The sequence below is a fragment of the Crocodylus siamensis genome, chromosome 3, assembly GCF_052110815.1.
Source record: "Crocodylus siamensis isolate JL-2025a chromosome 3, ASM5211081v1, whole genome shotgun sequence".
NCBI classification, from domain to species: Eukaryota; Metazoa; Chordata; order Crocodylia; family Crocodylidae; genus Crocodylus; species Crocodylus siamensis.
The window spans coordinates 95,112,636-95,400,993 of NC_143397.1; the positions used below are offsets into that span (position 1 = coordinate 95,112,636).

At 43.3% G+C, this 288,358-nt stretch overlaps 1 pseudogene; it reads left to right on the plus strand.

Annotated features, from left to right (window-relative positions):
• Positions 1–123,080: 123,080 nt before the first annotated feature.
• LOC149868552 (uncharacterized) lies at positions 123,081–240,514 on the plus strand (annotated as a pseudogene).
• The last annotated feature ends 47,844 nt before the right edge of the window (positions 240,515–288,358 follow it).

Here is a 288,358-nt window from a genome sequence, read left to right on the forward strand (position 1 = left end):
TGAAGTATTTCAAATAGACACTCAAATACAATTGCCAGGGTTATAGCTGTGATGATGCAACTCCTTGGGTCCAATCCAGATGACAACTGTTTTGCCAATGTTGAGCATCTGGAGATCCAAAGACTTGATGAATCATAGTACCTGATGAAGTTGGCTGCTGCCTATGAAACCTTGTGCATTTCTGAACAAGTTAGTGCCACCCTGTCCTGCCTTTTGCTTGACTTTGGACTGAAAACAACTAACTTCCTCTCTCCACAAAATGAGAGAAACAGCACAGGTTCAGCTTCTGCAGGATGACACAGCCCAAGACTTGCATGTGTGTCAGATATGCTGTAACATGGTTAAGAAAGTGAGATGGGGGTGGGGACACTGAGGGTAAATCATAGTTCCTGGGGAATTTGAATGGTATACGAAAGCTGCACAGAGCTTCATTAGCAAAACCAGAATTTGGTCTGTTATCATACAGCCAGTACATACTGAGCCAATGAAATATGTTTTGTTGATACAGTGTTTGCCATTTGATAGGGAGAATGTGTGTAATGTCTTTGACATCCTACTGGAGAGTTTTAGCCAGTTCTGCAAGAACCCAGACCATTCTTTCCAATAGACAGGATGTTAATTATTCATTAATGTCTTTCTTAACACAAATGATCTAATTCTGCTCTCACAGACCCTAGCATTTACTTTCATTATTTAGTCTTCATCCACTCCAATATATGGGATGAGTTTATACTGGAGACTCAAAAACAGGCCTTGGCTATGGCTGCCACTGCATGGTCTGTCCAACCCAACTATTGTTCCTTCAGCAGCAGCACAGTGTCGCTCACTGACTGCTGCTGCAGGAGCAATACCATGGAGCTGGGTTATGGACTTCATGGAGGTTGGAGCAATTCTGGCACCCTTCCAAGGCTGGCATCTGGTGCTGGTCCCTCTTGCACACCTGAAGTTATGCTGTGGAATTACTGCACATTTTTCACAACAGCTATGATATATTTTACCATCAGGATGGATTTTCTCTCTCTCTCTCTTTTTAGTAATTAATTATTATTCATTATTCTATTATTTTAAAAGGGCTTAAGTACAGGTGATATTTAAGAGCTCATTTCTACTCTGCACAGAACAGTAAACTGCCGCATGCCTTGAAGATAAATAGCCACAACAGCCACATGATTTACAAGGCTATTCAATGATGCTCAACACATATCTGAGGCTTACATTCAGGGCAGGCTATTCTGGACAGGCAGCAGTTTACTGAGTAGTAGAAACTAATCCAAAGGTTATAGACTTCATTACCTTTTTTTTTTTTTTAAAGGGTTTAGATTGCAAAGTTTTCTGTACTTAGTTGCCTTTAGATTGTGTATTTGAAACTCCTAAAGAGAGTTACAAATGCATCAAAAATTCATGGCCTGCAGATCTCTGCTGGGATAATATGCAGCAAATATCTGGAACAAATATCATACAGAGAGCGAGGTTTTTTTGCAGAAAAGGTAATTCAATGTTCTGCAAGTTGCTTATATATGTAATTAACATTCCATAAAGTGACAGTGGCTGTAACAGAAACTACAGGATATGTACATTCCTGTTACATGTTGGACACTGCAGTACTGGAAGATAAGGTTCAACACAACTATTTGTTTCATGCTTTATGAAGAAATATAGTAACAATTTAAAAATAGCCTCCTCTATTTTGTTAATGTGGCAGGAGTGACATCTACTACTAAATTTTTTAGGAGCAAGGTACTGAATTATCAAAAAGCTTCAAACGAGAATTATCTTTATTTTTGGAGGATAAAAATGTGCGCACACACGCTTATTTGATTACAAAGACAGGCCTAGATTTTCAGCTGGTAAAAATTTCACTTCCTTAAAGCTACAAAGATTTACACAAGCTAAAGACATGTCCCATAATTTTATTTTTCCCTATTGTTAATTATGTTTTAGCAGTATAAATACATAATGTCAGCTACATTGCTAAAAATGGAGGTTCATATTTTTATTAGCGATTCAAAAGTTGTATTAATTAATTCTAATATTAGTCACTAAGCATTAGTTAACACCACTGTAATAATCAGCTCCAAAACAGACTAATCCATCATCCTCAATTAATTTTTCAGGTTTAAAGAGTAAAATCTAACCTCCTTTTAATAAACTACAAACAAATCCTAAATATTATTTTATAGATTAAGAAAAATCTAACGAAATTGCACTTTATTAAAGAAAGCTGTAATAAATTATAATCATATTACATTAGTACTAGAACCTGGCACAGATTTATTACATTTGAGATTCCCTTCTTTATCTTCAGAATCATTTTTTTAATTTAAATATTCAAGATAGTGTCCATTCTTTTCCCTTTTTTAATGATACTGGCATTAAAAAAAACCCCACACATGTGAATCCCCTACTGACTTTTCAGTTGATTTTAGGTCAGCATCTCTAAATCACCTACCATTTTTCAAATCCATTAATTTCATCTTTTGTGGGCATAAATGATGACCTTCACTTCAGTGTTTTTTATGGCTATTTCCAAGTCAGTATTCAAATCTCACAAATACTTATGGACATGTTTAAGCATGTGAGAAATCCCATTGAATTCAATGGGACTGCTCATGAGTACTCAAGGGATCAGGGCCATAATATCATAAGGGATCATTTATATTAAAGTGTAGCAGTGCATAGGTCTCATTAAACTAAAATATATACGTGGTGATGGTTGGCCTATGTAAAACTGAAGTCTATGACATAAGTCAGAGTGATGTCAGAAGGCCAGGATTTTACCCAAGATGGGGAAAGCAAGTAACAAACAATAGGAGTGTCAAAGAAGGAGGATAAAGGGTAATAGTACTGCTAGTTATTAATATTGTCTAGCAATATGTAAATGTTGATCATCCCAAGCTATTTAAATCCTTTTGGCCAGCTCAGTGGTGCTCAAACTTTTGGGCTGGTAGACTGGATGGACAGGGCCCAATCCCACCATGGGCCAGATGTGGCAGGACCCCATCTGGCCACACTGGAAGTGGGGGGCATGCAGTAAAGCCTGATCCAGCTGCATGATAGAAGGGGGCTTGAGTCAGCCTCAATCTGGTGGGGGAGAGGGGGGAACGCTGCTTCAGTGAAATTCTTTTAGATTAGAATTTTTTAAAAAAAAATCTTTACAGAACATATAAAAGTCTGTGCTCCCTTTGCAATTCCTTTCCTAAAACTCTACATGTGTAAGGCTCCACTCTCTAGCTGATCTTAATGTAAAACTTGGACCCCAGCTTGTAAATTTGCTTTGGGACTCAAAGGGCATAATCCTCTTTCATTTCACTTATCTAGATAGCCTATATGTAGGCACAAAACTGTAATTTTTAGCAGTTATATACAGTTTGAGATTCTACTTTACCTGAGAGCAGGAACACTTGGCTGGGAAACTGGAGATACAAGTTCAAAACCCTTCTGGGTGAGAGGGGTCTATAATCTTGGTTTCCTACTTCTGGGAAATTGCTCTAACCACTAGGCTATTCAGAAAGTCCTGATGACAAGGACCAAGCCCCAGGGGTAGCCACACAGTTCCTGACATACCCAGGCTCCTTAGGTACCCTCCCTTTCCACTCATCCACCATGCCTGCATTGGGATTATTTGGTTATGAAAAGGAAGGCTGCCCCAGGGTCCTTGAGTGAGCTATTGTCTTTTTGTTGGTCAGTGGGTCCCTCAAAACTGAGGTGATCCCCATCCTGTTCCTCAGGTGTTAGGTGGGGCCCTCTGTTGCCCTGTGTGGTCAGGCCAACTCTCAGGATTTAAATATTGCGCTGTTAGACAGGAGGGTGTGGTGTACAATTGCACATGCACAAACTCAAAAATCAATGACGTGTACACACACTCTAGGTGCATGCACCCCCACCAGGCGTGCACGCGTGCACACACACACACACACACACTCTACCAATTCAGGTATATACACACATCCAAAATTACAAGCCTAGGTAAATGCACACCTATCACCAATTCAAGCACCTACATGCACTGTATAGACCAAAAGAAATTAGACCAGAATCAATTACCAGTACCTGCACACCCGATACACATATATGGATCACTAATTCATATATCATGCACACAGTGACATACATGTATATCAGCTCACATACATACCACTCACCTACACATACATACAGGTGAGTTCCTTACTTGGGTATTATGGTGTGTATGTATGTGCTTGGTGTACTTGGGATACCTGGGGGTAGGTTAAGGTAAGAGAGAGTGAAAGTGTAGGGGGTAAAAGTTGCTGGTGCTGGGATTAGAACTGGAAAACTGGAGGGAAGTTGAGGTAACTTAAGGTTAATTGAAAGCAGACAGAGCAAAGGAGCAATGCCGGGGAGAAGCCCAGAGCCGGAGCAAGGAGGCTACAGGGGAGCTAAGAGGTATGTGGGGAGAGGAAAACTTGGAGTGGGGCTGGCGTGGGGGGGAGGCTGTAGCACAGAGATAGAGAAGGAGTGAAAAAGAAGGGAGAGAGATATAGGGATTGGGGAGAGGTGGCAGGAGGCAGAAAGTAGGAGTGGGGCTGAGAGCCTGCAGAAAAGGAAAAGAGAGGAGGCAAAAAGTGGCAGGAACAGGGCTGAGAACCTGAAGACAACACGTCTGGGAGCTGAGAGGGAGAGAGAGAGAAAGAGACAGAGACTGGAATTTAAGATAGGGAAGGGACCGGGGCTCAGTAAAAACACAACCCAACTCAGGGTTACAAATGATAGTGGTTTCATTGAACAGGGGAGATGGTGATACGATATTTTATTGGTTCCTTTGCCACACACACACACACACACACACACACACACACACACACACACACAATGGCAGCAGGGATTAAAGAATCTTGGTGCAGGGGCTGAAGTCTGGAAGGAGAGAGAGATCGAGTCCAAATTGGAGGAGGAAATATACAGGTGATATCTACCTATCCCAGGCTGAAAGGAAGTCCTCGATATCCAGTCGGGGTCTCCTTCAGCTCAGTGTTGCCCAGAGAGGGGTCAATGGCAAGGCCTCTGGGGTGGATAGGTGGTGTGATGTAGAGCTGATCTGGTCCAGATGGAAATGGTGTTCCCAAGGAGTCAGTCTTCACTATCCCTTTTTATGGGGTAGACTACCTATGATCTCTGATGGGAGGGCATGTCCAGGCAAGGGCAGTCCTGTTCCAGAGATTTCCAGATGTTCTTACTGAGCATGTGCAGCCTTGGCACAATGGTGGGTTGCCTCACCTTTTGTTTCTTGAGGGTGGTTCCAATGGCTGGGTCTTGGTCCAGGTTTTGGTGTTCAGAAGGAGCTATTTTGAGACCTACTACCATTGTCTTTCAATCACCGGCATTCATCCCCATTCATTCAGGAGCCAAGTTACATAGGAGGGGTAGGTGTGAGTCATGGGTTACACAACAGGGGAGACAAGGTAGAGGCTTGACATGACTTATGCTAATTTACATATTTAGGCCTAAAACAGTAACCACACAATATAAAACCAGGAAAAAAAAAATCAATACAAACATAAAAATTATCACTTATAAAACAGTGGATATCTACATCAAAATAGCAGGGCACTTATTTGTAGAGGGGAGAGAAAAATAAAACTTACTACTTAATATAAAATGTTAAAGCTTATCTTACATCTAGCTTACTTTTACTCATCTATAGGGAATAGAGAGGGAGAGGAAAAGTCAGAAATAGTTGGGGAAGGGGAGGGAATGCATTTTAAAAGAAAAACAAAAAGAAAAAACTGGGGGTTTTACTACACCTCCAAGTCCTTCCATGCTCTAGTGCACTAGCTGTTTTAAGGGCTTAATTTTTGGCCTCTTTCTGCTCCTAGAGCCATGCCCATGCCTTGCAGTTGTTACTGTTTGCTCACTCATGTCAGACCTCCTTAGGCCTCTCTGCTCTTGTTGGGGACTTGGCCTTCCTGGCCTTTGGCCCTTTCATCTAGCTGAGCTCCTTTTCCTAGGCCCACTGCACCAGCTTTATGGGCTCCAACCCCTGTCCTGCCCCTCTCAGGCCTTGGGCCCTGGCCCTGGTTCCTGATCCTCTCAAATCTGGTCCTTAAGCCCTTCTGGCCTCAGGTCAGCTCTGTCACTTTTCCAGTTTCACCTTTGGCACTCTTGGCCTCTGCCTGTGTCATGAGCCCAGCCTCTTGCTGGGCTCAAAACACCATGTACCAGTAGGGTGCCCTGGTGACTTTAAAGCCCTGTCCCAGGCAGGCTCAAGCCCTCAGTGTGCCCCTCAAACATCCCTTATAGCTTAGCCTCCGTGCACCCCTCAGGCACCCCACAGTAGCCTCCTCTTTGCCCCTCATAGCCTTCCTTGCCCACCAATGTAAATTTGGGCAAACAAAACAAAAAAAGGAATTGCTTAACAAAAACCTTCCCCCCATTTGGTGGTGGTAGTGGTGAGGAATGGTTTGTTCAGCCTTCCTTCCACAGGCTCTCACCTCCCTTTCTCCATGGTGTTTAGTGTCTGCCAGCATCTCTTAGGCAGCTTCTGATCCTGCTGGGAGCTCCATCCCCTGTAAAGCATCAGTCCTCTTTCCTGTCTCCAGGTGCTGGCTTTTAAGCTCTCCAGAGTGCTGACTGGGTCAGGTGACTCACACCTGGCACTATTGTTCCTTTCTATTTTTTACATGGCTGCTACTTTAGCTGCTAGAGCAGTCCTCCCCCAACTCTGCAGATTTCCCTGTGGCTGTTTCTCCCTTAAAGAAATGGGAGCCTTTGGCTTTGTGTTACAGTCCTGCTTTGATAGGTAACATCCACCAGTTTTGGCTTTCTGACTTGTTAAAATTTTGGGACTTACCCAGTCTTATACATGTACTTGGGTGATCCTATTTTGTTACATACCTGCCCAGTCAGGATGTAGTCCAAATGAACATGCTGTAGGCAAGGGCAAGCATGCCCAGAAGTGGGTCATAAAATTTGCTTAAGGTCTCAAAACTGCAGTCAGTACAGCGGTCCATATATCTTGGTTTTGTCCATCTTTTGGTCTTTGTCCTACATGTCCAGAACACTTACTGTGATTGGTTTTTTTAATCATCATTTATCATCAATGTACCTGAATGCTGATCATCTATCACTAGCCAATATCTTGTGGATTTGACTTTTTTTCACATGGTGACCTCTTTGACCTGAGATCAGCCTCCATGCTGATTGTTCCTTGCTTAAATTCAAGCTGTCCATTTTTTAATTTTTTGTGTGGAATATTAAAAGTATCTTTCCTGTAGCATCTTCCCCAATTCTTATCATGGATTTCCTCTTTTGGTGAAATGCTTCTTATGAAGGTACTTTGTCACTGTTTCAATTTTACTCTTTTTCATTTTTCAATTTTTTAGGGACTGATTGACTTGGATCTGCCTATCAACCAAATTTTGCATGGATAAAAAAGGACTACTAACAAAGAAACTCATCAAAATGTCAGTCCTTTGATCTGTTAAATCTGTTGGGCCCTACTATATCATTAAATAGGTCAGCCTAGATACTTTCTGAGTGTCCATTATACTAAAGGATATTTTAAGTATCAGTTGGTAGGTTGCTGTAAAGGAGATCAATATGGAACAGAGATGCTCTTATTATTGTGCTGCTACAGTGCATGCAATTGTATCAGGACTGCATCCTATGTTTTAGGAAGATATTTTACTCTCTAAAATGGAGCCTAGAATTATCTGCTTGTAAAAATGAAATAAAAACTTTAGTGACTCAAGCATGTATTGAACAAAATATGCTCCTAGATGCACAAAGGTAATTACCTGGAGGTAATTGCCCACTTTCATAAAAAATGATTTTAAACACAGTCCTCTAAAATGGAAGTTTAATTAAAGAAATTAGGACAGACTGTGTCTTTATGAGGAAGAAATGTTAGGGGAATTATGGTCATCATCCTTAATACCACAGCTCAGCATCTGCTGCCACCTCTTGTGTACTAGAGTAATACAGTAGCATCTACTTTGCAGAGAGGTGCATTGCTTGAGGAAAACAAGACAACTGTTGAAAGGAAGACAGACCAAATTCTTCATGAACTTCAATTAGAACTGTTCAAATACCAGGAAAATATTTATCAAATAATTAATTCACATGGAAAATAATTGCAAATATCCTCAAATCATTGACATAATCTCTTTGACCAGCAGTAAAACTGGAAGACCTTCACAAATAATAATTTATTTGGTGAATATTATTTTCCTAGTCCTAATTTGCTTTTACATAAAACAGTGTTCTACCATCACTCACATGGTCTTTTAAAAATGAAATTAAACACTTGTATGGTAGGCCAGGAATGAGTTAATGCATAATATGGTAGTGTAAAAGGGACGTTGTAGCCATGATGGTCCAGAATTTATGCAAGTTAGACAAGTTTTGAACACGATTCAGCAGGACCTGATATCTTGCATTAAACAACTTGTCCAACTCTATCCCAACTATAAAATTGGTTGAATAAAATATATCATCCTATAAAATCCTTGCCTCTCTTCCATAATTGCATAATAGCCATTTTAAAATTGCAGCTTGTCATTAGCAAACTTAGAGGGTAGCCTCCAGAAACACATGCTGGGGAAAAAGTCCCACAAGATCACAGAAAGAAACGTTTGGTCTATTTGGGGATTTTTCATAAAAAGGCTTTTTCAATGAAAAAAATGATGAGTTAATTAAAGTGGACATGTTTTAAAAATGGGTCAAAATCCTACCACTAAAAACTGTCACATTCTAGATTTTGGGATTCCCCGCTAGCTTCCTCACCAGCACAGCACAGCACAGCACATCACAGCACTTCAACTGTGAAGGAATACAAGGAGATTTTTTTAGAAAGTGCATGCTTCAACATTCAAGATGGATTTGATCATACTTTACAGGCATGTCTATGTCTTCACAGGCTGTTGCTGGACATGCCGAGATGCTAACCTGCTTCTGCATGCACACTCCAAAACCAGAAATAGACCCATGAATATATACCTCAGCATCCCCCTGTGGACACTCTCAAGACCTCAGTCTGGCATGCTTGGGACAAGAGAGTGGCAACTTGGGACAATCCTGGGACATCTTCACTGGGTTTGGATTGTGTGAGTGGGAGCAGGTTGGTGGGTTCTTCTTGATGCCATCCCAGCTGGGATACACTGCTTCCATGGTGGAAATATACCTTACCTTCTCTTATCTCTCTCTAATGCATGTCACACCAGGGAACAGACTGACAGGTAGATCCTAACTGACAAACCTTGTAGCCTTTTATGACCAGGTCACACACTGCCTTGACACAGGAGCAGAGGCTGGACTTTAAGAAGGCCTTTGACACAGTTCCGCATCCTATTCTCATAGGGAAGCTGTCAGGCTGTGGAGTGGATGCTTACACAGTCAGGTGGGTGGCTAACTGGCTTAGGGACCGCACCCAGAGAGTGATGGTGGACAGGTCATTCTCGGCTTGGAAGGAGGTGGGCAGTGGGGTCTCGCAGGGTTAGGTCCTTGGACCACTGTTATTTAATATCTTCAGTGATTTGGACGAGGGTGTGGAAAGTACCCTCTTCAAGTTCGCAGATGACACCAAGTTATGGGGCAAAGTGAATGCACCAGAGGGCAGGGACAAGATACAAGCCTATCTGGACAGGTTGGATCAATGCGCAGAACGAAATAGGATGCAGTTCAACAAAAATAAATGCAAGGTACTCCACCTAGGGAGGAGGAATCCCCAGCACAACTATATGTTGGGGGATGACCTCCTCAGCAGCTCAGTGGCTGGGAGGGATCTTGGAGTCAGAGTTGACTCCAAGGTGAATATGAGCTGGCAGTGTAACAAAGCCATCAGCAGGGCCAGTTGCACCTTGTTGTGAATCAGAAGATGCATGATCAACAAATAAAGGGAGGTGGAGTACTGTGTCCAGTTTTGGGAGCCGCACTTCAAGAGGGACACGGAGAATCTGGAGAGGGTTCATAGGAGGGACACTTGCATGATTAGTGATCTCTGTGAAAGACCCTACAAGGGGAGGTTGAGTGATCTGGATCTCTTCAGCTTTCACAAGAGACGTCTGAGGGGAGAACTTGTAGCCACCTATAAGTTTATCAAGGGAGGACAACAGGAAATTGGCAGGGGGTTGGGCACGATGATCCTTTGTGGTCCCTTCCGACTCTACAATCTATGAATCTATGATACAGACTATTGTTCAGCTACTCTGTCTTATCGGGGTCACCTATGGGATACACTCTTAATGAAAAGTGTGATGGCCGGAATCAAAGAAATTATTAAGCAATAAATATGTGCTTCTTGGGGGCATTTGGAACTTTTCTCTAATATGAAGCTTGTATTTTTGTAACCCACAAATGTAACTTGTAATTGTTTGTGGAACTGACTAGGCCTCGAAGACAAAGCTATAGCTGTGAAATTAGCTGCCCTAATAGTTTTTTCTCCCTCAGAATTTAGCCTTGATGATGATAAAAACTGGATTCAACTGCCCAGCTTATCCAGTACATTTCAAAAAAGGACATCTCAAAAAAGCATAGTCAGAGAGTTTTAAAAGTCTCCCTTAATATTAGGCTTACACATAATGACTGAGTTTCAGTCTCATGAGGAGATACTAAAAATGCTTGTCCCAGCTTAGGTAAAGTGGACATAGGTTCCTACTTCCCTAATGATTTGGACTTCTGGTTTTAATTTGGTAGCCCTGAAGTTCAGTTTTGTTTTCTAACTTCCTTACCTAGAGGAGGATGACCATAAGAGACCACTGTCAAATTGTAGAAACGGATTATGTAAACTATGAAAAAATTATGATAGCTTTATTCCTTAAATTTAAACTAACTGTGAAGTCCTGAGGAAATTGTTGAAAGGGTTCTAAACTATTCCTGCACCACAAGTCTTTCTCATTTGTTAGCTATGCTTGTGGTAAACATACGTTAAGAATTCATTTAGTCTAAGATGCATCATAATATTCACCTTTATAGATCCCCACCATATATTTAAATTCCCTAATTCTTAAAAGTTCATTGTAATGATTATTATCCATATAGAATAACAGTTTCTCACTGCAGAACACAGACAGCTCATGGACAATTCATAGTCTTGTAATAAGCACTCTTTATCCACATGATCTTCTGGCAAACTTATGAAAGTACCTGCTGATTTTATAGTCATAATGGCAACTTTTTTACCTGGATTTTCCCTTTGTACCAGTCTTGTCATTACCATTATTATACAAATAAACTCACTCATTTATTTAAGATTGTCATTTCACTGCTAAATTGGTATATGATTTCCTATTACCATGTGTGCTCCAACTGTTCCAATATCGCTAAGGGTTTAAATGGATGTAGCATTAACTACAGCTTTCTATCTTTCAAAAAGGAAAGGACTTTTTTGCCAAAATTAGAAGTCATTGATGTGGTTCTTATTCAAGAAATGCATGAAAACTCATAATGCCAGTGTGATTTAACCTAAACCTCCCAGACTGTCACTATTCCTTATGTTATATGGCAATCGCTAAGGACACTACAGTCAACAGTGCTGCAAGAAATGGAAGAGGAGAGGAAGAGCCACACTGAAATATATTCTGGTAAATCATTTCAAATTGTGACCTTTCTGTGAGTAATGGAACTTTCACAGGCGTGGCTCCAGCATTCAAAAAGGGCTATAGAGCATCTTAGGGAAAAGTAGAGATAGTAACTATTCTGAACAGAGATGAGTTGACTTCTTTTTCAGTTTTATACACAGATTTCATGTTAACTCTCTGGAAGGTATCTCGTATATTTAAAAATAAGGTTTAGAAGGCAAAGGCAACATGGAAGGATCTTTATAATCACAGTGAATTCTGGAATTATTGATATTTTTTTTATTACAGTGATCAAGTGCCTATCTGTTAGGTTTTTAGCAAATATACTGTAAGAAACATATACTGCTTCAGCTGATGGTCAGGATAGATATCTGAAAGATTTACAATCCATATTTTACATAAAAGAAACTCAGGCACATAGCGATTCAGCAACTAACCTAAAGTCACAAAGGAAGCCTGACAGAGCTAGGAATGGAGCCAGCATCTTATGAGACTGTATTCTGTGCCTGCTCCTTAAGACCAGTCTTTGAGAGGCAGGAACAGCAGTAGTGTCTACAGTAGAACTATTATGATTGCTGAAGGATGGAAGTAGGCAACACCCAACTTACCAAGCATGAAAGCCACATGCTAGAGAAGGAAAAGCCAAAATAGTAATATAGTAACAGAAAAGAGGAGAACAAAAACAACAGGCAACTGGAAGTGGGGTTTTCATTATCTCATGGAGGAGAGGAAGGAGAGGGAAGGATTGATGGATATTTTTCAGCTAATTGCTTAAGCAACAGCTATTGCTAAAAGAAAGGAAATGATAAATGTTGTATGATACATTCTTTTCCTTCCCCTTAAGAAGTTATTTAAAATGTCAGTTCCACACAGACTAAAAATAACTGTTAGGTATAAATTCATACCTAAGTACACATCCCATATTAATAGCCTTCAGAGTATCCCCAGGCTTCACTGAACAGGATTTTAGTGGTTCAAAAGGTCACTCTTAAAATACCTGAATAGTTTTACTGAGTAGTTAAATAAACTATCCCTAGACATAGACTCTAAGAAAAGAAAACTGGTTAAACTGAAAGCATACCAGGAATTTTTAAAAGAAAATCCTTCCCTCAATCTCCAGAGGCCAGTCAACTCGAGTGCCTTTTGCTTGCATGTTTCTTTGATATAGGGCTACCATGAACATCACCCCAGGAACCTCAGAGAGAAGGACTTTCACCTCTATCGCGCTCCAGTTTGTAGCTGGTGATTACCAGGTTGTCTAAGATTTTGGCATATAATCAGAAGAGCATAGTGCATTTTTCAATGAAACATTTACTTGCAAAAATGCAGTTTTGGGACAGCTGAAACTTTGCAAATTTGGGTAACCTTCAGCAAATAGGTTTTCCTCCTTCTCCTGAAGAGAGAGGGAAAAAATATAAAAGGAATATATCAAAACAATTTACCTCAACATTTCCATTTTGCTTTTTCAGGCTAGAGTCATAAAGGGACTTAGGTACCATTCTGTGCCTAGTGGCCAGGGAAGTCAAGCCCGATGTAGAAGACACCTCTCTGCTTATCTTAGAGCATGGCAGCATCACCATTGGGCAATAGGATATTCTGGCATGAACCACTTTCAATCAGACCTGTTGAAACTGTTCCATGCTATAAGAATAATTAATTATTCAGTGTTTCAGAGAGAAAAATCATGAGACTCTACAGCCCCATAGTAAGGGAAATACCTCAGCCCTGGTCCCTACGGTAAACTAAACAAAGACAAAATTGAACATAGGTCTCCACCTCCCAGATGAGACCACCGCTTTCTCTATCTCCCTGTTGCAAATGGTATCCAAACTGCCAGGATGTAGACAGCTGTTTCTAGAAACACTGGGAACTGAGGTGCTAACCAGGGTCAGGATAGGTAAGTGGAATCTGAGGGCAAACCAGGTCAGGAAACCAGGAGATCAAGTTGAACTGAGGTCTGGGAGTAAACTGAGTCAAGAAGCTGGGAGATTGATCAGCAAGCAGTCTAGATCAGGCTAAACTCTATTGCTCTGACGTTCCCTTTTCTGGGTCAGGAGTTCACACTGGGGAGGTGGAGGGTCAGCTGACCCTGGCCAGGCACTCCAGTGACACAGAGTGGGCAGAGGGTTATGCCCTACTGGGGGCTTCAGGACAGCCATGACCACCCTGGGTGATTATCAGGATAGGATGGTTGGCCTGGCAATATTGCTGTAGCAAACCCACCAGTTTTTATTTTTAATACATATTTATATATATAGATAGATATGCATTCCCTTCCCTTCCCCAATTATTTCTGGCTTTTCTTTCTCTCCCTCTCTATTCCCTATAGACAAGCATAAGAGAGCTCAGACTTAAGATAAGCTTTAATATTTTTATTTTGGTAGCAAGTTTTTGGTTTTGGATATGCAAAGTTTTATATTGTATTATTATTAGGTTTGTATTGATTTTTACTGTTGTATATTGTATTATTATTATTGTATTGATTTTTATTGTTTCATATGGCTATTGTATGGTTTAGGCTGGGGTTTGTAAGTGAACCAAAGTCATGTCAAGTTTCCATTTTATATGTCAAGCCTCCGTCTTGTGTCCTTTGCCTGGGCATCCCATGTTGCAACTGTACGAGTCACATACCTGTCCCATGTAAATTGGTTCCCAGATTAATAAGAGTGATTGGGAATGATTGAAATACAATGGTAACAGGCCTCTACTGAACGGCCTGTAATGACTGGGCCATTGCCTTGCATTGATTCATCCAGGAACCATGGACCTCACCCAGGAACAGAGACAAGAACCCAGCATTTGAAACACAAAAAACCCTGCAGAACCAGTAACTCTACCATTGTACCCCACCATTACAGACACTCAAAACTGCACATCCGTGCATGAAGCACACATGCTCAGTACACCATGGGCTGACCTTTGCCTGGGCATGCCTCCTGTCACTAGGGTCACACAAGGCCTGCCCCTATAAAAAGGGGCAGTGAAGACAGACCCAGTGGGAATGCCATTTCCATCTGGACCAGCACAATGCCACACCACCTATCAACCCAGATGCCCTGTCTTTGACCTCCCTCTGGACAACACCTACTGGACAAGGACCTCTTTCCAGCCTGGATAGGTAGCTATCACCCCCCACCCCCTATTCAACTAAGGACTTGTACTCTGCTTCTCTTCCCTACCTGGACTTCAGCCCTTCCACTGAGTCTCTTATTCCTGCTGCCATTGTGAGTGCTTGTGTGTGTGTGTGTGTGTGTGTGTGTGTGTGTATGTACCTAATTGATTTGTATGTTTGTACATGTGCAATTGTGTCACACCCTCTTATCTAACAGCATAATATTGAGATCCTGAGATCTGGCCTGACCCCACAGGGCAGCATTGCCATGCCAAGGTTGCAGCCTGACTCAAATTTCCTGTGCTTTCATGTAAAAAGCTAAAACCATTTTTTGCTTTGCCAGGTAAACACTGTTTTACTTTGATCATGACACCAACAATCAAGTATTCATACAGCTCCAATGCATGGCCTTCTTTTTCACTGTCTTTTTCACCAACAATTTTCTTTGGAATTTTAGTTGCAAGGAATGGCATTTCCCACATGCAGTGCCCATCCATATCAACTTACTCCTTGACAAGAGGTCTCTTATGCTTTTGACTTTTGATCACATAGGGTGATGATTTTTGCTTCCTGAATGCTTCTGTGACAGCTTGTCAGACCGTAGTAAACTTGGGTACTGATTAGGAGTGGGCAGGAAGATGCAGCATGAGATATCTGAACATAAATCAAAGTACTAAGTTACACTCCTGATATATGCTACATCCGAAAGAATTGCATTAAAAGAACATCAAGGTTTTAAAGTCAAACTCTCAGAAGTTAGGAAATGTCAGAATGAAGGTTGAATGTACAGCCCTTGTGCCTATGCATTATGATATAGTTTTTTATTATGTGTTCCCATACTATTTTTGCACAGAATCCCTATTTAATTTAGTGCATGAGTTAGGCAGTGCTCACCAAATGGATAAATAGTCAATATTTCCTTTTATTCCCATCCTTCAATATCCAGCCCCCATGCTTTATCCACTTCACACTATGCACACCCTACTATGGAATCAGAATGATTAATTTTGTATGGGTGTTCTTAAAGTGTTCTGAGGACTTCAAGGATCTATTTTGAAGCTGTGTTAGTCTGAGACAAAAAGAAATAGAAAAGTCTAAAACTCTTGGTTCAGAGGTGATACCTTTTATTAGACCGACTAAAAAATAGCTTATATATACATATATATATATGCAATAGCTGCTGAAACATGGAAGATATAATATTTTAGCTGTTTTTGGAAAAATAAAATTCATTGGTATGCCAGGAAGAAAGATTTCTATACCTCCCTGCCTGCTTCTGACATCTGACACCTCCAGGGAAGATCAGCCTTATCTGCACATCAGAGCAACTCACACAAAGAGATTCTCAGCGATCCAGGAGAACATAGGTCAAGCATCAACTTTCCCAGTGCAAAATAAACTTTATTTTCTACCTAAGAGGATTTTTACAATTTTTGATTTTACCTGAGCCTGAAGAAGGGTACATGTACCCAAAAGCTTGCAAAGACAGAATTTTTTTTGCTATTTTTCAGTTGGTCTAATAAAAGATACTACTGCTGAACTAAGAGTTTTAGAGTCTTGTATTTCTTTCTGAGGGCTTTAACACATTCATGCATTTAGTTTTGCAATCCCCAGTAGGGATGACGGTGCGGGGGGGTGGTGGTTATTGTGTTCAAGATCTTAGGTTTGCTTTACATTGAGTTTGATTATACTGATCCAGCATGCACTGTTCCAAGCTCTGGTGGAGTCTCAAGTTGTTACAAATGAAAAAACACCAGAACTCAAGCTGAGCTCAAGCTGCAGAATTCTTTTTGAGTACATGTGTCCCCTTTTGTGTGTCCCATGAACTTTAGACTGGCAGCTCTGAAGTAACTGCCCACTGGGGTCTTATACTTACTATGCCTTGAAACACCCCCCACCACCCATCCTTCAGTCACCTAAGAGTGGAGTCAAGCAACACATATTCCATGTTAGCATCCATAGGCTAAAGACAGAACTGTCAGTTGCGTTAGTGTGGCAGCAAAAGAGAAGCTGTCAGGAGAGGAGATGTACTGGATGGATGAGACCAACACAGAGACTGGCCAGAGAACTGGAAGATGGTGCAATGACAGGATTTTTCAGTGCTGGCATGGGCATGCTTTGTCACATGCCAGCAGCGATTTGCCAACCAGAACCTGAATGCTCCTGAAAAACCCACATGGAGGACTAGCAACACGGGGCTGGAAGTAATCTAGAAGCGTTCCTTAGGCACAACAGGCATAAGGAATAGTATGGGCTGTAAAGCTGAATAGAGGGCTTTAATCCCAAGGTTTCCCTGATAGAAAAGGGAGACAGGAAGAAAATTGAATTCAGACAACTTTCATTATAAAAGGACTGTGCACCATCAAGTTGGTGCTAGGCAGGGTGTAGGGGAGGTGGAGCCCCAAGGCTTAACAATGTTGTGTGAGGCATAAAACACCAAAAGAGAATATAGATCCATCTTCCTCCTTTAATTAATTTACACCAAAGACATAGCAGGTGAAAATATCTGGTGCCTTAAGAGTCCTTGTCACTGGCCAAACTGTCTGCCCAGAAGAATAGTGACAGTTCTGGCCAGCTTGAGAAATCAAAGTGTCAAGTTAAGAATAGGCACAGCAAATTACAGTTACTCATCTTGAGCACATGAAGTTATACAGAATAATTTGTTAAAAAATATTATAGTTATAGCTCTTTGTAGTTAGTTAGGATTCTTTTAAAAGGTAGTAATTTTTTCTTTTCTTTTTTGTTACCATCTACTAGATTTCATCCCTTTCAGATGAGCAAACTTGAACTTTGCTATTATCCTTAATTTGAGGGATCAGCAGTCCCTGCTAGAGACATCATTCTCATAAATCCCTCAACTTGTTATTTTTTCTAACCAAGCTAAAGGCAAGGTAGATTTGCACCTTTACAGACTAACCAGCACATACACACAAGATTTTTCTTTCTTTCTAGAAATATCTATATATTTTTCTCAAATTTCTAATGAAACCAAAACAAACCAAACCAAACCAAAAAGCAGAGACAGGCCCAAATAAAATCTATTGAACTAATACACAAAATAGGCTTCTGATTTAGGTAAATGAGATCTGACCAGCCAGATCTGAGAAGTCTTGCTCCAGAAGTTAGCCTGAGCATTCCCAATACCTTGTCTCTTTTTCTATTCCATGTCCTTTTAATTAGCAGTTAGTCCAGACAGCAACAGTGGTGTCAATGGTGGGCAGGCAGGTTCCATTCCCTGCCTGCTCTCCTGGGAATTAAATTGGGAGCTGGGGTGGGGGAGGGAAGACAAGAGAGTAAGCAGGGGTCTAGGTTGTTGCGGGGGCTAGGGGACAGTGGACCAATCTGGGCTTGGGGGGGCAGCAGAGCTACTGAGGGGCAAGGGTGGGGAGGCAGTGGGCCAGCAGATGGGAAGCGTGGGATGGCAGCCTGATCTAGAAGAGGGAAGGGGAGGCAGTGGACCCAATCCAGGTTGGCACGGGAGGGGGAGTGAGTGGGATGTTACACTAATGTATAGCCTAGAGTGGCCCATATTAGTGTAACATGAGCTGGGTAACACAGATCACAGAAAAACCTGCTCTGAAGTAGCATAACTTTAAGCTGCCTAAAGGATGCTAAAAACCATTTTCACATGTTAATCTGTAGGCAATCCAGTTTTTAAGAGTTCCAAAAGCCACCTAAAATTAATACGTAAAAAAACCCTCAGATAGTTTCCTTCTTCCTTTGACCATACTGAAGGTTTTGAAGAAACTGAAGCAACATTCCATGTTAATAAACCTGATAGTGCTGGGCAATCTAATATCCAGACTGCATGACACATAACTTCTGCTAATACTGCACTGGATGTAGTCTCCCAGAACAGAAGAACATCTTGCATCAATATTGGTTCCCTCACAGCTCACATCCTGGAGAGAAAGTTTGTCCTAGAGATGTATGAAAATTGTTTAACTGAACAGAAGAGTCCTTATAAACATTTGTTATGCACTGAGGTAGAGATAGAGTTGAGTCCTACTATTCTAGATTATTTCATGTCCTTGAGAGGTTTAGAACTTTCTATTTGAAATTTTCTATGAGAATGCACCTATCACTTGCATGTACATAGTGTGACAAGAGTGATTAGATTTCTTAAAGGCTTAATGCATATGTTCACAATGTGAAACATCTTCTGCAGAGGATCACAAATTTGATTCTGGCTGATTAGAGCCCCTGGTAACACGTTCATAGCAACATTTCTTCTTGAAGGCAATGTTCTTAAACAGCTGTCATGTCATCTATTAACATTAATTGTTTATAACAGGTCCTCCATATTTTTTTTCACAAAGATAGAATCATGCTAAGGTTCCACCTGAAAATTGTACCTGAGTTAGCTTTTGATTTCTACCTAAAATAAGCATAAGTTCTGTAACGTGTAAGAACATGAAGTATGCACATAAACAACTCTCCTTATGGTGTGGTGTCACAGTCAATTGGACTTGTGGATACCTACACAATGCTAAGCAGGAGAGCTGGCAAGATTACTCTTTCAAATGGAGATAAACTAGTATGAAAAGGCTGCCTGTTACTATTAGTGACTTCCAGAAGGTACTACTAGTACTTCCCAGTCTATAGGTATATTAGTGATTCTTTCTCCCTTGGTGCAGCTCTTTGCGCTTATCTTTGTTAAATTGAATACTATTCTGATCCATCCACTTCCCCAGTCTATCCAAATCCACCTGAATTCACTCCTTACCCTCTACCATGTTTACTATACCCCATAGTTTGGTGTCATCTGTGAATTCAGACCGAGTGCTTTCTACACCCTCATCCAAATCACTGATAAAGATATTGAACAGTACTGGTCCAAGGACAGAGCCTTGGGGGACACTGGTGCTCACATCTCTCCAGGTAAAAACTGACCCATCCACTATCACTCTCTGGGTTTGTCCCATAAGCCAGACTCTCTTTTCCCTTGAAGGCTCTCCTGGATTTCCATGCTTAGCCGAGAGAGTTTCTTGGCTCTCTTGCCTGCAGGATCAAGCCCTTGAGGAATGCTCATCCTTCCTAGACTCCCAACTCACTGATGTTATTACCTCTCAGTATCACTCTAACTACTCTCCTGAGCATATTGAAGTTGGCCTTCTGGAAGCCCTGCCCTGCGAGTTATCTTTCCTACCTTTCATTGGATAGTGAATCCTATCAACAGGTGGTCACTATCTCCTAGGTTACCTTGTACCTGTAGATCCCCCACCAAGTCCTCCCCTGTGGCTAGCATAAAGTCAAGTAAGGCATTTCCCCTAGTGGGACTGCATACTTCCTGTATTAGGTGCAGGTCCTGTATTTAAGTTAGGAACCTACTTGAACAGGCAGACCTGGCTGACTGCTCGTCCCAGCAGATATTCAGGTAGTTTAGGTCACCCATGAAAACCAGGTCCTTTGAGTATACTGCCTTTGAGAGTTGTCTTAAGAAATCTAGGTCTAACTTCTCCTGATGTTGGGGTCTGTAGTAGACCCCCACTATAAAGTCCCTTTCCCCCCTACCCCCTTGTAATCTAACCCATAGGACGTCAATCTGCCCTTCTGTCCCCATCTTTATTCAGAAGATGTGTAATGATCTTTAATGTATAGAGCAATGCCCAACCCTTTTTTGGGAGTGCCACAGCAGGGTGGCCACCAGGATGCCACCACCAGGACCACATGGGCTCTGTGGAAGTACCACAGCAGGACTGCCACCACCTGCTGCTGAAGCTACCTAGACATATCAGCTGTGCCAGTGGGGCAGCAGGGACTGGATCCTCTTGCTTTGGTGGCTGGTGGTGGTAGTTGAGAACTAGGTGGTGCAGGAGCAGACATAGAAGCAGGCATGGAAGGCAGAGGAGCTGGCCTGGTGGGATGAAGACATCACCCAGACCACCTAGGAGGAGGCATGGGACCGGGTGTAGTGGGTACAATGGGCCCAGCTGGAGGCCCTGAAGCAGTGGTGCATGGAACTACTTCAGCAGCAACTGCACAGCCACAGCCATCCACTGGAGCCCATGTGCAGCCCTCCCCCACATCCTGGGCCCAGGGCCACAGCAGGCCTTTGTCTGGGCCTTTGCAGAAGGCCTCCACTACCTTCTGCCTGCAGGAGCCCCTGTCATTTGCCTTTGCCCCCAGACCTGTAGGGGAACTTTCTGTGTCCAGGGTGTTGGCTGCCCGCCACCAAGCTCTGCACCCTAGGTGCTCCCACTGCACAGTACCCCACTCCAGGACTTGGAGAAAGACTGAGACTGATGTGTATAGTTTTCATTTTGGAAGGAGGGTTTTTTATTGTTAGTGGGTGGGGAGGATGGTAGAAGGCCTGTGTGTGTTGGGGAGGAGATGAAGAGGGATCTTTTGGTTGAGGGGGGAGGTGGGAAGATGGAAGTGGGGGTTTTAAGGGGGAATAAAGGTTTTAATTACAAACATGCATGTCCTGGAGAGGCACTGGGGGGTGGACAGTGGGCAAGGGGTATGTGACTGGTGGAGCACTCAGGTGTTGTGGATGGCCAGCTGCTTCTCCATGTCCTGACATTCCAGATGGGTCTGGAGCTGGCGCAGCATGTCTTCCAAGCTGGCCTGGGTCTCCTGGAACACTGGGTCTCCCATTGGTCATCGTCCCATTCCTGCAGCACAATGCATTGTCACTAGTGCTGGGTATTGTGGCAGGAGCAGGGGCCCTGGGAAGCCATATAACAGTCATCCAGCAGGTGGCCAAAGTGGGTAGAGGAGTTACACAGCGCTAGGTGGCCAAGCAGCAGGCATGTGGAATGGTGGCAGGTGAGCAGGACAGCTGCAGCAGCCTGTTGCTGGGTGCCAGGGCCAAGAGCTGGGGCAGACAGGGCTGGGAAGCAGAGCTGTGGCAGGAGCAGAGTAGGCACATGCTGCCTATGTATCAGCCATGCTGCTGCTCTGACACAGGGAGCATTAGCCCAGAGACCACAGTGTGGAGGGTGGGTTTTTAAGATGGCTGCCAAGTGCTGGCAGCTGGTTCTCACTTCAGGATGGCTGCCCAGTGCTGGCAGCCATGTGGCCAGAGGCTGGAGATCCCCACAGTGGCCAGAGGAGAACATGGCAGGACTAGAGGGATCTGGAAATAAGATTAGCCTCAAGTCCCACCACATGTAGATACCCTCCAAAAAACACTTAATTAACTTAATGCACATTACATTTAAGCTTGCTTAAATTCATGTGTAGACATGCCCACTGTGTAATGATAATTTGGGCTGGGCAAAACAGCAGTTTCATTTTGACTTCCATTTCACCACTTCAAAGGGACAGTCTTTCATTTTGACCTTTCATTTCATTTCAAAACACTGTCTGTGTCATTTCATCAAAACTGTTCCACTGTTTCAACACATTTTGACATTTCACCCATAGGTTATAATGGGGGATCACAAAACTGCCTGTAACATTATCATTTCTGGCTTGATTCAAATGAAAACATCACAGATGATAGCCTCTGCTGGGGCCACAAAGCCTGCCAAGTTTCAAGGAGACAGGTATGAAGGTTTCTGGGAAACTGCACCTCAAAATCTTGAAAGCAAAACTCATGTCATATGTGACGGCACAGGAGGGTGAAAACAGTAGGCATAGTAGCCCCCCCCTAAGGCCACAAAGTCTGCCAAGTTTCAAGGATATAGGTTCAGGGGGTTCTGGGAAACTGCACCTCAAGCTGCTGACAAGCAAAGCTCATGTCACATGTGTGTGTTAAGGCACAGCAAGGTGAAAACAGAAATAGGGTCCAGAGCCCCTATCCTTCTCCAAGGTGTCCCTGACAATGGGGTGCAATTTGTCTGCCACACAGTGGATGCCAACTTTGTTGGCATCATGGACTGCCTTAACCATATTGGCCCCATTGTTGGTGACCCTGAACCCACAGGTGAGCTCAGCCTGCCACTTGGGCTTGCCCCAGCAGTTAAAAAAACTGCCCTGTTCAGGCCCCATCTGTACAAAAAGCTTCCCTGGCAAGCAGCTCAGGGCTACTCACTCTCTGGAGCTTCTGGGGCTTGGCCACTTGGTACCTGGGGGCACTACCTTTGTGCCAGCTGGACTGCTGCAGCAGCATCTCAAATCCATTTTTAAAAATACACCAAAATCCATGTTTTTCCACAATTAACACAAAAGGCCACTCTACACACACACACACACACACACACAGCTAGAGAGAGAGGGAGAGAGAGAGGCAGAGAGAGAGAGAGGCAGCAATCAGCTGGGCAATGCTTTACTGGTATATTTACAATGTTAAAGCAATGCGGAAGCCTACCAGTGTCTCTATCATCATGATAAAATAAATTCTAAATACCTATATGTGTTGATGTGTACTTTTGGTTTTCTTCGCACATGATGGGTATGTGATGGGGGGATGTTTGCAGGGAGCGCGTGGGAAGGGGTGTGGGTGAAGGTGGGTAGGTGTGTGTAGAGGGATGTGGGTTGGTGTGTGGGTAGGTGTGGGGTGATTGCTGGGGGGGGACTGTGGGTGTGGGGGACCTTGTGGGGGAGGGGGCTCAGGAGTGGTGGGCCCTCTGGCTCCCACAGGGTGCAGCCCCCCCCACAGCATATGGAATGCCCCCCCTTACAGGGCCCCAGCTCCCCTGCCCAGGGTCCCAGCTCCCCCAGGAGGGCCCATGCCTCCCCACCCAGGGTCCCAGGCACCCTGGAAGGCCCCAGTCTCCCAGCCCAGGGTCTCAGGCACCCTGGAGGACCACAGTCCCCCACTGCCCAGGGTCCCAGGCACCCTGGAGGGCCCCAGCCTCCCTACCCAGGGCCCATAGCTTACCTTTAGCAGCAGCAATGGGAGTGAGGCACTCTGAACCATGGCAGCAAGACTCGGTGTGGCATGTGGGGACTAGCATCAGCCCTAGCTCAGTCCTGCCAGCCCTGGGGACTGTCTGCCTAAGTTTGCAGTGCAGGGAACATTTTTTCATTCCCACATGTGCCTCTTGCCCCGCCTCAAAGGGGTTTGAGGTGGGGCAAGAGGCACACGTGCGCTCATCTGGACATGCCCATTGAGGCTAAACCGTGGTTCTTGCTTTTGGGACAAGGATTAGAACAGCTTTGCCTAATAAATGCATGTTTATTTGCAACCACATCTCACCTGGGGAGACAAAGAATACTACTACAGCTTTTTTGTTTGATCTGTATCTCTCACAGAAATCTTGCACCTTGGCCATGCGAACCAGGCAAGTCCTGCACAGCAATACTAACCTCAAAAAAAGATTTGAATAGTTTACTTGTTTAAGAATCATAAAAGAAGTAACTGTTTTCAGTATGTTAAATGGTCTTTTTCCATATCTGCTTCTTTTCAAGTAGAAGAAAATTAGTTAGATATTTTGGTAGTGTTAAAGTAATGTTCAAAACAATTATTCTATTTTCCGCCAAATAAAGCACATAACTGGAAGGCAGAACATAGGGAAAATATTGTTCCAGAGTCTTGGCCAATGGCATGACACAGAGTAACCTCTCCTGGGAAAACAAAGTGTCCAGGAAGTGTGGCATCTAGAGAGATAGACTGTGTAAAGAAGCAGGAAATTCCTGGTGTGGCAGGACAGCAACAACACTAGGTCCCAGATCCTTGCAAGGTCAGTAGCAAGACTGGAAATTACTTACTGGAAATAATCGTTTATAGAAGTTCCTGTAAATTACAAAGTGTTCTTTCCACACCTCATCAAGATATAACAGACTGCATGCAGCATATCACTTTCAGTGAGCCAGCTTAAAGTATTTAGGTGTGAGAGGGTTAACAGTGGATTGAGTCCCTTCTGATCTCAGGACCATAGAAGAGGAAGCCAGATTGGCAGCAATGAGGCACAGTATCTATTAAGCCAAGAAAAGTCAGCTTCTCCAGTTAAGATTCACACTCCAATTCTGTGAAGGGCTGATTTTTTGGGGAAAAGATGCATATGGTATGTGAGTAAATAATGAATGTCCAATGTTATCCAAAAGATTTTTCCCATAAATACTGGTTTAATTTCATTGCAGTATGTCCAGCCTGTTGCCTCTACACCCCTACAGCAATCAGAATAGCTCAGTGATCCTTTACTCTCTAGCTGGACTGTGGAGAGGGAGTAGGAAAGAAAGAACTGGGCATCTGGCAGACTAGCAGTTTTAGGGCCTACTGGAATCATGGGTGGAAATGTGGAGGCTTAAAGGCATTGGAGACATATCAGGTGGTACATATATATATTTTGCTATCCCTAATCAACCAAATGATGGTGTGGAGGGGTATAGTGCCAATGCCCACACCTTGAATATGTTATTGTCAGCCCTAATTTACACTCTGTGGGTGGATCCATATGAGTGTGCATGTGCAGCTTGAAGCTCCTCAGCTCCTCAAAGCTGTCTGAGGAGCCACAAACCCTTCACCATGCTGCTAATTAGCATTTTTTTTACACCACGAGATCTCAGCATCAAAATAGCCCTCAAAACCTCTGCTAAAAACAGCAGCTTGGTGCATGTTGGCAGCAGTGTGCGCCACCAGAAACAAGCTGGCTGGCCAGAGATATGCTGTGGCTGCTGACCATGCTCCAAGTGGTGGGCTCAGCACTGCAGCTGCCCTAGGAGGCCCCCAGAATCCCAGGTAAGGCTGCTAGGGCCAGCACAGGTGCTGACCCCAGCCTCCCCTACCCTACCTGGGTCATTTTGCAATGCACTGGAGCACACATACAGGGACATGCCCTGGAACAAAAAGCAGTAGTACAAATATGCGCTACTGCTATCGGTACCACAGGAAATGTATACTCCTTCACATGCATGCTCATTGGGATGTACTGGGCTTTTCAAAAGGGGGAGATTTATGGGAACACAAAAAACCATAAGAATACAGTCTTTATTGTACATCAGATAATCATTCTTTTAAAAGGTTGCCAGAAGAATGTTAAAACTTGCTTATGGTTACCTCGGGCATCCTTCTTGTCCTATTTGAACATCGATATAATATTAGCCCTCTTCTCATTCATTCATTCATTCCTGTTATCCTCATAGTATATGAGCTCACCAGCCTGCTTCTTTTCAAATATAGGACAGAAATATTTATCAAACATTTCTACCTTCTCTTCATTAATAATTTTACCATCTTCATATAGTAATGAGTCTATATTATTGTTGTCATACCTTTTTTCCCCTCCTGATATGCTTAAGAACACTTTCTTATTGTCCTTAGCCTTGCCCGCCATGGATTTCACCCTTTAGCTTTATAACTTCAAATCTAAATTTGTTACTATCTACCCATTTCTCCATTAGATATATGTTGTGTTCATTTGTAATTGCTGTCTTAATTTCTTTATTGAATAGGATGGTCTTGAACCCAAAATTTCTAGCCACATTATAAACAACTCTCGCATGATCATCTGTACTTGTCTAACTGAATTTTTTTCTTCCAACCACACTTTCTTATCATTTTCCTCAGTTTTGAGTACCTAGCTGTTTTGTAGATCTACATGCACATATTACTGGCTTAGACTATTCTCTTTTTACCTGCAGTAATCAGGTCATTGTCACTGTGTTTTTAATGTAATTGCTGTCACAATTAGGACCAAAATAAAGTTACCTCATGTTAGATGCAATATATTTTATGTTAGAAAATTCTCTGTAGTCTAATGACATTTTACTGCTTCTAGATGAGACCACCTTAGCATATATACTAAACTGAAATCTTCCACGTTTTTCTTTCTATATGTTCTTTCCACACACTGTAGATAGGTGCTTAAAGAATAACTCTGTTTTGCTAAGTCTCTGAGTTCTCTACTTTTGAAGCCCTTGCTGTAATGCCCAGAGATCATATTCCCCTAATCTTGTTACTCTGATGATCCCTTAGAAGACAATCTAAGTATATAGAATTAAGGATTTTGTGTCTTGAGAGAGAGAAAGAGAGAGAGAGAGTTCAAAATTTTGTTTCAACTCAAATTGGGATGAAAATTCAGTATTTCAATTATTTATAAAACAAAGTAAAAATTTCATTTTTGGTCAGTAAAAATGTTTCAAACTTTTCAAAATGAAATAATTTTGATGTTTCTGCAAAACAAACATTCTGAAATATTTCATTTTGAAAAGTGAGTTTTGTATTCGCATGGGAAAGCATACATTTTTTGCTTCCATTTTTATTCCAAACCTTTTGTGGAATTAGATATTTTCCCATGGAGAGTTTTGATAAAATAGCATGATCTGATAAAAATGTCCTGCTGGAAATTTGTTCCACCAGGTTTAAGACCAGTGAGACAATGAATTTGGGCAAATGTTCTTGATGTGTACTTTCCCCGGTCCATTGAACTTTTCTTTACCCCCTTTTCTCTGTCTACTCTACTCCTGACAATTGTCTTGAACATATATTATAAGGTAGATGCATGTGTGCATGAGTTTTAAAGATCTGAGCACAGTTTATCTTTTTGAGATCACTGGGTGCTCCTAGGGAAGGAATATGTTAGAATACAATATTTTAAAATGGCATGTGACCCTTCCTAGAATATAGCCACTTGAAAAAATTAAAATCATTTAATGATTTAAGATCATTCTCTTCCTAAGGAATGATATTTTTAATTCTTCTTCACACATGAAATCATGATCAAAACTAAAACCCAGAAAATACGGTGATTATGAGAGATTTTCCAGAGATTTTCAAGGTAAAACTTGTACCTCTGCAACACTATTTTGTATTCACTTTATGAAGCCAACTTCAAGAAAAAGAAGCAGCCTCATGGGGTTGCTAGTGGTTTTTGTGTAAAGCTGAATCCTTATTGGAAATGTTTAAGAAAAGAACTTTGAAAAATGAGTACTATAGTAATAAATGTTTTGTTTGTTCACACTTATGGTTAATGGAGGAGATGCATTCTGTAGTATAAATGTTGGGAAGTTCTATCTAACATTTTAGCAACATACGTAATGACTTTAGTTGCCCAGGATCTTAAAAGGGCCTGAATTTCAGTAGGTACTGAAAACCCAGTTGCTGGTCCTTTAAGGGATCTCAAGTTGGGTACTGAAAAGCTGAAAATCATCTTTGGGAAACTGTCCAAGACAGAATACATATCTGATTCCAGGGGTTTTGAACTTGCTCCCAGGAGCAAACAGAATAGTAAAATTAATAATAATGATAAATAAAAGTATGCTTCTACACATAATATAGTTCAGATGTGAAAAAACTCCTATAAAGATTAGGAACAAAAGTAGGCATCAAAAGAAAAAAAATCTCTCATTACATAAAGCATCCAAAAACTGTTTAAAACTTTTGTAAACTGCAGAAGCATAGAATATAAGTATGACTCTAGTATTTTAAAATTGCTCTAAACGCTGAATGTTCAAACTCCAAAATTGCTTTTAATGAAATCTTTGTTCCCACTCTACTACAAAAGATGCTATATGATGACAATTGCCTACCTTTTCCATTTCAGATGCAAAGTTGTTCTAGGTTATTCATTCTTTGTTCAGCTTCCTGTATACAAAAGTGAAGTTTATTTTGAATGAAAGAAAAAAAATACATTTCATTTTTATATATGCTCCACGACAGTCAAAAACACATAGATCTTGATTTTGACAAGAATCTGTTTAACACAGTATAGGATTAAAGGCCAGCAGGGAGCTGTACTGATTTCTAGGTGGATCTATACCCTTCAGAAAGCTGGCCTGGCTCAGTAACTTGGGGGCTATTCTTATTTGTACTAGCTTGGACAGGTCTCGAACAAACTGGGCATTGAGCATACTGAACCCCAGACACACTGCCTTTCCATACAAACGAGCTCACCATGACAGAACCAACTGTGGTTGTAAATGAGGAGCTGGGTATGCTGACATTGTACCAGCTGAAATTCACTCTAGCTGTATCCATTGGGACATTGTACAGTTTAATTGAACAAATCTGTCTAAATGAATATACAACAAATCAAGGGGATGTGATGATTGGAAATATTAGCAAATTTGAATGTGCATCATGCTTACTGGCATTGTTCCAAATTGGTTGGAGAAGTTGATTTAAGGAAACAAATGTGAAATTTACAGGCATCTGTTTTGAATGATGACAGATGATGCCAATGAAATGAGCAAAAAACTGAAAGAATTGTGTAAAAAGCTAAGGAAGATAGATTTAAATACCTGGCATAGGGGTATAATGTTGATTTTAAATATGATCTATATCATGTCCTTGTATAGAAATACAGTGCTTGATTATCTGACCTGGATGTGTTCAGTACAGGTGGACTAGGATGGAAAGCAGACCTTACAGCAAAAGTGAAGTTTCCATGAAGTAAGCTGGCCTCTACCATAAGCTAGGGTAACTTTAGAGCTGCTCTAATTTACTCCCACCAACTTTCACTTCTTATGTTGGATAGGAACATAGGAAGAGTGGGTAGAAATGCTTCAATGTGTCTGTATTGCACAAGGAGTCTTTGTATGTAAGGGAATGCTCATAAGGTCATCTCAAACTCATGTTGGCAAAAACCATTGAAAGGCCATGGAGGCATACCAAAGTGAAGCTTGTCTTTGTTTCTGTAAGTGCTAATATTCAGCTGTCACCACTTTGGGGATAATTTTTCTCCACCCTTGTTTTGGAACACAAGTGAAACCACCCCTGCAAGATAGTAAAAGCAAAAACATATGAAATATAAATACTAACAAGTGAACTAACCAGTATATTAAGTACTGGCTGTAAAGGACAAGTAAGAATAAGAAATTATATGATCTTAGTCTGAGGTCCAGATGAGTGAGATGAGAAGGAAGGCAGGCACTGACATAGGGGTCACAACTTTTCTTATCACCAGTAACAGTGAAGACATCAATAATGTGTGTAGGTCTGATACTGCTAGAAAAGACAAACTGCTCCCCTATTGCCAGCTTAGCTAACACCCTTAGATTTCTAGTAATAATTTGCAAAAGAGTGAGACAACATAAACACTTACTTGCCTACTATCAATAAATAGTAGACATCCCAGAGTTTCCTACTATCCATAAATTTATAGGTAGTCCATAAAAAACAGCCTAAAACACTTGCTTGTGATGTTTGTAACAAAATTAGTGGTCTGTAAAAATAAAGAAGTCCTGAACGCATTTCAAGATCTATCATCAGAATGAAGCTAGATACAATTGTTGATGGGCAGAGTTAGAGCCCTGCAGTGAATTACCTGGCCCATGGAGGTTTCTGTAGCTCTTTCTCCCCTCCTGCTCTAGCCAAGTGCTGCTGCTGCATATCCTGGCCATCGAGTCCCTGTAAGACCCCCAAAGGTGTGCAAGGCTGTGCAGTCCTGGGCCGGTCAGTATACCCAGGACAGAGCTGAAGGGCCAGGAGTGTGGTGAATTACTGGGTTAGGGTCCATGCTGGGACAATAACATTGTGGCTGGTGGGGTAAGGTTGAAGGTGGGCTGCAGGCAGCCTGGTATGGGAAACATCCATGGGCATCATATTGTGGGATAAGTAGGAGACACTTGGGATGTGGATAGCACAGGGATACCAGAGGGTGGGAAGAAGAGGTGGGCAGGGAGCCAGAGATCCTGAAATGGGAGAGGAGAACAGATGGTCCCCAGAGCACTGTCTTAGTGGTTATAATCCCTTACGTACCACAAAGTGGATGTATGTACAAAGTTGTCTAGTGCAGGAATGGGGGACAGATAGGCAGTGATACAAATCATTGCTTTGACTGGAGACCACCCAGCTGTACTCAACTGTCAATGCCTGCTGATGTTAGGAGAAGAAAGCTGTTAAACAATTAGTGCATCTGAGCCTTTGTGGCAGTGGCAGTACTCCTAATACTATAATTCAGCACCACACAGCAAAGAGGATGGAAGTATGGTGTGGGAGCAGCAGAATGCAAGAGTAGACAGCCTGTCTTTGTTAAAAAGCAAATACTTCATGTTTAATTATATTAGAAACTTTGAAATCTTAGCAGAGTTGCCAACTGAAGACATTTTTCCCCAGATGATCTGCATATGTTTTACTGACAACTCAACTTTTTTCTTATGGTTAGCATTAAAACCATGAATTTGAACACAGCCATTCTGTTGTCCAGGGCCTGGCAGAAGGGTTACATTTACCTTATGCATAAACATGTATCAGTAAAAATGTGTCAGTAAAAATGTTTAGTTGTCAGTAAAAAGTTTGTAGATTGTCAGTAAAAAAAAGGTATTGGTTTGGCAGCCCTTTTTCCACCTGGCCTTTCACTCAGTCTCCTAGACAAGACAAACAGCCACTAAACTAATGCATCACATTGAGGTACAGCTGGACCAGCATTAGCAATTACATTACAGCAAGATCAAGTAAAAAACCCAGGACATGGCTATGCTCTCCAGGGTTCATGCTGGGTCCCTAAAAAGGGGGCAATGCAAAGGCTATACAGTAACACATGCAACAATTTATTTAGTAGGACAATATGCAGTACAGTAAAAAAGAAAGTAAAAGAAATGTCACCTAGCAGCTCTACGGACTATGCTGGAATGAATGGGTGCCTGTAGACATGCAGGTACACATCTCCAAAGCAGTGTAATTACAGCATGTCAGACCAGACTCTGTTAATCATTTGTGCTAAGTAGTGCTCTTCAGCAGCCTTCGGTGTTTTGTGTATTCAGTGTCCCTGAGCTTTAAAATGGCAGTGGGGATGCCTCAACTAATGCTTGTCAAACAAGCTTTAGTTAAAGTTTAGTTAAAGTGTCCTGCTGTTATTTTGAAGGGGGGGACACTGAATATGTAAGATGCTGTGGGTGCTTTAATTAGAGCAGCCTTCAGAGTCACTCTTATTAAAAGAGCCCTCCCCTCCTGCTCACCCCCAGAACACAGATATAGACACCCAGTCACTACAAAGCTGTGTTGAGCTGTGCTCCCGCAGCAGAATTTAAGCACATGTCCAATGCTGCACTAATATTTACCTTGGAGTAGGTGGCTGGAGCAGGCATGTAGTACTTCATTGCAGGCCCCCCTAACATGGTCTTTTGACAGTATAGCCAAACCCCCTGAGATATAAGATTGTGAGAGAAAGTTTTATTTTCACATAATCTGTGCAATACAAAGACAGTAAACATGGCAACACTCTGTAGCAGTCCTTACCAGAACTAGAAGTTCTCTCTACATGCCTGGTTGGATTTGGATGCCACGATCACATTATTTGGATCATCAATAGAAAAGTTTTAAATACAAACCTGCCAGCATCTGAAAGTTTTGTAAGTTTGTTGTGAGTCATGTGCTTCAGAGAGATTGTTGTACAGGTTCACACTGGCAGCTTGAATGCAGAACAAGTGGGGAAATGCTCTCTGCCACTCTCAACCACTTGACTTAAAAGTTTGGGTTTGTTCAATATTACATTTAATTTCCTCAGAATGTCATGTTGCATCATAGGAGTTATAATTTAGATAGTAATGCCTTTTACAAAAACCCAGGATTACATGTCCTATGATGTATCCATAGCCATATGACTTCTAGTACAACAGGCAGCTCAGCCGGTTCATGTTGCAAAACAAAATTATTCAGGTCAGTTGAACCAAAACACTCCAATTGGGGTCAAATTTGTTAATCTGATGTGTTTCATTTCAACTTTCCTGACAGACAAACCCCACCCCCCCTTGAAAACTTATATTTTTTTCCACAGAAAGGTATACCTTTGTGAATTGTACTTTCTATCAAATAGCCTTCCCATGGAAAATCCCTGATCAGCTTTACACTATAAGAAGCAGAAGGAATATAATCATTTAGTATTCCCGTAGACAGGTGGGGAGGCTGCTCTGATGTGCTATAATTACAATGCACTGGAGCAGACTCAGTTAATCAATGAATTGAGTCTGCTGGAGCATGTTAATTAATATGCTCCAGCCAGCCTCCACATCTAGTATATCAGTGATCCTCTGCTTCAAAATGGTGGCAGGGTGCTTTAACTAAAGCTCATTTGGTGAGCTTTAGTTGAAGCACCCCGACCACCATTTTGAAGTGCAGGGATGCTGATACATGAGACACTTTGGGCTCTTTCATTAGAGCCATTTGGAGCCGCTCTAATTAAAGCACCTCCCCAACCCCTGGAGCATGTATCAAATGTCCTTACTCTTCATAAAAAAACAGACAGAAAAAGAAAAGAACCAACTGCTGGTCACGTCACTTTATAGATAAGAACTTTACAAAAGTGTCTTTAGCAATGCCTCACAGTCAGGGTTGACTGTCTTTCATGATTACCTTATCTATGGGTCCCAAGATGACTGATGAGGCCAATCCGGGAGTGATAGATTCTGCTGCAATTCAGACGTGTTTCTTTGTAGGGTACGTGGTTCTGGATTCTTCATTTGATCTGAGACATGCTGTTTCTGCTGCTCCTGCTTTTCCATCTCTTGCTGTCATCATAACATTTCAAAGTGCTGAGATCTTTGCAGCAAACTCTTCCTTCATTTGCAGGGGTCCTAGGTGATAGTCTCCATGAGTTGATGTTGATATTACTTTTTTTTCTAGTTGGCCTTGAGGACATCCTTGAAACGCTTTCTCTACCCCCCTCTTACGTGTATGTTGAGACTGAGCTGGGAGAATAAAACTTGCTTCAGAAGTTTGGAGTCAGATATCTGGATGATGTGGTTAGCCCAGTGAAGTTGATGTCAAGTGACATCATCTGACATCAATTTCAAAAGCGTATTACCTTGCTGGACAACTACAAACAAATAGAAAGAATAAACATAACATTTTAAAGTACAGCTCCTAGATAGATCCTTTAAATACTGCACCTCATTTTATATATACATATATTCAAAGAAATAGTTTTCAATTTTCATCTAATCTTTGGGGGTATTTTTTCTCGGTCATAACTACAGTCTACATAAAATCTGTTGCAAATGCATATAAAAAACAAGAGAGTTTTCACTATTCTTGCATTTCTATTTGGACTAATGTCGGGATAATTGACATCTTAGATGTTTGTTCCCCCATATTCTATATTATTCATTATACTATACCCTTCTAGCTTTATAAAGAAAACAGTATGAAGATAAAACTAGTACAGTAGACAACCTCATTTTCTGTTTTTTATTTGTTACATTTTTATAGTAAATATATCTCTACATTTTATGCAAAGATTCAATCAAATCCCAGTAGGCCTTGTTGGCAGTAGGCTTTTAAAAGTGCAAACAAACCAGGGTATGATTGCAAGGCAACAGCTCCTATTTTAAATGTCATGTCTCACAAGAAGACCCTATGCATCTCTCATCACCCTTCACGTGCTGCCTTAACTTTTTTCCATAAATTTACTTATTTACTGTCCAGAAGAAATTAACATTATAGAGGAGAAAAATGAATATGAAAGTGGTGGTCAATGTTTTTAATAGGCATTCTACAAGTTCAGCCGCAATCCTCTCAGGGATCAGGCTGCTCTGATCCCCACCTTGCAGAGGTATACCTGACAGTTTGCATCATGGGGCACTGAAAAGGAGACACAGGGGCTCGAGCTTTCTGCCACACAGGGGAGAGAAGACATGTCTGCAAGAGAGATGTCATTGCCAAGAGTCAAGTTAACCCTTCCTTAGATTCACAGCCACAACACTTTTATTTGAAAATCAAAGATCCAAAGCTCTGAATTTGGCAGCAGCTGCAGGGACAGGGGAGGATTTTCCTGCCCCTTGGTGGTGACTCTGGACACCTCCTTTCACAGCAACATCTGCTCTCACTCCACGCCCTGTGACTGGAGGCTGAAGCATCCCTGCCTTCATCCTGGCATCTCTCTTCAATGCACATCCAGGGCTTGCATGTCATGCGCAGCAGCTGTCCATGTCACTTGTGACTCATGTGCACCAGGCTGGCCACTTGAATATAGAAGTAAAAGGGGGACAGGCTGACATATTTCCAAGAAAACCTTTTCAGCATTTCATTAAAGTAAATGAATAAATATCATTTTCATTATGAAGAATAAAATTCTGTTACCGCTCCTCTGCCAATCCAGAATCTGGCCCTCAAGCAGTTTGTTGTTAGATTTATTGGATTTGCTCATATCAGAAACAGAAAGCAAAAAACACACATGCACATAATATGCAAAGTGATGTTTGAAAAGTGATTACCATGCTTGTAGAAACTACTGAAACCAAAATATAAATAATAAAAAAATAAGAATAAGCTAAGGCCAGGCTGTCCAACTTCTGAGTAGCCAGGGGCTGTAGGTTGCTTGGCCACTCATTTCACTGGCCACATGTGCCTAAGGCTGCATGCTGTGAGGGTCACATGCCATGGCATGGTGCCATGCAGGCATCCAACACCACTGTACCACATGACAGGCACCTCTCCATTAGAGTGTGCTCATGGCCCCATACACTGTCATGTGGCAACTCCTCACTACACTATGATATGCTCTCACACTGCATAAAGTCCCCCTGCTTCCCTCAGCTACTCTGTGCTTGGTTGTCCCATCCTCAAGAGTGAAGACAAGAAGTGGAAGCTAGAAGAGGGAGGGGAGCTTGAAGATTTCAAGGTGGCAGCAGCTGGAGTGCTGTGGGAAGCGGTGTCTGAACTGGGAACCCGTGGCCTACAGCTGAACCCTTTGTGGGACATATGTGGCCCATAGGTTGCTAGTTGGAAAGCTCTGAGCTAAGGCAATACAGTTTAACAGGCTAGATTTGGAGTGAGGAAGCCTGTAGTATCTATACACAAGATAATACAATGTCATACAGGAGAAGAACAGCTGTATTTGCAATGAGTTGAACGTGGGCTACATTCTGGAGCATGGCCAAATTTTTGAATCCACATGGATTTCTCTGTAATTAGCTGTTTTGACCATATAGATATAAATCTAGGTCTTGGCTCTGCTACAGTTATTTTGAAAGGCTCAGTCACTTTCCTGAGTCTCTGTTTCCCCTTTTTTGTCATTTCTGTCAATGTAAATTATAAGAACATAAATAGCAGTAAATGCCTCTTACTAAATGTTTGTACAATGACTACCCTGGTAAGCATCGTATAATTAAAGACTGAAGAATTATTTTAATTATGATTGTTTGTTTTATTATTGCCAGATTTTTTTTAATTATGTACATGTAGAATCATAGAAAAGTAGGACTGGAAGGGACCTCATGAGTTCATCTAGTCCAGCCTCCTGCCCAAGGCAGGATCATCTGTGACTAAATCATCCCAGCCAAGTGTCTGTCTAACCTGCTCTTAAATATTTCCAGGGATGGAAATTTTACAAAGTCTCCAGGTAGTTTGTTCCAAAGCTTGAGATAATTCCTCATAGTAAAAAAAATCCTTCTAATCTCCAGCCTAGATTTCCTCTGCTGCAGTTTGTTGCTGTTGTTCCTAGCCATGTCCCCTCCAGCCATAGAGAAAAGGCTATTTCCTTCCTCTTTATAATTGCCCTCCAGATATTTGAAGACTGTCATCAAATCCCCTCTCAGTCTTTTCCTGAGATGAAATAAGCCTAGTTCTTTCAATCTTTCTTTTTAAGACATTTTCCTCAGGCCCTTAATCATTTCTGTCGTTCTCCACTGCACTGTTTCCAATCTGTCCACATCTTTCTTGATGTGTGGGGTCAGAACTGGACACACTGCTCCAGGTGAGGCCTCGTCAGTGCCAAACTGGAAGAATCACTTCCCTTGATTTGCAAGCAACACTTCTGCTAATACATTCCAGAATGCTGTTGGCTTTTTTGCACCACAGGACCAAACTTTTGTCTCATGTTCAGCTTATGGTTCACTGCAACCCCAAAGCCCTTCTCTGCAGTACAGTAGCCTAGCCCAGTATTCACAGTCTGTATTTGTATATGCAATAATTATTATTCCATCCCAAGTACAGAATTTGGCACTTGTCTTTGTTGAATTTTATCTAATACACACATATACCTATTTATACACCTCTCTCTGTTTGTATACACACACACACAAATATACATACACACATGCACACTATAATATTTAAAGATTTTTCCCAGTTGTATATTTTCCCCACCCTGTAAATTGCTTCTTTCCTAGGTTATGCCAATGCCTGTGGCATACTGAGAATGTCTGTACTTCTTGTATTTGATGGAGGAGAACCAGGCTGACTAATCTGCATTTCCACTGGAAAATAACTTTGTTTCATTTTTTGTGTATTCTGTTTTGCTGCCCCCCTCCCCCAACCCCTTTTTTTTACAGCCTGGCTATGGATTCTAATAGGGTCCATATCACTTCAAAACTATTTATTCAAATATGCAACGCAAATATTAAGTTGGATAGAATTGCAGACACACACAGCAGAACCATGTATGTCAAGTGCCACTTGGAGAGGAGACCTAAGGCACACCAACTTGAGCACTCAAACCCACAAGGAGATGAGCTGCTCACAAGGTGCTCTGTACCTCTGACTCTCATCACAGCCAGTGGGAGCTGAAGCCCATCTCAGAAAGTGCACAGAATCTTTCAGAATCAGGACCTAAATAGGAGACATCCAAATAAGAATTTTAAAATAGAATATAAAAATATTCAATATCTTGGATGTATTTTAAAGCACCATATGGCTCTCGGCCTCCAAACATGCAAGCAGCTATGTTCAAACGCATCAAGGAAATCTTGTTATTTAAGAACTAAATTTGACAGCAGCAATAGCAGTGAGAAAACAGAAGCAGCACAAGGTTTAAAGTGCCAGTTCTGCGATATTGAAACTGATGGATGAGCTGACAGAATCAAGAAACACCTAGCAAAGCAGAGGACATGAATCTCTCAACCATTTGGCTGAGATGAGCAGCAAAGTCTCACTGTGTGCTTCATTTACAAAGGCCCATCTTATGGATGGCAGCTAGAACAGTGTTATGTGTGTGTTCATATAGTGTTTGCACTGCATTTTCAAGGGCAACTGCATTTCCTTGCCACCAAGCCTGGAAGGCAGAGATATATAAATATTCTTATCTTATGGCCAAAATAAATGCAGAATGTTTAACAAGAAATATTTTAATAGAAAAGAAAGAGTCTTGCTAAACAGTGGTTTGGAGGCTGCTTTAAGATGACAGAATCTCTTCCTTAAGGTTTACTATATCACTTGATACTCTAAATCAGTGTTCCCCAGCATTTTCATATCAGTGTCCCCCTTCACAGAAAGTAACCCCCACAAAAAACCCCATATAAACGACTCCCCACCACCACCCCAAGAGAAACAAGAACAAAAAACCTAAAGAAAACCCCTTGGTCTTCTTAAATGTAAAAATAAATAACTATTTGTTGATGACAGTAGGCTTCTTTTTTATATGAATGTGTGTTTCAAATTACTGACCAAGAATAAGTAAGGGAGTGGAAGAAGTAAGGGAGCCAGAATGTCTCCCTTTGAATGGCAATAAAAGGCTCAGGAACTGAACTAAGGTCTTCATGTTCCTGTCAGTTTGTTATCCCTAAGTATACCTCATGAACTTCATTATCCTGATTTATAAAGACTGCTCTTCATATGTGATCTGGGAGTTTGAGAAAAGGGGGTGGTGCATCATCATATAACACAACACATTTTTCTCCAATTAAAAAGAAACTTAGAAGTTTTATTAATATGCTTGGGGCTATGTTATTTAGTTTATGATCCAAGCAGAAACAAATATAACTACAGTGGAGTCACATCACATGCGCATTTAACTTATACGAATTCATCATACGCATATGCCCTGGAGTGCTAGTTGTTTGGATTCAGCCTGCAGCTGCCCCCCGCAGCACTGTGCACAGGGCCAGCAGCCCTGCCAGGAAGCTGTGCATGCTGGCCAAGCAGGAGTTTGGTGCAGGCTGCCCTGGGAGGGGGGAGTGGACTGTACCACTGGGCAAGCCCCCCAGCTCCCCTCTACCCCCAGCCAGCTCCTGGGACCTAGTGTGTGTGCAATCTGCAGCTGCCCCACACAGCACTGTGCATGGGGCCAAGCAGCTACACTGGGAGCAGCCCTGCTGGGAAGCTATGCACACTGGCCGGGAGGGAGTTTGGTGCAGGCCAGCTGATTTTCAAGGGTAATTTTAACTATATGCAATTTTCACCTTACTTAGAGTCGCCTGACTCTAAAACCTAACCCCCGCGTAAGATGCAACCATACTGTAAGTCTGTAGGGGGCTGACTGCCAGTTCCAGCTGACTGCTGGGGGAAGGGTATAATTGGTGCCCCTTGGCGTGGCAACAGAAAGAACTTCTCCCTGCACCCTGAAAGGAGTCTCCTCTGCAGACACTTCATCATGGCCCCAATGTGCCCCTCACTGCCCTATATTCATTGCCCCTGCCACCTCAAACACCTGCCAGATCCATTCTGTTATCCCGTACAGGTTTCCTTCGCTTTATGCTGTACATGCGTTCTTGGAAAATGGCGCATTACTCAAATTCACATAAAGGGAACCCACTTTACAATGTAACAAATAGGGATACATTCCATGACCTTGACTATACTGACCCCCAGACCCATTTCTACCACTTTTACAAGATAATTTTGGTACTTACCATCAGCAGACAGTACAGGCAAGCACAAGGTAGTGGTGAATGCTTAGCTGGTGTGAAGAGAGGTTGGTGAAGGCTTCATTGATGAACCAGGGAGAGGGGTAGGAAATAAGCTTAGTGGGACACTTAGAAGCCAAAATGGGGATGGCAACTACAGAAACATATCGCAGACAATGAGTGAGGAGCACCGATCCACACAGGAGACTATATTTTGGTGAGTGTCACTCCCACAATGCACCATACAAAGCAATTGACTGCACACTTCCACCACACTTATCACATGAGAGTGAATTTACCTCACATATAATGAATTTTTGGTAGAAAAACGGTTATCACCTAAGAGCAAATTTGCATATACAGAACATGCATAAAGCAAGGAAAACTTGTATATTCCCATACACAGCTCCACCCTATTGTACCCAAACCCATCAGATCCCACCATCCCCTGCACGGCATCGCCACCATCCGGCTCACATTGCGTGTGTACTACCCTGTCCCTTCACTGCCACCATGGGGATAGGACTGTAACTACTCTCAAACTGTTCCTCCCTTTCTCACTGCGTGCCCACAGCTGGCCTCCGCTGCTCTCCACCCTCAACATACAAAGTGGAGGAAGAGAGAAGGACTTGCTTTTGCTGCTGGCTGCACATATAAGCCAAAACAAGTCACATACAACATATTATTTTTTGGGAATTAAATTCATAGATGACTTTTTGAAGATCTGTTTATATCCTTATGCATATATCTACATCCTTTTATATTCCCCAAACTTATGTCATTATTTCTTACTGATATAGCTGATGCAATGATTTAATTTAATGTATTCAAGACCTTTTTCAGATCTACATTTTTAAATGAATTGATTATGTGCATAAACAGTTTTTAAAACTGTTTAAAACTCATAGTGTGTATATCAAAGATTGATTTGCAAATTAAACTGTCCAGCCTTGACAGAAGCAGTTACATTTGCAATTGTAAAAAGCTGTAACAAAATGTTAGGAAGAGGTCCTCTTACTCCAAATGTCAAATAAAAATGTATATTGCTGTAGTAACAAGCAATCAAATTATAGTTTATTCTACTACTAAATCTGGTTTGGCTTAGCTAAAACGTTATGATGAAAGGTGCTAATGACTGATAGCAGGTAGGTCTTATATCCACAAATAAGCACAGACATTGTTAAAGACTATAGGCATGAAACCATTCTCCATCAGGCTCAAAAAGGAACATTCAAGTTTCTATGTAATATGAAAGAATCTAGGAACCTCGGGAATGCTAGTAGCATGGCAGGTCTGAGCTAAGCCATGTAGACTGAGTGCTTGCTTAACTCAAGAGCTAGGGTATGAGTAGCAAATTAAAGGCAGAAAAGCAAGAAAAGAAATTGTGAGTACTACCCAGAAAGAAAACAGACCGTGTTTCTTGGAAACAGTGCTTGCTGGAGTGGCATGCATAGGGACTTTTTGCAAAAGGAAACTGCCACCTCTTACTCATTCCTATAGGGTTCAGAGCACAGAATGGTGTGCCTAATATTTTGGAGAAGATTACATCACAGATAACTAACATGTATTCACTGATTCCCCATTCAACTGGAAACAATCCTGCAAAGCCCTGAATATGGGCTCCCCACTTGGATTAAATTGGTAATATTAAACAATGGTAATATTAAACAATACCATGCCTTCCCAATGAATTATGAAGTTGGCAGTAGTCTATAGCTTGCAAAGTTATTCTCCATCTTAAAATAAAGACAGATTAGTAGTATGGAAATAGTAAAAGAAAAAATATATTGATATGAGTTTCATATATAATCGTTTTCCTAAAATATATTGAGCTATTTTTTCCCTCTTTCCTCAACTCTGAGCTCTGCTTGGAAAATGTAGAACCAGCATTAGTCAAACAGACACCATTCAATATTGAAGAACTTTGCCTTCAATCTCCCACATTCAACTGTAATATGCTTCACATGCAACACCTGACATTTACAAAATGTACATGAAAAAATTATGCTAGTAGCTGGATTCAAGAAAAGAGAGATTTCATGGTTTTATCTGCTGTAGCATGGTAGGTAACCAAATTGAGCATTACCTTGAGGCAAGGTAAAGGCAAACATTTTAAAATGTTGCCAGACATCTAAACCCTACATCAGTCAGAGTCCAATGTGCTGGTGTAGCATAGGTTCCCCAATCCAGACTGATTATCACCATATTAAAACAAATCTTCCATAAATTTAGAAAATGTTAGCACCTCTCCAGTAAATGCTACTGTACAAATACGTCAAAGCACGCTTTCACCCAGCATGATCTCCAGCCTCCTTTCTCCTACTTCTCTGAGACCATATCCTGTCTGTTTGGAAAACAAAATGAAATCTCAAAAACTTTCACAGGGTGGGAAAACAATTTCCCATTCAGGTCTAGTCTGGAACTCTATCCACAGAGAGAGACATTGGGAGTGTTTACACATGCATTTATGCTGGTTTAAATTTACTGTACCGTAAGTTACTGAGCAGTAAGTGGAAATAGGCCGGCATCTACACATGCAGGCATTAAAGCACATTCCCACTGTGTGTGGACTGACTTGGGACTAAAGTTGGGACTAACTTTAGTCACAAGTCAGTCCACACACAGTGTTAATGCGCACTAAGGTGTTTACATGTGTGTTACTATGAAGTAACTAATGGGGCACAAATTTGACACTTGCATTATGCAGGTATCAAATTTATGCCCAAGTCAGCATAAGTTGCCATATTTACTGAGCAATATGGGCATGCACATGTAGGCATGTGCCTGTACTGCATAGTAATTTTGGTTACTGTGCATTACATGAGCCCATTTAGTAGCTAAATAACATCCTGCAAATAAATGTATTGCTGCAAATTTCTGCTCTGATTACCTGGCATAGGATAATATTTCTGTTTCCCTAAGCTTGGTGGAGACCCTCAGCTCACAGCCCAGGATGTTAGATTGTACACACATGGAGTTCAGCCTTGTTCAAAAAGAAAAGAAAAGATAAAATCCCAAAGTGAATATATGTTAGGAAAACATGCCCAACTGGAACCTTGTGAAATATCCTGAACCTTTTCATAGGTACAGAGATTCAGATAGCTAAATTCACTTGCAGATTTTTAGTCCTAAGGCCAGAAACTAAACAGTTCATTTCCCAGAAATTATGGGAAACAGAGATCTAAAATATTTTAAAATTTATTGAAAGTGATGTATAAGCTTAAAATAACTTAAAACTAAAATTTCATTGAACTGCAAATTGCAGATCACAACTGTAATATATTAATGTCATGTTGAAATTTGATTTAAAATATTATATACGAATCAAACTGATTGATATCAGTCCTCAGTTTTAACTTCTATCCTTGAATTTTATTGCAGCAAAAGTCACAATGTTCATGGGACGAAAAATGATAAGATAATTATTGATATTCTAGAGAACAAGGTAAATGATCACAGACACTCAATGATTGCACAGGCTTTCAAGGACTCTAAAAGGATACTGTGAAGTAAATATAGGAGAATAATCTTGCTACTGATTGGGTTCCTGAGGCTATTTCTAAAAGTTGCATGTCTGTCTAAATTTAGCTGCAAGGATCAAATCAGTATGGAGATGATAATTAAATACAGAAATGTGGAAGATGGAGAGGTCATACAGTCTGTTCCTAATGGGTCTGATTTAGTCTTGTTTGCATTAACATGGGAGTTAGTATTCTCTTTTTTTTCAATAAATTGCACTAGGTTCTCTCTCTCTCTATTTCTTTGATCTTACTGTTATTTTTTGTTTGATTGTTTTAGCCCTGAGCTTTCATGAAATGGCTTTTCAAACATCAGTTTTTCATAATTACGTATCTAACCTAACATTCTGGGATCAATTGTTGCAGCCTTAGATCTGCATGGATGTCATGTAAAGATGCACTGCTATAGTGAGAAACCAAGTATATACAATGCCTCCTGGAGCTCCAGACAGCACAAGTTGAGAGTAGCCATAGGACCACATTTGGAAAGGGGACAGTTTCCAGTCTCTTCCTTGCCTTACCATCTCCACTTGTTCAGACTTTTCATAAAAGCTGTAGTGGAAACCACCATTAGCTTTGCTGAGTCCTTGAACTTGAGAACAAAGATACATTTTAGTAATTAGAACAGTTTGAAACAGGAAGTTGCAAGGGTGGGCAGCACTGATCCTGGGGCTTGCCTATTATCATGGGTTAGTTGGCATTACGTTGAGTTGACATAGTGTTCTCTTGCATGTTGAAATATCATCCAGTAAGGAGAATAGGAGAAAGGGACTAAAAGTACTTGACCCTCAGGCAGCCAGAAAGATGAAAGTCAGTGAACACCAGTGCGTAACAGGCAACAGAACAGAACTCAAAGAAACAACACTTGAGCTCCCATCTAGCCTATTTTGTTCACTTCAGTTATTCTACAACTTACAAATAGAGTCTCTGTTCAGAGAATGAAAGAGCTTTGTATTGCTTTGCAATGGAATACATCTTACTTTAATTGTCTTCTTGTACTGCTAAGTTTCTTTCCCCTGGACCTTATTTTGACTGCTCTCTTTGGGACAGATTCTGATATCCTTGTTCACAGTATAGAATACAATATCCCAGTGAAATGGCACCCTGAATCAATACGAGTAATGGTGTCAGATTCTTGGCCTTTGTCTGTTATACTTGGAGATGGATTATGATACCCAGGGGTCACTGCCACATGTTGCATATATTATGCAATTAAGTGGTTATTCGTTAAATAAATTTAGACCCGCCACACATGTAAAGCAATTATCACACCAAAAAAAATGCCCATCCAGATATAAAAAGAGCCAGCCAGGTACAAAGAGCCAGTAGTCTTTCCTGCCCATATGCAGGGGGCTGGACCCGATGATCTATAAGGTCACTTCGAGCACCTAACAACTATGAAACTATGAAACTATCAACCTATGAAAGTTAGTGCTTGAAAATTTGTAAAACCTGGTTTCTATCCAACCTTAATTTCAATGAGTGACAGGGCCCTTATTTATACAGAGTTATGGCCTAATCCAGGAACAGGTTTCCCTGAAGCAAATGATAGAGGATGTTCAACCTGTCATGAGAAAGGGATGTTTATACTGCAGTGAGAAGGGAGTGTAGTAGAGAGCTCAGTACTGTTTAGCAGCCTCAGCAATCATTCAAGGATTTGGGTGAGTTTTGTAGCCCCAAATGAACCACTTTGTCATTATGCCTACTGTATTTTTCCTCAGAATAGCTAGATTTAAGCAAAGCAATTTTGGGCATGTTGACAAGTTATGCCTTTACAGCATAGGCACAAAGTAAAGGGTAATCTTAATTTGGATCACAGAATATAAACTGTTCAGAGAAGGGAATGCATATTGCTTATTTCTGTAGAGTACTATGCTACATTACAGGAGTATAAACAAACTTCTCATTCAATTAAGATTTAAAGGCCATGCCAGTGTAACATGTATGCTTTAGGGGCTTACATTTTCACACATGAGAAATCATTTTAGATAACCATCTCCCTCATCACCTACCCTGCACTTCATTTTATTAAACTGATTCAGTTTTACTACTGTAATCTTTTTGTGAATAAAAAGGCAATGACCCACTACTATTATGAAGCATAAGGGAAGGACAAGGGAGAAGAGGAAAGAAAGAAAAACAGCTTGATATTAAGAGAGTGATGCTGTCTCAGAGCACAAACACAATCCAGCCATCTGTTTTCTTTTTCTTTCTTTTTTTTTTTGTAAAGGATTTAGGATACCTGCATTGTGGATCAGTTTGATCTAGTTCCAAAGTTGTAGTTAAGATCTGACAGTTCAATGAAGCCTGTTCAATGCTTGGCAGAGCTACCATGCTCCATACAGACATACCAACTTTCTCAGAATAATTATTCACAACATGAAAGCAGTAAGAGAGAAAAATGCACAGATATTTTGTAAACAAAACTAAAACCACAATCCTCAAGAATTAAAAAGAAAATAGACAAAATTATAGAACTTCTCAAAGGTTATCCCTTTAACTATCAGTAGAGCTGTAGAAGTAGGAAAACAGCTGAAGCACATAACAGTCGGAGATGTTTCCTCTGACACCTCTAAACCAATGATAGTAACTGCCAGGGGAGGTAATGAATAAGGGTAATGAATATCAGTCTAGATAAACCTGATTTACTAGTTTCCCTCTAAAGCATCCCCTCTTGCCACTGTTGGACACAAGATAGTGGGCTAGATGGACCATTAGTCTAAGCAAGTATGGTACTTCCGGTCTTCTTAGATGCACATTTTAGTACAAAATGGTGTTGCTCAGAGTCTGAAGTAAATATGGGGGTTAGACTAGATGATCTAGGAGCTGGATTAAATGACCTCCTACAGTCCCTTCCAGCTACTTTTGTATGATTCTATCTTTCCCACTGTGTTAAATATGCCTTACAAAGTAGACTATGCATGTTTACTATGGCATATGTGCAAACATGATTACAAAGAAAGAAGGCTGGTCTGAAACCTGAAGACTGCTAACACAACCAAGCCATCAAAAAAACAAAAAAAATTCAGGTAAAATGTTTTGAGAGATGCTGTAAAAGGATATCTAGCATGGGGTAGATGTGCACCTTAAGAAGAAGGCAGCTGCATGTTACAATGGCATAATAGATTTCATCTTGGTTTATGATGGCAGGAATTTTTTTGAACTAGGTATGCTCATCACAATATCTGGGTATGCACTACAGATTTTGCATCTGTTACTAGGGCTTGGACTTAACCTATCAGTTTGACATTACTCCTCATCATCCAGGTAGCAGAAGGCCTCCTCCCATAGGGATCTGCTTTTATTTAGTGAGTGTCATGTTAGAGTTCTTTCTTTTGCTTTGGAGAGATGGTAAAGACAAAGCAGGGGAAAACTACAGGCATATAAAAGTTGTTGGGTCCTCAGAATGACATTGCTGGCATATCTGAGAAGCTGTCTTATTTCAGGGAATATCATTATAGTCACTGCAAAATCATTGTATAAAGTGCAAGTTTTTCAAGTCATGTTGCTAGGTACAAAAAAGTAAGAACTACGTTATGTGTATATATATATATAAATTGAACCCGGCGCTTGTTGCTGAAAAAGGATGCCCGTTAGAAGGGTTTATATATATAAAACCTTTCTGCTGGGCATTGGCTGGCAGCAACAAGGGCTGGGTTCAATTTTGGAGTATGAAGTATATTTTACATTGGCTTGAGCCCTAACGCAGACCAACTGGGAAACACTCAATGAATAACTAGGGTGTCCAGCATAAACAAAACCCCCATTGTAAGCAACATAAACACAAATACCCACATTTATTACAGAGAATAAAAAAAAAAGATAATAAAATACTATTAACTACAAAGCAAAGACCATAGGTGGCACCCTTTTGGGGAGGCTTCACCCATACCCAGACAGACTCAGACTTGAGGCTCCTCAATGGGTAGTTCTGGGACCCTGCACCCCTATACCTGCCCTTTAGCAATCAGGTGGAGAGTCAGGCCCACACCAGAGAGTCCTGAGTTGCTCCTTGTGCACTGGGAGTTAGTCAAGCGCATGGGTCCTTCTGTGTTCCAAGGGGCTTGGTTGCTCCTGGAGACGTGGTGCAGCACTGACCTCCACTTCTGCATGGTGGTTTTGAGGGGTTAACTGCAGCTTTTGTCAGCATACTGCATACCAAAATTCCTAGTCCTTAGAGAAAAGGTTAGACCTATAATGCCTCAGTCCTGAACTACATCTAGCACCCAACCACACTGCTTGGTTGGAACATAAATGAGAAGAAGGGACAAAAGGAGGCCCAGGCTTATTTTACTGGGTCTGAACTGAGCAGCAAAAAGCCAGCAAGGCCTGTACTGAATTGAGGCCTGGATAAACAACAAGTAGTGCCAGGTCTTATCTTGGCCCAAATCTGCCAGCCAAATATTGAGCTGTAGAGCTAGGCTGAAATGCAATAGCTGTGAAACAGCAAAAAGGGCCCAGGCCTACAGCTGCATCCTTGACATCCAGTCTCAGCTATACCACTCTGCTGAGACAATACAATTACAAAACAGAGAGGTCAGTAACTGTTGGGGCTTAGTGCTGGGCAGTTTGCTCCATGGAAGAGTAGGGGAGCAGGGTGAGTTTTTTGGATCCCAGTGCACCTGTGCAGCTCTCAGCAGCCCCAGGAGAAAAAGCTTGAAATCTTAGCTGCGTTGTTTTTACATACTTGGTGTGACATCACCCACGGCTTGTCCAATTAGCGAGTGCCATAGTCCAGCCTCGCTCTTACTCATCTGCCTGGAGGATCTTCTGCTGTCTCTGACCAATGAGACCAGATGGTTTTGCATATTTAGCCCAGATACAGGTCCCAGCTTGCCATGTGCTGGAACAACAGGGGCCATCTTGCCTACATAAAACACACGCAAAAAACACAATACACAATATATATAGGCGTGGGTGTTAGATTTCTGTGTGTGTATCAATGTGTGTGTATATATGTAACACCCACACCTATATATAGTATATTGTGTTTGTGTGTGTGTATATGTGTGTATATATATATGTAGACATACATACATACCCTGCTCCCAGTGCTGATGTAGGTGCGGCAGTGCTTGGAATGGAAGCTCTGCCCTCCTTCCACTTGTCCAGCCGGTGCGGGGGGAGGGGGGAAGGCTTGCTCCAGGTGGAAGGGGACAAGTAGCAGCAGTGCACAGTCCTCGCTCCCAGTGCTGCCGTGCCCATGTCAGTGCTGGGAGCAGGGACTCTGCCCTGCCACCGCTTGCCAGCTGGCATGGGAGGGGGGAATGCAGGCATGGCAGCACTGGGAGCAGGAGCTCTGCCCTGCTGCTTCTTGCCTCCTCCCACCCACAGCAAGCTGTGCCCGCATCCCACCCCACCCACCTCGGCTGGGCAAGTGGAAGCAGGGCATAGCCCCCATTCTGAGCGCTGCCATACCCCCATCCCACGCTGCCCAGCCCCCTGTCACAAGTAATGCGCCCCTTTGCCCCGGCTGGGCAGCTTATCCTAGCCCCAGCCCTCATCCTTCCTTCCCCCAAACCCGTTTTGACTTAACAGCTGGAAGAAGCTGTCAGCAGCCTGTTTAGTCTATGGCCATATCTCAGAATTGGTCAAACCTTTCTGAATTGATTTGGAGTCTTCCAATTGATTCAGAGCTTTTAATTGGTCTTCCAATTTGAGTTGGATTTGGAGATTTGGTTCCCGAATCAAGCCGAATCTCCTCCAAATCAAATCAGCTACTGAAGCTTCACACAGCCCGTGTGTGTGTGTGTGTGTGTGTGTGTGTGAGAGAGAGAGTGTGAGAGAGAGAGTGTGAGAGAGAGAACCTTGCAACCTCCTTTTTTTTTCTTGAAGAGCTAAGGTTTTATGCCCTGAGCCATTTGTTTCAATTATTAAATAGGGATACTGTGTCCTGGTTTAAAAATTCGAGAAATTGTCAAGTCTGTTACTTTTGAACATTCAGGAATATATTAAATAAAAGAAAGAGAAAGACAGAAAAATAGAGAGAGAGAGAAAGAGAGAGAGTGTGTCAGTGTCAGAAGTCAGGGAATTAAGCTTTAAAATACTTGGATGATTGCACAGGCGTGGGGAAATTATACAGTTTGTTTTAAAGGTGCTGTGGCTTTCTCATGTAGCTGCTTGTTAGACTATGGTTGAATGGGTATTTACTATTCACGATATAGGTCTAATCCCTCTGTAAATTTAGCTTCAATATGAAGAATTTTGAAAAACAAACATTTTTCTCTCTTCCAAACCTGAATTTGTTTTGTTCTTTCCTTCCACAAAGTTATCAAGTCAATTCTCAGTAATTCTCTTTAATACTAGACAGAATTGGTGTAGCAGCAAAGAATTGTCTTTTTGAGTAGAAGCATTAATAAGGAACATTTGGAAACTTGACTTGAAAACTTTGACCATCCTGTCATCATTGTTCTAACATACAAATGTAATGTCAGTGAAATGCAACAACACATTTCTAGAATGCTTTAAGGCATCACATAATTCATTTGGATTTTTTTTTCCGTCAGGGCTGTTAAACAGGAAGGTTTCATCAAATTATAGTTTATACTTCCTTTACAAAAATGGCCCCTGAGAGGAAGATTATTATCACCCATTTGTCCATTTGTCATACACATAAATCATGTATGTGTATGTTTGCATGGATATGCAATATTTGTCCATACAACTGTTTGTTTAGGGACTAACATGACTGGAAGTACATATCAGGTTTTTGGACACAAGTCAGCCATGTCTGAATATACCCAGAGATGCCCTATGCACTGCTGTCATCTGTTGTCAGGCAGATCAAGGTAGCTTGCCGAGCATACTGAGATGTGTGCACAGGGCTCCACGTTGGCTTCACAGGATTCTCAGAGGTTATTTGATTGTGTGTATGCAGCCCTACTGGGAGATGGAAGGGAGATGGAAAGGAGTTGGAAAGCACAGTCAGTGAGATGAGAGATATATAGCTTAGAATCTACCAGAACCCTAGATGCACCAAAAAAAAAACCAAAACCCCAACAAAACAAAACAAAAGAAAGAAAAAGGAAAAGCTAGGCTGAGAAAGTGATCGTATAGATTCATTCCTTATTTCCTGATCCAGGGAATAGCATTGCTATGCATTGCACTTGATTCAGTTTCCAGTAGAAGATTATAGTCCATAAGTTAAAACCATCCTGGGTGCAAGAATCTGCACAAGGCGTTCTATCCCTACTAAATCCCACTTATGCCCTTACATTACAGAAATGCCCTCAAACATTGGGGTAAAACATGTGGAGAGCTCTATGCTGATCAGTTGCAGTAATGTGAACATCAAGCTTTATTATGTGCATTTGTTTTATTATTTATCAACTACAATATTGAACAACATTGCAAACTATGCAACTTTTAACAATGGAATGCATCCCCAGGGAATATTTTTTATAAAGAGAAGGCTGTTTCCTTCTGATATGGGGAGAACTGAAAAGTCAGCTACATTTTACTTTTTAATGGGCAGAACAAACCATCTACTTTTAGTTACTGTGCACTGTACTCTTAGTGTATTTTTTTTGGTATCCATGGAATACTTTGCTGGCTTGGGATATGTTTGCTCTGCTGCCCTATGGCAGTTAGGATTAGTAGATACCAGCCCTAAATCACATTCTGCCTTCAAAGTTTGTCTTTGCTTTGAAGGGAAAGTGCACTGGTGCCAGTTCTGTGCAATGCAGGGTACTTCTCCAACTATTCAGACACACTGCGGAGGCATAACCAACCCATTTGCTATCCCATGATGTCCACCAGTGTAGGAGAATGAGAGCTATAGAATTTACTAAATTCATCAATATATTGGGATGACCATAAACTTATGTTTTCCAGATTTCTACCAAATTCTTAGTTTTTCCGAAAAAAGCCTTTTCAGTGCTAGATCCACAAAAAGTAGATATTAGCGATACCCCTGGGGGAGTGCTCAAGTGCTAGGGCACTATACCCAGCATGCAAGAAATCCAGACTCAATACTTCATTTGCCTGTATTTAAAGGCTATAATATGATATAACCAGGTATTTGGGGCTTGGTTCTTAACCACTCATGTTGAAGCTGTTCCATTTTGGTTAATCAATCAAATATTCACTGGAGGAGACTGGAAGTAACCTGTTACCTAGCTACCAAAAGAAAAAGCTGGCTGTCAAAAAAAAGTGATGTACTACTGGCCAAGTTACATTACTTAGACCCGACATAGAAAACAGATTTGAAATGAGGCAGAAAGCAGTAGGGCTTTGTGAAACAGCACAGTTCTGCTTCGACTTCCATTTCAACATTTCAACAGAACAGAGTTTTGTTTCAAGTTTTGTTTCATTTCAAAAGCACTGTTCTGTTTTGTTTCGTCGAAACTGCTTTGCTGTTTCAACGCTCTTTTAGTGTTTTGCCCATAGGTTATAATGGGGAAGCACAACACTGCCTATAACTTAGTCATTTCTTGCCTGATTTGGATAAAACCTACAGGGATGGTAGCCCCTTCTGAGGGTATAAGGGCCTGCCAAGTTTCAAGAAGATAGGTGAAGGAGTTTCTGGGAAACTGCACCTCAAGGTGCTGACAAGCAGAAGCCGGAGAGCAGGAGCAACCTCCTGTGATCCAGCAGGCAGATCAGGGGCCTGTGCCCCCTGGAGGAGTCCAGCAGAACCCCACGGCCCTCCCAGGGGTGTGAATGGGCTCCTGATCTGCCTGCCAGATGACAGGAGACTGGTTTTGCTGCCTGGGGCCAGCAGAGCACCAATCTGCCGGTTCCGATGGCAGGAGCAGCCTCCTGTCATCCGTCAGGCAGATCAGGGGTCCACACCCCTGGGAGGAGTCTGGCAGAAACCCGAAGCCCTCCCAGGGGTGCGGGTAGGCCCCCAAAGCTGTTTCAAAAGCATTTGTTTCATTCAGATTGAGCTGTTTTGAGCTTGAAATACATCAAAACAGCTTCAAAATGAAAGACTGGGCAAAATTTTGCACAGTCCTAGAGAAAACAGGTATGGTCTTTATTGAACATACAGTCACTTAAGATACTATATGACAGCAAGGCCTCAAATATAAATTGCACTCTATGATACCTGAATGCAAACTATATGTTTTCATCAGGAATATGATTTCCAGCAGATCATTTAAACTCACTGCTAGCTAAGGAGAAAAAAGCAGAATCCTAACTGAAGAATGGAGTCCCTCAAGAGTCAGTGCTAGCACCAAGACTTTTCAGTGTATATGTCTCAGGCTTTTCTGCATACAGCATCTTAGCAATACATGTATGCTGATGATGTTGCCATAGTAGCCTAAGGAACTGATATGACAGAACTGGAAAAAATACTGAGTATGGCCACAGAACTCATAGTTTCATAGCTGTTAGGGACTAGAAGGGACCTTACAGATCATCAGGTCCAGCCCCCCTGCACTTGGGCAGGAAAGACCGCTGGGGTCAGATGACCCCAGCAAGATTGGTGTCAAGATGATTTTTGAAGATCACCAGTGTGAATGACTGTACCACCTGTGTGGGGACCCTGTTCCAAAACCTTGGTACTTGACTTGTATAGAAGTTTTTCCTTATATCTAGCCTCCAGCAATCTTCAATAAGCTTGTGCCCATTATTTTTTGTCCTCCCCTGGGGGACCTTGGTGAACAAGATGCTCCCCTAGACTCTGATGTATGCCATTGATATACTTATAGGTTCCCACCAAGTCCCCTCTGAGTCTTCTCTTCTCCAGGCTAAACAGTCCCAAGTTTTTCAGCCTCTCCTTGTATGACCTGGTCTCTAGGTCTCTAATCATGTGTGTAGCCAAGCTTTGGACTCTCTAGAGCTTTTCTGAAGTGTGGTGCCTAGAACTGGATGCAATACTGCAACTATGCCCTCACCAAGGCAGAGTAGAGAGGGAGGATGACCTCCTTAGCCTTTCTTGAGATGACTCGGTAGATGCATGCCAGTGTTTGATTAGCTCTGCCAACTATGGCATTACACTGGTGGCTCATGTTCATTTTGTTGTCTATCATGACATCCAGGTCTTGTTCAGATGTGATTGTCTTCTTTGGCCAGAACCAAGTCTAGGAGTGCCTTGCCCATGGTTGGCCCAATAACTTCTTGTGTTAGATAGAGCTCCTCAACACAAGTGAGAAAGCTTTGTGAGTGATCAGATCTAGCCAAGTGCTCATCCAACAAGATGTCTGGGTAGTTGAAGTCACCCATGATGACTATGCTCTGAGAGCATGCAGCCTCTGCCAGTTCTCTAGAGAATTCTTGGTCCAGCTGTTACTCTTGGTTTGGAGGGCTGTAATAAATTCTTATGGTCAAATCCCCTTCTCCATGCTCTCTCCATATCTTGACCCAGAGGCTCTCAAGTCACCATTCTTTGTGTCCAATCTTTGCTTTTAGGGAGGTGTAATGTTCCTTCACATAGAGAGCAACTCCACTGCTTTGCCTGTGGTCCAGTCTTAGGTGGAGTTCCACCAGGTCTCCATGACCCCTATACGATCATATTAGTTGCTGGTTAGTAGGAGGGCCAGTTCCTCCTGCTTACTTCCCATGCTTCTGGCATAGTGCATAGGCAACTAAGCCTGCTGTTGGGTGCCCTAGGCTTTTTGGTGAGCTGTGGAATAACCTGTCTATTGGCTGGTGTTGGAGAAAGTTTGCTCTTTTATCCTGGGATGCTGGTTTCAAGATGGCCCTGTTTGGGGCTTGTGCTAGTAGTTAGTGGCCCATCCCCCAGAAATCTCACTTTAAAGCCCGAAGTGGCCTAGGAGTGGCCTGCAAACTGCCTGTGAACTCCTTACCCTGTTTGCAGTCCCTTTTCACAGGCTTCCTGATCACTGGCTCCCTGGTCACCTGAGGAGTATCCTTTTATATCCTTCTGGGCTTGGGCTGACTCATCCCCTTTGTCAGGGCTTATCTCAGGCCCAGGCAGCAATCATTAAACAACCAACAATCAGCAATCACTGCCAGTTTCTCAGACCACACATCCCAAACACACACCACCTACCAAACAAACAAAAACTCAGCAAAAACAAAGGCACAGGCAGCTGGATCTCTTACCTTGCTTGGGAAGGATCTGGTGCCTGGTCCCTCTCCTCCTTCCTCCTCTTGTCCCCAGAAAATGCCTGCAAACTGCTTATCCTGTGTGCAGTCTCTGTTTGCAGGCTCCCTGCTCACTGGCTCAACTCCCATTGCTAACTATCTCTACAACTGGCTCTTGAATTTGGGGATCAATAGATCAGTATCATAACTTTTTTACCTAAGCAATAATTGAATCCAGAGCACACTGACTATCAGAGTAGGCAACCACATCGTTCCCCATGAGCATACCCCTACCCACCTATGAGTCACATTAGATTGCTCCCTCACCTATAAACATCACATTCAGAAGGTCAACAGTAAAGTCTATGCATTTTTAGCAGCAAGACTTAGAGTGCCAACTTCAGATCCACCATAGTTGCAATTGTATATGCCCCAGCAAAATATTGTGCTTCTGTATGGTCCAGATATTGTTACACTAAAAAGCTTGACCCTCCTTAACAGTTTGCTTAACAGGCAGCACAACTTACACACACACTTATGTACTCCCTGTACTCTCAGATATTAGACCAAACGATATAAGAAAGACCTTATCATCATTATTGGCAACAGAGGCAAGAGATTATGAAAATCACATGCTCCATCAATTGCTAACTGAAGGCCTGAATGGATGGAGGCTTAAGAGGCTTAAAAGTCATAAACCATTTATACATGAAGCTCCCAAGATCCTGGAAGAGATTGGGGATGCTGAACTAAACCTATGGGCAGGAACAGAATGGGCTGACTGACGGGAAAGATAAGGTGTATGCCTGCAACACACCAAACAAGTCCCCCACTGGGCATGACCTTGACACAGAAACATGGGCCACGCTGAACAGACTGAGATCTAGATGTGGACACTTCAAAAACAGTACTTCACAGGATGAACATCTTAGACAGACCTTTCTGTGAATATAGTGTCCAACAAGCAGCACAGCACTTAACTGAATATTATAACCTTTACAAATGCCCAGATGGGGCAGATGGAATTTGAACATTGCAGTGAAATTCAAACACCAGGGAGTGGCTCATAAATTTGGAAATTGACATCTGACTTCATCTGCCATATGACTAGCTAGTAGGTGAGACAATGATTCTTGCTCATTGATTTAGTGAATAGTTAAACATTTTATACAATGTGGAACAGCCTGAAGGAGAGAGATGGGGGCCCTGGGCAGATGCTATACTTAAAACATGATTAACCAGGTAATTGTATCTTAAATAATAATTGGGCCACATATTCTTGATGTTAATGGTGTGTTAAAATGGGAAATAAGGCAAAAAACATTATTCCATGAAATATGTGTAATAGTTTTGTGGTTGGTTTCCATAGTCCCTTAAATTGGATGTGATGCCAGCTTAATGGCGGCATTCTAGGACTGGCCCCATTGTAGACCGTAGATTGTGATTGACTATCAGCTGACTCTTGGTCATATCTCTAGGACTTCCCTGCAATCTTAAACTGGTTCTGGTGTGGTCTTAGGGCTCAGACTGACAGTCAGCTGATCCCAACCTTGGGATCCCATGAAATTGTCCAACCGAGGCTCCAGTGTGATTTTGGAGCTGAGATTAACAATGAGATTGTTGTCAGTCTCAGGCGTGGGACTGTACCAGAGTCTTGAATCAGTGCTGGTACAGTACCTGGGTTGAGACTACAATCAACTGACTGTCAGTATGAGTCCTGGGTCTGTGCTGGAGTCTCAAACTCACTCTGAGCTCAGGATCACAACAGTTCACTGGGCACCTGGCTTTGCAACTGCTGTTACAGGGAAAGCCTGGGATCATGATCCAGGTTCCCCTTGCACTGGCAAACAGCAATGGTGTGATTGGGATCTGAACCCTGGTCTCAGCATCACACATCCTGCCATACAACATGTGGCATGACTTGGTGTGATTATTGGGATCAGGGAACAGATCCCATAGTGCCACTAAGTGTATGCATGCCAAGGGGCTGAGAGTATCTTGTGCCCAAATATCTTATTTTTACTGCTTGTAACACTTACTTTAGAGATGGGAGATGTGAATTCAGATCCTTTCTCTGTACCTAATAAAATAGCAGGAACTTAAAGTTGGGCCTCCCACCTGCTGGAAGTGAGTTCTAATACCAGGACAGAGAGTCTTTCCTTGGCCCAGTGAATATTCAGTTGTTTATACAGAGTTAAACAGCTTCAACAGATACTGGCCTAAAATCTTGTAGTCAGGGAGGCAGGGGATGTAGGGCACCTGTACACACATCATTATTAAAATTAAATAGGTTTATAAAATTTAAACTTGTTTATTTTGGAGCATCGCATCTGTGTTTACACGCACTGGATTTTCAAACAAATTAAGCTGGGTCCCTGACCAGTACCGCAGGAAAGTGGGACAGTTCAGCACTGCCCCTCTGGCTTGGGGTCTCACACCCACCTCATGCCCATGCCCCTGCCCCACTACACATCTGTGGAAGCGGGGAGCTGGCAAACCACACAAGAAAAAAATAAAAAGCAGAAGCAATTTGAAAGAGAAAGCAATTTGAAGGGATGAACTACAAAAACATTGCACCACCATCTGGTGGACGAAGAGGCTCATTACACGTGTTTGAGTGCACGCAACAAATCCATGGATGAGATGCGATGCTTAAATTCCCGGTGAGCCAAACTGAACTTCAGCCAAGGAGTTTTACTTTGATGCACAGGAGAGACTTCTAAAGTGTCCAGAAGTCCCACTTATGCAAACAGATGCACAGTTGCAGTGCATGAAAGGGTAGAAATTGTGGCGTGTGTGTATGCCTATAGGGTTTTGCCTCCTATACTGCACATGGAATCGACTCTGGGTCTCTCTAAAGCTGGGTGAGTATTCCAAATCCTGAGCTGCTGGGTAAAAGGAACTGAAACTTCCTCTTCTCCCTTCTTACGCCTCTTTCTTTCAAGGAATGCAGCCACTTCAATTGATGTAGAAAGCATGATTTTGGGTCATCAGAACTATTGACAACAGTTCTGGTAATCAAAACTGTTTACTCCTGACTTTTTTGGTTTGGCAGCTGAACAAAAAGGGAATTATTTGTGCATGCACACATGGAAGCTCCATGGAGGTTGCTGTTTTCCATTTAGTTACCATAGACCAATTGAAAACAATCCCAACATTTTTGTTTATGTCATCAACAACAACAACAACAAAAGGGGTGTGTTGGCGGGGGTGGGGGGGTTAGCCATATACTTCAGCTCCCAGTATTCAGCTGCTATAGAATGAACACTTCAAAACTATTTGGCCTGAGAAAGATTTTACAAACTAGTAAAATGAATCTGAACTGTTATCTTACTTATTTTAACCATCACATTTAGATTTAATGGGTATATCATATATAACAGACTTATTTTTTCACAATGTACCAGTTAGAGTTACTAAAGAATAGGCTGTAGAAACAGTGAAGTCAGAGAGTCAAGATAGGTTGCTCAGCTATCAAAATTTCTGGTGAGAACTAAGGATAGATAATTGAGTTTTGTATGAGTTACAACATGTGTGCATCAAGAAATGCATTTAAATATGTGCTTCATTGGGAAATGAATTTAAATATGCACTTAAACCCAATCCAGCTCAAGGATGTTCTTAAGTACTGTTCTGAAGAAGAATACATTCTTGAATTGGGTCCAAAACGAGGGATTAGCAGTGGTCTCCTGTAATTAGGCTTCCTGCTAGAAGTAGAATTCTTCTGCTATCCTAGGTTATTTTTGTATATCTGTTGGATAGGAAGCACAGGTCATTGGAGCATGGCACAGAAGGTATAGAAGAAAATTGAGAAAAATGTACTGAAAATGCAATTCTATGACCTGATCATTTGTTTATTTACTTTTTTTTAACCTGGTGGCATGGATTCAGAATTTGAATTTGAGGTATAATAGGGCACCTCTACATCCCAGGCAGCAGTGGTACATGGGGCAGCATTGCCTGCTGTATTTCTGCTGCTTGTGGCAGAAGCACAGCTAGATGGCTAAGTTTGCACCCTGTCCCTGCAAAGGCAACACTCAAGGCTACTGCCCCAGTTGCTGCCTGCTCAGTTATGCTACTCTCAGGGTGTTGCAAAACTTACATACACATATAAAACTTTCCTTAGATAATCAAACCCACTGACTATTCAATCCTGCTGAATAAAATTATGCATGCTTCCTTTCAGCATCTTCTTGGGATTGAAGCCTATATTTGTGTAGGAGCATTGTAATTCCCTTATTTTCATCAAACTCTCACTTCTACCTTATAAAATAGTATAAAACATCTTTTTAAAAGCTATTGGGATTTATAATAAATTAACAGAACAAAAAATCCCCTTATTTCATTTGGGAATATGATATTTAATAGGAAAATATTTAACTGCATAGTCATGAAGGTCAAATACATTTTGCATCTTCCCCTGAAGGCAGGTGGCATAGCACTGGATGTATTGCTTTCCTGAAGAAGTAGGGGATAGGTAAATTAAATGTTTCTACCAGCTGAATTGTATTAATTTATGAATTTTCCATGTTAGCAATTTTCTGTCATATAAAATAAAGTTAATCAAATTTCTGAAATTATACATTTTCACTAACACAAGCTGAAGATATAATCACATGAGGACCGTTCCTATTAGGGAAAATTAAAGACTAAATGTAATATGATATTAATTCAATCTGATGGAAAATTGGTAATAAAATATGATATTCCAGTTGTGTTAGTACTGGAGTATGTCATAATTCATGATAATTTTGAACAGGACTGGGAGTTTATAGATTATGGCATTTTTACTTGTGATGAAAGCACATTTTTCATCTTGTAAAGAAAAGGTAGAAATGAATCTTTTATTGTCCAAATGCTATAAGTACTTTTAGGAAGATACTGATGATGTTCCTGGTTGTTTGTTATTTCACACAGTTCATGACTGTGCATATACACATGCAAACCATATATAGATAGACTATTACATTTACTTCAGGGGGGAGATGGCACAGAGGTGGTGAGAGGGGCATGGGGAGAAACAGCAGATGTGACCATGGTCACAACACTGTATAGAGACTGGAGCTTAAGTCACAGCAGCTTCTTGCCTCCCTACACCCTCGTAGTCAATTCTAAGATGAGGGACATCCTCTATGTGTTAAATGGGGAATAAACTCTCATCTTAGAATCAAGCAAATATGGTACGAATATCTTAATAGAAACCATAACCAAGTTCACTGAAAGATGACAGAAGGCAATATTGTAATCTAATTAGTTATAATGAAATCAAGGTCATTATTTATCAAGCTTGGGAAAATATTACTACACGCTAAATTTGTTTAACAACTTAACTGTAGGTGTTGGCAGTTACTACTACTACTACCACTACCATTTACATTACTAATTTGTAAAACAGTCCAATCATTTTTCATACACAACTTTCCTCCCTCTTTCCTTTCTATCACAAGAAAACATGTATTTTCCATTATAGATTATAATCAAGGATGTCAACAAGCAGTAATTATAACTTTTTCAAGTGAAAGGAGGACAAAAAGCAAGAGAGACTCACTATAATATTGTGCATCAGCATTAAAATAATATGGTAGCCTCCCCTTAAATAGAAAAGGAAAAATGTGTTTTCTGCAAACTACAGTGCCAGTTGTGACAATGGCACCTCTCTTGTGTTCAACAGCTGCTAAATCTTGTACTTTTAAAACTTATTTTACTTTCACTTTTAAAAAAAACTAAAAATGCCTTTTGTAACTATTGAAAGAATTTAGCACCTACTTTTAAAATTCTTGTGCATAATTAATGACAGATTACTGAAGGTGCATTATATTGCAACTAGACAATACAGCTTTTTAAAAATGTTTGTATGGAAGTAACACCAAAAGAATCCTATGAGAAGCAAGGCCTCACTCTGATAAGTGGTGTACAAACAAAAATACCCTAGTCTCTCCCCAAAACAACTTTCAGACTTTAACTCCTATTTGTCAATCAACAGTGAATGCACTTGTACAGAACCAGCTGAAGTCAGTCTGGCTTTGTGTAGGAACTGCACTGTACTGGACCCACTTCTTGTCAGTTGTGGGACTGGGGCTAAGGCTTAAATCCTGCATTATTGAAGTCTGTTACGGACTTGTCACAGGTCAGTCACAGTTACTAACATTAGAAGCTCATGGGCAGGGACATTTTCTGTTCTGTTAGTATGCCTTCTGGCACAATGGGATCCTGTTCCAGGACTGAGTTTCACAAATGCTACTGTAATACAAATAAAATATAAAATTGTTACTTACTAAACTTAGAGATCTGAAATTTTAAATTATGACTAGATAAAGAAGATAGGTCATCTGTACATCAAACTGTGCAGTTAGGGCACTTTTACACATGCTTCAGAGGTGGACAGGGGTGTTAATTAGAGTGTCTCCAAAAGCTTCTGTAATTAAAGTGACACAGTGTCTTGTGTATCAGAGTTCCTGCACTTTAAAATGGCAGTGGGGGCACTTGAATTAAAACGCATTCAACAAGCTTTAGTTAAAGTGCTCCTGCAGCCACTTTGAAGTATACACGGGATGTGGAGGCTGGCTAGAGAGTGGTAATTACCACACTTCAGCAGACTTGATTAATTGAGTCTGCTCTGATGCGCTGTAATAGCCATGTCAGACAGGCCTCGCAGCATGTCTACAGGTACCCGTACAGACTTGGAAATAAGCCTTTTGTACTGAGGCTGATTGGACCTGACATAAAAGCTAGGACTAATACGTATGTTTTACCTTGTGTACAAGCAGTAAACACAAAAAATAAGCCTCATGCCAACCAGACAACATTTTATTAAGATATAGAGTAGATGCATTATGTTACTGGGAATTAGAGACTCATAATGAAACCCTTCAGGGAGACCTTAAATAGAAATTAGGCAAATGATGAAATGTAACTTTCTTGGCATTATCTCTTGCTTTAAGCAATTTGGCACCTTTTAAAAGATAAAAATCCATCACAATAAAAAACAAGATCATTTTACAGAAATCTGATGTCTTTCTTGGAGTACAGTCTATGTTTCTCCCTTGTTTTAAGATAACTTCACATTATCTTTTCTTTAAATTTACTTATATTACAAAAATATGGCAATAGAAAAATTGGAGCAAAAAGATCAAAAACAAAAAAGCAGAGAAGCACAGATCAGCCCAAGAGATGAGTGTTTGCTTTATTATTACAGGTAGATCATTCAATAAATTGGCTATGAGTTACTAAATATAGCTGCAACACACCTATGATTGATTGAAAAATTAGTTTTTAGAAACTAAAATCCAAAAGTTGGACTTGGATTTTTCCACATGCAAACTCAATTTACTCAAAATGGGTTTTAAGTTTTTATTAGTCCCAGACAACAAAACCAATACCCCATAAAACAACTGGAGATTTTTAGCATTTTGGCTAAAAGCTAAAGATTTTTTTATGGAATATAGAACAAGTCATAAAAAGTTGGAGACCTTTGGTCTGATCCAATATGGCAATTTTAGTATTTTTAAATGGAGCTCCATGCTCTCTAATACGGGACAACTCTGGGATTAAGGATAAACCCTAGGCCTGTGTGAAGTGGCTAGTATTCATTTTGGATTTGGATTCAGAAAATTTGGGGGACAGTGTGTCAATTCAGTGATTTGAATCACTGTTCTGAATTGATTCAGCCAAATCTGATTTGGAGAGTCAGCAGCTCAATGGGTGCTGCTGGGCAGGGGGGATGATCATTGCTGCCCCCCCACTACCCCATGCTGCATGAGGGGCTCTGCACCAGCCCCCCAAAACCTCCTGCCATCCCAGCCCCCACCATGGCTGCCCCACCTGCCCCAGCTCCAGCCCATTAAGGAAAAACCCCTAGACTTGCCAGTTCCTGCCAGTGGGGGGCAATCCCTGCTGAGCACACTGTCCCCCACTGCCCCACACTGCATGGGGGGCTCTTCCACAAGCCCCCCAAAGCCCCAAGGCCTCTACAGGAGCTGGTGAGTCCCAGGGTTTTTCTCTGTTTTTTTTCTTAAAGGGCCAGAGCTGAGGCAGGTGGGGCAGGCATGGGGGGGTTGGGGCAGTGGGAGGGGTTGGGAGGCTCATGCAGAGCTCCCTACACAGTGTGATGAAGTGGAGGAAGTGGGGATTGCCCCCTGCCTGGCAGAACCCAGTGAGTGGGGGCTTTTTCTTAAAGCACCAGAAGCTGGGGTGGGTGGGACAGCCATGGAGGGCTGGGGGAGAAGGATGGGGTCGAAGGGACTGGGGAGCAAGCAGGGGATGGGGGCTGGCAGAGGTCCCTCTATGGTCCCCTCCTCTGTCTCCCAGCCCCACTACCCTAACCCCTACTTACCAGCTCTGGGTTGGGCTCCAGCTCCCTGCTGCAGTGGCAGGGACTGTATAACGGGGTTTTCTCAGGGCCAGTCAGCCATTGGCCCACCCACCTGTTTTTGGGCCAACCACCAGCCTCCTCGCCTGACACAACTTGATGATACATAATTATGTTGTTAATTAGGTGGGAGGCTGCCCATTCTTGCCCCAGTGCCAGGGGGTGCTATCTGCAGCTCCGTTCTTCCCCTACAACGTATCCCAAGCCTCACAGATGTCACCCACAGTTCTTAATATCACCAGCCCCACACTGGGCCCCAGAATCCTTCAGTACAATCCCCAACCAGATCCCTCCAATCAGGTGGCCTACTCCGCCCTCATTCTGGGCTGCCTAGCTCCCTGAACTCTTCACCTTCTCAGGTGTGCCCTCCCCCCAGGACCTTTGGCCACACAGGCCCTGGCCTCATCTCCAAGGCCAGTCAGAACCCCAGGCCCTTAACTCTAGGTGTCCTTCATGGTGGGCCTCTGGCCCTTTTGACTGTTGTTGTTTTGGCCCCAGCATTGACCAGTAGAGGGTGTTTCAAGTCAGGCTTCTGAGCCTCTAGCCTACTCTCTAACTTGAATCTGCCTTCTTGGCAGCATTACTATGGGGTAACCCACCTGGTTGTGTGAGCTGGGGTTATTAAGGTGCCCTGACCCACCTTTCACCAGGGTGATCATTGGCCTGGTATTTCCTGGGGACTCCTGCACCACTGGGGTCCTCACCAGGCCACCCACTCCTGGCAGGGTGCAGTTTTTGGTCATGCTTAGGGCCAGGAGCCTCCACACCATTCCCTTAAGCTCCTGCCCTTACCTCCAAGGTTGTTCCTACTACAACTCAGCTAGGCAATGTTTCTGCTTGGATGGCAGCAGAAGACTGAAGCCTTTATGTACCAGGTTCCCATCAGGCACCTGCTGGATGCCTGATACAGCCCTTAAAGTGGTAGGCACCAAGAATGCCCTGCCACAGACTGTCTGAATCATCAAATCATCTTTTCTGAAGATTCAGAGAGCTTTGAATTGATTCAGGCCTTTTTATTGGTCCCCTGATTCAATTTGGATTTGGAGATTCAGCCACTGAATCGGGCCAAATCTCCTCTGAATCGAATTAACACCCGCAACTTCACACAGCCCTAATAAACACTACTATTCTCTCCCCATTCAATTTTACTACAAGAAATGAACTCATCTATAAAATGGCTGAAGAAAATTCTATGCAGTTCCTGGCTGATACGGGTTCATTATGTGATGAGCTGCAAGTTCCTTTTCTGCTAAATTGTTCATTTTATTGTTACCTCATTCTCAATAAGCAGCCTCCTCACTGTTTCTCTGGTATGTACTCATGTTGCATCCTGCTAATAATAATTCTGTACTAGATTTTTTTTTAGATTCTTGATAAATAACCACCTGCTACTCTCACTTTTTTACTTACGTTAGATGTTTTACTATATTTAGCAGGATGGTTCAGAAGTGGGTGTGAGTAAATATTGTCTTTGGTCATATTCAGTCTTAAGCCACAAACACAATTTTCTATTAAAGTCAACATTTGTTATATGAATGTAAGTGAGGGCAGGTGTTTGCTATTAACAACCAAAAGCAAAGTATGAGTATGGCTCAGTCATGCTCCCATTGTAGTCAAGGTTTTAGGTGAAATGTGTTCTCCTGTCACTTTCTTATGTGTATTTTTATTTCAGTCAATTTGAGTCATTTGCAACAAGATCATCATTAAAATGGGATTATTTAGATTTACTCTGTCTCTTAAGGAAAGCATTTCTGATCATTCTGAAATGTAAGTCCAGTCTTTCAACTCTATTTTGAATATAAGAAGCAAGCACGTAATACATTTGTGTCTACTGACAGTTATAAAAAAATTGTCATTATGAACAGATGCTCCTATCAGGCTTCATGGTAGAAAGATGACAGATTTTTTTTCCTTCTGGTAAAGCTGTTTTCACACATAAAATGAAATCGAAAAAGAGAATATCACTCAGCCTTCTTGCTAAGAGGAAGTTGGAATTGAAGGCTGGCCTACATATGTTCATTGTCAGGATTTATTTCATTTGAATAATAATGTTGCTTTTCTCAAGGGGGCTCTGTTTCTGTAATGTTTTTGAAAAGAAAGTAAATTTTAAAGGTCTCTATCATTATCTGTCTGGAAATCTGGATTATGCATAAGAAAGTAACAGAGAGACAGTGAAATGAATGGAATTAGCTTACTTGCAGCTAAAATCAAGATATTCTCCCATGGCAACATGAAGTAAGCTCTAAAGTGATGTTACTGTCCACATGAACTTCTGAGCTCCCAAACTGTTAGATCTTGGACTTCAATATGGTTGAGTCTTCAGAAGTTTTCAGCATTTATGGGTATGAAAAACTGAAAATCGTATAAGAATAGGATCTCCTGAAATGCCTATCTTTTTTCAACCTAAGAGCAACCTGTAGCATCTGTTTCTTGTAACTGAAAGTGCCCATGTGTACTGGAACATCATTAGGAAGCATAGAAACATAGGATTGAAAGGTTCCTCTTGATTATCCACAAGTGTGTAAAGCTATCAAGTGTAATCCCATGCATTCACAGGCAGATTGTTAACTGATAGAATCCCCTAGATCCTTACCCTGAACCCTCACCTGTAAGTACAAAGAACAATCTCTGAAACACAAAGAACACCGTATACCATGCCAGAGGTAAAAGGTATTGAAGGCTATAAAAAACTATTGAGAAGTAGTTTAGTTGTTATCAGAATATCTCAGAATTATACTTCAAAATTTATTTCTAGAAGTGTCTGAACATACAAAATTAATGAAGAAGAATGTAGGAGAGAAATTTGGGGGGTAATTGGCTATTTTTCTAATTCGTTTATAAATTAAATAGGCTCAAAAATAAAATAAAAAAAGCTGGGGAAAAAAAGAAACATTTTACACATCAACACCTATGTACTATTGGTAAAAATTAGTGGCTTTGCTTTGTTTATGATACCAAGGTACACCTATATCTCAGCAAATGACTTTCTGCCTTTCAATGGATATTTCCTTCTTTTTTTCAGAATTAGTGATGCAGAGGAGTCTATTGATGTCAGCATTAGAGTGGGGCTTTTATAAATAACTAAACTATATGTACACACACACCTGTTTCTGCATTAACATAAGTTTAGCCAAATAAGAATCAGCAGCAACATCCCAACAAAAAACTGTTCCTGTTTCTTCTAAACCAGCTAAGAGTTTAAGTCATTTCATTTCTTTTTTTGTAATAATGCAATTCCTCTCAGTTTAGCAAATTTAGCACTTTCAAAAGGTTTTATTAACCCTGGCAACAAGATATAACTATACATAATAAGAATCTGAAAACACCATATCTTGAAATACATCAGAAATATGTAGAAACCTGTAATTGTAGCTCAATGATTTGATTACTTGTGTTTATTCAATTACTTTAGCTTACTGTTATACTCCCACTCCAGCACACTGATAAGCAGCACATCATTATAGAAAGCAAACCATGCCACAGTTAGTTAATGGTCCTCCAGCATTACAATTATTATATTTTTCCTTGTTGGTGTTTTTATAATGCACTTAGCTGCATGCAAAAATTCCTTCTGCACTGAATCTTGCCTTCCATGCTAATTTCAGCCTAAGAGACACTTTCTCCTTCAAAGTTTAAAATAGTAATAAGTTAAGGAAATTAAGCCCATCAAGTCAACTAAAAGACTCATTAACTTTTGTGGACTTTGAATCATGCCCTTGGTCTAAACTGGCTTCCAATAGCAGGTGCCATATGGTGAATCCCTCCTGCTTCTACATCCCACCACACATCCTTGAAGAGCTGAGGATGCTAAATGCAGTTGAACCTATTAGATAAGCCCAGTAAATACACAATGTAGTGTAGCTTTAAGCCTGGTTGAACAGTGGAGGAATTGCAGAGCTTTTCCTTGGGGTTTTTGAGATGCTAAGCTTGACACATGAGGAAATGCACTCAGAGGGACAGGGGCAACCACTTTAAAAGAGAAGATTTAAAACTATTAGAACATGTTTAAAATTATGGTTATTTACAAGGCTTTGTAGAGTTGAAAGAGAATACAGGACCCTGCACATGGTAGCTACATGAATATATAGTTGGTATATACTGAAGCAATCTAAAACATGCAGGTGTGTACAAAGCACTTTATTGTCCTGAGTTAACAGAAATGTATGGCTTTACAGCGCTTTAAAAATGGGCACAGTGCTTTAAAATAATCCATGTTAAATGAGGTATTAAATTTGAATCACTCTATTTTACAGCACTTAAGCATCCTACAGCATTTTAAGTAACTTCTGTACACTGGTCAAATTTCTGATCAGTGGAGAAGCCCTAGGATGCTGTGGAGCACTCCCTGCCTCCTAGCTTGGAAAGTGCAGGGTGGCTCTGAGGCCCCTTCCACCAAACACAGTACTTCTGTCATGTTTAGCACCATGTATAGATGAAACAAGAGGCATGTGTGCCCAACACTTTAAAATGGGCTAAATGCTTCTGTACCGCTTTAATGGTGTCACTGTTTGCACGTCTCAGCAGCATATTGTGCATGAATTCTAGCTGCCATAGGAAATTTGGCAGAAGGACACAGCAAACTAAAACTCCTCTGAGGAGTTTAGTTTGCTGCCCCTACAGCTACAAAGTGAAGCACCAGGCTCCATGCAGCTCCACGGCTCTGCAGGAAGCCTGTCAGCAGCCCGGGAAAGCAGGTTCTACCCAACAAAAGTGGTGAGCCTGATCTTTTTTTTTCCCAGCCCCTGGAGCCTGCCTGTTTGTCTGAGTTGTATGGGGGCCTGGTGCTTCCCTCCATGGCTGTGGTACCCCCCTGGGACTGCCTGAGGCAAGTGCCTACGGGTGGGTGCAACCTGATGGGGGGAACCACTGCTGCCACAGAGGGAAGCACCAGTTGTCCCCCCCACCAGCCTAGGGACCCCTCTGCCCTCTGGCAGCTTGCCCTCCCCTCCTGGCCAGAGAGGCAGGTAAGTCAGTGCGGTGCGTGCATGACACAGGGGTTTAATCAGCCTTTAACCCCCGCTCCCCCCAAAGTCATGCATCTTGTTTTTAGAAAAAAAAATTCTGCATTCTACCCTCCAAAGTCATGGCTAACTGTGGTGTTGAGTATATCTTGATGGAAATATAGAGCTGTCCAGGAAGTGTGTCATCCCAGAAGTCTGGGTGAGGCAACAGGAACTTCCTGGTGTGGCAAGATAGTAGCAAGGCTGGGTCCCAAACCCTTGCAAGGGCAGTAGAAATCTGTCCAGGGCCTGCAATCAGCATTCCCTCTAAGGTGTGTGGCATGCGCAGCTGAGTATGCCACACACCTTAGAGGGAATGCTGCCTGAAATTACTTATTATTTTCATTCACAGCTTGAATAATGAAACAGACAGTACAATTATAAAAATTGTGGATGACAACAGCTTGAGAAGGATGGCAATCACTTAGGAAGAAAGGTATAGAAACGAAAATGACCTTGATATATTGGGGAAAAGATCAGAAATCAGTAAATCAGAATTCAAGAGAGGCAAGCATGCAAAGTACCACTGTAAGAACTACACACATTAAAAATGAGGAATTAATGGCTAGGCAATAGAATGGTTAGAAGTTATGGAGGATCACAGGTTCGGCCACAAGTCAACAACTCAAATCTGTTGCAAAAAAAGCAAAACAAAACAAAACAAACAAACAACAAAAAACAAAAAAAAAGAAGAAAAGGAAAACCTCATTCTGAGGCCAGGATAAGAGGTTACCAACTACATGCACAGGTCCATTGAAAGAAAAAAAGAATCTCTCTACATTTGGGTAAGATTTAACACCCTGAGATCTTTGGAGTCATGTGGAATGATCGTTTGCACAATAGATAGAAGATTGTCAGTATAAGCTTATCTGCACAGGGTAGTTAGTTCAAAATTTGTTAGGATACAAGTTTACAGTAGACTAGTCACTCTGCTGCAGTGATTCCCAAAGGATGTGCCATGGCAAACTTCTGCTGGTCTAATGGCATGCTAATGTACTGTGAAAAATAACACTTTTCTTTCTTTTTTTTGTATTTTGAAGTGGGGGGCACAGCATCTGTGCAGAGCAGGGAGCAGCACATTATGGTGTGGCTGTGTCTCTGGGATTCAGAAAGGGCATGGCAGCAGCAATCTGCAGATGACCCATCCCAGCACAGCTCTCCAGCAGCTGGAAGCTGCATGCATGCTGCAGCTGGGAGTAGGAAGCTGAGGGAGTTGGCAGCATCGTCTGCAAACTCCGCACTGTGTCTGCACCTTGGGGACATGGCTTTATCATGTACCTGGGCACTCACCACCACACTCTGCTGTGCTCTGCTATGCATACTCTCTGTGTCCTTCCCAGGTCCAGCAGATTACAGGCAGCTGGGAACCTTCTCAATCAACCTGATACTGCATCCCCCAAGAAGGGCTTTCCTCCCACCCATGCCACAACTGCTTCTCCCAGCCCTCACTCTCTGGCTGTGGTGCACATGCAGTCGCTGAGGTTCTGTGCCAGAACCATAGATCCACAAGCTGCATTTGCAGCACTGCTGCTGCTTTTCTCAGCTCCTGTTTTTGAGTGTAAGAGTGAAATGTGCTGCCAATTTTAATTGAGAAGAAAAAGAGTTCTCTAGGTATCAAACTTTTGGGAAATACTGTGCAGAGGGTATGATTACCCCACCTCCCTTTCAGCCCTTGGGAGAGATGTCATGAAGCCTACCTTATTTTATCATTTGTGTATGCCACTTTCTGAAAATGAGATTTGTGTCCAATACCATGTTTATCCATTTGTTTCTTAGATGCTTAGAGTGTCTTAAAATAAAAAAACCCCATTATAAGTAAAGATAAAAATATTAAAATAAAATCATATGTAATAGAACAGGCAATGCCCCAACACTTAACCCCACCTGCTGAAGGCATGCCGTGTCTTAGGCATGCTTGTTAACACATACTCAGGCCACTCAAAGGCAACTACATTGCTTCATTTCCCAAGTGTTGCATGCAATTGGTAAAGACCTTAGCATGAAACCGGAAGGGCTGCTCATGGAGGAGTGGGAGCTTGTCTGTATAGTACAAGAGAGACCATAGACATGCCCTTATCATGCAAATGATCATGTCAGGAGTTACTTTATAACAGCTCAGCTAAACTGGTAACTTGCCCATTATTTTAAAAATTGTTAAAACTAACAACTACAACAAACCACTCTAACATTCTTAAAAATTCTATTTGATGCATGTCCAACAGTTTTATAATCCTTAAATATTGTCTGAGGTACTATGCTATGCTCTTCATAATGAACTAGCATCTACCTTTATGCTAAACTAAACACAAATGGCTTGATAATCTTTTTACTACTATATGAAAAGATTTTACTTACAAAAGTAAAAGTAAAGTAAAAGTAAACTTATCAGAGTTAATGGATTTGGATGGATACAGATGACTGATTACCAGGCCTTAATTATGTTGAATCATCAAGTTGAAATGTACAGTAGATTCCTTTTAGGGCCGTGTGAAGCTTTGGTCCCTGATTCAATTTGGTGGAGAACTGGCCTGATTCAGTGGCCAAATCTCTGAATCCGAATCAAATCAGAGGACCCTTTAATCTCTCTGAATCAAATCTGTACCCTCAGAATCGATTCAGAGAGATTCCGCCATTCGGACACAGACACAGCTTTAACTGTTTTTTCTATGTACCTCTAGATAGCAGTTGGCTCATGAATGCTGGGACACATGGAGTGTCCCACAGAGGTGCATAATGAAGCTCTCCAGAGTGCTTAGCAGACCTGGAAGTGGACCAGAAGCACTTCCAGTCCACTTCCGGGTCTGCTGGAGAGCATGCTGCCCCCCCCACACCCCCACTGGCTCAGCAACTGGTGCCTCTTGGGTCTGGGGGGGCACCTGGAGTCCTCCCACAGCTGATTGCCAAGCTGGGAAGTCATGCCGGGGGGGCCCTTCATACTTCCAGGTCTGCTGCTGAGCATGTGCCCCCCCTCCCCACTCCTGTGGGATGCTCCATCTGCCTCAACATCACAGTGTTCATGAGCCATGCCTGGTACCTCGAGTTATGTAGAAAAAACATTTAAAGCTGTGTCTATGTTCAAATAGCTGATTCTCTGAATCAGCATTAAATCTTCAGATTCAGCCAAATCAAATCGGGGACAGTAATCCGGATCAATGAATTGACTCACTGTCCCTGATTTGGGCTGAATTCAAATCTGAATCAAATAGAGAGTGTTTTGCACACCCCTAAGTCTTTCCCCCATATCTAAAGCTTGTATTTGTCACTGAAATTATTTTTAAAAAGAGAGAGGAAGTTTTTGGGTCAAATGAACAGGGACTTCCATATTATACAGCTTACCATAATATTATTATTTTAATTGATTTTAGAATATACAGGACTATTTGATAGTTATGGTTTCCTGAACACTTCAACTGATGCCACCCCAAAGTCATAGACAGAAAAGAGATTACAGAATATTAATTAATAAAGAACTGGAAGAAGAATGAATTCCTAAAACCTGCTAACTTTATTATTGAATACATTCCACTTGGAAATATTTGGAAAATTCTCTCCCCCATTGTCTAAAACTAATCTTATTTTCCTAGGTATGTTTTAAATGACAGTCTCTGAAAAAATGTGATTTAAAAAAGGAATTAAGCTTTTAAATCACATTAAAAGACCAACTGCAGATCATAGATTCACAGTGAATTTCGTCATGAATATAAGTGGAACTGATCTTTCTGTCCTCAGGGATATGACTATATATACTATCCCTGTAACAGAAGTATTGAGAAAAGAAGGAATTGTCTATGGAAAAAGGAAAAAAAAGACTGAATAATATGTAGGTTTGCTAAGAATGGATTAAATATTTATGACAGAATCAGTACACTAAAAAAAGTAGTGATTACCTTAGTAGGATGGCATAGCTTCTCTGGCACCAACCATGTTTGATCTGCCTTTAGGCAATTTTAATAGTAATTTAAAAGTACTCAGTGCTCATCACTTTATGGCAGGCACTTATTTCAAGACATTACATAAAATGATATGAAGCTTTTAAATCCTCGTCTCAAAATACAGTTCTGCTTAAGCATTTATAGTGGCAGACTTCTCCAATTTGTAAAACACGGGGCTCAGATGAAAACAACTTATACAGTGCCCTTTTCCCATGATAGGTTACTTACCTATTTACCCTGTGGGTACAGGAATATATTCCTCAATTTAATAAATAGTTTAATCATAATTTTATCTTATTTTATACCAGTTAAATTGCTTTAACATTGATAGGCTTATGTGTGGAAAGGCTATATCAAATCCAGCACTTTATGGAACAAAGGAAACTCCAAAGCACTCACAATGTACCTATGAGGAATTCTTTTATAAGGATTTATTAATGAGGATCAGTCTTTTTGCCAATATTACCACGCCCTATTTTAGGTTCATGTGTTGGGCCTTTATCATCAGTGGGATTTTCTGCATGTGGAAGTCTTGAGAAGTGTATCTGATTGAAGAACCTGAGTTTTAGTTGTCAACATGATTCTTTCAAGAAACTTAAGACACTGAAGAATAGGTACTTCAGCTACTAGTACATGCAGCCCCACTGCTGGATAAATGTGGACCTTAAAAAACCATTGACTTTTCTTTGAAAAAACCCAGACTACTGCTACATGACATTATTGTTCATTTGCAGATCTGTGTTTTGACAGTAAAACAAGGTGTGCAGAAAATTCAAGTCAATTTAGGTTCACTCAATCCTAAATCACCCTGAACTCAAAGTATGAATAGTAACGTCCAGTTTGTTATCCCAGCCTTGTTGCTCCAGATGCTTATGAAGATGATGTGGTTATAATAATTTAATCATAGCAAATTCCAAAGCCAGTGTCAGTGCAGAAGCCTAATAATAAAGCCATATTTCTTTTCCAACAGCTTTCTTTCCTTTTGTTCTTTATTTCATTCTTTTTCTGTTTTTGACTATTCTCATAAACTATTCCATTAATGCAATCAAAATTACATTATATATAATAATCTTAGGAGGGACAATTATGGGAATGGAAATGAAAAGGCCCCAGAAAAGATGTGGATTACCAGAGAGAAGCTGTAAAGAGCGTAATTTTGGTGATCTATTTAACAGAACAAAAATGTTTTTTCTCTTACTGAAAGCACTTTTTCCCCCCTTTTTTCTTTTCCTTCTCTCTACCTCTCCCTCTTTTTTTTTACTCCCATAAATGCTTTTAAGACTTTCTTTGGAAAACCCGTCATTTTCAAAGTACCTTTAAGAGCATGTAATCCTTACATAATTTGAAAAAAAATTTCACTTTTCTAAAATAATGGCAATTTTCTAGATAACTAGTTTATACAATAAAGAAATGCCTCAGACTTACTTTGAAAAGGGTAATGCAGTGCAGATGGATGCTCTGTTACATACTTTGGAAGGAGTATATTGCCAGCAAAAATAGAAAAAAAAAGATTAATGTGCATTAGAGAGTAATCAATACTCTTATCAGGGAAAAGGTAGAAAGCTTCCTAATATCTGAAGTCTGAATACAGTTGGGAAGAAAATGCAGTGTTATATACCAAAGCTTTCTAAGACTTCCCAAAAGAAAATATCTGAGTGATAAATAGGTGTCTTGGTATTCTTAAAGATGATATGCAGTACAAATGAAGCCAACAAAAGAAAAGTGGGAACTTAATGCAAAACCCACTGAAATTAACAGAAAGACTCATGTTGATTTCAGTGAAGTTTAGACTAGGTCCAGAATAGAGCATGAACCTGGCCTGCCATAAAAACTGAATGACTAGTTTGGACCAAACAAATTGTTCAAGCTTTTTAACGTTTTAATTACTTGAGCAGACTGCAGTTTTCCCAGGTGTTTTCATTATCTAAATTGTTCACTGAATGATACATGCACATAATTTTGGTTTGTAGCTGGTTGTCTAAAAGAGCTTCTTATTAAGATGCTAGGCCCACAGGTCTAGTTTTCTTCAGGAACAAGAAAAATAATACACAACCAGAGGAAAGAGGATGGAAGAGAGGAGGGCAAATTCATTGATTATTCTAAAACAGGCAATAAGCTGTTACCCTGAGTGTCATATTCAGATGGAAGCAATTTACTGATCACAATTTTAAAGGTAAGAATTAGGCTATAATTCCCTTACTGGAGGTTACTTCTTTCATGCTTGTCACATATTTAACAGCCTAACACAGCAGGACAAATTCCTTTCTTCAAAAAGCAACAGGTATTTTCTTTAATTATTTGATCACCTCTATTACACTCATGGAAGACAAGTAATAATGTCCCTGGCTTTTTCAGAGGCCAAGATAGGGGAAGTCATGAATCAAGGATCACTTTCAAATTAAAATTGACATTAAAATAATAGATTTGTTTGAGCAAAAGAAGTTACAGACACATGGCCCATACTGACACCTGAGGGCCAGTCCTCCATCACATTAATCCATTTAGGCCTTGTGGTAGCTCCATTGTACTAGTCTAAAAGTTTTGTGGCAGAGTAAGGAATTAGGCTTCCAATTTAAGTCTGTACAGCTGTCTTAGACTTGTATTGGCCAGTAACTGAGGAATGCAGAACTTTAAATGGACAGTATGTACAAACCCAACTGTGTGTTAATGTTGCCCTGACGGGTCAGGCCAATGCTCAGGATCTCAATATTGCACTGTTAGACAGGAGCGTGTGGTGTACAATTGCACATATACAGACACACAAATCAATTAGGTGCATACACACGCACACTACCAGCTCAAGCACATACACATTCAAACCAGCCTAGGCACATGCATACCTATTACCAATTCAAGCACATACACTATACACCCCAAAAGTTAGACACAGCTCACTAATTCATATATCATGTACACAATGTCATATACACACACACACACACTAACAACTCAGATATACACACGTTCAAAATAACTAGTTTAGGTTCATGCACATCTATCACCAGTTTAAGCCCATACATGCTACACACACACCAAATTTAGACAGAATCAGTTACCATTTACCAACACCTGCACATTCGATACACATATGTGGATTACTAATTTATATACCACACACACACAATGATAGCTATATATGTATATATATGTGTATTCACTAATTTACACACATACCACTCACCTACAGATACACACTTCAAGAAAGGTGGGGGGAGAGGGATCTGGTGGTAGGGGTTTAGTACAGGCCACCACATGAGGAGGAAGAGCTGGATCTGGAATTCTCTAGGCAGCTGGGGGAGGCCATGCATGCAAAGGATGGTGTGGTCATGGGTGATATGAATTACCCTGACATCAACTGGAAGGAGCAGTCGGCCAGGTGTAGCCACTCACTAAGGTTCCTGATGTGCGTACGGGACCTACACCTTGTCCAGGAGGTACACGTCCTCACTAGGGAAAACGCCATACTGGATCTGGTGTTAGCCTCTGGGGATGACCTGGTGGGGGATGTGCTAGTACAAGGGAGGCTAGGGGACAGTGATCATGAAATGAGCCAGTTTGCTATTCAGAGAAAGGTGGGCAGGGTAACTAGCACAGCGCAAATGCTTGACTTTAGGAAAGCCAACTTTGATGTGCTCAGGGCAGTAGTCAGGGAGGCACTCGGAGCCCAGGGTGTAGCTAGTTTGGGGGTCCAGGAAAGGTGGTCCTTCCTCAAGGAGGCTATCCTTGGGGAGCAGCAGGATGCAATTCCTCTGTGCAGGAAGGCCGGAAAAGGGTCCAAGAAACCTTCATGGCTGACCGCAGATATCCAGGCTGGCCTGAGGGCAAAGGAAAAAGTGTACTGGTGGTGGAAGCAGGAGGCAGGGACCAAGGAAGAGTACACCTCCCTGGCCCGAGCTTGTAGGGATTTGGTAAGGAAGGCCAAAGCAGCAATGAAGCTTAGATTAGCTTCTAGGATTAAGAATAACAAAAAGTCCTTCTTCAAGTATATAGGTAGCAAGAAGAAGTCTTGGGGTAACATTGGACCCCTATGGGGCGGAGCAGGGCAGGGCAGGGCAGCTGGTGATGGACGCATGAGAGAAGGCAGAACTCTTCAACAAGTTCTTTGCCTCCGTGTTCCTGTCTGCTGACAATGGGGTGCTCTCGGGTGATAGTGTAGAGAGGCGCAGGAAGGATGCAAGTCCCCTGGCTGTTAGTTCAGACCTAGTTAAGGATTACCTGGAGGGCTTAGATGTGTCCAAGTCGGCAGGCCTGGATGACCTTCATCTGCGGGTGCTGAGGGAATTGGCTGGTGTCATTGTGGAGCCATTGGCACAGCTGTTTGAGGACTCCTGGTGCTTGGGCCAAGTCCCCGAGGACTGGAAAAGGGCCAACGTGGTCCTTATTTTCAAGAAGGGGAGGAAGGAAGAGCCTGGCAACTACAGGCCAGTCAGCCTCACTTCTATCCTGGGGAAGGTCTTTGAAAAAATTATCAAGGGCCACATCTGTGAGAGCCCTGCAGGGGAAGTGATGTTGAGGGGTAACCAACATGAGTTTATGCCAGGCCGATCCTGCCTAACTAACCTGGTCTCTTTCTATGACCAGGTAACAAAGAGCTTAGATATGCAGGAGGATGTTGATCTCATCTTCTTGGACTTCCAGAAGGCCTTTGACACAGCGTCCCACCCAATTCTGGTGGGCAAGCTGAGGGACTGCGGCATTGACGAATTCACAGTCACATGGGTGACAAACTGGCTCCAGGGGTGCACCCAAAGGGTGGTGGTGGATGGGTCAATGTCGACCTGGGAGGGTGTGGGAGCGGAGTCCCCCAGGGCTTGGTCCTTGGGCTGGTGCTGTTCAATATCTTCATTAGTGACCTGAACAAGGGTGTGGAGTGCACCGTGTTCAAGTTTGCTGATGACACCAAGCTGTGGGGTAAAGTGAATACACCGGCAGTCAGGGACCGCATCCAGGCAGACCTGGATAGGTTAGAGAAGTGGGCAGATCTGAACAGGATGCAGTTCAACAAGGACAAGTACAGAGTGCTGCACCTGGGGAGAGGGAACCAGCATTATGGTTATAGGTTAGGGACTGACCCTCTCAACAGCACAGAGGCAGAGAGGGATCTTAGAGTCATGACTGACTCCAGAATGAATATGAGTCACCAATGCAATGAAGCAATAAGCAGAGCCAACTGCATCCTGTCATGCATCAACAGGGGCATCATTAACAGGTCCAGACAGGTCTTGCTCCCCCTCTATGCGGCGCTAGTCAGGCTGCAGCAGGAGTACTGCATCCAGTTCTGCACACCACACTTCGGAAAGGATGTGGAGAACCTGGAGAGGGTCCAGAGGAGGGCCACTTGTATGGTTGAGGGCCTTCGTGGCCAGCCCTATGAGAAGAGGCTGAGGGACCTGAATCTCTTCAGTCTCCACAAGAGGAGATTGAGGGGGGATCTTGTGGCTGCCTACAACCTTATCAGGGGCCACCAGCAGGGACCCGGGGAAAGTCTGTTCACCAGGGCCCCCCTTGGAGTCACCAGGAACAATGGCCACAAGCTGAGGGAGGATAGGTTTAGGTTAGATATTAGGAAGAACTACTTCACTGTAAGGGTGGCTAGAGCCTGGAATAGACTTCCCAGAGAGGTGATGCTCTCACGTTCCCTCGAAATCTTCAAGAGGAGACTGGATAGGCACCTGGCTGGGGTCTTATGACCCCTGCCACCCCCAGTGCTCCTTCCTACCCATGGCATGGGGTCAGACTAGATGATCTGTTTAGGTCCCTTCCAACTCATTGATTCTATGATTCTATGACACAAGTGAGTTCCTAAGTTGGATATTGTGATATGTATGTATGTATGTATATGCTTGGTGTACTTGGGATACCTGGGGAAAGGTTAAGGTAAGAAAGTGTCTCAGAAAAATCTTAAGTATATGCTGCCAACACAGAAGAACTGTAACTGACATGCGCAATTTGATTCTGTGAGTGGAAATTTCCAAGGCTCACCCAGCTCGTGCCCCCTGGGTGACCTGCGGACCTGGAGTCATAGCTGACCTACTTTTCCCACAGACGCATGCTCAGTGACAGCTAAAGCATGAGGTAATCTGACTAGAAATTTCTTCTCTGTAAGTGTTCTGATTGGCCACCAAATTCAGATAAAAGTTCAGTGAGTGTCTCCCTTGGGGGGGAGATTGCGTTAGCTGGAGACAGAGGCTGGTGTTCCAGGGCCAACAGTCTTCTGGGCCTATTGATCTCCTCCCTCGATTGGCATTTCATGTCACTTGCTATTACTGCATTGCTGTTTTGATTTCCTGGCTTCGACTTACCTTTGGCATTGACTATCGACATTGATCCAGATCGTCCTCACCAGCTTTGGCTGTGTCCTCGGTTCGTCACACCGGCTGCTGACCCTGGCTTTGGACACCATCTCGACTCTTTGTTGTCCTTACTGGACTGGCATCACATTATTCATCATTATGTTACAGTTCATTGTGTGTCATTATGAGCTGTTGACCAGCCCTAGGACTATCCAACAGGCAGCCGCACCTATCCCATCAGGGATAGAAAGCAAGGGCTTGTTGGGGAACCCTGTGGGCCAGCAGACCCCTTTGTTTGTTCACCTGTTTGTTTACTGTGACTGAAGACATCATTTTCTACGCATCTAAGCGCAAGTTAAATTCCATCTTGTTTAAGAAACCAATACACTTCCTGTGCTGCTCAGACTCCATCGCCAAAACTCCCACCTGTCCATATCCAATTTGCTACCACCCAGCCGCACCACCATGACCAATATCATGAGCTTGGCTCGTCAGCTCCGGCATGACAGAAAGTAGAAGTGTAGGGAGTGAAAGTTGCTGGAAATGAAAGTCACCAGGACTGAGGTTAGAACGGGTAGACTAGAGGGGCGTGGGCTGAAGAACTGGGGCTTGGGTGTAACTTTAGGTTAATTGATCTTAATTGTTTAAAAGACAATGCCCAAAGCCTGCAGAACAGGGAAGCAATGCTGGCACAGAGTCTGGGACTGGAGCCAGAGCTACGGGGGAGCTGAAAAGGTAGGTGGGGAGAGGGAAAATGGGACTAAGGGAAAGTGTGGGTGTTAAAGAGGGGTCCTGGGTGTGTGGAGCCAGAGGATGACTCCAGGGAAGCTAGAGAAGTTGCAGGGAGTGGCAGTAGGTACTGGGAGCTGGAGAAAAGCTCCAGCTGCTGGAGAAAACTGCAGGACAGCCATGAGGAGTGGGGAAGCTGCAGGGGGAGAGGGGGGATGATGACAGAAGGTGTGGGGGAAGCCTGAAAACAGAGAGATGGACAGCAGAAAGTAACAGGAAAAGCAGCCAGTGGCAGGGCAGCAGGAAAGCAGAGAAAGGCAGCAGAAAGTCACAGGGAAAAGGCAGCAGGAGCAGGGGAGGCTGAGAGGTAGCAGGGACAGCAGGAAAGCACGGAGAGGCTGACAGGTGGCAGAAAAGGGGAGATGAAATTGGGAGAAGATGAGGAAACTAGCAGAGAGAGTGGGGACTGGAGCTGGGAGAGAGGAAGAGAGAGAACGAGGCTGGAATTTAAGATAGGAAAGGAACTGGGATTCAGGAAAACATTACATGGTTGCAAATGGCAATGGTATTATTGAACAGGGGAGATGGTGACACAATGTCTTTTTGGTTCCCTTGCACCCACACACACACATGCATGCACACACAATGGCAGCAGGGGTTAAAGAGGCTTGGTGCAGGGGCTGAAGTCCACTGAAGTCCAGGAGGAGGGAGAGACAGACAGAGTCCAAACTGTAGGAGGAGGTGTGCAGGTACTATCTACTTATCCCAGGCTGGAAGTTGATCCTTGATGGCCAGTTGGGGTCTCCTTCAGCTCGTTGTCCAGAGGGGGTCACTGGCACGGCCTCTGGGGTGGATAGGTGATGTGAAGCTGGTCTGGTCTGGATGGAAATGGCATTCCCACTGGGTCTGTCTTCACTGCCCCGTTTTATAGGGGCAGACCTTGTGTGACCCTAGTGACAGGAGGCATGCCCAGGCAAGGGTCAGCCCCTGGCATACTGAGCATGCATGCTCCATTCAGGGATGTGCAGTTTCGGATGTCTGTAATGGTGAGAGTTGCTGGTTCTGCAGGGTCTTTTGTCTTTCAAATGTTGGTCTTGTCTCTGTTCTTGGGTGAGGTCCGTGGTTCCTGGATGAATCAATGTGAGGTGATGGACAGATGTCTCCTGACTAGGGCTGGGACATCACATCCTGCTCACGGGGCTACCTGTTGCTAGGGTATGGACAATGTCCCTCTGCCCTGGCAGCAGGGAGCTTGTGGCCCTGGCTCCTCAGTCAGGGGCAGCGGACTTGGAAAGAGCTGCAGGGGAGGAGCAGATCCCAGGACCCTGCCTCAATTTGCCAGTAGGGCAGCTAGTAGCTATCTGACTGTTAGCTGCCCCACTGGCAGATAGGAGAAGTGGGCTGGAGCCTACCCCAACCCTGCAACTCTTTCCAAGCCCGTGCTTCGATCACCTGATTGGGGAATAGTGTCGATATCTGCCTCTGACCAGGACACTTCCCAGGCCCTGCCCTGCATGCAAGGCAGAGGCTGGTTAGCTTGTTTCCCACTTAGCTCCACAAGTGCAGAGGTGGGTGTGTAACAGGCTGTGGAGCATGTTTCCCACTCAGCTCCATAAGCACAGAGCTGGGTGGGGAACCGGCTGGGGAGCTTGTTCCCCGTTCAGCTCTGTGAGTGTGGACCTGAGTGGGGAACAGGATCCCCACTTCCTGGGTGGGGAACGGGATCCACCAGCTCTGCACTGTGAGGCTGGTACTAGGAGGCCCTTATTTCCCGGTGATAGCTCCACAGTCATGGGGCCAGTGCTGGGAGACACTTATCTCCCAATGCCAGTTCTGTGACCACAGGGCCAGCACTGGGAGATCCAGGCTCCCAGCACCAGTCCTGTGATTGTGGACTGGCTCTCCTAGCCCCTCATTACCTGATCATGATGGCAGATCTAGGGCTGGATGATGAGCATCTCCCATCTAGCCCCTGCTCTCCAATCATAATCTTGGAGCAGGGGCCTTGGAGCTCCTTGCTGCTGAGGCTGGGGTCCCTGCCTATGTTCCAGCAGTGGAGCCTACCCTGGCAGCAAGCAGCTCTTGGGGTCAGGAAGCAATCTCCTGCTCACTAGTGGACGGCTGACTGGGAGCAGATTTGCTCCCGGTCAGGCATCTACACAAGCACTACTGGCCTGTTAATAATCAAAAGTAAGTTTGCTAATTGCATTTGCAGGTAGCAAATTTACTTGCGATTAGTGAGGTGTACTACATAGTAGGTATGTGCATGTGTAGACAGATGCACATGCTTACTGTGAAGTAAACTACACTACTGTACAGTTAAGAGTCTCATGTACACATGTGCCCAGAGATCAGCCCTGTATCCAGACTGTAGGGCCAGGCTGACAGATGTCTTATGCTGCTCACACCCTAGACTGGTGCTACACACTGCATACATTGCAGGAGGCTGGGGCTGGTACATACTGCATGAAGGACCTGGAGGAGCACTGTGAGATGAGTCATAGGACTCTGTTGCCTGGATACTGTGCATGGGCCATATTTTTGATACCCTTGGCATAATATACAGATTTCCTTCGCTTTATGTGTGTTCTGTATGTGCAAATTTGCTCTTACGTGATGAACCTTTTTATACCAAATAATCATTATATATGAGGTAAATTCACTTCTTTGCAATCAGTGTGGTGGATGCCCACAGTCAGCTGCTTTATGCAGTGCATTGTGGGAGTGACACATGTCAAAATATAGTCTCCTATGTGGATCTGGGCTCCTCACTTGTTGTCTGTGGCACGTTTTTGTAGTTGTCCATCCCCATTATAGTAACATTCACTACAACCCTGTGCTTGTGTGTACTGTCGGCAGTTAGTGAGTACCAAAATTGTCTTTTGAAAGTTGTAGCAATGGGTCTGGGGGTCAGTACAGTTGAGGTCTTGAAACATATCCCTATTTGTTACACTGTAAAGTGGGTTCCCTTTATGCAAATTCGAGTTAAGTGCCATTTTCCAGGAATGCATGTACAGCATAAAGCAAGGGAAATCTGTATATGTTCCATATTTTAGAAGTAATATAATATCAATAGATTTGGGAAAAAATATTTACATAAAATGTAACTAATAAGAAGATGAACAGAACTCACTATATTTCAGGAGCATGCTGGAATCCTGAAACATAATTTTTAATATAAGCAAGGGAACTCACAAACCTTTTAAAACGTAAAACTACCACAGTAGTTTTGTGCTTAGAGACTGAGAAGTTAAGACAAATCAGAAGGCTATGTCATTGATCTTACTGGGGGAGCTTAATATTTGATAAGTTATAAATCAGGAGTGACAAATTTCAGGGCACCTTGAGGTGCACTCTCAAATAAATTAAAAGACATACTTGAAAAAACATGCATAAGCAAGGTGTGGCCCATAGTAAAAAATCGTGTTTCTGTTAATTTAATTTTTATTTAGGTTTTTTTAATATAAAATGTTCGGCTTTAATATTATTTGCAGATATCAAATTGACTTTTCTTGTTTTGAAAATGTTGAGGTGGGATGATTCAACTTTTTAAGATCATTTCCCAGGTTGTCTTCCTGAAATTAAGTAAATGGCAGTTCCATTATTGTTTCAGAGTCAACATCTTTCACTGATTATACCAAACTTTATTGTTAAAAAAATACAGTTAAAACAAGGCGGTTATTTCTTAACGGTTTCTTGGGAGGTGTTTAAAAATACCAAAAATACCTCTCGTTAAGTGAAAAGAAATGAAAAATCAAAATGAAAAATAAAACACATTGAAAAAAATACTCTGTTGTAATATAATAGTACCTTTTGAAATAGAATATTTTCATTAAAAAAATTATACTGTTAAAAAAGATCCTTAGAAATGACTTGGATGGCTAATACAACATGTCAAAGAGCAACCACAACATTACATTTTTTCCATTGTAGTTATTATCAAGGATTTTTAAAATAAATTTTGAAACCAATACATAGCTTTTCATGTTTTTGTAAAATAAAATAGACCTTTGGGGATTTAAAACAATATATTAGAAATATTTAACTAGATAATTTGGGGCACAAATACCCTGCTTGGAGATCATATGACAAAGCAGAGTGTGGTTCCAAGAGTCATCTTCCACTTTACGTTGGCTACCAAAGGGGATGTAGCCTGAATGAGCTTTGCCTACCTGGCTGTGCCGGCTGCTAGGTCGAGGGATGGTGTCATGTCTCACTCCATCTATCTAGTGAGGATGAGGTGGTGGAGCTAATTGCTTTTGCTGAAACTTCTGTCACATATGTTTCTTCATATTTCCTCTTTTTTATTCAAAACATACATGCAACTTGCTGGACCAGAAATATATGAAGTAGTTATAAAATTCTGATGTCTACTAATATGCTAGTATTTTGCACCTGATTTTATTTATTTATTTTTATTAATCTAAATTGGGGGCAACTTTTCATCTTCCATTCTCCCCAGGGCAGAAATTCTCTCTTGTACTTTACACCATTAAGTGTGATCATATAGCACAACAGTAGCACATCTACAGGGGGATGAGCTGGAACAAAGATAGGGGCACTGGCCCCAGGTGCCAATTTGGGAGTGGGAGGGAGAGCTTCAGGGAGAGCAGCTTATATGAGGCTGCAGCTGCCATGCCCGTGTGCTGTTGCCACCCAGGATGCAGAGCCACCCAGCTACTCCTCTGCAGTACAACAGTAATCAGACCCAAGAAAAGTCTGAATCTATGTTGGTTTTACTTTGTGTGTCTTAAAACCGTCAGGAAGAGTTGGAGAAATTCAGCTGAGAGATGAGAGACATAAGATTCTTCTGAGCATGCTATTAAGCTAACATACTGCAAGATTTTCCAGCCATTTGCTTGACACTTAGGAATCATTTAAAAAGGACATTTTCTGCTGTCTTTTGCGATAACCTCAGCAAAATGTTCACCATCCAAAAATCTGATGTCAAAGATGTAAAATAAAGTCCAATAACTAAAGGATTACATTCAACAGGGGAGAAACGAAGAACTGGCAAAAAATGCTGAATGGTTCTAACATAACTGTTCTTTTCCATAATGCCTTATCCTCCCATTGTAGTACTAAAGTGAACCAGCCGTTGTAGTATATCTGGAAGCATAAAGTAACATCAGTTCAACAGTGCACAGCTGCCAACAGTCTTTAAATGACTATTAAGGAAAGAAAGCCTTGAAATCCACATACTCAACTGCACATACTCCTATGTAATCAATAGAAGTTTCACAGTGCTACTACCTCCATTAGTGGTTCTCAATCATATTAGACTGAAGGCACCTATTCCAAAACTTTTCAGAATTTAGTGGCACCACATTAAAAAATGAATACCAATATATTATATTATAGACATTATCTAATCATTTAATAGCATATTAATTGATAATATAACTATCATTATATTCACCTCAATGGTGCCACAGCCATGAGGAATTGTGTCATGTGTAGGGATCCTGGTTTTCTTTGATTTAAAAAAATCTCCAAGTTTTGGTTTAAAAAAAGTAACCCCAAATCCACATTTTTCTGTGATTAAAATGAACCATCACTAATATATATGTGTATATATATATACACACACACATACATATATATATATATACACACACATATATATATATATATATATATATATAAAATATACAATATATAAATTAGTGGTGTTTCATTTTAAATCACAGAAAAATGTAGTTTTGGGGATACTTTTTTTTAAACTGAAAATTGGGGATTTTTTTTAAATCGGAGAAAACCAGGATCCCTGGTCATGTATCTCCTGCCTAGTCAAATCAGGAAGTGGTCTGACTCTGCATGGTATCTCCTGGAAAGGGAGGCACTGAGGGCAGGAACTGTCCTATGTGCCCCTCTTCTCAGGAGGCCCACTGAAGCTGAATGGAGAAGCAGCTGTTATGGAAAGGTGCATCAGCCTGCATTACATTATGTAGGCAGATGCATCCTCTGCTCTACTGCTCTTTCCAGTTTGACTCTGATGTGTCTCCTAGAAACAAGTACATGAGGCAGTTTCACCCCATGGTGGTGGCAGCCTGGATATAGATGCCACTGCCTCCAGATACAACTGCCCCACATGCCTCCATTTTTAAGAGGCATATAGGAGCCAAACTGGGAAAAGCTGTAGCAGAAACAACACGTGCCTACATAATGTAATATAGACATACAGGCATTTCTGTTGCTGCCGCTTCTGTTTGGCTATAACGTATCTCCTGAAAAGAGAAGTGCACAGAGCCATTTCACCCACTGCAGCACCCCTGGCAGATTCTTGTGTAGTTCACCAGCTGGTGAAACCAAGTAAGTTGATGTAAGACTGGAGCTTAGAGAGATTACGTTATGTCCCCCTCCTTTTAAAAACAAAAATATTTTCAAGGCTTTCTATAATCAAATAGGCAAGCTTGTCTTTCATTGTCTTTCATTGTGCTGCTCTTCCTGACCAATTTTGCTTAAAAACAGTTTGTCTCATTCTGCTGCAGCTTTTCTATACTTTATTCTATAACATATGCTATGAAAGGCAAAACCTTTATGGAAGGATCTACAAAATGTCCATTGCTCCATCCTCTTTTAAGCATTTCCTGTTGATCTCTGTCTTCCCTAAGGGATATTTAAAAAAATACCTGACAAAGAGCCATATTGTGGAGCTTTTGAGTTGCTGACAGTCATGTATCTAGTCTAGTTGGCCTCCCAGGCACTACTAAATATAAGTTGCTCTTTAGAGTGAATAATGAGTCTACATTCTGCTCCCTGTCATTTACTCATTTTGAGCTAAAATCTACCTGCTTTACAGATACCAAGTAGTACCTCTCTGCATTTAAATGGTATCTCTCATGGATTACAGCTTTAGAGAGAGGAAGGATGACAGAATTTGTCCATCAATTCACTTAGGGCTAGATTCTGCATTCCAGGCTAGCCCTGGGCCAAGTCATTGCATATGGACATTTTCATGGAACATGAACTGTCACTGCAGGAGTTACTTTGATTTATATGCACTTCTGATTACCAAGTGCTCCCGTGCTCCTTTTATTATTTCATGTCATCAGCAAATTATTCTCCTTTCCACTCCTGCCTATACATAACTTAAAGCAATGACCAGCCTTTGAAGAGCCAATGGAGTTGGGTAAGAGACTTTTATAAACAACTTGTCCCAGTCACTGTGTGTATCACATTAAGTTCTGCATGAGGCACTCTGCAGTGCTGGGGAAATGGGTGAATGATTGGGAAGAGTAAGGGAAAAATTGTGGAGGCTAAGGATTACTGGGGAAGATCAAGTGAAGGAGGCTGAATGGTGAAGAAAGAATAGGAACTTAGACAGGAAACTTCAATGGAGCTTTAAGGAAACTGATATAAGAGCACATGCTCACCCACACCCAGATCCATGGCTGTCCATTGCAGATCAGCAAGCATTCCAAATCCTATGAAAATGGCCCCACGGTTTCTTGGAGCCCATGCCAGGAATCTTGCCTAAAAGATAGCCTGATCAAAAATGCTGGAGTATGTGCTTAGGACCATTTTGAGTTGGTGGACATTAGAAATGTTTCAGGCAGCTTGAAACACCTTTGAAACAGTTCAGCAGGCTAGCATACAAATATACACATGGTATAAACTGTTCTTAAATGGAGAAAAAAATGTATTTGGAGGGAAATGGTACCATTTCATACTGTTTAATTTTGGAACAGTGTGTATGGTATGTCAGTCCTCAACATATCATACAATAAAGCACACACCCACACCCCACTGACAGTCCCACTGACAGTCTCCCTAAACCCTGGGTGCTTCTGCTGCTGCTACCACCCTGAAAACTACTGGCACTCTGAGTACTGCGGCTATTACTGAAATTTTGAGACACTACATCCCCTTCCCCTCAGTACCAGGAGATTGGAGGTTCAGCCTCTTCCCTCCGTCCGCACACTGTGACCAGGGTTCTTGCTTCCCAGCTCCAATCCCTGAATACTTCTCTGCATCTGATCTCCAGTGGGGTGTCTCCAGCTTCTGAGTTCCAGCCTGGGGGCCTGCACTGGGAGCATGAAGGCCCAGCAGATAAGAAAGTGCTCGCTGTCAGCTGAAATGCTTCATTTTTTATGCATTTCAAACCTGTCTCCACTCTAACACAGGTACTTTAGCTAATTTCCAGAATTTGGTGAGTGGATGGAGTTGCTTCACAGTTGTCCTGGATGTTACCTGGAACTCATCTCCAGACTCACCAGTGACTTCCCTATCTACTGGAAGACTGTCATACTCATATTGAGGGGCTGCTGACAATGGTGCCTGGAAGCAGGATAGATAAGCCCTTAGCTTTACTTAAAATTAAGATCTTAGACTCTTCTGAAAATCCCAGCCTTAAAATCTAGGCCAAATATTTATCTTTTATACTCACTCTAAAGCAGCAGGCACCTTTTTACTGTTTGTACAGAAATTAACAAAACATAGTCTTTGCCAAAAGTTGTGGCCTATATAGAGGCTAGAGCAGAGGTTCACAACATATTTACCCCTGTACCCCTACCAGCATATCTTTTATATTTTAACTCCTTAAATGTCAATTATAATTATTATAATGAAAATTAAATCTTACATTACACAATTTCTCCTGGGGACCCCCCAGAGATGTCTTGCATACCTCCAGGGGGTATGCGTACCACAGTTTGGGAACCCCTGGGCTAGAGCAATGCATGTAACAAAAACAACCACCCTGATGTTTACATTCATTGTAATTTTGTATAGATTTATAGATTCAAGGGTTGGAAGGGACCTCAAGAGATCATCAGGTCTCACCCCCTGCTCTGGACAGGAAAGAGTGCTGGGGTCAGATGACCCCAGGCAAATGCCTATCCAACCTTCTCTTAAAGACCCTCATGGTAGGGGAGAGCACCAACTTCCTTGGAAGCCAATTCCAAATTTTGACCACCTGTACCCTGAAGACGTTTTTCCTGATATCTAGCCTAAATCTGCTCTGTCAGTTTGTGACCATTGTTCCTTGTTAACCCAAGAGGCGCCATGGTGAGCAGAGCATCTCCAATCCCTTGCTGCATCCCCCTAATTATTTTTGTAGGAGACCACAAGCCTTCTCTTATGGAGCAGGTTCCTCATACAGCTTGTCCTGTAATCCCCTAACCATATGAGTGGCCCTCCTCTCAGACCTCCTCTGGACCCTCTCAAGTCTATCAACATCTTTCTTGAAGTACGGTGCCTAAAACTGAACTCAGTGTTCTAACAGTGCCCAAAACTGGAGATAGTCTGGCTAATGCTGCATAGAGGGGAAGTATCACCTCCTTGCTTCTATTTGTCATGCATCTGCTGATGCATGATAAAGTGTGGTTAGCTTTGCTGATGATTTCATCACACTGACGACTCATGTTCATCCTGGAGTCCACTATGGCTCCGAGATCCCTTTCCGCATCTGTCCTGCTGAGAGGGTCACTTTCCAGCCAATAGGTATGCTGGATATTTTTGTACCCTAGGTGCAGCACTGTGCACTTGCCTTTGTTGTACTGCATCCTATTGTGTACTGCCCACTTTTCTAACCTGTCCAGGTCTGCCTGCAATCGTTTCCTACCCTCCGGAGTGTGAAAGTCATTCCACAATTTAGTATCATCTGCGAGCTTGGACAGAATACATTTCACACCCACATCCAAATCACTGATGAAGATATTGAAGAGTACAGGTCCAAGAACCGAGCCCTGTGGGACCCCACTACCTGCATCCTTCTAGGTCGATACCGACTCATCTACTACCATGCTCTGGGTATGACTGGTAAGCCAATTTGTCATCCACCAGACTGTGTAAACATCTATGTCACAGCCTCTTAATTTATTTATGTGAATGAGATGAGATACCATATTGAAGGTCTTGCTAAAATCCAAGAAAATGACATCCACCTCTACTCCTGCATCTAAGCATTTTGTGACTCTGTCATAAAGGCATGATCTCCCTGCTAAGAATCCATGCTGGTTTCCCTGTTGCATTATTTTTCCTGCTGGACTCCCACAAATATGATCCTTCATAATATTTTCAAAGACCTTGCCAAGGATGGAGGTGAGACTGTCTGGACTATAATTACTTGGATCATCCTTCCTCCCCTTCTTGAAAATAAGGACCATATTGGCCCTTTCCCAGTCCTCCGGGACCTGACTTGAGCGCCATGAGTGCTCAAACAGCCGCGCCTTGTTTTTTGCTTGTAGGCTCCCCTGGATTTCTCTGTTTAGCCAAGGAAGTTAAGAAATATAATTTAAGAAAACAACACGAATTTTATAAAATTAATTTAAATACATCTTGCATTCTTTTAACATTATTTTTGCTGTGTTAGTGTTTACAGAAGCATTGTTTTAGAACTGCTTATTAGGTGGAGGTACACCATGATACAAAGAATAGATCTGTATGATATCATGTAATAGTTGTGGGTTGGAGAATAAAGGTGCTGTTTTTGATTTCCCTAAATAAAAAAACCCCACACTGAATGATTTATTCCTGCACATGAAGTCAGCTTATTCCCCCTCCTTTTTTTAACTGTGGATAGAGGGATTAATTATACTCTTCCACTTCTGAGCAGATGTGTTAGTATCATGCTTGGTAAATAAGTTTACAGTTGTGTGATAACATAATTGGAATTTAGTGAGCTTTCAACTACCCATGCTTGAATTGAACTCCACAAACCTCAAGCAAATTTTCAGACAGCTAATATGGTACAGTGGAAAAATCTAAGAGAATTCCAATATTTAGGGACCCCTAGAAAGATGGTCCTTTTCTCTCTGCCCCTGAGTATTCAATGGTGATATGTATTATGTCCTGTTCTATCAGGCAAGATGGTAGCCAAGGTCGCACAACTGAATGCTGAAAACTATGTTTCTGTCTTTCTGCCATGAATAACTACCCAGTAGTCTAGTGTGCTAGCCAGCAGTACCCAGCAGTCCAGAATCAGCATGTTGTAGCCAATCATTATATCACAGTGGATGTCCAGAAGATGAAAAGCATGATACTCTATGTGGCACAGCAGTGGATTAATAATAATAATAAACAAAAAGGCTAATGAGAGTTGAGATTTGTGTCCTGTGCTCTACTCCTCTCCTCTTTTATGCATGTGGTGCAGGGGAAGCAAGCAAGTTAGCTTTGCCATTTTGAAAATGAGACTTGCACTGGGATAGGGAGATTTCTCATTCCCATCCTCTCAGCTGTCTTCTCAAGCATCCTTTCCTTCCACAACTGACAGGAAGCCAATAAAAAAAATCATTTTGTTAAAATGAATCATAATTAAGGATAATTAAAAACATTGGGCCAAAATCTGCATAGACATACATTGAATGCAACCCTATTAAAGATTGCATACTGTGCACACTAGTGGTGCATTTATAGCACTGTTGTCCTAATTTGCATGTTAACACTGGAATGGAAAGATCAGATCATACCACAAAAATTTTCCCAACTGCAGAAAGCACCTTTAAATTCAATTTCTATTTCCATGTGTTGCAGTTTAAAAGATCAAAATGATAAAATTAAGGTTGAGTGAAGTCAACTGGCTGATTTGGAATTTGTGGATAAGAAACTGAATAATCTACCTTTTGTTGAAATAATTGGACCTCCCCCCCTCATATTTGGAGTTGGTTTAGAGAAAACAAAACAAAACAAAAATTTATGTCAAACTGACCTGAAATTAGTTTATTCTTCACAGTGCAAAATTAAAAGCCTAAGGCACATTTACCCAATGGAAAATTCTAATATTGTGAAATACACATTTTATCATAAAAATCATTAGAATGGAAAATTCATAAACAGCTCAATAAAGTATTCAGATTTAAAGATGGCTGATATTCCACCAAAGGCCTTTCCAAGATGGAGCCCTCATCACCTATGTCAGGGGTGTCAATATCATTTGTCCTTGTGGGTCAGATGAGTGGTGCAGTGCTGGTTCATGGGTCAGACCAGCCCCACGTTTCAAGTGTATGTAGCATGTGCTTGTGTCCTAGAGCAGTAGAACGCATACTGTGTGTAGCACAGCTCTGGAGTGACTGTGCTGTGAGTGGGAATCAAACCAGCTCTTTTGGGGGTGGGAGAGGTGGGCAGTAGGCCTTGGAGCCATGCTGCACAGCCCTGGAGTTGCTGCTTCAACCCTGGTGCCAGAATGGCCACTGTCTCAGTGCTGTCACTCTGGTGCTATGCTAAACGAAGTGGTTACTCCAATGCTCTGGGATGTGTGCTGTTGTGGATGCTGTGTGCAGTACATGGGGCCATCCTGTACGACCTGCATGCTGCCTGTGGGTCCCTTCGAGACACACACAGGCACAACTGGGGGCTGGATGATACAGCTCTGGAGGGAGGGTGTGGCCATGGGCCATATCTTTGACATCTCTGACCTAGAGCATGTTTGGCTAAAATCTCAGCACTTTTATGTGGCATAGATTATTGATACACCTTAACTGTATGTCAGCAAAATCTGTTTTCCTTCTTACTACCGTGGGCTTTCCATTTAGAATAAATGTTGGCATAGTTAAAATTTGGTTTCAGTTCAAACAAGACAAAATAAAAACTTTCAAAAACCTATCACAGACCAAATGTTTCCCTTTCTCTGAAGCTTAGAGGTGAATTTGACATTCTGTTTAGTTTATGCAAGTAAACTGACTAAAACCTTAATTTTTTTGAGCACGTGGAAAGCAGACTCGACATATTGCACCCAACCCAAAGACTCTACATCTCCAGGGGCTTTCTCACAGCAAAGGTTTCCATCTGGCAGATTTCCCATGAGCCATTGATACTGGAAGTACTAGGCCCTGACTCTTGGGGAAGACCACCAGGACTTGGTGAATGTTTTAATGTACAATTGTTTTTTTAACAAAACATTTGAGTGTCAGCAAGCCCAGCATTATCCAACAGAACATTCTCTCATTGGAAAAGTTCCAGCTAGTTTTATAGCTGACCTTTCTACCAGAAATGAGGCCATGAGAGCTGGGGACTGCCCTCCTTAAAGACATTTGTGAAAGCCTGTAATGTCTAACACATTACTATGCATTCTCCATCTAACAAGCATGTTTTTACATTTTGTGATAACAATGAAGAAAACATCTGACCAGAAATCAATGAATGAACATGTAATCAATTCCAAATCAATGTTTTTCAGAACATTTTAATCCAGAAAATATAAACATATACATATCAGCTATATGTTTCTTTTCAGAATTAAAAGAAATGCTGATATTATCAGAATTGTACTTTAGAATGGCAATTCCAAATGTTAATAAACATGAGGGCTTTAAAGCAAATATTTTTAATTATTAACACAGAGTTTCTATACTATATTAAATATAAGGGAAATTGTGATAACTGACAATATATGTATTATGGTAACATTTGGAAAATGATTTTTTTTTTAATACAGATCTCTACATGCTTAAATTCCATATGTAATTACTCAATTATGAGGAGCACAAGCTAAGAAAAGGAAGGTTTTCAGTGTGATTACCAGTTACGCATACAACCATCTATTTAAAATAGTGATGAATGTGGTACTTTATTTGTCTATTCAAGTGGAAAGCACAAACATATTACATTTAAATAAAACTGGGATGAAACATTTACAAAATTATAGACCATGGCTGCATATTTCCTATAATACCTTATCTAATCCATCTCCTTCCATGTTTTGTTTTAGTTACAGCAGTATGTTTTGAAGAGTTTATTCAGTCTAATTTTGAATAAGCCCACTGAAACAAGCTTCAATAAAATTGCTAATTGAACTATTTGCTGCAAGTAAATTATCATTCAAATTAGCCCCTTTGTTTTTCTTTTTGCAGATCATTCACAAACTGGTCTCTTATGCCAAACAATTAGTCATTTATACTATTAGATTGTTTATCTAAACAATGTTTAACAGGCATTTTATTCTCAAAATGTTCATTTCCAATATTTAGCATTCAATATTCTTGATGTGCAACTGGTATTCTAAGCCACAGTATTGTTTCTGCTCCCAGCTGGATGAAAACCTTTCTGTAGGTTATAAGTAACAATAACAAGAACAAAGATGATGATGAAAGGGGCTAATTTTAAACACACTTTTTTTTGTATCTAGTAGCATAACGGTAGGGTAGGTGGGGGAGCATGAGTAGAACACTAGCCCAGTTACCATCACTACCCATGGCTCAATAATTACTTGTTACACCACTATTTATATCTATATCTATATCTCTCTTGCAATGCACATATTAGGCCTGTGTGAAGTGGCTAGTATTCACTTTGAATTCGGCCGATTTGGAGGATAGTGATTCGATTAGGCGATTCGAATCACTGTCCTAATTTGATTCGGCTGAATCTGAATCAGCCAGGCCAGGCCCATCCCCCACCTGCTCTCCTAGCCTGGCAATGGCTCTCCCAGCTCCCTGCACTTGTAAAAAAAAAAAAAAAAAAAAAAAGCCCCAGTTCACCAGATGCTGCTGGGCAGGGGACAATCCCTGATGCCCCCCACTGTCCTATGCTGTATGGGGGGCTCTGCCATGAACTCCTCTGACCCCCCCCCCTTGCTCCCCAATCCCCCACAGGTCAGATCTGGCTCTTTAAGGAAAAAAAAACAAACAACCCCCCCCAAAACCCCAGAACTCCTGCTGGTATGTGTGGGGGGGAATCCCCACTGCCCCACACCACATGGGAAGTTCTGCGTAAGTTCCCCAAGCCCTCAGGCTGCCACAGAGGTCAGGGGGACAAGGGGATCAGAGAGGTCGGGGGGCTGGCAGGGGTCACCCCATAGTCCTCTTCCTCCTCCCCCAAGCCCCCCACCTCTAGTATTTACTAGTTTGGAGTCAGCTGCAGCTCCCTGCTGCAGCCACCAGGGACTGCCCGAATCATCAAAGCTCTCCAAATCTTTGCCGAAGATTCGGAGATCTTTGAACTGATTCGGACCTTTAAATTGGTCCCCTGATTTGATTCAGATTCAGAGATTCAGCCACTGAAGCAGGCCAAATCTCCTCCAAATCAAACCACCACCTGAAGCTTTGCACAGCCCTAGTAAATATGTGGCTTAGGTCAGAACAAGGTCTATGTCATACCTAACTCTCTAAGTAGGTCTTAAATAGGACTTAAATGGCACATACGATTTAAAGATGTCTGGATTTGCTTATGAAAAGGTATATGCTGCTAACTTTACAAATTGCATTGGTGAAAGCAGTATCTTTCCTAGCCTCTTTCAACAACTCACAGGACCACTTCCAAGAAATCAAACAGACAAAAAAACCCGTGAATACTTGTTGACATTGTAGCAAAACTCCCAGTTTTTCTTTTTTAAAATTTATTTTAAAATGCATTCCCTCCCCTTCCCCAACCATTTCTGACTTTTTCTCTCCCTCTCTATTCCCTACACATAAGTATAAGTAAGCTAAGATGTAGGATAAGCTTTAACATTTTATTTTAGGTAGTAAGTTTTATTTTTCTCTCCCTTCTTTGCAAATAAGTGCCCTGCTATTTTGATATAGATATCCACTGTTTTATGAGTGATAATTATTACGTTTGTATTGATTTTTTTTTGCTCATTTTATATTGTGTGATTACTGTTTTAGGCTGCTTTATGTAAATAAGCATAAGTAATGTCAAGTTTCCATCTCATAATGTCAAGCCTCCATTTTGTCCCCATGCCCGGTTGTATAACCTATGACTCACACATACCTTCCTGTGTAACTTGGTTCCTGAATGAATGGGGATGAATGTATGTACTTGAAAGACAATGACAGTAGGTCTAAGAATAGCTCCCTCTGAATGACCAAACCATCAACACCAATACCTGGACCAACAACCCAGCCATTGGAACCACCCTCAGCATCCAAGAAACCAAAGATGAGCCAACCCACCATTGCGCCAAGGCTGCACATGCTCAGTAAGAACACCCTCTGGAGCCCTCTGGAACAGGACTGACCTTGCCTAGACAGGCCCTCCCTATAGGAGATCAGAGGTAGTCTGCCCCACAAAAGGGGTAGTGAAGTCTAACTCCTTGGGATGCCGTCTCCATCTGGACAAGCACCATGCCACACCACTTATCCACCCAGAGGCCCTGTTGGCAACCCCTCTCTGGACACCTACTGGACAAGAACCCCTTTCCAGCCTGGATATGTAGCTATCACCTCCCACCCCTTCTTCAACCAAGGCCTTGGACTCTGCTTCTCTTCCCTACCTGGATGCCAACCCTTCCACTGAATCTATTTCTCCTGCTGCCAGTGTGTGTGTGTGTGTGTGTGCGCGTGCGCGCACGCACACATGCGCCAATCCCAATAACTTCATGGGGCTGTGTAGCATGTTGTCTGTTTAATAAACCTGTTATTAGGACCCAAGAGTTGGGTTTTGCTTTACTGTGGTTCAGCCCTTCTTCAATCTCTGCTCCTCGCCCCTCTAACTTCTGTCTCATTTCTCCCTCTCCTGCTTCTGGCTCACTGCCACCTCCAACACCTGTCCTGTTCTCCTCTCTGCCTCCAAACCCCCTGTTTCTTTGCCACTGTCTTATCCTCACTGCCTTTTCCCCTGAGCAGCCTCACTTTCTTTCCTGGCCGTCTTCTTCTTGCCACCAGGCCTTTTTTTTCCTTTTTTTTTTCTCTTGCACCAGTGACTTCAAGTAACCCTAGGTCCACTTGATTTTAAGTAAACCCATGCCTCAGTTTCTCAGCCAGCTTCTCTGTAGTCCCTGGTTCTAGTCCCAGTTCTGGGAACTTCCACTCCCTTCTTCTTAACTCTCTCTCACCTTAACTTTCCCCCAAGTATCCTAAGCACACACATACACACTGTATCATCCAAGTTAGGAACTTACCTGTGTGTATGTGTAGGTGGGTTGTATGTGTGTGAACTGGTGAGTGTGTGTGTGTATATGTCATTGTGTGCATGATATATGAATTAGTGGTCTGTGTGTGGGTAATTGATTTTTGTCTAAATTTTGGGGTATATACTGTATGTGCTTGAATTGGTAGTAGGTATGCATGTGCCTAGGCTGGTTTGGATGTATATGTGCCAGAGTGTTGGTAGTGTGTGTGTATGTGTGTGTGTGTGTGTACCTAATTGATTTGTATGTTTGTATATGTAGAATTGTGTCACCCCTCCTGTCTAACAGCACAATATTGAGAACCCGAGAGTTGGCGTGACCCCACAGGGCAGCATCATGAATACATACAAATCCTTGGATCTATATACATGGAGTATTTTTTTTTAACAAACCTAGTTTATCAAGTATCTACAAATATCACATACACAATGACAGAAAAAAGGATTTGTTGATATTATTTGCAATGATCTTCTTCCCCTCTTCCCCTCAAATATTCTCACAAGTCTAATCATCAAGTTCTTGTGTAGGAACTTCTCTATCTTAATTTTATCTTTCAATCCCAGAACTACATGGAACCTCTGCATGCCCAGATGGGAAATGGTACTCTCTATATGCCATGGAAATTATGATGATTTTAGAAATACAGGTTTTCTAAAGTTTTCAAGAAAAAACTAGTTTTCTTTTGGGAATTTCTTTGTGAACCAGAAATGTGATCAAGCTAATCTGCCTTGTTCATGCCAGGCATATTTAGCTGCTTTATCCAGTGACCATAGCGAATGAAGAAACATATCATTTGTTTTTGAGGGCTATTAGATTATAGAATTAGCATTCAGATCCCATGAGAATCCCTGAAGTGATTTGTTAGAAGAAAGAAGTTCATTGAACTGAAGAGTCTTAAGTTAGAAATAGACATCAACTTTATGTTGCCATGAAAAAATGTTAAGGGGCCCCAACAGTTAGGGCATGTGTAACAAAATTTCCCATTCATGCAGATGCAACTGTGTTTGTATTTGCACAACCCAGGATTTCCAGCCACTGTAAAAGTCCATTTAGTGCCTTAAGCTAACACTACTCAGAGATATATTAATGTGCAACGCTCTCCAGTTATACCACCCCAACTATGCATTTGTTCATGCAAACAGCCAGAGACTCCAAAGACTTCTAATTAATCCCCTTCACCATGAGGAGGTGCTGTGCCTTTAGCCAGTAGGTGCCACTGTGTGTTCTTTTTCACCCTCCTTCACTCCTCACCCCTCCCTTCTCTCTCACAGCATGCAGTGGAGTCGCACCAGGTTCAAGTCAGGTCTGCTCAGCCACTAATTAAAATTTTAACAAAAAGAAATGGAGGAGGAAGCCAATAATCCCTTAATTACTACCCCCTTTTAATCCTTCCATCGTCTTTCACCTATAGTGTATGTCCTCCCACCCTCACCAGTGTACCCTCCTGTCTCCCCACAATGTACCCTCCACCTGCAGCCCCCCTGTACCCCCTCCCATGTGCTGCAACTGCAGTGGACATAGCTCCCAATGACAGCTGCAGTATCACCATAATGGTAAGTTTTTTGCAAGTACTTTGAAACTTTGGAGTGAGTGTTTAAATGACTTCCTCCAATATTGCAAACCTTCTGAATTTCATCACATTACATTTCAGGACCATGACCAAAAGTCCAGGGGTAGGATACTGCCTGCTAGACCTGACACCCAGAATATTCAGCATCCTGGGTGATATTTAAGTAATGTGTCCCACTGACCTTGGGGGGGGGGGGAGCCAGGGGGGGCGATCCAGTTTTTCAACTGTGTTCCAAAGCCCGCTCCTCTTTCTCTTCTTCCTTTTCCCCACCCGCAGAGAACTTTCATGGGTGGAACTCACTGGGGGCAGCAACTAGTAATGAAGAGAGTGAAACAAAGACCTTTATGTGCATTTTTGCAGTTTTTATTTTTCATATTTTGTATATATTTTATATTGTGAAGGTGCTGGGGAGGACGATCCCCCTTTTTGAATAAAGTATTTTGAATAAATTGTTTTTTGTTCTATATATTTGTCATGTTTTCTTTGGGGTGGGTGGGTGGTGGGGTTCTCAGAGACTGTGCCTGCCTCAGCGTGGGGATACTGTGCTTGCAGATTTTTATGAAGTCATGGCATTACTGGAAAGAGTTGCAAAGAGTTTCAGGGTGGACCGTTATCAGAGGGAGGTTGAATGTTTGTTAAGTGCTAAGGTGCAGCCAGCATTTCTTGTAAGAAAAAAGACTAAACAACCCCACCCATCCCCAATAGCAAGCAGGCAATCTGAAAAATTTCTCATGCATGGACCTCCCAGGGCCTTTAGCCTTTAGCAAGTCTTTAATGCATTATAATGAATTTCATATGCATGGTCATCAGGTGGGGGTGGGGGTGGGGATTGGGGTTACCACCTGCTGCCACAGCTCCAAAACAGATTCTTTTTTTTTCTCACCCCCTGGCAGTTTTTTCTTTGCAGGCTTTACTGTTATAGGAGGTACGGTCTGGTGCAAAAATGAATTTTTTCAATGCTTTCTTTGCAATACAATGTTTTCTTTGGAAAACCAGGCATGCAGCACGTTTTAGATCTGGGTAGCACCTTTTCAAGCCGGGTTTGAAGGCTGCTTCCTCCCCCCTGCACCTGACCCAGCTGACTGCAACTGGCTCCCTCCCTGGAAAGAGCTCATCAGTTTTTGGTCAGGATTGCTTTGTTCTCCTCTGCCATATCGCAGCCTTCTCAAGGGACAGGGAGAACATGAGAGGGAAATGAGGAGAAGCAGTCCCAAGGCAGCCCAGGGTAATCGGTTCAAGCTGCCTTTAGGCCTCTGCAGAATCAAGTGTATTCAAAGAAAGAATCATTGTGGGAGAATTTATTTTCATCCAAATTCAAGAAATTTGTAATACCTCCTTCTCCTACACTAGGTATTGGCATGTCTTCATCAGATGGGTCTCAGCTACCTCAGGGAGTCACCTTAGTAGGGAGCTGCTAAATCAGCCAAGGCCAGGGTTTCAATAATCACTCTGCTTGCTATAGAGAGGCCAGACGTGTTATACAGCAGATGGCTATTCTCAGACATATTATTGAGGTGCCTGGAGGGGAGGCCAACCTATCTAAAATATGGTCCCTGACCAGCTTTGTGTCCAGCCTGGGAAGCTACTGTACTTCCACCCCTGGCTAGCTGCAAACCAAACCCCTGCTCCCAGGTCCATGCCCTGAAATCAAGCAAGACCAAATACAAATCAGAACTTTTTGTTCCTCGTCTTAATTTTTTTTCACAATAAATTGAATGCCTGCAGAGGTTGCCTGGTGGGTCCTCAGGGGCCCAGGAATAGCAGGAGGGCCACGAGCTCTCTCGCCTGTCTCACATGTGTTCAGATTGAGGCCCTGGAGGGGCAAGTGAGGAAACTCCAGGCAGAGGTGAGCAGGCTGTGGGGGATCATGGCAATTAAGGAAAAGATTGATGGGTACTTCCATTCTTTGTAGGATCACAGACCTGGAGGGAAGGCATCACAGGATGGAATCAATGCAGCTGGATGGCAGACAGTCACCTCAAGGTCTAGACACTGCAGTCAGGGTGACTCCCTCAGTGCAGCTGGAGAACAGCTATGAGGCCCTGGCATGACTGGCAGAGAGTGCAGCAGTGGAGGCCACACCCAAAGTCACCACCAAGCAAGCTGAGAGAGAACTGTGCAGCCAGAGGAGAAGATGATGGGTCATCGTGGTGGGAGTGGAGGGAGTCATCTGCCACTCAGATTCCACGGTATGGGAGGTATGCTGCCTTCCTGGAGCCCAGATTTGTGATGTGACAACAAGGATTATAGACCTGATTAGGCCCTCCAACTACTAATTCCATGGTCCTCATCCAAGTACAAACAAATAACGTGGCCTGGAGTAATCTGGCAGGGTCATGAGTGACTACATGGTGCTAGGAGCCAGGCTCAGAGGTTTGAGGGCACAGGTGGTCTTCTCTACCAGTCTGCAGTTGAGGACAGCACCACAGCAACTGTGTTAGAGAGGTCAACTTGCAGCTTTGGAGCTGGTGCCAATGTACAGGGTTTGGATTCCTTCACCATGACCTGCACTTCCAGAATAAGGCCTTGTTTGTTCAAGATGGGCTATATCTCTCTCCAAGAGGTAAGAGTCTGTTCTCTTACAGGTTGGTTGATCTTCTGGTTAAAGTAGGGCTTTAAACCAGGTTCATCGGGGGATGGGGATGTTGATGACAGAGTGAGGCCAGGAACAGTAAACCATGAACCAGGTGCTGAAACAGTCCAGGTAAGTACCAAGGGTCCCGCTAAGCACCAGAATGGGGAAGTATGGCCCCATTCTTATGCAGCGGCTCATGGAGTTTATCCCACCAGGCATCTGCGCATTTCACTCTGGCTAGTGAGGACTTCACCAAAACCTTGAGTGAGGTTTCATGGGACCATCTCTGCTTGCTGCAAAAATCTCTGCAGCGCTCTGTTGTAGTGTGAGTAGCGGGCTGTTCCGGGTGGCCATAAGTTGCGGTGGCTGATAAAGAAAAAAGCCATGGTTGCCTTCCCCCCAAGAGGAGTAAAGTACACATCCCCACCCTCACCATGCAGTGCACAAAATATTGGCAGGCACAGAAACAGACCCCGCAACAGTGGGGTACCACTTGTACTAACCAAAACTTACAAGTACCCATTTCGGAAGCAGGTCCAGAGCTGCCACTGCCTGGGCTAGCTGCAAAAAATTAACTGAAACAAATAATTAGTTTGATGTCTGTTACATTATGAGCTATCCAACCTGGCATGCACCACCACTGAAAGAACATGGCAACCCACCTACAGCAACAAATGAATTTCTCCCCCTCCCCCTCCTTCTTGGACCCCGCCCCCCCCCCCAGACTCAATCAACATGAACCTGGGAGTTGCCTGGCAGTGGCAAGAGGCAGTTTACAAGAGACTTACCAGGTCCATCATGTTCTTTGGTCTCGGTAGCAGAAGATGATGTATCGGCCAAATGGGTTTCTTCCTGACCCTCCACCTCCTCTGATCATTATCTGTGCTAGTTCATGGAACAGGGCTAAGTGGCACTAAGCATATGGTAACCAACAGCTCTTCCTGCCAGTCATGGTTATCAGGGAGCAGGGAGCAGTCTCCATACAGGTGAAACATGCTAATAGCTTCACCCTCAGGAGGGGCTGCTTCTGCCTCCTGCCCAACCCCAGTACTGAAAGTCTCCATACCTGGGTTGTCACCCGCATCCTTGGAGAGAATGGTGGACAACTTGTCAGAAAAGGGAGCAATTGTGCCACCTGCCTCAGAATGAGAGTTCGCATTTCTGTAAAAAGCTGATCTCAGGGACTTGATTTTGCACCAGACCTGGCATGATTGTGCCCTTTTGCCTGCATGCCTTTTGTGATCTCAACATAAATAGACTTATTCCTCCTTGGTGCAGATGGGTGAGAAGCTGCTGCTGATGGAGAAAGGCAAAATGGTGAATGAGGATGAAATGTGTGGTGATGGAGAACAATGCAGTGAAGAATCCTTTGACATGGAGAATATTGAGGACATTGGCGATCAGGAGGATGAGTAGGAGGTGGCAGTACTGCTTCTGCAAATGCTGTTTACCCAGGAATTACTGCTGCAATGCATGAGAAGGATACAAACTGTGCTAGAGTGTTCAGTGGCAAGTTGTATTCCTGCTTTAAAAGCATTAATGACAATAAGAAGATGATACAGGTACCCAGAGGACTTGAAATACCCAGAGGAAAGCAAAGAGGTGGAAGATGACTGGACTCTGTTGAGAAACCTGAGATGTTCTATCATATTGTCTGGATACTGGGGCCCCACATCATGAGGCAGGGCACTAACATGTGTCAGGCCATCTCATCAGAAAAGAGGGTTTCACGGCCATCATGAAACTGATCGGCCCATCCAGCCTTTGTTACATTGTGAACCAGTTCAGCATGGCTGCCTGTATGGTTGGGCTGGCAACTCATGCAGTCTGCCAGCTGCTAAAGGAGATCACTTCAAACAAAATTATGCACTGGTGAATCCGCAACAAGTAACAGATGGCTTCAATGACAATGGGTTCCCAAACTGCATGGGGGACTTTAGACAGCACTTACATCCCAGTGCTGATCCCCGCACTGAGGTGCAGGGCTTTCACAAACAGGGAAGGATGATCCTGCAAGCCATGGTAGACCACCAGGGCTGGTTCATGAACATTTATACCAGGTGGGCCAGGAGCGTGCATGATGCACGCATGTTCAGAAACTCCCCTCTGCCTGGCCTTGTGGAGAAAGGACACTACATACCTGGCATGGAGGAAACAGTGATCCTCAATGTCATCATTGCCCTCGTTCTATTAGCAGATGGTTCCTACTCCCTAAAGCCCTGGCTCATGAAGCCTGATGGAGGGAACATCTGACACATGGAAGTGTTAACTTCAAGGAACTGCAGAGAATAGGTAGTGCTAAGAATGATCTTGTGACTAGCTGGTTGTCTCCTATGTAACTGCAATAGGCTATCAGAATGCAGCTCCCCTCAGCTCTAGATTTAGTTAAGACCTTTCATCTATAGTACAGACTACTACGTTTTCAAAACTAAGGCTTACAAGGAAATAATTCACCTTTTCCAGGCACCAGATAAAGTTTTCATTCAGCAAGGTACTGAGCATTAGGACAATATATAATACAACAACAACAACATGTGGAATAAATATAAAATGAATATGAAATAAATATATATACAATAAATCAAATTATATATGTACATTGCGTGTGTGTGTGTATGTATGTATGTAATATCACAACATCAACTCCTCTCGTTTTCTACTGTTGAAAGTTAGGGACTTACCCTATTCAGTTATGCCATGAATTTCAAATACAGATAGGATCTGGACATACTAAGTGTTACTTTCTGTGGCACTACTTCCAGAAGAGAATATTTGCCAAAGGAGAACCATTTGACAAATACCCTAAGTACCCAAAATGAAACTTTTTTTATTTCTATTGCACAGAGCAAAATGGACCTGGACCCCCAACTGGCCAGCTGAGATCTACTGTACTACAGTTAATATTGCTGTAAAAGCAGTCATATTCCAAAACAGCTGATAATAAACTGAGTCTCAATTTATAATGGAGTCCTTATTTAGAACATTTTGAGATCCCTGAAGAGAGGTTGTATGAGGATCTGGAGATGAAACCACACATGTAAAAATTTCTGGGTTGGGTTACAGGAATGAAGTATTGCTAGGTAATAATATTCTAAACACTATTCTCCAGAGTCATCTAGGATTTTGTTGCAACACTTGAATCTGCTTGACATTTTGTGCAACTGATTTATATTTCAGTACAAACTAAGAGATGGCCTCAATTGCTTCTGCTTATGTACATGTCCAGATTGCAAACAGTAAGAAAAAAAAAACTTTACCCATAAGTGAATATTTCATCTCTCAGCTGAAAATGTAAAGTGGTGCTCACAAAGGAGAGAGGAGAGACGTCACATACTGGCAAATGCATTCACAGCTGAGATAACTTAGCAAAATGGACTGGCATTCTCATGGGGATAAGTTTGCATATGAATGAACAAGCCCAGCCCACCTGTATGCAAATTAACAGCTAAATGAATGATCTACTTCTGCTGCTAGCCTCCAATATACTCTTTCAGTTGTGGTGAAGTTCATCTCACCATAAACGTCCGTCAGCATTTCCATTATACGTCATGTTTGTTTGGGGTTTTCTCTTAGCTTCTTAGGTGATGTTTATAAAACAAACTTAGTTGTTTGAATAAATGATAATGACAGAGGAACTTCTGAAGCTGGATAACTTAACTCACAGAAGCAAAAATCCAGAGGCATAACAATGCAGCTGTGCATCTGGTGCAGTAGTGGTGACACAGGGGCACGAGTGAATTCTGGTTGTTACTATGGTGCTGTCCCAATTGTGCAGCTGTGCACAATTCCTGCTCCACTCCCTGCTGGCCTAGTCACCCCACCCTAGTTACTGTACTGCAACAATCATTTGGATGCTTATTCAAACTTCTTGGGTAGAGACGGCTACTTGAAAGTCACAACAGAATGGGTTTATCACCACAATCTTATCACCTTCCATTTCATAGTTTCATAGGAGCTAGGGTCAGGAGGGACCTAAACAGGTCATCTAGCTTGACCCCTGCCACAGGCAGGAATGAATGCTGGGTTCACAAGACCCCACACAGGTGATCATCTAACCTCTTTTTGAATTTACCCAAGGTATGGGCAAGGACCACTTCCCTAGGAAGTTGGTTCTAGATTTTGGCCACTGTAACTGTAAAATATTGCCTCCTGATCTCTAACCTAAACCTATTCTCTACCAGCTTGTTACCATTGTTCCTCATCACTCCAGGTGGTGCTGGGGAGAATAGGGCTCTTCCTATTTGCTGATGATCTCTCCTGATGAGTTTGTAGGCAGCCACCAGGTCCCCCCTCAGCCTCCTCTTGCTGAGGCTGAACAGGTTCAAGTCCCTCAGTCTCTCCTCATAGGGCTTGTTGTGGTGGCCCTCCTCTGAACTCTCTCCATGCTGGCCACATCCTTTTTAAAGTGTGGCGCCCAGTACTGGACGCAGTACTCCAATTCCAGCCTGACCAATGTCGCATAGAAGGGAAGTATCACCTCTATGGACCGGCTTGGGATGCCTCTTTAGATGCATGACAAGGTATGGCTGGCCTTGCTGGCTGTGGTCTGGAATTGGTGGCTCATGTTCATCTTGGAGTCAATAATGATTCCAAGATACCTTTCCACCTCTGTGCTTTCAAGAGGGGAACTCCCCCCTGTATGTATGCTGTGGATTCCTTCTCCCAAGGTGCAGCACCCTGCATTTATCTATGTTGAACCCCATACTATTCTCATCTGCCCACTTTTTTAATCTGTCTAAATCTAGTTGCAGCCTCTCTCTCCTTTCAAATGTGCCCACCTTGCCCCACATCTTAGTATCATCAGCAAACTTGGACAATGTGCTTTCAACCCCCTCATCCAAGTCGCTGATGAAGATGTTAAACAGTGCGGACCTGATGACTGAGCCCTGGGGGACCCCCTGCTCACATCTCACTAGGTTGAGTATGACCTGTCCACCACTACTCTCTTGGTGTGCCCCATCAGCCAATTTTTTGCCCATCCAACTGTGTAAGCATCAATGCCTCAGTCACTTAATTTATTGATGAGGATGGGGTGAGAGATGGTGTCAAAGGCCTTCTTAAAGTCTAGAAAGACTACATCCATGATGACACCATCATCCAAGGATTTAGTTACCTGGTCATAAAAGGCAAACAGGTTGGTCAGGAAGGACCTGCCTTTGATGAACCCATGCTGGTTGCCTCTGAGTATGACCTCCCCTGCTGGCCCCCCACAGATGTGCTTCTCGTTGATTTTTGCCAAGATCTTCCCGAGGATTGAGGTGAGGCTTACGGGCCCATAGTTATTTGGGTCCTCCTTTCTCAAAAATGGGGACCACATTAGCCAGTTTCCAATCCCCCGGCACCTGGCCAGATGACCATGAATGCTCATACAGCTGGGTCTGCAATGAACCCTGCCAGCTCCCTCAACACCCTTGGGTGGAAAGCATCTGGACCTGCAGATTTAAAAATGTCCAGCCCTTCCAGAAGTTGTCTAACTGCATCTGCACTGACCCAAGGCCTGACAGAGCTATCCCCAAGATTGTCCCTACCTCTAGAAGGGATGTCCTGGTCCATGTTCAAGAAAACAGAGGCAAAGAAACTGTTAAAAATATTGGCTCTCTCATCTGGCGTAGCCACAAGGTTACCATTCAAGTCTTGCAGGGGCCCTACATTGCCTGGTACCCTCTTCTTGCTCCGAATGTGCTTGAAAAAGGACTTTTTGTTGTTCTTAATCCTGGATGCTAGCCTGAGTTCCATCTCAGCCTTGGCCTTCTTAATAGCCTTCCTACACTCACGGGCCAAGGAGGAGCACTCCTCCTTGGTGATAGCCCCTCCCTTCCACTGGTTGTACACCACCCTTTTAGTCCTCAGGCATTCCTAGATGCCCTTGCTGAGCCATGGGGGTTTCTGAGCACTCTTGCCTCCCTGGCTTCTCTTAGGGACTTTTAGTTACCCTTTGAGCCTGGAGGATCACTCCCTTAAGGTTACTACTATCCCTTATGGAATCCCATCTCCTCTACCTACTGGGCCTTCAGTGCCTCCCCCACTAATCTCCAAAGCTCATTGAAGTTTGCCCTTCTGAAGTCAAGGGCTTTAGTGTTGCTTCAGATTAGTCTGGAAAAATATCAAACCACTCCTTTTGGTATTTTTGTATCCAAGACAACCCATGATTCTATTTTGTTTCAAAATATTAAGTCTAAAAGAAAATTAAAGATAGAAAGGATTAAATAGGTTAACCTAAGAAATGGGACTCCTGGCCTTGTTACAAACTCTTTTTGTGATTTTGCACCAATGTTTTCATTCATTTGTGTACCCAGTTGTAAGACAGAAACCTTTGTTCTTCCACATCTTATGTTTCTTGCATAGGCTTTCACTGTGTGTATATACACTGCCAAGTACAATGGCATGCTTATACATGTGCTTCGACACAATCTAGCTAGAGTGTTCTAGCATTGCCGCAGCATCCTGTGGATAAGCCCCTGTGGGTTTAAAAATGGCCACTAGAGTGCTTTAACTAAAGCTCACTGAACTAGGAACTGCTCTAACTGAAATGGCTTCCCTTCACTTATGGAGTCTTGTAAGCACTGGTAGTATACCACACAATTCACATGTAGCTCCATCTCAAATTCAGGCACAAATTCAAAAAGCACATTGTGTCCAGACTGACTCATCCACTTCTTATTACAATGAGGTTTTATTCCAAGACAGTCAAATGTTTTAAAAAAAATTATTGTGATGAGTTGCATAATTTAAAAAATTAGTCACAATTAATTGCAATTTTAATCACACATCTAAACACTCAAAATGATACATAGAAAATGTCAAATTATGGAAAATTATGCAGGTACTTTTTTTTAGGGGTGTGCAAAGCTTCAATCCGCTATTTGATTTGGAGAAGATTCGGCCTGATTTGGAGGCTGAATCACTGAATTCAAATCGAATCAGAAGCAGAAAAAACCCCCCTCCAAAATAATTCAGAGCCTCCAAATTGTTTCAGAAAAGATTTGGAAAAGATACAGAGATTCAGAAATGTGGAATGCAGTGTTTCAGGGGAACAGAAACTGAGAAGAGGTATGGGGAGCAGGGTGGGGAAAGACTGACATCTCTAGCTGGCCAGTGACTGTGATCTTTCCCTAAGTCCCCTTCTAATGACAGTGCTCTGTGGGAGGGACATAGAAACAGTATATAAGCCTCTGTCTGCAGTCTCCCATTGCCAGAGGAGGAGCTAGAGCTAGAAGCAGGGGACCTGAGCACCCTGGCTAAAGAAATTCTGGGGGCCGAGATGGAACATGAGTTTGTGCTCAGCACCACTCAAAGTTCCCCTAGACCCAGGTCTCCTTCTCAGGAAGGCACCTCAGAGGAGGTTGTGGAGACAAATGGCTCAGCTGAGTCAGCTCTTCCTGTTGTTGTGCCTCTGCCTGCTGAGGAGGGGGATAAGGCAGGATCACCACCCTCAATGCAGAAGGGAGGGAGTTGTGTATGGTGGGATCATTTTGCGGTGACAGATAATCCATGTATGCTATCTGCCAGGACTGCTGAAGGCAGATCAGCTGGAGAAAGGAAACACTTCACCACCACGGCGATACTGCTGCATCTCAAGAGGCAGCATACCATTGCCCTTCTCCCTCCTCAGCCTGGTACTAGTGGGAGTGTGCCCAAAGGGAAGTCCACTTCTCCCTCCAAAGCCCCTGTCCCCACCAAAGCAGAGGCATGCCACCCTGGAGAGGTGGGGGAAAGCTTCAGGCAAAGGGGGGTGCATTGCAATGCTGAGCAAGGTCACCCAGAGCATTGGGGAGATACTTGCTCTGGAGGATGAGCACTTCTCCTTAGTTGAGTGGTAAGCATTCAGGTGGCTCATGGTACTCATGGCCCCATCCTACCAAGTGCCTGCATGCCCCACCTTTAGCAGGACGGTGATGCCCTCCCTGTATGAGGCATGCAGGGAGTACTTGAGGAAGGAGCAGCACTTGGCAGGGCCACAGGTAGCTTTGCATTTCACCTTTCACATGTGCAGCAGCTGGAGTGGAGATCACGCCTACCTCCCACTCACAGGGCACTGGTGTGATCAACCAGGCCATTGGTGGGCTTTCCTTCAAGCCAAGGTGATAGATGAGTTCCACATGGCAAGGAAGATCATGGTGACCATGAACTGCATGGTGCAGGGGTGGCTCATTGGGCAGGGTGAGCTCACCCACAGGTTCACAATCACCAACAATGGGGCCAATATGGTCAAGGCCATCCACAATGCCAACTTTGTTGGCATTCGCTGTGTGGCACACAAGCTAAACCTCATAGTCAGGGATGCCTTGGAGGGGAAAGGGCTGCCAGTGATGGCGCCATCGCTACCACCCAACTGATTTCAAAATGCAGGAAGGTGGTGGGCTACTTCCACCGAAGCATCAAGGGGGACAAGATGGTGTGAGACAAACAGGCAAAGCTGGGCATCCCGCAGCACAAAATCATGCAGAATGTGGAGACTCAGTGGAATTCCACATTCCTGATGCTGGAAAGGCTGGTGGAGCAACTGAAGGCCATCCATAAGATGGCTTTGCTCAGGGAGATTGGGATCAATGGGCCCCTTAACAGAACTGAGTGGTATACCATCTCCCATATCTTGGTGGTCCTCGAGCCCTTCCTTGAGGCCACCGAGACCTCTCAGCACTGGCGATGTCCTACTTAGCCAGGTGATCCCCATAGTGAGGAAACTTGAGAACCAAATGGAGAAGTTCCAGGGCTTCAATGTTTCTGGCTGGGGCAAGCCACTGTCACCAGAGGTGCAGGTACTGGTGAGGCGGCTGAAGGGGGGCATCAGAAAATGGCTGGATCCCTTGGGGTCCAGTATGGTTCACATACTGGTGGGCATGTGCAACCCGAGGGTGAAGGGGAGCATGTGCACTGGCAGCACCAAAACCCTCAATCACTGGATGCAGACTCTGGTCAACAGTCAGGGAGGCAGAAGGGCAGAGGTGAGGGGATACAGAAGGCAGTGATCCACTTTCCCGTGCCAGCACTCCCAGCACCAGCCAGTCTCCTCCACACCAACCACTGCCAATGTGGGCCAAGGGCATGGCTTCAGTGTTGGGATCCAGATGCACCAGGCCCCAGCCAAGGCTTTGGTGGCTACTTATCTCAAGGAGGATGTGGAACTACTGGACTGTGACCCCTTGGCCTATTGGGCACCCACAGACAGATGTGGCAGGATCTGGCCACAGCTGCCTGGGAAGACCTGTCCTGTCCACCGACCAGTGTTCTGAACGAGAGGGTGTAGTGACACCTCACCGCACCTTCTTTGATCCTGGCTTAGTGGAGCAGCTGGTGTTCCTTAAGGTGAGCCTCCCACTGCTGGGGTTCCCCAAGCTCCACCTGCAGATGGAGTGAGTGCTACCCTCCTCACTTCATGTGTACCTATTTCCATTTTAAAGTTTTAAACCAGTTAATGCCCCACTCTCTGAGCTGGAAGTGGCACTTATTGCATCACTAGCCAGCAGGGGAAGAACATGTCCCTGCTGAGCTCCCATGCCAGGATGAACTTGAAGGTATGGGCTGGGGCTATGGGGATAGAGAAGGCCCCAGGTCCTGGGCATGATCACTAAAACTGCACTCTGCCAGGGTAGGGAGGTCTGGTAGGACTGCTGGCAGCATGGCAGCCCCAGGAAATGCCAGGACCAATGATTTCCCTGGTAAAAGGTGGGTAGGAGGTACCATAACCTCCAGCCACCACATGCATGCACACAGTCCTGACTGGGGAAAGCCAAGACTCATCATGTCTTTGACAGGCCTGAGGCTTGCTGGTTACAGGGGAGTTGTGAAGCTCCAGGTGAGCTCAGGTTAGCTCTCTGGGATGACAGCTTTCAGGCTGAAAAACCTTTCGTCAGGCTAAGGAAACACCTGCAATTGGTGTGTGTGTGTGCTGTTCCTGAATGGAATAGTAAAGAAGCCAGGGGCTGGCATGCAATGCAGGTAAGAAAGCCAGTAAGTGAAAATGGAAATGGAGGCATCAGGGGGCGAGAGAGACAGGCTGGGGTAGGGGGGAAGGGGGATGTAGCAGGTAAAAGTGGAGAGGTACCTGGGGAGTCAGATGTCTGCCAGGTTGTAGTGTGTCATAAATCCAATATCTATATTGAGTCCATGAGTTTCCATACCTAGGAGGCTCATGTAGTGAAGTTCATAGGCCCAGCTCTGAAAAGTGGCTTCTTTACCATTTCTTCCATCCAGAAACAGGACACACATACACACCAACTGCAGGGATGGAGCCACAGATGGCTTGTCCAGGCACAGGTGGGGGGCAGCTCTTGCTGCTATGTGCACCCCTCAGGGCAGGCATGACTCATGCCTTCCACATTTGTGCATGGGGTGGAGGTGGGCTGTAGGCTGTGGGCTCAGGATCCCATTCACCCCAGCCCTTGCCCCTGTCCCTACCCCACTCCCTCCCTCACCATGGGGCCCTTGATCTGCACCCCCTGCCCCGGTGTCCCTTCTCTCCAATAGACTAACCTGCTGAGTAGTGCTCTACATGCTGCCAGGCTGCATTCCTAGCCATGTCCAGGCTGCTGCTGCTTGTCTGTGTGCGTGTGCCCCTCCCCACCCTGCTGCAACAGCCCAGAGCCCATACCTGAGCTGCCCTGTGGTCTTCTGTGCCCTGCTGGGTGGCCTGGAGGCGGCGGTGATGGCAGAGGAGTGAAGCCTGGGTGCAGGCTCCAAAACCACGTGCCATTAATGCATTAAATAAATTAACATGAACACCAATTAACACATGAATTGTATGCATTAATCCTGCCTAATTATTACAAAAATATATCAAGATCATATTTTAAGTTTGTAATCCACTTTTGGTGTTTGTTATTGAGACCAAGATCATCACTCCTTTTAAAATCTGTTAAAATAAGCTATGACTAAAAGATGTCCTGGTATTAGCATTAGCACAATGGGCCTAAAATCTCAGCTGCATCCTTTAGGCACCACTGCAATAATAAGAGGTTGATAATATATCAGTTTTAAATAGATTCAGTACAGAATTATGAGATATGCTGTCGGTCACCTCACAGCACAATTACAAATAGTTCTAGTAGCTTTATTTACCTGACTTTATATGTTGCAAAATCTGGAAGAAAATGTATATCCTTAGGTATATTGCTTTTCTTTATAGAAGCTACTGCATGTCATAAACAGAAAATTGGTCAGGATATTAAAGCGGCATTAATTTATACCACTTGAAGACTTAGCTCCATATCCTTATATCTTTCCTGTGCTTCATATTTGTCTTCAAACAGTTTGTATGGCTATAATGTACAATTTTAGTGTGCATTTCTCCACGTGCTTAGAGACAAGAAAATGAAAACCTAGCAAGCATAGATTACCTTATATTAATTTTTTGTTACTGGCAATAAAATGATTATGGACTTTATAGATATGGTAATAAATTTAGGAAGAAAGATTTACCACTAAAAAAGGCTATAAAGTATTTGGGGTAGCAGACTGAAGAAATTCAGAAACTAACATAAATACTAAAGACATGTATAAAAAGTGTTTGCATTTCAGACTAAAATTGCCTTGGAGTATGTTACTGTAGGCCTCTGGTTAGATCTTTAACCTCTAAGTTCAGGAAACCTAATTATCTCTTGCAAGAGCAGGTCTGACTATGAACAAATGTAATAATCCTGCAATACAAGACAAGACATTAAAAAGCTAATCCTCTTAAAAGGCAAACCCAGTCATGTTCCAACATCCATAGAGGTCTATCATAAGTAATTCACTTGCAACACACTTGCAATGCACACTTGTAAAACAAATACTTTATCTCATTAGAATGATGTTACATATACCTAATAGAAACAAAAGATTCCTTCATATGGAATACTGTTTTATGATTACGACTACGCTCATTATGGAATGCATATTTATAGGTTCAAAAATATTTCAAGCACATATCTTAAGTAATCTCCCAACATGAAGCTTCAACTGTGGCTAAAATACATGGGGATTAGGTGAGCATATCAGAAAATAGAATTTGATATAGACACAATTTGGCTTATATCACAGAATTTAAAAGGAAATGCATGGCATGTGCCCACTGATTTAATTTTTCATATGCATAACTTTAAGATGAAAGAATTTTCCATGTCAAAAGCTGAATGTAGATCCCTGAGATGTGCCTGAGCTACACTCAACAAAACTCCAGAGAGATACTTTGGGTTCTATCACCTTTGGTTTGTTCTTAATTATGGTTTGGCTGTCCATGGTTTCAAGCTGTCCACCTAGCAACCAGAGATTTAGATGAAGAACATAGATACTGTGGAGAAATCTGAGCCAGCAAGGAATGCCCTCTACACTGGTAGACACCTTATTGTTGGGAAAAAAGTGACAAAGGAGTTGCTATCCTGTTCTAGTTCACCAAGGAAGTGTGAGACGGGGCTGTCATGAGGCCGACCTATGTGTCAGCCTACCAACCTGTCTTGGGCAGCCCGCCCACCAATCTTATCTGCCAGGCCTTGTTAGTAAATAATTAAGTTGTTCATTAAGCGGGAGGCTGCCCTTCATGCACCCAGCTATACTGGATGGTGCATACATCCTCCAACATTCCCTACCTATCCCCATGCCTTGCAAGCGTTACTACCCTCATCAAGTCTATATGCTCCTTGCGTTGAACCCTCTGGCTCCCATCTCTTTGCAACACATAGGCACTGGGGATATTTAAATTAGTTTTAAAGAACATAGAATGAAGATATTCCAGATCAACCACATCCAGGCAGTACTGATTTCTAAACAATTTTAAACATACTCTTCCCTTGCATTCCTTTGAGTTTTCATTATGAAAATAATTTAGGGAAAAATCATCCTCTATGCAGAGGGCCAGAATGAAGTACATAGATTGCTTATGCATGAGTATCCTTAATTGAAGAGGTAAACACTGTATCAAAAACTGGAAATTTAGGCTTTACCAGAGTAAGGAGTGGAATAAATGTACCAAGCATGAACAAATGAAGCAGAAGTCTTAGTCTTGTGAAGACGTATGGTTAATTATTTTGCCTGGTTGACTGACATCAATGGAATTATTCACAATACTAAGTGAAGACATAAACTTCTAAAGAAAAGGAGACTAAAATAGAGGTCTTGAGAAAGAAAGTTTTGCTTTTTTGTTTCAAGTCCTAGTTAAGATTTCAACACTAAAACTTAGCTTTAAAACTCATCACAAGTATTACTCAAGGTTTGCACATTTTCTTGACATTGTTCAAAAGAACCTTCAATTTTATACAAGTGGATTCCAGATCAAATTTAGTTCCAGGATTTCCTTTCACTTGTTTACATTCCGGAAAGAACATTTTAAATTGAATATCCCATGAGTAAGTAAACTTTCCAAAGCGATCCTCCATCAGCATATTGTCTTTACCTGACACAAATGCTAGAATGACTCACTCAGTGCATGGAGATGCCATAAGTGAATACATCACAGCTTCCAGCCCATATCCAATGGGTCTGACCTTAAACAGGGTTTTGGACTTCTGCTGTTGATCTACTTCTCTTTAGGACTGAACTTGAAAAGGGAGAGAGAAAAAAAAATGTCTTTGTTTAGACTATTATCTTCAAAGTGACAAATGAAAAGTTCCAGAGAAATGGGGAAGCACTCACTTACTGTGTAACCTTTGAACCAATGTCATGAGGTCTTTAATAGCCATGAACATGGTTTTTATTCCTTGCTAAGAAATGGCACCAGAACAGTGATCCCTAACTCTTTTAATGCTTTCTAGTCCAAATCCTGTCCTAGGTTATTCAAGGCAAGTAGAAGGTATTAAATTCCAGACTGGGCTATTATTTATTTATTAGATACAAAAAAATAGTAGAAGCAGCATGCATTTAAGCTAAAAACCAACGTGAGGATCTTGGCATGAGCTCAGGGTTGTGATAAGTCATGCGCCCATTTTGGGGGCTTTTTCCATGGAAAAGCAGGAGTGGCAGAAACAGTGTCATTGACCGAATCAAGAATCCAGAGCTACCCATCCTGCATAGAAGCTGATGCCCGAGTTGCAACAGTCTGTTGTTAGCCTCCTGGACTGGCCTTGTCAGCCATCTTTGGACCCACAGATAAGAATCATAGAAGACAATCATCCCGGACTGTGAGGCTTTACTGAAAGTGAAAGGATATGGGCTGAATGGAAGTGAGTGAGAGTAGTGAGTTTCATGGTTGCGCTTCCAGAGGCAGGTTCACTTCAGAGGCAATACTCTGATTTTTTATACTAAAACTAGACAATTTCCCATCAAGAATGATGGGGGATGGGAGTGGGTGGGGATGGAGCCCTGTGCCTACCCCCCCCCCCATCTGGGCCTGCTCTCCCCTTCCCACCTGCTACTTGGGGTCCAGCCCCACTCCCCCGCTCCCTTCCAGAGTGACAAGGGGAGGGTGGCAGCAGGCCCAGGCCTGATGTGGGGGTGTGGGGAGGACTGGGTCCAAGGGCAGGGAGAAGCTGGCCCACCGTGGTTGTGGTGGTGAGGGGGAACCATGAGCCTAGGCCAATGTGGTGGCAGTGGGGAGATGGGAGGAGCAGGCTCAGGGCTGACATAGGGGAGGAAGGGAGTGGGGAGGAGTGGGCCTTGCCTTGAAGGGGGCTGGAGGCCTACTCCTCCCCTCCCTCCAGCGCTGCCACATCAGGTTGGGCTGAGCCCACTGCTCCCTGCCCCTCTCTCATTACCACCACAGTGGGCTGGCTTCTTCCCCCTGCTTGGGCCCACTCCTCCCATCACCCCTGCCACATCAGCCCTGGAGGCAGCAATGACACCAAGGGAGATGGGCAAGCGGGGGAGGGGTGGTGGTGAGGCCAGGTATGCCAGCCTCATCACCCTGCTCCATACCCTGTGTCCCCACCATCATGGTGGCATTCTGCTGTGTTGCCATCTCCTGCCACAATGCTGTATTTACACTCTGATTGGATGTTTCCGTCAGCCAATCTGAGCACGAATAAGGTATTATGGACAGACAGACAGATTAAGGCTTTTATAATATTAGAATTATTCCTTTAAATTCTCCTAGATAATGTTCCCCTCATATAAGAATGAAGAACTCCAGAAGATAGGAACAAGATAGTCTGTTAAAATAAAAAGATGAGCCAAGTTGGGTAACTTTCAAATAATGTAAATTCTTCTCTTTGTTTTGGGGGTTTTAAGAAAAAGTTTTTAATGGCAGCTGAGACAGTGTGATTAAATCAACAATAATCTGATGCAAAACCTTTGGGCAAACAGAGAAGTATGTAAATTTTAGAAATTAAATACAATTTTTAAAACATCACTGTATCACACAAGATACTCCCTCTCTCCAATAGCAACACAAAAAATGGGTAAATCTTTTGAACCATATGCTAGAGAGATAAGATACTCCTTAATTATGGGTGTCGATGATTTGCCAGATTTACACAAAAAGTCTTGTAAAATAACAGTACTTTTAAGATGAAATATAATGGCAAAGGATTGTTTTGGTCTGATAAGTTACATACAAGAAACTAGCAATTGAAAAACAAGTTATTAAAAAGCAAGAAAACATTGAAGGGTACAACTTCAATGCTTGTACTGGAAGGCAAAACCAAGATTGACAGAGGATTATTGCTTAAAAAAGGCCATTCACAGCTTATTTTGAAACCCTTACTTCCAGGGTTGAGAGCTGATTTAAACAGCGGTAGCTGATTTTCTCATAAGACAGTTTTTCATACAGCATTGGTGTAAACAATATATTTGAATAGAAAAGTGAAAAACAGAAAATGTAGAGAATTATCTCCTTTGTCAGCATCTGTAAAAAAATGGCTAAAATACTTTGGTATATAGGCTGCTAAAAAATAACAGTTTTAAATCTCAATCTGGGTTTTAACCTTCATTTTATTTCATAAAGAATGCCATCACACCCAGATCACAGAAGTGTAGAATCAAAGAAAAGTGGCTCTAAAAGGGAGCTCAGGGTGTTTTCTAGTCCAACCCACCACTGAAGGCAGCATCTCGCCTGTTGAAAGCATCCTAAGCAAGTTTGTCTAACTTATTCTCAAAAGTTCAGTGGAAAACCCTCATGGACAATGCCAAGTTACCTGGATAAATGTTATTTCTCACACTGTATTTGTATTCCATGTAATCAGACTGACTAAAATATTTTGGTGCAAATAAGGTCAACATGGAGAACAAAAGTGAGTGGTGCCTTAGTTTTGGGTAAACAGTATGAGACACCTCCTGTGATATGATTTTCAGAAAGTACTGGAATCTATATTCTAAATTTGTTTTCTGACACACCTTATGGGTGTTCTAATTAGAGGACCCAAAACTGAGGTCCCTACATTAATAGCCATATGTTTATACATGCAAAACTATAGACAATTACATATGCATTGCCACTGCAGAATGTTTTTTCAACATTACTTCCTACTCCAAGCAATTCCAGAGACTTCCACTTCCTGCTAAAATTACAAAGACAGGGCCTGGCAAGGTCATATGTACTCAATTATGGGTAGTTTTTGGCTTTTTCACTTGAAGCCATCACTAAGTCATGTTTCAGTTCCAGTTATTCCTTGGTACATATCTACTGCTTGATTCTAAAATTTTGCCTTATTTGCATATTAAGAAAGCAGGTGTCTTGAGTACTTTACAGCGCCATCAAATTCTCTCTCATTTTCTATGGTTGAATGACACTGAGTGCATCCATCAGACAGAATGTTATCCATCTGTTTTTTTAAGCACACATATAAAGACAAGGAGAGGAAGTCAAGAGCTGGAACATGTCAAAGCATTTTTCCAAATCAGGGTTTGGGATAAGGTTTCTGTTTCATTTCATTCCTGTTTCCTGATCATCAATACTGCCTCCTTCCTCAAAGAACCAGAAAATTAAAAGACTTCCAGCTTTTCTACCTAGTGACATTGGGACCATGAACAATTTGAAGATAATAGGTGGCATTCTACCTACTCTTTCAGCCTGGAAAGTTTTAGTTAGGGTTTGTCCCCTGCACTTGACCATTTGGGTTCTGGGGGATGGGGGGTCGATCCCTGCTGCCCCCCACTGCTCCATGCACCACAGGTAGAGGGTGCTCTGCCATGAGCTCCCAAAGGCCTCAATCACCACTGTTGCAGCTGGTGAATCTGGGGCCTTTTTTTTTAAAGCTGTGCACTCACCAGCTGTGAAGCACATGGACGACAGCAGGCTGCCACTGCTGGCTGGGGCCAGTGCCAGCACCTGACTCTGCCTGGCACAGCCTGCACTGAGAACTCAGTACTGGTACTGGCCCAGCCTGCAGAAGCAGCCTGCTGTTATTCCATGTGCAGATCTGGGAGGGCTGTAGGGCTGTGCTAGACTCTTCCCAAGGGACAAAGGCCCCCAGATCTGCATGCAGGATGACAACAGGCTGCCATTGCTGGCAAGCAATACTAGTTTAGCTTTGAATAGTTTGAGGTGTAGGTTCACAAGAATCCCTGCACCTATCTCCTTGAAACTTGGCATGCTTCATACCCCCAGAAGGTGCTACTGTCTCTGCATTTTTCATCTGAATATGGCAGGAAGTAACCAAGTTATAGGCATTTTAGTGATTCCCCATTATGGCCTATGGCTCGAACACCAAAACAGCATTGAAACTTCAAAACAGATTTGGCCAAATAGAAAGGGTATAGTGATCCAAAACACCAAAATGAATCGCTGTCCCTATGAAATGCCAAATATGAAACCAAAATGAAACATAGTCATTTCACACAGCCCTAGCAGGCATGCTAAAGGCACCAATAAATGAACACTGTTCGGCGTTGAAACACTTCATTTTTTAAAACTGCTTCAAGGACAACAATTGACAGCACATGGCAAACTTCTGACTTACACTCACCCTCATTTCAACTCTATTGTTCTATTAATATTATAGCAACAAACAAGAGATTAGTTACAAGTCTAGATTAAATTACTAAAAGCATACTGGATATTTTTGGATGAATTCTGCAATAATAAATAATCCTAGCAATATTTTTCCTTTTAGACACTCAACATAGAAAACTGTTTAATCAATTTTCCAATATGCTTCATTTTTTTAGCTTTATATATGGTGCCTTTTGAAATGGTCACACCAAGCTGATGGAAGACCAGGTATAGACCACTTCTAGTGGGCATCAGTTTCACAGAAAAGGCAGCCCCTGACAATTTGCTAGGGTGACAATGGATGCCATCCTTACCGTTGCCATCCCTGTAGGTGAATCCCTGTGCTTGATAGTTACATCTGTTGTCCCAGGACTGGAACCATGCATCAGCCATGGCTGATGGCCCCCAGCCAAATTGGCTTAGGGCATCACACCCAGAGAGTGCTGGTGGATAGTTCAATATTGACCTTGGAAGTTGTGGTCAGTGGAGACCCGTGAGGCTCGGTCCTTGGATCGGTGCTATTCAATATCTTGATCAGTGACTTGGACAAGGGCGTAAAGAGCACCCTGTCCATGTTCACATATGATACCAAATTATGGGGCAAAGTTAACATAGCAGAGGGTAGGAAATGTATCAAGGTGGATCTGGACAGTTTGAAAAAATGAGCAGAACAAAATAAGATGCAGTTCAACAAAGAGAAGTGCAAAGTGCTGCACCTGGGCAAATAGAACTACCAACACACTTACAGGCTAGGGGATGAGCTTCTTAGCAGCACAGTGGTGTAGCAAACCCCTCCGTTGTTCATTTTTTTATTTAAAAATACATTCCCTCCCCTTCCCCTAACCATTTCTGACTTTTTCTCTCCCTCTCTATTCCCTATTGATAAGTATAAGTGAGCAAAGACATAGGTTAAGCTTCAGCATTTTATTCTGGTAGCAAATTGTTTTTGTCTTATTATTTTTCCCCTTCTTTTCAAATAAGTGCCCTGTTATGAATACCCACTGTGTTATATTGTATTTTTATTATGTTTATATTGATTTGTACTGTTCAATATTACTGTTTTACTGATACTATATGATTTAGGCCTACATATTTAAGTTAGCATACGTCATGTCAAGTTTCCATTTTGTTTGTCAAGTCTCCATCTTGTGTCCCCTGCCCCGAGCATACCCTATTGTAACTCTGTTGTAACTGTGTGACTCATACCTACACCTCCTATGTAAATTGGTTCCTGAATGAATGGGGATGAATGAGGGTGTTTGAGAGACAATGGCAGTACATCAAAAAATAGCTCCCTCTGAATGACTGAACCGTCAACTCGACGACCCAACCATCACCTTGCATTGACCCTCCCTGGCTCAAGATTTGGAAGACAAAGACTGTTGCACAAATCAGTCAGTCCACCACTACAGACATCTGAAACTGCATGTCCTTACCTAGGAGTGCACATACTCAGTACACCAGGGAACACCCCTGCCACTAGGGTCATAGAGGCATATAAAAGGGTGAAGTGAAGACGGATCCAGTGGGATGCCCTCTCCATCTGGACCAGCACCATGCCACACCACCTGTCCAACCAGAGGCCCTGCCAATGACTCCCCTCTGGACAACAACTTGCTGGAGAAGACCCCAACTGACCATCAAGGATCAACTCACAGCCCAGGATAGGTGGCTATCACCCACCTTCCTTTCCCAAGCAAAGGACTTGGACTTTGTTTCTCTTCCCTACCTGGACTCCAACCTTTCCATTGAGTCTCTTTCTCCTGCTGCCATTGTGAGTGCTTATGTGTGTGTGTAGGAACCAATAACTTCATGGGACTGTGTGGTGTGTTGTTTGTTTAATAAACCTGTTATTTTGAAACCCTGAGTTGGGCTTTTGTCTGTTTCCTGACTGTTTCCTCCTTGCCACCACTTATTTTCCCCCGATCATCCAGCTTTCAGCCTTAGTTTCCAGCCCCAGTCCCCAGCCTTCTGCCTCTCTCTTTCCTGGCTGTCTCCTCCTTGCCACTGGGTTTCCTTGCTTCCACACCAGCACCAGTCACCTCAAGTAACCCTGGGGCCACTTGACCTTAAGTAACCCCAAGCCTCACTTCCTCAGCCCAGCTTCTCTCTAGTCTACCAGTTCTAATCCCAGTTCCAGCCACTTTCACTCCCTACACTTTCACTCTCTCACCTTAACCTTCCCCCCAGGTGCATACATACACACACTGTACCATCCAAGTTAGGAACTAACCTATGTGTAGGTGGGTGGTATGTGTGTGAACTGGTGAATACACACACACACTCACTCATATGTCATTGTGTGTGTGATATACGAATTAGTGATCCATGTATGTGTACTGAGTGTGTGGGTATTGGCAATTGATTGTTGCCTAATTTTTGGTGTGTGTATTTGCTTGAATTGGTAATAGGTATGCACATGCCTAGGCTGGTTTGGATGTGTATGTGCTGAGTTGGTAGTGTGTGTGTGTGTGTGTGTATGTACCTAATTAATCAGTGTGTTTGTATATGTGCAATTGTGTCACACCCTCCCGTCTAACAACACAATAGTGAGATCCTGAGAGTTGGCCTGGACCCACTGGACAACAGAAGCAGAAAGGATCTTGGAGTCATAGTTGACTCCAAGATGAACGTGAGCTGTCAGTGTGATAAAGTGTCAACAAGGTTAACTGTGTGGCAGAAAGCCACCTTGTTTCTCCCCAAAATCTCTGCCCTGTGACACTGTGACTAAAATCTCTGAGCTGCAACCATTTGATTAGGGTGGGCCCAGCACACAGGGGACCGCACCGTCGGCCTGTCTATTTAGTTAACTTGAGCTGGCTGCATTCCGGGGGAGGGGGGGTGGGAACCTGCTCCCTCTGCCTACGTGATTGGCATCAGCCACCTGGGTGAGGGGCATCTACCTGGGGAGCTGGAGTCTGCCCAGTAACTGGTGATGCATTTCAAATTGGTTGGCTGACAGCCAACTGGGGCTGACCTCCACTGGCCCAGGTGAATGAGGTCACAGGAGCTATATAGGTTGGGGGAGGGGGGGGAAGGAAGCTCTCTCTTTGGCCATGAGGTGAAGCAGCAGCAAAGCAGGGGAGACAGAGAAGCCTTACCATCTGGACCTAGCTCTCTCTCTCACCCCAAGACTTCAGAGGGGAAACTGGAGAACTCTGGAAGATGCTTGTGAGTAAGCTACTCAATCAGATTAGATATTTAGCTGGCAGTAACAGAGATGCGTGATCAAAAGGCTACCTCAGCCCCTGAGGTTTGCTCTTTAGGATTTCTAAGATATTGCTCAGTCCTGTACCCTAGTTTCCCCTACCCCTCGTAATCAATAGAGTTCACCAATATGTCTGGTGTGGGAGACATATTGAGGGGTGGGTCTAAATTATGCCTAAGAGACCCCTTAGGTCTGTGGACTAAGGGAGACTTTGCTTTTTGCCCCCTGACTTGGGGAAGTGCCCCAAGTGCCTGTACCGGGTCAAGTACCTGTCGGACTATTAGGCCTGTGTTTCCCCGAGGACACAGGGCGGAGACAGTCCCTTCTTGGGGTGGTGGCATGACGTTACCCCCAGACTAGCAAGTGTGCTCCGGGAGAGGGGTCGGCCAAGCATAAGGCGCCCCTAGGGAGGCATTTGGAGTCTGGAAGGTGGTTGGGCGCAGGGAGGTGGGCGGCTCAACGCAGGAGTGCCCCCTACTGGCCCGCCACAAACTGCACTTTATAATGCATTAGCAGATGCATGATGAATAGGTCCAGAGAGGGGATACTTCCCCTCTATGTGGCATTGGTCAGGCCACTGTTAGACTACTGCATCCAGTTTTGGGCTCCTCATTTCAAGAAGGATGCAGAGAATCTTGAGAGGCCCGTATGGTCATAGGCCTGCAGGCAAGGCCGTATGAGGAGAGAGTGAAGGAACCTAGATGTCTTCAACCTTCACAGGAGAAGGCTGAGAGGTGTTTTTGTAGCTGGGGTCGGGGCTGCTGCAGCAGTTCAGCTGGCACAGGGGACTAGTGTCTCCATATGCCATCTGGTCAGGCCTCAGAAGCTCCTGTCTATTTGTATCATTCAATTACCATGGACCCACCTGGCTAAGTAGTAGCTGCTACTGTATGGGAGCTAATGGATGAATGAAACAAAATTCTGGGGACAGAAGAGGCAAAAAACAGGATAGGAGTGTTGTGTGGGCCAAGGGGTCAACACATGAAAATGAGTGCTCCTGAGAGGGACACCGAGCAAAGCCCCATGGGATGTGCCCACTGGTCCTCAAAGGCATCCAGGGAGGTGGTGGACACCACCAACAGTGCATCACTTGGAGGCGTGTGCGGACCAGTGAGAGAAAAGCAGCCCTGCAGTCTCCAGGCATCTTCCCAGCCAGAGCCTCCTTCCTGATCATGTACAGTGCCCACTTGGCCAGGGCCAGGGCCAGGGCCAGGGCCAGGGCCAGGGCCAGGGCCAGGAAGAGGTTGACCAGGAGGATCTGGGACTTGATGGGACTGCAGATGGGGTGTCCAAAAATAAAAATGTAAAGGGTAAAGTTCATCTGAAACTTCAGGAGGATGTTCTGGAGATAGAGGTGGAGGGGCTGCAGCCTGGTGCACTCGAGTGTCATGTGCGCCAGGGTCTCCCTCTGCCTGCAAAAGGGGCAGGAGACTGGGGTGTCAGTAAAGCTCACAATATACATGCCTGTGGCCAGAAATAATCCTATCAGGGTGCAGGGCCTAGGGCAAACCAGCAAACCACTGGGGAATGATAGTCCCGGCACACCGGACACAATGGGACAGGTGGTGGCTGGAGCTTCTGGCCAGAACAGGCAAGCACCCATCCAACCCACCAGCAAGCATGTGGGCTAAACTACAGTCACAGCCTCTCTGCCCGGCTCTGCAGGGTCCCCCAAAGCATGGAGCACAGGGTGGTTGCCCCAAAATGTGCCCCCCAGGGGATGCCCTGTCCATGGTGATGGCTCCAGGTAGGAGCCACCAGTTGAAGTTCCCATGGCCCGTGGGAGGAGGGTGGAGTGTAGGCTCAGCCACTGGGGTGCCACAGCTATGCCCTTGCCAAGCAGGCCCTGTCAGTTGGTGTCCAGGCAGGATGTGAGGGTGGTATGCTGGACCATGTGGAGCATGAGCATGTAGAGTGCCAGCAATGGATGGTGGAGAAGTGGACCAGCCTGGTGTCCTCCGTCATGCTCAGATGGTAAAGTAGGGAGTGCCACAAGGCTGGGTGGGGTGCCGGCCCCATGAAAAAATCTGGTGGGCTGGAGGACATTGGGTGGTGGGGGAGGGGGAACGACAGGAACCACCGCTATGCAGGACCTGGTCAAAAAATGTTGCACACATTGTGGGTAAACTCATGCACTGGGAAATGCAGTGGGGTCCACCCACACCCACCTACTGTAGTCCAGCAGGTCTCTGAGATGGATGACACCATTCAGGGCTAGCCTCTGTCACAATTGGAGAGCCTCTGCTGTCATCACCTCCAGCTGGAGGTTTGAGAGAAGGGGCTCAACAAGCAGGTTGGCACCCTGGGTGAGTATCACAAGTGACCTAGAAACAGAGACCAGCCTCTAGGCCTGGAGGAGGTGCTGGTAGAACTCTGGAGAGCCCTTGCAGGTCCTGCATGTAGAATCCTAGCAGGCTGGGGAACTGCTAGTCATACTGGAGCCCCCAGAATTGGTGGAGGAAGACACACACCAGGTGGCCCCATGATGCATGGCTACCGAAGCCATATAGCAGTCACTACAAGGCCTGGAGGCAGGTCCTGGCTGCCCTCCTGCAAGGTGAGACTCAGGACCTCCACAGCAACCCAGTGCTGTCCCAATCAGAAAAACTCCAGAGCCCAGGCCTGGAGCCCACCTAGGACCTTGGGGGGGGCACTGGCAGGGTGTGGAACTACTGCCAGACAAGGCCAGCTGGTTCAATACCAGTGCTCTCCCACGCAGCAAGAGACACTGCAGCAGTCCCATCCATGCCCAGAGCTGCTCCACCACCCTAGCCTCCAGCAGGTGCCAGTTCTCTGGCAGAGAGAGGTTAATGGGGGACAGGTAGTCCCCCAGGTACAGCAGTGATCTCACACACCAGCAGATGCCTTGGAGCACAGAAAGGGAGTGAGCCCACTTGCCATCCATCACCCCCTGCTAGGCAAAAGCTCTTGACCCAATTGACCCAAGTAAAGGAGGTCGCTGGCCTGACAGTGGGCAGCCTTGATGTATCCTTCATCTGGATGGGATGGACTCTGTTGAGCTTGCCCAGCTGAGCTCGACCAAATGCTCTGCAGAGGCATACAGCACCTGAAGAGCCTGCACAAAGTGGGGCCTGAAGGCAAAGGCCCACAGCATGCCTGTGAGGTACCTGTGATCCACCCTGTTGAATACCTTCTCCTGGTCCAGGAACAGGGAGCTGTGCTCCTGAGCTGCATGCAAACAGCACATGGAAATAGGCAGCTTTGGGGGGCAGGCAGGCTAAGGGGGAACTTCCCCTGGGAGGAAAGGGTGTTACCAGGTGGGCCTTGGGTTCTTCGACCATGACTCACATTTCTGCGCAGTGGACACGCTCGGGTGGGATGGGCTTCATCTGTCGCCAAAAGGTAAGCACGTTTTTTTCTTCCAGGCTGGCTGATCTCATACGGTAAGCTTTAAACTAGGTTCGCTGGGGAATGGAGAGGCAGAGGAATATGAGAACACTTCACCATCAAGCCGAGTGACATGCACAGGTAGTACTCAGGTAAGTGACAGGGACCAGGGAAGACATGTTTCAGGTAAAGATGAAAGTGAAGGTGAAAGCAGAGGGTGGCCCACCAAGGCAGCTGAGGCTGGGAAGGTACCCTTAGGTGCCAGTAGTGATGGTGGGAGAGGGGCCTGTAGGCAGTGCAGGTCCCCTCCCGGTGCTGTTCACCAGTCATGGCTTGGTGGTGGGTTGGTCAGCAGGCCCGAACAGGAGTGCAGAAGCTGACGTGCAGTGCTGATGTGCAGTGTTGGGATGCCGTGCAGTGGGGATGTGGTGCCCTCCCTCTGAGGGGGGGCAGCAGAGTGAGCCAGAGGACCTGCCATGGGGTGAAAACAGCAGCAGCAGGAGCAGCAGCCTGAGGCAGGAAGGAGCATGGCCAGCTTCCTCCTAGGAGCTCCTGAGGGCAAGTAGCTCTGAGCTGCTCACCAAGGCAGCTTTTTATCCTGCTGGGGCCAGCACAAGTGTTGGCCCCAGGCTTCAGCTTCCCCTGGCTGCAGATCCAGGAGGAGCTGAGCAGGGTCACTTTGCCACAAGCAGCACAACTTGCCCCACACCAAAGTGCATGTTCAGGCATATGTGCTGAGGCGTATATTTCTGGTACAAATTTGTGCTGCTGGTGTTTGAGCTGCTGCAAGCCCACATGCCTGCATGTGTGGTCATGCCAAGAATGACCTGGATAGACTGAAAAAATGGTTTACAACCTGTAAGATTCAATGAGGACAAGTGCAAAGACCTGTACTTAAAATAGAATACTGGCATGCACATGTACAGCCTAAGCTACAGTACTGTGGAGAAGGACTTGGAGGTTACAGTAGACCACAAGTTGAAGATGAGCCAACAGTGTGTTCTTGTTGCAAAAAAAGGCAACAGCATTCTGGGTTGCATCACTTGCAAATCAAGGGGAGTGATCCTCTCTCTCTGTTCAGCACTGGTGAGGCCTCAAGTTTTGGGCCCTTTACTTTAAGGAGGTGGATAGATTAGAAAGAGCTCAGCACAGAGCAACGAAAATGATTAGAGGCCTGGGAAAGGTGACTTATGAGAAAAGGCTGAAAGAAATAGGTTCATTTAGTCTGGGGAAAAGACTGGAGGTGAAGGTTGGGGGTTGATAACAGTCTTCAAATACTCGAAGAGTGATAAAGGACATGGAAAGCAAATGATATGAGGAGAGGCTGAAAGAGCTAGGCATGTTCATCTTGCAGAAATACTTGAAGGGCTGTCATAAAGAAAAAGGAAAGCACCTTTTCTGTCTTGCTGCAGAAAGAAGGACACAGACCAATAGGTTGACCGTTTAGAAAAAATGTGGACACCAGAAGAATTGCTCCTGTTGTTTATTTTGGCTATTTGATATTCCCTACTCTAGGTGCACAGCTGATCATATAGGTCATATGATATTGTTTCTGGTCCCTGACTGAATAAGGCATTTTAAAATAGGAGAACAAAAGCCAAATAGCAGCTGGCCAGTGACCAACAGTTTTGTTCATGCTTGTTAGCATTAGAATTAAGAAGAATAGTCATTCCCCAACATTCCTGGGAACACCTCCACTAATATAAAAAAGAGCAAACATAAAATGGTTACATATGATTGGCCAGAGCAACTATTTAATATTTATATTTAGTATTTGAATGACAATTTGTAATCACTCTTATTCCAGTCTTTAGATGCTTTAATACAAATTCATGCAACAACAGCGAAAAAGATCATTCCTCAAAAAAGTAGCAAAATCCAGTGCTTTACAATTAAGAGTGGTGGCTTAGTGGACTAAGCGTCAGAGTTGAAACTGTTAGAGTCCACAGAGCAACACGTTTAAAACCTAGATTGGCTGCTTTTGCACTTCATCCTTCTAAAATGAAATGAATACAGTGCAGTTTGCTGCGAGTCCTTGAGGTAAAATTAAAAAAAAAAATCAAAAATCAGTGTCCTGTTCTTCATAGGGACTAGAAATCCTGAAGCACTTAAAAAAACCAAACAAATAAAAGTATTTGGTGTTAAAATGGTAAGCCCTTGCATTTTCCTGCCCTGTGTCTCTTGCATTTTCCCACCCTTGTTTCTTGTTGATTTATGCTAGGCCCTTGCATTGGTCTTGCAGCTGATGCACTGTTTACTTCTGTTTGCATTTTCCTGCCCTTTTTCCCACTCCTTTTCCCCTGCTGCTTGCAATCTGCTCTTTCTCCCGCTCTTTTCCCTTTCTGATTTGTGCTTGCCCTGAACACTGAAAGGTCTTGGTCTAGCAGCATACATTGCCTATGCCCAATTTGGAGATTTAACCAGGCATAAGACTTAAGATGCTAAAGTTAGCAGAAGTGTAATATTTGTTTTACATGTTTGTTTACTTCATGGCTTTGAATAGCTTATCATTGGTCTAATCATTTGACTATTTGTTTAGTTGTGAAATAGAGGAACTTAAACCAGACAGGGGAGGAAACCAATGGTATATTAAAAGAGAAAATATAAAGTAGGCTTTTAAGATGATTAACTGCAGGTGACGGAAGGTAGTAGGGGTGATGACCTCATGCAGATGCAGAGTGGAAAGTTTCATGGTAATGGGCTACTGCATAGCAAATTTCCATGTTAATGCAGGGGCAGAGCCATGGGCATAACTCGGGGAAACTGGGCATGGTTTAATGCTCATGTGTGGACTGGAAAGTATAAATGTATGAATGCACTCACGTTCTGGGCCACTCCTCAGTTTGGTGCTAACCTGCCTGAAGTTGCCTCCACTTCAATAAAGCTGTTGAACACAGTTGTGTTTGTCCCACAAGTGGTCATGCTCATGATCCTGTTAAAAATATTATTAAAAATGTATAATGAATAGAGTGTTGTTAGAACTGCACAGTTTGTATCTCGTACCTGATAAAAAGAAACACCACCAAGGACATCCCTCCCCTCTTAGCTAATTTACTATCTCTTTCCTATACTAAATCACACATACCTTCAACCTCCCTCTTCTTTCTCATGTAGATTACAGAAGCTGTGATTTAATTGGCTGTGTCCTTGGAGGAGAGAAGAATTTGAACTTTTGGTAACCTGGAGAGCTTTCTAAGCATGCGTAATTAGCTAATGCATATATGCCTATCCGCCCCGCATACTTAAGTAGTTAATTATAATGGACATGTGACGTATAAAGTGACGTATTTACATACATGTTTGTATGAACCGGAAATAAGTTGTAAGAGTTCCTGTTTCTGCACACGTGCCCAAGAGAAAGAGTATATAGAACCAGCTAAGAGGTTTCTTCGGAGGTGGAGTGGTCTTTTGTCTTCACTCCAACCCTATTTGCAAATATACTTTTTGTGTTGCTAAATAATGTGGCCTGAAGAATTATTATTCGCGAGCCTCCAAAAGAAACGAACCGCAATTTTCGCATCAATCCCATGGGCAATTGATTCATAGGTTTTTTTTAACCTGAAATGAATCAAAAAGTTTAACAAAAATAAACCTCTTCTTTCCTCCAAATCCCTTGGCTTCATACAAAAAACTGCTCTATATTACTAAACCTTCATAGCTTCCCATTGTCATTAGTGGATTATGGGGCATACTTATAATTTAGCCACCTATTCTGTACTAAAAATAATTAGCTTCCCACAAGTACCATGTCTGCATGGCACTGTTATAGTAGCTTACTTGTGGCCTCTATTACTTTGAAAGAGCTTTGACCAAATAACAAAGCCTTGTTATGTTTTCTCTTGTTATCTATCCACATATTCATAGGTTGGCTCCTTTGGCTCCTTCCATTCTATTTGCATAGAAAAACTGTGTTGAAAAAACTCAGTTTTCACTTCTTTACAATGCCAAGGAAACATTCATATATTTCAACAGCAGCTGACTTCTTGTCTTTCACTGATTAATTTACCTTAGGAGCTCTATATGCTAAGAGTAATCTCTTTCACCTCATTTCAAAAGCTTGTATCTATCTTTCTAAATTTACATTCATGATTCAGCTTCCATATGCATATAGGGTTGTTGCCATTACCATTAACCTAAGAAGATAGATCTATGTCTCAATGAAAGTATTAATACCCTAAAAGATCCTGAGTTTTCCCAGAGCTGTATTTGCTACTTCAATTCTTGTCTTTACTTCCTTGTCTAATCCATAATCTTCTATGATAATGGCTTCTAAGTGCTTAAAGGAGTTCACTTTTTTGAGATACCTTCCTTTAATGTATACATCTTTGGGCCATATATTAATATGCTCACCCATGGGAATTATTTTTTTTTCCATATTGATCCTCGATTCTATAATTTTTTTGCCAAAATGTCTAGTCCTGTGATTTTCAACCAGGGTGCCACCGCATGCAAACATGATTCACTAGATAAACCCAGAGATTTTGAATTGAAATTCATCATGTTAAAACCAGTCTGCCCTGTTGTGATCTTTCTGAGTTCTTTTCAACAAAGTAATTGCTCTATTATTTTTTTGCAGTTAAAAAAAATACAAACAGTGTGTGGGGGGGAGGAAATTAAGACCTGGCATTTCTGAGGGGTGCCTTGAGACTAAGGAGGGATGCTCTGAGTCTAACAAGGTTGAGAATTACTAATTTAGTCTCACTGCTAATTTGGACATCTTCCTTACTGATCTCAAAAACACATCTCCAATTTACATATCTTTCTATTTTGTAGCAAAACTGAACCTACAAAATCTCCAAGTACATCTGACACAATTTGAACAACAAATATGTTGAAAAAAAGAAAGAAGCAGGAGGTAACTTGTTTTAAATCAATGCTTACCTTAAAATCTTTTCCTTTACCGAGATAGAACTGATGCTAGTCCTGCAGAGTGACTTGAGATATTAATGATCCCTAGGTTGATATTATGTGTTGTTGTTATTTCTCTTACATCTTTATGGCAGAGTTAATAGCTTTTTTTTAATCTAGAAATTTTGATACAGCTCCATTTGGTGGTCAACAAATTTTTCAGAGTATTCTCAAATTGTAAACCTCTTTGATCATGCTACAGGCTTTTCTGAAACCTGTCTTCTCTTCCATTAATGTATAATTTCTAACTGTGGTTTTCATCAACTAAACAAGATGTGTTACTGTACCTTATGTGAATAATCAAGCTTCTAGTTGTTTAAATACTGTATTTTTGCAAGAGTCCTTTCTTCAGTATAGACACCATTACTGATATTTTACTATTGCTCAGACCAACTTCTAGGTTGCCATACAATGTAAAAAGATAATATGAAGAATGTCAGTCATATCCTCTCCATCCTTAAAAAAATCAGCAATGAAACTGTCTGATCCTGAAGCATTTACCATTTTTAGATCTTTATTTGCTGCCTCAACTTCAGCCCTAAGGTTTGATGAATCATGTTCTTCCCTTTGCCTCTTATCAGTAAGTTTAATGAGCACATTTGGTTTATTAATAAGAAAGTGAAAACACAAAATTTTCCCTCCATCTTTTAATAGCTACCATTTTCTCAGTGAAGTTGTCCAGCCTTGTTTTTAGAAAGAACAATGGTTTAAATCAGTGAGCTCAACCCAGTGGGCCAGAGGGGCGGTGCCTGGTTCATCCATGGGGGGTTTCCAGCTGGTGATCTCAATCTGGCACCAAGGTGCAGCAGGCACCATCCAGTTATGTGGAGGGAAGAGGGTAACACGTTGGCTCAGTGGAGCCCCACAGGGGAAAGGTGCTGGATTCAGTCCTATTGGGGAAAGGGGTGTGACCCAGCTCTGATCCAGAAAATGGAGGAGGAGGAGGAGACGACATGGTCCATCCCTGCAGTGGAAAGAGATACCTCCTGGCTCTGAGCAGTTATGTGGGGCTTTTGGTTTGGGAATTTGGCTGGGTGTGTGGGGGGGGTGACCATATTAATGGCCACTGCTCCCCCACTGGCAAATTTCTGGACACATATGGAGCTTGCAGGCTAGATAAAAAGGCTCTGCATGCCACATTTGTCCTGAAACCAGAAGTTGAACATTCCTGGTTTAAATTATCCTGCTTTTGGTGATCTTTAGCCAGAAATGCATTCTTCTGACCTCTGAGATTATTTCTGAGCTGGGGAAAAAGGAAACTTTCGAATGACAGAATTGTGCAACCATGTGAACCTTAGTTTAATTATATTATTGTGGTGCATACAATTCCCACAAGTCTTGTTTACTAGTTTGAATGCGCTTGTTCTAAACCCGTGCAAGTACATATATTACATTAGATAACAGAACATTTAAAAACATTAAACTTTGTATATGCATAAAGCTTCCATTGACTTCATTGGCCTTGTTTCAGTTCCATGTAGTGCTCTTTTTGAATATTTGTTTTGAATGTAATTCTACGAATCACTAAAATGACCCTGAGGGGGAGAGTAGGAAGGAAGAAAGGGCCACAGTGACAGCACTATACTATATAACTTTTAAGTGGTCTCTAATTCACTAGATTATTTCTTGAGAAATTCCAGTCTTAGCTATATTGCTGAAAACTTGACTTACTTCAATAAAGTCAGTGAAGAGACTCCTGATTTATACCAGCATAACTGAAAGTAGTGTTTTATACCCACAGTGGATAAGTATTTTATTCTATATCAGGGGCACAACCAGATGAGCCTGAACATGCCTCTTGCCATGTCTCAAAGCAGTTTGAGATGTGGCAAGAGGCATGCTGGGAATAAAAAAGCATTCCCTCCACTGCATATTTGCAGCGCAGGATCAAAATTTGATACCTGGATATCCAAGCATCAAAAAAACAAACAAAAAACCCTACAGAGAAAAACTACAGTCCTGGACCATGCCCGGAGGCAAACGGGGCTCAGGTCCTCCAAAAGGGACACTCTGGTACACAACCAGAGTGTCTCTATGGCTGCCCCTTGTCCCAGTGCTGCAGCATGTGTGGGACAAGAAGAGGGGCAGGCTGCAGTGACCGGGACCCACACTCCATCCACAGGTAAGTAGGGACTGGGCGTGTGGTGGACTTGAGCTGGGGCTGTGGGACTGCAGGGGACTTGGGGCAGAGGGAAACTGTGGGAGGGGGATCTGTTCAGGAGGGGTGGGTCCCCCACCTGCCCTCTGCAAGGCCCACAGCAGCAGCAGTGGTGGCCATCAGGGCACACAGGGTGCTCCAGGCAAAGCTCCCCCGCAGTGCAGGGCAGTGTGGCTCAATCCCGGCCACCTGGTACATGGAGCTGCCTGTGGCACATTGCGTGGGGCTGTGCACTTTTGGGCAGCTCTGGACCACTCAGGCTGTCATCCAGGGACTGGCACCACTTGCGGGGACTGCATGTCATACCGGGCCAGGTCCTGAGTGCATGGAACCAGCCTGGTGCTATGGTGCATGGGGCCTGTACACACAAGACCTGGCCCGGCATGACACATGGTCCCCATGAGTGGCACCAGCCCCCAGGTGATGGCTTGAGTGGCCCAGAGCTTCCTGAAGGGACACAGCCCTGTGCCTAGCCAGGCTGGACCTGTGCGATGTGGCATAGACAGTGCTGGGTGCCAGGTGGCTGGGGCTGAGCTGTGCTGGAGCTGAGCTCTGATTTTTCTATGATAAAAAAGCCAAAAGTAAATGCCAAAGTGTATAGATATGTAGAATGTATTTTGTTATAATGATAGAGGCACTGGTAGGCTTCCAAATTGCTTTGAACTTGTAAATATCAACAAAACACTGCCCAACTGATCTCTCTCTATATAGTAGCATTTCATTTTAATAGCAAAAGAATACCACTTTGTTCATTTTAATGAAAGAATTTGGGTTCCTTATCAGAGAATTTTTAATTTTTAAACAGGGAATATCAGGATCTCTGCTGGTGAGACAAGTGGCAAGACCTAGGCAGAGGAGCCTATCCATGGCCAGCACTGGGGACCCAGTTGGAGGGCAAATGAGGTGGCTGACCTTTTTGCCATCTGGGGATAAGAGGACAAACTTGGACAGTTCAAAGCAGGCCACATCAAGTAACCCATCTTCTGGGCAATAGCTGCCCAGATGGCAGAGCAGGGGCACTGCACCCGGGTTTGGCAGGCATGCAGCCATGGGTCCGCAGATCCAAGGAGGAGGATGCTGTTCCAGGTGGCAGCAGGTCACAGCTAGGCAGCAGCCCCCACTGCCAGACTGCTGCAGTGGGTAGAGGGGGCAGGGGCCACTCCAGGTTGGGCTGCTTCAGCAGTCCAGCTGGCACAACAGGTAGTTTTCCCAGATATCAACTGGCTGGGTCTCAGAAGCTCCTGAAGGTAAGTAGCCCTGAACTGCTTGCCAGGGTACCTTTTTATACTGGTGGGGCCAGCATAGGTGCTGGACCCAGGCTCTAGCTCCCCCTGGCTGCAGATCCAGGAGGAGCTGGCCAGGGTTATTTTGCCCCAAGTGGCACAATTTGCCACACACAAAAGTGCATGTCTGGGCATGTGTGCTGAGGCAAAAATCTTTGGCTCAAATTTGTTCTGCTCCTATTTGAGCTTCTGCAAGCGCATGTGCCTGCATGTGTGGATGTGCCCCAGATGTGCTAAAAAAGAAGCGAAGAGAAGAATGAGTATTATTATTACTATCATTGTTTACAGCTTAGGTGCCCAATCTCATAACATGAACCTATTGTGTCATATGGCATACAAACATGGAAGTTATATTAGAGTACCTTTGTCCCTTTACTCGTATGTACTCAACTAACAGCAGCATAAAAATACCTCCCAATTCTGCCAAGCAAATTAAAACCAAAACCTAACCATTTTAAATGTGTTAGACAAGCCAGGTTACTTCACATACCAGAGACTTTGACTTTTAAACAGGTTGCTTTTTTCATTTTTTCCCCCAGATTACCTGCACTCATATTAGACAGAACTCCCCCCACTTCAGTTCTAGAGACTGGGGATGGATAAATAGTTCAAAAAAATAATATTTATATCTACTAAAATAACCAGTCAACTTTTTAAATAACTATAGCTCAGTACAGTACAAGAAATCATCTTGTAAACCAAGTGTTAAAAGTCTGTATATATTAAATTATTAAAACAAATTAAATTCTGCTGACCAAAACTAGTGTTTTCCTCCACTCCTTTTGCTAACATGACAATTTACAGAAAACACAACTTTTTTATTATGGGCACATCTGAGTTGGGCCAAAAACCCAAGCTCTCTTAGGCTGAGTAGCTCTCCACTCCATACACAATGCTATTCCCTAATGTTACCGATTGGGCACATCTACATGTGCATTAATGCTCCTTTTCTAATGGGCATTAAATTTAGTACCTCCAATGTGATGGTGCCTATGCATGAGCACTGAGGCTGCTCTGATGCTCTGGAGCAGACATAATTAATTGAGTCTGTTGGAGTGTGGCAATTGCCATGCTGCAGCTACCTCCTGCATGTTGTATATCTGCATCCCCATGCTTAAAAATGTCAACGGGGGCACTTGAACTAAAGCTCAAACAAGCTTGAGTTCAAGTGCCCTCACCACCATTTTCAAGCATGGGGATACTGATACAGGAGATGCAGTGGTGCTTTAATTAGTGACCCACCCCCTCCAAAGCACATGTAAAAGTTCCTTGAGGTACTACATTAATGTGCATTAGGCTGCATTAATGCACAGTACTGCATTTGCATGCTTTTTTTTAGTGATGCTGAATGTACAGTAGGCTATTGTACTGCATATTAGAGTAATGGCACAGTGTTTTACATGACACTTTAATGCATAGTAAAGTAGTCAACTGCACATTGAAGTGCATGTATAGATGCACCCATTTGCATAAAGATATGAAAAATGGTCCTAATACATGGTTAACAAAGGTGAGATTTCTTTTTCATTTGCATTTAACTCAGAACCCCCCTCAAAGTAGTTCATAACCCATTTTCCATTTCAGATAGAATACAGAAGCCATTCTACAGGCTTTGGACTGAAATATATCAACTAGCCCAGTGGAGCTATCTTTTTTGGCAGACATGCCACAAATTAGTGCTGCACCTCCCCAAGTGCCACTGATCCCTTTCCTTGCCTGACTGCCTGCTCTACTTTCTGCCTCCTTCCCTGTGTGCCCGAGTTGATTTGTTGCTTTGTTTTCTTCTCCCTACCCTATCTGTTGCTGTGCTGCTTGCCCTGTTTCTGATCTCCTCCATGCTGCATACAGAGGCTGCCTGTCCCACTTCTTGTGGCACCCATGCTACAGGCTTACCAGCCCTGAACTAGACCAGCTGCTAAAGGTAAAGATTAATTCTATGTACAAAGATTTGGCTGAATATATAACAGCAATACGAACATAAAAAATCCCCAAACGTGAAAGGGATAGTTCTAAGTCTATTTGGAACAAATGCTAAATTGAAGACATTCAGTTACATTTTACTCTAACTTGCTAGAAGTTATTTTCTATCCAGCAAATTGATTAGCTCTGAGCTGAGATTTTTAAAAGACTCAGTCCATGGGAAAGGGCTGGAGTTTTTTTAATATGCAAAATTTGGAGTTTTGAAACTCTGGTATAGTCGATAACAAATTTTAAGTGAAAGGACCCAATCTTGCAAAAACAAAAAGCAAAGCAAAATAAAACAAAACTTACCTCAGCATACTCAGAAGCAGAACATTCTTCCTCACACATACATAAGTCTTTCCAGAATTAAGTATCAATAAGATTTTTGGAAGAAATGTTGGGGTTGTTATGAGCACTGAGTCCTAACAGTTTGTAGAAACTCATTTCAAGATTCTGTGCTGCACAAGCCATTTTACTATTTTTAAATATTAAAAACAGGATATAATCCCATTCAAACCCTGTCAGGAAGTGCAAATTAGGTGATATCCAATATACTTACCCTGACAGTTCTAATTCAATATGGCACAGGACAGACAGTCAAAAAGCCTGAGACTAAATTGATTCAGTCTTTGCAGGTTAGTCCAAGATACACAGATTAAATTGAAACAGAAGTGAATAGACCTTTACCTTTGATTTAGGAAATGAAGCCACATCCCTGCAGTGGGTCAGGGCAGAAGTCAGGGGGTGATAGAGCACTGCTCTCTGGCTGTGTATTCACTTCCTCTTCCAGCTGCTCCTGAGGTCTCTGGGCTTTTGCAGTCCAGAATTACAGAAGCAGGACTCTGCAGGGTTGCTCATCACTTTCTCTTCCTGCTTCCAGGTGCCTCTGGGATTTGTAGTCCACAGTTGCAGCCAGCAGTAAATTTGAGCGGGAGAAGGGGAGTTTAACCCCACTCCCTGGCCACAGATGGGGCTTGCCTTGGGGAAGGGGGGAGCTGTCTCCCCCTCCACCTCCTCCTGTAGGCTGGGCTGCATTCTCAGTCAGGATTACCTGCCCTCCCCCGCCCCCCTTTGTCAGCCAGCCCTCACTGCTCCAGCTAGGGAACAGAGGAGTAGGGCCAGCCCTGCTCTCTGAAGCAGACAGAACAGCCCAGCCCAGGGCTGGAAAGCATGCCGGGATGTTGGAGGACTCTAATTTAACTTGAACCAGGGAGGGGTCTGGGACAGAAGTTGCAAAAACTGGTTTGCCCCAAATCAGTTAAATTTAATTAGTAGATGTTAACAGTTGTGAACCAAAAAGATGACAAAAGCCAGATGACAATACAGATCACCCAATCAAGGGACTAACATGCAAGGGATGGGGGTGAGGAGGGGAACACAACTAGGTTACAGAAAATACAATGTTAGGCAACTAAGCCTGGGGGTGGGGGAAGAGGAAGGAGGGGGGTTGCAACGCTGAGAGAGAAAGAAGATAGATACACACAAACCCATACAATGGTCTACAATGGTGGAGGAAGTAGGTTGAAGAAAGTTTCTCAGTTCATATAGCGTCTTATCATGGGAGTCCTCTTCAGGTGGAGCGGGGTGGTCCATAGTTGAAGATTCAACTAGGTTTGAACTACATTCAGCCAGGTTAATCTTAAAAACATTTTCAGCCATCTTGAAACTGGTTTATATGCACTGAGCTTTTGTTCTGAACAGGTTTAAACCAGTTTCTGATCACTTAAACTGGGTTATGTGCAACTTCTGCCCCTAGCTTAGGTGTGCTCCAAACAAGTCTAACATACACCTACATAATACTGAGGCAGCCACCAATTTCATTCAAAATCACAGCTGTGGTGGCACCAACTATATAGGGCACTCATTTGGTATGGGGTTGGGGGGGAAATGGGTTCTGGTGGTTGCTCATAAACCATTATCTTTATTTTTTCCAATGATGATTTACAATAAAATACATTGACTACTTATCTTTTAGACTACGGAATAATGCTTTTTTGTTGATTTCTCTGGTCAATATGCCTTGAATTGTATCATGCAAAATGGAACTATTTCAATAGCCAAACTATCATGGGTACTGTCTCCTGTGAGTTTGGAGATGTGGGTTTGAATCCCTTTAGGCAGAGGAAAGAACTGAACTCTGGTCTCCCCTATTTTGGGAGACCACTATATAAAAATGGGAGGGGTGTACAGAATTGCTACTACCAATGGCATTTCATAGTTTCATAGTTTCATAGTAGCTAGAGTCGGAAGGGACCTAGGTAGATCATCTAGTCCGACCCCCTGCCTTGGCAGGAAAGAGCACCGGGGTCAGATGACCCCGGCAAGGTGCTCATCTAACTTTCTTTTAAAAATCCCCAGGCTAGGAGCCTGCACCACTTCCCCCGGAAGCTGGTTCCAGGCCCTAGCCGCCCTGACTGTGAAGTAGCGCCTCCTAATATCTAATCTAAACTTACCCTCCGCCAGCTTGTGACCATTATTCCTGGTCACTCCTGGCAGCGCACGGGGGAACAGGGACTCCCCCAATACCTGCTGATCCCCCCTGACCAGTTTGTAGTAGGCCACAAGGTCCCCCCTTAACCTTCTCTTGTGGAGGCTAAACAGGTTCAGGTCCCGTAGCCTCTCCTCATAAGGCCTGCCCTGCTGACCCCTGATCATACGAGTGGCCCTCCTCTGAACTCTTTCCATATCGTCCACGTCCCTCTTGAAGTGTGGCGCCCAGAACTGGACGCAGTACTCCAGCTGCGGCCTGACCAGTGCCGCATAGAGGGGGAGGATCACCTCCCTGGACCTGCTTGAGATGCATCTGTGGATGCATGACAGGGTACGGTTGGCCTTCTTGACTGCCTCCCCACACTGCTGGCCCATGTTCATCATGGAGTCAATGACAACTCCAAGATCCTTTTCCGTCTCCGTGCTGGCAAGAGGGGAGTTCCCCAGCCTGTAAGTGTGGTGCCGGTTCTTCCTCCCCATGTGCAACACCTTGCACTTATCAGTGTTAAACCCCATCCTATTCTCATCCGCCCACCGTTGCAACCTGTCAAGGTCAGCTTGTAGCCTATTGCACCCTTCTAGTGCACCCACATCCCCCCACATCTTAGTGTCATCAGCAAACTTGAACAGGGTGCTTTCTACCCCCTCATCCAAGTCACTGATGAAGATGTTGAACAGTGCGGACCCGAGGACCGAGCCCTGCGGAACCCCACTGCCCACGTCCTTCCAGGTCGAGAAGAACCCATCCACTACCACCCTCTGGGTGCGGCCCTCCAACCAGTTGGCGACCCATTTGACCATGTGGGCATCGACACCACAGTCTCCCAGCTTTTTGGGAGTTCATTTCAGTTATGGAATGAACAATTAACATACCTAACTCCAAGAGAGAATTCATGGCTGTGAAACCCAGGTGAAGATAAGTACTAATTAGTTCCCTAGAATTAAGCACCTACACCTAAGTCTTGGAGATACTCCTTTTGCTTCAATATTCCCTACTAACTGCTTTTAGCAAGTCTTCATTCATCATACTGACTGTTGCAGATTCCTTTGGGAAGCAGCTGACTATCCACATGAGCTGTATGGGAAGCATAGTCCTTTTGCGAAGGTAGCCCTGAAACCATAAAGGTGGGAGAACATGCCTTGTGTTGAAATCTTGTCCCTAAAAGTCAGCAACCAAACTCACATTGACTTAAATAAGGCCAGGATTTAACCCTTCCTGTTCTTCAGCAAATGCCACAATTAATCTGCTAAAACAGTATGCTCAGCCTTTTTCTTTGAGCATATTCATGTGCACTTAATTTCTCACATGCTTACAATATTTTTTGTTCCATGTATTTTTAAAGCTGAAAGATGTTAAATATACTACATAGTACTTGAACCTAAAATATTATTAGGTATAGAAATGCCTTTGATTGCCACCACAGCCATAACAGTCACATATTTTCAACTTCTATAATTAAATATCAAAGTAATACAGATAATGTAATATTGGAAGGCAATTAAACTTTTCTGAGGGTTGATCTAAGCAGTCAAATTAGACTACAACAGGATACTGTCTAGCAGAGTAAGGACACTCTCTTTCAATTACCCCCACATGGGTGATCCTCTCTACTCCCACTGAAAACCAGACTGTACATGCATGCATGCAAACATACATGTATATGGGGTTGGCTTGTACATTTTATTGTTGGATCAAAGCTTAAGGACAAGCAAGTTACAGATTAGATTATAGACTTAAATTTCCCATCTTCAGAAGTTTGGAGCAAAGTCCAGAATTTAAACAATACCATGTTTTACTATGTTACACACCTGATCCTGCAATGCCAACACAGGAAACACTAATAAATATCTCCCTTCCTACTGCTTTCTATGAGGGGCTGAATCTTAGATTCCATGTGAGAGAGTTCTACTTGATAATCAGCTGGTCCTTCTAAACTAGAGCTAAAATAAATGTCTAGAGCTGGAGTAATTATTTGAAATCATGTGTATAATTTATTAAACATATCCATAATAAATGCTTTCTAAAAATTTAGTGAATGATGAAATGTTTTGACAGCCATCAGTCTAATGTGTCAAAATATTGCAATATCAATCTTAAAATAGTTCCAGAAATATAAGAATAACATCATCCTTTCTCAGCTCTTTTGCAAGAGAATAAAACAGAGCTCTAACTTCATTTACTAATATTTGTCAAAGTTTATTTTAAGTATCAATAGTTCTCACTTGTAGAGAAACCCTGACCCTACAGAAGTCAGTAGCCAAGTCTCCACTGGCTCCAAGTGTCCCATGATTTCTCCCTAGGATTCAAGCTATGTCTAGCTATCTAGCCTAGGCAAAAATATGAAAATATATCTGGGGGAAATAAATCCAACAATGAAGTCTTCCACACTTGTTGTCTTCCACCCAAGTTAATGGGCTCAGTATAGCAATATCTAGATGAAATTCTATGGCCTGTTTAATGTAAGAGGGGTCAGAGTAGACATTCTAACACTTTTTCTGTACTTTATATCTATCTGAAGGATAGATAAAGGCTATCTACAAATGTTTGCCGCACTCAGTCTATGATCACACAGCTTAAATTAAGTTGCATGACTATAGACCAGGAATGGATTGTACAGACATTCACTGGTGCCAGGAGCTGCACTGAGAACCTGGTGAAAATTACTCAGGGTCAGAGGAGAAGTGGGAGGGATTGGAGGGTTTGGTGGGATTGGGAGGGCTGGCAGAGCAGCAGGAGGAGTTGTTTGTCTGAGGACTGTGGGGCTAAAAATAACCCAGTCAGAGACAAGGAGGTAGGAAGAGCAGAGTCCCAGGGGTGGAGCAAGTGGCTGGGTTTTTCCAGCCTCAGGGATGTGCTACATAAATGTGCAGGAGTGTGACACATCAGATTGCCTTGTTCCTGATATAAGTTAGTTCACCTACTTAAATTGGGGCTATCATTTTTTACCCGATTTAAAATTCCTTGAACCTCTGAACAAATGGGTATTTAGATCAATGTGACTCTAGTCAGGTTGATCTAAATGTAACAGCTGTACATACCCCAAAATACCGAATTATGTGTAGAGTAACTCAGAAAAAGGACATAAACAATCTACAAAGTTTAGAAGGTTGTAAATATGTAGCAAGAGGGGTAATAATTTAGTGAGAAGGACTGGGGTTACAGCTATGATTTTATACTTTGTGTGTTTTCATTTTATGTCCTTTCCTTGTTACTGACTACTGCTGAAGAACAGGAATTCTGTCACTACTAGGCATTTGTGCACCAATGAAGTTACCAGATAGCTTTCTGCAGGATAGTTTAATTCAGGCTTCACAAAACGCACAGCCCTCCAGCCAACATAGGTTTGCAAGAATATCTCCCTGCAAAAAGGGTTTCTTGCCAATAAAACAGTATTCTATCAGAAGATACGGATACAACAGAAGTAAGATGTTCCTTGTGGATATCAGGTTGCCAGACTTCCCAGGTCACCTGAGATACTTATATTCTTACCCAGTTGGTCATGGCTTCTGAAGTTCTGAATCTCTCAGCAGCCCATCTGGTAAGGAAATTTGGGACTCAGGGGCTCTTCATATTCCACTGGCAGCCCACGAACCTAGGTAGTTGGGGTTTCCAGGCTCCATAGCTCCCTGGGCAGATGTTCCTACAGTTAGATGGCTCTCTGGGAAAGATGGCAGCCTAGAAAACCAAACATGGAATGTTTTTACTCCTATAAAAATGATTAATTTCTTACATTTCATAATGAGTCAGGTAATTTTTTCCCTAGAAATTTGAATTCTTTTTTAACACAAAGGAATTGCTCTTATCCTGTGAAGTACTTGATGCTGGATATTTTAAGAGACAATATACTGAAAAAGAAAAACATTGATTCAGGTCAGTATTACAGATCTTCTGTATCAATGATTGAACAATTACTCAAAGGCACTCCCAACTCCCCCCAGGATGACCTCATGCTAGATGTCCCAGCCTTCCAGTGTTGGAAAAAAGGAAAGTTTGGATAGATTATGAGTCTCATTTTCAAAGTCTTTTTTTTCATCTTTAGTTATGTGATGGTGAGAAATGGAGATTACAGATGGTGTTTAGCAAAGCTCCCAGTTTTTCTTTTTTAATGTATTTTAAAATGCATTCCCAACCCTTCCCCAACCATTTCTGACTTTTTCTGTCCCTCTCTATTCCCTATATATAAGTAAGCTAAGATGTACGATAAGCTTTAACATTTTATTTTAGGTAGTAAGTTTTATTCTTCTCTCCCCTCTTTGCAAATAAGTGCCCTGCTATTTTGATATAGATATCCACTGTTTTATGAGTGATAATCATGTTTGTATTGATTTTTTTTACTGCTTTTATATTGTGTGATTACTGTTTTAGGCCTATATATTTAAGTTAACATAAGTCATGTCAAGCCTCCATCCTGTCCCCAAGTCCAGTTGTGTAACCCATGACTCGCACCTATCCTTCCTATGTAATTTGGTTCCTGAATGAATGGGGATGAAAGTGGGTGCTTGAGAGACAATGGCAGTAGGTCTAAAAATAGCTTCCTCTGAATGACCAAACCATCAACACCAATACCTGGACCAACGACCCAGCCATTGGAACCACCCTCAGCATTCAAGAAACCAAAGATGAGGCAACCCACCATTGTGCCAAGGCTGCACATGCTCAGTAAGAACACCTGGAGCCCTCTGGAACAGGACTGACCTTGCCTAGATAGGCCCTCCCCATAGGAGATCAGAGGTAGTCTGCCCCATAAAAAGGGGTAATGAAGACTGACTCCTTGGGATGCCCTCTCCATCTGGACCAGCACCATGCCACACCACTTATCCACCCAGAGACCTTGCTGGTGACACCCTCTGGACAACACCTACCAGAGAAGGACCCCTTTCCAGACTGGATAGGTAGCTAGCACCCCCCACCATCGCTTCAACCAAGGACTTGGACTCTGTTTCTCTTCACTACCTGGACTCCATCCCCTCCACTTAGTCTCTTTGTTCTGCTGACATTGTGTGAGAGAGAGAGAAATAGAGTGTGTGTGTGTGTGTGTGTGTGAGAGAGAGAGAACCAATGACTTCATGGGGCTGTGTAGCATGTTGTCTATTTAATAAACCTGTTATTTGGACCCCTGACTTGGCTTTAGCTTTACTATGATTCAGCCCTGCTCCAATCTCTGCTCCTCGCCCCTCTAACTTCTGTCTCATTTCTCCCTCTCCTGCTTCTGGCTCACTGCCACCTCCAACGCCTGTCCTGTTCTCCTCTCTGCCTCCAAATCCCCTGTTTCTTTGCCACTGTCTTATCCCCATTGCCTTTTCCCCTGAGCAACCAGGTTTCTGCCTCGGTTTCTTTCCTGGATGTCTCCTCCTTGCCACCAGGCTTTTGTTTTTCTCTTTTTTTCCTTGCATCAGTGACCTCAGCAAGGCCTTTGACACCGTCCCTCACCCCATCCTCATTAAGAAATTGGGTGACTATGGCATTGATGCCTACAGTCAGATGGATTGCAGACTGGCTGCAGGGTCTCACTCAGAGGGTGGTGGTGGATGGGTCATATTCAAGCTGGGGAGAAGTGGGCAGTGGAGTCCCCCAGGGCTCAGTCCTTGGGCCCACGCTGTTCAATCTCTTTATCAGCTATTTGGATGATGCGGTGAAAAGCACCCTGTTTAAATTCACTGATAATACCAAGATTTGGGGTGTGGTGAGCACACTAGTAGGGAGGGAAAGACTGCAGCAAGACTTGGATAGGTTACAGGGGTGGGCTAACAAAAACAGGATGCGCTTCAACACTGACAAGTGCAAGGTGCTGCACTTGGGCAGTAGTAACCAGCAGCACACTTATAAGATGGAAAACTCCCTTCTTGAGAGCATGGAGGCAAAAAGGGAACTTGGAGTCGACAATGTGACGTCACGGTTGGCAGGGCTAACCGGACCTTGTCATGAATCCACAGGTGCATCTCTAGCAGGGCCAAGGAGGTGACCCTCCCCCTCTATGCAAGACTGGTCAGGCCACAGCTGGAATACTGTGTCCAGTTCTGTGTGCCCCACTTCAGGAGGGATGTGGACAACATTGAGAGGGTCCAGAGGAGGGCCACCCAAATGATCCGGGGACAACAGGGCAGACCCTACAATGAGAGACTGTGGGACCTGAACCTGTTCAGCCTTCACAAGAGACGGCTGAGGGGGGACCTGGTGACTGTCTATAAACTCACTAGGGGGGACCAGAAGGGTTTGGGAGAGACCTTGTTTCCCCTAGCACCCCCTGGCATAACAAGTTGTTGGAGAGTAGGTTTATATTACACATCCATAAGAACTACTTCACAGTTAGGGCAGCTGGAATCTGGAACCAATTTCCAAGGGAAGTGGTGCTGGCTCTTACCCTGGGGGTCTTTAAGAGGAGGCTTGATGCCTACCTAGCTGGGATCATTTGAGCCCAGTTTTTTTTTCTCCTGCCTTGGCAGGGGGTCAGACTTGAAGATCCATAAGGTCCCTTCCGACCCTACTTCTATGATTCAAGTAACCCTGCGGCCACTTGATTTTAAGTAAACCCAAGTCTCAGTTCTTCAGTCAGCTTCATTCTAGTCCACTGGTTCTAATCCTGGTTCTGGCAACTTTCACCCCCACACTTTAACTCTGTCTCACACCTTAACCTTCACCCAAGTATCCCAGGTACCCCAAGCACACACATACACACTGTACCATCCAAGTTAGGAACTTACCTGTGTGAATGTGTAGGTGGGTTATATGTATGTGAACTGGTGAGTGTGTGTGTGTATGTCACTGTGTACATAATATATGAATTAGTGATCTGTGTATGTGTACTGAGTATGCAGGTATGGACAACTAATTTTTGTCTAACTTTTGGGGTATATAGTGTATGTGCTTGCATTGGTGATAGGTATGCATGGGCCTAGGCTGGTCTGGATATGCATGTGCCTGAGTTGGTATTGTGTGTGTGTGTGTGTGTATGCACCTAATTGATTTGTGCATTTGTATCTGTGCAATTGTGTCACACCCTCCTGTCTAACAGCGCAATATTGAGATCCTGAGAGTTGGCCTGACCCCACAGGACAACAGTGGAATGAGGTGCTAAGAGGTGGACAGGATCAGGTTTTTTGATGACCAGTATCAGAAGAGTAATGAATCTGCTGTTTGGAGTCAGAATATTGCTAGTGCATGGGCGCACCCTACCTATGGGCAGAACTGTCACTCATGCATTGGACTTGGCAGTCATCAAATACTTCATTAGCACATACTATGCTCTGTGAAGATCAATTGTGAACAATAAAAAATAAAAAAAAATTTCCATGAGTAATACTGTGATTTAGGCATCCAGTACCTGACACTGACTGAGAAAAAATCTCTGTGCACAGAGAAATTTTCAGCTGACTTAATACTATGAACCTTGTTATAAATGACCTTCATGATTCATTTGGACTGCATGGAGTAGCACACAGTATTATAGGATTCTAGACCTTCATATATTAGCTTATAGTAAAATAAGTTTATTGTATTTCATGAAATATAATGTATCCATGTGTAATTAAAGGCAGCACAGACACTGGGGAAGAGTTAAGGCTGCACAAACAACTTTAATTGTGTCATTTTCTGACCCCAAATGCTTAACCAGGCAACCTAATTGTGTTTTTAATTTATTTAAAAAAAAAATACTGATGGGTATTAACAGCTAAGGAATTAATATTATGTAGAGACATTTAATAGGAAGGTATCCTATTACATTTTTCTAGGAAAGCGAGACACCTGCTTTTACAACTGATTACTAGTGGATTTACCATTTTATTCAATGCTTCATGGATTCTTTTTTTTAAAACATAGTGCTATATATATATACCACACATAAAATGGTGATTATGAAAATAATATTTCAAAGACAATATTACTTTCAAGTAAATCTTTATCATATTCCAGTTTTCCTTTGTAAACTTGGTATTTCTTGAGCTTTCACAGAGCTGCAAGATATCTCTGTGGCTATAGCGTATGATGAATGAGCTGCCACATGAAGAGAGACATGGGCCAGAATAATATAATATTTGCTGAACTAGAGTTTGGCTTAATATTTGAAGGGTTTCCACATGATCTCCTTAGAATCAAATTAGTAGCATCAAAGGCATTTTAAAGGCATTCTGATCATTTCATTAGAGATTATTTAGCTACTGTAATAGTGATGTTTAGTCTAAATCTTGTCTATTTAACCATTTTAAAAGACATTTTTTAATAGGAAGGGGAGACAGGATTAAAATAGAAATTCCAATGGAGGCATTAAAAATTAGAATGAAACTAGCATATGTAATTGATATAGCAGGAGGAATACTACTATGTAAGAGTAATTAAATCAGAACAGAAATAGCACAAGAAGACTGAATAAAGCTCTTACAAACAACAGAAAGGTGGACTTTTTTTCCTCATAGGTCAACCTGCAAAAAGAAAGAGATTCTTTCCTCTACCATATTGTGTTAATTTTAGCATGACTGGAAAAAATTGGTTCTCACCCTCAAGTTGGGATTCACATTAGAAGAATGGTAGAATTGCAGGATATTCTATTATGGGATGAAACTTTTACTTGTGAATATATTCCATTGCTGTACACTGATAGAACAGACACTGATGGTGGGATGAATGAGTCAAGGTAGTCCTCAGATGCTCTGGATAAATCCCAGGGTCAGCTGTGCAGTGACAAAAAGTTATAACTTAAAGACACTCCATTACTTAGAAGGCTACAGAAGTTAGGAATTGGGAGATGGTCCCTTACATAATAGGATGATGTCATGGTGGGGGTCTGCTATAAACCACCAGACCCAGAGCAGAGGACGTGGTGAATGAGGCTTTCTTCAAACAGCTAGAGGAAGTTTCCTGATCACAGGCCCTGGTTCTTATGGGGGACTTCAATCACCCTCACATGGGAGGGCAATACAGCAGTGCACAGGCTTGATGCAAGTGCTGGAGCAGCAAACTAGAGGCCATGCTCTTCTTGACCTACTGCTCACAAACAGGGACGAATTGGTGGGAAATGTACTAGTAGATGGCAACTTGGGCAGCAGTGACCACAAGATGATTGAGTTCAGGATCTCGAGGAAAGGAAAGATGGAAAACAGTACAGTAAGGACCCTGGATTTCAGAAAAGCAGACTTAGATTTACTCAGGGATCTCATGGTCAGGATCCCCTGGGAAGCCAGTCTGAGGGGAGAAAGGAGTCCAGGAGAGTTCACTGTACTTTAAAGAAGACTTACTGAGAGTGCTGGAACAAGCCATCCCAATATGCAGGAAGACTAGCAAGTATGGAAGCAAGACCAGCTTAGCTTATCAGGGAACTCTTCAATGAACTAAATCACTAAAAGGAAACTTGGAGAAACAACTTCGGAATAGTATTGCTTGGGTCTGAAGGGATGAAGTCAGGAAGGCCAAAATGCAATTGGAGTTGCAATTAGCATGAAGGATAACAAGAAGGGTTTCTACAAGTGTGTACTAGTGACAGAGGATGCGGAAAAGGCTGAAGTATGCAATGCCTTTTTCACCTCAGTCTTTACAGGCAAGGTCAGTTTCCAGACTACTGCACCAAGCAGCATCATTTGGGGAGAAAGTAAGCAGTAAACAGTGGTGAAAGAACAGGTTAGGGACTATTTACAAAATCTGGACAAAAACAAGTCCATGGGGCTGCACAGGATGCACCCAAAAGTACTGAGGGAGTTGGTTGATGTGACTGCAGAGCCTCTGGCCATCATCTTTGAAAACTCATGACAATTGGGAGAGGTCCCAGATGATTGGAAAAGGGTAAATATAATGACCACATTTAAGAAAGTTTAAAAGGAGGATCCAGGTGTTAAGAAATCCCACTCTCTCTGCCCTTTCCCTGGGTCATTCCAGCTGGACCCCTCTCTCCCTCTCTCTTGGCTTCTGTTTGGTGCAAGCTGGTCAACCAGGTAACCTTGCCAGATAAATTCCTGAGGGGAGGGAGGACTGCTCTCTTCTTCTGGCAAGCATTTTGGAAAGCCACAAGCAAAGTGCCTCCAGGCTGCAGCCTGAATGAAATCCTGTAAGTGGGAACTTAGAAACTAGAAATGTGTTAGGATTTATGTATATGTAAATATTTTTTTAAAGGATTCCTATGTCCAAGACTATTTAAGACTCTGATTAATTATGTTTTCTCAAAGTGCATTCTGAATTCCTTGTTCTACCCCTGCTCCCCACTCCTCCAATCAATAAAGGTATCAGGTTACAGCGTGCCTTGATGTTTTGCTGGGGAGGGGTGAGAGGCCAGCATTTTCCTCCTATCTTGGCCAGCAGAGCTTGTCTGTTTATAGATTTCATAGACATTAGGGGCTGGAAAGGACTTCATAAGATCATCAAGTCCAGCCGCCTTGCCATAGGCAGGAAGTCTGCTGGGGCTAAATGATCCCAGCAAGATGAGTATCCAAATGCCTTTTGAATGAGTCCGGAGTAGATGCTTGCACCAACTCTGAAGGGAGTCTGTTCCAGACCCTTGACACTTGGATTGTAAAGAAGTTTTTCCCGATGTCCAGGCAAAATCAGCCTTCCAGAAGTTTGTGACTGTTACACCTTGTTATCCCTTAAGGAGCCCTGGTGAACAACTTTTCTCCCAGCTCCTGGTGCACACCCCTCATATACTTACAGGCTGCCACATAGTCTCCTCTGAGATTTATCTTCTCTAAGCTGAAGAGTTCCAGGTCCCTCAGCCTCTCCTTGTAAGGCTTGCTCTCTTGGTTTTTGATCATGTGGGCAATTCTCCTTTGGACTCTCAAACTTATTCACATTCCTTCTGAAGTTGGGAGCCCAAAACTGGATGCAGTACTCCAGCTGTGGCCTCACTAAGGTGGGAGGATGACGACCCTGGTTTTGCTTGGGATGCATCGGTGGATGCATGCCAGAGTTTGCTTTCCTTTGCCATCTATGGCATCAAATTAGCGGCTCATGTTTATCTTGTGGTCAGTTAAGACCCCTAAGTCTCTTTCAGTTGATCCTATAAGTATGATATTATTTCTTCCTCCCAAGGTGGAGAACCTTGCACATCTCTACATTAAATGCCATCAGGTTTTGGTCTGCCCATCTTGTGAGCCTGTCCAGGTTGGCCTTATTCCCGGCCGGTCCTCCAGTGCTCCCTCAGTCCTACCTGAGGTTATCTTAGGATGCTTCAGGCTGAAACAGGTGCCCAGAAATATTACCAGTGGGAAACGCACCCCCAAGGCTTGCAGGGTCTCTATATCCTAGGTTGCACAGAGTCCTAACAAAGACCAGAGCCCAGGTGGTGGCAGTGTTACCCCAGGCTTGCAGGTGTTTTCCAGGAAGTGGGACAGCTGGCTGTAGGCACTCTGTGGGAGACTCCCAAAGCAATATTTTTGGGCCTGGCACAGTGAGGTGGGTGGCTCTGCATAGCAGTGCCCCCTACTGTGCTGCCACACCCGGTTTTTAATGGCTGGATGTCTAGTTGACAGCCACTATCAAGTTGAGTGCCCCAGGGGTTGGTCCTGTGGCCAGTTCTTTTCAATATCTTCATCAATGGCCTGCAAGATGACATAGAGTGCACCGTCAGCAAGTTTGCAGATGACTCAAACTGTGGGGAGTAGTTGATATACTGGAGGGTAGGGCTAGGATTCAGAGAGACCTAGATAAATTTGGCCAAAAGAAACCTCATGATGTTCAGTAAGGGCAAGTACAAGGCCCTGCAGGTAGGATAGAACAATCCCAGGCACTAATATAGCCTGGGGACTGACTCACTAAGTAGCAGCTCTACAGAAAAGGACCTGGGGTTTACAGTTGGGGGACTTGGGGGTTACAGGACAATAAGCTGAATATGAGCCAACAGTATGTACTTGTTACCAAGAAGGCTAATGGCATCCTGGGCTGCACTGTTAGTAGGAGTGTTGCCAGAAGATCAAGGGAAGTGACTACTCTGCACTGGTGAGGCCACATCCAGAGTACTGTGTTCAGTTTTTGGACAAATAAGAGACAGTCCAGAGGAAGGCAACAAAAATGGTGAGGGGGCTGGGGCACATGATTTATGAGGAGAGAATGAGGGAACTAGGCTTATTTAAATTTAGAGAAGAGAAGACACAAGGGATTTGATAGCAGCCTTCTACTACCTAGATTTAGACAGACTACAAAAGTGGGCAGATGAGATTAGGATGGGGTTCAATATAGATAAATGCAGGGTGCTCCACCTTGGGAGAAGGAATCCAAGGCATACATACAGGCTGGGGAGTTCCATTCTTGAAAGCACAGAGGCAGAATGGGATCTTGGAGTCATTATTGACTGCAAGATGAACATGAGCTGCCAATGCCAGACCGCAGCCAGCAAGGCCAGCCATACCTGGTCATGCATCCAAAGATGCATCTCAAGCCAGTCCAGAGAGGTGATACTCCCCCTTTATGTGACTTTGGTCAGGCCACGATTGGAGTACTGCATCTAGTACTGGGTGCTGCACTTTAAAAAGGATACGGCCAGCCTGCACAGGGTTCAGAGGAGGGCCACCCGCTTGGTGGGAGGGCAGCAGGACAGGCCCTATGAGGAGAGACTGAGAGATCTGAACCTGTTCAGCCTCAGCAAGGGGAGGCTGAGGAGGGACCTGGTGGCTGTCTATAAGCTCATCAGGGGAGATCAACAGGAAATAGGTAGAGCCCTTTTCTCCCCAGCACCATGTGGGGTGACGAAGAACAATAGTAATAAGCTGATGGACAATACAGTTAGGGTGGCCAAAATCTGTTGACAAGTGGTCCTCACCCCTACCTTGGGCAAATTCAAGAGGAGGTTGGATGATCACCTGTCTGGGGTCTTGTGAACCCAGCATTCATTCCTGCCTGTGGCAGGGGGTCAGGCTAGATGATCTGTTCAGGTCCCTCCTGACCCTAGCTATTACAATACCTGAAGTGGGGTTCCAAAGACGATGGAGCTAGACATTCTTAGTAATGGCAGATAACAGAAAAAAGGAGCAATGGTCTCAAGTTGCAGCAAGGGAAGTTTAGTTTAGATATTGTGAAGAATAGAAGGGCAGTAAAACACTGGAACATGTTATCCAGAGAGGCTGGAGACTCTCCATCCTTCTAGATTTTTAAGACCCAGCTACCCAAACCTTGGCTGGCTCAATCTAGCTGGGGATGGTCCTGCTTTGAGCAGGAGGTTGGACTAGATGACTTCCTGATTTCTCTTCCAACCCTAATTTTCTATGATACTATATGAGAGAGGTTGTTAATCCTTAACATGAGACTGCTAACATCACATGCTAACTTTAATACTGCCTAACATTCTTTAGAATTAGCAATATCCAACTATGCCTGGTGGTGTCCCACATTTACTTCCAACAGCTACAAATCATTAGAATGTTAGGAACTATTGAAGTTAGCACTTATCAGGACATAACCTCAGGGAACAACTGTGCAATGCCATGAGGGCACTTAACAGGTGCTAAACTGCTTGACCATGTGTCTGATTGCTTTTTAACTGAAAAGTTTTACTTTCTTCTCAGAGCAATGAAGTATCATATCCAGTATGCGATTTGCTTTTAGTGTGTAACAGGGACCCAGGCAGGAGTCCTGTTACTGAAGCTAACTCTGGGAGGATTGACCTCTGAATGCCCCAGCAGGTGGAGAGGATTTCACACCTGGGGGAAGATTGGAGAATTACCCACAAAAACTGGAGATAAAACTGGCAGTGGGACATTTATTGATTGCCTTTGGACACAAGAGGACAAACACAGGGGTAATTGAGACCCCAGGGAGAAAGACAGAGTGAAAAAGATTCTTACCTGTGATTCTGGGAGAAAGTTGTGAGCTCAGGACTCCAGAGAATAGGTCAGATGCAAGATAGACAGTGGTCCGAGAAACTGAACTACATTTGGTGAGTGCAGGAAAGCACCGAGGCACCAGGGAGCAGCTCTGCCCTGAGGCAGAAGAGAGACTGCATTTCTGGGACAGTTTACAAGGAGACAGGGATCAAGGCAGATGCCTGATCCTGTCAGGGCAACATTTGCTTAGAAGAGCAGAACAAACAGAGTGGGAGCAGCAAGAGGCTGCTCTCTGCACAAGCCATGAGAAAAGAATAAAAGGTGTGAATGAATGCACTCTGCTAATGAAGTAATTGGCAGGGGAAGCTATTGAGTTAAAAAGTATCTGTAAAGTAACCAAACTACATGGTTCTTTGTCTGTAGCTCAGGATATCCTCACCAATGAAGTACTTGGTGTGGTTTTTGTTATTCTATCTGCTTTTTTGGAAAATAAATCCATACCTTGAACATTTAACACCCGGGTGGTATTTAACAATCAGAACATCAAAGCACTGATCTCCTCCTTTTTTCTTATTCAATCCAAGTCATGGCAGATGAGTACAAAGGGGAGCAGAGGCTAAGATTACCCTAAACATAGCTTTCCAGTCTAGGCTTTTCTAGGTGGTCAGGTTGTTGTTGCCAAGCCTGTAGGTGTGCAGGGGATTGTTCATCCCAAGGTCAAACACTTTACATTTCTCAGCATTGAACTTCATCTGGTCTGTCCAACTTGCAAACTTGTCTAGGTCCACCTGTATCTACAGCCTATCTTCAAGCATGACCATGCTTCCCCATAACTTGGTATCATCTGTGAATTTGGCCAGTGAGCTCCTCACTCCCACATCCAAATCATTAATGAAGATGTTGAATAGCACTGGACTAAGCACCAACCCCTGCAGGACACCACTGGCCACTTTCTGCCGAGATGACACATCTATTTTTCAGAACTCTCAGGGTCCTGCCTCCAAGTCAGTTTCCCACCCACCTGACTGTCTCACAATTAAGCCCACAGTCTTCCAATTTTCTCGTGAGAACATCATGGGATACCATATTGAAAACTTTTTGGAAGTTGCGGTATATAATGTCAACCTCTTCTGTCTTATCCAGGTGATGAGTCACCAGATCATAAAAGGAGATGAGGTTGGTAAGATGACACCTGCCTATGACGAAGCCATGCTGACTGTCATTCAGAATCCTACCTTCTGCAAGCATATCACACATAGACTCCTTAATTAATTTTTCCATGATTTTCCCTGGGATAGAAGTTAGGCTAATTAGCCCTTAGTTACCCAGGTCCTCCCTCCCTGCTTCTTGAAGATGGGCACAACATTGGCCCTCTTCCAGTCCTCAGAGACCACCCCGGAGCTCCACAAGTTTTAGAAGAGCTTCACCAGGGGTTCTGTGATGACTTTGGCCAGCTCTTTCAGCACTCTTGGAAGAGTTCTTCTGGACCTGCTGACTTATATGTCCAGTTTCTTTAACTGATACCACACTAGTTCTATGGGAATAGTAGGAAGGTGGTCATTTTTTCCCCTTGGCCTGGTGGAAGACCAAAGCAAAGTGGTCATTCAGGAGTTCAGTTTTCTCCTGAGTGCTGGTGATTAGCTGTCCTGAGGTGTAGAACAATGGCCTCACACTCCTGTTCATTTTCCTTTGTTCCCTACCTGCCTAAAGAAGGACTTCTTATTGTCCTTGATTCCTGTTGCTAATTTTAGTTCAGTCGCAGCCTTAGATTTTCTAAACTGATCCCTACAAGTGCAGGCCACAGCTATATATAATCCTCCTTGGGGGCTGATCTTAGCTTCCATTAACACTTTCTTCTTTCTTAAGAGGACCATGATTTCCCTGTTTAGCCAAGAGGGCTTCTCAGACCTTTTTCTCCATTTCCTCTGCATGGGAATGGACTTCCTTTGTGCTTCAAGGATTGTGTCCTTTAGGAATGACCATTCTTCATGCACTCCTTTTAAGTCAGTCACCAGGTCATCTCCTTTGGCCAGGACCAAGTCTAGAAGAGCATTACCTCTTGTTGGTCCATGCAACTCCTGAGTCAGAAAAAGCTCTTTGATGCAGGTCAGGAAGGAGCTTGACCAACCTGACTTGGCTGAGCATTCTTCCCAAGAGATGTCTGGATAATTGAAATCATCCACAATGACCATGTCCCATGCCCAGGCAGCCTTTGTTAGTTCTCAGGCAAACTCTAGATAAAGTTCCTCACCCTTATATGGCAGTCTGTAGTATACATCTACAGTTAGATCTCTCTTGCTGTGCTCCCCCTTCCCCCCACAGCTTGACCCAGAGGGTTTCAAGCTGTTCATGTTTGGGGCTGATGTTGGCCTTCAAGGAGGCATACTGCTCCTTCACATAGAGAGCTACACCTCCACCTTTTTCCCCTACTTGGTCTCTTCTATGCAGGGCATAGCCCTTTATGGCTATGTTCCAAGCATGTGAGTAGTCCCACCAGGTTTCTATATTCCCTACTAGATCGTAATGGTCACTTGAGAGCAGGAGGGCTAGTTCCTTCTGCTTGTTCCCCATGCTCCTGGCATTAGTGTACAGGCACCTAAGTCCTCCTACTGAGGCCCTCAACTTCCTCTCATGCTGAAGGAGAACTATTCCATCAGCTCCCACAAGAGTGGCTCTTCTGGTGTCCCTATCTATGGAGCTTCCTTGTATGTCAGTCCCCGGGCAAGCTCCAGTCAGTGTTTCTCCATCCCCCAGCAATCTTACTTTAAAGCCCTATCAAGAAGATGGAATATCCTGGCCAAGAACAGGGACTTATCGCTCCATGTGAGGTGGGTGCTATCTCTTCCCAGGAGTCCTCTCTCCCTGAAGTGCATGGTGTGGTCTAGGAAACCAAAGCCTTCTCAGTGGCACCATCATTAGAGACATCAGTTCACTTCCTCAATGCATCATTTCCTCCTAGGACCATGGCCTGCAAGAGGGAACACAGAGGAGAAGACTACCTGAGCCCCCAACCCCTTGAACCCAGCCCCCAAAGCCCTGTAGCCACTCATGACCTGTTCTGGATTACTCCTGGCCGTGTCATTTGTTCCCATGTGGATGACAAGTGAGGGGTAGTAGTTGGAGGGCTGGATGAGCCTGGGGAACCTCTCCACAACATCTCAGATGCAGGCCCCAGGGAGGTCCAGACAGCAGATGGTTCCCTCAGTGCCCAGCAGGATGGAGTTCCCCCTACAACCACTTGCACCTCCTCCTAGGGGTGGCAGCATGGTGCTTACCTTACTTCTCCTCCAGAGTGTCACCATCAGAGTCTCCTTGTGCATGGGGAGGGGAGCATACCTGTTGTGCAGGACCAGAGGAGCAGCAGCCATGGCCTTGTGTTTCCTGGAGCATGCACTGTCTTCCAGGTAGCTCCAGATGGGGCTTTCTGAACAGCATCCTTGCTGGCCACCATCTCTGTTTCTATCTTGTCTTCCTTCTCCTGGAGAAGGGCCTGGCAGTAGCTATTGATGAAGTCTTCATGGGCCCTGATGGTGCATAGATGGTGTATCTCCTCTTCAAGCTCCTGTACCCAGCCCTCCAGAGACTCCACTAGGGAGCACACCCCACAAGTGGAGGTGCCTACCTACCCAATTGCCAGAAGCCATGCCAGGCAGGCCCCACCATCCAGGGCCAGGGGCTCCATCCGGGTGGGGAGCAGGGCCATGGTCTCTGTCTGGGTAGAGATCTCAGCAGTGCCAAGATGCCTGCAGCTGTGTGCAGCCACAATGGATTACCACCATGGTTGAAAGTGAGTTTACACCCTTACCTGGTCTCAGCAACTCCTCTTTGGGCTTCTGGCCTTAGGTTCCCTGCCCGGATCAGCCCTCTGTGCACCTCCTGTGCACCCTCTGCATGAGCTCCTATGCACTGCTGAGCCCTAATTAGCTGCACCTGTTTGCACACTCTGTTCACAGGTCTCCCTGTGGGGTTCAACTAAGAAGGGACCAGGGGGTGGTATTTCCCTTCCAGGCTCTGCTTAGCCAGTGCATCCTGCCTGACATGGCCTCAGATGCATACACTCATGCACACATGCAAATACACAAACACATATACGCTCTCTCATGCAGCACCCTCCAAGCACCCCCTGTGCTCACCTGGCCTGGTACACTTACCTCCTGGCTCCATGCTGGGGCGGGGTCTGTGGAGTCTGGGTCTGGGTCTTTGGCTCCTGGGGGTACAACAGGCACTAACCCATGCATCTCCTCTGAGACTCAGATGGGGAGCCGGCATAGGGGGTGGGGTGCACTGCACGAGATGCCTGCACCTGACTAGCCCTATGCAGTGACTCTAGTCTATGGGGCCAGTCTGTGGGCTTGAAGCAGACAGGCCCTGGAGCCAATGTGCTGGAATGGGCCAGTGTGGGCACCTCATGCAGCATGTACCCCAAACCACACTGGGCTGCATGCAGTGCCTGGGATACTGGGTGCACCAGACTGGCTCTGCACAACAAATGCAGCATGTGGGATTGATTTGAGAGACATAGGGATTCTAAACTTCCATGGGCCAGATCCATCCTACAGGCCAAATCTTTGAAATAAGGACAGATTGAATGTTATTAGTAGATGTTAAGAGTTATGAACCCAAAATGTTGACAGAGCCAGTAGGGAAATACAGAGCACCTGAGTGAGAGACTAACATAGGAGGGATGGGGGTGAGGAGGGGAATGCAACTAGATTACAGAAAATACAATGTTAGCCAACTGAGCCTGGGGTGGAGGGGACAATGGGGAGGGTGTTCACGACACTGAGTGAGAAAGAGGATAGATACACACAAACCCATACAATGGTGTGCAATGGTGGAGGAAGTGGGTTGAAGAAAGTTTCTTGGGCCATATAGAGTCTCATCATGGGGGTTGTCTTCGGGTGGTGTGGGGTGGTCTGACACTAACTAACATCAAGATAGCACTGTTGATCAGTCACTAATTAGCCTAACTAGACCCTCACCAGCCCCCATGTGAAATTTGTATGCATTTATATTTTTCTGGTTTAGGAGACAACACACATAGGGAAGCATAGTATGCTTGAGGCACTACTGTGTGGACTGACAAGTTTACTGTGTAGGTAGGGTCAATATTATAATTCATTCTCACTGTTAACACCAGATACATTTTTTGTCTTTTGGGATGTCCAACTAATGAGAAGGTCTGAATGACTGACTGTGTGTTTAGAGCATTTCTATATGAACCTTTGTTAAAATGGTATTGTGTTGCTTAGTTCTTACTATAATAAAATTCTTCAGGTGAAATGATAACTTCTAGAGGTCTATTTCACAGCCCTACTTTTATAAGATTCTGTGATTCTATGAGAGTGGCACAGATGTTAGTGGGGTTATCTAGTCCATCCCCTGCCTGAAGGAAGATCACCCCTATTCAAAACATCCTATAAAAATCCACTGTCTAACCCAGTGATAGCCAATCTTTTTGCTCAGCAGGCCAGTGCCCGGTCCATCTGCAGGCCAGATCTGGCCAGCGGTCCCAATCCAGAGCCCAGGGCAGGAGTAGCAGGCATCATCTGGATATGGAGAAGCAGGTAGGGAGCAGCGTGGCCCCATCCCAGCCCTGCAGAGGGGAAGATCTGTGGCCCAGTTTGATCTAGCTATGGAGGAGGGGGAGGGGGGTGCTGGGAAGAGGGAGGGTGGTGCAGCCCCAATCTAGCTATGGGGTAGAGAGGAAGCACAGCCTGGTCCCAAACCAGCCTGGGGAGGGGGGGAGGAGGGTCCTGTCCCAGCTCCAATCTGCCATATGTGGCTTGGGGTTTGGGAATTTGGCTTATAATCATCACTGCTCGCCCTGCCACAAAATTTATGAACCCATGAAGAGCCTCATAGGTCAAAGGCAATGGCTCCATGGGCTGCATTTGGCTTGTGGGCTGGTAGTTAAGCACCCCTGGTCTAACCTATTAGCAAAACTACACAGTCAACACTGACACAGCCATAGACATAACACCCTAACCTGGTACAGGTAAAGCAGGAGGACCACAGTGGTCAATGACCTGCTGCTGCTAAGGTTATTAAAATATACCTAAGAGATCCAAGGATGAGGGCCATGCCCCCTGTTACAAAGGAAGGCAAAAACTCCCACAGTCCATACCAATTTTACCACAAGGTAAAATTCCTTTCTGAGCTCAAACATAACAGTGAGTCTAACCTGGAGAAGAGGGGCAAGACCCTCACTATCTTGAGACCATGTCATCAGTGATTCCTGTATAAAATTCACTAAAGGCAAGTGGGACTATATAGTTGTCACTAAGGGAAGATTTTGGCCCATTGATAGAATATATAAAATATATAAAGGTGCATATCTACCCTACTTTCTGACTGACCTCAGACTAACACAGCTAACTACCTTTCTCTACATGCCATAGGAACCACTCAGTATAATTTTCAGTCTCAGGTGAGTTTGTAGAGTGGCAATAAGCAAACAATGGAGAATGAAAGTTGCAAAGGGGAAAACAGTATGAACCCTACAAAAATCTGCAGTAATAGTTGTGTTTTGACAGGGTGGGCAATTCAAGGACACTTTCTGCTGTCCTGTGCTCCACTACAGAAGAATGGAGGAGGAGCTCATAACACCCTGTGCCTAAATGGCACATTCTAGCCCCTGGGGTTTCTTCTTTACATCACACCAATGATGCACATGCCTGTTGTTGACAACTGAAAAATCTAATATCAAAGCAAGGTCAGAGAGAGCCTGCTGGTTCAGCAGAGCTTTCTGTGATGTATGAAGGAGGACAGAAGCCTTGCAAGCTTGTATTATTGAATGGCTATAGACACTGTAATTTTAGAGGCCTCAGTAGGAAAATTGAATAGCTATTGTTAAGTTTTCTTGAGTTTTCCAAGGCTTCATTGTTGCGGTAGCCTTAATAAACCAATATCATTCTAAAACTGATAAATCTGAAATCCCTGCAGTGACTAATACCCCCTGCAGATTCTACACTGTGAAAACAGTTGGATTTATAGTTGAGGAGACGAAACAGGAGAAACTTTTATATTAAAAGGAGAGAGGAGTGAAACAGCATCAGTTTTTTTTCCTTTAAATTGCTAGCAGGTTTTAAAATATTTGCTTTAAGAAAGGAAACGTACCCGTTTTTGACTCAAAGAATTCATCATCATGCAGGCTAATCACAATTGAGTATTAAGAAGCCAAAATATGGCATGTGAACACTAAATAATCTTCATTTATACAGCTGGAACATGACTACTACACCAGAGCAATTCATTTACTTTGAAATGATGATTTAACAAGGTAAGCAAACACTATTGCTTCCGTTAACCATGCTTGAATAACTACCTTACTTATAAACCACAAGTTAACATTGTTTCTTTATTAGGTCTGTGAGAAGTGGCAAGTATTGAATTTAGATTGAGATTTGGCCGATTCAGAGGGACAGTGATTTGATTCGGTGATTCGAGTCACTGTCCCGATTCGATTCGGCCAAATTGAATTCAAAGATTCAGCCATAGACTATAATGGGGAAATCAGTAAAATACCTATAACTTAGTTTTTTGCAGATTCAGATGAACAAGGTTCAGAGCAGGGATGGTAGCCCTTTCCGAGGGCATGAAGCCTGTCAAGTTTCAAGGAGATAGATGCAGGGGTTTCTGTGAATGTGCAAGTCAAGGTTCTCAAAGCAAAACTCGTATCACTTGTGTGTGTTAAAGGGTGTAGGTTGTAACTGTGTTGGTCTAAAGACATAGGCAGACACAGTTCTTTGGGTCAATCTGATATTTTTTATTAGACCAACTGGATATTTGGAGAAATATATATTAGCAAACTTTCAGGTTTAAAAACCCTTTATCAGGCTGAGGAAGCATCTGTAGTTGGTGTGTGCGCTCTTCCTAGATGGAATGAATAGTAAAGAAACTAGAGAATGCAAGCAAGAAAGCAAGTCTGTGAAAATGTAAATTGAGGTGTCAGGGGGTGAGAGACAGGCTGGGAAGGGTGGGGGAAGGGGGATGTAGCAGGTAAAAGTGGAGAAGTACCCAGGAGTCAGACGTCAGGCAGGTTATAGTCTGTCTGTCATAAATCCAAGGTCTATATTGAGTCCATGGAATTTTTGTATCTAGGAGGTTGGTGAAGGAAAGTTCATAGGCTCATCTGTGAGAAGTGTTTTGTAAATTCAAACAAGCACTGAACCTCGCTAACCTCATCACCAGAAGCAAACTTCCTACAGCCCAAAACACACTGAATGAATCCAGACCATGCCTTGTCAAGAAATGCAAAACCTGTCAACATATCTCCAGTACCCCCACAATTACTACACCCCACAACAGAACCATTCCCATTCGTGGATCTTACAGCTGCACCTCCAGAAATGCTATACATCTCATCCAGTGCACTAAATGCCCAGATGAAAAATATGTAGGAGAGACCAAACAAAAACTGCACACCATAATGAATGCACACCAGAAATCTATTAAAGACAAAAACACCCATTTACCAGTGGGACCACAGTTCTCATAAGAAAACCACTCTCTCTCCAATCTCTCAGTTCTGATCCTCAAAGGGAATTTACAAAACGCTTTTCACAGACAAGTCTATGAACTTCACGTCATCAACTTCCTAGATACAAAAACTCATGTCACCTTTGTGACAATTTTTTTGTGGTGGCACAAAGCCTATGCATATAGATATCCACGACTCTTGTCATGCCACAAATGCCCACAATTTGAAGCTGTGAATCAGATGGCATGATTTTGTGCCACTATTTTGTGGCCAATGACTGTTTGCCTTAAATCAAGAGATTGCGGGCAGCCCAGAGTTTCTTGTACTCTCCAGCTGCCCCTGGGCTTTGGGGACCCAATCCTGCATACCTCAGGAATTCTCATTCCTGTGGCACACAGCATTAGGTCCCTGAAGCCCTGAGAGTGCCTGTTTAATTTGGCCCTCCCAGCTGCTGGACTGTCCCAGAGCCAGCTTTCTCCACTTAGAGACATACCCTGGAGATTTCCTGGGACACATCTTTTCCAGAGGCAAACTTGTTGCCCACTTCCTACAGGCAGGATCAGCAGGCAAGACAATGGGAAACTTTTGTTTCACCCAATGTAGTGGATCTTGTGTCTCAGTTTCCCATCTGTAAAATGGCAAGAACAGCAATTCCCTACCATGTTAGAGTGTTATGAGGTTATATATATTAAAGATTGCGAGGCACATGGGTATTACAGAACTAGGGTTTCTTAACATGGCTGTACAACAGAAGTGTAATGCTAACCCTACCTCTTCAAATTATCTGAAGGTTCAATTTCTCTGTTTAGAGGTGTTGTCTTTCTAGAATATTTATATTCATTTAATGTGAAAATATAAGATGGGAGAATAAAAAAGTACAACTTGATTTTCAAATCCCAGGTTGAATTTGCTGGGCTACCAGTTTAAAAAGTTATTCATTTATTGTACTGTGTGAGCAAATTTCTAGATGTCATTGAGACTAAACACATATGGGACCTCACTATGTTCTGTGAGAATGGCAGAGTTTCTGACTACAATTGCACTTCAATATAAATTGCAGTTATCATCAGGACAAAAATTAAAAGTACAAGCTTTACCTTTTGAAAGGTCTGAGTGGTTTGCTTGGGGTTTTTTTTGTTTTTTTTTTTAGTATTTTTAGAGGTGGGAAATATCTTATGTTAAACTTCTGGATCAAGGAGAATGGAAACTAACATACTTATTTCTAAGATCTTGTAGGAAATTCATATTCTATCCACTATAGGATTATTAAAAACACCAGATAAAAGAACCTTGCTATCACTGTAAAATCTCACCTCTGAAATTATTACATTGAGTAGTGTTATAAGCATAGAAGCAGGCCTTAAAATGTTCCTTGTATTGATGCTGTTGAGGTGTATGTAGTGACTCTTAACATTTAGTCCAAAGGATAAGCAAACTGATGAAATATACAAGATGACAAAACTGAAAGATCCTTTTTGTGGCAAGATTATGTTTTAGCTTTGTACACAGATTTTTGTTGTGGCTTTGGTAAATCTAGGGCATTACAGAAAACTGATGACGTGATGAATTACCAAAGATCTATTTGCATCACAGCCATCCCTCTGGGCCTATGGTAAAACAAGTGTGACTGCTACAAAATATATCTAATTAGAACTTCAGAATATATTGGCTTTCCTACTTTGCTCATGCTTTTTTGGAGGTAGTATACTAAGTGAATAAAGCAGGGAATGGTGAGAAAGGACTCCTTGTTTTTTTCTCAGTGCCTTCACTTTTATGCTTAGGATCTCAGATAATTCAACTATCCCCTTTGTACTTCAGTTGCCTATGCTGTAAAATGGATACTTTCGTTGCAGGTGTATTATAATTTTAATTATCATTAATGGAATATTTTGAAAACTTCAGAGGAAAAAAAATTGTTTGTAAATTCAAAAGATCTTACTAAGGAATGTGGATGACTTCAGATCCCATCTTTCCTTACTCTGAACACTGCTGATCAACCTGCTTTATTCCCTACATTTGAAAATAAGTCAATCAGCTTCCTATGAGCAGAAGGTTCATATGTATTGCATCTGCTCCTGGAAACACCCTGAATTCAGAACTCTCTTTGATTCTAATCCTACTTCCACTGAAATTAATAGCAAAGCTACTAAAGGGACAGAATCAGTCCCATGGATGTTGTGCTGAATTGGAACTGTGCATGGGAGAGATGGAATCAAAGAAAAGAATTACAGAAACAAGAGAGAGAAGAAAAGGTACCAACTGCACACAAAATCTAGGGACGAATCTGTTAAACCCAAAGGGTAGTAAAAATGGGGAGAAGGATGGTTTTGTGGTTAAAATACAAAAGACAAAACTGTAGGATCTGATGTGTAGTAAAGGAGTCTTAATATGTGTGGACTATGGGTTGTAAGATACTACAGTAAAAGCCTGTTTTCCAGCATAAGTGGAGAATGGGGGGTGCCAGTAATCTAAAAATACAGGGGGCACAGGGATTTCTGGATGGATGTGGAGTGGGAGGCATGGTGCCGGCCACACACAGAGCGGGGGACCAGAGTCAGGGAGGGAGGGGTGGCAGCCTCATGCAGAGTGACAATAGTACAGGATGGTGGATGGCAGTGGCTGCCACCACATGCAAACTCCCACCCTGCATCTGGCTGGCCAGCCATAAATTCCAGTTAATAGAAATGCCAGTTAGTAATATGCTGGATAACAGGGCTTTTACTGCACTAAGAGAAATAACAGGAAAATATTAAGACCAGTTAAAAAAAAATGTAGATAACTAGATAGATATCTATATATACATAGATATCTATCTAAATATATAAAATATACATAATTTCATTTATATGTTATATATTTTACTGTAGGAAGTGAAATAACTTGTTACTCATAATAATACAGATTCCAGTTAAAGTTAAAGCCTGCCAGACTAGAACATTTTACTGGGGCTGGGCTTCCAGACTGAAGAGAATTTCCTGGGGCTGTTATGGGTCTCAGCCTAAATTTATTTTCCCATTCACCAGCAGGTCTGTGTCCCTGATTAACTTTCAAGCTAAATAAAGTATTTTATGCCTAGAGAAATCTTTCAAGTCATCTGGCATCCACCTAAACCTATCTTTCACAGTAGGCTGAACATTTCCAAGCTGGGAAGGGCTTTATAGGTCCTGAACCTCATGTTTTCTGAATTCTAACTATGGCCAGTATTAGAACATGCCATATCATATAGGTCCTTCAGGGTACAGCGACCACAAGCTATGATCCAGAGTGCAAAATTTGTAGTTCACAATGTCTTGAATACAGAGGACTAGGCTTGATCACCCAAGAGACCCCTTGCTGTGCTTCTTTATTTATGCCTTGAAAGTTTATTCCTAGGATCCTGGAATAAATAGTTATCTAGGGAACTATTCACAATCCCTGTTTACTAACAACAGGTTCCCAGCTCAACTACCGAGTGAGGAAGGTAACTTCTAATGAATCTTTTAAAAACTTAATGTATTCATACCCTCAGACAAACAAATTATTCACAACCTAACTTTCTCATCAAGCTGACCTTCCTTGAGTCACTGGATTGCTAATACAATTTAATTAGTGTTTAAATAGAACAATTTGTCTTCCACATCTGATCTTGCCTGAGTATTATTGAGTTCCCTATATGTGCTACCATCATTCCCAGCCTGATTTGTAACTATCAATATTTCAATAATAACTTTTTACCTTTTTTGATTTTACAAGTAGATGAGATCCTTAGACATTCAATGGAAATGCTATTCTAATCTGGATTTATGAAAGGGCTCACTAGTCTTTTAGGGAGAAAGGAAGACCCTTCTGAAAAGAGAATGGCCCATTTAAAACAAATCCACACTGCAAAGGCATTCCACCAAAATAGCATATTCTAGTGACTCATACCCTAGGGCTGTGTTCTGTGGACTTGAGTCCTCACTGGATAGACTGCATCTCAGTGCAGCTGGGAAAGCTACAGAATGCCTTAGTGGCAGAAAAGTATGGCCTAACTGCCAAATGAAACCATTTGTTTAACATCCATGGGTCACAGACAAACCAATATCAGAAGAAAGACGTAATGTATCACTTTAAGATGGACTTACTGGCTTCAAAGTTTCTCCCGTGTCCCCAATCTCAGATCATAGAAACTATTTCACTTTAAGTTACTACATTTAGTAAATGATAATCCACTCATCCTCCCTGGTTCCTACATAGGTATCTCTACCCACACTCAGCCATATCTAATCACCCAGATAAGCACTCTGATTTGATGGACCAAGCAATCATGGCTGTGCCTTTCACATAAAGGTCCAAATAATACACTCCCTCCCGCATGATCAGAGACTTGCAAGGCAAGCCATACGAGGAAAGGCTGAGGGACGTGGGCCTCTTCAGCCTAAAAAAGAGAAGGCTGAGAGGGGACTTGGTAGCAGCTTACTACTACATCAGGGGAATACACATCAAGGGCTTGGGCGACCAACTGTTCACCAAGGCATCCTTGTGGAAAACCAGGAATAATGGCCACAAACTCTTGGAAGACCATTTCAGGCTTAACACTAGGAAAGACTTCTTAACAGTGAGGGTGTCCAGATTGTGGAATAAGCTCCCTCCAAAGGTGGTGCAATCACCTACCCTGGAAATCTTCAAGAGGAGTCTGTATGATCACCTTCCTGGGGTCACCTGAGCACAGTTGTCTTTCCTGCCTGGTGCAGGGTGGCTGGACCTAATGATCTTGCAAGTCCCTTCCAGACCCTTACAATCTATGAATCTATGGAAATCCTCTTTAGAAGGATTTATCAACTGCTTAAAACAGATTCTAAAAATAAATAATTGGTGGCCTCCCTGATTTGTCTTCATCTTTTAAGCTATGAATACTGACCCCTTTTATTTATTTTTTTTACCAGTATAGGGAACAAACACTACCCCACACCATTCTCATCCATCTCTAGAATGGAAATTAGATTCTTCACCACATCAGTGAGGAAAACATACAACACAGGAGCAGAGACAGCTTCACAGAGGCTTAGTCTTGTTGCTATGTGCTCTCTTCTTAAAATTGATGTTTGAGATGACATTTCATCCCAAAGCATAGGTGAACCATTCTGACAGAACACAGTCCACAGACTAAAGAGCATTTGACCAAGTAAATACACAAAGAGCTTTATGAAACATAATTTTGGAGGGGTGCCTGAAAACATTCATTGGTTTTGATCTATTTGTATTAACTTATCCTTTGCAACCAAAAACTCACCTTGAAGAACTGAGATGAAAAAGAACATGTAGTTAACAATGACATTGTTCATCTAGTTTTCTCACTGACATATCATGAAACTAAGAATTCTTTGTCATTTTAATTCAAAATCTATAACCTTATCTAGGATTACTTAAAGGAGTATTGACCCTTAGCAATCTTTCAATGAAGAGAAATGGGCTTGAGATGAAACCAAAATTAGCTCAGGTTTTCTTGACTTGAAGTTCTGTTGTGACCATTTCATATTAAAATTCATATGTATTAAACATTTCCGAGACTAATGTTTATATACTAGCTTAATGATGGATGGCACTCAACCAGGTTAACATTAATACAATGATGAACCAAAACAGGGTTTGTTCAAAGTCTGAGATTTTATGTTCACATTTTCATTGTTATTTTGTCAGTATGGCATCTAAATACCTGAAAAATTGGGCAGCAATTCAAATTTTACTGCCACTACCTAATTATGTGTAAAAGGGAATTCTGCTTGATCATACATACTCAATATATTATACAGCTAATCTTTTTTCACTTACATAAAGACAAAAATTGTTCTAAAAGTACCCCTATGAAAAGAAACACTTATCAGTCTGTCACCAAGTTTTACTATTCTGTACTTCTGGAGTACCTATTAAGTAGGAACTCACTTCTAGGCACGAGAGTTCTGAGGAAGAAGATAACCTGAGTATTCACAGATAAAATGTTCAAATATGAGCTGGTCTAATGCCTAATTTTATGCCTTTTTATCTTTATATCACTATTAAATGGAGTTGGCTTCAAGGGAGACAGTCCTACTTACTCAAGGGCAGAATTTAGGTCATAAACATTTGAGCTCTTTTCTCATGTATTACCACTTGTATGAAGATATAAATTGGATTTCACGGTTTTTATTTTCTTGGGGACAATACATTTTGTGAGGTATTGTATTCGGCCATTTCTCCAAAATACCTTTGGTTACCTATGTTATTTCCATCCATGCCTGTGATATCAGGAATCAGACAGTCTGCTCCCACACTATACATTGGTAGTTATGACTAAGTTAACTTTAGCCTAGATGGAGGAGGATGACAGACTAGACACATTTTATATCTCTTTTCAGTTTAAATTACTTACACATCCTTTGGTTCTTGTTAGTCTACTTGTATGCAGTGAGCATCACTATTTCTATCCTCTCCTAACGCTCATCCACAGGGTTTACTTTTTCCCTTATCATGTTAATATGTAATTTTTTACATGTATTTACTTTTTGTTTGGCAGCTGATCAAAGTAGGACCAGCTGAATTACTTTTCCTATTTAACTAGCTTGTGCTATAAAATATGTTTTGATATTTTTCAAATAAAAAAAATGAGAAGAATGTACATCAATAAATGCATATAATCAGGGAGAAGTGAACGTTATGATGTTCTAAATAAATATAATTAATGTCATTAGCAAATATAACAATTTTATACACAAAACAAATGTTAGCATTGTCAGAAGCATGGTAGATTACTCTCTATTAACTGCCATTATTATTATATAATGAAGAGCATAATGAGAGATTGCCACTTATTTTAAGTCTGACTAATATTAAAAGTAAAAGAAAAGAGTTGTTAAAGACAACTTCTAGAAATGTTTTAACTCAATTGTGTTGTGTGATCCATTAACCAACTACTGTATTTCCAATTTTATTTTCCATTTTTTCATGATGTAGATACATGAAAGATAAATGACTATCTTTCTATTCCTCACCCTCTAAAAATGTAAAATAAATTATCTAAAATAAATTTATCTCAATGAGTTCATTTTAAAGTTAAGCATTAGCATTAGCAGTTTTAACCTCCAGACTGAATCTCAGTTCTTTAGACAAGAACAGTAATTCATCAGCAAAAAGACATACTTGACCAAATTCTCATTGGAAGCTTTCGTAGGTTAATTTTTCATTTGCTTAACAAGCAGCTTAGTGAAGTGAAAGGTGCACAACTCACTGTATTTACAAGATGAACTGAGCTTACCAATAACAGTACCTAACTTTGAGTTCTTTGTGCAGAATTACTTACGCTGGCATATTGCCATGTTAAATATGCATATAACATTTAATATCTACAAAAGTGTACTGGAAGGAGGAAGGCTGGTGGCTCAACAGCACAGCAGATTAGGGAACAACCACCACAATAAACCTGACATCTACTTACACTTAACAACACAAATGAAAGAAAGTTTGCTTTTTGTCTCCTAATCTTCAGTACGCTTTTTGGTACTGAGGCCATAAACAGACATTGTCCTTGGAGTAGGATGAACCATGTTAGGATGTGTCCTGGCATCGCTGATCCACTTCACTGGGCAACACAGACGTCACACATTGTCCCGCACATTGGGGCCCTGCTGCTTCTGGAGTTTCAAAAGGGGGCGTGCCTCTACAAAAGGGGAACAATTTTTATGGTGGTGCAAAGGCAATGCCTGCTTTCAGTCTGAGGAGCCCAGGACTGGGATAACAGGGGTCACACAGATGAAGATGGAGATGAAGTGGCAGATACAGACATGGAAAAGCTAACACATTATGCTGACTTCAAAAACAGTACAATTGTTATCTCATTACCTCAGTTTCATAAGCAACTAATTCATGCATGAATGATAAAATAACCTCATTCAATTAGACATTGACAGATGACTAATGAATAGAAGTCACTGCCACAAGGAGGCTGAAAAGCACATGATGGAAATGCTAGGTAAAAAAAAAAAAGGGGGGAAGGACATTGATGAGCTTCTAGGAAAAGGTCAAAAGTCCCCTTGTTAAGGCATGCCAGTTTCTCTAGCCAACAATATCTGGGGAAGCATATGATTATCATCATATCCATCAAGCCTATGCACTCTGACTCATTATATACCCATATAGAGCAGAGGCAGATGAAAAAAAACTTCTCCCAATGCACTCACACTCATCTCTGCAGCTGAAACATGACATAGTAACCACTCTTTCTAGTTTCTTTTGTAGTGTTGCTGTGCTCTGTTTATAGTCTCATCACCTCCCAACTTTTAATAACTGACGTGTTGCTTAACTCCATCATTCAGGGTGATTATGAGTTAAATTAAGAATAACTTATTCTTGCTCTTACACCCCAAAATCCTCAACTTGAAACATTCATCACTCTTGGTACAATCCTGCCACAATTTTTCAGTGAAGAATTTAGATCTAAAGGTCAAAAAGACTAAAGAACTCTATTGAAGGTTTAAAAGTTGATGAAAATATGTGTTTTATAAAGTAGAATAATTTATCTGGCTTATTGGCAGACCTGTTTTGGGTCATAATGCAGTGGAGACCTCTGAAAATGATTAAGTCATGTGTTTAAGATGACAGGCAGCTTTTTGAATATTTACTACTGTATCAGGGAATCATCTTTTCCATGGTGAAAACAATGTCCTTAAAAAGAAAAGTAGGCCTCAACATTTTGAAATGTGAGAAAAGTACCTATGATGTTAATGAAACAAAATTGATATTCCAAATCTGAAAGCTCAGTAGCACAGCAAAGTATATCCAAAAGCCAATGTACATTCCATATATTAGAAAGAGACTTCTAGGAAATGCATTAAAACAAGCCAGGCAAATAAAATGGCTATCTTGTTATGTGGGGAAGGAAAATATATGGGTTTTTAAAAAATTCATTAAAAATGAAAGGAGCGGCAGTGTTACTTCAGATGAAGCAAGAATTAATAATTCTTTATTGAGCTGCTACAAGAACCTATGCAACATATAAGTGACTAATCCTTCCATAGAGGAAAGTGATTGATTTTCACTAAGACAAAAATTTGTAGTTCCTGAGTGAAGAAGGTAAACAGAATTTGAAAAGGATCATGTAGAACAAGAAAAATGTATACCGTTATTAAATCATTAACTATAGGCAATGCATCAGTGTGGAGACTTATGAAATCTTCCTGTATCATTTTGTTGCTCTGTTATTAAATGTTCTCCATTATACTTCTTACTGGACTTAGGAAGACTTTTGGAAATAACTAACTTGAGGCAGGTAATTACTTGGATGGGATATTTCAATATACCACAAGAAATGATACTGAAGATTCAAAAGGTAGCAATACCTTTTTGGAGTAAGTTAACTCATTACTTGGTGTGTGGTGTATGCATGCATACTGTGTTTTTATCCCCTTGGAAATGCATAGGTAACAGTTTCACCGAACATCCAAATGGGCAATAGAATTCTGTTGATTTAAATTACGTCCAGAGTTTCAGCTTGTGAATTGTGTTGTTCCTCCTACTTCAGTACTGAAATCACTGCAAGGGTATTGCTTAGCTAATAACAGTTGCTGAGAACCACCTCAGTGATGGTGCCATTTAGATGTATATGAAGCTGTTTCCACATACAGTTTCTACATTGAGACAGCTTCGGATTAGCTCACAAAAAAACCCAACAAACCGGGAAGCCTCCCTGAACAATAGTTCTTTCCACATTTATACACTTTGGTTCATGTTCATTAGCATTCACTCCACCTGTCTCTGCTTCTGTTCCACCCATTTCTCCTCCCATCTCAAGCTCCACTTCTGTTTACTGTTTACTTCATTAGCATGTAATTGCCTATGCATTTTACTCATTTTCATGCCTCTCTTCTAAGAGCGCAAGCTCAAGAATTTGACCTCCACTTCCTCCAGTCACTTGCTGGTTCTTTCTGGTTTCTTGCTGACTTCATCATCATCTCCAAGGTTCTGCTTCTGCTTTATCTCCTGACGATAGCTGGTGGGCTGCATCTTGTTCTCCTTACGCAATGAATCCTACACATTACCCTACTGTTAGGAAACTGTTTGCCTGAGCATTTGCAATGCTACTTTTAATATCTCATTCTGCCTTGTGACCAGCAGCTTTTGCTGAGATACAGATTAAAGCCCTATATTCAGCTGCAAATCCAGTGCTCCCCAAGATCCAAATATTGTCACCCTAACAATTATAATGCTGGGAACCTTTAGAATAAAAGGTTTTAAGTGAACATAACAATTATGGGGCTAGTGCAATCTGTGAACCACGAGCCAGGGCCTCATCTGTCAGTGACCTGCAGAACAAAGTTTGGCATCACTACAATAATATGTACAACATAAATAGATTCACATATATATACTTGTTGTGTCTGTATTTATGACATCTGTGATAAACTGAATAACCATTTGAAAAGCTGTTTTTTTTCATGAACACTTGCAACTGCTTCACCTGCACTTCAACTAATACATATATGTCAGTCCTGCCTTCCAAATATCTGCTGCCAATAGCTTTAATAGCTTCTACTATACTAGTGTATTTTCAAGTATTTCATTTTGCTACTCAATACTGCTGTTAGGTTTGAACATCCGTTTCAAAGGGAGCAGGCTTCACACAGATTTTTCTCTCTCAGCCATTGTCTTTTTCATTACTTTTTGTTGTATCGTATTAACGTTTGCTGGAATAACTCTGTCTTTTATCTGGTCTCACATGTACAGTGGTGAGGATCATTTAAAGAATTTGTAATGCTTTTGAGGGTCCCTTACCCAGTATAAATCCGTGATCTGCTCCTGCTCTTGATCCCACTTAAATATAGGGATAAACTCAAGCCTAAGATTCCATACAAGAACCTGGAAGAGATCCTAGCAAAGCAGCTAAGATTCTAACAAGTGGAAAAACTGGTTGCCACTTCCTCTCTTCCCTAGGGCCTACAAATGGGCTATCAGAAGTGGCAAGACTATAAATGAAAGTGTCATAGCCCAGGGACATGTGGCCACATGAATTTTTCACCAGCTGCCCAACAAGGTTTAAAGCTAGCCGAGGACAGCAGAAACCCTGACAGAAGGTATCCATCATCTTATCCACTGTATTCACTAGGGGCAAGTCCATTCTCCCCAGAAAAAAGGACCAGCGCAGAGAGAGATACTCCCATCTGACAAGGTTTCTAGGCCCCTCTGCAATCTGGGTTGCTACTTGATTCAATTGGAGCAGGAACCCCTTAAGTACATTTCTTTTATTTTACTAGATATTCAGAGAACAATGTAAGTATCTAGATGACAGATGACCAAGGCATAAGGGTTAATTAATACACATAACTTTGCAGGTCCTGGCATTTCCTATGAGTAAAGGTATTCTGTTTTTATATACCTCAAATAATCTGTTCATGAGGTTTTAGAGCTTCAACCCCACAATACAAATTTCACATCTCCAAACTCTTCAACAGGTAACTGGGAAAATTTCCTAAAATTAATTAACTGAACAATGGCTCCATTCCACCAGTTAAAGGGTTGCTGATCAGTGGTTTAGGAATCACTGAGGGAAACACAGTAGCTGAACAATCTCATGTGAGCCCACTGCTTGGGAATTTTTCTCCTTGATTTTAATTCATGTATTTTCAGAGATGCCCTCTGATAAACAAATGTAGAAGACTTGCATGGATTTGAAGCTAATCTTTTTTATTATTAAATATCTTTAATAAACATTCTCAGCCAATAAAGAAAAGAATAGTAAATACAAGGAAGTGTTGATATATTGGGAATCAAATTAATTAACAAAACATAATCCATGAAAACATAATCCTTTAATCACGCACACCCCGTTGAGCTTTACTTACTTATTAAAATATGCAAACTGATTTTAGACCAGATGTGAAATCCATATGCCAAAGAGAAAATAGAAAAGTGAAATAAACCCTGCAATAAAGTACAGTAAACATGGATTATGCTGGCAAAATCTGAGTGGACACACCCCAAACATCAGGGAAGTCCCATCCTACCTGACTTATTTGAACCAAATAAATTTAATAGTGTTCCTAACATTTGCAAAAATAAAAGCCAAGATCAAAGAAACAAGTTACCAGGAGACTATAAAACTCATCTTACAGCTTCATCAAACTCAGGTGTCTACCTAAGCAACACATCCCCAACATGAGACACTTTGAAAACTTTTCATTCTTTAGAAGATGGACAGGCCGCCCTTAAAAAACCCCAAAACAAACCCTTAATAGTGTTTCAGCTGATAGGAACTCGAAAATTTACATCCCCCAAAATTTCTGGTCTGCTTTTGAAAATATTATCTTTCCTCATTCCCAAATTGGAAATTTCAGCTAGTGCTAAGTGAAATTCTAAGCATTTGGAGAAAGTTTAGTTCAAGGATGTATGCCAAAGTTTAACCGCTAATCAAAACTCAAAACCTTTGTTGTATATGATTTTGCTTTCTCAACTGTTGAATATATTTCCCAACATATTTCCATGTTCCTGTAAAACACACCATGAAAATTTACCTAATTATCTTTCAGCCCAATTACAGTTGATCATCCAAAAGTGTGCTTCACCTATGAGAAAATTTTAGGTTTTTTGATGCTTTAAATTTCAGGCATCTTGGTTCAAATAGATGCTTGGTCTAGATGCTTATCATCTGAAAAATATGCAGTGAAAAACCTGGATGTTTATGGAAGTGGCTTGAAGCAGCAAGAAGTTAGCACAGTCCAAAATAGCAGATCCTCCTACAACGCCATCACATGCTCCATGGATTACAGTTTGAGAATAGCTATTCAATGACTCTGTTCCATCTTCCATTCATCACTGCATATTTATTGAAAAAATAGGAAAATAATTTCCTAAAAATTGAGTTTGTTCTTTGCCTTTCTCTATTTAATCCATCTAACCCCTATTCCTTTCATTCCACTTATGAACAAAATCATTGTTCCTGTCATAGCCTAAAGGAATTCAATAACAATTCTCTTTATATGAAATTCTCATAGAATATTTGTTGCAGAAACTATGATCAACTGATTAAAGGCATGACAGCTTCCAGTAGTACTTATAGGCTCACTCTTCCCGTATATACTACATATACATACATACACACACACACACACACACACACACACACACACACACACCACCCAAGGAAAATACAAGAAGAAAGATTGAAGTCTCACAAATATCACCGGGAAATCCACTATGCATGCAAAATAAGAAAATTTTCAATGTGCGCTATTAAAAAATATATTTTCAGAGATAAACCCCTTGAAATATGATAAATCTATTGTTAGATCTGGGTACCAGCCTGAGTAACATAAAAGAAACTGTAATAACGTATGATGTTTAAAGCCAAAAAAGGAAATATCTAACTCGGAGCTTCAAAATATTGGAGGGGAGGGACAGAAATTGCTGGAGATTAAGAATATGTTATTTTCCCTATGTAGTTTACTAGCTAATTAGATAAAAGTACTCTACTGTGGTCTAATATTCATAGGCATGGAGCCTTTACAGTTTTTACTGACATTGCTTTCAGTTGTGGTTGCTTAGCACTTCTGTATATTGTACCCACCATGCTTATAACATAAGTCTTCATAAACTATGAAAAATAGTTTGGTTTCAACATCTTTGCTAGGCAGTGATCCAGAGATTTTATACGCACGCACACACAAAAGATTGATTCTTCAATCATTACTCAAGTAATATCCACTCCACTCATATCCATAAGAATTTTTCCTAACTACATAGCATTAAATGAGAAGAGAAAAAATAAAGTGTAATATACGCAACAACCTTTTATATTCACAATTTACTTAATACCAGAATTGCACTAAGAAACTAACAGATTATGACCCAGAAACATGTGAAAACTTGAAATTCAACAGAGACTCTGTATTCTTAATCCATTACCTGGATTAATGTTTAGAGCCCTTATGACCCTTAATGAGAGTAAATGCTTTTAATCCTTTCAGTTTACCTTTGCCTTTCATATCAGTACCTCCTCCTATCCTTTGCTAGTCCTTTCCCTGTCCTTCATATTTAAATTATTTTATACCTTTCTATTTAGTATCCCTGCTCTTTGCAAGTCCATTCACAGCATCTGACAAAGCAGGCTGTGACCTATAAAAACTTATCCCTTACTGAACAAGTTAGTCTTTAAGGTCAATATACATGTTTTCTGGGATAAGGGGGTGGGGGCACTTTAATTAGCGCAGCTTCAAGTGCTGCATTAATTAAATGCACTCAAAGCATCATGTGTATCAGTGTCCCCATGCTGAAAAATGGCAGTGGGGAGCTTTGAACTAAAGCTCATCAGATTAATTTAAAGTGCCCTGCCATCATTCTTCAGCACAGGCACACTGATCCATGTGACACTGGAGGCTGCTGGAGCATGTTAATTTGCATGCTCCATCAGACTCCATTAGTTGAGTCTGCTCTAATGCACTGGATTTGCAGCATGTCTTTAAAGGCTTCCTGCACATGTATAGGAGCCCTAGGGTGCCACCCTGCCCTACCCTTTACCTTCTCTGAGATGCTATTGACTGACATGGGTTATCTTATGTCAAAGGTCTGCTCATATATAGTAGCCCATCAGACTAGCACAGTTAACATACACCCATTTCTATAGGCAATGGCATACAAAGGTGTGATGTGTGGGTAGCATCATAGCTTACCATTTTTGGCGCTCTAGTTTGGATGACTGGGTACATGTTTACAGCTGGATCAACAAGGGACAGTCTTTGGCACAAGCCCAGAGCTGGTCTCAAATTCATTCTTCTGGAGCCACAGGCAAAACCTTAACAGCTGTATTACCATGCCCTGGATCTGTAAGCTTGAATAATATGAACGTTGATGCAGACCTGGATTCATCAATCCTTTTCTGGGTAACAACAAACATTGCCCTGAAGCAATTTACCAAACAACAACAAGAACTAGTCCTTTCACTCTAGAGAAAATAAATAAATAGGCTTATATGACTGACTTCTAAGTCTTTTCCTTGTTATATATGTTATGTGTCATGCTTATTAGTAACAATCTGAGAAAGCATAAACCACACTCCAATTCAATTCACCAACAATTTTACAGTATTTTCTAGGAAAAAAATACAATGTGAATACAGCTATTACAAAGCTCATAGAGAAAGCCTTGCAGGACTGAAAATCATAACTGTAACTGATTTCCTTTGGCAGTACTGAATTATGAGAATCATCACTAACAGTATTTTTAATCTTAACAATGATTTTAGTAGATCTTTCAGAATAACACCATGTGTGTTTTATTTGTGGGGCTAAGAGAATACCTGTAAGATGAACTTTAAGCCTGGTAAAGTTCTTCTGGGGTGGGGGGAAGAGAGGGGTGTGGAAATCAGCAGCTGATCTGAAGGTGTAATTCTGTAGAAGAATCTTTTTGCTCTATGCCTATCTTGTTCCATGCAGGGGAACATCTCTTTCTTTCCTCTCAAACCTCACCAGAGCACAATGTCTTTCTCCTCAAAGACTGCAGACTGAGAAATCCATGGAAAAACAACCAACTAGCTTTCTGCAGCTTTTCTGGCTCCAAGTACCACAGCTTAATTGAAAGCATTCATTGTAGCTGTCCACAGCCACCCTCCAAACATCTCTTCATTGGAGGCATCTAGCTAACACATTTCAAGATATATTAAACTGTTTTTCAGATCTCCACAAGCCTGGACGGGGAACACATGCAGTCCAGCCTAGACTCCCTTTTGTCCCCTCACTTTGTCACCTAAACCTATCAGTGTGGATCCTGGGACCTTTACAGGAAGGGATAGAAGATATTACAGAGACAGTTGATGACTGATAGTCCACAAACACAAGAAGGAAGTATATTCACATGCAGAATGTGCTCCTGACACTTGCATCTTGGATTGGGAGGGGAGGGGGGAAGTTTTCCCTCTATTACTACTATCTACCAAATAAATGATGTAGGGGGTAATGGTCTTGTGTAAATCTACTCATACATTTCAGCATTACAGGGACTGGAGATGACAAACCCCTAGAATTATGTGACCCCGGATAAGCAATTTCCCCATCACCAGCCCTAAGAGAAGGAAAGAAAATCTTGCTTCTTAGTTTATAGAGTCTGCTTTGACAGATGGTGTGTAGTTTAGCCATTGCTTTTATCCAGCATGCACAGAATAAAGACAAAGATATCTTTTGAAAATGAGGGATGGCAAGGTGTCAGATTGCAATGTAAGTTGCCATTATGCTGTGGAAAGTTCATGTTGGAGTTAGTCTGACTTTTAGGTTGGAGTCTTTCTTTACTTGCAATTTCCTTTTATTTATTTATTTATTTTCACAAGTTTGACTATAACTGTATGTGGATGAGTCCCTTTGTATATGGCTCAACCAGTGCCATGCATGTCTAAAGGGGTATGCTACCTCCTTGGAGCTCTTTCCTGCCATGACTTGATGGTAATAATTGGAGAATTCAATCCCCGAAAAGGAAAAATCAGCTCCACCATCAGGGCTGCGTCCAATATTCCAAAATAATTAGTTATGGCCTGTAACAGAGCCTCATAGGCCTCACAGGGGGTTCCTCGAACCTCAATACCTCCCCTCCCCCCACAGTCCTCCAACCCTAAATACAGGCTCCTGTTGTTAAGGCGTTACAGCTAGGAGTGGCTCTCAGTACCTTCCTGGATAACTCCCAGGAAGCCTCTACAGTCCATTAGAAATAAAAATGCAAAAAATATGGCCTGGAGTATTCTTCACCCCTGGCCTCTATTGCTCTCCAGTGCTATGTTTCCCCTTTCACTACTGCTTGTGTCCCTTTTGGGCTCTCTACCCTAGACTCCCAGCCTATCAATGACAGTTTCTCATTCCCAGCTGTAGGTCCTGTATTGAGAGAAGACACCTGGGCTGAGCTAACATCACCTGACTCTTCCCCTGAGGTTATAAACAGCCTGGGCTCTTCCATCCCCATCTTAGTGTTTCCAAATAGGGTTTCCCCTTTCCAGGAGTTCTGTTTCCCAGTGGGAATGTTAAGGGGGTTGGACCATCTCTGTGTTCTCCTGGGGCTCTCTGCAACACAGGCTTTCCCTGCTGACATACTTTTTCCCTTCTGCTTGAGAGTGCTCTGTAGATGTAGCAGAACTGAATTAATGTAGCTGATGGTAACATAGAGTGTAATAATAGTGAAATGTAACCATGTTAAATTTGTCCTGTAAGCAACTTGGAAAACTCCATTTTGTATCCTTCTGCTTCACATAAGTAAATGAACTCTTCATAGCCTTTATGTACGAGTGTGTGTAAAAGGGTGAATAGTGAGAGAATGGCATAGAGACAGGAGAAGATTTAACTGTTTATGTAAGGAACAAGATACCAAATGTAAGTTACCAGTCAGTCAACTAATCAATGAACAGTTGAAGAATCACTTTTAGGCTTAGGGTATAAAAAAAGATAACGAGGAGGAGGAATGCACCCATCTTCCCCGATGGGCAGCAAGGACACTCCAAGGCTGAGATACCAACTTTGATGACCAAACTGACCTTGGGCTGAGATAAGCTGAAGATGGAAAAGAACAACTGCAAAAACAGAAGCTGGGTATGGAAAAACCCCAAAGCACTGAAACAAAGAATGCCAACACCTAAAAAAGATGACTTTGAAAATGTCAAGCTGGGTGAGTCTCTCTCTCAACTGTTGTTTTGTCGGAGCACAGACACGTCTTTTTCACTCTGCTTCAAGCTGTTTTATAGTACCATAGCCAGAAGGGTCGGAAGGGACCTGAGCAGATCATCAAGTCCTACCACATGCCGTGGTAGGAAAAAGTACTGGGGTCAAATGACCCCAGCAAGGTGCTCATCTAGGCTCCTCTTAAAGACCCCTAGGGTAGGAGCCAGCACCACTTCTCTCGGAAGTTGCTTCCAGATCCTAACCACCCTGACAGTGAAGTAGCCCCTCCTGATGTCTAATCTGAATCTACCCTCTGCCAGCTTGTGACCATTATTTCTTGTCACTCCTGGTAGTGCTTGGGGTAACAGGAACTCCCCTAATGCCTGCTGGTCCCCTCTGACTAGTTTGTAAATGGCCACTAGATCCCCCTTAGCCTTCTCTTGTGGAGGCTGAACAGGTTCATGTCCCATAGCCTCTCCCCATAGGGCCTGCCCTGCTGCCCCCTGATCATGCAAGTGGCCCTCCTCTGGACCCTTTCCATGTTGCCCACATCCCTCTTGAAATGCGGCGCCCAGAACTGGATGCAGTACTGCAGCTGACCAGTGTCGCATAGAGAGGGAGGATCACCTCCTTGGACCTACTTGAGATGCATCTGTGGATGCATGACAAGGTATGGTTGACCTTCCTGACCACATCCCCACACTGTTGACCCATGTTCATCTTGGCATCAATGATGACTCCAAGATCCTTTTCTGCCTCTGTATTGATGAGAAGGGAGTTCCCCAGCCTGTAGGTATGCTGCTGGTTCTTCCTCCGCAGGTGCATCACCTTGCACTTGTCAGTGTTGAATCCCATCCTATTCTCATCCACCCACCCCTGTAACCTGTTTAGGTCTGATTACAGCCTATTCCTCCCTTCCAGTGTGCCCACATCACCCCATATCCTAGTGTCATCTGCATATTTGAACAAGGTGCTTTTTACCCCCTCATCCAAGTCACTAATGAAGATATTGAACAGTGTGGATCTGAGGACTGAGCCTTGGGGTACCCCACTGCCCGCATCCCTCCAGGTCGAAAATGACCCATCCACCACCATTACCCTGTTATCTCCAGGATATCTGTCTTATAATAACCACCCTGCCTGCTGTCTGTATCTTCTCTCAATAAGGCCTGGGCCGGCCACCCAGTGATACTATTGAACAACTGCTGCTGGTAACTACAATGTCTGAATGGAATGGTTGTTTTGTGCTCATGTATGCCTATGTGTAAGTTTTGTGCATGATGATGTGTGTGTCTATATGAGTGCTGTGTCTGAACCTCTATGTCTAATTCATGTAATCAATAAACATGGCATTTTGCCTTTTCCCCCTTTATAAGGTCTTGATCTTAAATTTGGCAATTGAAATGTAAAGCAACATAGGTAAGGGTTTAGTTCTGTCCACACTCCCAGACTTATCTAGAGGCTTCTTCTGTTTGCTGCCTCTGAGCTGGCTTTGCAGTTGCTCTGTTTCAGCTGCTCCTGTGGCCTGCCCCTTTACTGTTGGGTGTGTTTGACTTCCAGATACTAAGGGGAAGGGAGAGAGCATAGGCTTTCCTCCTCCTACTCTCCCTACACTTCTACACTGTAAATGTGTAATTAAGCTCCTTAATACCAATGAATATTATTGAATATAGATGATAAATAAAATAGAAAAGTAATAGCTATATTTTCCCCTCAACAGAATCTAGTTTTGATTTTTAGATCCTTGGATTGCACTACATTTCCAAGAAAAGTAAATTTTCTTTAATTCTATTGACAAGTGTCTAAGCTTTCCAGAGATATATTGTCATTTGTCCAAATTAAACTTGTAACTACAATGACTAAGCTAGTGGGGAATACATATTTCCCCCCCATTTACTATAAATAGTAAAGAATTTATATACTATATTTAAATCGTTTACAAGTACATGAAAAATGATCTCATTAAAAAGATTTTAAGGTAGGATAGAGAAAATTTCTCCGTGTTAAAAATACTCTGCACTAACTTTAAAATGAACAAAAAAAGATATTTAACATATTTAAGTCTATGAATGTCCATTTATTCTTTTCTATTGTGCTTGTTAGGGATAAAATGTAAAACCAAAAGTAACACCTGCTATGAGTGCACAGCTCCTTTACAAAAAATGGAAACATCATGATGGGCAAACTCCCCTTTGAATACACATACCTGGATTCTGCTAAGGTCAGTGAAGGCATAGTTATTTGAGAGGGAAAATCTGGTCCAAAGTCCATAAGAATTCAATTCTTTCTTTCACTGTCATGAATCATCTCAAAGTCCATAGTATAATAAATCCTAATTATCAGAGTAATGCAACATCTTCCCAGAGGAGCAGCTGACAGAACAAGAAGAATCCAGCTGACGTACACAAAACCTCACAGGATGAGGTGCCAAAAATATAGTATTCTTTGAAGTCTTTAAGGTTTTATATTTTTTGAAAGAACTGTAAGGGTGCCTATACATGTACAAGGAGGCTGCATATCAGAAAACACTTGATTAATCAAGTCAACTGGATCGTGGTAATTACCATGTTCCAGTAGACTCCAGCATCATGTGCATCAGTGTCCCTGTGCTGAAAAATGGCAGTGGGATACTTTAATTAAAGCTCGTTTGATGAGCTTTAGTTAAAGTGCCCCTGCTACTATTTTCCAGCAAAGGGACACTGAAACACGTGATGCTCTAGGCGTTTTAATTAGAGTGGCTTTCAGAGGCCACTATTGCTTATTATGCAGGTAAAGAACAAATAGTTTAAACCCTTCCCTTGGACAATGTCTTCCCAAATGTTTTCCCTTTATTAACCCTCCTTTTCCTCAATGAGATTCTAGAGGGTATTATTGTTTTCCTCTCCTGTTGCAGCACAAAAGAACATGTTTCTCAAAGTTTTCAAAATGTTTTATTACATTTATATTTAATTACTCATTACCAAATTGACAAGAAATATCTTAAAAGAAAGCCCTAAAGTCTTCCAATGGAGCATCAAATCTTTGTCACTTTTGTTACCTTCAACACTGTTCAGTTGCTCAAGTGCCAGATGCAGGCATTGGGATTAAAGAAAAAAAATGCCTCCAATTGATTTCATGCATTTCGTGGAGGAATAAGATATTTCTTGGCCTGAAGCTGTGGCTGATACTTCCAAGCAGTTATTCCCCAAGTAGTAACTCATATCTAAACACAAATAAATAAATAAATAAATAAATAAACAATTGAGTGACCTAACCTTAATATATTCAATTGCAAATGTCAAACCAATGACAGTTTTGTTTTATTGTGTTTTGTTTTAAATCCAGCGACACTAATTGATTCTATAATTTAACCTACCCCTACTATGAATTTCACATGTTGGTTATACCATTGTGAGGGGATGGGGTGCGTCACCTACCGTGAGTCCCCCTATCCCCGGATGGCCCCTGGAGAGGAGGGGGTACGGGACGGGCCGTTCCTGCTTCCGCTGATCTCGCCTGCCATGACTTGCTGGAATATGAGGGTTCACCCGTGCGGGGAAGCTGGCGGTCCGAATGGGGTACCTCGTCTCCAAGGTCCAGGGGTCCTGAGGGCTCCTCCTCCCCTACACCCTCACCCGGTCCTCCGGGATTAGCCTCTGTCAGGGGCTCCCTTGTCCGTGTCCTAGTCCTGCAGTGGGGGGGGGGGGCGCCCTTGCACTGCCGGACCCTTACCAGGAGTCCTCACAGCACCTAGTCTACCCAGGTGCAGCTAGCTCCTCTAGGTCTCTGGTGTCCTTAACCCTATGAATTGTCTCTCAAGACCCGGGGGGGGTTACGAGGCTTACCTCCCTGCCCGCGGGTCTTCTTCTGAGGCCAAACGGCCCGCAGCCGCCGGAGAAGGGTCCCTCCATCCGAACCACTCCTCCCGGTTTCCTCAGGCGCGGCGGCCGCCAGCCCCCTTGTTACCGTTGGGTCGTCGAGAGTCACTACTGCCTCAGGCCCCACAGCTCCCAGCCCCGCTGGCTCCTGCGGTGCGGTCCTGGGCTCCGCAGCTCCCCGTGCCGCCGCCGCCGGCTCCTGCCGTGTGGCTCCCAGCTCCGCCGCTCCCGGCTTCACGGCTCCCGGCTCCACAGCTCCCTGCGCCGCCACCGCCAGCTCCGTCCGCGTGGCTCCCGGCTCCGCGGCTCCCGGCTCCGCAGCTCCCGAGGCAGGCTCCAGCGGGAGCCTCCGTCCTCCTCTGCTTGGGGTAGGTGGGCTCCTTTTATTCTCCCAGGCCAGTCCCGGCCCAGCCCGGTCCGAGTTCCGGGAAACGTTAGGCCCCCGGCCAAACTTCTGGGTCAGGCCCCGGAAGTTGGGCGGAACTCCGGGGTTCCCCGCCCGACCCTGGCCCCTTGGGGTCTTGGCCCCCTCACAACCGTCAGTGAAGAGGTATTTCTAATACTTTATAAAGTCACAAAAAATTATCTTCTTATCAGAGAAATACTATGGGTACCTTTTCTGCCCTCTCCTTTCAGTCTATTGGCTAAAAATTACCATCTTGTGCAGTTCTAACTTTCTTCCATGTTGAGTCCCTTCATGCACTTCCTATCCATTAAAGGATTAAACAGAAGCTGTTTACTCTTACTTTCATGCTCTAGTCTGAGCAACAAATAATCTCTTCCTACAGCTCTTCTTTCAAAGAGATATTTTAAGATTACAGGAAGCCTACATGGAGGTGAGCAGATTAGCAGATGGGTATGTAATAACTCGATGTCTTCTCTAAATGAGACTGATCCTCAGACTTCTAAAATGAAGAAGGCAGAATCTAGTCTTCTAAAATATACAATTGTTTGTTCCAGAATAAATGCATTGTGCCAGAGTGTTTTCATATAGTTGTATTTAATCAATAAAGTGTAATACTGTAATAGGGGAGAGGGGAGGGGAGGAAAATCAAGGCCACACACTGTCACTGCCTTACACCTTGTCTGATTCCCCACTGATCACTCTCAGTTGTTTATCCCCTCCCTTCCTTCTTTCTCTCTGACACTTGGTTTCTAGGGCTGTAAGAAACAGCACCATTTTGTTTCAAATTCCATTTCACTATTTCGATGGGATGGTGTTTTGCTTAGAGTTTTGTTTAATTTTGAAAGTACTGTTCCATTTTGTTTCATCAAAACGGTTTTGCTGTTTCAACATTTTGCCTATAGGCTATAATGGGGAAGGATGAAACTGCCTATAACTTTGTCATTTCTTGCCTGATTTGGATAAAACTTGCAGGAATGGTAGCTCCTTCTGAAGCCATGAAGTTTGCCAAGATTCAAAGGGATAGGTGCAGGGGTTTCTCAGAAACTGCACCACAAGTTACTGACAAAGGAAAACTCATGACATGGGTGACACTGTGTGTGTGTTAAGGCACACCCTCACTGGCACTGAAGCCTCTACATGACATGGTAGTGTGCCCAAATGAGGGCTCCTCCTCCCCTACAGCCTCAGTCCAGTTCACTACTTTAAATAACAACAGGTAATACTAACTTATAATAACTTAGTGAGCAGCACAGTAGCACCAGCATCTTCTCAGGTAGCCAAACTGTGACAAAGTCTTTCTTCCTCTCCTGCAGGAGCTTCTTCTCTAACATGTGTGTTAAGGCACACCCTCACTGCATCCTTCCTTCCCCCTCCATCGCCTCACTTTCTGTTTCCCTGCAGGCAAGCCCAGCCTTAGCTTCAAAACTCGAAACATTTCAAAACTTCTGAAGTGTTAAAACTTCCCTCATTTTGTTTCAAAGCCCTTAATTTCATTTTGATATTGCTGTTTCAAGCTTGAAACAAGCTGAAACAGTGGCAAAATTTTGCACAGCCCTATTGGTTTCACACCTTTGCTTATGCTGCCTCTGTCTGGGACAGAACAGATACATGTTGGCATCCAGTAAGGGGATCCTATCTTTTCTGAAAGTCTATACTATATTTTCACTGATATGGGACACATAGGTCAATGATGAAAATACTATAACCAAAGTAATTTATATGTCTATTACCATACTGACCAATATAACTAGAGGTAACTTCAGGCAGCTGTCCATGTACCTACCACTGAAGAAACAGTGTAAGGTATGTGTGTCTTTTCAGAATATGGAAACAGATGTAGAGGATGGTGTATAATCTCCAGGATGGACACAGCAATATCAGCAATAAAAATGTTCCATATACAATACAGAATACTTATGGCTGGTTTTATGACACCTTAAATTGTACAAGTGGAGAGTCCACTGTTAGTTGATTGTCAGTCCTGGCACCAACACAGTCATGGGTCATGCCAAGCTTCAGGAACTCATCTTTCAACTAGCTGGTACCGGGGAAAGCCAGAATCATGTACCTGGGCTCCATTTGCACTGGCAAGTAGAAAGGGCACAATTGGGATCTAAACCCTGATACCAAAATGCACATGCAATATAGCAGGAGACGTGATTTTGGGAACTGGAGATCAGATTCCACAGAGCCTTTAAATGAATGTGTGCCAGGTTCCTTAGAGACTGACTTATGTATGTCCTCTCTAAGACTTTTGGATACTGATCTTTACTGAAGTCACTGCAAAAATATTTACTTGCTATACTGGGATGAGGATTCCTTTTTTCTTCTTAAATATTTACTATTATAGCTCTGGAAGCTCTGAATACTTGAAGAAATGTGCACCCCCCATTTTAAACCATTAATTCCAAAACAAAAACCATAAATAGGTACAAAGTTAGGTGAAAGGTAGACCAGATTTAGGAAAAACATCCATTTCATTTGCATGTTAATAGTTACAGATATTTTTTGACTCCAACATGTTTGACAGTGATTGTGACCCTAAGCAGAAATATGTGCAATTTGAAAGTCCCCCCCTACCTTGGTTCACTTATAAAATACCTAACAAGTTTTAAAAACCCAGGGCAAACAAATAGAAGTCAAGAAATTTGTGTAAGGCTCAATGTCCAGGCTATATTTCCAAAACAAAGTAACAACTTAACTTGGCTTGTTTTATCTTTTTAAGGATAAATACCTAGTCTACGGAATCTTCTCTCATTGTTACAGCTCTTGTAACAGAAATATGTTATAACTATCCAAGACTGCCAGAATGAAGGAGTTTCTTTATTTCCAGTGAAAAGCTTTGCCATTTATCTGCAAATATTGATGCAGATTGCCTCTCACAAAACCAGCATTGTTTATATGTGTAGAGTAAGGAGTAGTTATTGTTTCCCTCCCCACACAATCAGCTTGGAGAAAAAACACAAATTACAAATACAAAGACTTTATAAATATTCTAATGTCAACCATATAATTCTTGGCAATATGTTACTCAGGGAAAATGAACTGGATTGAGTTAAATTTAACCACACGTTTAAATTCAACCTAGAGGCCAATCAGTAAATATACATTGAAATATAAACTCTGCCCAGATTAGCCAATTTGCAGTGGCTGAAATAGAAGTGGCTGATCAATTGCTTAGCCTCAGTAAAAGGCTACCTGGGAAGCGCAAGAAGAATTAACACTGTGCTCCCACTCCTAGGGTCTCAGTTGGGAATAGAAAGGTATAACTGGAGCTGGCTGGAAACACTTTGATCAAATGGTTTTTTATCTGGCGATGGGGGCAAGCTCCAGGCTGGGTCTCATGCTGGCCCACCCACCTGGCTCTACGGGAATCTGCCTAGTCTTTCCTGCTATGACTTTGCTGTTTCCATAACTGGTGGAAAATGCAGGAGAGACTACCCACTATATGACCCAATGTCAGGGGGTGCTATCCACCTCTCTGAACCTTCCCTACACAGTGGCCCATGCCTCACAGATGGCATCCAGGATGACACTATGTTCCTACCCTAAAGTCAGACCAAGTTTAGCCTTCACTGTCAGGCCTCTTTCTCACATGCATTAACACCACCCTCCACTCACCAGAGACTTTCACACTCCACCCCATCTCACAGGGTCTTTCTTGCATAGACAACTTGTTCTGCCCTGTTTCCTCTTAGAGTGGCTCCTGTAGGCCTTGGGGGTTTATTCGGATCATGTTTTGGGGGGCAGATGAACAGTATCTTGGGCCTCTCCCACAACCCTCACCTGGGGAGTGGATAGCCATGTTCCCAACCCGGGCCAGACTTGCCCTGGCCCCTCCTGGGGCAACTCTACATAAACACACACTGGACTCCTGGCCTGGAATACCGGGCTCCCAGCCCTCAGTTCCTCCTCACTGGGGCTCCATACTGCTGCCCTCTCCTTCTAGGACCACACACCTGCCCTATCTCTGGGGCCTTTGGGGTCTCATTCCTCTGTGGGGGCTCAGAGGGCTGTAGCCATGCCTGGCCTCACCAGGAGTCTTACACTCCCTGGGCTCAGTTGGCTGCAGCTGTGCCTGGCCCCCTTATACGCATAGTGTTGTGGGGGTTAGGGGTTATTGAGGCACCCTGACCCATCTTTTACCAGGGAGCTTCTGGTCCTGGTATTAGAGGGGTGCCATTGCACCACTGGCAGTCCCATCAGGCCTCCCTTCCCTGGCAGGGTGAGTTTTAGGTCACGCTCAGGACCAGGAGCCTCCAAACCATCCCCCTCACTCCTGTCCTTACCTCCAGGATGTTGTGAGCCTCAGCTCAGCTGACTGATGTCTCCCTCATGGTGGCCAGCAGCAAACTTCTGCTTCACCCTATATATATCCTGGGTCTCCAAAGGGCTGCCGCAGTCAAGCACCTGGCTTCAGCGCTTAAAGTGACAGGCACTACAAGTGCACTGCCGCACATCTACATTCACTGAAATATTGCATGAAACACCATTCCACTACAAAAAAGCACCTCTAAAAACTAGGTAAGTTTTCATTGCCAGAATGGTTTCTTTTGGGTTTCCTACCAGCTCACAGGAAGGTTGCTGGGAAATGCCTGTGGCACTGTGACTGCTTCTAGACAAATTGTCCCACTGGCCAAAAAATCCCAAGGCTTCCAGGGCCTGTCGGATTGCAGCAAGGTACTTGGTGGACTGAAGATCTGAAAGAAGTCTGAAAGTGCTCCAAGTCTTCCCATGTCTCCTCTTGCCTGCCAGGGATAATGCCACTTAAAAATTCCCAGAGAAAAATGCTTCAGTACTTTTAATAATTTTTTTTTTCCAGATACCATTTCAAGTTTTTCTATGAAATGTGTTTTTATGAATATTTAATTAAAACAGGTTAAAAAAAGTCCTCCACAGAATGGAATTACCATTCTCTCTGCAGCACTAGTGAAGCCCCCTTACTATGGAAGTTTTACTTGACAGAATATGCATACACTGTGTGTGATTTTTTTCCTGGTCCATGTGTAAATTTCTTCCAACATGTTCTCTTTAAAGCTATGTTGCTTTTACAGGCTACTCAATTCTCTTAGCATCCAAGTTATGTATTTACTTGGCATGACTGGGAGCCAGCAACATAATTGGCCTCCCCCAACTGCTGAAAACAAATAGTCCACCTCAAATCACATACAAATAATTCTCTCATTTTCTCTTCACTCCTTTTTAGCTGTGGTTCCTCAGTCCAATGATATGGATTGCCTTTTTCAGTTTTGAATCTTCTCTTCCATTAGTGGGAATCCCTCTTGGTATGTTCTCAAAACTTGGAAACCTGCTGATTTCTGAAAGGCGATTATATTTCTACAGACAATCTACAAAGCATCTCAGATTCCCAAGAGCCATTTTGGAGGTAAAATATTTAGAGGACAGATAATGGTTATAGAGTCAGGGCAATAAACAGTTTGTGTGGGTTATTAAAAACCAAAGTGAAATGGGGCATCCAATAATGGCAAAAGTTGTTTATTTCAGTGTACTCTACAGGCATTAAAACATCCTTCCTATCAAACATGCATTAATGCCACCCTCCCCACCAAGACAGAACTAAAAAAAAGAAAGACCCCCCCCCCCACAAACTCTAGATAAATATATGTGCTAAGGTGAAACACAATACTAAACTTTTGGAGCTTTCTCCCAAACACACACGCGCTCTCCCAACATAACACATTTAATCAGCAAAAAAAATTAATGACTACTATAATATCTCCAACTGTCTTACTATTGGATCAACAATCATGCCTGAAGTTAAATGATGATCAAGTCAGTAGAATGCTATCAATATCCATGTTAATTGGAAGAGCAAAGAAAAAGAAAGCCAAATGTTGACAGATGGTGGAAATATGGAAATGTGCAAAGCTCTAGCAGACTCTTACCAAATGAAGAATCAGGACCTATAGATTAGAGGTAGAAGATGGTAGAGCTAGAGAGGAAGCAGGAAGCTGCTATGACATGTAAGAGTAAACAAATAAAGTAGAGGAGCATGATAACGTAAGAACAAAAGCCAGAGATCCAGCATATCAAGAATCTTGATGCTAAAGAAAAGCAGCAGGATTCTGTAAAGCAGGAGGCTAGTGAAAGGATTCAGCATGGGAATTACATGATCAGAACAGTGTGAGAAAATGAGATAAAAACAGTAGTATGCTGAAAAACCTTTGGAAGGAACAAGAGGTAAATGTAAATGTTGCTGGAAAGGAAGAGGTTCAAAGAGTAAGTCAAATGTTGCTATGGGACCTGGTTTTAGTGCTGGGCAAAGGTACAGACTCATAAAGAGTGCAGATTGCAGTGCGATGGTCTAAATAAGATAAACTGTTACATAATAAAAATGATGGAGTATTTTGAATAAAAAGTGGAGAGAGAGGTGGAAAAAGTAGAAAAAGATCCCAGCACCCAACTCTGGAGGAAAAGGGAAATGACATTATGCTGTGAATAAAACTAACCCAGGCACAGAGAAAAATGAACACCATGGAGTAGACACTAGATTGTCAATTCCTGTCCCAAGTAGAAGGTACCTCTCTCAGGGAGATACTAAAAAAGGGCTGCCTCTTTTTTCCTTTAAATACTTCACAAGAACTGATCTAGCTCATCATTCCAATCAAGAATTATTGGATCAGTTTTAAATTGCTAGGAGCAGCATTAAAAAACTTTCCATTGGCAGAAATCTGCATCTCACGGAGGAAAACATATAGATTTTTTTTTGAATGTCTAACTACACATAGGCCATCTATAAATTATGGTTTTATCTCATACTCCAAAAAGCATGAAAAGAATCACTGCTAATTTCCACATATCCTGATTTAATAATGAGAAATTCTAACATTATCAGAAATGCAGAGCTCTGTGTTACAGTAGGCAGAGACAGAAGTGTAGCTCCTGGGTCTTACTTATGGGTTGGGTTGGGAGGGTAATCAACCTCCAATTTGGAGCTGAACCAGGAAGAGAGGCTTCATCTCTTCAGCTTCTTCCCTTAGCTCCACCTCCTAGCTACTATGTTCTCTCAGGATGGGAGGGGGAGAAGGCAGGGGAAAGAGATCCATTCTGGGGTTTTCCCAGCTGCACTGGAGGGAGGGCGGGGGGGAAGGGGACTCCAATCCACCCTCTCCCCCTTCCATCATGTCTGGGGAACCCCCCAAAATGGATCTTCTTCCCTGCCTTCTCCCCTTCCTATCCTGAGGCAGCACTGGGGGCTGGGCTGTGCTGCAGCGGCCCAGCACCACAGCAAACAAGTTAATAAAGGTGCTCCACTTTGAAGCACCTTCATTTGAACCCCCATACAATGGGAGTTAATTTGTTACATGATCAGAACACTTTGCGGTTGTGCTTTTCTGTTTGGGCATGGCTTTAGAGCACTTTCGAGGCATTGATCGGGTGGCAAATATAATTTCTGTCTGTGCTTACTGACCAAGATTGTCTATATTCAGAGAGAAGCTTTTGTGCTCTGCTCTCTCTTCTCTTGCATATGAAGAGCAGAATTCATTTGGAAATTTCTATGATTGGATCTTCTATATAGTTGGGAGAAATGTCAAACAAGCTTTTGGGCAGATGCTAGAAAAAGCTTTAAATCAGGTTGTCCTTTCTCAGGTTACCAATAAGAGGCATTATCCAACTAATCCTGCTTCTAACATACTCCTTGGAATGACAACTATAGTAGATTATACAGAGTAGCTGCCTTTTTCCCCTGTAGAGGGAGCTTCCCAGAGTCAAAAATCCAGGTGGGTCAAGAGAGAAAATGTTCAAGACTTACATACATGGAAAGTTAGAATAGAGTGACCTATGATGTGGATTTACTGTGCATCACACTAACTCCTTTGTGGATACTTAATGTACAGTAGTTACACAACACAAAAGCACTCTTAAGGACAAAGTAAATTAGTCTACCCTGCACTCACAGAACTGACTGCCCTTTAGCGTAGAAATACCTGAACATTAGAATGAGCAAGTTCTGATAGCAGTAGCTGTTCTGTTGCAGCATCAGAAAGCTTAGCACAGGCTGCAAAGCCCATCTGAGAAACAGAGCGTATTAGACACATCTTAAGAGTAGCCACAGTAGGAAAATAGAAGGGAACTTTCCTTCCCCCCCCATCTCCATAAAAGCGAGATACAAGAGAGAACAGACCCTAAGCTATTATGATATTTTCTTTGTAGGTCCCCTAGCACTGCAGTGGGAAGTCTGTGCTAGCAATGGACCAGGCAAGTCCTTTGCAAGGGTGGGGGGTAAGCCAGTGTGGATGGCCTTACCTCCTGAAATCTGATAGGGGGTGGGGGGATAGATTTACTATGACAATAAAAAGACATGTCCTTGAAGCAGGATTGTGTGGGCCAGAATGTATTCCAACTGATCCACTTCACTGGGTGACAGATGTTGCCCATTGTCCTGCAGGATCCAGCTCCTGCCACTCCTGAGGCTTCAGTATTTTGATCCTGTGGGGCAACTGCAAACAGGGAAATTGGCTCATGTCATGCCTCTGAAAGTGGAGGAACCCTGAGGCTCCCCATTTGCAAAGTTGCACCATGTGTCACAGTAGAGCAGCATGATATGCACGCCTGGGGCACCCCTCTCTAAGCAGGGTACTGGGCAAGCACTTACAGGGCTTCAAAAGCCTTACTCTGTGTCACAGGAATCCCTTGGAGGAAGAATTCCAGGGCACACAGGACCAGGCCCCTGAAGCCCCAGGACTGCCTGCCCAGGAAGGTTGGAGAGTATGGGAATTGTAGACTGCCAGCTTTCCCTTTGGAAAACAGACTATAATATGGCTTTCTGCAACAGATTAATGTGTGTACAATATCTTCTCAGTGCTAAAAGAAAAGCACTTTTTCTTGAGGAATAATATGGGTTATTGTTTCATATTGTCAAATCATTAGCAGGTGCAGGATGCAATATCCAGGAACATTATGGCCTGGTTTATACAAAAATATTGTATACTTGTATAGGTGTTTCAATTGGGAGATTGATCTGTTTTTAACCAGAATAGTTATTTCAGTATGTCAAGGAAAAATCTTAAGTTTGCTGCTGCCATCACAGGGAGTTGAAACTACAGACAGGCCCCCAGAATGTGCCCTCTGGGTGACCTGGAGGCTTGTCAATCACAGAGCATGAGGTAATCTAACACACATGCTCAGTTCACTGACTGCATGATGTAATTTGACTAGAAATTTCTCTGTGAAGAGCGTTCTGATTGGCCACTAAATTCTTATAAAAGGTTTGTGAGCCGCCACCCGGGTGTGGTGAGGTAGTGTGTGTGTGTGTTGGAGGAGAGACTGTGCTCGATCCTGTGAGCAGAGGCTGCCTTTGCAGGGACTGTCTCACTGGGAGAGAACGATCCTGTGAACAGTGGCTGCGGACGGCAGGGACTGTGAGGCGCAAGCAGAGGCTGCGGACGGTGGGTGGAGCGACTCGTCTTTTCGATCTCGGTTACGGGACTGTTTGGCTTCGATTTTGACTTCGGCTTACTTCATTCTGGCTTCTCATCTCCAACCTCGGTTTACGGACTGTCTTTTGGACTGGCATCACAACCCCGTTCCTCGATTCACTACATTACAGTTTTTGTCGTTTGTTATCCCGTTCATGAGCTGTTGACTAGCCCTGGGACTAGCTAGTGGGCAGCTGCACCTATCCCTCAGGGGGTAGAAAGCAAGGGCTCGCTAGTGAACCCCGTGGGCCAACAGACCCCTTTGTTGTTCGCTATACTGTAACTGAAGAAATATCTGAGCCTCTGCTTCCCAAGCATGAGTAAATAAATCATCTTTGTTTAAACTTCCTGTACAGCTCACACTCCACCGCCACTAATCCCACGTGTTCGTATTCCAATTGCCACCCCGGCCCACTGTGACCTTGGGGCCTGATTCACTCGGTGTTCGGTTACCCCGACACAGTATACAATCATAGATGGATGATGTTACATCAGCATACAAAGTGTTTTTCTATATGTTTCTCACTTTCCCCTTTCTATAGAAAAAGAAGCAATACTGATCTGACTACATGCAAACTAGGAGAATTGTATTAATTTCTACTGGAATAAGTAAAATGGTACAACTGTCATATACAGATGATACTGAAGTGCAAAATTACTACAATTAAAAGGATTTTCCTCCTCAATTTCTTTCTATTGTTTGTTCTCTTCTGTTTAATTACGCTATTTAGAATACATCACAGCTTCTTAATATTTTTCTTTAAATCTACCAATTTTTAGCAGGTAATTAGCAGTTCAGGTAAGTCAGAGACAGACAATTTATTTGTCCTCACACATTTCAATGAGCTGTGATACTTTCACCCTGAAATCTTACTTTTTTACAAGATAGACAGAAAGGAAAGGTTTTCCATTGCTAAAGGAAAAATAATTTGATTTTTGTTTTGAGATGTTTCTGTTTGCAATTTCCCCCCCTCTCCACTGCACATTTTCAAGAAAATATCTTTTTTTTTTGCATTCTACTGACTATTTGAGTACTTAGGATATTCAGACAAGACTAAAGTAGCCAGGTACTTGAGTTGTATTCCTTTTTACTGGCACTGTTTCTGTGCCTGATGCCTGAAGTGCAGGATTTTTCAACCAGTTTGTATTGGCAACTCCTTATTTGAAAGCAAATATGTCCACAACTTCCTACACATAAAAATATATCTGTGATATTGATATGCCTATATAATTTGTGCACATATGCATGTATTTCAAGAGGCTGACAAAATATTCAACCTCTAAGGATTGGAATGTGCAGGAAGTGATAATTTTCTTGGCTTTTGATTATAGTACAATATTCAACACTTCAGTTTCTTTGATTACTTTTGTGAACCTTTGTCAGAATATGGCAGCCCCTACTGGCAGCTCTTTTGAGAACTTTTTAGTGTATCAATTTAAAATTTAAGGATAAATTATCCAACTGATTCCTCCTTTTTTCTTGTTTTTTAAAAAAAGAGATAGTATCAAATTGCGTTGTGAGTTTCTGAAACAATATCTAGACCACTGAGTACAGTATTTCCTTTGATATTATTCTTTCTTTAAATATAAATACAAAGCACTATTTTTGGGTCACATTTCCTTCAGCTATTTATTCCTAGCTTGCTAATCTTTGCAAAACAGTACTTTAAATTTAAGAAGTCACTATTATTATAAATTTAAATGGCAAGACAACTGTAATGCTTTGTTGTTGGTTTTTGTTTTGTTTTTTGTTGGGGATACCCATGCTTTTGGGCGGAGGACTTGCTGGGGTAGGATGGGTTTCACCTCTCTCCTAAAGGCAAGTGTGTCTTCTCTTCCAGGTTCACTGATCTCATATGGTGAGCTTTAAACTAGCCTCGCTGGGGGAGGGGGACACGAAGATGAGGAGACACCACGCGAGCAAGACAGGTGACAAATGCAAGGAGTGCCCAGGTAAGAAACAGGGGTCCAGACAGTCTCTCAAATCGGGGGGGTGGCACACGCAGCTAGGCAAGACGTTAAATGCCTATATACCAATGCTCGTAGTATGGGGAATAAACAGGAGGACCTTGCCCTCAGAATATCCAGTTCAGACCCAGACATAATAAGGCTTACAGAAATGTGGTGGGATTCATCCCATGACTGGGCAGTTAGCATTAGGGGCTATAGCCTTTACAGGTGGGATAGAGAAGGAAGGAAAGGTGGGGGTGTGGCGCTTTATGTCAAAGAGCAATACACATCCTCTGCCAGCAGAATGGGATCAGAGGAGGGGCAAGCTGAAGTGCTCTGGGTCAAGATACAAGGGGGCCATGGGGAGAGGGATCTAACGGTGGGGGTCTACTACAGATCCCCCAACCAAGGGGAGGAGCTTCACCGGGAATTTTTGGGCCAGCTTGCAGAGGCACTTAAGGCAAGGGATGTAGTCATCATGGGTGATTTAAATTACCCAGACATCTGCTGGGAGGAACAGGCAGCCAGGTCGGACTGTTCCAGAAGGTTCCTGGCTGAGATACAGGACCTCCACTTAATTCAGGAGGTGCACAGTTCCACCAGAGGAAATGCCCTATTGGACCTGGTCCTGGCCACAGGTGACAACCTGGTAAGGGGCCTCCAGGTTCTTGACCACCTGGGTGATAGCAATCATCACTTGCAGGAATTCAGCACAGGGTATCAAGGGCCTGCAGCAAAGCGGTAGCCCTAGACTTCAAGAGGGCCAACTTCAATGAGCTGAGATTAGTGGGAGAGGCGCTGGGGTTCTCAAGAGCAGGGGAATTCAGTGTCCAAGATGAGTGGTTGTTCCTTAAGGAGACGATACTCAGGGCCCAAGGGGTGACCATCCCAACAAGAAGCAAGGGTGGCAGGAGTGCTCGAAAGCCCCCCAGCTCACCAAGGGCGCCTGGGAATGCCTGATTGCCAAAAAGGTGGCGTACAACTGGTGGAAGGGGGGTGCCAGCTCCAAAGAGGAGTATACCTCCAACCTGTAGTGGGGCTGTCAGGAAAGCTAAGGCGGACATAGAGCTAGGACTAGCGTCCAAAATCAAAGATAATAAAAAGTCCTTTTTCAAGTATATAGGGAGGATGAAGAAGGTACTGGGAAATGTGAGGCCCCTGCAAGATTCTCTGGGCAATCTGGTGGTTGTGCCAGAGGAGAAAGCAGACCTCTTTAACCAATTCTTCATCTCCGTTTTCTTGTGCAGGGACCGGGACTTCCCCACTGTGATGCAAGATGGACATGAGGGGAATGCCTCCAGACCTCAGGTTGGGGAGGACCAGGTTGGAGAGCTTCTGGAGGGGCTGGACATGTTCAAATCAGTGAGTCCAGATGCTGTCCACCCCAGGGTGTTGAGGGAGCTAGCAGGGGTTATTGCAGGGCATTTGGCATGGCTTTACGAGCACTCATGGTGCTCAGGCCAGGTGCCAGATGATTGGAAGATGGCCAACATAGTCCCCATCTTTAAAAAAGGGAGGAGGGAGGACCCGGGCAACTATAGGCCCATCAGTCTTACCTCAATCCTAGGGAAACTCTTTGAAAAGATCAAGGAGCAAATCTACGATGGGCCGGCTTCAGGGATGATGCTCAAGGGCAATCAGCATGGTTTCATTAGGAGCAGGTCATGTCAACAAACCTGATTGCCTTTTATGATCAGGTCACAAAAGCATTGGATGCAGGTGTCGCTGTGGATGTAGTCCTTCTGGACTTCAGCAAAGCCTTTGATACCGCCTCCCACCCCATCCTCATGAAAAAACTAGGTGACTGTGGCATTGATACCTACACTGTCAGGTGGACTGCAGATTGGCTGAAGGGTCATACTCAGAGGGTGGTGGTGGATGGGTCATATTCAACCTGGGGAGAAGTGGGCACTGGACCTTGTCATGCATCCACAGGTGCATCTCAAGTAGGGCCAAGGAGGTGATCCTCCCCATCTACGCGACACTGGTCAGGCCACAGCTGGAGTACCGCATCCAGTTCTGTGTGCCCCACTTCAAAAAGGATGTGGACAACACTGAGAGGGTCCAGAAGAGGGCCACACCATGATCTGGGGACAGCAGAGCAGACCCTACAATGAGAGACTGCAGGACATGAACCTGTTCAGCCTTCACAAGAGAAGGCTGACGGGGGACCTGGTGACCATCTAGAAACTCACTGGGGGGGACCAGAAGGGTTTGGGAGAGACCTTGTTTCCCCTAGTACCCCCTGGCATAACAAGGAATAACGGCCATAAGTTGTTGCAGAGTAGGTTTAGATTAGACATCCATAAGAACTACTTCACAGTTAGGGTGGCTAGGATCTGGAACCAGCTTCCAAGGGAAGTAGTGCTGGTTCCTACCCTGGGGGTCTCTAAGAAGAGGCTTGATGCCTACCTGGCTGGAGTCATTTGAGCCCAGTGTTTCTCTTGCTCAGGCAGGGGGTCAGACTTGAAGATCTACAAGGTCCCTTCCTACCCTACTTCTATGACTCTGATTCTTTTGGCTCAACTGAAGCTTTCTGCCTGGTTGTTAACATTATAGTAAGGGTGCATACAGACATTCAGGGAGATTAGGGGAAGATTAGGTCATGTTAAAAATGGCCACCTAAACTAATTTACTGGGTGCAGACAGAAGTGACAATTTTTGCCCAATCTGGCCACAGAAAGTGGTCTGTAGCATGATAAAACACAAATGCATGGCTGCAGATCTCTTAAAAAATGATTGATTGGGTGAAAATCTGAATCCTCTTTCCATAAGGGTTCACATGAAGATGTTTCAGAAAGAGTGCCTTCTGCAACTTGTGCATCCCAGCCACAAGCTGTTTTCAAAATGGGAGGGGGGAAAGGGAGCGGAAGGAGTTCAGTCTGGGATTTTTTCATCCCCTGCTAGAGTCTGGGGCAGGCGTACTGGAGCCCCGCTCTAGGTGGGGGTGCTCCACTTCACCCACCCCACCCTCCAGTGCTGCCTGGGGAACACCTAGAATGAGCTCCCCCTGCTCCCTTTCCCCACTCCGATATTGAAAACAGTACAGGCTCACAGTGAGGAGGGGCCAATGGTAGGGGTACTGTCTGCAGGCTCACAGCCAGCAGCTACAATGTCCTCCCCCATTAAACCAACAGGGGATCATTGCAACTTGGAACACTTCCTGCAAAGTGTTCTCAGTTACAACATGGAGCTGCATTTCTGTCTGTGCCCACTTTGCCCAGGTGCAGACTGTACACTAATTATGTTGATCAAAGTGTGAACTGTACAGAAGTTCAGGACATTTAGATTAGTCTGAATGGCTGATCTTATCTAAGTTAAACCTACCTCTGAAGCACACTTAACTTATATTGGGTTGGCCACTTTCTCAGCTGCAGCCCCAGCACTTATTCCCCAGCTCTGGGGCTGCACTTTTCCTACCCTGTTTGGCACTGGTATGTTTTTAGCCCCCAGCTCCTCCCCTGCCAGACTGCCTACCTCTTCCACAGACCAGCCAGTGCCCCCCCCCCACCGCCCCAATCCTGCCAAACTGCCCATCCTGCAGGCTGCTCTTGGTACTGGTTTGACAGATGTTCACCAGTGCCAGAAGCCAGGCAAGTAAGTCTGGGTGGAGGGAGGAAAGGTGAGGGGGTTGTTTGTCTGAGCAGGGGTTGGGAGTGCTAAAAATAGTCTCTGGTCCCAGGGTTGGGGGAAGAGAGCCCTCCATCACCCCACAAGCCTCCTGGATGACACCAATCCTGGATGGTCCCCCTTGGACCCTGCTTACCCTACAAACCCCCTGAGGACCACATCTGCCCCCAATTACTCCTGCAGATCCCACTGATCCTCCTGGCAGACACCACCTCCCCCTCACCCCCTGATTCCCCCACAAACACCACCTGCCCCCCAACTGTCCTCACTTTGAGCCTGCTTGCCCCTCTGAACTCCCTCCCCCTTCCACTAGCCCTCCCCACCATCCCAACTTACTTTAGGTCTTAGACTGATCTAATCTCCCCCTAAATCTCCCCAAATGTCTGTACACACCTTGAGTGTGACAGTTATCATGCATATAGATTACTGTCCAAAGCAACTGAAACATCCATATTGAGTACATGTAATTCCAGTTAATTCAAAGTTATTTTATAATGCCTGGTACCATTTGATGACAAGCATTACATTTCTTACGATGGTAGTCAGCCCGTTTCCTTTGCTTGCTTCACAGATAAAATTCTAATCTCTTTGTTAGATGGGAGAGCTGTCTAGAATACGGGTAGCCCACCTCTCACACAGGTGCCACAAGTGGCATCACCAGCCTCTGTGCAAGAGAAATAACAATCGAGGAAGGGTCAGGCAGCACAGCAACAGATAGGGCAGGAAGCAGAAAGAAATTAGCAAATTGGGAAGGGAGCACAGAAGAGGTACAATAAAACAGAGCAACAGATCAGGCAGGGAGCACAGAGATGGGAACAGAAAGCAGACCAACTAGATTATCAAGATGGTCCCATCTGACTTTTTTCTTGCCTTTAACCCTCCCCTGCAAAAAAAGCTCAGCCAACCTTTTTTCCCCCCCTACACAGTAAACTGGGGTGCTGCAGAGCAAATCCTATACTCCAAGGAGTTCATCCTATGGAAATGTTTGATCTGGGAAGCCTGAAGACATCTAAAGGAATAACATGAATGTTTTTACTTGAGATATGACCCAATTCCTTTTCTTTCTTTCCTTTATTACTTTCACCAGTGTAACATTAATCCCTTGGTTTCTGGGTTGTTTTTTTTTAGAAAACAGATGGTTTATTTTATGACATTATGCATCCTTTTCAGCTTTCACTTTGTACTAATAAATTCTAAGACAGATGTTAACAATGAACTGTTGTCAAACAGCATCCTCGTGTTAATGTCCATGCTGATTTTGTTTATAACAGAAAGAGAAACTAACAGGAAACCAGAAATAAGCCTCTTCAGAATTCCCTGTATGCCAAGACCTTCCACATGGAGAATGGCTGCATATAATCCTAGATATAGTCATATTGATTGACACTGAGGAGGCATCCCCAGATATGGTAGGGCATAGTCTAGAAGAGACATAAATTTGACAATATCTGTTTTGGGATTGTCCCACCATAGCATTCCCAACAATCTTCTCCAGAGCAGATGAGAAACAAAGACAACCTCATCTGCAAATCTTCATTTGCTTTAGGACAGACTTCACAGGCTGAATGAGCAAGACTGTCCATTTCTAACAACGAATTGAGGGCTGATATCTGCTAGTTTGTGAAGCAAGTATCCAAAAGCAAATTTCAAAGTGGTAAAAATATAGGATTTTCCCAGCCATGAGGGTCACAGGAAAAATTTGAAAGCCAGCATTCTTCTACCACTTCTAGAACATGATTATGCCGTGCTCAACCCTGTTAGCAAAATGTTGTCAGGCCTGACAAGCTATTTGTTTGCCTGGGCATAGATCTGCTACCATGATGGAAGGCAACACTACCGAGAAAAATGTAAATGTCTGTGGGCCTAATCACAAGTATGCTGAAGTCAATAGTACCCCAGCAGACTTCAATAGATCCGCTCTCTGATTGAAGCTGAAGTATTTACATACAAAATTAACTTATCAACTAAATAAGAGCTACATAAAATGTTCTGTCATTGTGCACTTTTGGTGTCAGCTATTAAGTACAATGGATGCTTAAGGGGTGAGTAAATTTAATTCACACAGAAATCCAGAACATCTATTTCGGCATGATTTCATTATACTGCCTGTTAAATCACATTTTTGAAATAAAAAAGCAGGCTAAACATCACTGGCTTGCCAAGTATTATCTCTTTTTGCAGGATTGTCTGCACCATAAGTTGAGAGTATTTCAAAGCAGGCATCACTTATAATGTAATATCAGAGAATGAAGGCAGAGAAAGATAGGCGGTATTACAAGGAACAGATTTCAAGGTGATAACTATCTTTATGCTTGTATAACAGGAAATCCAGTCTCTTGCTCTGTTTTGGGAAGACTGATTTTTCCTCTAAAGGTGTAGCATTTTCACTAGCTCAGTAGCATTCTGCTGCCAGATGGGGTTTCTATTCCAGAATTAATGCATAGTTCTGAATTGAGTTGCCAGTTCCCTTTTAGTTCTTCTTCTGCATCTTAATGCAGTATTAGGTTTCCTATAGAAAACCACGTTTCAGTTCTTTTGTCAAAGCCCTTATAAAAAGATTTTATGTTCAGAAAAAAGAGCACATTTAAATTATTCAACAGCTACATATAGGCCTATGAAATATTAAAAAGGACAATAGCATACTACAGGGAATTTTGCAAAGATGCTGGCTTGACATCAGCCTCATACTTGCACAGTGTGCTTTTTGGCGTCAGCAGTAGCTACAGAAATGAGTGAAGTCACAGAATTGTAGGGAGTGGATGTAAGGAAAAGGAGAAAAGTACTTTGGTAAACTTTATTTATCAGACATGGAACCATCACCTGAAATTACTGAACTAAATACAGAGGCCATATTACCTAATTAAAGATAATGTATAGACACTAAAAGATTATTCTCTTGTATATTCTCTGCATTGCATTTAGCTAGAGATACCAAGAACCTGGACAAAGCTTGCACATCTGTCAAGCAACAAAGCAAGCAACAAAGTATTAGCCATTCAGGAGTGCATCACTGAAATGCAGAACCAAAAGAAATCCCAGTCTTATAAAAGGCTTTCCCCAATTTTATCTCATGGGTATATGCCTGTGTAAACACAAATTATCTAGTAGTTATTTGCAATGAAAAGCATTGAAATATTGTTATTAATAATTCAGAACCCCTCACACTGTCCTAGAGGCTTTCCAAACATGTAATAGGGAGAGAGATTCTATCAAAAACAGCATAAATCTAAAGGGATAATACACAGGCAAAGAGTAAGGGACAAGCCAAGTCAAGATGGTGTTTGGGACATACCTTGCTATTATCTTATGAGACAAAGGGCCAATGGCAAGGGCTAAAGTGGAGCAAAAGGTATTGTGGGAAGAGTCACCAAAGGGGATGACAAGGAAAATAAAAGAATAGTGTCAAAGGTTAAATGCAGAGAAACCATTGGGTGGGGGAAGGCACAGAAGAAGGTTGGAACAAAAAATCCCTCAGCAAAAAGAAATCTCTCTACACAATTCGAATTGAAGCATACTGACTGCTGACCTAACTGCCAAACTGGACTTCAGAAGAAGTGAAGGTGCTTATCCACCATCCTTACTGATCCAGTTTGCAATGGGAGGGAGAAGTTATCTGTGGCTCCTGTCTACAAGCCACATTTTGAACCGACTTCCCCAGTCATAGAATCATAGAATCAATGAGTCGGAGGGGACCTAGACAGATCATCTAGTCCGACCCCCTGCCATGGGCAGGAAGGAGCACTGGGGGTGGCAGTCAATGTCATGCAGGGGGGAAGTCATCAGAGCACAGTGCCCTGTACCCAGATTAGAAACGTTAGGGTTCCTGTAGATATGCAGGCAGACCAGAGGCAGATTAAGATTCACTGCGGCCCTGGGCAAACAGAGAATTAGACGTCCCCCACACCCCATTACAACATGAATGTATCAAAAAGCATTAATGAAGAGACCCAGTAAATGTTTACATGTTGCATTGATAAATAAAGCACAACACAATGTTAAAATTAAATACTCAGTTTTGCCACACACAACTGAATAAAACAACTGCCTTAGGAAAATAACTTAGATGCATGGGATAACCATACATGTATCACAACATGAAAGGCATGATATTTTAGTTTAGGTGTCATGTAGATTCTTGACTATTTTTTTTTAAAATACACATTTTACATTGTACCTACACTACAGTAAACCATTACAAGAAAAATACAGGTCATACCAATAGCCTCGAGTACGAGTCTAAGAATACCAGTACTGATTTGTGCAATTAAAATAAGACAGTAAGCCTACACGATACAAATTTGACCCATCTGCATGTCTGCATCTGAGTGTGTGTCAGTATGTCTCTGTGTCTGTGTATCTGCCCCTCACTCCCAAGCCACAGCACCCCCCCAACCCTAATGTTGCCTGTCAGCACGTCTGGTCATCCACCCGTCAGTGCACGTCCCGCTGATAATCCCTGGCCTGAAAGTGTACTCACTTAGGGTCTGTACGCGTCAAACCGCCTGCCATGACTTTGATGATTCATTGGTTCAGTGTTTTCTCTGACGTGTGCACATCTACAAATGAGACTTCTGGTCACACAGGGTCCGAGGTAATTGAGGGCTCCTTCCTCCCCTACGTCCTTGCCCGGGCCTCCAGGAATGTCCAACACCCATGAGTCACTGCTGCCCTTCAAGTCTCCCCTTTGGAGGGGTGGGGGGGCAATTCCTCGAACGAGAAACAAAATAGTAAATGCTGAACCAAATACCCTGTTCCCGACCGGAGCAGCAGACTCCAGGTTCCCATGCTGGTTTCAGTAAAGTCCAACTCTCCCACTCAAGAGTCTCCTTTTCCTCTCTCTTGGGAAGAGCTGTCTGCCCCTTAGGGCCTTTCTACTCCTGGGGCAGTTCCCTCACCACGGACACAATGCTGCCTGGTCAGTTGCCCTGGTCCCAGGGCTTCCCACTGAGTAGCCCTGGCCGGGACTAGATGCTCCCGGTCATCCTAGTTCCCCCAGTTGGCTTCAGGGCTCACCGCCCTGAGCTGTCCCACCTCTCTGGGGCCTTACCCTTGCCCCAGAACGTGTGGGCTAGGTGCATGCCGGTGTGCATCCGCCACTCTGGACTCTCGCCAGCGGTCAGCTCCCGTTCCAGCTCTTCCGGTTCCGTGCCCCCTCTCCTCCATTCTGGTGCAGCCTTTAAGCCCGCTCGCTCTGCTGCACACCTGAAACAGTTAAGTAAGCACCCCACCCTCTGGGGCAGCGGGCGTGTTGTTACTGCGGGGATTCCCACCCCACGAGTCTTGAGGCTTGTCAGCTCCTCTGCTCTCGCATATTGCCCCTCACTCTTGACTCACAGTACCCCACATCCTGTCATGATGTGCAGGGACCCCGCCTCCCAAGGCCCCAAACCCACACCTTCACAAATAACACCCCCCCACACATGCACACAGTTCAAAAATAGCCTCCCATGATTTACATACCAACTCTCTTGACTTTTAACAGTTTATCTCATGATTTGTGACAGGGTGAGGTTGGCAATACTGCATTGATTTTATGTTCCCCCTTGTAACAGGGGGCTTCCTTGGGACCCGTCTACCAATAGCTCACACACCTGTTTCTGGGCCAACCACCCACCTTCTCTTCTGCCATGCCTTGATGTTATATAATTATATTATTAATTAGATGAGAGGCTGCCCATTCTTGCCCTGATGCCAGGGAGCGCCATCTGCAGCTCTGTTCCTCTCCTACAATGCAGCTCAAGCCTCACAGATGGCATTCACTGTTCTTATGGTCACCAGTCCCACACTGGGCCCCAGAATCCTCCAATCCTCCTTGAGGAACCCCAGTTGGATCCCTCCAATCAGGTGGCCTACTCCACCCTCATTCTGGGCTACCTAGCTCCCTGAATTCATTCCCCTGTTGGGTGTGGTCCCCCTGGGACCTTTGGCCACCCAGACCCTCCAAGGCCAGTCAGAAACCCTAGGCCCTGAGCTCTGGGCATCCTTCACAGTGTGCCCCCTGCCCTTTTTGACTGTTCTGGTCCTGGCCCCAACATGGACCAGTCAAGGGTAATCTAAGTTAGGCTTTTGAGGCTATAGCCCACTCTCTTACCTGGGTCCACCTTTTTGGCCCTTCTATGGGGTAAACCATCCAGTTGTGGGAGCTGGAGTTATTAAGGCACCCCAACCCACCTTTCACTGGGGTGGTCACTGGCCTGGTATTTCCTGGAGGTTCCCATGCCACTGGGAAGCCCACCAGGCCACCCACTCTCAGTAGGGTGCAGTTTTAGGTCATGCCCAGGATGAGAAGCTTCCAAATCATCCCCTTAAGTGCCTGCCTTTACCTCCAAGATGTTGCATACAGCCTTGCAGTCTGTTTCTGCCTGGCCTGCCAGCAGGCAAACTGCTCTGTTTATATAGGCTGCCAGAGATCTAAAATGCCACCACAGTCAAGCACCTGTTGGCTGCTTGGCTCAGCCCTTAAAGTAGCAGCCACCAACAGTGCCCTGCTACACCCCTCAATCTGGTTGACATGTGATACCTACAGGTAAACAGCCTGTTGTTTGTTGTTCCCTGGAAGCCTCCTAAATTAGCATTCCTGCAGAACAGGTTTCTGAAGACTGAATTTTTCATACCTGAGGGATTTCTGACCACCTTTTATATATCTCACCGTTAATTTTTTTGCCTGAGAGAGGAACTGGGTGTCCAAAAGCTTGCAAATAATAACTTTTTTGCAACTATTTAGCTGGTCTAATAAAAGATAATGCATCTACCCAAAGACTCCAGCTACAGGTCAGCATTCTCCTACCTCCACTCCTACCTATTTCTCACTCATTGTCTTGTGGCACTTTCATTGACTGGCATTCTTGCATATTGGCTTTTGGGATAAGCCATCCTGAAAGATTAAACTGGCCAAGAGCCATGCTTCATTCCTTGTAGCTCAGTACATAGCAAATGCAGCCAGATTTGGTAAAACCAGCACTATAAGCCAACTAAATAGTTGGAAAAATTCCTTTTTGCAGACTTCTGGATACAAACACTCTTGTTCAGGCAAAGAGAGCATATGCAGCTGGTTTGTGCTCTTTCTGGATGATTCAGGAAGGTGGAGGGAAGAGAATGTTGACCCGTAGCTGGAGTCTTTGGGTAGATGTGAAATCTGTTATTAGATCAACTAAATAATTGAAAAAAAGTTGCTATTTTCAAGGTTTAAAACTAAAATAAAAAAACACGGAGCCCTAAAGTTAGGCTGCAAAGATTTGGGGTACCTAGGTAAGTGGTCTGAAAAATTTTCAAGTATGCTAAGCACCCTGTTCACTTAGGAGCCTAGTTTCAGATAGAGACCTTTTAAAATAACAGCTTGAACTAGTATTTTCTTGGGTTTCTCTGCACTGTTGCCTTTCCCCAGGGGGCCTCTGCACCTTGCCCATGCAGGTCAGGGAGGGGACCCAGGGCCCAGGCAAAGGAAATAGGCACAGACCTAAGCAAACAGCTGAAGCCTGCCTCTGCCCCATGCACAAATCTGAGGAGTACATGCCCAACCCCATGCCTCCCCTGGACTGAGGTGCATGCAGCAGCAGGGAGCTGCCCCTCATGCCCCGCAGTCCCCTGGCCAAGCCACCTGACAGCATTTCCACCCTGCTCCCTGCCCCAGGTATGCACTGCCCTGGCTAGGACTGGACAGTGACGTGGCCCTACCTCCTGCTGCCCTGGCCCCAACCCCTGCTGCCCTGGCCCCAGCCCCCTTCCTCACCATGGGGCTTCAAATCTGCTCCCCACCCGCATGCCCCCTTTTCCCTTTCATGGGCTTACCTCCATGGGCTGTGTAGCTCTGCTGGGCTGCTCTGCTTCCTGTTCTCTGCCAGCCAGCTCATGGTCACAAGCAACGTCTGCAGGCTGCAGCCAGCCTGCATATGCATATATGCATGCCACCCACACTGACTGCCTCTCCTTCCAGGGCCCCCATTTCCTGAAGGGCCCCCCATTTCCTGAAGGGCCATTAATCCACCTATTGGGCAGACATGCAGGGATGCATAATTACAGGGCATTGGAGCAGACTTTATTAATCAAGTCTTGAGGAGCATACTAATTAGCACACTCCAACAGCCTCCTCATCTCATGTATCAGTTTCCCCACATTTCAAAATAGTGGCAGAGGTGCTTTAACTAAAGCTTGTTTGATGAACTTTAGTTAAAGCACCCCTACTGCCATTTTGAAATGTGGGGACACTGATACATGAGATGTTGGAGGTGCTTTAATTAGAGTAGCACTCAGCTTGTGCTTGAGTTCCAAGGAATCTGATTCTTTTCTTTTCCTGCCCCCTGAACCTTGCCCCTCCTCCATGCCACTGTCCTGTCAGTCAGCTGGGAATCTCCTGAGCTCTGTGGACCTGATCATTTTCAGAACTCAGGTGGTGCCTGGCCAGCCAGCAGCCTGGGCATGGGTGACGCAGGGGGTGTAAGCTCCAGAGAAAAAAGGGATTGGCTCATTGGAGCTCAAGCCACAGGTTAGTCTGGGCAGCAGAAGGAGGCACTCCAGAGCTGTGGCATTTGCTCTGCTCAACATCCCCAGGGGGCGAGGTGCCATGCATGGCCCCCCTGTGCCTCAGCATTCCTGCTCACCTGGACTCAGGAGGGGCCACTACATCCTAGGATAGTGGAGGTCCTGACTTCGGGTGGAATCACTGTAGAGAGTGGCTGTACCTTAATGGAACAGGAGTATAGTTAGGCAGATTGAAGATAATCATGTGGTGGAGCAGTGTAACTTTAAGATGAATGATGAGCGCTTTAAGCCACTTAAAGGTATTAACATACAGCCAGTCCAGGAATTAAGAGCTCCAGGAGCTGCCTAAACTTACCATGTAACAAGGCCCTTAGTCATCAAGGCTTCCATTGGCCCGAACATGCCTTTGCAGGTGAGTCAAAGGAATTTAGCAGGCATGTACAGTGTTCTAATGGTGTTTAAGACGCTAGGGAAAACTGTGTCATGCATTTAGAATATGATAGACTCTTGGCTGGGATGGCTTTTGTCAAGGATAATCCTTCCTTAAGGAGGTGGCTGGACTAGACCTCCTGAGGCCCTTAATGAATCTACTATCCATGATTTTATATAACTGATTAAGAGATTTAAACATTTTCTCATCTCTTACTAATATAGAGTCTGATCATACAAATGTTTTATGGCATACTTTTTAGCATCATAAATTATTTCTTTCAAATTCTGAGCACTTTTGCTTGCATTATTCCAAAGCCAGTTATAAATAGAGCATAAAACAGGAAAATTCTTTAGCAATTTCAACTCTGATTTGGAGGGATTAAAATGGGTAGACTTGCTATTCTCTATAGTGACTCTGATCTTGACAATAAGAGTAGAATTTAAATGAATACTAACATCACCGCTCATATGCAATTGTGACAAGTCAAGTTCGTTGAAGTTGAATGAATGAGTTACATATGAAAAACTGTTTAGAAAGACTGTTCAGCTCTGATTATTCACTGGGGAGACCATTCACTAATGGAAAAAAAGGCCCTTTGCAAAGTACACTATGATCACATCTAGATTAGTGCATCCACACACTGCACATTTAGGCATTTGCCATACTGCTACCTTGTAGTGTAAGGTTTTTTTTTTATCCCAGAAGATCCTGGGGTCGAAAAAACTCTCTCATAAAAAAGCGGGGTGGTACACATGGAAGCAGTGCACGCTGCCCAAAACTACAGCCTGGCCAGCTGGAGCGATGTTCTGGCTGCTGGCCAGGCTCCCAGCTGCAGGCGTGACATGGCTGCAGCTTCCCTGTATCTCAGGACCCCGGGTAAGGCTGCTGGGGCCAGCCCAGTTTTTTCTGATCATGCACATGGCTCTGCTCTGGACTCTTTCAGGCTTCTCCACATCCTTCTTGAATTGTGGAGCCCAAAATTGGATGCAGTACTCCAGCTGCATCCTCACCAAGGCTGAGTACAGTGGGAGGATGACATCCTGAGATTTACCTGAGAAGCATCTATGGATGCAAGGCAAAGTTTGATTTGCTTTACCAGCTGCAACATCACATTGATAGCTAACGTTCATCTTGTGGTCAGTCATGACCCCCAAGTCTCTTTCGGCCATGGTGCTAGTAAGCATAGCACTGCTGAGCCTATAAGTGTGCTGCAGGGGTTTTTCCCCCAAGGTGGAGTACCTTGCATTTCTTGGTATTGAATATCATCAGGTTTGTATCCGCCCACTTTTTAAGCCTATCTAAGTCTAAGCCTGGATCACCAGCCTATCCTCAGGTGTGGATGCTCCACCCCAAAGTTTAGTGTCATCGGCAAAATTGTCCAGTCCACTTCTGACACTGGTATCCACATCATTGATAAAGACGTTAAAGAGAACAGGTCCAAAGACAGAGCCTTGGGGGACACCACTTGTCATGGAGCACCATGATGATTCACTTCCATCAACTACTACTCTCTAGGACTGGCTTCAGAACCAATTCCCTAGCCAAATTGGACTGTGATGTAGCCAAGGCCACAGTTGGCCAATCTTTCCATGAGGAGATCATGGGACACCAAATTAAAGGTTTATTTTAAAGTCCAGATGTATGATGTCAATCTCTTCTCCCTTGTCCAGGTGATATGTCATCTGGTCATAGGAGGAGATGAGATTGGTCAGGTAAGACCTACCCACAGCAAACCCAAGCTGGCTGGCTGTTGTAATGTTGCTATCAGCCAGCTTGTCTCTATGATAATTTTTTCCATAATTTTTCCAGGGATTGAGGTCAATCTGACTGGCCTGTAGTTTACTGTTTTTGGATGACACTTATACCATATTTTTTAAAAGGCCTATGAGTTACTTCACTATAGATTAAGTGGTCCCATTGAAATTCAGAAAACATAGAGATGTCTCTCTCTTGCCATCTCAGCTACAGTAACTGACATTATGAGGAAAGTTTTGATTGTCAGTTCCAAAAGTGAAACCTGCAGATACTGGACCGGGGCCATGCTTCGTTCCACACCTTCATACTATGGAATTTCATCCTAGAGATGAAAGGTGAGCCTGCCTGTGAATGGAACCTGATGTAGGATGCAAGGCTTTCTCTAAGTGGTAGGCAAATTGCAGCTCCGGTATTTTATCATATATCACAATGAGGTAACCCTATTTGTGAAATGTGTGGCACAGAGATCTGTAGGATATACTCTGATTTGGGGACATATTTGCTATTTTGTTGACCTTGCAGCATCACTGATTCTACTGACAAAAGCAGATCTTAAATTCTAATAGTAATTTTCAAACCCCAATGAAATATTTAAGTGTCCAAATAAAAGTGTCTTTAATTTAAGGATGGTAGAACTTATCTGAAAATTAACCTTGGCCCTCCCTCCCCCTCTTTAGATATTTTAAGTCTAGACATATTCAGGGACTGATAGAGGACCCAAGGAGACAGGTAAGACTATTTTTGTGAAAAAAAATGAAGAAAACTGGGAACCAGACCTGTTTCTTTAAAGCAATGTTTTTGCTCTTGGAAAGATTTGAAATGTGCAGATGTGTAGAACGAGAAAAAAAAAGAAGAGGTGTTTGCCCCTTCTCCTTTCCCCTACCCCCCACCAAAGACGGAGGCCACAGTCAAACTGAGAAGGGCCTTGGAGGCAGTTTGCCTGTTTGTAATATGTAACAGAGATAGTGACAGGCACGCAGGTGTGCAGTTGTGGTTATTGTAATGGCAAGGATTATCATTATGACATCTATGATTATAATCATGATTATGCTTTAACTGTATATGTATGATATGGACTGTCAAACGACCGTCATGAGAAAGGATTGTAAAGGTATATATGTATTTATATACATAGAAATATTTGCATTTCCAAAAAAACGAACAAAAACCAGAGAGTTTTGAGTCAAAAGGAAGGAGAAAACTGACACACACATCTAAAATGGAAGGCAACCTCTAAAACATGTTGCCTGTCAGGAGGTCAGAGAGCAGAAAGAATACATTTTCTCGATATGTAAGACAACACTTATTTTTTCTGTTTTGACACAAAGAGGATCTCAATTTAGAAAGCTTTAGGAGAACAGCCTAACCTAAGACCATATAGAGAACATTTCTATTATTGTAATTTAATTTTCTCTTACTTCTTAACTTTGATTAGGCCTGTGGTGTTTTACACTGCTCTGAGCTGAAGCCACTGTGGTACATCCCTGCAGGAAGCAAAAACAGCCTCCAGACCTTTTGTAAGAGAGAAAACTATACCTTGTGAATTGAAACAAGCCCTAAGAATTGTGAGTAAGAGTCTCGGTGAGGTCAGTAAGGGCTTGGTGAAAGCTGGCTGATCATGAGGTGTGGCAGGAACAGAAGGTTAAAGATATGAGCAGTTTACATTTCACTTCAAGCAGTTACCTTACATTAAATCTTACTAGACTGCAGTAAACAACAGCACTGAGACATTTTGTAGCCTGTCCGTGTTCCACTCTAGGTTTCAATAGCTGCAGCATACAGACTCCCAGGGAAGTACTGTTAAACACTGTAATCTGTTTGTATCTTTATGTAGAGATCACTAAGATTTTCACCCATCTTTATTGTAACTTTGCTTCTGTAATGGATAATGCATGTCAAATGAATGTCAAAAATACTTAAAATTAAATTGACATAGATGGAATACTTCTTTCTTGCTTGTTACATTTTAAGTCCTTTGTGTCACTGGTTCTTAGTTGTTGCATTATTTATCACTTTCATCAGTTAGGAGTGCAAAGGTGTTTTTTTTTTTTTTTAAATTCAGGGATATATAGACTCATTAAATCTATGGTTAAATATTCCATTTATTGTCCTAGTTATGTTGCCAGCATAAAATAAAAATACTAAATTTTACTGGTAATACTGTGGCTGGTTGGCAACCTAATTTAACTTTGGCACGCATGACGGATATTTTACTTAGCTGCTACAACCAGCTGTGACGCAAATCTTCCAGCACTGGGCTTGCATTATGCCTCAGGAAATACTACAGATGGGCATACTGAAGGGAAACGCAAGTCTAATTCTTCTTCTTTTTTTTCAAAAATTTTTTGAGTCCTCCAATGTAGTTAGCTGTTGTCCAAACACCTATGTTAACTGAAGCTGAAAGGGACTAAGCAAAAATGTACAGCAGCCCCATCAAAATAAAAATCAGTCTTCTATGACTTTCAATATTCAAAACACAGATGAGCTATTGAGTCAGTAGTAGGGACCTCATGGGACTACCATGAGATCTAGTGTAAATATCTACAAAGTTAAACTTTATTAGATGCAAATGTCCAAACAAACATTTTAAAGTAGCCTTGTACAGAATCTGGTCAGTGCAAAGAGAAACAACCCCCGCACCGCTCCCCTCCCACATCTACCCAGCCCCTTTTCCTCCCCAAACCAAACCAAAAGCAAGCGAAGCTTTTCACTCTCTCAAGTAAAATTAAAAACGTTTTTGATATTTGAGACTGACCTGGCTATGTTCCTGTTCTACCATATCTTAATGCTGCTATTTATTTTGGGTCTACTTTGCTACTTGACATGAATTAAGAGAAGCTCTAAAACTCCTAATAACATAAGGAGCAGAAGGAGAATTCTAGGTATTTCCCCTTCAAAATAACTTTAGTGAACATGTTCCCATTAGAATAGATTGAACCAGTTTGATTTAGCTAAAGCAGCACAGTGTGATTGTGTTATGAAGATTTATTGGGGAAACTTACTCCTTCCTTGACCCCTTGTAAATCATCATGTTTGACTGAACACTGCATGAAAATCCATGCAAAAGTGAGTTTGCTGAATGGCGCATGCATATAAGAGCTAAATTCCCAGAAGAAAATTTTGCACAGCAATTTAGTGTCAGGGCAGGTCAAGGTACTCATAACTGACTCTAATTAACACTCCCACTAGCTGTGAAGTTCTTTACCTGGCACTGTCAAGTTCTTTACCCTGGCACTCACAAAGGTGCAAAATTCTTCCCTGCCTTTGAAAAAAAAACAATCAAAGAAAAGAAAATTAATCATTTCTAATCTAATCAAGATCCTGGCATTTCAGGCAGTATTCTATAGACAAGGGGGACACTAGTGCTGTGCAAAATTTTGACAGGTGTTTTGTTTCAAAGCTCTTTTGATGCATTTTGAGCTCAAAACAGTGAAATCAAAATGAAAGGCTTTGGGAAAGCTTCAGAACAAAACAAGGGCACTCAAAAACATTTCGAAAGTTTCAAAACCTTTTGAGTTTCGAAGCTGGGCTTGCTAAAACAAAACTAAGGAGAGGGAGGGGGAAGAGTGGGGATGGACTGATATTGACATCTAACTCCCAGTTGAGATTCCACAGCTTCTGATCATTTCTCTAGCTCTTCCCAGGGGTTGTAGGCCCCGATCTGCTTGTGGGGTTTCAGCAGGCTGCTGCTGCGGACTGGAGCCAGTGGCAGCTGTTCGGTTCAGCTTGCACCAAGCATCGGGAAGACTGCAGTGCTGCTGCTGGCCTCAGCTTGCAGCAGCAGCCTGCAGAAACTTGGTGCACAGATCTGGGGACCTATGCCCCCCAGGAGTGCTGGCGGAATGGTCAAAGAGCTGGGGGCTGGGGATTTGAGCCAGGAGCTGGGGGAATATTCAGGTCCCTGAACATTCCCCCAGTTCCTGGTTCTATTCCCCAGCTCCCCAGTGTTTCCCACAGTTCTCTGATCACTTCCCTCAGCTCTTCCTGGGGGAGCGCAGGGCCCCAGATGATGCGGCATGACAGCAGGCTGCCAGCCGCAGACGGCGGCAGCTCTGGGCTATTTCCACAGCTGGCAGCGGCAGCCTGCTGAAACCCCGTGCACAGATTCGGGGGCTGTTCCTCCTGGAAAGAGCTGGGGGAATGATCAGAGAGCTGGGGAATCAAACTGGGAGCTCTGACTGACAGGTGGATCCACCCTGACTCTAGGACAGCATGCAGCACCCTGCTGAGCCATGTTGCACCTGTGCAATGGTGCAGCTGCCACACAGATACCAGGCTGGGGGGGAGATCCCTGCTTCTCCCCACTGCCCCATGCTGCATGGGGGGACTTTGCCACAAGTGCCTAACAGTTGGAATCGCTGCTGCCAGAGCTGGTGAGTGTAGGGATTTTTTTTTAAAGCTCTGCACACTGACTGCAGATCACGTGAATGACAGCATGTGTTCACTGCCAGGTTAGGCCAGTGCCAGCACCCACATCTGCCTGGTGCAGCCTACACCAAGTGCTGGAAAGAACCCAGTGCTGGCACTGGTGCTAGCCCCAGCCAGCAGCAGTGGCCTGCTGTTATCCCGCATGCACATCTGGGGGCCTACACCCGTGGGTGGGCTGCAGGGCTGTTCCAGACTCCTCCTGGGGGAAGTGGGCCCCCAGATCCACATGTGGGATGACAGCATGCTGCCACTGCCAGCAAGTGATACTAGTTTTGCTCTGAACAGTTTGAGGTGCAATTTCACAAAACAAAACAATGTCCCTTTGAAATGGCCAAACCGAAGTTGAAAAGAAACGGTGCTGTTTCACACAGACCTAGGGCACACTCACCTAGTTGAATTGGAACTGGCTTATGTAAAGTAAAATTCCACCCAAATGGATACTACAAGCAGCAGTCAGTACCACTGAACTCTGTTGTAACGGCATCAACTATACTGTATATTTACAGGAAATCTTGAAGCAGAACAGTCAGTTTTTCAAGATCTCTATTCCTTATTGGAGTCAAATTTTTCTAGAATGGCATCTGTACAAGCACTCAGAAAGTGGAGTACAGGAAGCAGAGTACATCATGGCCTAGAAACTTAGAGAAAGACAAGGCAAGAAAAGCCCTGTGCAGTGCCAGCTCTGGCTCCACCCTGCAGCTCCAGCCCACCCCACACCATGCAGATCTGGGGACACACACCTCACCCCTACCCTCCCGGGGTGCAAGCAGTGGGTGGAACTGCCCCCATCCCAGGAGCCACACCACTGCCCCACACTGCCCCCCCACTGTGGCTGGGCAGCACCTTCCCCTGCCCCCTCCCTCACCATGGGGGGGCACTGATCTGCTCCCCCACAGCCCTTCCCTCCCCTCTCCCCTTCCGACTTACCAGCTGGAGGTAGCTCTACATGCTGCTGGCTCTGCTCTGTACTGCACTACAGCTGCATGCACCACGAGCATTTATCAGCCAAATTATCAGCCCCATCAGGCCAATATCCAATATAGACAATTTTCTTTACATTGGTACTGGTCCAATATCACAGCAATGTGTCAGTGCACCTCTAATAAACAGTATTAGATACCTCAAATAGAGATGCAGAAAACCATGCCACAGGCAAATCTGAAAATGATTTACATGTAGGACAAGTTGCTTTCTAACCACTTCAATCACTCCTTGCGACACCTCACAGGTGAACCTTTATCTGCATTGGTAATTATTATGCCTGAAAACTCTGTGGTAAGAACTCTTATGTTAATACTCACTTCCCTTACATAACACCACTGCTACCATGTTATGTATCATAAAATGCTTATGTATAGATGGGTGCTCCCACTTCTATACTCCTTGCCTGTTTTGATTTAAGAACTTATGTACTTGCTGTATTTAAACTGAAACAATAGTCAAAGCCAAAGCACGTCATTTGTTCACACCTTATGCTAGGGCTTCCTAGAACTAGGCTGAGGCTGAATACAACCATTCACCCAACCTGATGTAAACATAGACTGGGAGTGGCACAAAGCCATTCACTGCTTTCAGGAGCCATACAGGGAGGCCAATGTAAGTAACTTGCAGTGGAGGAATGTGGGAAATGACTGGTGTGGTGATGGTTAGCAGGATAGGGAAGGGACTTACATGTCTGTGGGAGGGGATTGGGGAGCAGAAATAGCTCAGTCAGTCTAGGTGGGGAGGGGAGGGATGAGATAGAACATCATAGCCCTGGGGCTGAGGCTGGAGTGTGGGGCTATACTATAAATATATGCAGACACTTGGGAGATTGGGTTAACCTGATCTCTCTAAGGTGTACCATCTTAGATCAGGCATGCCATTTTCAACCATCTGAATACCTGTACAACTGGGTGTTTAGATCAAGCTGGGTGGTTAGGTCAATCTAAATGTAATGCCTGTGTGTACCCTAAGGGCCTTATTAGATGGTAACTTTGGGTGGCTCCTGGAGCTTTTAACACCTGGACTGTCTACACATTAACATCTTAAAACGGTGTTAAGGCACTTGTTATATGGCTCAAAGTTACACCATGCCAGGGCAGGATGATTTCTGATCTGAACACTCAGCTCTTGTTCCATTAGGTTACCTTGGCATGTAGCTTCCGATTGCTTGCACAGGTAGGTGTTTCCAGACAGGAGGAATGATGTTGCTGCATCACAGTACCACCACTTTTTCAAGACATATTTGGCAGGCTTACTGGGCATATACTGTCTGAAGGGACAATGACCCCTGAACACAATGAGTTGCTCATCAACCATTAGGTATATTCCTAGAATATACCATTTCCTAAGCTGCTTCACAAATTGTGTCCAAATATCTCTGAGGGCAGCAAGCTTGTCCACAGCTCTCCTTTCCTCATGTGTCAGCTCGAGGAAATCTCAGGTAGTTGGTGATTTGACAGAATAGTTTTAAACTTATGGTGGCATGGAAGCAAGGACACCCGGTGCATTGCACCCACAACTCCTCCAGTGCCTCATGACCACCGTGGTATAGACCACTCAGCAGTAGGAGGCCAATATAGGCTTTCAGCTCTCTCTCATCCAGCTTTTTCCACTCCTTTCTATTTGCAGGATGGCGATCATTTCACTCTCTGAATCTTATTTCTACCTTTCTGTTTCTTTCTCTTATGATAACAGTCAGGATATCTTGTGAGAGAAACAGGTGGAATGTTTTCATCACTGTGTCTTTATTACGTTCTCTTGTTGGCCCAGCACTTTCATGGACTATGTCCTTAGCTGTTCTCTGATGATGTATTAGCTGTAGCCTTTTTTCCCCCTACACTCTCCCATTCCTTCCTGTAAAGGTGTCATCATCTGCAATGTTCTTTGGGGGTGGTAGCAGTGGTTCTGCTCCATGTTTTGCTGTAGCTCTCCTCGGTCTTCCACTGTGGTCCTGGGCTGGTCTTCTTCCCTTTCCCACTGGAAGTGTTGGCATCACTTCTGCTTGTGGCACCAACTCCTCCTCATCTGAGCTAGATGAAGCTTCCAAAGACACATGGTCTTCTTGCTCTGAACAATCACCCATGTTTGGAACAAGTCAGCATCCACATTGCCTTGGGATAAGATTTCATCAGTGAATGTATTGCTGTCATGCCGGGTTACCTGTGCAAGACAGGATTCAGCACTGAATATGCACTGCCTTTTCATCCAGGACTGCAGGAAAAAAAAAGAATTACTGCTGAATGTATATAAACAACAATCAAAGACAAGCCTGTCTACCTACGTTGTCACAGAATATGGCTGTGCAGTTAGCACCCTCTCCTCCTGGGCACAGAAGCCAGAGACCAACATCCACCCTTCGCAGGCAAGCCAAATGTGGGTGGATGCTGTTTGGAAATCACAATGCAGGGACTTATTGACAGCAGGTAAAAGGGACATGGAGGGTATCAAGCCCTTACCGTTGAAGGGAACTCCATAGTGTACGTTTTATTGCAGTATGATGTTGTTCTATTTCTTCTCTGCTGTCCCTTTGCTCCTTGTCTTCCCTTCCAACAAAGGCAGGGCAAACTAGCTTGTATGTTACAAAAGGGGCAGGTGAGGTGGAGTTTTGCCATGAACAAAAATAGCAGAGGTGAATTTGGGTATCACAAAAGGTTGGAGGGTTTGGTTTTTTTCACTTCTTTGCCTTTTAGAGAACTGTCCATGAACACCATACTATTTTTTGCCATAACCTATATTCATACTAAACGTAATAGTAGTGATATTATTCCAAATATTTTCATTTTTTATTCAAATCTAAAAAGTACATGTGTAGAGCACACCAAAGTCTAATTTCTAAACATAATCCTTTATAAAGTTTAGGTGTTACAGTAACACATTTAATTTTGCTAAAGTGTTGGGGGAAAGATATCAACAATATTTAGCATGTGTATTTCAAGAAGTCTTATCAACATTCATGAAGCCAAGTCTCACATCACCTTCCAGAGATGGCTAGAATCATCCACACTTTATAAATGAAGAATGAAGGTACAGACAGGTTACACAACTTGCTGAAATTAAAGCTGACACAGCTGAGAAGAGAACCAACATATGCTGCTTTTCCTGCCTTTATGAACCACAAGCTGGTCAAAAAAATATTCCCAACAAATTTATTTTAAATTTTTGATTGAAAAAGTTTAAATTTCCTGCAAGAGGTTGCACATAAGTTTTTACGAGTGAAAACTTTTGTTTCAAATTGACTTTTTGATTTAAATATTTTACTTAATTTTGAATTCTTTGAACTGAAAAATTAACCTAAATGAAGTTTTAAGTAAAAAAGTAATAAAAGTTTGAAAATTTCCATGAGAAAAAGAAAACTAGTATCTTCTAACAAAACCTTCTCAACAGAACTGAAACAAGGGAAAGTTCAGTTTTGATTAAACTATAGATTTTAAGTGAGAAAGTTTAGTGTCCTAAACATTGCAAACAGCTCCAGAGTATACAAAAAATGGGTTGTACAGGATTGTATGAAAGGATTTAGTCCACTTATGCAACAGATTGTGACATCCACTGCAATAAAGCGTATGTTTTTAATAGGAATAGAGATAAAAATCACTCATGTTCTCAATGTCCCATATCCAGTTACTACCTGTGAGGTACTCTCCAAGATGTTTCAAAATCTATGCTACACATACACTTACTAGGCAGGACAAGCAAAAAATTGTCCTTTTAACAAAGTACCACATATTTTAATGTTACTGTCCTTTGAAAAAAAAAAATTCCAAGCCTTATATTGGTAGTTTCAGTATTTCTCAGTGATTTTTGCTAGAAATTGATTTCCTTATAAAAATGTCTGGGGCATTGTTCTGATACTCCTGAGCAATAAGGAAACATGCCATTGCTCCAAGGATATTATGCATTGCCCTGAACTTACTGAAACTACACCCAATACATCATTATGGCTAAATCAGTTTCTGGCAAGAAAAAGGGTAGAAGGGAGGAGAAGGAGGGCTATTGGTGGTTCTCATTAAGAGAAAGGATACATGCTACCTGCTAGTTACTGAAAATAAAGACTAGTCAGTAGAAACAATTTTCCAGTTTTCAGCTTTTATACTTAATGAAGGCTTTGAAAAGTGAAGGCCAGTTCTCAGAGTTAACTTCAGCTTGCTTGTGTATTTTATAGACTTCTGTCTTTTGAAGAATACAGTTCTTAAAAATAGACACAAAGCTGTGATGTTTGGATTGTTTCCTTGCCTGAAAAGGTTCTGTGCTTCTCAGATGGGCACCCATTTCAGAAACTAAAACAAAGGGAATGCCATGATCACAGAAAAGAAACAAAAAGCCAGAGGGGAATTCAGACTTTTATTCTGCAAACAGTCATATACAAGCTCAGCATGACACTTCTGAATAGCCTTGCTCAAGTCAGTAGGACAACTTACATATGAGGGTGTTTTAGAAGCTAACAGCAATTTCAAAATAAAATCATTCTGTGTGCAATGATCATTTACTGGACCACACCACCACTTCTCTACATAGTCATAAATGATAGGTGCATTCAACAAGCCAATGTTCCCAGCTGCGGTGCAGTTTCCACTTTGTAATTTCTGTGACACCCTCATATATATATAAAATTATTAAAGTCTGGGTATAGCCCTAAATTTTCACTTGCTTTTATAACTGCCATACACATGCCACATATTTTAACATAGAAAAAAGTCACTACTTCAAATATTTTGGAACAGAAAAGTCAACTGGATTGAACAACACTGAATACAATGATTCCTGCAATCCCTTCTTAGCACTGTTTCAATTTTTTAATGTAGATTTCACAGATTTGTTTTAAATTACTTCTACCTTGACACCTCATTGTTGAAAGTGGAAACAATGCAAAACCAGGTAAGTCCAAAATGCCTACTGTTGCTGCAAAATATGCTTTCAAATTAACTGTTGTCATAGGCAAAAAAAGTACCTACAAATTACAGAAAAGCTAAACCAGTGATTCTCAACCAGAATGCTGCCACATCCTGGTTGATCTTAAAATCCTTTTAAGGGTGCCACAGAAATCTGCACAATATTAGCACTGTTAGGTATGCAAACGCTTATACATAATTCACAAGAAAAGCCCCAACATTTCAAAAAGGAATCCAGTGTGTTAAAATAGTCTGTCCTGTTGTGGTCTTTTTGAGTTCTTTGCAGGAAACAATTGTTCTATTATTTTTCTGTTGTCAGAAAAATGGGGTGCCACTAAATTCAGAAAACTGTTATGGAAGGTTGCCTCAAGTCTAATGAAGGGTGCCTTGAGACTAACAAGGTTGAGAACCACTGAGCTAAACAATCAAACATAACATGATCAAAGAATGAGCTGACAGCCAAGTTCTGGCAAAGAACCAGAAGGAATGAATTATAAAGGTAAGACCTCTTTGAAGAAAAAGCCCATTTACTGATCCTTTAAAGTTTAATCCTGGGAACCAGAGAAATGTACTTTAAAGCCTTTGGTGAATTTTTCAATGACATTTTATGTTCTTGTGGAAATACTGATTGACAATACTGATTTGTAAGAAAAAAAATGGATCTCTTCATGCAAATATATACATTTAATCTCAAAATTATGCAGATTCTGGATGGATTTTGCTCATCCAAACTAAAGTGTCACAGGGACACCAGAAAAGCCAGTAGGCTGTTATTAAGGGCAGCCACCAGGAACATGGAAAACCTGAGTTCAGGTGTCTTCTCTCACTGATTCAAGGCAGAGACTGGAACCTGGGTATCCCACATTCTTGGCCAGTGCTAAATATGAAGCAACTGGCTATTCCAATAGAGGTCATTCAATCTCTTTTACTGGAGCTACTCCCCACTGGCTAAACTGAATACATTCATAGACTTGCAGATTGTTAGGGGCTGGAAGGGACCTTGCAGATCATTGGGTCCAGCCCCCCCGCTCTAGGCAGGAAGACAACTGGGGCTAGGTGACCCCCGCGAGATGGCTGTCCAGTCTCCTCTTAAAAACCTCCAGGGCAGATGACTCCACCACCTCTGGAGGGAGTTTATGCCACACTCTGGACACTCTAATTCTGATGGAGTTTTTCCTGGCATTAAGCCTGAAGCGGCCTACCAGGAGCTTGTACCTATTTGTCCTGGTCTTCTCCAGAGCTGCCCTACTGAACAGTTGTTCACCGAGCTCCTGATGCACTGATATAGTGGTAAGCTACTATCAAGTCCCCTCTCAACCTTCTCTTCTTTTGGCTAAAAAGGCCCAGGTCCCTCAGCCTTTCCTTGTATAGCTTGCCTTGCAAGTCCCTGATCATATGAGTGGCTCTTTCCTGAACCCTCTCAAGTTTCAGCATGTCCTTATTGTAAGTGTGGTGCCCAGAACTGGACACAGTACCCCAACTGTGGTCTCACCAGTGCTGAGTACAGCGGGAGTATCACTTCCTTAGTTTTACATGAGATACATGTTATTTGCCCTGCTGACCACTGCCTCATACTGACAGCTCTTATTCATGTGATGGTCAATCATTATCCCTAGGTCCCTTTTGGCAGTGGTGCGAGTCAAGCTGTCACCACAAAGCCTGTATGTATGTTGAGGGTTGTTTACCCACAAATGGACCTTACACTAGGAAGTGTTAAACTGCACCTGGCTCTGGTTTGCCCAGCTCTCGAGCCTGTCCAGGTCCACTTCTTTCTGCAACCTATCTTCCGATGTGACCACACTGCCCCATAACTTGGTGTTGTCCATAAACTTGGCCAGCGAGCTTTTCACTCAACCACCCAAATCATTGATGAAAATGTTGAAAAGCACTGGTTCAAGCACGGACCCCTGAGGGACACCACTGGCCATTTTGCACCAGAACAACACAGATCCATTCATGAGAACTCTCTGGGTCCTACCCTGTAGCCATAATTAAAGATCCCTTGGAGAAGATAGAAGTATGTACAGATGTTATAGTTAGAAAATTGGAAAGTTAGAACAGGTGGACATTTTTTGCCCAATCTAACTTAGTTCACCTGAGAGGTGCACCTTAGTTAGATCAGGCACATGTTAGACCAGTCTACCAAATATGTTTACCTATTCAAAGCACAGCCCTGGGAATGTGAAAGCCCACTGCTTGCCTCAGCATCAAGGCTGTGCTTTTCCTACCCTGCCCAGACTATTTTTAGCCTTCTGACATCCCTCATCCCCAGATGGACAACCCCTTCCTGTGGATCTGTTAGCCTCTCTGATCCCACAAACACCCTCCCCCTGAGACCACAACCATCCTCCTGCAGACCAACTAGCATCTCCAATTCTGCCACTCCCACAGTCCCACATACCTCCTAGTCTCTCTGATCCTGCCAAACTACACCCTGCAGTGGACCTGATAACCTTTTGGATTGCAGAAAGCCTCACTTCTACAGACTCCACTAACCGCCCACTGCCCCCCCAACATGGACCTGGTAGCCCCACCCCCAATCCTGCATACCTCTCCTCACATCCTGACAGACTTAGACCAGGTTCCCAGCACTGGGAAATAGCTGTAAAAATGTCTCCCAATTTACAATCATTCTTTTTAATGACAACCACATAACTGTAGATCAGATTATGGGAGTGTCTGTACCTGGCAACATTTTTTCTGCAATTAATTTGTAAAGAGAGTGATTCAAATGAGGAATCAATGATTTAGACTGAGTGGCCATTTTTTACTCAATCTAAACTCCTGAACTTTTAAGTGTATTTTTAAGTGTACGCACCCAGAGAGGCTTTATGGCCTAATATAGCTGGGCACTTTAGCACCTCTATAGGATTATGGAGACTGACAGTCATGTCCCTGTGCTACATCAGAGGGAAAAGGGATGGACCTGGGACACGGACATCATTAGGTGAACTTCTCTTGGGTGTCCTTCCAGATGGATATTTTCTGGTTCACAAAAGAATCCATGAACTTTGTTTATCTCCTGCTGAAGAATGGAAAATAAAAATGCCTTCATGGAATTTTGTAGTTTTACACACACAACAAAACCTTCACAAATGGGAAATGGATTTCCTGCTAAGTGCATATAAGCATCACTCCCTATATTGTCTCATAACAAATAATAAGGTAAGAAACTGTTGAAGTTAGATTCCAGATCAGTCACAGGTTTAAGGACTGGCTCACCATTCTCTTGGTTTCCAGTGAAAAGTGATGATTTTCATGCAGAGACTTGAACAAACAACGAAATTCTGCACTGGCTGTGGTATCTGGTTAATCTGACTAGAACACATTATTATAGTATAGTCTGAAAAGGACCAAGGCAGGGCCGAGCATTCTAATGTCTTTGTATGAAAGAAATGTCCAAAAAGTCACTTGCAAAACTATTCCACTGAGACCAAAACCCAATGCAAGAAGAACATTATGTACATCATATAAAACTGAAGCTGAAAAAGCTATAAGTGAAACAGAGTCTTAATGCATATAAAACCTAGTGAGTGTTTGTGCTAGAACAACTTCTGGGTATCTCCACAAAAATGCAGAGACTCTGGACCAAGATGCAATATAAACAAGGAATATGTGAATCTGGGGTAACTCCACAGTTAGTAAATGTAATTTCTTATTATATTAAGTCTTGTTTCAACTGATTTCTAGCTCTGTATTTTTAAGCACCAGCACACTACGAGCCCCATACGCAACACATTTGCCATATTGTGCCAGAAAAGCAGGCATTTCCAAAAATGATCACAGAATATAAAAGTGTGAAGTTATACATGATACTTCAACCATAGTAAATCTGTAGGATATTAAGAGGTTTTAAAGCTAGAATGTGCTGAGAGCAGTTGAATACTGTTAATACTGTTTCCTTGCCTGCACAGCTATTATTTGCTGGTAAGCAGCAGCAAAGGACTGGTAAGCAGAGGTGTGGCTAGGGGCCAGGGTACCCAAGACCTATTCTTGCTCTGAAGTTTGGGGGGCGGGGGGGAGGGAAGGGGTGCTGGAAGTAGTGTATCCTGCAGTGCTGGAGGACTGCAAATTCCTCATTTCATCTCCACAGAGCAGATTAAAGTTACCAAAATACAAGCCAGGTACAATAGTTTTAGCGTTAACCCTTGCCTGAAATAGCATAACTTTAAGACACTCGGAGGTCACTTAACACAGGTGCATGAGTTTTAACATGCAGGTGTTTGTCTTAAGTGACCTTAGTATGATCTACATGTAACATGCAACTTCACTTTAATGCTGCTGCTTGCACTCTTCTGTCCTGAAACCACATATAGGCCAAACACAATCTAATTCTAGGTCTATATCCGGCAGTAGTATTATCTGTTTTTTATGAACTCTCCACATACAACACATTTTCTGTCCTTTAGAAATGTACCTGGCTGCACATCTTAAATGTCAGACTAAAGGGTCAATACATATTGTAGTTAAAGTAGGACTGAGTTATTATAGGTAGTTAGCGATAATAGCAATAAATCACATTAGAATGTGCTAAATCTGAAATTAAAGAGAATATGATTTTTCAGTTTGGATATCCAGGATGTGTTTGCAGAGCTCACTCACTGTCAGCAGTCCTTACATGAAACATCTATTACATTAAGGTTTGCTAGAATGCAATGATACTTATGCTCATCAGATGCTGATGACCACATGACTTCATTACAATAATTCATGGAAAGAAGATAAAAGGCCAGGGAGGTGGCTAAGTGATTTGCAATTAAATTCTGATCTCACACTTTGTAGCTGAAGAAAACTTACCTGGTTTCAAGTAAATATATTTAAGTAATTGTTCTGTTTTCTTTAAATTCTCCCAACCCAAAAATTATTTAGTTGTTGCTGGCTGCATAAGTTCGAGTTTGGAGTTTTGGGGTTGCTATTCTGCTTAGTTTTTGATCTCTCACTGATGCTGCCCCAAACTCTGGGTGAGCTACTGTCTAACTGCTACTGAATACAAATTAATTATTTAAATTTTAATTAATTTTGGTTAAGGAACTGCCAATATATAATATACTGACTTGGTAAAGTAGATTCCCTAAGAATCTTTCCAGGACCAGATGAGATGCAGAAAGACTCTAAGCACCTCAGTGTTTCTGTGGCTGCTATAAGATTGTATTTGATGAAGTAAATGCCTAAAGCCCAATAGGTTCTATTCAGATATTTGGAAGTGAAACAAGATTTGGGGCCCTATGTACAGAATTCCACTCATACAGAACTGACTGCAGGAATGGACCCCACTCACAGCAGTGTTCTCCTAGTGCATGATAGTGACTGGTATTACTTTCATGTTCCAAGAGGAGTGAAATCAACGGGGTAAACAAAAACTTAAAATAATAACAAGAATATAAGATGTTTAAAATTACCTCAGAATTCATCTAATTCTGTTAGCCACCTAGAATAACAGGGAATTCTTGCCCTTTTGTTGGAGGAGGAATACAAAGCTAGCAGAACTGAGGAGAGCCATTTAGAAGAAGGGTTTTTGTGGCCTGGGTAAAAGGTAGCTGGCAGGACTAATTAGCAGCCACTGTGCTCAGGTCAGCTTAAAACCAGGCTGGCCAGAAAGGGCAGGGTTCAGAGGGCAAATAGGCTTGCCCTCAGACTGGAGGGACAGCAGAAAGCTTATCATCAGGTAGGGATCCAGGTTTTCTCTGTTGAAAAATCCCGAATTCTCTGATTATTCCCCCCTCCCCCCCCCCCGACACGTTTTTTCACAGTTAAAATGAAACACCACTATATATCAGTTGAAAACAATGTTTTATTGATATATTTACAAGTTTTAAACAATTTTGAATCCTACCAGCGCCTCATATATTTTGAGGTTTGATGTTGGGGTTTTTTATCATGGAAAAAAAATCAGAGCTTCCCCTGACTCCTTTGCTCACCAGAACACAGGTTCAGTTGTATCTGATGCTTTGGGTGCTGACCCCTGATATGCCAGTGCCCTGCCCCTGCCCATGCTGTCACCCTTCACTCCCAACCCACAGCCCCCAATCCCTCCAGCCCTGCTGGTGCCCCTCACTCCTGATCCACAGTCCCTAGTCCCCACCATTGCCCCACACTCCTGACCCACATTCCACCCACCTCCCCCAGCCCTGCTGGCACCCCTCACTACTGCCCTGCTGCGCCCTGTCCCCAGGTCCCAAGTGTGTTGGGAAAGGGGGGTGTGGGGAAACAGGATGTGTGTGCAGGGCAGAGGGGGCAATAAGCAATGCTGTGTTGCATCATGGGGATGGGGGGGGGCATGTGCACCCACAGATTTCTGTACCCACATCAGGGCATAGGGTTGTAGCCTGGTCAGACCAGCACCAGGCAGGAGCTGCCTCCACAGCCCACCAGGCAGGACCCAGCATGGAAGGAAGCACCATGCTGCTATGGCTGCCAAGGGGGCAACAGCAGCAGGGGGCGCAACTCTGTACCACTGCCACTACCAGGAGCCCCACACCAGGTACACCACCATGACAACCAAGGTGAGGTGTCACAGCAGTAGTAGCAGAGTTGTGCCCCCTTCCCCTGCCCCCTCCCCCTGCTGCTGGGCAGGCAGGGGGCACCTCAACCTTGGCAGCCATGGTGGCATGATGCTTCCTCCTGCTCTGAGTCCTGTCAGCTGGGCCAAGAAGGTGATTCCTGCCCAATGCCAGTTCAGCCAGACTGCAGTCATTCCAACCCATAATAAGTAATTGAAACCTCCCAGCTATAGTACAGGGAGTAGTACAAATAAAAAAGCTCAACAACACAGCTCTTCATCAGATGTTAGCAGAGGTACCATGAATACTGGGTAGAATATCAGCTGACAACCAGGAAAGAAAGTTGCTGTACCAGTTTCTTTCTGATGACATTTCACCACAAGCAATTGTTTGATTTTGTCCCATATTGCCTGCTCCAGCATCTGTGTATGACATCATTTGGACTATCATCATGCAACATAAAACAATTTCAGGATGCCTGGAACAACAGCACACAGCCATAATATTTGATCAGGCATTGTATCATAAAGTGATTCATCTGGCTGAGCCCATTGTGTCTGAAGGAGTAATTATTCAACTAAGAAGCTTTCATAAGATCTTGGTTTACCTAACAGCAATTGGTCAGCATTTTGCCACTTCGGGACTTGATGATTGTTGGATAGAAAGTGCATTATTTTCAGGAAACACTGCCACCAACATAATGAAAGGAAAATTGTACAACCAAGCTATCAGAGCACACAAGAAAACATTCAAAGTAATATGGCACATTTTGATAAATTAATTAATTATGTTTGTCCAGTTCAAGCAAAGGATTAGATAATGAAGTTGTTGACCAACTTTTCAATAACACAGCTGTTGCATTAAAAAACAATGACTACGAAGCAGGAAGGAATGCAGTGAAATAACAATTAATTCATATGAGAATAGGAAAGCCAAAATCTGCCTAGAGATTTGGCTGATTCTTTTGTGAAGCATGTTTGCCAACTATTCCAACATATGCAATCTCATCAACATTGCCTTCAATTGATACTTAATCACCATCCATAAAGACAGGTATTAAGGACTCAAGCCAATCTACAGAATTATTAGCAGCAGATCTCTACCATTAATCGGCAACATGGAGTAATTAAATCATAAAAATAAATCAGGGAGACTCCTCTCTAGTGTTCTCCTGCAATGACACAGATCTACTGGTCCTTGTCCTATGGCATAATTTTGCACCTAACGTTTGGATTAAGAGAAGCAACCCCGTAAGATTAATTCCAGTTCATGATATTGGGTCAGGATTGCTTGAGTCACTCTGTGTATCTCTAACTGGATTCCACAGTGGTGTCCAGTGGTGTCACTGGTTATGACACCACCAGCCAGTACAGTGATCATGCTAAGGAAACTGCCTGGAAAGTGTTCATTCAATATTCACATCAATTGGCAGGTCTAGGAAGCAGGCATGATGTTGATAAGGATTTGTATAGTTGTGTATAAAAGTTTGCGGTGTTACTGTGTCAGCCATCAAAATCTTTGACAACCTTTCTGGATGTTAGGGTGACATTATTTCATTAAGGAAAAGCTCTAGATAAGTTTCTGCCTACATATGACTCCCTTGTACACCATGTACATCAAGCCATTTATCACATTCAATTTTGTGAGGTGTGCTCAAACCTAATCCACCATTGCCATCACCAGACCACTGTGATTGGCAAGCTGAAAATGGCAGTTATGTTCCTATCATAAACACACTAGAACCATTACCAGCAGAACACCTTTGGATAGCATGTTACAAGTTCAAGACAGAATGCCAGGCACCAGCATGTGTGAGGTTTTAGTAGTAGAATATTGTTTGCTAGGGTTTTTTTAGTTACACTGAGTTGATGTATACATGCTAGTGTCAGCCATCTTGGAATCTAATAAAGCTATCATGATGAAAATGTTACAATTAATCTCCCTGGTTCATACCAACTATGGTGTCATCATTGGAATTAATTTTCTAAGCCTAGTGGGGGCTAAAATATTGATCAAAATGTGAATTAATGGCAGTCATCTTGGATTCCAATACGGTGGTTACATGCATTACTTGTCAGATTGTGAACATGACTTTTCTGACGTGCGTAGACCACCTTTACCTGAAACACACTGTTGCCACCTATGGCAATGATTTGCTTATGACCACAAAGTCTAGAGACCCTGTTGGCCAATTTATACTATACTATACTATAAAGGGAGCAGCTAGAGCAAATCAGGGCCTGGCCAAGAGGGTCAGTGCCTGGACAAGTGTAAAAGACGGAAGCCAAGTCACTCAAAGGACCCACCCACCCCCCTTCAAAGGCTCCAGATGCTTCCCACTTAATTGATTCCATCAAGGCATGGGACGTAAGATAGACAGTAGCAGGTTGGAAGAACTAGAAAGAGGGAGGGGAAAGGGGGCAGATTAGCCAGCCGCTGAGGCACATGATCCCCTCCCCCCCGGTGATGTGTGATACAATTTATAATCTTGCCAATTCCCTTGTAATAAAATAATATATGAAGACAGCACTCTGATGGGGAAATTCCAATCCCTAATTGAAATATTATGTAATTAAATATTATAAGGGTAACAGAAGAAAGAGGATTTTTAATTTACAATACAGAACTCCTCTGAGCAACTGTGGAAAGTCAAACAACAAGGTAAAACAGAGGAAGACATGATAGAAGACTATTAATATCCAGCCCCAAACCTATTCAGTGATTTCTCATTCAAATCACACATATTTGCTAAAACAAACCTCACAGCATGGAGTCTCTTAATACCAAATTCCTTCAAGTAGCAATGATTTAATGCTTCTAATTACACAGGTTCATTAAAATATACAATTAAAGCAAGAAACACTTTACAACTCATTGTTCCAATTCCCATGTAAGGACCTACATTAACATTGGAGTTTGCTCCTCTCACTCCCACCTACTGCCAATTCAGATTGCACTTACCCAAAGAGTGAACTTGACAGCAATTTCAAATACCATAAATGGAAATGGAAAGTGGAAGTCACCCACCAAACACTCCACAAAGGCTCTGCTCTGTCCAATTCTCACCCTACAAGGTTTCCTTGATACCTGCAAAGAGAATAGGGTCCTGTTCAGATAGATGAAAATAAACTGCACATTTACTTTCACTTAGTCACAAAGAGAATTAATATTGATTTCTACATTCTTTTACCAGCTGTAGGGCTTAAAACTAAGATTCTGCAGTGCAGAAGGTGGGCCTTCCTAAATGAATAGGTAAGCATCACTTATCTGTATATTTTAAGACGTTACTATACTTATTAAGAAATTCACTGTTGAAAACTGCTTGCTTCCATCTCCTGATGACAGTGTTATGTTTTGATGAAATCATTTGGGAAGGGAAAAAAAACTAGGGAAAAAAAATTGATGAACACTGCCAGCAAATAAAGTGACATTATTACATATGATCAAACGTACAGGAAAATACTCCCAAAAGGGAATTAAGCAACCTTGGGTTTGAAGGAGAACAAGTCAAGATTTAAACTGATTTCTTAAATTAACAAGTTTTGATCTTAACATAGCACTGCGCTGCTCTACATACAGAAACCTACAGGGAATTGCCAAACCAACAGCTCTTGATTTTATTTAAATAATTTAGCAAAAGAAAAAGGTCAGCTGTTAATTAAAATAACTCCAGAAATATTCTTACCATTTGAGTAATTCCAAGGGAGATTTATTCATTATAAAAGGACTTCAAATAATTTGTTTTTGCTTTCTGTTATAAATGCTTAATGCTTATTTTAAGATTTGTGGATGAGTCATTTTTACAGGCTATTTTGTTCAATTCTCATACAACTACAGGTTAATGGAAAATTTGCAGACATTTTAATAGTTAAAATAGGTAAACAAGGGTTATGGTTTTAAGGAAGCAAAGTGCAAGAATGTGTATAAAATGTACAAAACCTACAGCTAAATCCACCATTTTATTCCTCTAATTAATCTGTGGACAGAACTGGCCATTTTTCTTTCATGTCCCATAAAGTGAAATGTCTAAATAGATAGCAAAAAGCAAAATGACTGAGTCAGATAGTCTGTGCACTCTAATAAATGGCAACCTGGCACTAAAACACTGCCAGGTTGCCTGCCACTACTACATTGCATACCAAGTGCCAGCTCCTGAAAAAAGAGTTGTCAGTCTTCTGTACTTTCTGTACATGCACTGAAACTCCTCTGCACAAAAACAACAACAACAACAACAACCACCACCAGCAAAAATCAGCAAGCGCTTTTCACACAAACAAGACAATCATTTGGCAGTTCTTTTGCTGCCAAATGATCGTCTTTACAAAGAGTGCATTGTCTTTACATTGAGTGCATGCTATTTATACTCAAGGTGCTCCCCCATGTTACCTCCTCTTTTTCATTTTTGAGTGCGTGTATGCACACGTGTTTTCTGTCCATTACTGGACACTTCACCAGAAGAGTGCACAGATTGTTTTAATGAAAACTTACTTCATATAATATATGAAGAGGAAAGTATACCTGAAAGTGGCCGTGTCACCTGTCAAAAGTAGTAGGGTACATGTGCAAGACAGAATAGACCTGATTTCATGTAGCAACACATATCAAACACCCTTCTGCAGTGGTTAATTCAACAGTGGGTTTTGCTTAATAATGAAATCACTGAGCCTCCTGAGGGAAGACAAGGCAATGCTAGTGGTGCTGCTGGTGCAGCAGCTGTGACGCCTTGGAAATGGGCTCATTCTTCCTGATAAACTACATTAGGCCAAGTAACGTTTTAATCCACCTAGATATAAGGATGTCACAGAGCGGGGCCTAGGAGCGGCCGTGATCTCTCTCTAGCGCCCCCTGCCATGCCAAGTAGGCGGTCCAGCACCCTCTTACTCGCCCGCCACGTCTTGTTGGTATATGGTTCTAGAAGGGAGGCTGCCTCTTGTCGCCCTGGACACCGTGCTATGCTTATACTGTCCCCCATTCCATAGGGAGTGACCTGGTGCACCCCAGCCTTATGGGCTATGCGTGCCTCCAACCTCCCCTTTAGCATGCCCCAAGCCTCGCAGATGTACTGGATGTTATCTGGTCAGATTCCTATATATGCCCTTCACCGGCGCCCCTGGGCTTGTCACGCAACCGGCGCCCCTTCACCGGCACCCCTGGGCTTGTCACGCAACCGGCGCCCCTTCACCGGCACCCCTGGGCTTCTCACGCAACCGGCGCCCCTCTATCCACCAGCCCTCTCGGGCCTACTAATTATATCCGCCCCCCTACTGGGGTCCGCTCAATATATTTGCCCCTCCTGGGGCCTCTCCACGTACAGATGGTGCCCCACCAATGGGGCCTGTCCCTCTGCGCACTCGCCCTCTCTGGGCTGTCTATAATCGCGGATTCGCCCTCTCTGGGCTCGTCTCTATAGTAGCACCCTACCCTGGGCTTCTCTTCCTGTGTGTCCCCCCTTTGGGCCCAACACAAGACCTTCGGGCTTCTCACGGGTGCTCCTTGTAAGTGGGGCTCAGGTAGCCTTAGCTGTGTCTGGCCCCCCAAAATCCTCTTTGCCTCTTCTCAGGGCTGGGGTATTACACCCCAAACTACAGTGCCCTCGCCGGCACTGTGCACCTTGTCAGGGCTGGGGTAATACACCCCTACTATGGTGCCCTAATGGGCCCCAGGGTCCCCACCACTGTGGAGCCCCTCTGGGACTCTTCCCAATTGGGGCTCAGGTGGCCCTAGCCTTACCTGGCCCCCTTGACCCCTTTCTCTGGGTCCTGTCCCCCTGGGGCTTCTACATATGCCCACATTGGGCTTCCTCTCAATGAACATGCCCTCCCCGGGCTCCTCAATCTGTTTGCCCCTTCTGGGGGCAGGGTCTAGACACCCTGCAAAACAGCACCCCTCTCTGGCACTGGGAGTACCCCACCTCCCTGGGGAGCTCCTGATGAGGCCTCCTCCACCCCTACAGCCTCTCCCGGTCCTCCGGTATAACAGTAACTAAACAGAACTGTAAGCCAATTGGCTGTAACGCAACAATAAGCCTCCTGGCTATAACATAGGATCTAGGTCCACTTGGCTCTCTTGCAAAGGCCTCCCAGTCAGGGTCCTCTCCACCCTTACCATAATGCAGCCCCTTGGGTGCTCAGACTGCACCACTCATCTCTGTTCTGCTTGGCACTCCTGCACCTCAGGCTGCCAGAAGGAAACTGCTGCTAGGCTTTGGCCTGGGCTGTTTATAAAGGCCTGGCCCTGCCCCCTTCTGGTCATGTGACCAGCCTGGCTGCTCTGGCAACCAACACCTGTGCTGTCTCAGGGAGCTTCAGCAGCCCTTATTCCTTCATAGGAACAGGGCACCCAAGTGCTCCTGTGACAAAGGACTACTAAGATCAGTGTTTTCTGAGAACTGACGTACCCAGTTCTTTAAAGAGACAGTTCTGTGTTTACCTGGCAGGAAATACATCATACAAAATTATGTGAGTTGAGATTTCTGGAATCAATAAAATAAATGTTAGCTTTTTATGAATGGCCTGAAGCTGTTCCTATATACCTGATCAGATCAGTGCACAAAGCAGGGCAGCAATCTCCAGAAACATTTGCTTCTGCATATTGCCTTATTTCAGCAGTATTATCTTCATCTCCACCCTCAGATGCCATGCACTTCTTTTTAGGACATTCAGGAAGTATGATGGAAGTAGCCTACCATTACAAGATTTTTTCCTTTTATCCGTTAATATCTCCTATGCCAGAACATTCCCTTGTGATCCTCCACTTCAGGAATAAGTAACAAGATGGTATCAGCTGCAGAGAATCCCCCCAAAAGAAAATCTTGACACAGATCTGCCATCCCTTCCTGTGGCTGAAGTTTCATTCCATAATAGCATAATTTCTGTATATTTGCCTTGCCCCAAAGATTGCCTTTTTGATGCATTCCTTTACCTCTCCAGAGTCGTGATGACTACCTTTCTTGTTCATGCTGTTTATGAATGTATATGTAAAACTGCTACAGGACAACAGTTTAATAGTAACGTATAAGGATACATTTCATTTCCCAATGACACGTAGGCTATTATAGAGAACCTGACAAACATTTCACATCTGGGACTCAGAAATACAAAAACAGCAAGATACATACCAGGAAACTACTGACTTCCTTAGGTATGTTTATATTTACATCTACCTTTATCATTTAAAGTCATATCTGTGCTTGAAATGTCAGAAATACAACGTATGATACTATACCATCTGATCCAAGATGCTGAATGTCCAGTCCAATGAAGGATATACCACAATCAGAACAAGAACAAGATTTGTAAAATAAATTCCAGAGCTAGGTATATTTAGGAGCAGGCCCGTGCTATGAAGTTCAGCTATACATAGGACGGGCTTTGCAGGTAACAGGAATAAAAGGCCTTGCCAAACAAAGATTAAACAAATGTTTTTTGGTCACTGTTGCTATTGGACCCCCAGAAGCACAGGAAAGTCTAGGAGCAGATGATTAAATGAAACAACACTTTCTTAAAGCAAAAGGCATAAGTCCTCATGAGTATGCTGCTTGGTAGCTTGAGATATGGCGTGGAAGACACATTTACAGTATGCTCCTTATACACAAGGAGAAACTACTTTTACACTTTGGAAAACAGGAGCTTTTGCTGGCAATTCTGGCACTAGAAAGATGTAACTGGATGGTTCCTATGGGAACAGATTGTCTGTTGCTAGCCTAGATAAGCAACTGTAAAGAGTCAGAAAAAAGGTGGAGAAGAGATGAATAGAGATCAAACCCTAACTCCTTTGAGAACCAAGAAGAGAAGCACACAGAAAGCGACTTTAAAAGAAACAAATATCCTTACTTCACATTTTGCTTTAATAATGCTTTCCAATTCTATTTCTTTTTATTTTCAAGTAAAGATCTCTAACAAACACAAGGAAGGAAATCTGGGAGCGGCAGTAGCGAAATGCGAAATATCTTCAAAGCTTTAAAAGTAATTTTTTTAAGGCACTGAGTAGAAATCTATGAAAAAGATAAATTGAGGGTAGTCTGCAAAGTATAGTCTTTTGATGGACCTGCATGTTTTCATGAATCTGGCCAAAAAGTGACTTTGCTTACAATAAAATCAAACACTGGAATTGTCCTGTATAATGGATGAGCACAATACCAACACATCTCTTAAGTCTTAATTGCAGTTAGTGCTCAAGTCTTACTTGCATTACCAAAATAAGATTTTTAATGATGGCTGCAAGAAGTGTAAGTGTACACATGTGCATGGGCTACCTAATTAAGAAAAAGGATCTGTTTAGATCAAACTAATATTTTTTTTCTCACCACCTTAAATGTCCAGCAAATATCACCAAACAGGGCCCCAAACAGTTAATCTAGAATCCCTCTCGCACCCCCTGTCAGTCTTTTGCATATGATTAGTGTGGCTCTGCTCTCCATGAGGGAGAGCTGGACCTTGGCTGCCTTGCACCTCACCTGCATATAAACTTTTGGAGCATCCCAGGATTTGTGACAAGAAAACCAGTTCCTGTCATGAGTATGCATGTGTGTTTGGGAGGTGGTAATTAGCATGTGCATCCTTTGTGGGATGGTATCTGGAATATACACACATACTGAGCAGTGTTGAACTATTGGATCACCATTTCTTCAAACACTGTGGACTCTGCTGGAGCCCAGCCCAATGTATTATATGGTGAATCATGAGCTTTTTGGCTTTGCACTACTATCATGCCTAGTTTGTGCTATATATAAGTAGGTATAAAGGTCATGTTGGCATTGCTTAGAACAATAGAGAGCTTAAGCCCCTAACCAAGTATATAATGCCAGGCATCTAGGCAGAGGGAGCAGCTTTCCCCGGTCCCTCAGGAATGTATCCAGCTCAGGGTAGAACTCAGGGTTATCTGAAGCCAATGGGGCAGAGGTGCCTGCCCTTTGCAGTGAAATTGGTAATCAAATTGTCAGATAGCAGGGTCTGGGGAGAGACAGAGATGGTATTCTGCCACATGGTATAACTCATATCAGTTTAAAAAAAGGTAAAATGCATCAATTCTGGATGAACTAAGTCTATGGGTTGTTGTGGTGACTGTATTTGGATCTTGGGGAGCATTGGGTTTGCAGCTGAATACAAGGCTATCGCCTGTGGCTCAGCAAAGATACTAATGACAAGGCAAAATAATATATTAAATGTAATATTGCAAGATGCTTAGGCAAGCATTTTCTTAATAGTATAGGAGTGTTCTAAGATATATAGCTCATTGTGTAAAAGAAATAGGATGCAAGCCACTGGCTATTGTTAGAAGATAAAGCAAATTTTGCTTATGAATGATTATGCTGAACCAGCCATTTGCTTATGCTAAGTAACCATCTTAACTGTGTCCACCATTCTCAGGTGAGGCTGTGTAAGTCTTTGTGCTACAAATAAGGTGAAATCTTAGGAATGTGGAAGATGATACAATTTGGGACTGAAAAGACAGACTGGAATGTGAAAGGCAACACATAACTGGTAACAGAAACTGAGATAAACATATGTGAAAAGGTGAATGGTGATTGGTGAAGAAGCCTCCAGAAGCTTCCAGGTTTTGGTCAAAGTCCGCCCAGTGACTGAAGAAGTGAGGTCAGGGTCTCAGACATGCATTCATAGCAAAAAGACATGTAAATAAGTGAAATACTTAGGTAATTTCATGCTAATAAAACAAATAGTAAACAGAGATGGAGCTTAAAATGGCATGGACTAAAGGTGGAACAAAGGAGAGACAAAGGTGGAGTATATGTTAATGAGCATAAAACAAGGTGTATAAATATGGAAAAAAATAATGTTCAGGGTGGCTTCCCAGTTTGTTGAAGCTAGTCCGAAGCTGTCTCCATTTTGAAGAAAGCTGTTGCTAGTAATGTGTGCTGGTGTTTGCTCCCTGAGCTATTGGATTATTGTATCCCTGGTCATTGGGCACCGCATACAGTCGGGGTCTAACATGAGTAGCCATAGTACAAAGTAGGTGTTTTCAAATTTGCCCCTTGCTTCCATGTACTCAGGGAGAGCAGTGTCTGACAGTAAGGGGCTGCAAGGGCCACGGGACAAAAGGGCCATATGATACCCCCAGATTAAAATGTCCCTGCTGTAGCAGCAGGAAGGGGATGAATTAAAGGCAAACCTCCAATAATTAGATTCTATACCTGGAAAGTTATAATAAATTTATACATTTTCCATATATAGAATCTAATTATTGGGGGTTGTTTTATATTTAAGTACAGGAAATTACCCTAAATATTTGATATATTACCTTTTCAAGAATGTGCACAATAAATTCTGTATTTTGACTTCCTCTAACAGGACCCTGAGGGATTATGGCAATCTTCTTTTTGGCATAGTACTCATGGTCATTAACCATCTCTCACTGTGGAGGACTAGCAGTGACTCAATTTCACTTACCGCTAACTGTCCAGAGAAGAATCACTCACTTGCTCGTCTTTTAGGGCACTTATATACATGTCTGCTGCCAGCTCCGATGTGTGCTAATTAGTGTGCTGCAATAGCCTTGGTGTCTTGTGTATTCCATGTCCCTGCACTTCAGAATAGTTGGGGGGGAGGAGGGCACTTCAAAGCTTATTCAATGAGCTTTAGTTAAAGTACCCCCCCCACCATTCTCAAGTGTGGGACACTGAATACATGAGATGCTGAGAGCACTTTAATTAGAGTGGCTTCCAAGTGCTGTTTTAATTATAGTGCCTCCCCCCACCTCATGGGTAAAGATACTCTTAGTCAAGAAATAGATTCAAGAAATCTGGGTTTAGATCTGACTTTGGTTTAGGATTTCTGAGACACTAGACATATGACTTAATCTCTCACAGCATCAGTTTCCCATTCATACCAATATATAAGAACATTTCATATGTCTGTTTTGTCTATGTATGAACTTTTATAGGCAGAAATTACTCTTAGTTCATTCTATATTATACACACACACATACAGCACCTAAAGGACCACCATCTCAAATAAACTCATTAGGTGCTATTTTAATGAAAGCAAACAGTAATCATGAGTGTGTATGCTGGTCTCTGCCACAAGCCCCAGTACTCATCACTGTTCCTTCTAAATGAAAAAATTCAGAAGATTTTTCCTGCAGCAAATTTTTTAAAAGTATTTTAAAAAAATAATGATTCCCTAGGAATTACATAATTCTCTAAATATTGTAAGCATGTCTGTAGTTCTTATGATACTACATTGTTAAAGAAGACACCAAATATTAGCCAGATAATGCATACCATACCTCATTGAGCCAGTTATTATCATCATTTTAATTGAAAGGACAACTGAGGCCTGAGTTAAGTTGTTTAAAGCGACAAATAGACTCAAAGATATATGTAGGATTAAATTGCAGAAACTCCTCACTCAGACTCACAATGGATAAACATTGCCATACAGCAGCATTAGAATGCACAAATCCTAAGCACTCAGGTCCATTATGGATACAATTCATCAAATACATACACAGAATGCAGCAGAATTATACTGTATTTTAATATATTAAGTAGGGGTCTACCCAACTTGAAAAAGTGGCCAGCTGATTTTGTGGAGAGATCATGGGTTGGCTGGTGATTTTGCAGTCTAATCATGGCAGGTCCCCCACACATTTGATTGGTCAATGGGCCCCAGTGGAACTGCCCCCCACCCCCTTGCAGATGATTGGCTGTGAGGGCTCTTTGCCATGTGGCTCCACTCCATACTGCTGATTGGTTGTGTGGGCTGCCTCTCATATGGCCCTGCCCCTTACCACCAATTGCTGGAGAGGGGCTGGGCCACATGACATGCAGCCCTCTCAGCCAATCAGCAGTGAGGAGTAAGAGAGACAACCATCCTGGGCTCCCCTTCATGCCAGCAACCCCCTCCCTTCTTTCCTTCTTGTGGGCTGTGTGGCCAGGCCGCAGCACCATGTGAATTTTGTGATTTCTGTGAAATGTGTGAAATTGCAATTTTGGTAGATCCCTGTATAAGGGGCAAAAGATTTACTTTGTTTTTTATAGCAGGCAACCATGCTGTACTTAGCTGAATTGCCCAACATTGACCATTAAGTTTTATACCCTCCCCCCTAAAAAAACCTTTTTTTGTGTATCCTATAACTACATGGTAATCCTACTGTAGTTTTTTGTGAAATTATCCTTTTGCTTAATCAGTGAGTTTACTACAAAAATCTACAATCAGACATTTAACTACACAAATGTTCTGTATCATCTAATTACCTGCCCATTTTTCAGACTCCTGCCATAATGTAGAATTTTCTAAGCAGAAGTTTGAAGTTTCTGTAACATCACCACGGACCTCTACATGTAAGCCCTTTAAAAGCAACTCCAAAAAACATAAATTCAGTTTTGAAACAAAAAACTTATTCCAAATTCATTCCCCTACTTACATGTATAATTGAACACTAGGCATGGAAAGGCATTCATTTCCAGAGCTAAGAATTCCTGTTAAATTCCTGTGAAATAGGTTGGGAGTAAAGGCATACATGCATTCTGGCCCCCTGGCTCCAGCTCCATGCACTCCTGGGGTTAGAACCCTGGGGCAGGGGGAAGCATTTTCCCACAGCACAAAGTGGGGTGATTCCAGCTGTGAAAGAATACCGCCTATTCCTTGTACCCTTCTGGACCCAAGAGGGGTGCAAGAGGCAGAAGACACAGGCAGCACAGCTAGACCAATCCCACATATATACAATAAACTCTCTTTCTCTCATATATATGAGAGTTTATTACACACTCATACTATACACATACATTTATGTATATTACGTACACACATATATATCTAGAGGTATCTATATCTATCATATCATATATATCTATACATATCATATATATCTATACATATATCTGTATCTATCTAGCTATATATATATCTATACGTATGTATGTATAAATGTAAGCTTTCTTTTAATATACACACTCACCCTAAAAAGCAATTGACAGTATCCCTTTAAGATCATTTTCATATTAATATTCCTAATTATCTCTGACACTGCTAGTAAAAATATATATTACCAAGTAATAGATCTGAAAATACACCTTAATAACAATACTACTTGGAGACAAAGAAACCATTGCGTTTTTCACAATTGGTTTTCATTTATCCTTGATCATATAGTGCACCCATGTAAGACAATGGCAATGTGCTCAGCAGGTAGCATTGGAACCTCCTGGGTTTAAAGCTATCCTTCTGCCTCTTTGTTCACCCATAGGAGCTTCTGCAAGTTCTTTCCTCTTAATCTTTGGATTTCTGTTTCATCATCTAATCATTATCACCAGAGTGTCTAAAATCTTTCCTGTGCCTCTTTAAAACATGCTAAATACTAAATAAGCATGCAGGATTAACTTGAGTTAAAATGCAAGAAAGTAAAATACAAAACCAGCTGATAACCGAACTGCGTATTTCTCACAAACATTTAATATGCTGTCAGTTACTCCACAGATACATTTTGGGTTGTTTTTAAGCACAACAGCTTAGGTCTTAAGGTTGTAGAAGTTCATCTGTCAAATTAAACTTGTAGTAGATGCAAGTTAATATTGCTTTGATGCATTATGAACTTTATCCAAAGCCCATTAGAGTCAATAGAAAGAGTCTTGGTAGTTTTGATGGACTTGGATTAGGTTTGATCTTAATGTCAGGAGAACTCAGGTTTAGTATGATAGTTTTTAGCACAATACTAGCAATCTCTTAACTTTTCATACTCATTGTACATAGGCTAGCAATGGACATTGTTTGGCTTAAGAGCTGTAGCCAGTTACTTTGATTAAGGTTATCCAAATCACTAGCGTCTTCTTAAAAATAGGCTGGAAACCCCTTGTATTTCCACCTTGCATGCAACATTTCACACTTTGGTCTCTTTACCTGGTTGGACAGACTCTAAGGCAGGTTCTTGTTTTACAGTTTGTCACTTCTGGTCCTACTACCATTCATGAACCAGAGGTGCTTATACACATGACAGGGGTTTAGTCCTTCAAATTGAAATAGTAGGTTTTTAATTGTGACAATTAAAAAGTCACCATTTCAACATAGCAGCTTTTGTCACTGTGACAGTGAGTGGCCCGATCCCACCCACCCCTTTTTTTTTGCGAAGCCTGCCCACCTCTCCCACCTCTGGGAGTTTTGCTACTGGTGGGCTGACCAGCCCCTGAGCTGTTGGGGGAGGGATGGTTCTTTCCGCTGCACAGGCAGTGTCCTCTGAGGTTGCCTGCGTGGATGGCTAGCAGGCCAGGTGCTGCCCCAGCTCAGGGGCAGCACATGGCCTGATCCAACTGTTCCCCAAGCCCATCTGCTGGAAGCCTGCCAGACACTGCTCCCTGGACAGGGCCAGGGAACAGTTGGGTTGGGCTGGATGCTGCCTCTAAGCTGGGATAGCACACAGCCCACTAGCAGCCCACCCAGCTGGCCCTGGGAGATGCTACCACCACAGAGGGAAGGACTGGGGCCCCCTGCAGCTTGGGGCCCAACTGGCAGCTTGCTCCATGGCTGCAGGCAGACTCTGTGGGGGAAAAAAAAGGATCAGGCCCTTTCCAGTTTTTTTCTGGCAGAGACTGCCCATGTGAGCTGCCAGTGGGCCGATCAGCTTCTGAGCTGTGGGAGGATCCAGTCCTTCCTGCTGCAGTGGCAGTGCGCCCTGGAGCTGCCTAGGCAGGTAGGTGTTGCCCCGGCTTGGAGGTAGCACCCTGCCTGATTCAACTGTTCCCTGACCCTGCCCGGGGAGCTGGATCCAACTCTTCCTTGATCTCACATGGGGAACAGCACTCCATGCACCATCCCTGCTGCCTTCCTGCCACTTGGGCCACCTAAGAATGGGCTGGCTTGCCCCTGGGGCAGCAGAGAAAGGTGAGCAGCTGGGTGTGCTGGTGGCTGGAGATGGTAGCAGGGATGGTGCACTGCATGCTGGAAGCCTGGATAGGATCAGAGAAGCATTGGATTGGGTGCCTCCAAGCTGAGACAGCACCTTCCTGCTGGCAGCCTGCCTAGGCAGCCTCAGGGGCACTGCCACAGTGGAGGGAAGGATTGGGACCTCTACAGCTCAGAGGCCACTCTGTCTGCCAGCAGCTTAGTCTGCCCCAGCCATTGGAGATGCAGGAAGGCTCTGTGAAAAAAAAGAAAAAGTGTCAGGCCCCTCACTGCTTCTGCCTGCAGCCCAACTCTCCTGTTACTGGAGGTGGGAGGCAAGATGTCAGATTAAAAACTGCAAAGTTACAAGTAGCTACACTGTTAACTAAAATACATGGGTATGTTGTTTAGTTTGCAACAATACAGACTCATTTAAATCACAAAAAACACATGTGTGAAGTATGATGCACTTAAACCGCAGAAATAGGCAATTTTTGTCACGTGTATTGTAGCAAAACCCCAGTTGTTGTTTTTGTTTTTTTCATTTTAAAAATGCATTCCCACCCCTTTCCCACCCATTTCTGACTTTCTCTCTGCCCTCTCTATCCCTTATAAGTGATTACAAGTAGTACTAGGTAAACTAAGCTAAGTTCTTGTATACTATTATAGTAATAAGCCCCTCTTTAAATATTGTAAATAGTGTTCTGTTATGTTTGTATTGATTTTTACTCTTTTATATTGTATTATATTGCATTCCTATCATCTGTGCATTGCTTTTTATTGTTTCATATTAATATTATATGGTTTAGGCCTGCAATGTGGGTTGGCATGAAAGTTAGGAACTCACCTGTGTGTATGTGTAGGTGGGTGGTATGTGTATGAACTGGTGAATATATATATGTCATTGTGTGCATGATATACAAATTAGTGATCTGTGTATGTGCACTGAGTATGTGGGTATTGACAACTGATGGTTGTCTAATTTTCAGTGTGAATAGTGTGTATGAGCTTGAATTGAAGTGGTAATAGGTGTGCATGTGCCTAGGCTGGTAATTTTGGATGTGTATGTGCCTGAGTTGGTAGTGCATGCTTGGTGGGGATGTACGCACATAGAGTGTGTGTTTATGTGCGCCTAATTGATTTTTGTGTATGTGCAATTGTACACCACATCCTCCTGCCTAATACCATGAGATTGAGATCCTGAGCATTGGCCTGACCCCATCGGGAAACATTTTTATGGTGGAGAATGCAGGCATATTGTGGGTGTTAGCAGGAGTGAGCATGAGTGTGTAGTGAGCTAGTGTGCTTGTGTGTATCCCCTGTGCGCATTATAGAAGGGCACTTGCTCGTAGTAGGTGGACCCACTGCTGTTATTGAAGGGCACCTGCTTCTAGTAGATGGACCCACTGTTGTTGGTTATTGAAGAGCACCTGCTTGTAGTAGGCAGACCATTGCTGCACCAATTCTGTTGTTGTTGGGACTCCTGCTTGTAGTCGGGTCTGATATTGGAACTGCTGCTTGTTGTGTGTTGGAATTGCAGGATAGGACGTTGCAGTTGTACTGAAAGGGTGTAGGCATGTGTATTGGTAATTGTTTATGTAATTGTTGTTTGTTGTGTGTTCAGAAATCTTGTTCAATTTGCTCAAGAGCAGGACCCCTAAGATGGGGGGCAGGAAAACAGGAGGTCACATGGTTAAAGAGCAAGGATGTATTCTTCCTCCATAAGGAAAACTTGAAGGGTGGGCTTAGCCCATGGAAGGAGAATCTCCATGTCCCAGGCTTCTCCACTGGTGAGCTGGAGGAGCAATTTGAAAATTACCACCTCTGTGAAAACTCTTGGCCCAGAAGTGGCACAGTGTCTTAATGTGGCTACTGTGGTATGCAGTACAAACTGCAACTTGAGAAAATTTTGAAAAAGCCTCCAAAATTGAAGACCTGAGAGCCCACCTGCATGATCTGCAAAACAGATATGCTCAATTGGATACATGCAATGAAACTCTAAAAGGGCTATAGTGAAATTTAGAAACAAAAAATGAGAATCTGCACAGAAGTAACAAAACCCTGACCCAGCAAACAGAGGCCTTGGGTCAGGAGAAGGCCCACTGAGAGGCCTTGCAGAGTCTAGTCAAAACTATGGCAAAGGATTCAGCTGAGAAGGGTGCAAAAGTGAACCACGGCCCCTGTATTGCCACTATTAATAGATTGAAAAAAGAACTTCAGGAGTGCAGCTTCCAAACTGCGGCTATGATCTATGAAGACCAAGGTTGGGACCCAGACATTCCTCTCAACCCAGGGAAATTTTGGGGGGAAGATAACTAGGAAAGCCCTGAGAATCCTAGAAACATTTTCCAACCCCAAGAAACCCCCAAGACTGAGAAGGGAGACAACCTAGTGGCAGATGTAAATGTAATTACATGGACATCTATCACTAGGGATGCTCAGGGGAACCCCAGCCAGACCACCCAGATCACAGTCCCCCTCAGTGGGTCAGATCTGGCTGCATTGGGAAAAACACTGGGTCAGGCAAACATAAGGAATTTGGCCCAGCACCTAAAGAAATCATTAAATATGGTGCATAATGAGTCTCTGAGCCTGATGGAGTGGCATCACTTACTGAGGTTGTGCGCCGCTCCTGAGCTTCAGACAACCATTCATCAGGATAGTGGCTTTGGGAAGGAAGCAATTCCCCAGAGCATCATGGACATTTGGGAGTACTTTAGGGAGAAAAATCTTTAAGGGACAATTTGGAGCCAGCCACCAAAATCCAGGGGAAACTACAAGGAATTATTTGATACGGTACATGATGCTGGGTTTGCTCTCGGTATCTGTACTGCCCCTAAACAGAGCAGGTAGCAGAACCTCTGACATAAAAGCAATTAACTACCCCTATGACTTTTGGCAAGAGGTGCAGGAGGGAATGCACCCATCAATTATTGGTTTAATGGGACTGCCCAGTGAGCATAATTACACCCTGGGGGAGATTTTGCTCCATGTCCAGGATGCAGGGCACTTGTCTGGGAAACAAGGGGAGGGAAGGGGGGTGGCAATAGCTGACACCCAGCCCAAGGAAACCCCAGAGCATGCACCACATCACCTAATCACTTAGTCAAATGAAAGTGCATATCCAAAACCAGATAGGCATATGGGGGGAGGTATGGATCAGTATCCATGACCACAAGAGTCAAATTTGTACACACAAATATCTGACATAATTGGAAAATGTGTGTCAGATGGGCTGGTCAGTGCCTGCTGTTGACACAGGAAAAGTCCAGAGAAGTCCTTGACTTATGATGGTCACCCTCCTATAGGTAACTGCTCCACTTTTTCAGCATAGAAGAAAAGCACCCAAGGAATGGCAATGATGTATGCACTGGCACTGCACATGTCAGCATTGTACATTTGTAAATATGAATGACCAGACACTGCAGGAAGTTTTCCTTGGCAAGTTGGTGTGTGTTTGTTTTGTTTTGAAGAAACCACAGTGTAATCAAAGGTGACTGATAGACCAGGAGGTCTCATTACCACCAGCAGCATCTTCCTCATCTAAGCTATGGCAAAAATTACAAAAAATATTCTCATGTCTGTTTGTGTTGTTTTGTCTTAAAATAAACCAAACAAACACAAACCATATAACGTCACAGTTTAAATACATATGAATGTCATAAAGATATGATAAAAATAATTGGAAATACCCCCTCTAAAAAATGAATGTGTCTGTGGATCCCAGACCAGAACACTTCCATCCGGTTGAACTGGAAAGTTGTTCTGGTATTTGAAACAAGGGCAGCAATTCATATGAAAGTTTTAAATTCTATTTAATTAGCAAAATGATATTTATTAAAGTTATGTGTATTGGGGGGGGTTGTTTTTGGTTTTTTCCCCCCTCTTCTCTGAACCATCTGATAAAATGTCAAAATGTTTTGTTTTTGTTTTCCCTTCTCTCAAGGATTTAAATGCTACTTAAAACATCAGTATAACAAGATGTGTGTAAAAAAGCTCCATTCAAAGTGATACATTAATGAGCAGAGACAACTACACCATTGTAACTGTTCAAAGCAACCTTATTGTGTTATTTTCTTTTTCTTCCACCCCCCAAGGTTTTTCTCTCTTAATTTATTTTAACTGCCTAAGTTTTGTTTTAACTTCAAACCAGCTGAAGATGACATACCTCCTTTCTATATAGCTGGACCATATTCAGTAACCCAAACAGTATAGTGACATCACCCTTGTGTAAGGTTGATGTCAAGGGGGGTGCGATATGTAACAAAACCTCCAGTTGTTGTTTTTGTTTTATTTTTAAAATGCATTCCCTCCCCTTCCTCAACCATTTCTGACTTTCTCTCTGCCCTCTCTATCCCTTATAAGTGATTACAAGTAGTACTAGGTAAGCTAAGCTAAGTTCTCGTATTATTGTAATAAGCCCCTTTTTGTATATTGTAAGTAGTGTTCTGTTCTTTTTGTATTGATTTTTACTGTTTTATATTGTATTATGTTGTATTCCTATCATTTCTGCATTGATTTTCATTGTTTTATATTAATATTGTATGGTTTAGGCCTGTGTCTGTAAAGTGATGTCAAGTATCCATTTCCATCTTGTTCCCATCTTGTCCCCATGCCCTGTTGTGCAAGTATGTTGCAATTCTGTAACCTCTCCCATGTAAATTGTTTTTCCTTGAATGTCTGAAACCAAAGAGTGAATGGATGAGTGAAACACAATGATAGTAGGACCCCCTACTAAATCACTCCACCATCAAAACCAATACCTGGACCAATGATCCAGCCATTGGAACAACCCTTAGCGTTCAAGAAACAAAAGATGAGGCAACCTACCATTGTGCCAAGGCTGCATGCTCAGTATGAACATCTGGAACAGGACTGACATTGCCTGGACATGCCCTCCCCATATGAGATCACAGTTAGTCTGCCCCATAAAAAGGGGTAGTGAAGACTGACTCCTTGGGATGCCCTCTCCATCTAGACCAGCACCATGCCATACCACCTATCCACCCAGAGGCCCTGCTGGTGACCCCCTCTGGACAACACCTGCTGGACAAAGACCCCTTTCCAGCCTGGATAGGTAACTATCACCCCCGTCCTCTCTTCAACCAAGGACTTGAACTCTGTCTCTCTTCCCTACCTGGACTCCAGGCTTTCCACTAAGCCTCTTTCTCCTGCTATCATTGTGTGAGCGTGTGTGGGAATGCTTGTGTGAGTGTGTGGGGGAACCAACCTGTACATTTAATAAAATTGTTATTTGGACCATGAGTTAGGTTTTGCTTTAGTATGGTTCCAGCCCTCCTCCAATCTCTGCTCCTCGCCCCTCTAACTTATGTCTCATTTCTCCCTCTCCTGCTTCTGGTTCACTGCCACCTCCAACACTTGTCCCGTGCTCCTGTGGCTCCAGCCATCCTGAGCTCCTCTGCCTGTTTATCCCTGTTTCTTTGCCATTTTCTCATCCCCACTGCCTTTTCTCCTGATCTCCTAGCTTTCTGCCTCTGTCTCCTGGCTGTTTCCTCCTTGCCACCGGGCTTGTTCCTTTGCTTGCACCCCAGCACCAGGTGACCCCAAATAACCCCAGGTCCACTTGACTTTAAGTAACCCCAAGCCTCAGTTCCTCATCCAGCTTCTCTCTAGTCTACCAGTTTCTAATCCCGGTTCTGGCAACTTTCACTCCTTATACCTTCTTGCTCACCTTAACCTTCCCCCAGGTATCCCAAGTACCCTAAGCACACTCATACACACACTATACCATCCAAGTTAGGAACTGACCTTTGCGTATGCATAGGTGGGTGGTATGTGTGTGAACTGATAAATATATGTCATCGTGTGTGATATACGAATTAGTGATCCATGTATGTGTAATGAGTGTGTGGGTATTGACAACTGATTGTTGTCTAATTTTCAGTGTGTATAGTGTGTATGAGCTTGAATTGAATTGGTAATAGGTATGCCTGTGCCTAGGCTGGTAATTTTGGATGTGTATGTGCCAGAGTTGGTAGTGTGTGTGCGCACGCCTGGTGTATGCACCTAGACTGTGTGTGTATAATTGTACACCATGCCCTCCTGTCTAACAGCATGATATTGAGATCCTGAGCATTGGCCTGACCCCACAGGGCAACAGTATAAGTGCCCCAGAAGACAAAAACAAAAAACAAAACAAAAAAACCCCAACACACACACACTCATCAGATATCCAGAAAATAATAATTCAAATTCATTTCTAACAAGGGAAATGTAGCGTGTGTGAGCATGTGGGATTCTTAAGATATCTGAATAATTCTGTCATCCATTTAAAAAGTGCTAATATTGATGGTAGTTCTAGGCCTATATGGTTACCAGAATTTTTTTTCTTTGTATTTAGTAATTTGCCTTATTTAGTGCACAGAAAAGTGAAATACCAGCTACATGGTGATAACAGAAGAAACAAAGCTAAGTTTAAGCACAGTCTGAAAAAGATTCGTACTCTCCACCTTTACTGTTTATGCTCTGAGGAGTACACCTTTGTCTGATAGGAATTTAAACAGATTAACTTTAGTTATGTATCTGGCAGATATGCTGTAGTTTACATTTGGTGGCTTTGCAGGGTTGTTCAGAGGTTGTTTACTGAGATCTGTTGTAAAAAAAAAATAATAATAAAATGACATACTGATTCAATGACCCTAAACCACATTTAAACACCACCACCAATGTTTATATAGATCCACAGGAACTGTAACAATGAAACAGATCTTTTTCTTTCCAATATTCCTCCTCCAGAAGTGGTCAGTTTCTTATGCTTTTCAGGACAGGAAAATAAGAAAGAGAAGATTTATACTTTATCACCTGGGCAAGGCCTTTACTGTTGGTGAAAAGAAAGACAAAGAGAAACTCAACTATTGTAGACTAAGCTCAGTCACTGAAACTTTTTTCATCTCTCTTCTCAACTTAATTCACTGTGTTATATACTTATCCCTCTTCAATTCCACAGTACATTTGGCTCAATGATCCAAAAAGTGCCCATGGGCTAAAGAAATACATTACAAAAATAAGTTCTTAATTTCTTACTGTTACATTACATTCAATGCCTACTTGTTTTTATGAGGTGGGAACATTACAAGGACAAGCAATAGGTACTACTGGCACATATTTCTATTAATTTCAACAGGATGCCAACATCTCCTATATCACAGTCCCACTCTTCCCTATAATGAGATAGCTGGTTTTATGTAGATGAGCCATCTTCCTCATGAGAGTGAATTCCTCAGCAATCCCTGACAGGAAAACAGAGAGATGTCATTTAAGATAATGGTGCCATGAGTGTTATGGGGACAGGGGAGAAGTGAGCGCACACTTCTCACATCCTCACACATGGACTGCTGCAATAGTGGTGGCAGCATAGGTTGCTACTGCCTCGACACCAGCTCCCTGAACATATGATGTGGCGACGGCTGCCACTGAAGCTGTAGCAACAGCATGGCCTTGAGCAGGGTGACAGTTTGGCACCACTTTCAGAATTGGCACACCCCCCTCCCCCCAAATTTACACTACTGGGAAAATAAGCATTGGAATAAGAAGAAACTCAAATCTATCAGCGGGCCTTGCCACCACCTCAGTTTTCTTCTTTTCCTAGTGTATCAGACTACACTGGCATCCAGACTCCATTTCGCAGCAAGCTGCTAGGAAAAGGAGAAAGAAACCAGGGGGAGTTTGTGTGTGTGAATCAATGGCTGGGAGACAGCACACATGGGAGCAGCAGTGGCTGTAGCTGGCAAGATGTGTAGCAGAGACCCAGGAGCTGCAGTGGGACTGATCCTGAGAAGCTGCAGCAGCTGATGAGATGTGTGGCAGAGATCTGGTAGCTGCAGTGGGGCTGAGTCAGAGAACCATAGCAGTGGGGCCAGTGTGGGGCCTGAGTGCATAGTGGCACTGGGACTGGTTTGAGGGCCCTCCAGAGTTGAGAGAAAGCTCCAGGGTTCCTTAGTGTAAATATTCCACATTTAGTGCTTCTTACCGGTTACCTTGACTGCTTATAGACACACCTTTTTGTCCCATGACATGCCGGAGAGCCGGCAGGCCAAAGCAGACTCAGTTAATCAAGTCTGCTTCGCACGTGAGCTGATGCACGCTGCACTGCCTGCAACTGAATAAGTGGCAAAATGTGTTGCAGCACGCAGAAAATGGTGATGGTGCACTTTTGAACTAAAAAAACCTCTGATGTGCTTTAATTCAAAAGCATGCCACCACCATTTTCTCAGATGCATGAGCCACAGCACCGGGCACACACATATACAAACGCCCCTTGTTATTTGTTAGCGAAAAGTTCTAAGGTGACTGCCTGGCTACCTGTTATATTTATTCTAAGATAAACTTACCTGTTATGTCTATCTTAAGTGTATGCATGCTAATGTATTCATCTGTGACTCTAACCCCCCAATACACCACAGAAATCTTGAGAATTCCTCCTTGGCTCCTATGAGGTTGTACCAAAACCCCCAGTTTTTCTGGGGTTTTTTTTCTTTTAAAATACATTCCCTCCCCTTCCCCAACCATTTCTGACTTTCTTTCCCTCTCTATTCCCTATAGATAAGTATAAGTGAGCTAAGACATAGGATAAGCTTCAGCATTTTATTTTGGTAGCAAGTTGTATGTGTTCTGTTTTTTCTCCTTCTTTATATTATATAATTATGTTTATATTGATTTTACTGTTCTATATTACTGTTTTACTGGTACTATATGGACTTAGGCCTACATATGTAAGTTAGCATAAGTCATGTCAAGTTTCCATTTTGTTTGTCAAGTCTCCATCGTGTCCCCAGGCCTGGTTGTGTAACCCATCACTCACACCTATCCCTCCTGTCATGAGAGCATGACTACCATCTTGGTCATTATCAAGATCTGCATTTTGGAACTTCAGATGTAAAAGCATACATCTCTGCAACTTGTCTAACCTTAGTTCCCTGTGTGGTGGCTATAGCAGAACCTGTCTAACATTTGAAAGGGTGGGCCAACAGGGTTATACAGGTAGAGTTTTTATAAGCAAACCACTCTAGTTTAGAGAGCTTAAAACAGTTCCCAGAATGGAACTATAGTAAACACTTTTTCTTTGTCTAACAGCATCTGTATTAGGCTTTTGCTAATATAGCTGCTAATATCACATTCTTAATAGACAGAGCAACCCCATCAAGATATAACAAGCAGGCCTTATTTCCTCTGTTGAGCAGGCAGATGTGGATGCATAGCACACAGTGAACAGGAGTTACCCTTGCTGTTGGATCATTTACGTAGTGTGTGCCAACAGGGAAAAAAATGCTATTTAAAATAAGAATAGTAGGCATTTTGTACCCATTTTGCAGAAATCCTGATATCTACATAAGGCACTCAAGGTCTGATTTTCCATTGAGAAGTAAAGGATCAGCATCCCTGAAAACAGTGAAAATTGCTCCTTTTCAAAGCATGCCAAAACTTCATTGTTTTTCAGGGAATGGAAAAGACTGATCAGTTGGCTGAGTATTTGTAGTGATATGATAACCACTTTGCTGCTATGATGGAAAAGGCACAGGATGTGTTCCACTAGAAGGATATTTTTGCTGTTCTTCCTCTGGACTTTAAGCCATTTGTTCCACTGCTGTTAATTCTTCATTTCACAAGCTCAGATACTACTGAACATTTTTTTTTTTTACAACATATTCCTAAAGATATCATTAAGTGCTATTTATATATTTTACATCTCCATTGTACATGATACCTCTAGCTATATACATTTAATCTTCCTCTGTTGTGTATTCTCTCTTCTCCCACCTCCTAAGGAATTGTCAATTATTCACACTAAAATACAATTTTCCATAAGAAAGATTTTTATACCTATAGTGCAATGAAAGTATTCAGGGAACTATGACTGCCATTAAAGTATGTCCTCTGGATTATACACTATATTATGTAGTCATGAACTCATGTATTAGTATCATTTAACCTTTGGCAATATTAGTCTAGAGAAGAACGTTAACACTTCACACAAAGGATGGAACATTTATTTTTGGAACTTATGGACTTTGATATTATCAGAGCTGGAGTAGATGGCATAGTTTCAACTATGGTCTTCTAAGGCTACAAGACTACTGCAGCAGAGGTCTTCATGCTGTTTCATATTATGAACTATTCCTTAGGAAAGTGTTGTATCAAGGGAATCGACATATCTCCCACTTCATCGGCCTCCCATGGGAGCTCCTTCTGGTTTTAGGAACACATGTAGTATGTTTAACAGGCTGTAAAAGATGTTGCATTTCTCCCAGAAGGAATTCCAGGATCCTACAGATGTTCATACCCATTGTCCTACTTCAAATGCCTGTGAAGTAGACAAAATAAAATGTGGAAACAGGTTTTTTCCAGGATATTGCCATATGCATCTCTAATTGAGGTTTGTTTAACTTAACTGTGGTTCATTCCAGGCACAAGCCTGTCAGGTTCTGTGCTCTCCTAGGCTACCTACTGGCAGAGGGCAGCAACATAGTGTGGAAGGTCGATGTACAGGGACTTACCAAAAGCAGAGTTTCATAGAAGTCACTAAAATCCAACATTTGCCCACAAAATTGGGCAATGCCTGTGAAATCCATGGGGTGGGGGGGGACAAAAAAACAAGCTTACTGAAAATAAATTCTGGCTCCCCAGAGGAAGCCAGCAAAACTATTGTGCTGTGACCTGGCCATGCAGGCCACGGGGGGGAGAATGGAGGAAGGGGCTTGCCAGCACAAACAGGAGCCCAAGATGGCTGCCATCCCCTCTCCTTGCTGCTGATTGGCTGAGGGGGATTCCTATTGTGCAGCCTCACCCCCCTTTAGCAATTGGCAGTAAGGGGTGGGGCTGCCTGATGGACAGCCCTCTCAACCAGTTGGGAGGGCAGTGCCACTGAGGCCCCTTGGCCACAGGCATGAGGGTTTCCTGCTGTGATCAGCCTGTGAATATGGCAGCTGACTCCACAACAGCCACTCACATCCTGAATTTAGGTAGACCCCCACCATCTCTGTATGTAAAGGGCTCAGCAAATCAAAGCTGAGATCAGTCAGGACCACCTCAAATGAGATGTCTATTTACCACATAAGAATTTCAAGTGTTCACAGGAGAAACCATTTAGGATTGTTGTTATTTTTAAGATAGAGCTGAGAGCAGAGAAACAGCAAGAGAGGATGGATGAAGCTTAAAACCTAATTCGGGAATAGAAAATAAATTACAGTCCTCTCTTCTCTCACGCACATGTGTGAAGAGCAAGAGTCAATATAAATTAAGTTTATATCATTTGGGTGAATGCTATCTTCAGCCAAATGTATAGGCTTCCCTTTCAAATTACTTTAAGCCTCACAGGCACTAGCCCTGTATCAATCTATCTTCAAACTGTATAAAAATCTGATCCTGAGAAATACAAGCACTCTCAGTGCCCAGTGAACTCATAGGTTGTATAAACAAAACACATTCACAAAGTGAATTGGGCATTTTGGATATTCTTTCTGCTTTGCGTTGCATGCTGGCTTCTTATCAGGTTAAGAAAGGTGTTCTGTATTATTGGGAGTCACCAGATGAGGCTGTTACAGATAATCTCCCAAATTCTATTAGCAAGACATAGTTGGTTCTTAAAATAAACTCTTATTGTCACATTGTGATTCTTTATTAAGGTTGCAGCAGCTTACAGACAAGGGGAATTTTCTAACTCAAATTCCTCAACTCAAGTTAGAGTTGCAAGTAAAAAACAAAAAAAACAAACCCCGAACAAATTGCTGAACATTGTCAAACTTAGAATGGAGAGGGTAGGTAGGCATTCGTGTTTATTGGTGGTAAATAGAGGCATAGGTACTAAGGGTTCTATTACTTTCCTTTACTCAGCTCTTGGTTCTAAAATATGATTACCAGATTCAGAAGAGTTGCTTCTCAAGACAAGTCTCAAGCCCAGTGGGTGCTTGTACAAAAGCTAAGAGGTTGGTCCTATGTGCTGTAATTTCTGTGCATAGGAGCAGACTTGATTAATTTGATTAATCAAGTCTGCTGGAGCATGGTAATTACCACACCTTAGCCTGCCTCTGGATCTCATGTATTAGCATTCCTGTACTTCAGGATGGGGGTGGGGGTGCTATAACTAAAGCTTGTTTGACAAGCTTTAGAAAAAGTACCCTATCACGGAGTGGGGCCTGGGAGCGGCCGTGAGCTCGCTAGCGCCCCCTGCCATGTCAATTAAGGTGATCCAGCACCCTCTTCTCGCCCACCACTCTTTGTTCTTATAAAGTTCAGTAAAGGAGGCTGCCTACTTTCACCTTGACACCGTGCTGGTATTACCTCCGTTCCAAGTGGGGTGCTCCAACACCCCCAGCCTTATGGGCAATGTGTGCCTCCTACCTCCCCTTCAGCATGCCCCAAGCCTCACAGCTCTTCCTGAATGATATCTGGTCCTTCTTTCTTACTGCGCCCTCTCTGGCGCCCCTGGGCCTGTCTCCCAACCAGCGTCCCTTGACTGGCTCCTCCAGGCTTGCCCAACTGGGCCGGCTTCCCAAGCCCTTTCACTCTGCGCCCTGCCTGGTGCCTCCGGGCTGGCCCCACAACCAGTGCCCCTTGTCAGACGCTTCCGGGCTGGCCCAACTGGGCCGGCTTCCTAAGCCTTTACTGGCCCCTCTGAAGTCAGTTAATGGTGAATACCAGATTAGGCTCAGGTGGCCGGAGCCTTACGTGGCCTTTCTGACCCTACTGCGTTCTTGCCAATATTATGTGTCCGATTAGGCTCAGGCTACCGAAGCCTTACCTGGCCTTTTAGGCCCTTCGGGGTCCCCAATACTGAGGAACCTCTCTAGGATCCTTTTAGTCTCCCCCCTACGGGGTTTCTAACAATCCGAAATGCCCTGCCTACTCCTGGGGCCTCTCTTGGTACCCGCGCTCGCTCCTGGAGCACCTCTCAGCGCATGCTCCTGCTCCTGGGGCTTCCCTCGGTGCACTCACCCTCTCCCAGGGTTCTTCCTAGTGTACTTTCCTGCTCCCGGAGCTTCCTCATTGCACCCTCGCACTCCTGGCGCATCTCCTGTTACATCTGCCTCCCCTCAGGGCTGGGGTTCACCCCCACATTACTGCACCACCAGTGCGAAATACCGTGCCAGGCACCGTTCTCTGTGCCCTTGCTGGGCACCAGGAACTCCCAAACTACTGGGCAGCCCCCGGTCAGGTCTCCTCTCACCCCTACAGCCTCACCCGGTCCTCCGGTATAATAATCGCAACTCAACAAAACTAAGCCAGGCGGCTATAACTCATCATAAGCCCCCCCGAGCTTATAATACCAACTCTGCTCTATGTTGGCTCTCTCTCATACCTCCATCAGGGTTCTCTCTACCCCTGCATCATTACAGCCGGTCAGAGTGGTCCAGCTGCAACCATCGACCCAGGCCGCTCAGCTCAGCTCGCCTGCGCCTGAGCCTGCGCCTGTCTGGAGGGAACTGCCAGCTAGTCTCTGGCCTAGGCTATTTATACAGGCCCGGGTCTGCCCCCTTCCGGTCACATGACCACCCGGTTGCCGCAGCGACCAGCAACTGAGCTGCCCCTGGAGATTGGCAGCTCCTTTTTTCCACTCCTTAGGAACAGGGCACCTAAGTGCTCCTGTGACATTCCCCACCCCTAAGCTTATCACTCACCCGGGCCGTTCTGCTACTCCAGGAGATGTCCTATCCCTTGAGGGTGTTCTTATTGCCTCTTCCTTCTCCCAGGCACTCAGCAGCATCTAGTCTGTAGGCAGAGGTTTTAAGGCACCCCCTACTCACCTTTTACCCAAAGGCGCATTATGTGGGATTTACTGGGGTTTACCCGCCACAGGTAGCCCCCTCACAATCGCTGCCCTTGGTAGATCGCCTACCTCGCCAGCTGCTCTTCCGCCTGTTCTTCGCAGTCTCCATTCTCCAGTTCCCCTCCTGGGTCCTTCCTTCTCGGTGGCTTTTTGGGCCTCTGATCTTGCCTGGGCCTCCTGGATGTCTTGGAGTTTGCCCCAAGTTTCCCACTGGCACCTCCGTGCCTTTTGGGCATCCTCTCTCCTCCAAAATTCCACCCTGCCCTGGCCTGTAGATCTTCCTTTTGGCCCTTTATAGATTTGCACAAAGGCCACCTTCCCTACTTTCTCCTCAATACTCCTCCTGAGAGTCCTCCATGTAACCTGTCTAGGTATACCACCCAAGTATAAACATGGCCTTCTCACAGGCTCTAGTTTCCACCCATCCGAGTGGTCTTTGCTCTTCTTCCCATGAGCTGGGGCTCCCTTTTCCTCCTGGGGTGACCTCACTCCCCTGGTCTTGACCCCAGTCTTCTGCTCGTCGGATCTTATATGCGCGTCCCCTTGTACGCAACCCTTGCCCCTTTGACATGAGGTCTCCCCCCTCAGACAGGCCTCTCCCTCTTTCTTTATGGCTCCTCTCTCTGGCACCTTCAGCACCTCAAGCTGGCTAGGTGCTACCCCAGTTGCCTTGCCTCGCCACAGGGCTATCTTCCCCAGCTGATGTTCTAGCCAGCTCAAGCCCTGCGAGTGGAATTCCTGTCACTGGGACCACCTTAGCTCCCAGTGTCCTAAGAGAGCTGATTGAGTTTCCTTATGCAAGGCCTCCACTTTCTTTTCTAGGATGCTCTCCTCCCCATTGCTCCTCCCCAGCTGCCCTAGTCCAGATTCTTCCCTAGGGTGCTCTTGGTTTTCAGCACTGGTCAGTTCCTCCTTCCCTGGCCCTTGTGCCAGTGCAGGCTGGAGGTTCTCAACTTGGGCCTCAGACTGTCTCAAAACCTCCATGAGTGATCCCCTTTCCTGGAGCTCCAAGTGAGCGCCCTCCATGTAGCCCGTTAACTGCCTTTCCAAGGCCTCTAGTTCTTTCACTAGGCTGTCTGAGCTCTCTAGGGCTTGTACTTCTCAGTCTTTTAGGTCCTTTTCCTGTTTGTGCTCGACCTCTTGGAACTGTGGAGGTTCCCCGGTCGTTTGGGTATTTATACAGGCCCAGGTCTGCCCCCTTTCAGTCACATGACCACCCGGTTGCTGCAGCGACCGGCACCTGAGCTGCCCCTGGAGATTGGCAGCTCCTCTTTTCCACTCCTTAGGAACAGGGCACCTAAGTGCTCCTGTGACACTCCCCACCCCTAAGCTTATCACTCACCCGCTCCGCTCTATGCTGGCTCTCTCTCATACCTCCATCAGGGTTCTCTCTACCCCTGCATCATTGCAGCCAGTCAGAGCGGTCCGGCTGCAACCATTGACCCGGGCTGCTCAGCTTGCCCGCAGAGCTCCTGCTCCTGCGCCTGTCTGGAGGGAACTGCCAGCTAGTCTCTGGCCTAGGCTATTTATACAGGCCCGGGTCTGCCCCCTTCCGGTCATGTGACCGCCCGGTTGCCACAGCGATCGGCACCTGAGCTGCCCCTGGAAATTGGCAGCTCCTTTTTTCCACTCCTTTGGAACAGGGCACCTAAGTGCTCCTGTGACACACCCCCACCACCATTTTGAAGTATGGGGATATTGATACACAAGATGCTCTGGGTGCTTTAATTAGAGTGGCTCTCAGAGCCACTCTAATTAAAATGCACCCCTGTCCCTCCAACTAAGAGAGGATCCTTAACAGGAGACAGAGTTAGGAACTGGGAGATAGTACCTCAAGTAGCATCTAGCTAGTTAGGTAGTAGCTGTTAGTAGATCAGTTAGTGAGAGACGCACCAATAGCAGTGACGTAACAAAGGCGTAGTAACAGAGGCCATGTGTCTAGCTCTGATTTGGGGGTGGGGAAGGAGGCTGGAAAAAAAAAAGCAGCTGCTACCAGGAGTTGCACAATCACAATTGTGATCAGAGGAGCAACTTGCTGCCCTTTCCCCCAGGCACTTGGCTGTGTCCCTACACTGCTGAGCAGATGTTGCATACTGCTCCACAAATTAAAGTGTATTGTTTGTCTTAATACATATGCTTGTGCTTATTGAATCCACTGATCACTATAATGGTTAGCATCTTCTAAATAACAGTGAGCAGGTTCTCATAATAAAACCAGAAATTTCAGCCTGGCTTATGGTGTAGAGATGAAAGATTTCACTCCATCTCAGATGACCTAGCAGCAGACCGCCTTAGAAATTTACATTTCAATAAGCCACACACCCCACAATCCTGACACAGAAAGGTCTTTGTAGTGCTTGTGTAGGTCAGGGCAAGTTTCTTTCAGGCGACTGGCAAAACAGCCATTTCACTCAACTTACAACATCCCAGCTTTCAGTAACATGAGACTGACTTCAAGCAGTTACCTTTGTTCCTGCTGAAACACTTGGTAAAAGTGGACATTAGAGGCTGGGCCCAAACTGGTTGATGCTGTTAGATATGAAGGGACAAAAAGCAACTGGGCATTCGGGTAGGAAAGATGCTAGATTTACAGAACAGCTCTGTACTTTACAAAGCAGTTGTGTAACATCCACGCCTCTCCACTGCATTGTGCAGAATGATTTATTTTAATTGTTGTGTGTTGTGACCCTTATATTTACTACACACCAAAACAGTCTCTACTTGTAGGCCCTGATATGAACCAAACAAACTCCAAACTAAATTTTATGAAATAAAAACAATTATTTATGATATATTGCCTGTTTTATTTCAGACTATTTTCCTTTTGCTGCTTAGACTTTCCTATTAATATTTCTCGGAAATATATATATATAAAATAAAAGGAGATAAGAGAAGGAGGAATGCCAATGGGAACCATATTGTGTATTACAGGGACATACCAGAGAGACCTTCCCCTTCAAGAAAAGGGTAAAGAAAAAAAGTCTGAAGTCAGCTAGGAACCTAAGCTAAAGCTCAGAAATGTTAGTAGGAGCATTTTCATGGATTCAAACCCACCTTGAAGCAAGTCCTAGAGTCCTCAGCTCAGGATTTCTGGCTTACAGTATGGTGATAAGCCATCTACAGAACCTCAAAATATAGATTTTTTTTTCCAATTGCAGCTACAGGGTATTTGAAGCTAATTTCTGTAGAACTAAATGATAACATTGTAATGGTTCTAAGAACTATACATTTCAGTATGGTAATTTTTATTCATGGCAGATCCTTACCTGCTTTTGCTTTCTAAATGAAAAAGTCAAGTTAATTGTGTTATGACTACTTAGACTATTTTTCCACTTTTAGTTATTTCTGGTAGAAAATCATAGGGTACTAAATGCAACCTCAATTTAGATCTTCCTGAAAAATAAAATTAAACACCTAATTTCTTTCTGTCAATAGGAAAGCCTTTTTTATGCAGAAAATCAAACTATCAGTGAGATTGTTTGAGCAAGTGAGAATACAGGTGCTGCAAGGAACCCTGTACTCTGCAGAGGAGTGAGGAAACAGCTTGGAAAGGTGATGAACAGTGTTTTCTGAATCTCCTCTGGTATGTGTTTCTGTCCCTGTGAGTTTGTTTATTTCTGTAGCTCCTGTCACCACAGAACCTAAGGCTTGGACACCATCATGACCAAGGGACACAATGTACAATACATTTAGTAGCAACACAATTTGCAGTAAGTGCTGGCCTGTTTAAGTTATGAGTCTAAAAACATGGGAGCCGAAGAACCTTCCATGTGAAAAGTCACTTCTGTTACACACTGGAGGCATGAATGGGTTCACCGTGAGGATCAACAACTAAAAGTACAGGTATAGTCCAGATCAGTTCCCAGAGAGCTGGGAATCTAGAAGAGTCTGGCATCATAACTAGATTTGGGAGCTGTAGCAAAAGTCAGGATAGGACAGGGTTAGAAGCGGAAGCCAGAGATGGGGTAAGCCAAGGGTTAACCGAGATCAGAAGCCAAAAACCAGAGCCAAAGGTCAAACCGGAGTCACGAGAAGGGACCCAGAATCAGGGAATGCCAAGGGTCTTAGCTGAGTCCAAAGCCAGAGTCAGAGCCTGGAGTCAAACCCAGAAGATCAGCAGAGAAGGTACATAGAAGTTCTTAAGCAAAAACTTCTGTCTTTGCTTGGATGGGGGTACTGAGGGCTAGGCCTGGCTTTCAAGGGCTGGAGCACATTGGGACTGTTGCCTGTGGCCTCATGGGATTGGCTGCCCTGACTGCCTTACTTAGTCGAGCTGGGGCAACAGCACAATCTCAGGCTTGATGCAGGTGGTGCTTGTTCAAGGGATGACTTGCCCTGATCTCTTGATTGGAATTGGCTAAGTCCAGGATTCTGGTCTGTCCTCATTATATATTTATGATTAAGCCAAGAAGTCATGTTGATCACTTACCACCTGACCTCATGTATAACAGAAAGGATAGAACTTCCCTGCCAATTTCTGCATCAAGACCAACAAAACTCAGCAATACCAACTTAAATAGAACGTATTTGGAGACATCCACTTTTGATTTAAAAGGCTTCAAGTGATAGATCATTCACTACCAGTGTGATAAGTGATTCTGATGATTCATTTTAAAGTTTCATTCCAACTTTAAGGCATTGAATTCATTTCGCTTTTATCTGTTGGATTAAATAGCAATAAAGTGTCTGATATCTTCTCCCATCTACAGTCTACAGTGAGATCACCTCTTAGCCTCCTCTTTGATGACCTGTAAAAACTGAGCTGCTTATGTCTTTTGCTATAAAACTTGCTTTCCAGACTTAAAAATCAACCTTATAAGTCTTTTCTGAACTATTTCCAATTTGTCAACTTCCTTTTAGAAAATGTGGACACAAGAAGTGGAACAGCACTCTAGTAATTAGTTCACTGATGACATACACAAAAATACCACTATCTCCCTTCTCTTTCTTGTTATATTTTTGTTAATGTATTTTTAAGTAGCACATTACCCTTTCTACTCACAGCAATTTTCAGGCTCCCTTTCAATCCTGACCTTCATTCCATGTTCCTTAGTGTACATCTTTGCTAAAGGTAACTGTTGATATAATACATTTTAAAATATATGTTTTAATACAGTAAAATTCAACCAATATTGTGATCTTGGAGAACAAAATCAGATTTTCTAGACGTGACCTGTGGTTCGTCAAATTTCTTCTAGGTACATCTAATCAAGTGACAAAGCTCTTCCTCCCTTCACCAACACAGCCTTTCATGAGGCACAATAAAGGCTACAATAGTTTATGTGCATAGAAGACGTTAAAATTGAATGCATCTACTCTTTTCCAGCACTGAGAGTATCAAGCTCATGATGCCATACCTCAAGAAAATACTTCATAGAATCATAGAAGTAGGGTCGGAAGGGACCTTGTAGATCTTCAAGTCTGACCCCCTGCCTGAGCAAGAGAAACACTGGGCTCAGATGACTCCAGTCAGTTAGGCATCAAGCCTCTTCTTAAAGACCCCCAGGGTAGGAGCCAGAACTACTTCCCTTGGAAGTTGGTTCCAGATCCTAGCCGCCCTAACTGTGAAGTAGTTCTTACGGATGTCTAATCTAAACCCACTCCCCAACAACTTATGGCCGTTATTCCTTGTTATACGAAGAGGCGCTAGGGGAAACAAGGTCTCTCCCAAACCCTTCTGGTCCCTCTTAGTGAGTTTATAGACAGTCACCAGGCTCCCCCTCAACCTTTGCTTGTGAAGGCTGAACAGGTTCAGGTCCCGCATTCTCTCATTGTAGGGTCTGCCCTGTTGTCCCCGGATCATGCAGGTGTCCTTCCTCTGGACCCTCTCAATGTTGTGCACATCCCTCCTGAAGTGGGGCGCACAGAACTGGATGCAGTACTCCAGCTGTGGCCTGACCAGCGTCGCATAGAGGGGGGGGATCACCTCCCTGGCTCTACTTGAGATGCACCTGTGGATGCACGACAAGGTCTGGTTAGCCCTGCCAACTGTGACCTTGCATTGTCATAGTTTCATAGTAGCTAGAGTCGGAACGGACCTAGGTAGATCATCTAGTCCGACCCCCTGCCTTAGCAGGAAAGAGCACCGGGGTCAGATGACCCCGGCAAGGTGCTCATCTAACTTCCTTTTAAAAATCCCCAGGCTAGGAGCCTGCACCACTTCCCCTGGAAGCTGGTTCCAGGCCCTAGCCGCCCTGACTGTGAAGTAGCGCCTCCTAATATCTAATCTAAACTTACCCTCCGCCAGTTTGTGACTGTTATTCCTGGTTACTCCTGGCAGCGCACGGGGGAACAGGGACTCCCCCAATACCTGCTGATCCCCCCTGACCAGTTTGTAGCAGGCCACAAGGTCCCCCCTTAACCTTCTCTTGTGGAGGCTAAACAGGTTCAGGTCCCGTAGCCTCTCCTCATAAGGCCTGCCCTGCTGACCCCTGATCATACGAGTGGCCCTCCTCTGAACTCTTTCCATATTGTCCACGTCCCTCTTGAAGTGTGGCGCCCAGAACTGGACGCAGTACTCCAGCTGCGGCCTGACCAGTGCCGCATAGAGGGGGAGGATCACCTCCCTGGACCTGCTCGAGATGCATCTGTGGATGCATGACAGGGTACGGTTGGCCTTCTTGACTGCCTCCCCACACTGCCGGCCCATGTTCATCGTGGAGTCAATGACGACTCCAAGATCCTTTTCCGTCTCCGTGCTGGCAAGAGGGGAGTTCCCCAACCTGTAAGTGTGGTGCCGGTTCTTCCTCCCCATGTGCAACACCTTGCACTTATCAGTGTTAAACCCCATCCTATTCTCATCCGCCCACCGTTGCAACCTGTCAAGGTCAGCTTGTAGCCTATTGCACCCTTCTAGTGCACCCACATCCCCCCACATCTTAGTGTCATCAGCAAACTTGAACAGGGTGCTTTCTACCCCGTCATCCAAGTCACTGATGAAGATATTGAACAGTGCGGGCCCGAGGACCGAGCCCTGCGGAACCCCACTGCCCACATCCTTCCAGGTCGAGAAGAACCCATCCACTACCACCCTCTGGGTGCGGCCCTCCAACCAGTTAGCGACCCATTTGACCGTGTGGGCATCGACACCACAGTCTCCCAGCTTTTTGATGAGGACAGGGTGAGAGACAGTGTCGAAAGCCTTCCGGAAGTCCAGAAAGACTACATCCACAGCAACCCCTGCATCTAATGATTTGGTGACCTGATCGTAAAAGGCCACCAGGTTGGTCTGACAAGACCTGCCACTGATGAACCCATGTTGGTTGCCCCTGAGCATGCATTCCCCCGCAAGGCCCTCCTGGATGTGTGCCAGGATAATTTTTTCAAAGAGCTTACCCGGGATTGAGGTCAGACTAACTGGCCTGTAATTTCCCGGGTCCTCTTTTTTTCCCTTTTTGAAGATAGGGACCACATTGGCCCTCTTCCAGTCCTCCGGCACCTCGCCAGAGCACCACGAGTGCTCATAGAGCCGCGCCAGGGGTCCCGCAATGACCTCGGCCAGTTCCTGTAGAACCCTAGGGTGAAGATCGTCCGGACCAGCGGACTTGAACACGTCCAGCCTCTCCAGAAGTACCCTAACTAACTCCTCGCTAACCCCTGGCCCAGGCGTGTCTCTCTCGGGGCCCGAGGGGGGCCCAGCAGGGAGGTGGCTGAACTGGTCCCTACTTAGGAAGCCAGAGGCAAAGAAATCGTTAAATATGTTAGCTTTGTCATCTGGCGTGATGACTAAGTTGCCCATCGTGTCCTGCAGGGGCCCCACATTACCCGGGACCCTCTTTTTACCCCCTATGTATTTGAAGAAGGACTTCTTATTGTCCTTAATCCGGGAAGCTAGTCCTATCTCCAACTCTGCCTTGGCCCTCCTGACTGCCCCCCTACATCCTCGGGCGACTGTAACATAGTCCTTCTTGGTGATGACCCCATCTCTCCATTGGGTGTATGCCTCCCTTTTAGCAAGGAGACATTCCCGGATGCTCTTAGTGAGCCATGGGGGTTTATGTGCCCTCCTGCTCCCTTTGACCCTTGTTGGGATTACCTCCCTTTGGGCATGGAGGATCGTCTCCTTAAGGAGCAACCACTCACCTTCGACATCTGATTCCCTTCCCCTCTGGGTCCTCAGCGCTTCCCCAACGATCCTCCTTAGCTTGTTGAAGTCAGTCCCCCTAAAGTCTAGGGCTGTTGCCTTGCTGCAGCCCTTTGCCACCTTACGCTGGATGGTGAATTCCAGCAAGCGATGATCACTGTCTCCCAGGTGGCCCATCACCCGCAGCCCCCTCACCAGGTCATCACCCGTGGCCAGCACCAGGTCCAACAAGGCGTCTCCCCTGGTGGGACTGTGCACCTCCTGGGTTAGATGGAGGTCCTGCACTCTGGCTAAGAACCGACGTGAGCGATCAGACTTGGCTGACTGCTCCTCCCAGCAGATGTCTGGGAAGTTCAGGTCCCCCATGATGACCACATCCTTAGCCCTCACTGCCTCTGTAAGCTGACCTAAGAATTCCTGGTCGAGCTCTTCTCCCTGGTTGGGAGGTCTATAGTAGACTCCCACCGTTAAGTCTCTCTCCCCTGGACTGCCTTTTACTCTAACCCAGAGCACCTCAGAGTGCCCCCCCTCTACCCCCTTGCTAATTAACGAGGAAGTATATTCCTCCTTGATGTAGAGTGCTACTCCTCCACCTTTCCTTCCTATCCTGTCCTTCCTGTATAGCCTATAGCCCTTGACACTCACCGCCCAGTCATGCGATGAGTCCCACCACGTTTCTGTGATCCCTACTATGTCGGCCCATGTTATCTTTCTTAGCCACTAAAATTATGAGCTAGACATTTCTTAGGGGAAAAAAATGAAGGCTTATGTTTCTGGTTTATTTACCAGATACTTTTCTGCCTTGCCCTGTAAATTCTGTTGAATAATGCCAAATTTTCCCAAAACAATAGTATTCCCTTTCCCATCAAAGACAGGGTATTATGAAAGAAACACAAAAGAATATTGAAGAATGAATCTCTTAAATATTTGAGTGGCTCTCTACTACTCAGATTTTTCTGGGTGTGTGCTTGACAACTGAAGTCAGTTTAGTGATACAATTCACAGCATGCTCTCTCTATTTATTTAAAAAGATGGACAAAGCATAAATCCTATGGGAGATACACTTCCTTGGGCCAGATCTAAAATTAGCCCTTCATTTTAATTCCATCTGAAGTTCCTATGTTTTTGTCCTTTCTGTCCTGAAGCAAAAAAAGAAAATGCCATGTCCACAGACTAACTATGGTAAAGTGACTAGAGTGAACATTGTGAAGAGATCTCCCCCTTTCTTGTAGCAATTTGATTTCCAGACTTTGTCATTGTTTGGTAACTTGGTAGAGTTCCCTGATGCTTCCACACTTCCTATTTCTCATCTCAGGTCTAATAGCAGTAAGTATGCATGCAAGCTTTTCTCTTCTAGCCTGGAGGGAGCTTTTTTGCCAGGGTTTTTGAATGTCAGGTAAGCAATTTATTGAAACGCTGTACAACAAGTATGGAAATAGAAGATCTTTATAGCGTCAAAATAGAGGGCATGATAAGTATGCAAATTCAGAATGACTACATTACTTATATCCAAGTAAATGCAAAGCATAGGAAACCAGCTACTGCTATTACACAGATATCTTTGTGACTAGCCCAAATAATACCAGCAAAGTCAGAAAAATTGATCTGTCTGTTAAAAAATTGCATGCAAAATTTTTCTGCAATCGTAAACATTTTTTTATGTTATGGGCCATACCCACAAGTACATAAAGCAAGGAACTGCTCCAGAACGGACAGCTGCAGTACAAACCACATGCAAGCTGGGAGCTGTACCACTGGCCAGGAAACAAGCAATGCTTACTGGATACAGTGATATGTTTTAGGCCACTGGCAGTCAAACTTTTTGGCAAGCATGTCAGAAATTAACTCCGCACTCTCCCCAAGTACCACTCTGATCCTCTGATCTCATTTTTTTGCTTGATCTGCTTTTCTGCTTTGTCACTCCCCCTTCATAAGGCAGGATTTAACAACAACTCTCAAAGGTTAACATTTCTTTCTATTTGATGGGGTTGAAAATGCAGGTCTTTTCCATTTTTAGGAAAAAAATGTTTTGATCAGAACTTTTATTGAAAGCTTCTATGGGTTTTTTTTTATTGATTGGAAGCCATGTTTTCCAGTTTAAGATAAGTTAACTAGTACACTGAGCACTGGACCAATGAGTCTGTCAAGCAACAAATCAGTCAAGAAACTGGAACCTATGAACCGCTGTTGGAAGTTGTGTGATGCAGGACGCTGCAATGGTTTGGCCACATCACAGGAAGGCCAGACAGCCTTGCCAACACCATAATGCAGGGTGCTGTGGAGGTTAAGAGAAAAAGAGGTAGACCAAAGAAGAATTGGGGAACCAATATCAAGGACTGCTCAAGGCTCCAACTGATAGTGTGCACAAAGTTAGCCAAACACAGGGTGGAGTGAAGGAGGAGGAGGGTTGTTAACAGCATTTAAGGTGCCCCAACAGTTGCAGCAGCCTCGGGACTGACTTGACTTACTAGTACACATAAAAGTAGTGGCATTTTTGATGATTTTTTAAAATTAAAGGCATTATAAAAATGCAATGAAAAAGCAACATTCATAATTTTGGAATGGCCCACTAAAAATATTTTACCCACCCCACTATTGACTTGCACAAAATATACAACCCCCTTTTAGCCAGTTCTGCCAATTAGCTTCTCATTAGCCATTTTATAGTCATAGAATTTTACAGAATTAGGGCTGGAAGTGACCTCTAGAGGTCATTTAGTTCAAGCCACTGCCTAAGGCAGGATCATCCCTATTCAAACCATCCTATATCAATCTACAATCTAACCTCTTAGTAAAACTACCATTAACTTTAAAACAAAAGAAGACCTAACACCCTAACCTGCTACAGGTAAAGCAGGGGGACCATGCTTCTGTAAGAGGTTAATATACATTCAAGAGATGCCAGGTAGAAGACCATGCCCCTTGTAAAGATGAAGGCAAAATCCCCCACAAAGTCCATACCTATCTGACCATGGAATAAAATTACTGCTTGATCCCAAATATAGTGATTAGTGAAAAGAGGGGAAAAACCTTATAACCAGGAACCTCCAGGTCTATGTCTCAGCACACCCATTAAAAATCCCCAGCCTTGGCTGTAGCCGTCAACCAATGTCTGAGGAAGGCTTAACCCCTACTCTGCACTTCCTCCCCAGTGGAAAAAATTCAAACAAACTGCTTGACAGATGTAGGGGGACGAGGGAGCACAATTCCCTCCCAGCCCCATCCAGCAACCAGCAAAGCTCACAAGGGTAAGAAATACCCCTAGTAGAACATAGGCACCTAGATCCTCTACACCTAGATCATCCTCAACCAGTAGCTGTCCAACCTCTTCTTGAACAGGAGAATGGGTAAGGAGTCCACAGCTTCCTTAGGCAGTCTGTTCCACTGCCTCATTATTCTAACAGTGAAGAAGTTTTTCCTAATATCCAGTCCAAACCTACTTTGCTGCAACTTCCAACTTCAAGCCATTGTTCTGTGGCCTGATCTCTGCAGCAATAGATAAAATGTGCTGTCCCTATTCTTTATGCCAGTCCTTTAAGTACTTGAAGACTGCTTTCATGTCCTCTTTTAAGACCCTTTTTTCCCACAAATTGAATATACCTAGTTCCTTCAGCTTCTTCTTGTATAACTTGCTTTTCAATCCCCTTACTGTCTTTGCTGCCTGCCTCTGGACCCTCTCTAACTTCTCTGCATCTTTTTAAAATGTGGAGCCTAAAACTGCATCCCATACTCTAGATGAGGCATAAACAGAGCCAAGTAGAGGGGCACTATCACTATCATTTGCACTAGCTGTTTCCGTCGAAGTGTCCCAAAGCCACATTTGCCTTTTGTGCAGTTGCATCACATTGCAGACTCATATTGAGTCTGTGATCTACCAAGATTTTCAGATCCTTCTCCATAATGCTGCCATCAATCCAGGTATCACCCATTTTTTATTATTCTTCGTGAAGTGCAGCACCTTGCATTTGTCAACATTGAACTTCATCCTGTTTGCTTCAGCCCAGCTTTCCAATCTGTAGAGATTCTTCTGAATTGTGCTCTCATCCATGTTTAAAATCATGCTCAGTTTCATGTCATCTGCAAATTTACTGAAAAAGGTTTCTATGCTAGCATTTACGTCATTAATGAACTTGTTGAACAGCACTAGGCCTAGAACAGACCCCTGTTGGCCTCCATTCATAACCTCTTGCTATTCTGATACGGATACATTAAAATTACCCTTCACTTATGGTCACTGAGTGAGTTGTTTGTCCACTTATTATTTTTGTCCAGCTCACATTTCTCCTGTTTTCTATGAAAAGGTCACGTGGAACATCGTCAAAGGTTTACTAGGCACAACTACACATGCAAATGCTGCAGGTGTCTACATGTATGGAGATTTTGGGAGTAGATATGCTGCTCACGGCAGCAGTGTGCTCTTCCTGCCCTGGCCTGCACCACCACTCTGCAGCAGTCAGGGGGAGCTCTCAGCTCCCCCTGGCTGCTAGCCCAGGGGCTGGCAGGAAACACAGGGCCAGGAGATTGCTCCCTGCCCCCAGGAGCTGCCTGCTGCCAGGGCATGCTCTGGTGGGAAAATCCAGGTGGGGACAATGTCCCATTCTGCTGGCAGCAAGGAGCTCCCAGCCACAGGTCCCCAAATTGGGGTCATGGGGCTTGGAAAGAGCTGCGTGGGATGGGCAGGCCCCACCCCCTTGACCCAAACAGCTGGTGCAGTAACTAGCATTGAACCCCTGGCTGGGTGGGGATTCCCAGCCAGGGGATGGCTGCTAGCTGCCTCACCAGTGGAGGCCAGGGGGCTGGGACCTGCCCCTCCCCCACAGCTCTTTCCGAGCCCCATGCCTTGATTGCCCAATTGGAGCATGCGGCTGGGAAAAATCCGCGGGGCTGGGACCTGGCCCCAGGCTGCATGGGGAAGTCTGTACATGCAGTCTGGAGCTGGCTAGGGACTGCCCAAAATGGGAGATTCCCCAGTCACCTCCAGGGGAAGTTGGCAGGTCCAGGGGGAGGCTGTCTGTTTGGAGGCTTAGGGGGCCTAAAATTGGCTTGGTCTGGATGGAGGGCATAGGAAGAGACCAGTCCAGGGCTGAGGGGAGCAGCTGGGCTGTTCCAGCCCTGAGGTTGTGTTCTGAATGTGTGCAGATATTCACTGGATCAAGCTAACCCATTCCTGATCTAACTTAGGTCACCTCCTCAGGTAAGCTAATTTAGAATGGGCTCACCATTTTTTGCCTGATCTAACCTCCCCTATTGTACGTACAGGTTGGTACTTAGATCAACCTAACCCTACTTAGGTTAATCTACATGTAACATCTGCACATATTCCAAGTCCTAATAATTCCATTCTAGACTTGGTTAATAAACTAGATATATGGGCCATATGTTCTCTGAACTAATGCCACATTTCTGGTATCCCAAATTCCTACAATCCCTGGTGAACTAGTCTTTGGTATCCTGATAATCTTCCTGACCACCTGTCAAAACCAACAGCTAGCCAGCAAATCTCAATTTTTGAAGAAATTTGACCAAACTTTTTGGGTGGTGCCTACCAATTAAGTGAGCATTTAAAGAGTCCTTCTCAGAGTTTTTGACATGAGAAAATGATCTAACATGTCTCAGTCATAGGTTTTACTTCTTCTAGCCCCACACATGTAATAACATGAACTAAGCACATTATTTAACGTTTTCTTAATAACTTAAGCATCAATCCCAGTGAACTGAGCCTTTCATAATTCCAATACATTTCTTCATTCCAAAAACTATTCAGTTGTTATGACAGGCTTGGTCTCCCACTGTTTCCAACATTCCTCCCATTTAAATTTACACAGTAGACATTGTACAATGCTTTGCAGTATGGGATAGAAAAAGGTCAAGGTTCATGAGGAAATGTAGGGTTGCAATAGGGGCTTCATAGATTTCATAGACATTAGGGCTGGAAGGGACCTCGGAAGATTGAGTCCAGCCCCCCACCCAAAGGGCAAGAAGTCAGCGGGGTCATAGGATCCCAGCAAGATAAGCATCCAATTTACTCTTGAAGGTGTTCAATGTAGGTGCTTGAACCACCTCCAATGGCAGGCTGTTCCAGACCTTGGGGGCTTGGACAGTAAAGAAACTCTTCCTTATGTCCAGCCTGAAATGGTCTTGCAGTAGTTTATGACCATTCGACCTCGTCATCCCTTGGGGTGCTCTGGTGAACAAACGTTCCCCCAGATCCTGGTGGTCACCCCTGATAAACTTATAGGTGGCCATCAGACCACCCCTGGGCCTACACTTTTCCAGGCTAAAGAGTCCCGTGGCTCTCAGCCTGTCATCGTAAGGTTTGTTTTCCTGACTTCTGATCATGCGTGTGGCTCTTCTCTGGACTCTCTCAAGCTTCTCCACATCCTTTTTGAATTGTGGAGCCCAAAACTGGACCCAGTACTCCAGCTGCGGCCTCACCAAGGCCAAGTACAAGGGGAGAATAACATCCTGGGATTTGCTTGAGAAGCATCTATGGATGCAAGCCAGTGTTTTGGTCGCTTTAGTAGCCGCAGCATGGCATTGAAACCTAGGGTTGCAACAGGGGCTTGGGAAAAGAAACCAGAACAAGGTCTCTCATTCAGATGCTGGAGTTTAAGTAGGGAATGTTAGCAACTCAGTATGCTTAATAAAGATCATTCTTGCAACCACATTTGCCTGTTGCATAATTTGTTGCTAATGGTACCATCATAATATTGGATCTGTGAAATGACTGATCTTTTATATAGACTGTGTGCGTCTACATGGGGTACTAACTGTGCAGTAGCTTAACAGCACTGCACAGTAGTGTGTCGGGCAAAACCTGTGGTAATATGCTACTATGTTATAGTATTAGGCTACTGCACAGTTAGCATCTGTAAAAACTTATGTGCCAACACTACTGCGCAGTAGTGCCAGTTACTGCACATTGATTTAGTACTTGGTTATCCAAGTACTAAACTTAATGTGCAGTAACTACAGTGACAGTGATATTTGCAGCACCATGGCCCAAGATGGACCGAACAGGTTCCCAACTTATTTCTAAGGTACAATTACTGTTGTTCTCTGCATTTAGGAGGGCATAAAAGAATTATTATGGTATAGTCCTAGATGTGCAATATATGTCTGTAGTCAGCAAACATGGATATAGAGTGTGGAGCTGCAGACCTATCTTGCAGTGAAGTACCTAGTATATAGCTACTGCATTCCTCCAAAGCACTGAGATCATGTTTGATTTGCAAAAGTGTAGGTATGCAGAAAGCTGTGGGGGACCATGCAGCACTACGTAGCTGCATTATTGCTAGTTAATATTTGGCTCTGAATTAGAATGGACTAGAAGAACAAACAGAAGTAACTAGATTTAGAGTGTCAGGTAAAATTTGATGCTTCTATATTAATACAAATATATTTGTGCATCTACGTTGTCAATTCATATTGTGAATTATCCTTTAGGTTTCTCTTTGCTTTACCTCACTGGGGGAGGAAAAACAAAAAAAAACAAGTAACCTCCTCAATGCCAATTTCTGCCCCCACCCTCAAACTGATAATATAGGGTGAAATATATTAAAGCTTTAAGTTCCATATGTATAGGGACCTCCATTTCAGCATGTAAAAAACACACTGGTTGGATTTCCCTCCCCTACCCACATCTCGTTTTGCAAGACAAGATTTTATTCCGTTATCTATAATATTTCACCTATTATTTCAAGATGAGTGTGACGAGACAAAATAAAAAGTCTCTCTCCTTTGAAAATGCAGCATTGCCTATGTAAATACAGAGACTTCTGTGTATTATTTTAGTATGGTCTAAAATGATATAATCAAGAGACATCAGAGAACAGTTGGTATGGAAACAAGGACAGTAGTACTGACTCATTTCATAAATATACAAAAAATAAACTATGGCCCCAAACAGGAGGAAAAAATCAAAATAACTGTTGCATTTTACACTTTCTCTGTCTGAATGTCTATTTATTTATAATAGACTCATTTCCTTACTACTCATCTAGATATTATATAGAGCTGGTAGGAAAAAAAATCCATCAAAATGAAACTTCAGTAAGAAACAAAGGCATTTGTGAAAATTTCTCCAGAAAATGATTTGCCCTATTTCAAGCAGTTTAACAAAAAATATTTTCCAGTGAGCTATAAAAATGTCATTTCACTGACAATGAGGGGAGGAGGAAATTGTGAAAAGCTCTCCCTGCCTCATTTGCTGATGAATTTTAACCATAAATGTAACTAAGAAAAACAAACTTTTATTTAATGGACCATTATTTACTCTGTAACAGTCATTTAAATTCAGGATAAGTTTGTTTCCGAAGCCAAGATTGGTACCTATTCTTATTTAATGAGAGGATTTATGGATTTGTTTCAGTCCTGAGGTATGCAGACATATAAGATTAAACATCTTGCAATATCAACATCTGAACAAGGTTTAATGGCTGTAAGGTACTGAGATCTATTTAACTAGTTGAAGTTGAGACCAAAGTTGGTTCCTAATACAGTGTGTCTATGTAGCAAGGTGTCAGTTTTGTAACTGATAGTCAAGGCTTAATTGTAGAACAAAACATGGGACAAAGACAGGAAATACAGGCTGAATCAAACAAACAAACCTCCACATGCAACATATAGTTAGAAGAAACTTCTAATGTTGTAAGATTCTTTTCCTTGAATAGCCTCAGGTTGGCAATTCATTTTTTACAGGATACACTCGAAAAAGTAAAATGGGGGGAGGCATACAACTTGTATGAACCTTTGAGACTATGAAGGATCAATCTTAAAAGATATTTGTGTTAGGAACATATTCTCTGAACATCTGAGGAGAGTTTCAAGCAGTGAATGAAAAATTTTATGTGCATGCTTTCTCATCACTTGATCCTTCTACTCTTACTCATACACTTCTGAGAGTGCTCTGATCGATATTGGTGGAACTAGCTGCATCAGCTAAGCAGCTAACTTGGGTACTTGACATAAGAGCTGGCTGAAACTATTTTTAGTGGATAATAAAACATGCAAAAAATGAAGTTTTGGCTAACTAGAGATTTCTGGATGAGGAATACTAAAATGAATCCAGAAGAATATCTGAACCACTTCAGTAGGGAAAAAAAATCTCTTTATTTTATGCAAAATGGAGTAACTCCAACAACAGGATTAACTGAGCCTCCCCTGAGAGTAACTTCTAAATTAGTGATTCGGGAACTCTCTAGGGAAGTAGAAGACCCAAATCCAAAATCATTTCTATCTGGGAATCTAACCCAGTATTTCAGGACAGTTATTTAACCACTAAGCTAATTTGTGGAAGCGGAGGGATGGGAGGAGTCCCTCACAGTCTCCTGTTGGAGTTTTTTCCATTTGTATAAAGTAATTAAAGAGGAAGAAAAAGTGAGACTGGATCTAATCTGGTAATTAAGGCATTTGTGTGAGAAGGCACAGAGTCAAATTCCTTCAGGCTGAGTTAAGCACTGAACCCAGCTTTGGGTGACTGTTCTAAGCCTGAACCTTCTGGGTAAAAGGATCCAGAAGGACTCCAAACAAAATGTTTCATTTGGGATCAAAATAGCACATTTCATGTTGAAAGACATGAAACAATTTTTCCAATGGAAAAAAAATGAAAAAGTTGAAAGTAAATTCTATGAGAATTTTTTAAAATTTTCAGTGGGTCCCTCCTCCACTTCCCCAACCCCCCCACCTTCCAGCTGCAAAAATAAAACCTAGTTACGCACACTCCCCTAGTCTGAATCTTCAGGTAGAAGCCTCCATTGATTGAGGTAAAGCTCTCCAGTTCATTAACCAAAGTTGTAACAGCCTTATTAACCTCTATTTATCCCAGTCACTATAAAAGCACAACAAAATACAAGCTAGAGATGGGTAATACTGAATCTTAGTTTAGAATGAAGAACTATAGGATTAAGACCCTTGTTTATTTATTAAAAAGAGGGGGGAAATGTACCAAATCCAGCCCTAATTTAGGAATGTGAATAGAAATCAATGGCTATTTCAAGTTGCAAATTGAAAACAATAAAGCAATTCATATAATTAAATTAATAAATTAAATTATTATATAATCATATACATCATATAATTAATTAAAACAAGCAATTATGAAATCACTGACAGGTCTCTGACAATACATTATAGGATCATTTAGACTGCTAGGGTGCCTGTAGGTATACCTGGAGGCTGTTCTGATGCACTGTAAATACACCATATAGAAGCAGACTCGATTGTGTGTGCTGGAGCATGCTAATTAGCCTCTGCATCCCGTGTATCAGCATCCTCATGCTTCAGAATGGCAGTGGAAGTACTTTAACTAAAGCTTGTTCAGTGAGCTTTAGTTAAAACACCCCTGGCACCAGTTTGAACCACAGGAATGATGATACATGATATGCTGTGGGCACATTAATTACAGCAGCTCTCAGATCCACTGTAATTAAAGTGCCCCTCCCCAACCCAGTGCACATGTAAAAATGCCCCTAGTGGCAGAGCAACTTTCAGCTGCAGTGTTATTTTATTAATAGCTTTGGAATGACCCATCCTATACAAGCAAACAGTAAATGTACTATTTAAACCAGGATGTTCCATTTAAATTTCAATATCTGCACTATACTTAAATAGCTTGTCTATAGTCCTAGATAACAGCATTTAATAATTGGGAAGACTTAAGATGTAGACATCAGCTGTGTGAGTTACATTGGCATAAGTCAGCAAAGTCCTAATGAGATATAGCTGCTCAGTGAATCAGCACCTATGCTTGACCCAGCAGTGTAAAAAACTGCCCTGTCCTGGCCCCATCAGTACAAAAAACTGCCCTATCAAGTAGCTTGGGGCTACTTGCTCTCAGGACCTTCTGGGGCCTGGTCAATTGGTACTTGGGGACACTACCCCTTGTGCCATCTGGACTGCTGAAGCAGCCCTGAGAGATTCCTGCAGCTTCTACACACCGCAGCAGTCTGGCAGTGGGGGCTGCTGCCTGGCTGTGACCTGCTGTGCTCCTGCCAGACCTGAATGGGGACCGCACAGCCAGTAGAGACATCTGCCCTTCTGGGCCTCCTGCCAGCAGGCTGCAGAGTTGGTCTTTGTGCAGCACTATTGCCACATGTGCCCCTGCCCAGCCATGTGGGCAGCTATTGCCCAGATGTTTCCAGTGTAGTGGCCTGCTCTGAACTGTCGAAGCATGTCCTACTGGTCTCAACTGGCCAGGAGGTCAGTCACCTCCAGTTGGGTCCAAGGTGCCAGCTCTGAGCAGGCGCCTCTGTCTGGGTCCTGCCACTGTCCTCTCTAGCAGGAATTCTGATGCTCCCTACTTGAAAACTGAAAAATCCCTGATAAAAAAATCCTGAAGTCACTCTCTAAAATACCCCAAAATCCATGTTCCTCCACAATTAAAACAAGAGACTGCTATATATATATGAGAGAGAGAGCGAGCAATCAGAGTTGGGCAATGTTTTATTGATATATCCACAGTGTTAAAGCAATTTGGAAGCCTACCAGCCTACCATCATAATAAAATAATTTCTAAATACCTATATGTTTTGCTGTTTGCCCTTGGTCTTCTTACCATAGAGCACTTAGAGCTTCCCTTACCCCTTCACTAACCAGGATGTGGGGACAGCTGCCCCTGCAGCCACAACTCCTACCAGCAGGTCTCATCCTGTCTGGCAGCTGGGCATACAGGGTGTGTGCTGGGGGATGTGGGATTTGCAGGAGGTGGGTAGGAAGAGTGTTGGGAAGAGAGGTAGGGGGATGTGGGTGGCTGTGGAGTGATGTGGGGGGACATGGGGTGTGTGGGTAGGTGTGGACAGATCATGGGGGGGACTGTGAAGGGGGCTGCTTAGGAGGGGTGGGTCCCCTGTCCCCTACAGGATGAAGCCCCACCCGCACAGCTCACAGATCACCCCCCAACAGGGACTACAGCCCCCCAACAGGGGCCATCACCCCCCCACTTCACAGGGACCACGTGTCCCACCCCAGCTTGCTCTCCCAGTCCCACAGATTGCTGCCTCACCCAGCCCCATTCTGGGGCCGCTGCAGCTGTCACCCCGGGCCCAGCACTGCTCAGCCTGGCAGTCACAGGTGCCTGAGAGCACATGGAACCACATGGTGTCCTGCTGACCTGGGCTGCATCCATGTGATGCCAGGCAACCAGGGCTGGTCCCCACTGCCCCATGCTGCGCAGGGGGCTCTGCCAGGAGACCCCAGTGGCCCCTACAGCAGCTGCTGCTGCTAGTGAGTGCAGGGCTTTTTACATTTTTATTTAATTGCTGGGATGCTGGGGCTGGATGGGGCAGCGATGTGGGTGCTGCAGGAGCCAGTGGGGATGAGGCTGGGTAGGAAAGTGATTAGGGGGGCTTGGGCAGGGGATGGGACTGGATGGGACAGCAATCTAGGGGGGCTCAGGGAGTGGGAAGGGGATGGGGATGGGGCTGGCAGTAATCCCGGCTTTGGTACCCTCTCCCTTCCTCCAGCCTTCCCCCACCCCCTACTTACTGGCACAGAGCCCAGGTCCAGCTCCCTGCAGCTGGCTTCACCACTGGGACAAGGACCAGCCACAGAGATGCTCTGGCTGGCTACCAGAGCATCTTTGTGGAGGACCCAAGCCTCTGGTTGCCTCAGGGCCTGTGTCTGGACCATGCTCTGCCCTGCTTTTTTTGCCTGGGGTATTTTTTGGTCCCTGGATATCCAAGGGTCTAATTTTGTCCCCATGCTGCAGGTTTTTTTGTTCCCGCATGTGCTTCTTGCAATGTCTCAAAGGTCTTCGGGATGCTGTAAGAGGCACGTGCATGCTCATCTGGACATGCCTAAAAGTTGATTTTCTCTGTTCCCAGCACCAAATTAAGAACATTTTACCAACAGAATAAAACATTTCATCCCACAATTATAGGTTCCCTCCCCCTCCCAAAATAGTACATTATATTTTTATCCACAAATTGTGTTACCAATATCTGACTGGAGTGCATATTGTAATACCACTCCAATCTGAAATGTTTTGTCAGATAAAGCTCCTCTTGATTTTACTTGCATATTAGGCATAGTGGAGACTGAGATTTCTTGTTAATGTTTCCTTTACATTAATGTTAATGTTTCTTTTATATCTTAACCATACACAACATGGATGAGAACAGAATCATGAAGTCTGGCTTAAATATTCAAAAGCAAGAGAATCACAGTTAAGTCTGTCACCATGCCATCCTTAATTCTGTCCTATAGCTGTTTCAAAGGATCAATTTCACACACTAAAATTAAGATTTTCACAGATTTCCATGGCTGCAATGTCATTATCTGTGCCAGAGAAAGGTGGCGAGTAACAATTCTACCCAAACCACAGCCCTTTACACAACTGCTTCAGACTCAAATTTATACTCTTTGCAAATGAACTGTTATGTTTCAGAGTAAAAAGTTTGCCATCCACAAGCATGACTTTGCATGTTTTTTAATCTAGAAAAAAAAAGAAAAAAAATGTAATTGGGTTGAGATGAAACAATTCCCTTGTTTCCCAATTGGATAGAAAAGTGAGGCATTTTTTTCTATAAAGCTTTACATATATTGATTCATTGCATAACATTCCTGTCTCAATTTTCTAACCTAAGGATTAGAACATGCTCCAACTTACGTCAATGGCACAGTCTCCATTCACTTCACGGAAGCAATATGGGTCCTAGCAGGAACCACGTCTTCCATTTCCTATTTAGCTTTTCTGCACATTTAAACACATATGCACATACAAACTATCATTTATGTCTATTTTGATATCAAACACTTTTCTGCCAAGTTAAAAAAGCTTGTTCTCATTAAACTAGTTCTCTCATCAAACATATCATTTCATGAGCTGGATTTAGTACCATGCTTATATGGTGCAGCTCACTCTTTCTACCTATCCCAGAAGGTTATGAAGCTGCTACTGACAAGGGATGCATGCTTCTAGGTTTGGAAGTCCAGGCTCAATCCCTGGTGTCAATAAACTACTCAGGGATATTACTAAAACAAATGACCCTTTTTCCTTATTAAAAAAAAAATGCCAAAGGGAGAGCAGAAAGGGCACAGAGAAAGAAACAGGTGGCCACAAAACAAATGGTGAAAACAGATTTTTTTTTCAAGGAATTGTTAAAAATTTGGTTAAAAAGTCATTTTAGCATTTTTTCCCCTCAATCATAATTGCTGAAAATATTTGACCAGCTTTAAATCAAGACAGATAAAGGTTGAAGGCAAAGTAGTATCACTGCTCTCTTTTATATATGGGTGTAACAGGTTAAGTGCCCAAGGGCTGTTATGATATCCCCTACACGCGCCATCATCACTGCTAGTCTCTCCCTCTGCCCTGTCTCTCAAGCTCTCACCTTGCTTTCTTACTTGCCATGTCTTGATGGCAACTTCATAAAAGGGAGGTTGCCCTCAGAGACTGATGATCCTAAGGTGCTCTCTCTTCTCTAGCGGTCAACTCTCCAGACCCAGCTTGCCTTAAAGGGCTTATTATGTGTCTCCACACCATCACTTATACCACACCCATGCCTCACAGACGTTTTGTGTCACCCATCAGGTGGGACACTTGTCCCTATAGCATCAGGACTTCCACCCCTTTACAGTGGCTGGTACTCAGTCAAGACCCGTTGTTCCAGACCTGGCTTCCAGGCTGTAGCCCTAGCCTGGTCCTATTGGGCTTGGGCTTAGCCCCTCTCAGGCTTCAGGCTCCTGGCCTTATCTCTGCCCTGCTCTGGGTGCTGGGTCTTTAGCCCCTGTCTTCTCAGGCACTAGGCCCCCTGGCTCCTGTCTCCATCCCTGTTATGTGCTGGGTCTTGCTGCCAACTTGAGCTCTGGGTCTTCAGACTCCCAGGCTTTGCCTGTCTCTGGGTTCATTGCCTTCTTGGGTTGGACCTTCTGGCCCCCAGGATCTGCTGTGCTCTGGGTGCTGAGACCTCTGACCCCAAGCTCAGGCTGCACCTTGAGCCTACACCTAGCAGCACTCAAGGTGACTGCATGCCCCTAACATTCCTGTCTCAATTTTCACCTAGGGCAGTGGTCTCCAAAGTGGGGTGCGTAAGATGATCCACTGGGGTGTGGGAAGAAAATATTAGAACTTCTATTTATATTTATATACATATACATATATTGGGGATGCGTACTCAAATTTTTTTTACTGATAGGGGTGTGCGATCAAAAAAGTTTGGAGACCACTGCTCTAGGGCACTGCTCTGGACCTCCAAATCACCTATTCAGTCCCTTCCACAACCTTCAGTTCAAACTCAGACAAAAGCATATTAACACTTCTGGCTCTGTAACAAACTCCCAGCCAACATGCTGCTTTACCCAGCTTCCCCTTGTCATGGGGCCTAGCCCCATAACAGCAAGCATCCAGAGTCCTACTGGAACATTGTTCAGTATTTCAGGGGTCAGCAGCGTCTCCCATTCCATGCTCCAGGGCAGGAGATCTTCACTCTGGGGCTAACAGAGTCAGACTGCCCTTCAGTCCTCAGTGTCCTCCAGCTCACAGTAAGGCTTCCTTCCTGCTGCTTCTCTGGTCTGGTTCTAGCTCTGGCTTATATACTTTTAAAACACCTATCCCCCCTTGATGCTTAAAAGCGGTTCGTTTCTCTGGAGGCCACTAAAATCACAGACACACACTCATTAGATGGCACAAAAGGTGTATTTGCAAATAGGGTCAGAGCAGAGTCAAAAACTCAGATTCTTCTGAACCCACCAAGGAATTTTGCAGGCTGTATTTATCTTTTTCCTCCTGGGCACGTGTGCAGAAACAGGAACTCTTACAGCTCACTTCCGTTTCATACAAGCATACATGTGGTTACATCACTACATACATCGCATGTATAGTATAATTAACTACTTAAGTATGCAGGGCGGAGAGGTAAATATGCATCAGCTAATTAAGCATGCTCAGAGACTACTATAGGTCACCAAGAGTTTAAACCCCCCACCTTTCAAGGACACAGTCAGTTGAATTCCAGCTTCTGTAATCTGCATGAGAAAGGCTAGGGAGAAGCTGGGGGAGAGTCTGCGATTTAGTATATAAGAAAAGCTGTGGCAAGGCTGGGCAAGGAAAAAAGTCCTTGGCAGTGTTTCTTTCTTATCAGGTGCAAGATGCAAGCTGTGCATTTCTAACAATACTCCATTTCTAACACCCTTGTGGTCATGTCACTCCCCGTTCAGCTGACTTGACTATAAGGATTGTCCTTAAGCCCCCTCCTCTTCTTCCTGCCTTTTCCTGTGTTACAAAATCCCTGCCCTTAAAGGGACTATGCCCCATTCCAGTAATAGGGAAAGGGTTCCCTTTTACAACAGGGGACTAATACAGGAGCATGAAATTACTTGCTCAAGGTTTCTTCACACCACTGACAGAGCTGGGGAAAACTGAAGATCCCCCAATCCAACACCCTATCTGCTGAGTCATACCATTGTATGTAGAGGATGGACATTATTTCCAATGCAAAATAGAGATTATGCTAAATAGTTAAGCAATAAAAAACTTATTTAATTTTCATCTTCAAAATGAGCCTTTTAAAAGTTTTATGATGTAGGGTAATTTTTCTTTATTTTTTTATTTTTTTTTAAGGTTCGAAAATATGAAAATAATACATTGTAAAAAAGAAATCCTAAGCAACACTTTCAACTTTAATATGTCACTTCCTAGTGCCTGGAGTCTTATTTTCTTCTTGGTGCAATGAAAAATACTTTGAAGACTGCTGCTGAGGAGTTAATAAGGGAAAGGTTTTTAGATAGTTTCTATCGCTGCTGTGAAACTGTGTAATTGTCTCCATTCCCAACGCCAGAGGAGCACAGAATGAATGACCTGTCATGTCAAGGCATGAAATGAAATTTAAAAAGTGGCAAACAAACTCTTTCTTAATAAAGAATACTTATAGAAAACATTTGTTATGATTCATATTTAATACGCTGTCTGGTTTTGAAAAGTTTTGCAATTAAATGTGCATTAATGGCAATGATTTTTAATTCATACTATGAACCTAACAGAGCATATCCAACTATGTTACAATTGATGGACAATTGTTAGCTGTCAGTAGATAACACCATTTTCTTTGCAATGAGTTCTGCAGTGTTACAGCAGAAATAAAATGGATTTAGTACTACTTACAAATACTATTGGAGCAACAAAACTTTTAAGACTTTCCTTACAGTTAGGCTATCTTCTCATAAAGTTTTATGTACAGAAGCCAGGCATTAGGCACTCATGCAGGGCAAAGGATTAGTTTATAGGGTACACAGGGCATTCTACCCGTTTTGTGTATCTCACCGTACATGCAACAGGAAATGGTTAAGGAGAAAATAGAAATGGTCTCCTAATGGTTTAGGGAAAAAAAAGCCAACCATCCTGAAAAAAATAATGCAATATCAAATAACTGGAGTGATCCAAGTAAATAAGTCCTACAATGAATGCTGAAAGCAACCACAGGAATACATCTCTGGTGGAGATGCTTACAAAGGTAACTCTAAAATGTGATTTCTGAACTGACTTGGCTATGCATTCTGGCTTTGTATGTAAATGCAAAAAAGGGAGAAAAGGCTGTTTAAACCAAAGAACAATGGGTGTATAAACTGTTCATGAATAAACTGACTTAGCCAATTTGGAGGTTTTTAATCAACAGAGGAGTAAGGTTCTGAAACATTTTTCCAAGGCTATAAACAAATATCCTTGGAGGGGGATCAGCTCTCCTGGAATGTGTCCCAGAACGGTTGATGTGCTTCATTGAGTAACACAGGCATCACCTCTTGTCCTGCAGGGTTGGACCTAATCCTGTGAGGCAACTGCACAGGGAGAAACACCAGGTTGCCACATTAACAGAGGCATGCTGCAGGAATCCCCGGATAGGGCATGTGCCTGGGGAATCCCTTGCTGGGGGAAGCATACCTCTGCAAAACAAAGGCAGGCGCCCAGGGTTTTAGGGCCCAGTCTTCCGTGGTCTGAGAATTCCCTTGAAGGGATTCCTGGGGGTGCAGGGTCAGACCCCCAAATACCCTGGGAGTACTTTTCTTGGGTGGCTAGAGACCATGGACAGGTCCAGGCTGCCCAGGCTGTCCTGCCATAAACAAACAGATGTCTACCCTAAGAAAGCAGCACATATTTTTACCACCTATTGTGATCACAATTTGGGGCATTTGTATTGCAACAAGGGACATGGATTTTGTCCTGCAGTGTCGTGGCACACAGGCAATGCTTATTTACAACCAAACAGGGAAAAAAGGAGATAAATTTAAGATGGAAATGGACAAGTCTGTGAAAGAGATTAGATAATATGGTTCTCTACAACAGCAAGGGATTGGATTCAGTAACATAAGCAGACTTTTCCAGTCCTATGTTCCTATGGAAGAACTTAGACTTGATAAAATGTAGAAGGAGAAATAGTCATCCAAGAACCATGGTCCTCAGTTCATGATATTTCAAAGTAGCTGCAAATATTATTCCACATTGCTCAAGACTCTAGACACTTCCTTTCTACTGCCTTGGCCACAGGAGAGAAAGTGGGTAGGGAATGAGGAAAACCAGAAACAGACAAATTACTCCATGTTGTGAAAGTTATATTCCAGAGCTCTGTGCCCAAGTTGAAAAGGAGCTGAACTTGGGATAACCCAGTGTCCAACACTTTGCTCCACACATATATAGGCAAATAATGGGCTGAATATCATATTCCAACTTAGGGAGAGAAGCACTGCTTAGAGAGAGAAGCTAATGGCAATCTATTTTATAAAGGAATAACTGCAGCCAATCTAAGTGCTCAAAAATATTTTTCAAGCCACTCTAATGATACTTGGCATATAAGTCACTAGCTAGTAAATATACATTTCTATTTGCCTTCTGGTTTTTAATTGTTAAAGTTAATATTTTCATGATTTCTTTCTACTATCACAAGAGGCAGAAACTTACTCTTCTTTCAATCAAAGTTGAGATTCTTTTGGGATGATCTATCTGTGTGACACCTGAGTTGGTAGAAATATCTCAACTATCAAGACATTTTCATTTAAAATCAGAAGAGTTGGTTTAGACAAGTAAGTCTAATAACACCAGGGAGAGACCTCCACAGTGTTAGAATTACTATTCTATATCTTCAAATAAAGTTAACAAACTTTTTCCCTGTAATTCCAATTCCTAGAGCTGTGTTTGATGGTATGGTGGTACTCTCATCTCCAAACCTCTTCCTCACTGAGGACAGATGAATTAATGCATCTCTGGAACAGTACTCATCTTCACATTGATAGCACCCTGATATAGCCTTTGTTACAAGGGGAAAGGGCCATGGAGCTCTAGAATATCAACCAGGCACAGTGAAGGCAGTGTGTTCCCATACAGAAATTCTGTGAAGTGAACCACAGCTATTTCAAATCTGTTTTCCCCTCTTCCCTCTCTGCTGCCAGCATGATACAGCCGCTGTGGAGACGGAGTTACAGCTAGTGGGCCCAATTCTCTTCTCACACCAGCTGCGTAACTGCATTAATCCCGTGCAACCCCACAGCTTGGCCTGCTTGGAATTGCTTCTGATTAAAAAAGGTGGAAGTGAGAGTAGAATTAGGCCCCACCCGCTGTGAAAATGTGAATTTCATAGCAGAACTATGCTGCTTCCATTCTGGCTGGACTATCTTAGACAAATAAAAACCTTGACTAGAAACAGCTGGAACAGTTCAGAGAAATGTATAAATCATGGCAGGAACACCTCTACTTGCTCATCTGATTTGCCACTTTACCTCTAAAGGCTTGGTTCAGAAGGAGAACTTTGATGGGAATCAAACACCACTATCCCAGAGGGGAAAATTGATGTTGTTATACCACAGAAATCCTCTCTGAGCCCCAGCTGTGATTTTTTTCCCCTCAACCACATACAGAAATGTACTTAATATAAAGCACTGTAAGATAATTTGAGAAATCAAACTCACTCCAACTATAGCTGAAGACATGACAACATCTTTAACCTTCTAAGTATGGTCTTATTAAATGTAACACTTACTTAAAGCTCTTGTTTCAGTAAGAGTTAGTCACTGTATTTACCTTCTCTATCAATACATAACTGCAGCCAAGGCATGATGTAAATGACTGGTTAATACTAGCACCATCTCTAGGAGCTATGGCATTAGCTCACAGAGAGATACTCAACCTCCAACTTACAAATCTTTTCAGAATACCACAGGAAACTCATTTTATGCATTCCATGTGAGAAAGGTGGGATTGAAAGCACCGTGCTTAACATAAATGAACAGAAACTGAGTGGTCAGTTCTCAATCTTTCTTCCTTTCAAAGTCAGGTAAATTAACAAAGGTGTTGTTTGATAAATGGGGCTAAAAAGAAAAGAGGAATAGCATCTAAAATTTCTAAATTCCTTTACTACATTGTTTTTGATTACTATTGCACTTCAGCTACGGAGTACAGTTTTCAAAGCACCAATGAATCCAAGTGTTTGCATGTGAATAACTTTCATTGCAATTTGAAGTGAAAAGTCAAAACAAAAATAGGTTATTAATTTATATTTATAACAATAGTGTTCACAGCCTCATTTAGAAATCAAATTCCATTCTGATAGGCACTCTCCTGACTTTTGCAAAGATGTGATCTCATATGCCAGAATTCAGGCACTAACAAATTACCCATCAAGAATGATGGGGGGGCAGGGAAGATGAGGGGGAACTTGCTAACCCTATCTGCCCCCACCTCTCAGGAGCAGAAGGGAGGGAGGAAGCTTGCCCCGCCATCCCACTCCACCAGCACCCCACGTCACTGCTGCCTCCAAGGAGCTGGCGGGGAGGTAGGGAAGCGAGTCCAGTGCTCCATCCCCTCCATTCCCATCATCATGGCAGTGCTCCACCACCTCAAGGGAGCAGGGCTGGGGCCAGCACCACTGGCCCCACCACTTCCCTCTTCCCCCCAGCCCTGCTCCCTGGCCTGGATGCAGCAGAGCACTGCTGCCTCCTGTACATAACACTCTTGGAGCACTCTGATTGGTTGTTTCCAATCAGAGTGCTCCAAGAGCATTATGGACTGACGGCTAAGCTCTTTATTAGAATGATAAATAGCAATAGGCAACCTGAAAAATGGTTTGAGTTCAGAATATGAGTTACATCTTATTATGGTGTCATATCCCCTCAATTAACAACCATACAATATTTCTGTTTCCATTAAACCAGTTAGTGAGAAATAAAACACTGGAAAACTATTCTATTATTGTAAAATATTCCAATGAGACCAACATCTTCTAACATTTTCCTACCAGTAATCTAGCAATGGTCTTCTGCATTCATTTATCCTCTTTACTGTCTGCTCATATAGGCAAATACTCCCTTCTTCCAAAGAAAGTGAAGCTGAGTAGTTTGGATTCCAGATGAGAGTCAGCATTGTGCGTCTGCCCAGCAATTGCCTGTCAGGTCATCAAGATATTGAACCATGGGATGAAAACACACAACTTCGGCATTTTTAGTTTGTGAATTAAGCTATAAGTCCTATGAAACAAGGTCTTCAGTGGCATTTCAACAAATTTCCAGTAGATTTCAACAACTAACTCCATTGCTCTGCAAATGAAGCCTGCAAACTACAGAAATTCCCTTATTACCCTTGTACACACAATATCCTATTTCAGACATGTAAACAAATTCAGAAGTTCATTCTGATATTTGTTCTAGAAACTGTTGGAGGTTTGCTTCCACCTTTTCTCACTGCTCGTTATAAAATACAAAGTTCAAAGTTTATTTTGGCTGCATAGAGGTATGTTCACTGAATCTGGTCTCTATTCATGTGGCTTACGGTGCATGAACATAGACTGGAAGCAGCACGTGCATAGACAGAAAGCAGTGTTTGTTGGTTCTAGGAGGTAGGTGGGGATAGTGGATTAAGTAATTCATTGTGGGGAAGGGGGTGGGTGGGACTACAGGAAGCTAGCAAGTATGATGTGGCAGATTGGTGGATGTGTGCATGGTGGTAGGGTGGAAACTGGGGACTAAAAATAGCCTGGTGAGGGTTAGGGGGATAGGAAGAACACAACCCCTGGGCTGGGATGCAGGCATTCAATAGACCAGGTCCCGATCTAAGTTAGCTCACCACCTCAGATGAGCTAACTTAGACTGAGTTTTTTTTGCCCAATGTAACCCACCTGAATAGATGAGCATTCAAATAAACTTAACCCAAGTTAGGTTAATCTAAATGTAATGCCTGTGCATACCTTTACAGCTATTAGAATTCCTAGAACGCACAGTTCTCTCCTACGAAAACCTGAGGACCTTATAGACAAGACATGTCCAACATACATACCGCGGGCCACCATGCAGCCCACCTAGCCATTTTCTGTGGCCCGTGGTGCTGCGACAGGAACCCCTTGTCCCTCCCCCAGCCCCTCAGCAGCTTTCTAATGGTTGCTGAAGGGCTGAGAAAGGGACAAGGTTCCCACACGCACTGCATCAGCTTGATGTTGCCGACATGGTGTGGCTCCTCCCCTCCCCCCTCATTTCACTATGTCCCTTCCTCGCCCCACCCCTCCCTTCCTCATTTTCATGCCAGCTCCTCCCCATCCCACACTTCAGGGTTTCCATTCCTGGCCCCGCCCCTCTCTTCCTCATTTGCATGCTGACCCCACCCTGTGCCAGTCCCTGCTGGCCTCGTGGGCTCAAGCAGGTCACAATGCAGCAGACAGGTGGGCACAGGGGGCATGGATGCCAGTGCGGAGGGATGCTGCAGCCAGGCCCATGGGAGATGCTATTGCCACTGCTGCTGTGGCTGTCGGGACGGGAAGCTGGTGCTGCTCCTGCCTCCCTGCATCCCCCCGCACCGGCAGACATCGCGCTGGGAGTGGTGAGTCATGGGTCCCGGGGAGGGAGGGACCCCTGCCACTGGGGCTTGGACTTGGGCTGCCCCAGGGGAGAAGGAGCAGGGGGATGTCCCTGCACATCCCGCACCCCCCTGTAGAGTCCCCACATGTCCCCCTGGCTGCTGAGCCCAGGTGTGCAGGTGTGGGAGCATCCTTGAGGCCACCCACGTGGCAGGGAGGACAAGGTGGGGTCAGGTGGCCCCTTGACCCCTGCACCCCTGGGCTGTGGCTGGACTGGACAGGCCACATGAGTGCCCATTCCTGCTGTCCCACTGGATGATAAAAAGTTCATGATCCAGCCCCACATTCAAAAAGGTTGGACACCCCCGTTATAGACATACACCACCCACTAGGTAGGGTAACACACATGATCTTTTTGACCAGCATGCTTCACAATCTTCCCCAACCTCCATAAAATAGTATTCTGTCATACCAAAGTTCAGATAGAATTTCTATATGGGATTTGTGTGCATGTGTGGGTATCTGTCCAGGAAGTCTTCATATGCAAAAAAACCTAAGCAAACAAACAAGAAAAACTTTCCACTTCCATTCCTGAGATGAACCCTCCCTTTAAAATTCAGTTCTTCCCCCTCCCAGCTTTCTCTGATATGAGTATTCATGATGGCATTTCTATTGCCTGGGACAAATGAAAAAAAAGAGATAGTTACCATTCAAAACTGCCCTAGAGAGGGGCTTATGAAATTAAATCCTGATAAATGATCCTTGTTCACTTGCTCCAGCTTGTTATAGACACAAGCCCATTCACTAGACACAGTATATGTCTTAGATTCTGAGTGTGCAAATGAGAAACCCTGAAGTGTTGCATAAGATCAGTGCTCAAGACCCTCTTTAACTGCCTACACTGCCTAATTGCCAGGCTTAGACAGGTATAAAACAGAAGAAAGAGCAAATGATTAGGGAATCTCTCTCAGCAGCAGTGCCAGACTCATGGGGAGTGGCTATGGACAAAGCTTATGGTTTTTGGGTTTTTTTGGGTTTTTTTGTTTTTTTGTTTTTGTTTTTGTTTTTTTACAGATCATGTGTTACTTATTTAACTAGTAATAAAATGCCATGATGTCCAAAAATAAATATTAGAAAATCTATTCTATGACTTCTATGAACAAACCAATCCAATTATGTCCTGTACTGGTTATCAAATCACTGTAATGGGCTATCAATGTGTTCAGATTTCAACTGATAAACTGACTTATTCAATCCTTAACAACAGGAGGCAGAAAAAATAAATTGATCGGTTTTCATACAAATACCAGCCTCTCTTTTTACTTCTGAAAACTCACATTAAAATGGAAAGAATAAAGATGTAAGCATGAGCAAAAGCTCAACAAGCCAGTTTTATTTATATTAGTGCACCAATAATGGCCCTGCAGTGGAAAGAACTGTTACAATACAATTGCAGATAATTATTCTTTAAAAAAATTAAAACATATGTCAAAGTGATCAAGACCAACTCATTTACAAAGTTAAAATTGACATCTAGACACATTCTTATAGACTGAGTATAACAAGTAGAATATAAAAAGAACAGGACAGCGACATAATTCCAAAGTTATAAAGATAGGTCTTGATGTTCGTGCCATGTAGCATGGAAATACTGTACTTATGCATGGAAATACTGTACTTATGCTGTAAACCTCCAGCTGTCTTGCTCTCCCGCTTTGGATGAAGAAAGTTCTCATCACAATGAGATAATAATCAGAACTTCAAGCACAGACATAGATGCCAAATTACGAACTTTGTTTCTGCCCACTGAATCTTAATCCTTTGTGTCATCAGCTTCCAGCTGATGCAATTTAAAATAAAAGAGGACTTATTTTCTTATATAAAGACTGCCACCTCTGAGTGCCACTCTTGATTCAATCTCTGTGTACTCTGAACCAGCTGAGATTTCCCTTGGCAGGGGAATCCACAACCTGGCACAGAACCAGCTGAAGCAAGGAACAGTTGTGGTTGGAATATCACAGTGCTGTCCTTAATGTGGCTAGCTTTGGCTATTTGCAAGGGGGCTATGCCAACCTGCATAAATATGGATAAAGTCAATAGCCCCCTAGCCTGTTTCTGGCTACAAAATGAACCTTTTACAAGGTGCCTGGCCAGCAAAGTAAAGAAAGCAATCAACGTGTTTAGTTCAACTAGTAGTATAGTCAAACTAAACGGAGCAAAAGGCCCAATAGAAGCACCCATTTACATAGTATTTCCTACACGTTTCCCTGTGGTGCATGTGTTACTGCGCCACCATTTAGTACTTCCTTTAGAAATGACAGTACAATAACAGCCCGTACAGCACTGTGCATGCCACACATGGTTATTTTCAGCTGCTATGTCACCAGAGCATTGCGCTACAATGAGGAAGTGTGTTGCTACAGCAATGTAGATGTGGCATCATGGTTTGTGACCGCTGATACTACGTTGCTGTAATGTGTTGCTATGGCAATGTAGCATCATGTGTAGATGTACCCAAAAAGTCCTTAAGATAGATAACCCAAACATAGTATATTACAACTTTAGCTTAAAAATGTTAATAGTAGTGACTGATGGAACCACTTGTGCTTTGATATACTTTTTCTATAATTATGTTGCTGTAAAAAAAGAGGCAGCTGTCAGTGCAGATCATAATACAAAGTAAAAAAAAAAAAAATATATATATATAGGACAATGGAAGTGACATTCTACAATGGTGAAGGAAGAAGATAAGAAATTCTTCCTACCAGAAACTATGATTTTCACAGGACATAAATCCCACCTAATTAATACTTTCAAGGCTACAGAAAGACTGGTTCAATTCTGTTTCCAAAGTCTCAGTGAAATAAAGAAACTTAAATGAACCAGTCAGAGAATTTGTCAGAATAAGTCATGGGTAAACATTAGGTAAGGAAGGAAAAACTGGAGAATTCAGCAAATCCAAGATGACCTGTGTGTCCTCTTCCTCCTCCTTCCCAAGTCCCCTCATGCAGTACAGGTGAAAATCTATATTGTACTGTTACTGGCAGGTAGATAGCCACTGAAATAAATGTGGCTTATATGTGGGTCTTGTATAATGGATAGGGATGTACTTAATTCATGGGGCCAGCCACCTTTTTTCATGGCATTGTCATAGCCTTGGGCTGATTTTTCACAGCTTCAACATAGCTTCCTTTCCTCCATACCTCTGATTGGCCAAGGGGGATGGGAAACCCACCCCCTGCTGAGAAACAGACAGCCTGAGACCCAGAAGCATGTAATTAAACTCCAGTTTTTCTCTAGGGAAATTTTGAGAGTTGCTCCCCCCTTTGCCCTCCTCACCCCACTTCCCCACCCTGGGTAAGCATTTTTTGGTTCCAGAAAGACCATTTTTATCATGCCTCTAGGTCAGAGGTGGGCAAAATGTGGCCCACCAGGCCATTCAATTTGGCTCGTGGGTCCCCCCCAAAATTTAGAAAATTAATATTTATCTGCCCCAGCTGCCTGTCATGTGGCCTTCAATGGTTTGCCAAAACTCAGTAAGCGACCCTCCACCCAAAATAAGTGCCCACCCCTACTCTGGGGAGATTCTGGCAGCCACTCCCACTCCCCTGTCTGGTGAAGAATGCGGAAAACCTGCTCCGTGGTGAGAGATGGACAAAAGTGATACCAGGGAGCATATAATTAACCCCGGTTTCTACTAACCCCTGGGTATTAACATTTTTTGCAGTTCAAGTAATTATTTCCTAGTATTCACCTTCATTACCCATTTAAAGCCCTCTAGAAAAGGACAATTGCTTTTCTTCCCCCAGCCACCTCCATTAAGGCTGCTAGCATCTTCTTTGCCTCTCTCTTCTCTCCATAGGCTTTCCTGCTTTTTTTCTTCTGGAGCCCACTGAAATAGAAGGGCTCTGTTTTTCCTGGATGATGGTGATTTTTGTGGGGAACACTTGATAACATTCCCCATGAAGATCATGTAATCATGAATTAAATATATCCCTAGCTATGAGAGTGCAAAGGTCAGGCTGTAGACCTGCCTCTTGCCTCAGTATCTAACCTACCAAAACACCTATAATAAAAAAAATACTCTAACCCTTTGTAGTATGCAGTTCTTTGGAGATTATTGTTAGCCTAATAGGTTTGGACAGCCAACTAGTTGCTGTTATTTCTACTGAAGCCAGTGCTGACCTTGTCTCACTCTTACAATCCACTTAGACATATAACCACCTCCTCAGTGTGCTCCTCTTCCTGCCCAAGAGCAGATTTAGCAGAGCAGAGAACCTGCTCATAGGACATACAGAGTTCTATTGCTGCCTGGATTTTTCATGACCAATGTCAGGAAATGAGTTGTATATGAACAAAGTAAAACCTAGTACTTAACATTAGTTTAGTCCTACACTGTCTTTATACACAGGGAACAAGAGCGGACTTAAACAGTGGTATTCAACTTATTCCCATATTGGCTAGGTACATGGTAAGTGATTGGAAACTAGCCTATGCCTGTAAGAGAACAGAAGTTTTGCACACAAAACCAGTCTATACCTGTTACAAAACAGAAGTTCAGCACACAGACTGAACTGGTTTAAAAATGGCAGAACCTGGTCTAAGATTTGCCTCCTCCCTCACCAAAGGGTGAATGTGTTTGTTACTGATCTAAACTACACTGCTTACAGAAACCCGTGTAACTTATATCAATTCTGCCTCGGGCTTTTTGAATGTCAAGACCACTACCTAGCTAGTGTGATTTCTACCCGGTCACTTAGCTTCTCTGTGTCTTAGCTCCCTATTTTCAAATGGGGATTTTAGCACTACTTTACCTAATAGGAGTGTTCAGAGGATAAATACATCAGACGGTGAAGCATACAGATAAAAACACAGCAAAAAGATATTCTTCTTTGGCAATCCACCACAGTTGAAGAAGATCATCTTCCATGATTGTCTTATCTGTAGGTCCAAGGATGGCTAATGAAGACCGATCTGGGATCAACGGATTACTGCAACTTGGCCATGTGCTTGTGTGTGGAGTGAGCAGCTCTAGATTTTTTATTCAATTTGTGACACACTGTTTCTGCCACTACTGCTTTTCCATCTCCTGTTGTTGTCATAAGGTTTCAAAGTACTGAGATCCTTGCAGTAGACTCTTCCTCCATTTGGGGTGAGCCTGGGCAATAGTCTCCCATGAGTTGATATCAATATTGCATTTTTTCAAGTTGGCCTTGAGGATGTCCTTCAAGTACTTTCTCTGCCCTCCTCTTGAGTGTATGCCTTAACTGAGCTGGGAGAATAAAACTTGCTTTGGGAATCTGGAGTCAGATATCTGGATAATGTGGCCAGCCCAGTGAACTTGATGTTGAAGATCATCACCTCGATGCTCTTAGTGTTTGCCTGTGAGTGTCACAGGACGGGGTCCCTAAGGATGGCTGTGTTGCCCCTAAGGCCCCTCAGCCATGCCAATTTGGCCTGCTGGGCACCCTCATTTCTCGTACGCCACATCTTGGTGGATTTATAGTATAGGGAGGCTGCCTTTAAGTCCTCTTGGACACAGTTTGATGGATTGTCTGACCCCTTGTGGGTCCTGCTTCAAAACAGATGTCAGAGGACACCCCAGCCTTATGGGCTATATGAGTGGCTTCAACTGCCTCTTTACCATGCCCCAAGCCTTGCAGATGGCATTGACTTTGTTTGGTCTGGGACTTGGTATGAATTGGCCCCCTTGTCCTCTCTGGGCTCTCTGCAGCCCTGTTGCTATGCCTCACTGGAACCTGGGCTCTCTGCAGCCATGATGCTGCGCCTCACTGCCCTGTCTCCATGCCTCACTGGCACCGGGGGTCTGTGCACCCCAAATGCCATGCCCTCTCTGGCGCTGGGGGTCTGTGCACCCCAAATGCCACACCCTCTCTGGTGCCGGGGTCCCCACGTTGCAGTGGGCCGCCAATGAAGCCTCCTCCTTCCCGAAATAGCCTCACCCAAAACACCGGTCTAATAAAACGGCGAACAAAACATAAGCCCCTAGGCTATAACACAAGCCACCCGACTATAACATAATTTGAGTCACACAGGGCATGCTCTGCCCCTCAACAGTACTGGAAGCTGCATCTCCAGTCGGGCCTCTCCCCTTTGCTTCCTCTGGGAGAGCTCCTTTCCCCTTGGCTGCTGGCAGAGAACTGCCTTCCTGGCTTCAGCCCTGGGGTTTATATATGAGCCAGACCCTGCTTCTTCTGGTCAGCTGACCACTGGCAGGTGTGGGCCAACTAGCTCATCCTGGCTGCCCTGGTAACCAGTATCTGTGGCTCCCAACTGACTGCAGTTCCAGCCCTTAAAAGGAGCAGGACACCCCAGTGGCCTGTGACAGTGAGAAGATGCTAACATTGATTTATCTTTCTTCCCACT